Raw genomic sequence first — 248,085 nt, forward strand, 5'->3', positions numbered from 1 at the left:
GATGCTTGAGGGCCTGCAAGTAATACCAAAGCCAAAGTTGACAAGGAGCTGGAATAATTTTCACTGATAGCTCTAAAACATGTAATCATGGTGGAGGACATCATTACGTTTAAACCAAAGTCAAGCTGCCTGTTTTAACACAAAGCTGTGCACCCCATTGTAGCTCTAGCCATCTGCAAGTATTCTATATTTAAAATGGAAAAAGGCCTCAGGGGAAAGTGAACCAAATTCACCATGGGTACAAACAGGCATGGATCCTTTGAGGTCTATGGAACACATTTGCTTACACCGGTAATGGATTTAATCCACAGACCTTTGTTCTTTATGAGACCTCATTTTTCTTTGTGTTTATGCCAGTGTAACTCCATTTTGATAGAAATGATGCTAATTTATACTAGTGTAAGTCACAGGGAATTTTTATTTTCTTTTCAACAGAGATGCTAGATAACAACATTCAGAGCCTGTTTCCTCTCCTGCTTTTCTCTAGTTTTGCTGCAGGTAAATCCCCTCTGATTTTTATAGATTTTCTTCAGGTTCACTTAGTCTCAGTGAAAAGGCAGTCAGGCCTTCGGTGCCCAGATCCAATCCCTTCGCCTTGGAGTGGATGTTTTCCCCTAGTACGTATCCCATGCCTGGTGCTGGGGATTGCTCTGTTCCCTTCCCCCTGTCACTGCAAGCCATCAGAGCCACCACCATGCTGGCAGGGAAGGGCTGCATCCTTCGTAGTTCGTAACTGCTGCTTGTTAATTGTCCAAAGATTGGAGACCGAGGGGTCAGGCTCCATGCGCACGAGGCAGCCCTTCTCTTCCTCGGGGGCTGGCTGCGCAACCTAATTTTCCCTGGAGGAATAGCTTGTAGTTAATAACATAGGCCATGTTGATGTAACTAGGTAGCAAATCACAGAATGGTTTAATAGAATAGTAGTGTGCAAGTAATAGGCAGCGTTGCGGAGCGTCAGAGCCGATCAAAAGGGCGTAAGATTTGGTGGTCCAGAGAGCAGACCAGAATGAAGGTAGCCTCATCTCCGCAGGCAATGCAGTTAGCAAGAGCAAACATGCATCTATCTTTGTCTCCTTCATTATCACATTTTGCCTCTCTGGACTTAAACTTTCACTGAATTCCACAAAAAGCAAATTTCTATTTCCTTAAGGAGCCAGTTTTGCTTGCTGAAAATTGGCCGCAGAACAGGCAGACTGATTTGAACTGTTGACTTTATACAGGGTACTAAAAAGAGAGGAAGGCAGAAAAGGCTACCTAAGCATCATGCCAAGGGTGCAGTAGAAAAGGCTAAAGTACCAGCTGCCTTCCTTAAATGCCTGTCCTCTTGCTGACTGATGTCTTTTCCCCCGGTAGCCCCGGCATTAGCCCTCTCGCTGGCTGAAAAACGAGTCCCCGAGGAGCCTGAATTAAAGATGCCCGTACAAAAGCCACAGGGCCTGACCCCTTGCAGCTGTGCCGGGGCTAGTGCTGCTTTGCAGTGCCATGGGCGCAGGGCAGAGCCGGGGGCAGGGAAGGCAGGCGGGGGCCCTGGGGGCTGCTCGCCACCTCTCTCAGGGACACCTGGCGTACCACCTCCGCCTCACGCTCCGGTGCTCCCCACTCCCAGGGCGCAAAAAACCCACGGCTCCTTTCAAGAGGCGATCGGCATGGGCCCGACAAAGAGTGGCATTAAATCCGCAGCTGCCCAGGAAGAGGCTTTCTCCGTCGGGGGGTCATTAGCGAGGAATTCGGACAAGAGACCTCAGCGAGGGACCCACGCTGCTGTGTCACCTCCACTTAGGCGACTGGAAGGAGGCATCCGCACCTATTTTTCTTCTTTTACATAAATCACTCAGGCCACTCTTTATCCGGGGTGGACTGTCATGACTCCGCGGACCCAGTTTAGCTCCTCAGTTTTATGAGAGGTAGGTGACCCGCCGCATCCACTGCATCTGGCTGCACGACCAACAGCGCTCGGGCTGCGTACAGACTGGAGGAAACATTGGGGGTCATGATGGCGGTGAGGCCAAACACCCCTATTGCAGCTCTCCCAACCACCGTGAAGTTGCACCGAGGGCAAATTTGAACTGACAAGGGCCAACTTTTCTTCCCAGTTACCCCAGAGAGAATCTGGAATAGCTTTATTAGCCCCTAAGGAGTTATTTGGGATTTGCACAGGCATAAGTGAGAGCAGAATCTGGCACCAAGTTTAAAGAAGCAAAACAAAGAGAGATTTATGTAAAACTGGAACAGTGGCAGCCAGCACATAAAGGCTATATAGTCCCAAGTTTTGAACAGAAAAGAAACATAAAGCAGAAAACTTTTGAGGTGACTAAATATATTTTGTTCTTGAATCCTCTGTGGAACCAATCAGTCCTTTGCCTTATAAAAACAGATGCAACAGGTGTTAGTTTGAAGACTTTTCTGCCTCAGGCTAAGGGCACTAATGAGAAGTTTACGGTCAGTGAAACCTAGCAGAGAAACCAGGATTACAGCGGCACAGTCCTGGTCCACTACCTCAGCAGCCACCTGGAGCAACGCCGGCAAGCAAGGGAATTTATACCAACCTCTCGAAAACTTTGCATGCCTGATCGTCATTCACGTTATCGCTGTCTAAATAGCCTCCTGCTGGTAGCATGATGTACTTCATCGGTGGCTGCTCCTGATCTCTAAACCTCACTCCCTCCTTTCAAGGCAAAGATGAGGAGGAGTGTTCTTATCTGATTTTCTCTTGATTTCCTACTTTACTCAGATGTGCTTCCTGTGTCTGTTCTTTGGGCACATCTACTAAATTGAGGCTCTTTAAGACAGCCAAAGACAAATTGCCTCTGAGGGACCGGTGCTAGCCAAGCTAAAGCATGGGGATTTGCACACTAGGCAAACAGCAAGATGTGGAGCCAAGAGTGGAATTTTCCAAGCTGCCCAGGGGAAGTGGGACTGGATCCCATCAGAATTGCAGCAAGCCTTGGCAACCTTGCTTTTCCTCGCCGCCTTTGGGCAAATCCCAGCACAACGCTGGATTCCAAATCTTGCATGAAGCAGGACGCGCTGCGACTCCCCCAGGGCCAAGTAAGTGCTTCGTATTGCTATTGCAGTAGCTGCGTTGGAAGCTATAGACGAATCCCCTAGGCACAACCCCCATTAGCCTATGCAAGGGTGTAAGGAAATACAAGGAGAGTTTTGACATGGCCTGAAGATATTATCAAGCAGACTGCTGGCGGTCTGTCCAAGTCTGTGCAGGCAAACCAACTAGCAAGATAATTGCAATACATCCCTGTATTTGGGAAAATCTGTACATGTTTGTAATTGGGCTATATTTATAAAAAGCGGTCAGTGTTCTGCTTCGGAGATCCATGCACGCTTTAGCAAATGGTGTGTGAATTACGCATGCGATCTCTTCTTCCGCCACAGAAAACCTGGTCAACAGCACCCTGCCTCCCTAAGCAGCACTTAGGGCAGCAAATGGGCAACTCTGTTCCAGTTGGAGAATACTAAGAGATTTAGAGGCAGTTAATCAACATGTTGTTTAGCCCAGAGATGGGCATTCCCAGGCCTGTTCTCCACAAGATCTTAAGTAATCTGAGATCTTGACTGATTACGGGATCCTTTTGACTTTAAAGTACATCTACACTGCCAGAGTGATGGGAAAGGACTCTAATGTCTCAACAAACCAAGGTGCAGAATGAAGGGCTTTACCATTACATCTCATCCCAAGGACCCTGCAGGCTTCTTCTGCTCTCTGCTGCAGGACCAATGCACAAGCAGGAATGTGCACCCTTGAAGTTGAAGCTCTACATCCTGCTGCACCCAGATGCTCTGGGAAGGTCTCCCACGTAACTATTTACTCAAATTTAGACATTTAACATCTTTAGATCACCGTAAGAAAGTACATTTTCCTCTTGTTTGCAGGTATGCAAGAGTTTCTTTGGTAGATAACAAACCTGCTTTAAAGAGGTTTATTTTTGTCCTTGAAAACAGTAAATTGAGTTGAACTGATTTGAAATAAAATATTTGTCTGTAACAAATACTTCAACTGAAAGGAACAGGAGAAGGTGGGGAAAGAAGAGACAGACCCTACAGTTAATAAACAGTTAATTAACCAACAGTTAATACAAAGTAGAGAGGACTGATATTAAAGAAAATACTTGTTTAGAATAAACTTACCTGTAGAATCTGCACAGAGAACTGCCAAAGCACCCAGCTGTTTTCCCTGAGGAAAAGGAGGCTCAAAAGTACAGCCAATTCTGATAAATTTCTTTATCAGAAATGTGCATACAAGGACTAAGATCAAAACATACAAAAATATTTCAGCCACACTCTAAATGTTGCCATTATTATTGAAAAAACAGGATATTTGGTGGTCCTGAGTCCTTTGCTGTACTTAGGATTTTTCTCCAAAGGAAATTTTCCTTAACTGCAAGGACTCGCTAAAACTTACTTTACTGGGAACAATGTAGGAAAAAGGGGTTCTCCTGCAGCAAAAACCTTTTCAGTGGGTGCATTGGTGAGGAATGCCCATGACCTAAATAGGGAGAAACATGTAACTAACAGGCTGGAACGGAGGGAGATGGAACAAGCCAACATTAGAAAAAAAAAGAAAGAAAAAAGAAAAAAAGCTAATTACAAACATATGTGTAAAACATATGGCAAGAAAAAGCAAACATGGAGAGAATGGCAAGGATCCTGTGGCAAAGTGATCAGTGGTGAGCTGTCATGCCCAAAGCCACAGGCTGAGCCCTGCAGCATTTATTGCTCCCTGGAAGTCATTTTTCAAGTCAAAGAGCAATACTTCTCCAGCATAAATGAAAAATTCCAGGCAGCAGAGGGTAACTGAAGCCCTATTAAAACAAAAGCATCATTGAAGAGGGACTAATAAGTCACCTATTGACTCGAGGTTTTCATTTGCAGTGGAGAACTCTTTCAAAGCAAGTCCCTGGGCCGAGGCCATCCCTGCGGTATTAACAAAGCACTTTGAGGTGTGCTTATCTTTACTCAGTGCAAACTTTGGAGGGACATAAGCATGTTGCATTGGGCTGGAAGTTTTGACTGTGCTGGTGGGACAGAGAGCTGTTAGCCGAGCCCCCAAGCCCTCTTTGCCTGTGTAAACCAGTAGTCAAGTGCTGCTTCTGCTTTCTGGATGCAGACGGGGAGGGGAGAAAGCAGAGGGAGTGCAGGCTCCTCTGCCCAAATACCACTCTGAGCATGGGCTTTTTTGCAAATGGTTTAGGCATGAGGGCAGTTTGGACTCAAACACAAGCTTGCGCTCACACTCAAAATATATAGTTGTTACACTTTTCAAAACTCCCTTCCCTTTTGCTGACCATGGCACTAAAGTTGCCTGGATTCACTAAAGAACGTGGCAACAGGCATTTGCTTGTTGCTTTTTTGAGTGCTTTTTGCATGAATCAGGTGCAGATAGCCAGCCTTAGCCATAATCCTGAGAAAAATTTGGCTCACAGGTTAGGTCCAAGGAACATTGAAATCAGTGCTGTATTAAACCACCTGACGGCTTCTAATACTTCAGACAAAAGTGCAAACATTAACCTTCAGCTACTACAATGCATCTTTTCTCAGCTTGCTTCTCTTTGGCCAACACAAGCAAGCACACCTAGTCCTGAAACTGGATTGTGCAGTGAACATTGTAACTTGGATTTATTTCATTGCTCTCTGAGAGCAGGATGACTTTTTGTTAGGGTGACATGAGAGAAATTGAAAAAATGGAAAACAGTGTTCCAAAAACTCTTTTTAATAGATGTGCTTTTTTATAGTTGAGATACTTTCACATACAGGAATTTAGCTCCACGCAAACATTTGAAAGAGCAGCTCTGTTACTGAATTAATTTTAGAGGTAAAGCATAAATATGAAACAGCAAACCTAAGGAAAATGAAAAGCTTTGTGAACAGAAGTAAAGACAAATCAGGATCTGAACAAAGGATAATATAACAGGACTCGTGGATAGATTAAGGTTTTTTTCCAACGGTTAGTGGTTTGGGGACAGACCTCCACATGCGCAAGACCTGCATTACTCAGCTGTGTTCAGTAGACAGCCAGCAGGCACACTGCAAGGTGCAGGACCAGGTTCAACGACGCATACTCCTCTTCCAAAACTATTCCCAGAGCTTCTGCTTCAACAGCACAATTAAATGCGGGTAGTGACACCCCCCCCCCCCGAAACTGGAAGAACAAATGAATGAAATCTCAGTGATCTCTGCAGACTGGTGAAAATACACTGATTCCAGAAAGTTCAAATGTGATTTCTGTCTCACCTTATGGAGCTGCCAACACTTCTGAAGCACTTCTCTGTGATGCTTAAAGTCCTTGATGCCTCTTACATGACCTGAACCAAACACTATTTTGAGGGTTATATTTAACAAATAATACTGCAATTCCACTACCTATTGCCAGCTACATTGTAAGTGCTCCCTGTCCATATTGAAAGAACAGATAGAAGAAATAGAAGATTCTTTGCCCTGGGAGAAGTTACTAACTGGTAAAGCTCCCAAAACACTGGAAAATATGTAGTGAGGCAGGAGACTGGAAAGCAGAGGTATCCATTCTGTTTGGTCCTTGCAAACTTTGCTCTGTAACCAAATTCTTCACCCTCCCCCATCCCATTCCTACACGTAACTCATCCAGTGACTATGGAAATCAACAGAGAGGGATCCATCAATGTCCTTTGGCCTCGGCTCATATCCCATTAAAGGTGCGATTCCAAGGAAGGCAGGCAGGGGAGACTGTAGAAACACCTAAAAGTTAACTTAATAAAACGTAACGGGTATAGTGGCTGCTGCCAGTCACCTGGACTGGATGAGCTCCCTTTGTTGTATGCCACATCCCTTTAGCACACTTCATCTTCAGTCCTCTACTACTCTTTTTGGTTGATTAGCTGCTTTGGGGAGATTGTCTCCTCTTCTGTGACTCTACAATGGAGGGAGGGAACAGTGGTACAAGGGACAAACGTTGCCTGCACCCTTGTTTCATACAGCTCCGCAGCTACATTATTTTTCTCCTGTTACATTTTCCCCATGTTGTTACAGGATAACTCAAAAGTGTGCATGTGTTAATGTGTGGCACTCTAAAAACTTTAAGATGTCCTGCCCCTGGTTTAGCAGTGCCCCCGATGCAAAAGAGGCCCCTAGGAGTCGTCCTGCTGCCTCTACAGCTGCTGCTGCTTTAAAAGTGAAATAACTTAGGGAGCAGGTACAGGGCTTTTTCCAATCCTGCCACCAACCTGCAGTCACAGAAAAGCCCTGACATTCTTCTGGGATGTTGTAATGCAGTTTGATCACTGAACATGTTCAAGTACAGAGGTATTTTTCATGGATCTAAGAAGTTATCATCACCTCTGTTAATTATCTCTGAGGATTCAGACTCTAGGAAGCGTTAATTATCCCTCCATCCATCTCATGTTCACAAAGGCTTAATAGGGCTATTTTTAGAGATACAAATATCTCCTTCCTGAATGGAGAAGTTGTTTCTTTTCCTTGCATATCTTATTTTTGAATGTTGAACACATTAGACAGAACTGAATTTTTCCTCTGTCTTAGAAACCATCCTAAAAATGTACAATAGTTAATGAAATTGTTAAGAACAGTACCACCTTCAGACTTGAATATATGCTGTTAGAAACGGTATGGGAATGAGACAAAAATGATCAAAATGGGCTGCTTGGAGTCCACACTTATCCTACCAAATACGCCTTTGGGAGAGCTGTTTGGTGCCCAGAGCAGACAGGTGCCTAAGCAAGTCTTCTCGTCCAGTGCCGGCTGTAATAGAGGTTGAACCTCCGGGCAATGGTATTGCACACACAACATAGGAATAACAATAGTTTCATTCAGCTCCGTCAATGTCCCTTTTGTTTCCAGCTCTGCGGGTCATGATGGGATCTATGAAAGCATCAGCTGAACGTGTACCAGTGTAGTGTGGCCTCCAGACAGCTGGAAGCAATCACATGGAGAAGGCTGAACCTCAGTTAGGTATTTATTCTGGAGCCTAATGATAAGCACTGGGCTGTCTATATTGTTAATACTTGCAATCATTTGGGCAGAAATACCTAGTAAATATGCCCTGAGGCCCAGTCTGCTTCCCCAAGACCATATAGCATATTTGTCCTGTATTCCCCCCTTTGACAATGTTCTTATGTTGCTGTGTCTAGACCCTGAGAAGGGGACTTTAGAAACAAAAGGCTCAGTATGGGTAGATCTGCTAGCTATTAGATATTCTGGTAAACAGCTCTTATGGGCTCAAAGGAGAGGATAGGATTTTTGGAGCTTTAGGTACTGGAAATTATTCCTGGGTATATTACACACTTTCTGTGTGGCTTTGGACAAAGTGCTTTGGCCTTGACTTTGTACCAGGAAAGGAAATGGGAGTGTAGCTACTGACTTCAGTGGGATCTGGATCAGGACCTTTGTCTCTCCATAACTTTTAAGTTTCCCATCTACACGTAGGAACTATAAAGGAGTTAGTTAGTTGGTTGGAAATTTTCTTTTAAGATCTCACTGTTTTCCATTTACAGACTTTGAGCATGCTGCAGAGATAGCCCGAATGGGGCTTCCCAGATTCCAGCTCTGATGGAACCTCTTGTGCTTCCCGGGGCTCTGGCTCCCAAGCAGATCTCCTTGCAGGTTGGGTCACACTCCCTTTAGCAGAGAATTTTGAGTTTCCAAGGTGCTGGAAGGGTTTTTTAGTCAAAGTCTGAAATAATAGTCAAAACACATTCTGGGAAGAAATTACATTTCTCCTCACTGGAATATTTCCTTTTTACCTGCCAATAGCAACTCTGTCAACTAATTGGTTTAGATAATGTCTCTTGTGGTGATCTGTCTAAACGTGTGGCTCTGTATGCTGCCTAACATATGAAGCCCAAATTTCCTTGTGGCTTCAAATTATTACTGTAAAACGAATGATATTAAAACATCACATTCTGCATCTCCCAACACATATATATTTATAGGGGAGTTTGGTCAAAAGGGAAAAAGCGGGGGGAACATTATCAGAACTTCATTTGAAAGTCAGAGCCCTAAAAGAAATTTTGGAAGAGTTTCAAGGTAACCCTGATTCTTTCTTTGCTTGTTATGTTTTCCATCCTTACTCATAACTGTAGGACTCCATCCCAACCCCAACCTAAGCAGTATTGACAGGAAAGGATTATCCACAGGAATTTGACATATTTACATCTAGAGAGTGCCAAGGGAAAATCTTTCTGAGTGGAACAAAGCCGGCCTTATTCGAACTAGCTTCTTCCTCTGGAATTGTGGATGGACACCGGAGTGGGGTACAGGATTTAATTGGGTAATAAATATTTCATCTAAGCTAATTTTTCTAAACGGGATAGGTAGTAAAATGAGAAAATGTTTCTTTGGCTTTTAATTCTGATTTTTTATTTCTAGCTTATTTCATGGTGAAATAAGAATCTCTTGAGAAAAGATTTGTTCCTCAACACTAAGCTGAGCATCTAGATAGCATCACGTTGGGAGGGATTCTGAAATGTAATATTTATATATCCATATCAACCAAAGGATCACCTGCTCCATGCACTCCAAAACCAAGAAAGAGCAGAGTTCAGGGATCTCTGTCTTAGGTCTAGCAAGCTACAAGTGCGACACTGCATTATACATTTTTTACTGATTCTGAATAGCTCTGGGTTTTAGTATCTGCATTATAAACATAGGAATCATCAAACTCTGTCCCTATAAACAGACTTCTGCTTTCTCCTTTTCAGGTGTGAGCAAGATTTGACTCCTGAGAAGGTTTATTATATTGGGAGCTTGCAAAACGTTTTATACTAAGAGATTCTAGAAAGCAAACCCTAGAGAGGGTTTGCTGTGTGAGCAAGCAGAAAATACACTTTTTGCTTTGGTGTCTGAGGCAGAATTACTCTTTGAGTATCCTTGGTCACTGTTAGACCAAAGGGATGGTTGGGAAAAGGAATCATTTTGCATGTTCTTTGACCATCTCATGCGAGGATTGACAAATAAGTGTCGATAAACACCTATATGTAAATATCCTGACTCTCCATTGCTGATATCCCTGAATATCTGCTCATGGCTGGCCAAGAATGATGACAACTAAAACGTATGCCAGAAGGGCAGGGTAACAGCAGTGTAGGAGCACTTTGAGGAGCAACAGGGATTAGCCTCTCACACGGCTAAATACTATATTTGGATGATATTAAAAACAAAAACAAAACAACCACGACTTCCCCCTGCCCAAACATTCATAAACTAAGTACTTCATGACACAACAAATGGGTCAGGGACCATCGCCACTGCTTCTGCTGAAACGCGACTTTTAGCTTTTACATGGTTGTTTTGCAGGCAGCGGAGGCGGAGTGCGGCGGCCGCTGGCCCCCATTGGGCACACCAAGCCCAGGAGCCACCGCCGGGTTTGGAGAGGCTGGAGGTTGCCTCAGCTGGACCCAAAGTGGTGGGCAGGGATGGCAGCAGGGTCGTGGACTGGGTGCTCCTGCTTGGTGGCAGGCCGCTTGACCGGTTTCGCTCCCGCGCTGGCCAGGGCTTGGAAAACCCGACACGACCAGACCCCTGGTGCAGGGCAGCCCTCTTGCAGCAAAACTGTGCTGCAGCAAGTGCCTTTTCCCGGTGAGCAGGGATGGCTGGACCATGCTGGTACTGCGCCTTGCATTTGTGGCTGTAGCCTCACTAAGAGCTCTTCACAGATGTAGCGTGCCCACTCGGCTGAAGCGGTAAAAGCAATAGGCTATTCCTATACCAGTGGATTTAACATGCCCAGCACACATCTAGGCTAGCAAACACTCTTAGCTCCAAAAATTTCACATTTTTTTGTTTTTTTGAATTTGGCAGATAAATTCTTTGACTCTAGCAGAAGTGACATGGTCTACAAGGTAAGAGAAAGATATGGAGAATCAGGACTGCCAGATCCTGCTCCTGACCTGTGAGAGCCCTTCGTAGAAGTTAAGGTTTGGGAAGATCCTTGCAGGCCCTTGTCCAGGCAGGCACACACACACACACACAAGGCTGCATCAGCTATACTTGTGTCTTAAAAACTGTTTGCCCCACATACGCGTAGAGGCTTGCAGCGATGAAGACTCTAGCCTCTCTAGTGCCATTATGCTATCCTTGCCACTGACTTCTTGCATTTCTGCCCATAACATCTCACCCTCTCCATAATGAGTTCTTTATGTTTTGAAAGTCTTTTATGTATTTGGAGATTGTTTATTGTTTCCTCCCTCTTTTCTCTTCAATCCATTTTTCTTTTTTTTCAAGTCTAAAAGGGCCAAATTGTTCAATCTTTTCTCACAGAACATGTTTGACTTCTGATCACCTTTCTTTTCTTCTTCTAAAGCCTTTCCAGTTCATCTTTCTTGAAGTGCCCAAAACTGGACACAGCCCATCCTTAGCAGTGCTGGGCAGAGCGAAGAGACCATGCTGCATGCTTTTTAGGCTATTCTGGTGTTTGCTCATATTAGTATGCCTTTGTCCCTGTAGTTTAATTTCTCTGCAGCTTTGTTTACAGTAGAGAGTTTTACTGGCTCCGTTATGTTAAATAGCATGGTGAAAAAAATAAATCACTAATCCTCTAACATACACATTTATGCCAACAGAAATTCTTTTTACTATTACAGGTTATTTCACCTGAGACAGCAGTCTAACCCTGCAGGAAAAGTGTCTTTAACAGCACGAGATTTATCTCCATCCATCAGGTTTGCCAGTGTCGTTATTTGGGCAAGCCCTTTCAAGTATAATCAAGACCACAGTTTCTTGGTCTAATAGTTTCTCCATTTATAAGAGGATGAGAGCTGAAAATGAAGACAAATGTTAATGAACTGACTCAATCAACACTTAACAATCAATTGGACAGTTCCAGGTGAAAGCTGATACAGGAGCAGCATGTATTGATGAATTACTGCAAATGTCAAAGAACACTGATAACAGACAATGACTTACTTGAGACCTTCTCCACTTCTTCTGTTGGAAGCTGTAATAACAATGTTGAAGAGCAGTACTAGGTCTTGATGTGCTCTGTGAGCATTTACTAGTGAATTGGGAAGCATCTGTGTTCCACGAGGCTGCCAAACCAAATATAAAAGCTGAATCTCAAGCCTGCCAAGAGATCCTTGCAGGCGATCCCTACCTCCAGCCACGTGATTATTTATGGAAAATTATTATTACTTATTTAGTGAAATAAATAATTTCAATAGTTTGCCATAGGATTTTAATTACTAGAAGTGTAGCTAGTAATTTTTCATCTAATCTCTGAGATCTAGCTTGGCCTAGCTGCACCAGTGACTTTACAATGACTTTGAGTTCCCTCATCATGGGACTACTACCTTTTAAAGCCACTGCATGCTCATGGTCAGCTCCCTGCCACCAGATTATGTTGTGTCTTTTCTAGATGGAAGGGCTTGTGTGCTTGTCTGCTTTGCCCAATAGATAGGTAGTCTAATAACAGGTATTACCTGTCTCTAGAATTTGGCCTCAGGTACTACCAGGGCATGATGATACCCATGCTCCTTTTTTCAACACTGTAAGCAGTACAGAAGAAACAACGTTCGGCTCTCACTATTCTAAAGCTACTTGTAGGGTAAATTTGGGTGCATCTGTGTGGGCAATCAGAATGAAGTCAGCCTTTCCCAAACTTTTGAAAGCCAGGTTTCCTTCATGAAGATACTGCCAGTTTATGGCTCTCGCGATCCAGTTTTCAAAGCGATCCAAAATGAGCAGCCGCTTTGGAAAGGTTATGTAGGTCCTTTCAGTACATTATTTCCATTCTACATGTTTTGGGCATTGAGAAAGTGGTTAAAAACAGCATGATAAAGCCTTGTTGGTGGCACCTGAGTTAGCTTTCATCGCACAAATCATGCATATCCTACCTCAGAACAGTCTGGCAGCTTCTGAGTGTTCTAGTCAACAGCGCTGCATTGATCAGGCTCATCTCCTGTCTTCAAGAGTTTCTTCATAGCCACAACAGATAAGACTACCTTTATGTTCCCCTGTGAAAGCTGAGAACAAATAATGGGCTGTGTCCCCTCTGAGTATAAAGTTCTTACACTTCCCCCAAGCCATTTCCAGTATCCCACTGGGAGCATTCTGGAAAACACTATGTTAAGTAAGCAGCAATCAAAAAAAAGGTGCTAAGAATGTTCCAAATGTTTATTATGTATTAAAAATACTGCAAATAAGCCATACAGTTCATTTTCACAGTAACCTAAACAACATTATTCAAAAACTTGAGAAGTCAACAAAGAACAGTGCAGTTCAATCAGTGACAACAAAGTTATCTCAATGCCTGGGTCCCTCCTATTATGTCAGCAATTTTTTCCTGTTTACAGTGGGAATAACACTGGGTATAGTTGAGTATCTTATTTAGCTAAGGGAACTTCTTTTTACCGGTGCTGTTCCCACAAACTTACCACTGGTAAGAAACAGCACTGGAGGTGCTATTTCTAGGAATTCCTTTCTAATGCAGCCAAAGATCTGGCTAGTCCAGGCTGAGGTGGTCATGATGCATTCTACAAGCCAGCAGTGGCCATTATTTCCAAGATATCCACATACAGACACCTGTATCAAATCTTTGGATAACATTCAAAACAAAACTTTAAAAGGAGGGATATTAGAAATCCTTCCCCAAAAGACAGAAAACTAAGAAAGCTCCACAAGGAAGTGGTTTTTAAATGAACATCAACATCTGGAGTTATCAGACACTTTTTCTCATTCTCAGCTAATCAGTAGAGGGATCCTTTACTCCCAGTGTCCCAGGCAGACACCCAGTGACACCAGTGATAAAGCATCAGGCCTGAAGTCCTGAATGTGACAATAATAATTCAGGTCACTGCCAGCTATGGAAGAACTTGGAAATGCATATGCCTTAGAAGCAATTCTGCTGATTTCATCCTGATTTTCCTCCTTTTGTGTTTTGGTGTGTATTATTATTATTAGCATGCTTGCTGTATGAGGAACACCAAAGTTGTGATTTCAGTCCTTCTCTCTCCTCTTTCCAATTTGTGATTGTTTCTACAGAAAGTCCTGTATCACAGATGGGGGTTTAGGACTTTACCGGAAAAACACAGCCTCATCACGTAAACAGCCCAAAAATATGACAAAAATGTTACTGTACTCTCTTGAAACTAATCTCATCCTTCAGCTCAGATGTCCCTTCTCAGCACTGATCTTCTGCATCAGCAGCTAAAGATGCTGGGAAAGAAGCCTATGATCGCAATCAGTAAATCTCTCCAGCCATGCAGTGCACCACCTCTCAGCATCTGAGTGAAGCAGCGCTTCTTTCTGTCCCCGCTCTTCTTTGCTCTTGAGTGCAACAGTCACAACTTGCTTCTTTCTTCCCACTGTAAAATAGCTGTAAAACAAGCTACTACTGCTTAGCAACTCGCCATGTGCCAGCTGGGCTGTGGTAAGTGTCCACGCGTACAGTCTCAGCCCCAAGCAACGCCACTTACCTCAAGCTGCCCTTATGGTGGGTTCAGCTAACGCCTGTTAGCTCCTTGGCACAGATTAAGGACACACAAAAATGTACTACAGCTCAGCTGATGCATGGTAGACTGACCATAAGGCTGAGTCCCAAACTGCAGAAACGGATGAGTTACTTCTGGCCTGCTCCACACTCAAGTTTACCAGTATAACAGTTTTAGCTAGAGATGTAGTTTTGTTCACTTGTTTCTTAATCCAAACACACCAGTCAAATCCTCAGTGTGTACAGCAGTATGGTTTTCATACCAAAACAGCCGTAGCCCTCCTGTGTGGGATATCTAGTGTTATAGTGTGAAACACCTTCATACCATTAAATATGTGCCCATGCTAATGAGGCTGTAGTGCCTTAGCTACACCACAATAGTTACAGTGGCACAACTTTCTAGAGAAAATGAGCCCTTAGAAACTCAAACCCCAACTAAACTCATGTTTTCATAAAACAAAACGAAAAACTACACAAAAGAGAAATAAAGGAAATAAGCAGAACTGTCTCTATTATTAAAGTATTCTTATTCTCTTTGGAGGTATCAAATTGCTTTTAGAGAGAGTAAAAAACTGGGCATACAAAAGCTATTCTCTTTAATCCAATATTTGTACAAGGAGCACTGCTACCTAAACTTTCTCATGTATTTTTTCTACTTTCACAAACAATCTTTCCAGATCATTCCTCAAGTCATCTATCGAACTCTTCACAGACTCCAAGTTGTTCTCATTATTTTCAATTTTCACCGAGTAGGAGACTAAACTATCCACTGCAGTTCTTATCATTTTCAAATCAGAATCAACCTGGCTGACAGAAGATCTCAGTTCATCTACAGAGCCTTCAACAGAAGAAAATTTTTCGAGATAGCCTTGAGAATGTGCTTGACCTGTCTGAAGATTTCCTTGATCCAACAAAGTACTAATTTGTTTCTGGACATCCTGAAGAGCACCAGAGGATGGCAGGTCACTGATACTTCGTCTCAAGTTCTCCACATCATTGTACAGTGAGGTCTGTGATTCACCAAGATTTCTCAGAACGTCTGTAATTGAAGTTACGTCTTTATCTGAGATTCCCTGAAGAGCGGTAATGCTTTGTTCTAGGGTACTGAGCTTATCTTCATATTCTGCCTCCTTAGAAAGGAAAGATTGCAACTTTTCAGTATGTTGAGCAGCAACAGAAGTTAGAGACTCCAGGCTCTCTTCTGTGTGTCTCAAACGAGACTCCAGTCCTTCACTGTTCTTTTCAAAAGTTTCTAATGCTTTTCTGAAGAGTTCATTTTTTTCCCATTTGTTGAGGTCAGCTTTAATTTGCAGTAAATCTTCATCAAGTCTTTTAATGTCACTGGGGAGCTGCATAATAGAATCCTCAGCTCTAAGAACTTTCTCTTGTAAAGCTTTTAACGAAAGGTGTTCAGTGTCTGCTGCCTCTTTGAATTTCTCATGTTCTTGTTTGAGGTTGACTAACTCTTTCACTTCAGTATACACATCAGATTCCATGGAGTCTATTGTACTTTTCAGGGCCTCTATGTCCTTTTCTTTGGTTTTCATGGAGGTCTGCATCTCATCAAAAGCATCTTTCAGCACCTTTATTTCATGCTTATACACATCTGCTTCTTCTAGAGAATCAACCTTTGCTTTCATATTGTTGATTTCATCTTGGCTCCTTTGCTGGACTTCAGTGAATATAGCGATGTTATCATTTATTGACTTGGTTAACTCTGTTAGTCTCTCTTCCACAGTGTTTTCCAGTGATGTGAAGTCTCGTTCCCTTGCATCCTTTACCATGTGGATGCCATCAGACAAATCTTTCAAGATTTCATTTTGTAGCTTCTGAAGCACTTCACTGATACGGTTTATTTCGCTCTCCCCTTCCTTAACAGCCTTCTCAGTAACTTCTTGTTTCTGCTGAGTGATTTTCATCATGGATTCAAACTCTCCAAATGTGGCTTGAAGGGAACGCACCTGAAACAGAAATCCATATCTTTAACACTTACAATTTCATCCTTAGCTACATGCCTATCCTTTGTTTTTAAGGTCCTTATGGCCCTGGTTATCATATGAAATGATCACCACCTTCCAGTCTTTCAGGCTTCCTATCTGAGGCCACCCTATGACCTATATCTATAGGAAGTACAAAAAGCCCAGCACCTTCAGCCTCAAAGCTCTATATATGCACACCTTCTGCTGAGGATCCTGGGTCTCACTGACCTGCCATAGATTATCCAGAAAGTCTGTAGCAGTGAAAATCAAACCTAAGTCTTCAGAGTTTGCACCCTGACCTCTGAGCCATCCCTCCCTCTACAACTCCTTGGGGTTGGTTCTATGGGCTGCAAGTCCTTAATTAGGGCAAAAAAATAAACAAAAAAAATCCAGCACCAGCTTCTGTGTGAATTTTGCCTAAGTATGGAGAAACTGGGATTAGGCTTTAACAGGTGATCAGACCTTAGGCCAATACCTGAACATGAAAGAAGTTTCAAACCACTTGAGGATGGACAACAGGGAAAAAACAGGGAAAAAGGGGAGCTAAGGAATAGCTGGTGAATAGAAGTAGTAATCGTGACATTTTGCTGCTCTTAGACATCAGTGTAATTCTGGAGACAATCTTCTTGTTTGCTATTTTTTAAGATAAAAATATAGAAAGGCTTTAATGTTCTAAAGACAGTACCACATTATTCAAACACATGCCTATACATACACACTCTTAGCGAAAAGGGGCATAGGTGCACGTATGTGTATGCAGGCATAGAAGAAAGTTGCAGCAGCTGTTAAGGGGACCAACTCACAGGAAGCTGTTACTATCCCAACTACAAGTTACCTTTACTGCTGGCTTCACTGACAGCAATAGGGAAAAGGGCAAGGGTTAAGTGGCCACCAAGTTAAACTACTCTCACCTCTACAGTTAAGACACAGGCACACCAAAGGGGAAGCGTGCATTACCTAATTCTGGGGCCAAGCAGCGTATCAGTCTCACGACTGTCAAGAAGTCTTTTGTGGGGGGGGGGGGGTTGTTTTTTTTAAAAAACATTGCAAAGTAATGTAAGAATGCCCACTGGCTGCAACAGGAATCCATCACGTACAAAATACCTCAAGGCTTTGGCAGAAGGGCAAGTGCTGAGTAATGCATGTCGCGTTGCTTCACGCTCCTCTCTATGTCTGAGGGGTATATTAATCAGTCCTGCCATATGGGCTGCCATGTTTACTGATTAGATAAACAGCTGGAGGGGTGGTTTTATTTTGGAAATGGAAGGAAGCATACTTTATATATCCTTAGAAAGAATTATACAGAGGTCTTTTTTATTTTTTTCCTCTTTAACTGAAAAGGATTCCAGCAGCTTTCAGTCAGCCTCTGAACCTAGAAATTCATCTCAAAAGATCTAACAGACTTACTAATTACTAATTAAGTTATTCACATGTATTTTTTCTGAATTAAATCCTTGGTCAAAGCCTCCTTGATTTTAGTGGAGGTCTATGCTGTGAAAGAATTGTAGTTTGGTCATGAAACTTTCCCTTGCTCCAAGAGATCCCTGAAGTTTGCAGAATGCCCATAAAAATGACTTCCTTCCCCTGCCCCCTGCTTTTTGTAAAAAGGTTTGTAGCTTTACTTTTCCCATAGCTTGTAGTCTCTAGATCTCACATACCAGGCTAAGAATGAATTAAAAGGTGGGGGGGAGCAGGGGAAGCAGGTAATACTGGCATACAAATTGCTGCAGGGCAACAGCCATTACACTGACTTACCAACCTTACTTTCATTACTTCGTAATTGTCATTCATTCTGATTTTTTTTCCACATAGAGAGCTCTTTCTGTATCCCTATAAATGGACTTCAGGACTCTAGAAGGACTGCGCAAGAAAGTTCGCCTCTCCCTCTTACGACAAATCATTTATTTTCCTTGACACATTCCAACTAAACCACTAAATTTATATTTGCAATCAACCTATCTTTGTATGTCAGTATTAGAAAAGGCACCAGAAATGTCCAGGGGAACTCTCTAGAGTGTCAGGAGGTCTCTGCTGGTGTAAATCTGACAGAGAGGGATCCCACCCCTCACATATGGAGAGAGGGGTATGCACAGTGTTGGAGAAACACCGCGGTGGAAGTACTTGACGCCTACTCCTCCACTGCATTTGGGCAATGCCCGTGGTGTAAGTTAAAGACCGTTCCCTATACTTCTAGCTTCTGGTGGAGCCAGCCACAGAGCTCTGATACAATAAAATGCACCAAGGTCCTCAAATTAGACCAGCTTCTAATCTGATCTGTCCTAACATATGCTCAGCTCCCCCAAGTACCACCAGGGCCCCAGACAAATCCCTCGCAAGAGAGGGGAAAAACCCACAACTCCAAAGTAATAGCTCATCTTCACTACAAAGTTGGTTTGTGTGCGCACCTATGTGCCTGTCTGCCCATTTGCTGCTCATGGCTGGTAACTTGTGAAACCTTAGCCCTTGAAAGGTTTACTATCCTAAACGGGACATAAAAATACCTCCATAGCTAACAACTGTGTCTTCGCAAAGCAGTCATACTATCTCGTCTTCTAACACCAAATAACCTTGGCTTCTCAAACGTGTGCTATACTACAAGGACTAGATTTCCACATCATTTCCTTTCTCCTCCTACTGCTGATGTGTAAAGCAGATGAGCTTATACAACGCTCCTGACGGTGGCTCTGTGCACTGAAAGCCGAAAGGGAGCTCCACGTAGCAGCCTGTACTGCCCACCCCTCCGTAAGCACTGAACAGGACCCTATGCTTTTGTAAAGCAGTATCAGGTCTCCTCTTCCTCAAGTACGTTCTTCTGGAAAGACAGCACAAGAACACAGCAAACAAAGCTTTCGAGGGTTGTACTGAAGCTCTGCGTGATCGCTTTCCTCTGCCTTTTATTTTTGCATTGCTGCACGAATGGCTAACATCAGCCCTCTGCTATACACTGGCAGATAAAGTTTCTGTCCTCTTTGAAATCAGCTCTTCATAAACTTATGTTCTGTACCTTTCCCTTGAACACATAACATACACCTAAGATTTTTCTGCAAGAATGCAGAGATGGAGGGAGCAAACTATATCTACTCCTGCTTGGAAGAGTTTATATACTGCTCATATATCTCAGTCCTCACATATAATACTCACATATTATAATTCTATGTCCTGTACGCCCTGCCATTGCAATTTCTTCCTTCCTATAGTTTGTAACAAGGCCTTAAAAACTAGGAAAAAAACCCCAACCCTTGCTAGTTCAAAGCGTGACCCAGACAACACCGAGTTTAAAAAAAAAAACAAACAGGATTTAAGATTAGCTTCAGAAATAGTCCTGCATTTTTACAACCCTTTTTTCACTGCATACAAATGCTCCTTTTCCTCCTTGCTGAGAGAGAGAGGAAGCCCCAAGACACTGATCCTACAAATTCCACGTGTACAGACTGCCGCGCTTCCGGGCAATGCCGTGCACGGTCTGAGAACGCCCGGCCCCAGCCCAAACTCGTCATACCCAGGGAGCGGGGAATCGGTACGGCTGCACAGAGGCAGCTCACAATGCACAACACGGTCGAGCTGAGGCAAGATTTTCCCCTTCTCTCATCTGACACAGTTGTAACTTTACATACTGCTTTCAAACCGATTTACCTACTCCCTAGACAAGTCCGACTGTATTTTAATGCGATCATGTGCCCTCACACACAACATTTTCTTAAGTTTTGGGCACCCTGAGACCTATCCGGACAGACACTGCCATTTGTGAAACTCCAGCTCGGGGGCCAGTAAGGCCGGAGGGGAAAAAAAGTAGGAGGAAAAAGCGCTTTTTCCATTCGCTCGAGCCATACGCTCTTTGCTGACTACTTCCCCGCCCTTCCGCGAGCCCGGGCTGCGACGGGCGCTCGGGTCCGGCTCCCCCGGCGGCGAGGGCGGCAGGAATTTGGAAGGCGCCGCCAGGCACAAGCGCGACTCGGTGTTTCTGGCGCTGCCTCCGCGCTGCTCGGTGGCATGGGCCGGGCTTTTGCCGCCGGGGGCGCGCGGCGCATCCCGGCGCTGCCCGAAGCCGCGGGCGGGCCCGGCCGGGACGGCGCTAGTTCCTGCCACGTCCGACGGCGCGCACCTGCCCGCGCCGCGCTCCCTCTCGCGCTGCTTGCAATGGCGGAAAATATATTAAAAAAAAAAAAAAAGAAAGAAAGAAAGAAAAGACGCGTGGCAGGCTCACAGGACTGCAAGTCCTGCACTTCCACCCACCCGGGCGTGTTATATAAAACCGCTTCACGTTCAGGAACGAGCCGCCCCGCCGCGCCGCTTTCAGCATCGTAAAAGCGGCCTTTTGGCTATGCTTCCCAACAAGCCGGGCTATGCCCTGACTTGAAGCAAGCACGGCGGCGGGGGGCTATGCAGCACCCCCCCCCCCCCGCCCCGACGGCGCCGCGCTACCTTCTGCACCACGGCGTCCAGGGCGGCGGCCAGCTCGCCCCGCTGCCGCGCCGAGGCCTCCCTCTCGCGGCTGCTCCGCCCGACCTCCTCCCGCAGCTGCCGCACGTACCAGCCGGCGGGCAGCGCGGCGCCCAGCACCACCGCGGCGCCCAGCAGCAGCGCCCAGCCGCGCCGCGGGCCGCCGCCGCCCGAGCGGCCCCCGCCGCCGGCCGCCGCGCCGCGCCCGCCGCGGCCCTGCGCCGCCGCCGCCGGCCGCCGCGCCGCCTCCTCGGCGCCGCCGGGCTGCGCGCCCCGCTCAGCGGCGGCGGCGGCGGCGGCGGCGGCGGGCGGGCTGCCCCCCTTGGGGCCCCGGTGCTTGGCGGCCGACATGGCGGGAGGCCGCCGCCGTGGTGCGCGCAGCGGCAGAGGCAGCGGGAGCGGGAGCGGGAGCGGGCGAGCCTGCCGCGGCGCGCTGGGGGCGGGGGCGGCGGCCCCGGCAGCGCCCCGCTCCCCGCCCCGCCGGCCCGGCCCCCGGCCCGGCCCCGCTCCCCGCCCCGGCCCTCGACGTGTTCTGCATGGGGAGAAGGGGGGAAGAATGTGTGCTAGACCTGCTGCGTCTGGGTGGAAGGGAGATACCACGTGGGAATAACTTTAAATCTTCTTTTGAAAAATTCCTCACATTTTCCAGCATCACACAGTGCTGCTTAAAACCTTTTCAGAAACTGAGTAGTTATGTCTTGCTATCCTGTATTTGTCTGATTGTGGAAACTCGAAAAAAACCCTACAAAATAGCTCCCCGTCTGTCTGTTTTGGGATGGACTATAAGACAAATGATACCTTAGAAAAACGTAGATGTTTCAAAAACGTGCCTTGATTGCACCAGTATCGTACCCTTTTTTACATCATTTAGCCTAACTCTGGACAGGTTACGTAGTGACTATTGTTTGATAGGCATCTAACTGCGCTACCAGTTCCCTACACAATTGTATGACGATTTATGGTCTAGACCAGTCAGTCCAGCCCTGCTGTTCAGTGATGTGTTAAGAGGGAGTTAACTTATTTTTATGTAACGGTATCCATGTATTGTGTGCACTGCAAGACCAAGGCGTGCCACTGCATCTTATTTTTGTAACTATGGGTTACAATTCTGGAAGTGATTCCTAATGACAAGAAGGAACTGAGGCATGTTTTTTCTTTTAACTTCAATAGGTACAATGCAGGCAACAGCAATGCAAAGTTCTTCATATACTAGTTCATAGCATACATTCCTCCTGTCATTGCTTTGCCTTCCTTAGTTCTTGAGCCCCCTGCGCTGATATATTTTTCATTGTGCCCTTTGCAATCGGAAGCAAGGCTTCCATAAAATGTGTTTTGAGAGTTGCCTAAAGATTCAAGGCAAGATTCATACTGGAGCTTACTATTTCAGGCTTAGTAGAAGCTGGCTTGCAATCGTGTGGTGTCTGCAAATTGCTGGCAGCTTCCAAGAGGCGCTTGGATCCCAGATTCGGCACCCAGGGCATTGTTGTGACAGCAAGTGTCCGATGTGACGGAGTAAGTAATTGGAGAATCCTAAAAACAAAAACACGCACAAAAATCCTCTCCACTGGTTCTGTGCCAACACTTCCCTGTGCTTCAGACAGAAAGGAAGCTGCAAATTTTCTAAACACTCCCTTTCTAATATCCTCCCACCCTCTAGACATACTCGGTAGCTATGATGTCAGGATGAACTCTGTCAAGGATTATTTAAAACTGCCTTTAATTTCATCGCAAGATGGTGAACAAAGTAAGCTGATTATTGCCCTTATCTTTCACAATAGTTAACACCATTCAGAGAGACTTACATGGTAGGCTTTTATTAAAGCAATGATGGATTTAGATCTGGGCTAGGAGCAAACAACTGCTAGACAACCAGTAGTAATGGCAGTAGTTTCCGAAGGCTTTTTTGTTTGTTTGTTTGTTTTAAGAACAATGTCATGAAAAGTTCTCAGCAGTGTGTTATTCCCTTGGATGCATTACTCTTCCTCCCTGCATTTCAATATGTATCTTTCTATCTCAAGCTAACTTTAAAAAAGTCTGTATTCATGTCTGTATCTGCTAATATTTGCCCTTATTAAAAATCTGTGTGGGATGAAAGAAAAACATCACTTCTGTGGAAGACATACAGTGAAACGAAAATAATGCTTTAAAGTTCTACTCAAGCATCTGTGCAAAGATCTTAAACATGTAGTTTTGGTTTGCCAAAGACACTACAAAGTATTAGTAACAAGAAGTGTTTTCCAGCTCTGCACAAAGGCTGTGCATTGGCTTGCCAAGAATCATTCTGTGAATGGAAGTTCATCGCAAAAAATGTGCAAGCTGTAACTCCCTGCAAGATAAAGGCTTAGGGTGCTAATTGACCTGTTTCTGCATTTGATTACACCAGAGAAGTCCGATATCGTTTTGCCTTGGAAGATATTTACTTTTCTTTCTTGGTCTTTGATTCCTAGTACTTTTTTTTTTTTTTTACAAATTTTAGGTTGAGTATTCAGAGACAGAGAAACTTAAACTGGGGCAGGATCACAGTTCCTGATTTGAGCCTGCAAATCCAGTTTCATTTAATATTTATGCCAAGGTTTAGGCCTGAACTAAACTGTTAGGACTGTAAATGGTGTTCTAGTCAGTAACTACTAGCATGGATGATGGAAGGAAAATTTATAGTTGTTGCAGGCATTCTGTGGCCATAATTCTGTTAAATTTACAGATGTGAGGCAAAGAGTCATTAGGTGGAGGGGATGCTGGAATGACTGCAGGCTGCAGACTTCACGAAATAACTTCCTTAGCTGCTTGCCCTGACCTGAACAAGGAGCACTGACACGGGGTCAGTAGGTTGTCTTAAATTCCTTCCAGAGGTGACTGGTGCAGATACGAGTGATCTTGCACTGAAACGGATGAGGAGCTCTCAGAATACTCTGTCCTCCTGAATACTGCGTAAGTAGAAATATTCAGCAGTAAAACAAGCAACTTAGAAGAACTATAAAACCAGAGTTTCCACAATGAACATCTAGCTGCAACCTTACTTATCCTGGGCCATAGGATAAGGAGGATCTTGGGTTTCTATTTAGGACAGAACTAGAAAAAGTCAGGATTTCTTGCAGTAACCTAAGATGAAGGATTTGGGCTCTTGAAGCCATTTACTTCGGAGAGCTGACCATAAGAACTCAGCCTTATGGGTGTTATCAGAGGCAATAATCAAGAAGATCATCAATGGTAAGCATCAAGGGTTGTAAATCTATTTCAGGTAGTAAGGTAGTGTAGATAACCGGTGTACTGCTTCTCCTTCTCCAGGTTGGCAGTGACAAGGAAAATGTTTCAGCAAAGGACTGAGAATAATTTTTAATAATTGTTTCTAGCAGAGAGTAACCCCAAAATAAAGAAAATGGCTTGGCAAGGGTTAGTTTTGTAGCTTCAGTGTGCTGCCTTTCATTAAAAGACTAGCTAAGACTTTTTCTTACCAAGGAGCCAATACAAACTATTTCTTGCTGATCAAAAATACCATTCTACAAACAACTCCTCATTGTATTTGACTCAGTAAGTCAAACTTGTTTTTTCCCTCTGTACAGAGAGAGAGATTACTAGTGCTGAGGGGAGTGTGCATGAGGAATTTGCTGAGGTGATAAAGTAGCAAGATACTGCAGACTAGAGTGGTTGGGTAGTTTACTGATGTGCTCATTTCTCTCAGAAGCTTCAGTATCCTGTCCTGCCTCTGCCACTATGTGAATCTGAAGCCGAATACTTCAGTGGCAAGCAGCAGAAATCCTGTCTGCTTCTCACAGGACTGATTTCCTCCTGGTATACAGGAAACTCAGCTGAAGAGCAAGCTGAGAAAGCATCCTTACACCTGCTTTGTAGACTTCTTTTCTCACTCTTGAGCCTATTATCTGGGCCTGATGGTCTCAGTCAGCCTAGAGTTTTAACATCCATCCGTTAGAGCTAAAGCCAGTCTGCCTGGCTCAGTTATTAGGATTAGGGCAAAATATCTTGTGACTTCAAGTTATGTTCTCAATTTAGTTGTCATGGGCCCTGGTGTAAACAACAACATGCCCTGCCCTTTCCTTCTCCTTCCACACTGGCCATCGTCGTTAGCCGCATACTGGGACATTTCTGACCTGAGGGGCCAGGTGCAGCTGCACTCCTTACCCACTCAGTTGCTGTGTTGCTTTTTGCTGGGTAAAGCAGTGCATTAATTGTAGGCTTTCTTGTCCATGCCAGTTTTACTGGTAACAGGAAGGAAAAGTTATGAGCTAACTTGCTGCAAAGGCTGAGCACAAAATAGTCCTTCATTTGAATTTACAGCAGTTTGCTAGTGAAAGGTGTAGAACTAAGGCCAACTGGAGACACCAGTGAAACTTCTGCCTGCGTATGCCATAAAGACACATGGACATTGATCTTCATAATTGGCCAGAACAGATTTAAAGGCAGTACAATTATGTTGCTTGACATTGCAGAAGACTTAGACGTTGCAAAATGAGTGTCGTTTCTCTGTGCAGTAAATCCTCCACAGTAAGGAATCTATGTCAAGATCCATATAATGGCCTATAGCATCATTGTCTCTGGATCATGAAGGAATAGAAACCAAGAAAGTGGTTAAGTGCTGACTACTGTAGAATCTAACTTCTTGGCCTCTGGAGTGGAATTTTGAAGCATGTCGTAGGTGCCTCAGCTATATATACAGATACATCTCTATATAGAGAGATGAAGAAAGCTGGATACTTCAGAATGGGCTCCAAGACAAAAAGCACGCTCTCGGGGGGAAGAGGGGCACTTTAACAGCTAAAAAAATGTTTTTTAAAACCATCCCTGTCTGGAATTCCATGCAATGCTCAGTGTTGCAGGGTGCAACACTACCTGTTTTGAAATACCTTTCCCTTTAAAGTTGACCTTTTATATAAATGTTTACAAGCTAGTCTACTTGGTGGAGCTAGGGCATTCTTTGTCCTCTCTGTGGAAATTGGGCCACTGAGCACCACTAGATTACAGAATCACTGGTCCACACGCGCAGAACACACAAAACGGACCTTGAAAAACTGGATGGGTGCTCCAACAGAAGGGAAGAAGTACTGGGCCTTGGTGTTTGCTGCAAGTACTATTTATGCGGTTTTACATGATACAGCCAGTTAGTTAGTAAAAGGCATTGGCAGCCCTCACAGCAAAAAACAGAACTCAGGTTTCCCCCACTCCCATACCTTTCAGGTGGCATTCAAGCTAAAATAGATGTAAAAACAATTAAAAAATACATCCTTGGCAGTGAAAAGAGTCCTGTACAAGGCACTCCAGCGGTAAGCCATCACAGATAGTCTTTCCCAAAGGTCTTTTGAGCTTCTCTCACACTGCTGCTGCCATGTGACATGCAAAAACTAGGGCAAAGTAGTGCAAACACAGCTACTTAAAACATCCTCTTCCTTATGGAAGCTATTAGGCTGTTCAACTTAATCCCATCTAATCTCCCTGAAAGCTCGACACAAAGCAGCACAACTCTGCATCTCTTGGAAAAGCACTCCACCCCACGCAGGATGCTTGCACGGCCAATCTCCATTCCCCACTTGGAGCTCTCGCTGTATCGCTAGCACCTATGGTAGACTTTGGTCCATCTGAATACAACATCTACCCGCATGTAGTTTTGTCACACGTGCTAGTGATGAAGTAATTATCTGCAAGAAGGGGAGGCCTGTGCCTTAATGAGGAATGAGGCTCAATGCAGCGAGCACCTGCCTCAGAGGTGACTGCCAGCACTTGCTCTCCTGTTTTACGGGCAGGTGCGGCAGTGGTGTTAGGCAGCTCCCGTGACAGGAAGGGACCATGGCCCCGGCACGCCCTGCTACCCCCGTGGGTGTCTGAATCGGCTGCACGGGTGAGGCCAACGCAGCAATAAGCAAAGCATTTACACTAATAGCGCCGCGCTGCTTCATGGTGCCGCGCCTCCGTAGGCGCTCGCCCGGCCTCGTAATGCCACAACCGTGAGCAAGGCCGGTGAGCCACGGCGGACGCGGCCCCGAGGGGCTCCCCCGACGCCAAGACGGCGGGGGGCGCCTCGCCCCGCGGCCGGAGGGGCGCTGGCGGGGGTGCAGCGAAACCCCTGCGGGCACCTTCACAGCTTTCTCGACAGCGCAAGGAGCCGAGCGGGGCCAAGGCGCTCGGGGGCGGCGGTGCCCGCTCCTCCCCTGCCGCAGGCAAGCAGTTTGCGCCCCCTCGCCATGTGCAAACCGTCCCCCCGGCTGCGGGGGTGAAGGGAGGGGGGAGGGGCCGCCATCCGCCCCCCCCCCCCCACACCGAGGAGGTAGCCCCGGAGGCGGGGCTGAGCGCGGAGTCCCCGCCCCCTCGGGGGAGGGGCGGATCGACGCGGCTCTTCCGTAAACACCACCCGGCCCCTCCTGTCGCCTTCCCCCACCTCCCGCCGGCAGGGCCCACTTAGCCGGGGGGGAGGCGGGATAGGCGTCTTGCCCTGTAAACTCGTATTTCTCCTTGCTTAGCGCTGGGCTCCAGAAAAAATGAGGACGCACAGATGATTTGTGTGGGGGTAGGGGAGGGTTAACCCAAGCCCTGCGGAATAGCTCGCTGCCGGCCGGCAGCAAAGTGCTAAGCACCGCCCTGCCCCCGGCAGGAGATGGATGCGCCCAAGGAAGCTACTAATAGTCCGGGCCGGGTATATAACTCGGGGCGGGGGGGTGTTTAAAGCCCCAGCGAGCGCCGCTGAGCAGGACGAGCCGCTGTCGCCGTGGTGAGTGGCCGGGGGGAGCTGGGGTAGGGCTGCGGCCGGGCCGTCCTGTCCTGCAGCGAGGCGCACGGGCGATGAGCCGTGGGGTGAGTGTTGGACCGATCCGGCCGGGCGAGGGGGGCTGCCCGGGCTGCTCTGTTCTGCTCTGCTCTCCCCTCCCCTCCCGGCGCCCTGCTCCGAAACGGCCCCGGGCACCCGCTGCGGCCGCTGGGTCTTGCAGCCTCCGGGCCCGCTGCGCGCCCCCTGCCCCCGGGGCCGCCTCTTTCCGTCCCCTGGTCCCCGCTGCCCGCCGCGGCTGCCGTCCTTGCGGCCCCGCGGCGCCTTCCCCGGGGTTTGCGGAGAGGGTCCCCCCCGCTCCTCTCCTCTCTTCCTCCCCTCCCGGGCCCGTCCTTGGAAACGCTGTTTGTTTTGGTCTGCGAGTGCCAAACTCCTGCCTCTGGTAACTTAAAAAACATGGCGTGGGGGGAGGAGATACGGGCCTAAACAGATAGAGGAAGAGGAGGAGCCCGCGGCGCTTCCCCTCTGCCCCCCGGAAGGGAGGCCGGGCCGGGTGGGGGGAGGCAACATGGCGGGGGCGGGGGGTCGCCCCGGGCCGCCGCTGAGGGGAGGCTTTGCCCCTCGGCCCGGCCCTGAGGTGGGCACGTTGCATCAGCGCCTGCAGTAGCGCGACTGCTGTGGCTGTCCCTGTAACCAGGCGTTTGGAAAGCATGTGCATCTCCCTTGCTTCCCTCCCCCCCCTTCAGCAAGAGCTGTTCCTATTAGAAAGGGGAAAGCCCCACAGCTAGAAAGCTCAAGGGGGGGGGGGGAATGTCTGTCACAGGCTGTCAGAATTGGGAAGGGAGGGCTGAGGCAGTGCTGTAACTCTGCTAACAAAGGCTCTTTTCTCCTCCTGGCCCGTGGGACCGCAGCCCGGGTGCTGACAAAGGTGGGGCCTGTGAAAGGGAAACCCTAGCCCAGAGGAGAGCCAGCAGGTGCCAGCTGGAAGGTAGTGAGGGCATAAGCCCAGTGGAATAAGCAAAATCAAGTTCATGGTAGTAAAATGGGACAGAGCGCTTAGAAAGGGTGCACAGAAGGAGGTCTCACTCAAGCAAAGCGGGGCTGTGGGAAAACTTGAAGGTATCTGAAGAGAAACAAAACCTTCCTCTTCCTCTTTCCAAGTGCTTCATAAAATAACTTAACAGAAACACTTAGGAGTAAAGGGCAGGGGGAGGGGAGTTGTTGTGAGCCAGGTACTCCCAAATGGTAAAGAAGCGTGTTGCTGAATGTGACTGGAAGATGCTCTAAAACTAACCTGATCTTGCGATCCAGTTGCTTCTCAGTGAATGATCAAGTTGGGTGAAGTAATGACTGTGTAAGAGCAGGATGCCTTCAGGAAACTGCAATGTTGTGCTCCGTCGCAGGTTTAGTAAAAGGCATAATCTAAAATTGTGTCTAAACAGCAGCAGAATCCATGATAATTTAATTCTTCCCTGTTAAATTAACCAATAGCTTGGTTATGAGGGAGAAGAGGAAATGGACTGATGCTTTGGGCATTTAAAAGTTGTTTTAGCTTTGTCTCACACCTAGAATTTATCCTCGAAATACTGCAAAATGAAACTTCTTTTAAAGAAAGAAGAAAAAAAAGCATATGGCAAAATGAAATCCACTGCCAACCTATCAAACCTAAAATAAAAGTAGGCATTAGTTGTTTTTTAATACAGGAAGGGTAAAGCAGGTTGTAACCAGAGTCTGACACTTTAATAGAATAGGTAGGATATTAAGTTGTCTGTTAAAACAACAGCCTAATATGTAATTCCCCATGAACAGCTTACAAATAAGAAGGTGGTGTTGTCTAGTCAAGATGGTGAGTTACAAAGTGATTCTGGAAAGCTAAATGACTTTCTGAAATAATTTTTACTTGGTAATTGTATTAATCTAAATAGAAAATTACACATGAACTTTGCCCTCCATAACTTCTGAGGAGCCCTAAACTGTCTACAAAAGCATAAGGAAAAGAAGCTTTTCCAGTGTGTGCTATTAAGAAAGTACTAAATAATTCAGTTCTCTATTGTTATAACTAATTAGAAAAGCCTTCTTCAGTTTGCGATTTTCTTTGATATACTCAAATGAATGTTTTCCTTTGTGCTTTCTAGCTGTTGGGCAGCATATTAAAAACACTAGATTGCATATCCAGAATCTGCTTGCATATTCCACTTGTTTCCTTTGATGTGCTTGCTGCCTTCCATAGCTGTTAAACTTGCAATGTAGCAATAATGTACTGAATCTGCAGAATATACCCATTTTCTCCCTCACCATCCCCTTGGGAAATCCTACTGGGAAATCCATTTATTCTGGCAAAGATTGAAATCTTTTTTTCAGTATGTTGTCTCATGTTGCCTTGTTGGAACTTCTTAATGAAACAAAGTCCTCTGAAGCACTGTACTAGTAAAACTGTATGAACAGGTGTGGTCTCAATACATCAAAATAGGTTATGGGTCTCTCTGAAATGCAGATATTTGTTGCTGAAAGATGCTTTACTGGGAGTAGTATGCAAAGACTTACTGTGTATGGAAGTTTATTTAATTTCCACCTTACCCATTTGGTGGTCTTGACCACCCAGATTATGGTGGAATATGGTATTGCTGACTTTCCTCCACAGCTCATTGCATCCTTTTTTTGCTAGGATCACCTTGCAAATCTGAATCTTTTAGACTGTTATCAGAATTAACATACTGACAGTTGAGAAGAAATGTTTTTGAAATGATGATGTAAAAATTGTGTGAGGATGGGTTTTTAAATGGTCATTTGATGCCTTCATGTTCATTTCTTAATACCTAAATCTAAGTAGTAGTGATCTGAAGTGCTCATACCAGGCAAGTGAATTTCTACCTTGTGGGTTGATATGCTGCTAACAGATTCTTCCCTCCCCAATCATGGACCACATATAATGCTAATGTTTTACAGGTTAGTTATATATATGAGCTTTATACATGATTAAAGCCTGGAAATGGGTGGTTTTGATATTGATCCAGAAACAATAGATACAAATACAATGTTTTGCAGGCTCTGTAGGGTTGCTATCTTTAGGTGAGTGGTTCCACAAAAGGCACCTGGAATGCATTTCTATGGTTTGGTTACTTATTACAATTAATTTCTAATCAGTTCTAGCTTTGACATCTGTACAACAGATCTTAGTGGAAGATGGTTTTAGTCTCTTGCATAACATGAGCTAGTGACTCATTTGTAATTGTAACTTAGGAAAATACAATTTTCAAGTCAAAAATATCTCAAAGCCATTTGGTTTTCCAGGATCACTTGCAACTTGCCATCTTGTCTAGACAATATCACTTAATATCTAGTTGCTCTCAATTTTTTGTTAGAAATGATAAATTTGCTGTTGTAATAGAACAGGTATGATATTAAAGATCACAACTAAAACTGTAAGTCTTTATCCTATGACCTGTTATACCTTCATCAAAAAATCTCATGACTTCTCCAATAAGTAAATAAACTGACGACAGCGTTCTTGCTGATGTATTTAATTCTTTCCACAAAAACCAGCCTAAAAAAGTACAGAAATAACACACTCAAATGGATACTCTTTTCTTTTGTGGAAGGCTGAGAAATAAAAGCATAACAAGTGTTAATTATCTCAATTAACAAGGGAGTATTCCTCAATGTAATACCTCATCAAGTTACAAAGGCTGATCCAGAGTGAGCTGGTGCCCCCCAAAAAACAAGCGCTCTAAGCTGTGACTAGGTGTCTACATAACCAACTAAACAAAAAAAAAATCTTGTCACCATCCCTTTTTCTTCACGCAGGTACACACAGAGGTCATCCTTTTGCTGCCAAAAGTGGCTTTTTCCGAGTTTGACAGAGTTGCAGTGTGCAGTGTTCTTTGCTTTCTGAAGTTGGTGCTATTTAATCATAAATGAAGTCGTCTTGGTATCTAACTTAAACTTGCTGATGGAAGACTTGTTGACTTCCTGTTCGAGAAGAGCTAGTGATGTTGGCATTGGTGACTATGTTCATAAACTCTACTACAGGATATTTCATGGCCATAATGAAAGATGGACAGCTAGCTTTGGTATCTGGGGCAAATTCCTTTGGGAGTAATTAAGACTGTTGGCTTCCGGTTTCTAATTTTAATGATTAAGGGATTTTTCATTTCCTGTCTTACAACTATTATTCATGGGTATCAGTACTATGTAACTGTCCGAATTCTCTGCAGTTGCTGGTTATTTGCCTGGGAAGCAGTTTCTGTATGGAGACAAGTACTGTGAAGCATGACGCTTTTTGATGTTGTCATGTAGGCTGAATGAAATGTTAGAAGCTTTAGAGTTACCATTTGGCTTTAAAAAAAAAAAAAAAAGCTCACGCCCCTCCCTAGGAGGAGTATTTCTGGGTCTGTGCCATTGTTAATATGATTCTGCGGCCTGCTGCTTTAGCTGGGTCTTTGCAGACTTCTGGATACATACTGCTATGAATTATTTGCCCCTTCTCCTGTTCTCCCCCAGCAACTTCTGTTTGCCTCAGAGTTCCTACTCTCACTGTACTCAGTTTGTGGAAGGAAGCTAATTGCAAAGACATCACTTGCTGGTGAAATAAAAAAATCAAGTTATTTTATTATTAGGTGGGGGATGGTAACATGAGGAATGCATTTATGGATTCTGACCACAAGGAGCTTTAGGGATTATGGTGGGTGGCCTTTTACTTTTGAAACAGAACTAATTTACAGACTGGTTATGTTGGAGATACTAAGGTATGAAACAGCAGAAGCCCAGATATAAAACTCTTGCAAAATAGGTAGAGCTTATCAAAAGCTGTGTGATTCTGTACATGACAACCCAGATCCTTTCTGTAACACCTTCTTAAGAAAGGTAGTAACTCGTGGTTGTTTGTTTGTTTTGCAATGTAATGGTCAACATCTGACTTTGAGAAACAAAAAATTCCAGGAAATGCTGGTGTTCTGGAACGTGCATTTGTCTCTCCAGGTTTTGGTTTGCTGTACCAGCTAAAGTGAATCAGAATGCCTCTCAATGATGACCAGAGCAGTGATTCAGATTCTTCACGCCTCTCTGAAAGCACAGCTTCTTCTAGTGACTCTGAGTATTCAAGACAGAGCTTTAACAGCGATTCTTCAAGCAAACCCAGTTCCCCAGCCTGTAAGCCTATTTTGCCCTTACCTGCACTGTGCATAGAGACACATGGGGCTAAGTTATCCCATTAATTAAAATGGCAAATTATTGCTGTCTTGGATGGAACTTGGAATTCTGAATTTGTGTTTGAGAGAGTATTGGGAGAAAGGTATAGCTTTCTCTCTGCTATGATCAGGGCATCTCCTTGCATGTGGACCACCACCAACAACCGTATCCATGGGGTCTGCTTGTGCACTCCTTCAATTCTGAAAGTGCAAGGAAAAGCATGCCACAGTGGACATCCTAGTCTTGCACTAATCTTGCCACTGGTACCCACCCTTTGCACACAAAACTGTATTTAGCTGATTGGGAGAATGTTTTTCTTCCTTTTGCTCCATACATTTCAAAATTAAATCTGTAGTTCTAGTTTTATAATATGTTACGTTTAAATAAATTTCTATGAAGTTAATCTATCTTACTTTTTTACAAAAATATTAGGATCAAACAGAAAACACACATTTGCACAAGGAAGATATTTTGAATAAATAATGATAAATAATATATTGGTTAAAATGTGTTTAATTTTCATGTCTGTAAGCATTCTCGGACCATGTATGGTTCTTCTTTCTTTTGTGTTTTTTTGTGGGTTTTTTTATTTGTTTAAGTTCAACTCTTGTATTAAAGCAAGCTTGTTAGTGGAGCTGCAAGCTAGTGTTTGCTCCCTGTCCTTCTGTCATTACCAGACTTCAAAAGCATAATTCCAAATACTAAATTAAATAACAGAATTTTGGGTTTAGATACTTTGAGAATTTACTCTTGCTTTCAAATGTATTATAGTTTTTTTCTTTTATTATATCCTTAATACATTTTTGTTAAAAAAGGGGGTATAATCTGAGGCATCTACTAAGGAACATAAGTGTGTTTTCTCAAGCCAGTAACTTCTGAACCCTCTCTACTGACAGTTAAATCACAATTTAGCCATTATCATGTGCTCAGGATTATAATGCATGTCTGGTCTCTCTTACTGCCCATGCTTTAAGTATGTTGAGTTTTGCATAACAGTCAATAGGCGATCTGAGAAGCATAAGTTCCTGTTTTAAAGGGAAAAGATATCTTAGATAAGATACAGAAATAAGAGGAAAGACTGCACTTCAAAATATCATAAGGTTTATGTCGTCCCTCCTCCTGGCCTGGATGAGCTGAGAGTTCACTGAGTTAGTGTATTAAGAAGATATAAAGACTGGATAATCCTAAATTGCTTTTTGTAAACTGCTAGAGTCCACTTAGCAAGAAGTAAAACTTCTTGACTTGTTACTTGCAGTTAGGCTGCTTAATTTTAATATTTTCAATTGTACTTATCTACTATAGTCTTTTGACTTGAATTTATCTTGTTTGTCCCAGCAGCAAGTCCTCCCAAGATGGTTACATTTGATGAACTGATGGCAGCTGCAAGAAATCTGACAAACTTGACTCTAGCTCATGAAATTGCTGTAAATGCAAACTTTTGCATAAAACATGGAGACCTCCCACAGAACAGGTAAGAGCCTGAATTTTGCCAAAAGGAAAACTGGGCTTGTGAAGAGAGAAGTAGAGGAGCAGATAACAGAAAGCATCTTGGAAGGTTGCAGATTGTATACCATAACTCCAGGAGTCACAGTCAAAGTTGTCTTTCTTGGAACATGTGTTGTAGTCTAGCTGAGTTGATGTACTGTCTTGGAGCATATGATGCTTTGTCTTAAGTGTAATGTGGAAGATGAAAGCAATGCAATATGAAGTTTCATTGTGAAGATGAACAGTATCAGTCTTTTGTGCAGCTCCAAGTTCTGTGGAAAAGATGAACACCTACGAAGAAGCCCACCATTTCATTAGTTCACTGGTCCAATTATGAGAAGAACATATAGCTCATTATGAACACAGCTCTAAGCTACCCCAGAAAAGATGCAGAAATATCTGGAGATCTAGAGAAAGTGAGAAGTAGGTGATGAAAACGTTCTTGCTCGAAAATGTTCGGCATCTTTTAAAATGGAACCTGTTTTTCCCTTTGAGGAAAACTTGCAAAAAGATTTCTAATTGCCTAAGTCCCTTAACTGATAATTGATTATGTGACAGAGAATAGTTTTGAGACAGCTTAGCACATAATGCACCAGGTTAGGAAAACCAATACAAAGTTGATAAGAAAAAGGCAAGGTAAATTCTCTTTACCTACCTCTGAACTGTCAGCACAACTTTCTGCAATAAGTGTTTTAGGAAATTTCTTAGCTCAGGTCATGGTCTGGGAGCTGGTGATCCACAGCCCAAGACAGATATCGTTGCAGGTCATGTTAGTTAGCAATGTGATGCGTGTTTCCCAACAAGCCACTAGGCTAATCTAAAACATTTTTTTACCAATGTTGAAATCTATCTGTCGGGAATCCGTTTTGTTTTCTAATGCCAGCTGACTTATTCTGCAGCTTTGTGGGCACAGTGAAACAAATTCTACACAAGGCATTTTGGGATTGTTTGGAATCAGAACTGAATGAAGATCCTCCAGAATATGAACATGCTATCAAGCTCTTTGCAGAAATTAAGGAGGTAAAGTTTTTTTGTTTTTGCATGTGCCTCCCCCTAGTTGTTTTGGCAGCTTAAGTTTGAGGGTCTTGTACTTCACTGAAGGTCTGTTTACTCATAGTCAATCTAAAGCACCTTCAAGTTCTTGCTTTTAAGATGAAACAGTGATTATTCGGAACTATAATAGGCCTGTCTTTATAGTGTTTTTGTATTAACTACAAATATGACTGCACAGATGCACAGACAGCAGCATGTACAAATAGCTATATGTCCACTAAGCTTTGCAGGATCATCAGCTGCAAGTCGGCTCTTTTCTCTAAGCTGCACATCTCTATTAATCTCCGTTCAGCAACATACTATGAGTTCAGAGTATGAACAAGAGTAGAAACCTGCCCGTACCTGCCTAAATACATCTATTCTTTATGATCGTCACACAAGGGAACGCACGAATCCTCAATCCTGGCACAATGTTAAGTCATTTAAAATTTTAAGTCAGTAAATGTTTGACTTTGTTTTACAGGGAGGTCTCCAAGTTTTTGAAAGAGTCCAATTGTTGACATGCTTTCTGATTTACAGGTTTTGGGTATTTTTGCAGAACTGTGCTGTGACCATTTCAACAGCTTTTTTCCCTGCTACCTTAGATAATTTTTAGTCTTAATGTATCTCATTAGTCAACTAAATGTGCTTGACATACTATTAGTAAAATTTTATTTCACTATGTTAGCTAAATGTTTAAGGATTTATTGATCAGTTTTTTCTTTTTCATTTTTTTCCTCCTTTAGATTCTTCTTTCCTTTCTGACTCCTGGAGCAAACAGGATTCAAAATCAAATCTGTGAAGTTCTAGATACAGATCTTATAAGACAGCAGGCAGAGCATAACGCTGTTGATATTCATGGACTAGCAAACTATATCATCAACACTATGGGAAAGTTGTGTGCTCCAATAAGAGATAATGATATAAAACAGTTAAAAGCAACTGGCAATATCGTAGAGTTATTGAGGTTGGTATTTGGGGTTTTTCTCCCACCCCCTCATTTTTATACGAGGAATACTCTTACTCCGAAAGAGAGCGTGCCTAGGAAGTGAGAAGGGAACTGCTAATAGCAAGTAGTGGCAATACCTATTTTCAAATTAAAGGATTTCTTTTTTTTATTGGGAGAAGCATTGAGAGGGAGGGGCTATGACGCACATGGTGACTGACATGTTATGTATACCTTCCTTTTTAATGAAACAGCCAGATCGAAAGCTAGCAACTCTGAAGCACTCTCACAGCAATCCGTGGTAATCTGTGGTGTTTTTGAGACTGCTGTTTCAGTCTTACTCACCCTTACAAAAGTTAAAGGCAACATTCTTACTGATCCTTCTTGAACTATTAATTGCATGCTTCCTCTGGGAGGCCAGGCTCTGGACTTGACATTTCATTAATGAAGATCTTATTATTGGAAGTTGAGTAACACACTTGCTTAAAGTGCAGAAACCAGCTTGTGTCTGCTTGGGCATATTGTATTACTGAGAGTAAATGGTGGTTACTGCTCTATTATGTTTTTATTGCAACTTGGATCATATACGAGGACCAAAACAACTGGGTCAGAAGGATTGTTTCTCATGGCAAAAAAGTTAAAATCTTTCATCTGGGCTGAAATGTACCAACTGATACAATTCTTGAAAACGCTTCTATTTCTATTACTGGCTTGTAGTGTTTAGTTAGACAACATATTTGTCCTGTTCTCTGTAACTTATACTAAGACTTACATGCAATACTTTTCAGGATATTTGAAGGAGTTGAGTAGATAATGTTATATCTTTTGATGGCTTTTGCACTGAAGTACTAATAATGGAGTTTACTCCTTCCAGAATTGGAGTTACAGTGCTAATGTAGGTATATCTCATGTGTACTGTTTAAGATCAACAGAGACCATCCTAACTGTTGGACTTTTAAATTCTCTCTCTCATCTTTCAGACAAATATTCCATGTTCTGGACCTAATGAAAATGGATATGGCTAACTATACAATTCAAAACCTTCGGCCGTATCTTCAGCGCAATTTGGTGGACTATGAAAGAACAAAATTCCAGGAAATACTTGAAGAAACACCAAGTAGGTGTTGTTACATATGTCACTAAAAGGATGTCTTTAAATAGCCAGACTTGGGGGCGGGAAAAAAAAAAAAAGCCTGTCAATTGTAGTTAATTTAGAGGGGGGAAAACTCCATTCCTTTGAGAGATCTAAGGAGTGTAGGATTTCTTTGGCAAGCAAGTTACCAACAGTCAATTGCTTAACTTGCTATTAGGTATGCTTATCTGTAATCTGGGTTACTTTCTGACAAATTTGTATTTGCTAAATTGGTTGGTGTGTGGAAGACAAGCACAATGACTCTTTCTGTCTGGAGCAGGAAGCTTCACATGCTGAAAGATGAGACTCTTATCTCTTTTGTACCCAGCAAGTCTGTTAGTCAGAAGTAAACATGGAAAAAAACAGTGTACCTGAAAGTAAGATGAGACAAGATCAATTTTTTTTTAATAAAGCAAAATGCATTCCTTAAGGAAAATCTATTTAGATAATGCAAAGTCAACTTGAATCCACTGTTACAGGGTTTATATACTATAGCTAAGCTGTCCTTAAGAAAATGTATTTTGAAAGGGGAAGAAAAAAGTAAACTTAGATCTGGAGCAGGGGTTTCTAAAATGTAATTCCTGAGCCACTGATGTGGCCTACAGTGCTTGTATATGCAGCCTGCGAAAGAGTTCTTTAACTGTATTAACAACAAACAAATGCTGTTAATGTCCCCTCGCTTCCTCTCTTTCCAGTCCTGTACACCCCCCCCCCCCCAGCTAAGTGGCCTCTCTGAACAATAAAAATGCTTTGGGAACCTGCACAGACTCTATTGAGGCTTTTCTCCCCAAAATCTTGGCTTAAAGCTAACGATCTGTTGCTGGGTTCAAACAAGCTATCTAGAAGATTCAGCTAACCAATGGAGATGGTTAGTGAAAAAAGTGGGGAAGAGAACTGGCTTTTGTGAGAACTGAACAGTCCACTATGTTGTTTAGGCTTCAGAAGTTCAATAATCATGTCTGTGTATGTAACTCTTCTCAAGTTACTGCTTACTTTTATCAAAGGATACAATAAATCTGTGCTGGTTTGCAATGCTTAGGTGCTCTGGATCTCACAACAGAATGGATAAAGGAATCAATAGAAGATGAATTGTCTTCTACTTCTGATGAATCTTCTTCATCCCCTGGTGCTGATAGTAGTTCTAAACCAAATCTTAGTCCTACACTGGTGCTAAACAATGGCTACTTGAAACTGTTACAGTGGGATTATCACAAAACAATTCCAGAGGTAAGTGTATTCCAGTGTTCTCAAATTTCTAACTATATGAAAATATTGGTATAGTAATAATCCTGCTAGTAATGACAGCAGAGGAAATATAATTCTCCTTTCTCTCTCTCTCTCTCTCTCTTTTTTTTTTTTTTTTTTTTTTTTTTTACATCCGAGTAGTAAATTTGGAAATAGAGTATACTCTAGCCATGTTTTCAGAAATGTGATATGGGCAAGTCAACAACTAGAAATGTTTAATTTTTTTTTCCTGTATGTCCAATCATAGCTCACTACTCTACCTAAGGGTAGAGTACTCTAAGAGTAGTCTTGGCCATGATCAAAGGCCAGGGCTTGTACTGACAGCACTTGGCTCTGTGTCTCTTTTTGAGAGAGCAGACTATAGCATTTTGTTATCTTAGCAGCAGCAAGAATTGGTGGGATCAGGCTGAAAGAATCACTCATGCTTTATAACAGTTGATTAAAAAATCGTGACCCTCCAAATTAGGTACTCGCCCTTTCTTAGTGCAAGTAAACTAGTTGCTTCAAGCATCACTATTCAGTTCTCCCTCCAACACCTGAATACTGACCTCTGCAACTTTCAGTGGAGCTGGTTTGAAATTGGCCATCAGTCAGGGCTACAGGTATCATCTGCATAGTGGGAGCCTGAGCTATATCTGTAGCGGCCTGGCAGAGAATTTGTGACCTATATGAGAATGTTCTTAGTGCCCTGGATGAGTAGAAGGAAAAGAAGCCACCTTTCTTACCTGCATCCCAGTTTTGAGTATGAGCTAGACACAGGTATTCTCTTGTGGATCTAGCTTGTCATAGTATGAATTACTATGAACCAGCTGAAGGCTAATGCCCCTGTGTTTCTCAGTGAAGTGTTTTGCTTAGGATGAGCTCTTATCTTAAATAAAACACTCCAGCTTTATCTTGCTGTGAAATTTATTTACAATCTTGGTCTGAGCAATTGGCTTTTTGCCTGTAGCAGGCTACAGATCACTCCAGCCTCTCTGGCAGTTGAACTAGTGGTTGTCATACAGAGTTGCTCATCACTGCCCATGTGCTTCAGATTATGACACTTTCCAAAAGATACAGCTGAATCCAAGACTGTAACAAATCACTACAATGTCCTCTGGATCCCCTGAGCATTCTGCATCTTGCGCTGAATTGAGGACCACAGATTGCTGTGAGTAGTGATTAGAAAAAAATATGCAGTGTCCTCATAGTTTTTTTGCACTGGAGGTATCGCCTTTCCTCCCTACCACAGACACACCTCTAGTACTTGCATGTAATGCTGCTTTCTGCAATACTACCTATTCAAGGTGTTTCAGTTGCTGCCTCTTCTGATTTGGCATATTTGTGATTAAAATGATTAATGCTTTACAAAAATCTCTTCTCTGTCCTTATCCCTGCCTCTCTCCTTCTGTATTTCTAAATTGATATTGCTGTTTCAATTCTAGACTCTAATAACAGATGAAGTTCGTCTTCAGGAGTTGAGAGAAAAGCTAAATCAATTAAAAATCATAGCTTGTGTGTGTCTCATAACAAACAATACAGTGGGTGCAGCAATTGTAAATGTGCCAGATCTTGCTGATCAACTGAAAAGGACCTCTTTTCCTCTTCTTGAAGGCATGAACAAGAAGTAAGGCCTTGTTTATCACTTTTTTTTTTTTTACATAGGAGATAAGATACCAGGTGCATCTGAAAAATGTAAGAAACAGTTAAAATGTCATAGCTTGTACCTGATAATGATAGGATGATAATGAATCTTAATAATCTATATCTATATTCACTACCATATGTCCACTGCATGTATTAAGTACATGTTTTCAAAGTTATATTTTAATTGAACTTTTAATCTTGACCTTTTAACTTCCTGAATTTGGAGGATAGCACTAAAGTTTATTAGCCTCTCTTTCCAATAGAGGAGAGACTGTGGCAGTACGTTCACAAAGTTGTCTTGCCAGTTGCTTCAAACTTGTTCTAAAGGTAGTTTAAGCTATTTGGTTGCTGATATTTCTGCTGCCGCTCACGCTACGAGCAAATCTGCTGCTGTCTGCTAGAGTCTCACTGAAGAGTGGGAAACTGTTTCACTTTCCTTATGATATGCTATGAATCCAGCCCAGGGAAATACTTATGTATATGATCAAAGTGAACTGGTGTTATTTGATGCTGCATATTAAAATAACTTTCCCATTTGCATCCCAATTAGCATCCTTATTTTATGTTGCAGATGGTAATGGGTCCTGTATCTATGGATGTAAATCTGCAAAAGCAAATGATAAGCTTCCTAAATTTTCTCATTGCAAGGAGCATCTTGAAAATAGCAGTGGGAAAGGAGAGGAATGAGTTTAAAAAACTTGTAAACTATGCTACAGGAACTGCAAAAGCTAATTCTTTTTCTTTTTTCTTCCAGAACTTTTGATTTGAAGGAGGCTCTGAATGCTATCAGTGTCCAGATTTGCAGCCAAGTGAACCGGTCCCTCTCTGAAAGAGGCCTCCCCACTCTTAATACAGAAATGCAGAATAACTTAATGGGTCAAATTGCTAGTATTGTTGAGGAGAACAATCCTGTCAGTTCCTTAATTGGTTAGTAAGAGAATATATAATTGTCTTACTGTATGTATCTGTATATAAATTGTTAGGTTAACCTTAAAGTTTCTCAAGCAAGTTTAATCGGCTGTCTATTTTTAAAAAGCACTTTTGCACTACAGTAAAATACTGGGTCAATTAAGAGTGAAGAAATGTTGTTTACCCATAGACTGTGTTCTTGTTGTATTGCAGAGCATGGTTAGTCACAGCTAGAAATAACTTAAAAATAAAGTGTCCTTACAAACAAACCTAGAAGTGCTAGGATTTCAGAGGAGAATTTGGAAAATGAGTGATACTCGGTCTCCCTCTGTCAACTCTGCATTTAAACTTACTTTCTATTTTCTTTAGGTAATCTACTTCATATTAGGTCATGTAATTTTGTTTCAATATGCTTATGCTGTTTCTACCTTGCAGGAGCCAACTCTTAATGTAAGAAGTTTTCAGTATTGTTTCTCACTGCAGTGAGGGCATGAGAAAGTATTTGTCTACATTGTTGGCTTTCTTGCTGTGCTAATGTGCAGGGTGCTTGTAAAACGAGTGTGGCTTCATCTTGGATTTACATGTGTTCTGAACATACTTTATATTCCGTTTCAGATAAACGAATCCAGTTTTTCATGAAAAGCTTGCTTGCTCTTCCGAGCTTTCAAAAATGTATGCCTACTATGCCAGGAGGCCTTTCTGTGATTCAGACAGAGATGGAGTTTGTTGGATCTCAGTATGCAAGCATTGTAAACTTTAATAAACAAGTGTATGGACCATTCTATGCAAGCATACTTAGGAAACTACTTTTTTCTGAAGCACCAAGGGGGAAAGCAGAAACAGAAGCACCTGCCAATTGAAAAATGTGACCTATTTCTGTACCCTATTCTTCTCCCTTCATTCTTTATAATAGAGACACTGTGATCTGATTTCCCTACTATGAATAACCCACTCCAGTGACTATTAATGAGGGAGACAGATCTTGTAAAAATGTATGCAGATAAAGTTTCTGAAATCCACTGGAAAGAAATTAATTTCAAGTATATATATTTTAATAGACTAAATCTGTGTAATGGATTGTATCACTTAAAATAGCCAGTAAAATATTGGCTTCCAAGGCAAGCATTTATAATGACTTGCAGTGGGGAAGAGATGGCAAAGTACTTACTGTTTTGCCACCATTAAAATATAATCAATTTTTTAAAACTTAAATATATTTACATATACTGATGCAATTATGATGTGACAAAATAATTCTAGATAAAATTTATTATGTTTATGTATATATTTTAGGATAACACCTAATAAAACACTTCTCTTTTTTTGAAAAGACTTTGAAGCAAAAAGACTTTGAAGCAAAAAGTGTAATATAACTGCTTTTGTAACCAAGAACAGGTTCATATTTGGTCAAGTTCTGGTACTCTTGCAATTACTGGAACCAGAACTTAGCCTATGTTACATTAAGGAATGCCAGTATTATAAGCTGTTTTGAATAGAGCAGTTACAGAAGAAGAGTTCACTGTTTAAAGCAGGAACTACTCAGAGCTTGTCAATTGTAATTGAGGGATTGACAATAAACTTCTAAGAAAAAAATGATCATGGAAAAATAAATGTCTGTATATAATGTCTGTAAGCATTTTGTTTATCCAACGGAAGTCATGCAGATCTCAGAAGTCTAATCTGCTCTAATATGTTATATGCTGATCCTTGATCTTAATTGGGTATTAAGTATTTCTGAGTAAAGGCTTTCAGACCTTTGTTCTCACAGGGACTTAACTTTGAGAGTAATCTTACTGAGTACAACAGAGCAATTTACCTTTCTGTAGTCTGTTGGATGAGGGCACAAGCTTTTCAAAGGGTATTTTTGGTACTCTTGGTTCTGAAAGCAAGAATCCAAACTGTTAATTGTTCTTGAAAATCTAAGCACTCTAAGTGATTAGATTGACTTTCACTGGGCCTCTGTGGGAAATACTTCAGCCTTGCCCAAATTCTTTGGAATAGGCCCCAATACTTAGTTCCCATTTAAGACAACAGGAATTTTGCATACAGAAAACAGGTCTGAAATTGAGAAGTATATGTAAACTTTCTGATGTTTACTTCCATGCTATATTTTGCATATTTCAGATTACTGGGAATAGATAGTGCTAGAATACTCTAGTATAGATGTGTTCTTGTCTATGAAAACTGAATCATAACTTACTTGAAAATGATCTTTTAATATATTATCATACAGTGGTCCTTTTTAAATGCCAAATATATAAAGTCCATGTGGTACAAGTTAAATAGCTTGTTTTTAATATTTTATATTACAATCTATTTTTATTAAGAAACAAATATTTACCCATAAAAGCTTAATGTGCCACAAATTGTGTATATATGTCTATCATAAAGGTCTAAAAAAACCTGGGCATTATTAGCACTGTGGTTTTGTAGTCTCTTTTTACAGAATTGTGTATCCTTTTTAAGGGAAATGACTTCTAGTCAGTCGTTGCTCAGAATGTCCAAGGCCTTTGGCCACATGTACGTGGTATGAAAAACTTTCTTCAAAATGTGTTGTTACTGAAAAAAGTTCTAGTGCACTTGTGTTCTATCCCTTGTAAGAAATATTGCACAAAATAAAGATGAATGCATATTTTAAAGGGAACTGTTTTTCTTGAAGCCTGAAAAACCTGAGAAGGAAAGGAACTCCTAGAATATACCAATTGTGCCGCTAGGTAAAACAGGTTTGTTCAGATGAATATGAAATTTTGACAAGTAATTCAACATCATCAAGAGAAGAATGCATTTCAAAAGCAATTAAGAGGAATTAAATCTTAGTGATTTGCTACATCTTTGGAAATAGCTAAACTGTTTTGAACCCTCGGCCAAAAGAAGCTTTTTATGAAAATTAGAAGAACATTTATAAATTTTTATCATAATACTTTATATGCATTCTAGTGTAAAATAAGTTTTAGTGTGACTATTGGCTTTTAATGTAAACTGTCATACTAGTTTTTACTAGAAGATACTCAGAATGAGGATTTGTTATTGGGTTTTATTTGGCAATTAAGGCGACTTGCGAAGGGCGTTTGACAGCATGGCCAATATTTCCAATGATTGTTTAATGTATCTTAATTTTTATTAAACAGATGCAATGTCTGTTTGAAACATTAAATGTCTTGTGTTGCATGATGTTTACACTTTCATGGCTGAAATGCGTGTGTCTCAACTTTGAAACCGTCTTTGATAAACAAGATGCTATTTTGTAGCAGCTTTCTTTGTTGAAATATAAGTACTTGTGAGGTTTCATATGCATTAAATTTTGTTTGTGATACAATTGTGGTGAAAAGTCATTTATGCAAGCTGTTTCTTAAATATAATGGATGTTAAATGCCAGCGATAAATGACTGCACAAATGTTGTTGTGGCTCTTTCTTTTCCTGTAACTCTTTGGTTGCAGCTGAAGTGTAGAATGTAGCTTTAAGCCCATTGCACAAATTAAACAGCCTCTTGCTTAAATCTGACTCCTTGTAAGAAGACAAATTGTCTATTTGATCATAGCTACCACCATCAGGCATGATTAAATAGATTAGAGTCTTCGGACTGCAAAAGATTTGGAAAGGAGTATGAAAGGTCTACAAAATGGTGAGTGGCAATAAAGAAAGTGAAGAGCAAATAGCTGCTGTTTCTTTGGATGCAAGAACATCAAAGAAAGGTGGTAGGTTTAAAACAAAATGTGTTGTTTCACAGCAATGTTTAGATAACCTGTGGAACACCTGCCCAAAATCTGAGACTATTAAAAGTTTTTAGACAAATATTAAAAAAAATCCAACATTTTTAATTAAAAGGGATCAAACTTTTGAGTATTTTACCACTGTTGTTCCTCTCCTCATTAGAGATGGTAGCTATGCTAGTTTTGCAGTGAATATATCACCATAATGCCACCCTTCAGCTTTTTTGTAGCTCAGTCTTGAAGTCATTATTCAGGCCTTTTGGACTGTGTATGAATTAAAAAAAAAAAAATTGCTAGGTGGTAGTCTCAGGGTGTATATACAACTCCCTAGCACCAAGCTCTAGAGGTGAGGGTAGGAATTGTTTGGAGAAAGGCTGAATACTTTAATAATAAAAAAAAAAGCTTAATAAAAGCAGCTGATGGCTGCAAATTGCTGCTCTTCTCATAGCATCATGGAGAGTAACTGTGTACAATCCAGTCAGTCCTGAAGTGCCAGATGTGTCTGGATCAAAGGTGGAGATGCACAGAATCTGATGCTTCTTGAAATGTGTTTAGTGTCCATAAAATAATGTCCATAAAATAATGACTGCTACTCAGTCATGTCTGTTTTTGTTAATTGATTCATGTTTTGACCTTTTGTAGACCCTGATTTTTAACCCATGTGTGAACAGCTTATAGTAGCCCCAAGACCAAATCATACTAAAGAGGAATACCTGACAAGGACATAGTGCTGAACTTCCAAATTTGTAAAGCCAGAAAAAATTACTTTCAATTATCTTGGTTTTTGTGTGTTTTTTTTTCTTTTGTCAATCATGCAGTAGGAGCAAACATTTTGGAGTAAGCTCATAGTTGAAAGCTTGTGCTGCATAAAAGAGCTCTTAGGTCTTCTGTTGCTGAAAATAACATCCTATCTTTATATATAACAAAAAAAGGGGGACAAAGACTTTATTTTTCTAAACCAAGTGCCTATTGCGGTTAGTTAAGAAACTCTTAATCCCCTGACTCCCAATTTACTCTCTTTTTTCATTATGGAAGAAAACGGGATCTCTGGTCACGTGCTAACCACAGCTAACAGACCTGAGAGCAAGGCAGTGGGGTCATCAGACTGAAACAGTATGTTCCCTAACCATGGCGAGTATAGTTGGTTTGATGGAAGACCTTGTAGAATTTTGTAGAATTACAACATTTTTAAAGAAACCGCTCCACGATGACTATTAATTTTAGACTTGACATTGAATGGAACATGAACCAACAGCTGGTTCAGACTGTTACTCTTCTTGTGCTTAAATGGAAGCTGAGCCTTCATTTCCAGGATGTGTGGAGCCCAGACCAAGTGTGGTGAGCTTTATTCATGTAGAATCTAAACCAGGTCTGAGTTTAAAAAAGAAAGAGGAAAAAAAAGCTTTCATTTTCTGCTTTTAAATGGTACTTGTGTCAAACAGATGGGAGAGTAACTATTCTATGCCTTCTACGTTTTGTGGCTAAGTATTGCATATGGCTGCTGAAATGCACCTCCTGCACACGCTCGAGTGTTTAAGCAGTGCTATAGATTTTCAGTTCCCCACACGGGTCACCTTAAAAACGTTGATTAGAAGCACGAGTTGGGGTGCGGGAGGCACAAAGTCTGTTTCTGGCTTTGCCTTGCATTTCTTTCGTGATCTCCGGGAAGACCATCGTGGCCCGTACAACTAGCCAGTCCGTGACGGGGAGCCGGCGGCGAGGGGCTGCCGGCGCCCTGCCCTGCGGGGCGCCGGCCCCAAACGGCTGCTCCGTTACGCGTCGGCCGCCTGGGGGCGGGGCCACGGCCAACGGCTCCGCCCGCCGGAGCCGCGCGCGCCCGGAACCTTGCCGCGCCGCGCCCGCTGCTGCGGGGAGGGACGCGTTTGGCTGCTGCACCGCCGCTCCCTCGCGGCGGGTGCCCGCTGGCTGCGCCGGGGCCTCTCCGCCGGGCTCGTCATGGAGGCGCTGGCGGCGGAGCTGGGGAGCCTCACCCCCGAGCAGGCGGCGGCTCCTGTGAATACGGTGGAGGTCAGCGGCGGCCCTGGGCGGGGGAAAGGAAGGGCTGGTGGTAAGGGACGCTGCCGACGATCCCTGAAGGGTAGAAATGGGGTAAAGCCTCTAGGAAGCTTGCTTTGCTTGTACGTGCCAGTACTGTGTTTGGGCGGTTTGGCTAAATCTTTGTAGGAGCTGGGATACTGGTGGGATTTACGGATAGTCCTATCTGCAAGCATCACCCCCTGGAATGAGATTCTGCATGTGTTTTGTAGAGTCGAAATGGTAGTTAGTCTTCCCTTGCCAAAAACATACTTTAAAGTGTTAACAGGGCACTAAGATTCCTGTTCTTAAACTGGGATGTAGTATTATGGAGTTTTCCAATAAATATATATTCTTACATAAGCTGCTTTTAGAAAAAAAACAGTGTATGTTTGTGCCTTGAGTAAAAATTGCATAGTACATACGGCTTACTAAGGTGCTCCGAGTCATCTCCCTGTGTTGTTTTACTCAGCTAGATTGGCTTTGGGCAGTCTTTTTTTCTAAACAGATCTGACTTTAAACACTGTCATTGTTTTTTAAAAGAAACTAAGATTCTTAAATGTTTGTTCACTCTTTGGAAAGCTACTTCAAACTGTTTTTTGGTTTCAGGAAAAATGGAGACTTCTTCCAGCATTTCTAAAGGTTAGTGTTACGCACTCATTTCATGGTGTGAACATTCAGTCTCCTTTCTAACCTTCCATCCCCCTCTTCTGCCTTTTGCTATTTCCCAGAATCGCTGTCCACCCTCCATCTGGGCTTTGCAATTCGTTTACATTCCCTGCTCCCATGGAACTGGGGATAAGCTTGCTATATAAATTAGTTCCTTGATTAATAAGATTAATTTGAGGAGGCATCCTTTGCCTCCTCAGGTTGGCATTTTTTTGTATGGTCATTCTGAATGAACAGTATACATGGGATAATATTTTCAGATAATTTTACTGTTTCAGTGGCACCCAGAGACCCCATTCATGGTCTTTGCATAAACTCGACATAAACACTGAGTAGGTAGTTGTGTTTGTCATAGCAAGTATGTAACTGCAGACCTGGATTCTGCAAAGGCTTAAATATATGTATGTCTTCATTCATGAATGTCAGAACTTGACTGAACACGGAGATTACTACTGTGGTAATTTGAGTGCTACCCATGCAGTTTGGTCCTAGCTGAAGACACAGTTCTATTTAAAAATGCAATTACGTGTAATAACAGGAGTACAAAACAGTTGGAAGTGAGAAGGGAGAAAGACAGTAATGATATTGTATCGTAAAGATGGCAGGTAAAGTCTGTGGTCTTCACAGGTACTTTCGGGAAATTGTAACCACCTCTGCACCCATATCATCAGTCCTTTGAAATGTTGCCCACTTCAACAAGGCTCTCTTCAGCCTAATTTTGTGAATTCCCTTCCTTTCCAGTGTAATATCCATGCACTCTCTTTCTGTTACACCCTTCAGTGTTTCATCTTTGCAGGAAAACAAAATTCAAAGGTCAGTTGTGGATTGTATGCCTTTTCACTGTGGTTCAGGGATGTGAAGATGTTTTGGGGCCCTCATGAATCCTATTGCTATGTCTTTCCTAGCAACCCTATAAACATCCATCACATGCTTGAGCTAGTGATATTGTCTGAATTCGTGAAACTGTTAAAAAGAGAGGGTTGCTGATGGTGAGGTGCGATTTACTGTGTGCTTTATGCCAAGTGTATCCATCCCACATGATTTCCAGCCTGTGAGCCCTTTACTCTAGGACTGCTGGTGGTGGTCTGGCCTTTTTGTTGCATGTTGTTGTATTTATGCCAGTAGTGTTACAATTGGACAAAACCGATGTTGTGCATTACAGTTTCTATAGTAGAGCTGTCTTTTGATAAAGCTGTTGACATCTCCGTATAAAAATTAAAAGAGGAGCTATCCTGACTTCTAAACACTAATAAACTCATAATATTTTCTTGCCTATGTCATATGATGTGTGATGTTTTTGTAAGATAGCAGAACTCTTACCTAAAGAGTTTTGCTCTGGGGTCATTCTTCCTTTGTCTTAACCTGTGGAGACTTTGCTGAGCAGCTAGGTATATGATTCCAAGTTTCCTGTTTTTTCCTAACAATTTCAGACTGAGCTGTTGTCTGTCATGTGAACTACATAAATACATTTTTTGTGGCCTTCAAACAAGATCAAGAAATCATTTAAGCCCAACCTTTTTAAAGCAAAATAGGCCATTAAAAGTTCCACGTTACCTGTGAAGTTCCTTGTCCTCACAGCCTCTTGCCCTGATCTGGGATTGTTGCTGCTGGTTCCCAGTCTTCTGTCATGCAGTGAGCACAGGTCTGGCAGAGCACAAGCTCTGCATCTCACCTGTACTGATGTGGGGTGCTGCTGGTCTAAGCCATCCTTACCTGCTAATTAGTTTGGTTTAGTTTTTATCTCTGTTTTTTTCTCTGGATTCTTCTGTTTTCTGTATGGAGTTTTAAATTTTGCAACCTTTTAGCTGTAATTGAATATTTAAAGCCTAAAGCCATCTGTGAGCATATAAGCATGTGTCTCAAAATTGGCTAGCACTTGACAAGCTGATGAAGTACGGGCTAGATAAGCAGACAGTGAGGTGGACTGAAAACTGGCTGAACAGCTGAGCTGTTGGATTGTTGTGATCAGTGGCATGAAGTCTGGTTGGAAGCCAGTAACAAGCAATGTACCCCAGGGGTTGATGCTGGGTCCTATACTATTCAGCTTCTTCATTAATGACCTGGATGATGGGGCTGAGCGTACCCTCAGCAAGTTTGCTGATGATACAAAACTGGGAGGAGTGGCTGATACACCAGATGGTTTTGCTGTGATGGTTGGCTGTGAGGGGGACCTCAACAGGCTGGAGAGATGACCAGAGAGGAACCTCATGAAGTTCAACAAAAGGGAAATGCAAAGTCCTGCAATTGGGGAGGAGCAACCCCAGGCACCAGCACAGGCTGGGGGCTGACCTGCAGGAAAGAAGTTCTGCAGAAAAGGACCTAGGGGTCCTGGCGAACACCAGGCTGGATGTGAGCCAGCAATGTGCCCTTGTGGCTAAGAAGGCCAATGGTATCTCGGGCTGTTTTAGGCAGAGCATTGCCCGTGGGATGAAAGAGGTGATCCTTCACCTCTACTCAGCACTAGTGAGGCCTCACCTGGAGTGCTGGGTCCACTTCTGGGGTCTGCAGTACAAGAGAAACATGGAGCTACTGGAACAAGCCCAGCAAAGGGTCACAAAGATGATTAAGGGATTGGAGCATCTGTCATATGAGGAAAGGCTGAGAAAGCTGGGATTGTTTAGCCTAGAAAAGAGGAGGCTCGGGAAGGATCTTATATCAATGTGTACAAATACCTGATGGGAGGGAGTAAATAAGACGGAGCCGGACTCTTCTCAGTGGTGCCCAGTAATGGGATGAGAGGCAACAGGCACAAATTGAAACAAAGGAAGTTCTGTCTAAATATAGGAAAAAAACCTTCTTTACTGTGAGGGTGACTGAGCACTGGAACAGGTTGCCCAGAGAGGTTGTGGAGTCTCCATCCTTGGAGATATTCAGAAGCCCTCTGGACATATTACTGGGCACCTTGCTCTAGGTGACCCTGCTTGAGCGAGGGGGTTGGACTAGCTGATCTTCAGAGGTCTCTTCCAACCCCAACCGTTCTGTGATTCATTTTAATGGCTTTAAAGGCTGTATTTTGCATTGCAATTGGTATAGCTGCACCTTTTGTTTCTGAAACCTCTGATCTATTAGCAGAACAAATGCTTCTCTCAGTATTCTGTCAAACTGAAATCTTTATTTTTTTTCTGTAATCCTAGATAAATTTAATTATTATAATTCCCCTTCTTTTGATTGCTCTAAGTTCCTTAATCATAAATCCTGAAAATGTACTGCATCAATTCACTACCTAGAAGAACTGGGTGCTGTTTATTCTGTGTGATGTTACCCTTGGGCATGTTCTCTGACTTCCTGTTGATCTGCAAATCCATTTCAAATTTATCTTATGAGTATCATGTCCTCCTGTGGCTGTTGTTTGCTTGCTTATTGACTTCTCTTTCTCACACCCCACTTCTGTTCAGTCACCCCTGTCTCATTGGCTCTCTCTCCATTTCTTCTTTATTACAGTTGCTTTTGTTAGGGTTTTGTTAGGGACAATTTCCTTCTTTAGTAGCACAAATGATTAATAGTACTATACATGATTAAAATTATTTCAAAATAATGGCAAACTGACAAAATATGTTGACTCAAAATGCTTTTGCTTATATGAATTTCAAAGTCCGTTGTGTGCTTACTTTGTTTTAATTACTGAATTACTATTTTGACTCTGAGAACAATGACAACCCCGGTGCAAACCTGGAAACATACAGTTTAGAACCAAACTAATTATCCAGGGAGTTTTCAGAAATTCATCAAATGAAAGATTTTAGTGGAGATCCAAAAGTGCTTATAAATGCTTAATTCCTTATGTCTTTTACAATAAACATTACTGAAGCTAATTTTATTTGCTGCATGCATTTTTTTTTTTTTAGGTGAAAGGACTTGTGAAGCAGCACATAGATTCATTCAACTATTTCATCAATGTAGAGGTATGCTTTTTTGGTGGGAAGGGGGTGGCACTTTGTCATCAGAAAAAGCATGTCACTCAATTCTTTTCCTTTTTTCAGATAAAGAAAATCATGAAGGCCAATGAAAAAGTTACAAGTGATGCTGATCCAATGTGGTACTTGAAGTAAGTGTAAAACTGATTTCTGTATCAGCAGTAGAATACATACTATCTCACAGGTTTGTCATTGACTATAAAATGTATATAGACATCTGTATGGGTATAGCTCAAAAGAGTCTTCTGCATGACTTAACTGTTATTTAAAGCATAAAAAGATGTAGAGGCTTAAAGAACAGTCATGTTAAGCAGAGTTGTTAACCAGCTGTTAACAGTACTTTATATCGCTATTTTTTATAATTCAGTAATCTCGGACAACAGGGGACTTTATATCACTCTATTTGCAAAGGTAACTTGGGACTTTTTGCATACGCAGTTTAAATTTTAACTTTAACTAGAATGTAGGTCAAATACAATGGGTTACTTTGGGAAGAATCATTGCTCATTATTAATCAACCTATATTCATCAAAGGAACTTCATTTTTCAATATAAGAACTCTTCTTCCTTCAGGTCACCTGAAAAATATTTGGGTCATTGCTCATTTTAGAAATGTTTGTATTACAGGTACCTCAATATCTATGTGGGTACTCCAGATGTGGAAGAAAGCTTTAATGTGACACGACCTGTATCACCTCATGAGGTATTAATGATTCCATTGTAGTTTTTTTGTTTGATCTTTGGAATGTCTTGGTTAGTGGCTGCATATAACTTTTTGTTTTGCAGACATCCCTGCTACTTGACGTTTGGTGCTAGTCTTTATATCACCTTCAGTGTAGAAAGAACCTTCAGAGATTTAAACACCATGTACTATACTTTTTTTTTTTTTTTTTTCCCAGTGCTCCCGGTATGTACGATTAGCTGTATTCAGCGTTTTAATGTAGCTATATTTGAGTGGGTTTCCATGGAAGTAGTGAAAGTACTTCTCTTGCTTAGCCCGTGGCTCTCCTTATGACAGATTTGATGTCTGGAGACTACAATGTGGTGCTCTTTGATATTTTTCTTAAACTTTTTCTAATATTAGCATAGCTACTTTCTGCACCATAGGTCAGTTCAGTCTCCCTTTCCCTCCCAGTCTTCTCTGGGGATACATCTTTTGTTTTTTGCTCATGATTTTTAAGAGAGCAAGTGTGGCAATTTTGAGCAGAATCAGATGAAATTTGATACAATTCTTAGAAATTGCAGAAGAGCACTAGCCTTATGGGGAGTGTATTTATCTTCTTTGCTCTGTTGTAAGTGTGTAAGTTAACAAATGGCTGTGTACTTCTGCAATAAATACGTATGTTGGAGAACAAATGCTGGTGTCACTGAAATCAGTGAATCTGTTGCTTTTGGTAGAATATAAGGTATAAGGCAGAAAGTATTCCTGTTTTCCTGTTGTACTTTGAGATTAATATCACTGCTGCTGAGGAACTTCTAGCTTCTTTTTGGCCTCAGAAAGGGACCTGAGCTTTGGTCTTGCACCTTCATTTTCCATTTATCTAAATACTGCCAATTGTTAACCTTGATTAATCAATTCACATTTCAGCATGCTTTTTTCCTTGCTGTATACATTTCATACATGATACTGGATCGTTTCCTTCATGTAATGTATGTGGCATGCTGTTTTGACTTTAGTATGGAAGACATTCTGTACTTAGGAGAGATTTTGTAAAGAAGCCATCTAGTGGCTGCCTCTTGTGCCTAGTCACTTTGCAATCTAGAAGCTAACTAAAGTCTTATTTAGCTTAATGGAGTAATTTTAAGGTAAATAACTCAGCCATTAACAGTGCAGTTAGGTAAGGCAGCGCAGCTCGTGGTGCTCACGATTTTTGTAGCTAATGTTAGCTCAGTAGATACGAGGGTGCACAAAATGCAGTAGGAAAGATCTTTTCTGTATAAATGAAATTGCATGCAAAAAATTGTTTGTGGCTGAGAACTCAGACCCAAGAATCCAGATATTAAAATTTGGGCTGGTTGTGTTTTCTTTTTTAATCAAAATTAGTAAGTAAAGTGACTGTACATGCAACAGAAGGCAAAGTAAGTGCTTCATGGGGTATATTAACTTTTAATTTAGAATATCCTGCTCTTGCATCTCAGGCATATCTCACTGCTACTTACTGCTAGTGCTTCATTTTTTTCAGTGGATTATACATGTGAAAGCCATGGTTGTCTTCTTAAATAGGATGCTGATTGAGTGAAACCATGGGTGCAATTGGGGAAAAAAAAAAAAGACTGGATACTTAGGTCGTTACATTTGTCTGTTAAATGCTTATGAAATTCCTTCCCAAACACAGCTAAAATGATTGGATTTTCGTAAACAGTCTGAGTACTTTACCTAGTTCCAATCATGTAAGATCTTTTAAGTCCTTGGCCTCCTGGAAGATCAGGTCATGCGTACAAGTGCCTGCCTTTGAGCTCTAGGTGTCTAATGTAAGGCAAAGTTACCTGAAGCAAGGGGATGCAAAAGTGCAAGTAGCAGATTGATGCACTGTGTAATTCTTATTTTATATCTGTCTTGTGTGGACAAAGCACACAAAGAATCCTCAAACCTTTTTTCTCCAAAGTAATACTAATGAATCTGTCTAGCTCTACACCTCACTTGATCCTTATGGGAGTTTCATCATCTATTTATACATGGGAGTTTAAAGTAATTAGAAGATGAATGTATTTTCAGTTACTTTTAAATTCCATGATGTTGCTGAGAGCACAGTGGGACCTACTTTTCTACAAGTCACTGTTTGAAAACTGCTGGTGAACAAGTGTTTTATTACTAGAGAAATGGTTTTCTTTTTAGTGTAGAGAGAAAGGGCATCCAGTTTGCAATGATTCTTGAGGCATGTTTTTCCATACAGTAGCATCTTCAATGCACAGGAAAATTTTAATTGCCTTTTATCAATTCATAATTAATAAGCTGAGTGATTGTATAGAGCCATAAATGTGCAAGTCAGAATCCTGATAAATCCATAATCCTGGAGCTCAAAAGTATAAAATGCTCAGTGGGGTCACAAATGACCTCATGCGAGTTGCTCTGTCACATTCAGCAAATGCAGTAAGCCTTGTCTTGCATAAAGTTATGCAATACCTAAAGGGCTAGCAAAAGAGTAGTAGTAGAGCAAGGCTGGGGAAAGCAGACCAGAAAGATCTGACTAGAAATGATTGAGCTTTGGGCTATTTAATGTCCTGGATATGTATATGCTGCTCCTCTTGCTATCTGAGGAATTTGCATATGGATTTTAGGAATCTTGAGAGGAAGTGATACTTAGTGAGTCTTCTGTAAGTCATCTTTGGAAACAGCATCACACTTTGAGATTTGCTGATTATTCTATCAATAAGGTAGGTCAGTGTCCCTTTTACTCTCATGTGTTGTCCTCATGTTTCTTAGCCAAGACCCCCTCTCAGAGCATGTGGTTACCAGGGCACAGCACGGTTCTGAAACCCTCGTGTCTGCTCTGCCCGTTGGGCCTGTTTGTTTTAATTAAAAAGTTTAGAAGTTATGTCCTGCACTGCTGTCCTCTGAAGAGGCAGTTCCACTGCCTGCTTCTGAGACATCACAATACTCTATTAGGATTTTTTTGGTTTGTTTTTTAAACAAGAAACTTTGCCAGATAAATCCAGGTACTGTGAAGAGCTTGGTCAAGCATCGCTTTACTTTCTTTCTTCATGAGTGCTTGTAGGAGACAGGGCAAATGGGGGTTATTTTAAGAGGGACTCTTGAGACTCTAAGCAGACATCTGACGGTATGATTGTTCTCTTTTTAGTGCCGCCTGAGAGACATGACTTATTCTGCCCCGATTACAGTGGACATTGAATATACACGAGGTAGCCAGAGGATCATCCGCAATGCATTACCCATTGGCAGGTAAGACATCAGATGTCAAGCTTCTGGTATTAATTTTTATTTGTCATTTGTTCCATGTGGTGGGAGAAAATACTACTGTAAAACAAATGGAAGCTTACCTTGTTAAAAGAGAAAGTGAACAGGCAAATCTTGATGAACAGCTGTACAGGATATGATTGTTAGATTCTGTTACATGATTTTGTTTTGCCAAAGCTTTTGGAAATTTGCCTTCTCCCGTAGAAGAATAAATTGAATGATGGATATTGTCTGCATTTGGATGGAGATAAAAACAAAGACAAAAATACATGAATACTAGAGCTATAAGTCACATTATTGCAAAATGAAAATAAACATGTTTGTTTTATAGCCAAAGGTATTTTTTCTCAGTCTTCTGTACCTAACTTGCAGAGATATGTCTGTGGAAGCTGGATGGTAAAACCAGTAAAACAAGCATTTGTTCTTCCATATGCAGTTAAACTCTTCTTTAAAATTTTTCTATTTTAGAGTGCAGGCTGAGTTTTGTGGAGAAATTTTTGAGCGTTTTTTATTGTTATTGTGATGTTGTTTTTCTAAAGCCTGTCAGATGAGTTGAGAGTAACAGTATTGTGAAGGGCATCTAATTTCTTAAAGAAAAAATAATGTGCCTGAGGGATGGAAAAAAAATAGCTCTAACCATGCCAAAAAAGGCAAAATACCTGGTAGTTCTAGTGTTTGCTGAAAGCACAATTCTGTTTAAAGGTGGCAAAGATGTCTTTTTGTAGACAAGGGTCCTTAAAGACCAGCCTAGCTGGCTTTAAAAGATAGTGGCCTGCCAAGATTCTTTAATAAGTGCCTGTGCATGTTAGCAAAAGTAGAATACTAGCAGGAAGAAGAAGGAAGATATGTAAGGAGCTACTTCTTGTGGTGAAATTTTGAGTTGCAATATCAAAAAATGTACTCTGAAATTTGTCAAGAGAAAATGATATACAGCAATGCAGTTATAAAACCAAGCTTTTGTAGCTGTGGTAATACTGTATTGTTCTGAGGCATTTGTTAAGAGAATAAAACTTTTTTTTTAAACAAATAGCTGAATTTGAGCCCTTTGAATTATTTGATGCAGCGTCTTATATGTAAAGAAAAATGTTCAAGTGAAAGTGCGTTTTCACTAAAATATATGTGATATTTCTATACAAAAGATATAGGCCTTGATAGCTGTGCTTGCTGTGGGTGCCTGGGCTACCTGCATAAAAACTAACTAAATCTGCCAGTAGATGTCCAATTTCAATACTTCTTTTCAAAATACATATTCAGTGCAGTAAGGTGGGATTAAAGGAGAAAACTGTTTTCAGTAGCTTGCCTGTGTTCTAAACCTTAAATGTTCTCTGTGTTCTTTCCACTTTGTACAGCACGGTTATTGTTTTGAATTTGACTGTTCATATTTTTCTATCTTAATCTAAAATACAAGAGCAACTGTGGTTTTCTTGCAGAATGCCTATAATGCTGCGTAGCTCCAATTGTGTTCTTACTGGGAAAACTCCAGCAGAATTTGCCAAACTTAATGAATGTCCTTTAGATCCAGGTATATCTTCCCCCACGTTCTTTTTTTCCCATCTGTGCTTTTAATTTTCAATGTATTTCTGCTAAGAGATGTTTAAAAAAATAACGGAATGAATACTGGGAGAAAACCTGTCCCATCAGTACATTTCCTACCACTGTGAAGTCAACATGGAAAGTTCTTAAATGTTTGCCTGTAATTAAGAGATCAAGAGGTTTTTGAAAATAGTAAGAAATAGTTGACTGTGCAGTGTTTATGTTTGTAGACAGAGCTTTCAAAAGTGATACACCAATGTTTTCAAAAAGTTGAGAGATGTATTTATACACTGATGTGTTATATGAGAACAGAGGTGGAGTTAGTTCTTGGAAATGAAATGGACTGGGGAGAGGGGAATATAATGGTATCTTCCAGAGCAGGAACCCTTATTTGCCATGTCCTGTAAAGCAAGGAGGCATATGATATTGCTTGAAATATAGAGAGGAGATGAAGGGTTATAATAAGCAATTTCTTTGCTTTTTGTATGCTGCTTTTGAAGTATGCGCTAGACATGTATTGTGCTAGCTTGTGGTGGCAGGATACTGTGACATGAAATACTATGCTCGAGGAGCTTAAATAGATGGCTGCATTGTGAAAGAGGAATCTAACATGGCAGATGTACAGATTTCTCATTGTCTTAGATACAACAAGTATGAAATGCATTGAAATACTTTTTTAAAAGTAGTACATGAGAAATTTCTCCTCACTGGAGTGCTGGTGAGAGCAAGTCAGTAATTATGGAAGACTTGCTCTCTTTATTTGATACAAGCATCTGAAATAGCCAGTTCTTTTTTTTAATGTTAATTACATAGTCTTCTGGCAGGCAATATTTTTACCCAATTTGTAGGAGTAGCAATTTTATAACACTTTTAAATAAGTCACCAGAAATCTTTGGAGATTCTGGTCTGCTTGAGAATTCTTTTCTGGTCCTTTTCTATTCTATCCAAGTACTTCCCAAAGTCTTAGATCCCAAATACTAAATGTGAGCCTAGCAATCTAATGGAACATTTTCCTAGTTATTATAGGTTCCAGACAGAGTTTGCTCTTTACTCTTTCAAGGCAGAACTTATTCTCCTGTTTCACCCTTTATGTACTTGCAGTTTACTTTTTAGTAATTTATATCCAAAAGCGTATTGAAAGAGGTGAGTAAGGTACAAAGGTACTGACATGCAAAATCTTTCTTTTCTGTTAAATAGGTGGCTATTTCATTGTTAAAGGTGTTGAGAAAGTCATTCTTATTCAAGAGCAGTTATCCAAAAACAGAATCATTGTGGAAGCTGATAGAAAAGGCACGGTTGGTGCTTCTGTTACCAGGTATGGGAAATTCGTGCAATTGCATAAAGGAGATAAGAATGAAGCTCTAGAAGTTGTGGGTGTTTTTTTCCCTAATACAGTTTAATGGGAAAAAACAGTAGACATTCAGCGGCTCTCTCTTGCTACAGTCATTTTGTATGCTAAGACATCAGTCCCAAAACCAGCTTGTGCAGTATTCCCATGAAAATTAGTGGGATTTACTTGTAGGCTTCAGGATTCATCCCAAACTAGGAAAAACAAGTTTTAATGTTTAACATAAGAAAATGCACCTCATAATTGATTGTCCTTGGCCTCATTTTGCAGCAAGTAACGTAAAGTTACTGCAGTGGAAATAGGCTGTAACCTTTTGTCTAACTCAGGATGGTATAAAAGCATTTAAAGGAAATTGAGAAGGAACCAAAAATTTAGGATTTTTATTTTCTAGTAGCATTGGTAGCTTGCTTCATGATACAGACACCTCAGGACTCATATAATTTAGTGTAGACTAATTTACTCAACCTGGAAGATGCATTACAATGCAGTTCGTCTCATGGCGATAACTTAAAATTGGGAAAGCGTCCACACTGGCAACCTCTGTAAGGATGACAGTGGCTATTAAGACATGGACCTACAGGAAAGCTGCATGAGAGAAGTTTGCCTTGTCTTAACTTTTCCTTTGACAGTCAAAGTCTATTACATTAACCTAAAGTGAAATTAATCTGTCCTTAACACAGCTCTCCAGAAGCTACACTGCCACTCTAGGGTAGAGGAAAGGGATACAACCAAATCAGCGGTGTAACCAAAATGGAGGTGATATATGTAAGAAATGCACCTACTTATGGGGGACACAAAATCAAGTGTTTTTGTACTGCACAAATTGCTGAAAATGGCTGGTAGTCTAAATTTGGCCTTTCCTCCTTGACTGAGTTTTATTTATGTTTTTATTGCCTTTTGGTTTTGTTGCTGCAAGCTGGTGTAATATGGTACTTGTTACTATTAGATACGAGGTCTGTCGTCTTTTCTCCTAGATGCCTCTCAGACCTCTCTCCCTTACTGTACTGCTGCACAGACAGCCCACATGAGATTAAAAGTGCAACCAAAAGCGCTGTACCTCCTTACTGGTGTTCTGGTGTTGCCACAGTACCTGTGCACAAATTGACCTTGCTAGATATATCTGAAAAGATTATAAAAGCATGCATGCATGATTTTCAACAATTGTAAACTTCTACATGCTTAGGTCAAATATTGACATTCCCCATCACAGATAATAGTATCCTATTACCTTAGAGTTATGGGGTGGTGTCTGGCTGCTTTCATGTAATTTTTAAAAGAGGAGAAAGTGGGATTAATTCAGCTGAAAGACTGCTGAAACTTGAAGCATTTTACACAGTTTGCACTGACACTCCTAGAATCTTCTATGTCTGACATAATGTATTTTTTTTAATTTCAGTTCCACACATGAGAAGAAGAGCAGAACAAATATGGTTGTGAAACAAGGAAGATTTTACCTGAGGCATAACACTCTGTCAGAAGATATACCCATTGCCATCATATTTAAGGTAATACAGGTTTGGTTCAAAAAAATCCAAATTGTAGTTCAAGAATGAGGATCAGCAGCAGCTCTCAGAAGTTAGTATGTACAGAAGGACATGGCAGGGTTGAGGGAAAGCAAGCTATTTTCCACTGAGAAGTGGAGTCTGTTGTACAGCGTTTTTCTGCAAGGACAGTATTGCTGTGTCGGATGAATGGGTGCTACCCCCTTATTGCTGTGCAAGGTCCCTTTGCACTGCTGCTTGTGTTTCTGTTGCAACAGAAAGTCAGAAAGCTTTTGGTTTCTTTTGTTTTGAGCTGTGTGGCAAATTTGAGTTAAGGATTTTTTTTTTTTTTTAAACTTTGAGACTACTGAGGAGCTCAACTCCTTTCATTTCAGACCCAGTGCTGCATGGCATAGCCCTGAGGTGTTTATACTTGGCTTCCAGTCGTAGCCATAGGGTAAACTTACAGCTTTTGGGGAAGTATTGCATTTCCTAGACCTAGTCCTAAATCCATTAAGATTACTGGAATAGCTTGCTTTTCTTGACAGTTTAGTTCCTTCCCCTGTGAATGAGCTGTCTTAATCTTTCACTTGGACTCTCTCAAGTCTCAGATTCCCTGTCTGAATCAGGAATGCTCACCTGTATCTTCAGTGTAATGAATGCCTTGAATTGACATCATAGCTTTGAAGAAACCACCAGTGGAGCTGTAGAAAGGGCAGCACGAAAAGCACCCACCTTTGGTACTGTACAGGAGTTTGGGAGTATTTGCCCTGCTGGCTGAGCTGGTTACAGTGTCATACTTCCCTCACTGCCTGTGACACTGCCAGAACTGTTTCTGTCACCCTCAGCTTCTCTCTTTCATTTGAGCCTACTCATGTTCACACACATCCAGAGACAAACTGAAGGCATCTCCATCTGCCTAACGGGACTGGAAGCAAGCTGGTAACCCACCTGTCGGTGGCATCAAATGCCCAGGCTAGAGAGAGTCTCAGCGGTGGAGAGGCAGGTGCTGTCAGGCTGCTGGAGAGGAGAACAGGGCATGGCAGGGCTGGGCTAGGATCTGTCCCCCCCTCCCAGGGGCCAGTAACTGCTTCCTGTCCTGCAGGCTTCATTGCCTGTGGGTTTGCAGCCTGGGGGAGCACACGTGCAGAGCAAAATTGGTCAGCAGGCCTGGATGCACTGTGTTTGGAGGGAAGGAGGTTCAGGGCACTAAAATGCACCCCCCTGGATCTGCCTACCAATAGAAGTAAATCCTTTCAATCTCTTTCAATCTTAAGTGTTTGCTTAACTGTTTGCTGTTACAGCAAAGGAAATGCTGGGCAGGTGATAATCGCTTGAGGAAATAAATTGCCAGGAGAGGGCAGCACTTGCTCACAGCATCCATACAATTCCTGCCAGCAGTGCTAATGTGTTGGACTTAGCCAGCAACTACAGACTTTTTCTGTATTACCACAACTCTTTGGCTACACAAGAGTTGTAAGAATCAGTTTTTTTCTAGGAAATGCTTTGTTTTTGCAAATAGAAAATAGATAAATAATGGTTGGATTTAGACTTGAGAAACAAATGCCTGTTACCTCTGATTATGCTAGTCTCTTCAGGTAGTTGGAGATCATCTGGTTTTACTGACCAGTGTTAAAGGAGGTTGAGAAATGATGTATGGGCAGAAGTGCTCTGTAAAAGTGTCAGAATTAAGTTCATAACTTTTTCTGCTGCAGAAAAGTGTTAATGTGAATCTTAATCCAAGTACCAAAGTACTTATGCTCAAGTACCAAACAGCTGGATTCCACCTTCACTTGTAGACTTTTATTACATATTGTCACCCCCTGCTGGTACAAATAAATATCTGCCTACAGAAAAGCAACTGTTCTGGGTTATTAATCTGCGGAGGTTGCTTTTTTTTTTTCCTAGCAGCGTTGTAATCACTACTTGATCATGTTCTGCCAACGCTTGCTATAATTTTCCCCTTGCCTACATATATCCTTTAAGTCCTATATAAATGTTGCTTTTTAATTATTTATTAAATAATACTGTACAAGATGCTCTTGGCAGTTCCTGTAGCAAAATAACTTGATTGAAGATTTGTATTGATTTAATCCAATAGGGAATTAGCTGCTCCTGTTTTAACAATTCTGTACCATCTTTGGTACACAACAAAAATGTACCATCTTTGACCAGCACTTATTGTCCTCATGGATGATAATCTTCCTTACCTTTCCTTTCAATGACTTGTTAACTTGAGATACCTTCTATCCACATTGGATGACTTTCCAACTGGAAACAAAAAATCCTGGATAGTCTTTGCAACGGATCCTTAGGCAGATGGCAGCTTCCCATCTTTCTTTTTTGAGCATTGCTGTAATGGGGATATTACTTCGTTGTATTTAACTATTAAAAGTGAAGCTACAAAGCCTATAGTCCTGAAACTTGAAATTCCCAATCCCACTAAGGATCTATGTGTAGCCTCAACAATCTCACATATCAGTATTATACATAGGAGATATGTTGGAAAAGCAAGGAGAGTAATTTAGCTCTGCTGAGGCCCAGGCCTCAGGAAATTTTTCTTTATGCCTTATCTCAATGCCTGCACCATGCATCCATGGGGCATGGGTCTTTCTTGTTACCAATAAGTGTTCTTGTTCTTGTAATTTAGAGATTGTATCACAGTGCATGTCTGTAAGGGCCAAACTTAAGTTGCCAGACAACCTTAGTTCTGAAGTTTTAAGTTGCTTTTGCATCCTTAACCTTTACAGTAGTAACTGGTTGTATAAATTCAGATTAAAAAGTAAACTGAGAAAACAGTGGCAAAAATTCATTGCTGTGCGCTTCCTACCAGGCCATCATCCAGACTGCAACAAAGTTCCACCAAGCTTTTATGACTTGACTAAGAGAATGACCGGTAATTTGTAGTGGGCTACTATCCCATGCATAGGCCAGCTAGAGGAAACACTTTTGTCAGGGACTTACACAGCTGTCTGAGAGCTGGTAGGAGAAGGCTGAGCAATCTTGGATTCTCTTTCTAGTCCCAATGTCGATAAACGACCCGCAGTTCTTATAAATTACTTAAGAAGTAGATCGGGTGCAGAAATTCATTGTAGCTTTATGGAAAAGGAAGAGAGTATCAGAGATCTGTATCAGAGATCTCTGATCAGGCTACTGCAAGTGTAAAATGGAGGTAACAATGTCTCTTAGAAATTTTGGTCCTAAAAGCAAGGGCTGTGATGTAGAGAGCATTACAAACACCATCCACTGAAAGAGCTGAGGCCTAGGACTCAGAAGAGCTCATTTGAAATAGAACCTAAGAGCACTTCTGTGTTCAGGCATGAATCATGGATACATCTTGGCTACATGGCAGGACAAGACCCATATGTACAGTATTCCCCTTTCCTTCCTCCCCGTGCAAGAAAAGAAAGAAACCCAGGTGCGTAGGTTGTGGGAAGGGGTGGGAACAGTAATGCCACTGTAAAGGTCCCTTGGTCTGGGTAGCTGGGGGATTAGGTCTGTGTACGGTCACCCCAAAGAGGGCATCTGCCCTGCAGTTCATCCTGACCCATAGTCTCTTCTAAACTGCAAGCCTGAGTGAGTTGTTCTGCTTCTTTGCTTTTGTGCCATCCAGACATATAAGGAGCTTTGTGATTGGCATATTTGGGGATTTATCGGCTAGTCTCACTGAGCATGTGTAGGGTTGTCGTTTTGTGACGTTTAACAGTTGACCAAAGCTAGATGAAATCTGTTAGGCTACAAAAGGCATGTTCCTGGCACTGTTCTAGGACACACTTGAAGTTGCTGCTCTTCAGACATGGGGAAGCTAGAAATCTCTGTTGTTGTGCTGGCTTCAACATTTTTTTTCCTGACCTTTCTTCCTGCAAGTGACCGAAGCAGGAGCGCAACTCCTTGTATACGTAAGTACAGTTGTTAGTTTGAAGTAGTCATGTAACGTGGACAGTTTTGCCCCCAAAGTATGTACTTGTGAAGGCTTTTAAGAGACTGTAAACTGCCTTGTAATGGGAGATGTTATACGAAACTAAATACACTCTTATTTCCTGCTCACTGTATAACATTGCTTCATTAGTTAAGATACATGTATAACCAGAACAGTATTTAAGATGTCTTCGGTTGATTTGCAATCCCTAGAGACCTTTGTTTTGGCTGTATAAGTTTCAGTGGTGCACAGATCATGTGAACTGTGTGTAGTGTTTTTTTGAGTATGTCAGGCTGTGGGAAACTGTCAACTACACATGCTTTACTCAGGGAAGCTCAGGCAGTTTTAGATAGTAATGAGTGTTAGAGGAGGCGTGGAGTATTTGTGTGGTCCTGAAGGATGTTTCTGTTTTGGAAAACATCAGGGTTACACAAATGAGGTTACAAAGCTGCTGCTTTTGCAGGGAGGTGCCTACATTGCAGAAAGCTGCAGTCATTTGAAGGTTAGGGTTATTTTTCTTTTTGTGTGAGTGATCTTAATTCAGTAGACTTCAGTGAGTAGTGGGACCTGAGTAAAGGAAGGTTGCATGCTGTACAAAAACTAGTTGGGGAAGGAAGAGAATGATAAACAGCGTAGAGGAGTTAAAAGTTGAATTGTATGACCTAAGTCATTGGGAGACGTATCTTTAGATTAAGAAAGACCTTCTATTTGACCTATATGTGGGGGCTATAAGGAACATGCTCTAGGACCTGCAGCAAAAGATTTGAACAGCAGGTCAAGTTTCATTTTTAAAAACCTATTTTAGTTTTGGAGCTGTAAAGATGCAACTCTAGAGGATCAGTTGAATGGTGGTCTTACTGGATCTGCAGAATTATGGATTCCCATGGCTGTAGTTTCATAGCTCACATTTGTTGAATTATGAAAGTTCCACACCAATTCCATCTGCGATGTCAACCCCGAACTTCCCTGACATCTTTTTAATCCAGTCATCTGCCTGTCTCCATTCTGTAATTTAGCCTGAGAGACTGCAGAACTGCATTCTAGGGAAGTGCCATGGAAACGCCTAGACATCATCATTAAGATGTGATCGAGGGGAGGAAGAACTGGTCGGTGTCTCTCTCTCTCTCTCTCCCTCTCCCTCCCTCTCTCTCTCTCTCTCTCTCTCTCACTCTCTCACACACACACACACACACACACACGCACATACATACACACATATATATCGTGGGCAGCAGGAGCCTCCCCAGTCCTAGAAAGTGGTTGACCCCAGTAGACTATTTTCTCCCACTTGAACTCAGAATGATCTGAATTTTTGGATGCTTTGACTTGTCACCCTTAGGTACATTGATTACTAGCTTTCCTACCACACTCTACAACATCCTGCTACCATTTCCTTCCTCATCCTTTCATTGCTCCTGTTAGGTTATCCCTTTGCAACATCTCCTTTCCCCCTCCTGTAAAATTATCCCTTTGCAATGTTTTCTTCCACTCAAACAAGACGACTTGTCTCATGCTTTGTTTTTATGTTAATTCCCTTTCTCTCAGCTTTGTCCTTGGATGATCAGCACTTTAAGCACCGGCCCCATTCCTACTTTGCATGTCCTGAATATTCCTGTAACACAAGCAAATGCCCGGGAATATCTCGTTGCTATCCTAGCGATACTACAGGCTAATTCTGGAGTGCCTTTTTTTTTGTTTTGTTTTGTTTTTTAAGTGGTGCAACCTCAGGGCCTAAATTACAAGAAAAGAAAGCGTTATGATTGCAGATCTATCTGATACCAGCATGTGTCTGTTGCTTGTCCTGTTAATGTTGTGTGTAGGTGGATTTGTGTGTGCAGCTCTGTTCATGTTTGAGAATACAGAGGGGAGTAAATGGATTTACTTGTAGTCTATTGTATCAGCACATCTTCTTCAGTCATTACTCCTAGGCTAATTTCTCATAATTTGCACTTATCAAACAATATGACAAATGTTGTTTGCTGACATATCCCAGCCATATGCAGAAATTCAGAATTCCTAAGTGGGTTTGCTGCTACAAACTCAAAGTACAAAATCCACACTGGTGCAATGATATGTCCTAATCTCATCTTGTTTCTGTCAGATTTTTAATTGGAGAGTTCCTTAAGTTAGAAGAAATGGTCAACCTTCTTTAGTTTACCATGGCTTTCTGTTTTTAAATGGACAAAAGTATAGTATAGCTGCACGTTGATTTTTCTGCTTTTGTTCACTGTTTACATGACTGTTATGATCTGGCTGTCATCCCAAAATTAACTTGGTGGAAAGAAACAGGGTGGTATCTTATCAACTTGCATTTGACTTGCTTTAGGTAAATGTATTCCGATTATACGTGCCCAGAATGCGCAAAGAATTCCCTTAATAAATTTGTGCTCTTTTCTGGCATAAGTGCAGTAATAGAATCAGTCCAGTTGTAGATCCTAAACTGGTTTGCTGGTCAGCTCTTAAGTCCTAGATGCTTGGAAAATGCATATTGTGAAGCTTTTGTGCCGTTGTAGACTTTCCCTTTTGAGTCTTGCTGTCAATTCATGATGGATTTTGATAACTTCCCTGCTGGGATTTTTAGATACTGTGTAACCATCTTCAAAGAGGCAAATAGGCATAGAAATACTTGAAAAACAGATATCTGACTTACAGTAATATCACTTGTTCAAATTCTGCTAGTGAAAGGTGCCTTGAGATCACTGGGATGACTGCATAGTGGGAACGAACCACAATGAAGCGCTGTTACTTGGTGAAGTAACTGTATCTTGGTTTGGCACTCAAGTCTGTCTGAGATTATGGAACTGAGATCTGTGCTTTGCACTGAAACCTGAATTCTCACACTGTTGTAGGTGTGTGCTGCTTGTAATTTCTAATAAACCACAAGGTGAAGGGACAGTGTTTTAGCTTAAAGGAAATTCAACCACTTCTTTTTTGAAAAAGAGAAGAAAAGGCTGGGTATTTGAGAATCAGGGCAACAGAGTTTTGCAGAGGGATAGCATTAGGTAGGTGTTAAGCAAAATAACACCCAGTGAAGGTAATAAAATGAGAAGGTATTTGTGCATTTTTGAGGAAAATGTGAATTTTTGGGGCACTGCCAGTTTTTAATGAGAACCAGAATGCTAGGGTCTACATAAGGCATTATTTACAATGGTCTTTGTGGCAGGCAGTTTAAGGAATAATATGAATGCAAACATAACTTCCTCACAAACTTCTGAGAAACATATTATAACTCAACCAGAAGAGGTTTAGTGAGATTATTCTGTTTCTTGATATGGCAAAGCTCCAGACAAATGTGTGAAGAGGGGAGCTTTAGCACCATCTGGAATCCACAAAGGCCTTCGCTGCTGGCTGCCACCTTGAAACACTTACTGACAGAGAGATTTTTCTAAACCTGTTAAGCACTTTCTTAGTTTATTAAGCTTTTTCTGCAGCATAGAGTCTAACAAGGTGTCCAAGGATCAGTGAAATAATAGAATGGCTTTCAAGTGGAATTGTGTAGTGAAGTCATCTTCTAAATGCAAAGAGCTGCAAAGGAGGCATGCTGTAAAAATTTCTCAGATAAGATGTTCTGTAACACAGACAACTGAGTTCACAAAACTGCTTGTGGTAAGAGACCACGTGTAATCTCTTAAGTAATTTCATCTTCCTCTATTTATTGTAGATTCTGAATTGGTTTTCATTGTTGCACATATGAGTTTGCTATTACCTGGTATTTATTTTTCATAAAAGAAAGAATAGCATTTAGCTCCTGTCAGTGAAGAAAAAGACATTCTCCAAAGAGTATGTGTGTGTTCCTGCTGCTTATCAAGATTTCAATTTTGGGTTCTTCCATAGCTAGAATATGTGCTGCCAGTGCCAGATGGCACAGTTTCTGAGAGAAGAACTAGCTCTCGCTTAGTAGTAGTGCTGACAAACAATACCAAATTAGCATAAGCAAATGTCAGTGAGTTAACATAAAGCCTGTGCTATTTCTGTCTTTTCTTCTTTTTCTAGGCCATGGGTGTTGAGAGTGACCAAGAGATTGTACAGATGATTGGCACAGAGGAACATGTGATGGCTGCATTTGCTCCTAGTCTGGAAGAATGCCAAAAAGCTCAGATTTTTACACAGATGCAGGTGTGTCTTTTCACATGGCCAGCGGCCATAACATCTAAAGAGGATGGGTATTGACCACTTGTTTGTGGATTGCTGACACAGCTACTTTGTGTTTTAAGGTTTGTTTTTTGGGGTTATTTTAAGCTGAGGGTTTTTAGGGGGACAGGACTTTTCAAAAGTGATGCCTTGCTCTAATTGTCAAACTGGAAAGAGACAAAGTCAAGAAATACTTTGTTCTGAGAAGTCAAGAGATATGTTTTAATGTATATGACCAGTAGCGATGCCCATGAAACTAGGGGTATTTGTTGAAAGCGATTCATGTTTTTTAAGAAGGAATTGCATGCCATGTTCCACAGGAGCCCCCTTGACATGGGCGTGACCATTTCATCGTGAGTAGATGTTCTACTCCAATTTTGATCTCTTGTATAAAGTGCGCAACAACAGCCACCGTTCCTCCTGCTAAAGACTGTCCAGAATTCTGTTCAGCTCTTGTGTACTTTTTTGATTAGCTGGAACATTTTGCTGTCAGCATTTCTATCATGTAATCTGCTAGAAGAAGCTTTTGAAGATTAGTCTTATTCCTGCTATTGTAAATATTATCAAGTCTTTCCACATGTAATCTTGAGTGTTGTAAGGTGGGCATCTTTCTAGTTTGTATCTTTTGGGACTTGTCAGGGTTTGAAGTAGCACGAAAGCCTTCTTAATTAGGGGTCAGAAGAATAAAGTGGTGAAGCTGGAGGAACATACAAAAGTATGAGACATCCAGGAAAGTAGGAAAACAGAAATATAGAAGTTACTCTGTGCAAGAAGTGCCAAATGAAAGGAAGAGGGAGTTAGCTATTTGGGAAGAAGGTGAATAGATGGAAAGGATATTCTGTTGCCTACTGGAGAGGCTAATTCTCTGACATAAGGGGCATGGTTTTAGTTCCAGATGTGAACTTTCTGTGTGGATCTGGATTATTTCTTTAACTAATCTGACCCTGAATTCAGCAGATTCATTCCTTTCTTCAGAAAACTGATAAGAGAGTAAGAACCTGTTAATGACTGCAAGGTACTCTTGGGCATAGGTAGATGTGGCTGCCACACAGTGGCATTTTTGCCTAGGATGCACTTTGCTGTTTCATTATACCTGCATGAAGCTCAGCAAGTGTACAAAAGAGTTGGAGATGAAAAATCAAATGAAAGAAACTGGATGTCTTTGTGATTTATATAGTCCTTTTTCTTATATCTCTGCAATCCCCATTCTTTTAGTATTGTAGTAATCATGCTCTTTTACCACTTCTTATTCCAAATGTTATCAACATCTGTTGAACAACATCTATCGGTTGTGTCAGTTGTCCAAGAATTTTGTATTCAATATTTTTTCATCATCATCACTTACATATTAGGTATGTTTCACTTTGTCTGGAGTTTGTCATCTGTGGCTAGTGGGAGTGCATTTATTGAAGAATCCATACAGCTCTCCTTAATGTGTGTATATTTCTATGGGTAACAATTCTGATATTAACTCAGGTTAATCAATCCACTTGACAGGCATTGAAGTACATTGGAAACAAGGTACGAAGGCAGAGGATGTGGGGAGGCCCAAAGAAAACAAAGATGGAAGAAGCACGAGAGTTGCTAGCATCAACTATTCTGACACATGTTCTTGTACGTAATGTTTTCTTTAACTGGAGTAAATTTGCAGGCTTATTTTCTGAGATGAGGCAATATTTCTGCTTCTTGAGGCCGGGTCAAAGTCTGTAACACTGTACTACAGTGTCTGAAATCTTTCCATAGGAAAAGAAAAACCCTGTTGATTCTGTTGTAGAGCTCAGCAGAGTTCTAATAAAGTTTTACAATAGAGGAGAGAAAACCTAAAGTGAATAGCGAAATGCTCGTGAGACTTAAGATGGTTTAAAGTCCACTGGCTAGGGAGATACCATTTAGTCTGTATTTGTCCACTGTCACCCTCTTGCCTACATTGGAACATGGTGTTGTAGGAGCACTCACACCTGTAATTCTTCTGGGCAGCTTTGGTGCCAGCTAGAGTCAGATAAAAACTAAATCTGCAAAATATTCACAATGGGAATGCTTCTATTTAATGAAAATTTGAAGGTATTCTTTCTTACAGTCTTTTAAGAAATGGCCAGACAATGCATCAGTTGCATATGGCATCGATCCTGCTGAAAACAGACTAGGAGCTGATGATCTTACAGGAGCTGATCAGGATGCAATAGTGCTGAGTTATGAATGAAACTGTCTCTGATCTTCCTCGCAGAAGAGAGTTCCTACAGTACAAGAACTTAAGATTTATCCAGGCTCAGTGTTGGGAAGAAGACAGGTAGACTTCTGCAAAGTGTGGTTTCATTTGTAACCTACAGGGGTGAAAAGTACAAATTTGATTGAAATATGAAGTGATGAGGCAGTTGCAAGTCTTAGTTGGTAATGACATGCAACAGTTGGAAAATGAGCAGGAAAAAAATGGTCCCTATCACAGGATCATGCAGGTGTTTGTAGCCTGTGTGAAGAGAAACTGTTCTGTATGGCAAAGTCGATACAACCTTTATGATGTGAGCTTTGTTGGCAGGGGAATATATCTTTTTTTGCTTTGTATCTAAGATAAGTAAATCATCCTCAAATTAAAGAGGAAAATTTGGATTAAGTCAAAAATAATCTGAATGTTTATGAAATGCTGCACCATTGAACTGTTTATCATCCTATGTGTTTTTTCTGCATAGTCAGGCAATATTAGCTGTTGTCAGGACCTTACCCTCATGACCTATACCTTTGTTCTGGTTTATTCTCCGTTTACCTTTTGTTTCAATTCCACTGATGTATATTACTTTTAGGGTTATTTTTTAAGAAGGTAAAGTGCACAAATGCCCTTCTTAACTCTTCACTCAGCCCAGATTCCCTTTTAAGTGTGTCTTTGCCAGAGTAAGAACTGAGGGATTGCTCCTGAAACATCAGTCTCTTTTTTTTTTGCTTACAGGTGAAGGAATTCAATTTTCGTGCCAAATGCATTTACACAGCAGTGATGGTGCGCAGAGTAATTCTGGCCCAAGGAGAAAATAAAGTTGATGACAGAGATTACTACGGAAATAAACGTTTGGAGTTGGCTGGACAGGTGGGTTTCTACTTGGCACTAAGGGCTCTTTTGAGGTTTTGTTAATATCTACATTTAAAAGATGCAAGAATAAGGAGCATCACTGCCTTCTTGACTGAAGTGTTTTTCCTCTCATTTTATTGTCTTGGCTTTTCTGTGTTGACTCATAGATATGCTTCCCCTGATTGGGACTAATAAATTGTATCCTCATGTCTGTGCGGCAGCTATCCTCACTTTTATGCCAGGTGAAATGAGAGAGCAGTGTAAATATGGCATCAGGTCTTGTTCCATTATAACACTGTTAGTACCAACAAGGCAGCCGTAAAATCCATCTTCCAATGTCCCTCTGTAAGTGACAGAAGAAGGGAAGGAACTGGGGCCAAGTAGGTGCCTGTTAGATCCAGGCTCTGCCACTGTGAAGAATCCAGCTTGGGTAGCAATTCACGAAACAGCCGCTTGAGTCTGCTGTAATTTGGAAAAGCCTATTTTCAGCTGCTTTTCTAGCCTATAGAGTAGCATGAATCAGGAAAGAAAGTGGTTTAAAGCCTTATTAGACCCTTCCCTTTGAGCTACAAGCTCTGTGCTGAGTCTTCAGGAGAAGCAGCACAAACACTTGCATTTGGTTTCTGAGACTGTTGCTATATGTCTCTTCTGGGTGCAGCTGTGTGTGCTGAAGATGGTAAAATCCTCCACTGCTTCTGTTTGTCCATCAGATGGATGTTATACCCCTCTAGTTCTGCCAGAAGAATGACTTGGAGAAATCTTCAGTTTACTTCAGGCAAAACTTGAGGGGTTTATTTGAATCTTTTAAAAAGGGGTAAGTTAACTTGGCTGACTGATGAGAGTGGATTGCATGAACTTCTGCTCTTGCACTTGCATTTTGGCAGTGGAGGCAGAAGCAGTAACAAAGGACTGGGAATCAGGGGATGGTTTGAGGTGCCTGACTGGCACCATTATTTTGCAGAGAGTGTAGCAGTTTACAGCTGTTGTCCAAACTACTCTATGTTCTTCTGCAGTGAGGACTTGCCTGTCAGGTGAAGGAACTACCTAGCTCCCAGAACATGGATGTTTCTTTACTGTGTGTAATTATCTGATTAAATGGTTTATATAAAGATTGGACTTCGTTGCTCTGCTCTGTGATATTTTAAGTTGGGGTTTTGGCACTCAGTATCTTCTCTGCTTATTGATCTTACATCAGAAACTTAAGACCAGTGTATGCAGCAAGTTGGAGAAACTACATCTCTGGCCCCCACATCCTTGGCATACAGATTTTTGTTATGGCACAAATAACAGTATCCATTGCTTCTTATTCCTGTCCAGTGTGAATTCTCACCTTCTGTACTTTTTAAGATGTGTCCTTACATATTGCCTCTTGCCCTGTTTTCCTCCCCACCCTGCCCTTAACACGTGCATGCATGCGTGCACACGTGTGAACACATACAGGCACCCCCTCAGCGCAATCAGAGTAAAAGCACATGCTTTGTTTCCTAGTTGTCTGGAAAACTAAGACGACCCTCTTGAATTATCTGAGCATAAATAAAACAACAGAAACTCTTAACCAGAATGGAAAAAAAAAAAAAAAAAAAAACCTTCCTCAAATCAGTAAGTGATTGTTCATCTAATTTTTTACTCTTGTACTGAAACAGAACTTATTTTTAAAGTGTAAGGAAGAGTAAGAAGACACTAGTGCAATATTCTAATTGGCAATATTCTAATTGGCAAACGTTTTAGGCTCTAATGGATTTATTTGGTTTCTGTTGTGGTACTATTGCTGTAGTTCGGTATGACTGTGATCAATATAAATAGTTGTTGCTCTGTCATCATATTGTTTTTATTTAAATAGATTGAAGAGTAGTGTTTTTTTCTGGTATTTTAGATGCAGAAAATGCAGCAGGTAAAAAATTACTTTTCTACAAGCTGTAAGAAAAAAGCCTCTGCTCATACGGATGTTAACAACCAAAGTCGTTTTAAATTAACTGGGAAAGGTTTTAAACATAGAGGATCATCATACCAAAGGAAATGTGTATTTTTTCTACATCAAGGAGAGCTATGCAGGGAGGATTTCTAACACTTGATTAAGAGTAGTTCTGGCTCCCCTGTCACATTTTAAATGTTTGTTTCAAGCTGAACGCTTGAATTCCTCATTGCCACATGTTATCAGTGTAATACTAATTTGATTGGATTACAGACTATAAAAAGTGTAAAGAGATTTTATTTTGTCAGTTTCTAAATGTTTATATGTTTAACTAAAGTTTGTGTAGATGAAATAGCCAGTGATTTTTTTTTTCTTTTAATGCCGGTGTGTTCATGGAATTAAAATCCTGTTGCTTTAATATTTGAATAAAGAAAAAAAAGAAAAGATTCCCATGTGAGGAGAAAAACATAGCAGTCTACACAATGTAAAGACATAAAAGGCATTGTGTTTATAAAAATGTGTGAAAACAATAGCTGCTAATTTCACACCCCATGGGACAAGAGAGTACGAAATGTGCTTTAGCTTTAGATAACAGACTTGTATCCACTAGCCAAGCTGATTTACAGAGCTTTCTCTTAGTCTTTCTGCCACTAGAGGCTTGGCAGGCCAGGTGCCAGCTGAGGTGTTAGCAAAACCTACCGATTTCAGGCTTAATCTTTTCACCTACCTTTTCTCTTTCCTTAATGTGTTCATTATTTGCCGAGCATTACTCTGTTCTTTGTCCTCTTTTTTTCTTTCTTTTTTTTTTTTTTTTGTTTCTAATGCAGCTTGCTTTGTATGGGTGAGATATGGAACAGCCCCAAAATCCGGCACCCTGGAAAGCAAGGGATTTCTACCCTGTGACAAAAGAAAACCGCCTTGACTTCAGAGATTGCCTAATCCCAGCTGTTCTGATAATATAATTAAGGCTGCCTGATGTCTTTAATTTTGCAACCAGTTTGTGTGAAAGGGAGAATTTGGCACTGTAAAGGCTTAAACACTAAATAGCAATCTCAAGGCACCTAATTAGAATTCTCTGACATTAAGCTAATTGGTGAAACTGTATTTCAGCAGCTTAACTTCTTTATTAATTTTTTTCTTAGGATTTTCAATGAAAATCAATTGGTGAGCTGTCAGTAATTTTTTTTTTCTTAAATATAATTTGCTCTTCAGTGCTCCTGTCTTAAGCAGGCTGAAAGGCCCTGGACTAACTATGAAATCCATTGAATATTATCACTGGCTTTCCATCCCTTTTCTTTAATCACTTACTCTTGACCTAAATAATGTGGTTATTGTGAGACTCTGCCTTGCAGATAGTCAGAGCTCTTACAGACACAGAGTCTGTGAGGGAAAATGGCAAAGCATGATGCTTTTCAGCCTGGCGAATGTGAGCAAATTGGTGTATTCAGCATTAAGTTATTTTATTAGTTCAGAGAAAAGGAAATATGGCATGATGTCATATTCACTACAGCATGTGGAATTAGGAGATTTTTGCAATTTTGCAATCAAAATATCAGATATGAAAAATTTTCCTGTATGTTTTTTTTATTAGATGTCCATTTAAGTCCTGCCCAGAAACCCGTTGAGATCAATGTATACCATGATTGATTTCAACAGAGTCTAGCTCTTACATAACAAGATTATCAGACATCTAAAAGCTGTGCACATCCCTTCCTCCATTTTATTTTTTTCTCTTCTTGTTTGAAATACGTACCTCAGTCTAGTTTTTGGAGACTTCCGTGAGTTCTCCTTCCTAATACCTGCCTGACTGTGCAAAATGATGAAATGATGGAAGCTAAAAAGCTTTTTTAGAAGAATGGATTGAGTCTCCCTAGTTAAGCTAGAATTTTGCAGTTAAGCTGTTCTTTCTAATGTGTGAGGGACAAGGTGGGAATAAAGTATGTCTTTCCAGAATAGTAGCATTTACTTCTTAAGAATAGGCTCAGGCTTGAAAATTTGTAAATAGATCAGATGAATGAGTTTATGTGGATTATTAATGGATCTTTTAAGAAAATTAGTGTTGACTGCGGTAACCTTTTTTTCCTCAAGTTACTTCAACAGAATAAAATAAAATATTTCCAGGTGTCACACAGGGATGGTACTGGGTGGGAGGGGCAGGTGGTTAAGCTGATATATAACACTAATTTGGATCTATGAACACTAAAGTGTCTCAATACTAATTTGTGTGGATTCACCACAGGGCAGCAGTTAAACTGGATACTTCCAGAAGGACTGGCAGAGTGGATTACATTAAAAAAGAAAAGATATTTGTATGAAAAGTTCAATCTTTTTATCATTTTCATCCTCCATTCTTCCATACTGATAAAGGCTGTGTGTGTGTGTTTCCTTTTTCTGAATAGTGGGGTAACTACACACTCATTCCTTATTAGTCTCTGAGGAGATCACACAAGGATCCTCTTGTGTAGGCGGTTTTGTGCCTCCCCTTTTGATCAGATGTGGGCTTTAATCCTTAACAGTTACTGTGACTTCATCAGTAGGTCCAATTTATGGTCAGCATCTCCAAATCTCTTCCCTTCAAGGGGCACACTCATAATAATCAGGGATCAAGCAGATTTCTTAAAGCAAAGCAGCATTTAAACACCAGAAAAACACGTATCCTAAACAAACTTGTAACTCTAAGTAGACTGTAGACATGTTTAGTTATGGATGCACAGGAAATCTGGTTTGTCAGAACTTCCAGAGAAGAATTTCATACGTGTAAAATGTTGAATACATGGAATTTCAGCCAACTGGATTACTTGTTATTCTCAACACTTCATCTCATAAAGATGCTCTTACTTCTGAGGGAAGCCTGATTCAGATGATCTGTGACATCTCAGGTGAATTGGACATGACTGTATTCTTTTGACAGTGGTGAGAGGGTATCGTCTTTTAGATGTGAATGATACTACAAAGATCAGGAAGGCAGGAGGGTCTACAATACCTTTCTCTCATGCCAAGGCCAGGTAAAAAAAAATACTTGATCAGTTTTCAGCAAAGGATCTGTTTCTGAGCAAATCTGTGAATAAAAACTTGAAAGAGATCCCTCTTTTCTTGGGCGGAGGATGAGGTAGCCCTTGTGACACTAGTGGACAGCATCATCAAGGGATTCTTTTGAGTTGGGGAATACTTACACATCCTCAAAGACAGGAAAGAAGAGGTTTTTTTTTTTAAGTTGTTATGATCAAAAATTGCTTTCTGGAATGTGTGCTCACACGCATGGTGAGTCAGATGGAAAAAAGAGCTTATGAACACCCTAAAAGATTTGGTCTTCCAGGGAAGGATTAATTGTGTTTTAATATACACATCAAATGCTCAGCAGTCACTTTTCGTCTTTTACTCCTAGGAGTGTAGAACCCTAACTTATGATTTTGGCTTGAGATTTTGTTTTAAACTCTCAGTCCTAACTTAAATTGAACTCTCAGCCACTTCCATTGTGGTCTAGAGTTAACATACGGTATTTATCATCACTGGTTTTCATGGTGTTTTATGGTTAAGTGTTCATCAGTAAGTGTTCATCACTAAGTCTTCATGTCTTGTAGAGTAGACTGTTGAAGATAATCCAGTCCTGCTCTCCATGAAACCCCCTAGGAGTGTTTTATAGCAACTCGGATGTCTGCCTTGAGTTTTCAGATGCTCTTGGTAGGCCTAAATTCATCTGTGATGCTAGTGAAAAGGGCAACTTATAATTTAGGTAGCTGATTTACAGTGTTATTTGCCAAGGGCTTTGGACAGCCCAGCTGGGCATGTAGGTGGAGGAAAACAAATGAAAGCTAGTGGCCCATGCCATGGGCATGAGTGGTTTGCTCTCCTGTTTCCGGAAGGGGAAGAGATGTTGGGACTATATCTAATGTAGGCAGTTATGATTCAGTTTAATTCTGCACATGCAGAAATTAAATGGTGCAACTGGCTCCAGAACGTCTTAGCTTGTGGTGGCTGAATACCTAGCTTGTTCAGCCCTGCAATGCTTTGTACACTGGCAACTACCATTTTTGGCATTTGGTAGCTGCTGCATTTTTAGGCTTTCTGACATTTGGAGCTGCTGTAAAATAGAGTCCCAGGATAGGATTGCCACGCTTTGGAATTTACACTGCTCGCTTGCAAAATTAATCATTGTGAACACTTAAATTTGCATTACATGATACATTTTAAGTATTTTGGGAAATTATTAGTGACTGCAGGGAGAGATTGGGCAAGTTGTAAAAGCAAAGCAAATTAGCAAATAAAGGATCCCAGATTTTGTAGCTTTTTCCTTTTATGGATATTTTAAGAACTAGAAGTAATTAGTATGTATAGTAATATACATACACAGGAAATTGGCTTAAATTATAGTGCTTTTGAAGAGACGTGTTGCTGTTTTTTCCAGTTCACCTGTATTAAGTAGCTTCTTTGTTTAAGGCCCTTCTTTAGGGCTCTGTAGGCCCCTTGTTTTAGGGAGAGATGTGGGCGGGCACTGCAATTTGCAGATAGTAGTACTTCTAGAAAAGGGTGATAGGTATAGAACTCTCTGTAGGCCTCTCCATGGGTGTGTGATTGTTTTTCCACAGATTATGTGACCTGCAAAAAGTAATTAGATAAAAGTTTGTCTGAGTGAGGCAGCTGACTACATAACCTGAGATCTGTACTGTCAGCTGTCAAGAGCAGAGGTTGGTGCTGAGCCAAAAAGAGTCTCTTTTAGTTCTGCTTGTGCAGAAGCTGTGGTATCTTGTGTGCTTCAGTCTGGTTTTGCAAACTATGCACTGCTTCCAAATCCTCTGCTGCTGAACTGCTTCCCCTAACAGCCTCTTACAGGTGGCTTTCTTGTCTGTTTTAAGAAGCCCTGGGAGGGGACACTCAAAACAGCCTTTTTTTTCTTTACTAATAGAGTATCTCAAAGGAGGGACTCTTGTTGCTTTACTGGGATTATTTCCTCCAATAGTAGAACAGAAGCTGTTCTTGCCTCCAAATCATGCGTGCAGTTCAGGGTTGTGTATTTAGGGTGTTTAAGAAATCTTTTAGAAATTGTGACTTTAGAAAGGAAGAGGCTGATCAGCCAGATTAATGTAAGATTGGGGAAAACACCTAATAAATGGTAGTATAGGTGTGGATGGGTGTGTTAAGATGTCATGAAGGAACTATCAAAGTAAACCAAAAAGGGATGAATGAGTAGGCTTAGACCATGCTTCTATGCTTTCTGTTAGGATATTATTTCTATTATAATTAGGATATTATTTCTATTATATTACACTTTGTTTTAATAAGGCAAAACCTTGTGAGAAATAGACCAGGTAAGAAACAAAGAGGATTCTTTTTTTTAACTGATCAGAAGTATAAGGTTACAAATATAAGATACCTGTTTTTTTTCCCTGCATTTTTGAGATCTGGAGAAGTATCATTTTTCCTTGAATCCTTTTGTTTTGTATTTCCAGCTTCTGTCTCTTCTATTTGAAGATTTGTTCAAAAAATTTAACTCTGAATTGAAAAAGATAGCTGACCAGGTAATCCCCAAGCAACGAGCAGCTCAATTTGATGTAGTGAAGCATATGCGTCAAGACCAGATCACCAATGGCATGGTCAATGCCATTTCCACAGTAAGTAGTTTTGTCTTAATTCTGGTATGTAAAGTTTTTCCACTGTGTTGAATGATGGAAAAGTGTGAATTTTGTTTTGATGGCTCCACTAGCTTTGGTCATAGAAGCAAATCTATTTAGTACTCTGTGTAGATCATAATTGCAAAAATCTGTAATTGGCACTGCTTTTGGAGTTCATTGAAGGATCATTAATCATCAAACCACTTTTTATTTTACCATTTGTTTCAAAGTGGTGTTTGAAGTGTTTGTGAAGAAACGATAAAACAAGCAAATTTAGAATACAATAGTGTTTATATTTATCTAACTTGCTGTCTTCCAAGTTATGCTTTCTTATATGGTTCATGGTATATTTTTATTGTCTGGATTTAGCCAGGGTCAAGCTGTAATGTATGTCCAAAAGGTGGTTGAAAAACAGCAGTAAAACATCATGAATGGAAAACAATTGGAAAAAAAAAAAAAAAGCTGAATTTTGAGTCCTTTTAAGAGGGCTGTGTTTTTATTTGTATAAAGTTGCTAGTAAGAGCAAATTTGCAGACTAGGAAGTAGCACCACTCTGCTACATTAATACCTGATACTGACTTATTTAACATAGGGAGAGCTGCTAAATGCCACATTACTGCAAAATTTTTTAGTAATTAAGCCTCAAAATATTTGTTTTGGTTAGATTTTAGCCTATGTCTACCTTTTACTAGAATGGATATTTTCATTCATGCCAGTGGACAAGATCAAAAATAAAATTACTGACTTTGTCTCTTATCTTATACATCTGCAACACCAAATTGTTAGATGGTTCCTGAAATCTAGCTACAAGCTTGTAAACCGCTTTGAAATCCATGAATTTTTAAGAAATTAGATTACTCTAAGTGTTTTAGTAGATGGTAAAAATCGTGCAACTCATTTTTTTAATTTTTGGAACTCTTGAGAGGGCTTTTTTGCCTAGCATGAGACTGAGTTTTTTCTTCGGTTCTTGTAAACAAAATTAACTCCACAAACTGCATCCAAAACCACCAACAGTCTGTTACTTACAAATCCCAATGTTAAAGCTTATCACTATTTAATTTTATGAGTGCCCCAAATGTAGTTAAATCTCTACAGTGCACATAATCAAAACAATTGACAGATTTGTTTCTCTAAATGCTAGTGCTTTCTTCTAGCTGGTGCCAGTTTTTCCATTTGGACTGACAGAGATAAATCTGCAAACTATTCAGTACATATTGTAAAGTCTTCCTTCTTCCGCTATCTTAGAACATTATTTTTTTACTGCTGCATAAGCAGTTAAACACCATCTGCTCTTAAGCATTGAAAACAATTTCTCAGGAACAATGCCCAGTGCATACTATTCAAGAGATTAAGCAAATACCATAAAAATCATTCCTGGAAACAACAATCTCCAATCTCACCAGAATGCTTCAGTGATAGCCTCAAAGAGCATGAAATAACTCAGCAGATTCATAATTACACCAGTAGCCTGCAGAAGAATTCATACCGTCACTACATCAGCTGTGCAGTGGTGTTCAATGGTATTGACTATAGGCCTACTTTTTACCCTAGAAAATACCAGAGTAGGTCAGGCTATACTGTTACAGGCCTAATAGACATTTCAGTGCCTGCAGAATCTTGCAGTGCCTCTGCACTTGCAACCTTTTACTTCGTAGGAGTTTTCAGTAGGGAGTTTTTTGTCAGGGTTTGTCTTGCAGCAGCTCTGGCCCCATTTCATCTTTTTAGACAACCTTGAAGGAGTCAGTATGTCACTTCCAAAGCACAGAGAATTTTTCACATTACTTTTGAGAGTGGCATTTTTACCTCCTCTTTCCCCTTTCCTCCAGTCTTTGAGGTTTCACAATCTTCTGAGCAGTGCAGGAGAAACCACATACTAGTTTATGCTACAGATGCAATCATTTGTAGTGTGAGGAGAAACTACTCATGAATTTATTGTATTCTTGCATTCATATTCTGGTAACTCCCTGCCCTTTAAAAATGAAATGGTCAGTGAGTGAGACCTTCCTGAGCAGGGTGAGCAAGTAGACAGGTTTCTTCTTTTGACTTCCTTACTATTGGGCATTATGCCCTCCCTCTTTCCCTAACAAGGAGAAAAAGGAAATTCCACTGACTCTTAATTGTCAGGAATATGTAAGCAAATTAATGAAATCATTGGGGTGGTTAGTAGTTTCTTGCTGTTCATCATAAAATGGGATTATGCTATTAATGTATAACTGCAGAAGCCAAGCAAATTACCTCCCAAAATGACTCCAGTGCAGTACAGCAAGCAAGCTCCTAATTCTTTGTTAGCAGTGGTGGGCTGAGTTCATCCAAAAGGTTACAGGAATCAGCAGAAGGTGATTCTGGGGAAAGTGTTACACTGAGATCTTCACTGCCTTCAGACCAACCAATAAAATGGTGACTGGGGGCAAATAGTAGTAAATGTGACAGAAACTTGCTGTATCCAATGAGTAAGGTACTGGAAATCACATATGGAGTAGATGTCGTCAAGTGAAAAAGCATAGCTCCAAAATTCAAGATCCTGCAGAAATGCTAAATTAGATTGCAGAGAAGACCTAGATACATGTAGAGATAATTAAATCTGCTTATCATGGAAACATAACGCTGTGTCCTAGAACATTCTCTAACTTCTCTGTTCTCCTAGTGAAAACTACAATCAATATAGGTATTGACAGGCCTGAAACATGAAATCTCTGACATACGCATAGATCTTGCGTTTCGTAGTTCTGTGACAAGTCACATCAATGAGTCATTTTCCTCTGGATTCTTAAACCAAAGGACTTCAAGAAAGTACAGACAACTTTAATGTCAAATTTCTCCAGTAGAAACACCTGTATTTCCTACCAAAATAACAAATCATGAACAAGGTAGAGCTGAAACAGTTTATAGATGGTACTGTAAAAGTGTATTCCACTCAAAAGACCTCAATAAGGACATCAGCCCAGCTTCTGAGGGGAGGAACTTTTGAAGAAAAAGAAATGTCTGCAGAGGTAAAACAGAAAAGAATTTCATTTACATAAAATTGAGTATTGAATTACCTATAAGGGACAGATGATGAAGAATCTTTGTGTGGTTGAATGTATTATAGCAAAAGTATCTTCTGATCTGGAAGAGCAATTATTTTATTTTAACTTTTTAAAAAATATTCTATACCAGTATCTAATCACTAGCAGATTATATGCAGGTGGGTAATTAGAAAGTTTTGTATAAATGGGCAACATTTATAGTACAAAGCTCCTCAAATGTCGTGCAGTCTAAAATACCCCAAAAGATACGTAGTGTTCAGACAAAGATAGACTGTGTTAACTTTTCTGAAATATTCATTCTATTCTACAGGGAAATTGGTCTCTGAAAAGATTCAAAATGGACCGCCAAGGTGTGACGCAAGTATTGTCCCGCTTATCTTATATATCTGCTCTGGGAATGATGACTAGAATCTCCTCTCAGTTTGAAAAGACAAGAAAAGTGAGTGGTCCTCGATCTCTACAGCCCTCTCAGTGGGGGATGCTCTGCCCATCTGACACTCCTGAAGGAGAGGTAAAGAACTTGTATTTTGCTGTTAGTATTTCTCTATCTCCCAAGGGATGGAGGCACAGTTTGTGTTGAAGCAGATGATCTTCCATCAGAGGAAGAATTTTGCCGAGGAGGTTTCTGGAGAGATGAATTACCCTCAGCCTGATCTCATGACTCATTTGTGTTCTCACATCCCATCTAATTACATTCTCGCCCTCCTTACTGCATTGCCTTTTTTCTCCTACCTGAGTGGACTGGCTGAAAACTGTGCACAGAAATCACCTGAGAATGGTATGAGGCCTCCCATTTTTGCAGAAGAGCTACTTGCTCTCTTCTGATTAGGACTGAAAGAAAGGAGTCTTAAACTCTTATTCCTTTTTTCTATAATAAATGTACTGCTTTGATATTGCAGTGTCAATCTGCCCTTAGGTTTTTCTGGAAACATATATTAATATTACAGAAACCCCTTTAGCTCAAGGGGGAAAAAAAGGCCTTTAAATGTTTTATTTTAAGTAGATCATGCAACTATTTCAACCAAATGATTGATCCTGACAATCTTTTTTTTCCAGAAGGAAAGCCTTGTGGGAGCTCTGAACTTTTTGTCATCAATATGTAATCAAGATGAGCTAGTCTTATTAAGCAGCTGAAATAAAGTTGCATTGTATAGGATACTTGGATATTTTTGCATTTTAAAAATGTTAAAGTTTATTTTAGAACATATGGAATGTCTGCCAAATGGACAAATAGATTGTTTTTGTATTTTCATTTAAAAGTCAATGAACAAAAATTCAGAGTTAAAATTACATTAAAATAATATAAAAATTTTTGGTATCTTGATTCATAACAATCAACTCTAATAGCTTATATTTTAATAGCATAACTTTTGTCTTAAATTTTATGGATAATTAATATTTTTAGTCATGTTTTATCCTGGAGAATTGTAAGCTAAGATTATGTATTGCAAATGTCCAAATTTTCTCATGCTGTTGAATTAATATCCTTGATTTTCTATCTAAATTATGCAATATTCTGTTTCTAAGTAACTGTTACACTGAAGAGAGAAATATAGGTTATAAATGTTTGGGTCATTTAAGAACTACAACTTCATCATCTATGCTTTTTACTAGTTTTTAAATGCTAAAAGATTACGTTTCAATGTGATTTAGAAAATTTCTTCCTTTCTTCCTAATTTTCAGTACAGTTGGTCTGTTTCATTTCTTTCACTTATGCTTTGACTTTTTTTTAAATGTTCCACTTAAGTACAGAATTTGGAAGAAAAAGATGTTGATAGTATTAGTACTTTTACTTTGGAATAACTGATGGATTATTATTATTATTATTTTATTTCAGGCTTGTGGTTTGGTTAAAAACCTTGCCCTCATGACTCACATTACTACAGACATGGAAGATGGCCCGATTATTAAGTTAGCCAGCAATCTTGGAGTTGAAGATGTCAACTTGCTCTGTGGTGAAGAACTTTCATATCCAAATGTGTTCCTTGTTTTCCTTAATGGTATGGAGCTTTTTAGCAGTCTGACACCGGTTGGTTGCTGATTGTTGGATGGTTTTTGAAGACTAACTCTCAGTTTTTGGAGTGTGATCAAGTGCAGATGCAGTTTTCTACATGTAGATAACTTCAACAGTAAATATTTTGACAGAGTTAGACAGAGCAGACAGGCCAGATGATGGTATTTAGTTATCTGAAGCTGTGTCCTCAGAACTCTTGACCACAGATGTTTTTAGCTAGGAAATTGAAGTTTTTTAAAGTTTCAGTACTGTTTTTAAACACTTGCATGAATAGGTACAAAAATATGTAAGGACTGCAGAATAATCCACTACAGAATTTCTTTTTTTATTTTTTTTTCTGGCCACTAACCAAGTGATTTGCCCTTCAAAAGGTACTTTTTAAAGAGAATAATACTGCTAAACTTGTAATAACTTCAGTTTAAAATTTGAAAGTTGCTGTCACAGAACATACTTCATTTTACTGCAATCTTTATGTATTTTTATACCTATTCATGCAAGTGTGTTTAAAAACAGAAAGAAAATATTAATTGCCTTCAAAACTTAGCAATGCTGTTTTCTTTAAAAGCTACCTTTTAAAGGACAACTTGCTTTGTGAATGGTTAGAAAAAATTATACCTTGGAAAGCAGGCTGCCACCTCCTTTCGTATCTTTGTTTGTTAGATGGATATTCTGGCACATGTGCCTTGCATCTGCACACTCCTGTTCCTTTTACAACTGAACTTTAGCCTTGCTAAATCAACAGTTACTATGATATCAGATTTCAAAATACTGACATTTTAAAAACTACAACTGTGATTTTCAAAATGGCCTTTTGTTAACAGCATCCACTTCCAGGGAATAGTATTTAATGTCTTTCATTGTGAAGAAGTTCTCCGTTTACCTTCAAATTAAACAGTAGTTACTCTTCAGCCCTTCCTCTTCCCAGTAATAAAAAAGCAACACTTCAGCCAAAATGTATCCCTTGCTCTGATCCTCTGTAACAGTATGTTAAAGGTAAGGAGCAGTGAAACCATGCATTATTTCTGTTTGGTTTTATGGCCCAAAGGGGAGCACAGAGCGGATATATTGGACTCTCCCTTGACAAGCTCAGTCTGTGGTATGGAGCGAAGATCAGCTATGTTCCCAAATGTACATAATCTAGTACAAATGAAACAAAGCCATTTACTGTTTCAGTGTTTGCAATACTGAAAAACACCAGACTTGCTGATGGCTGTCTTGTGGCAGATCTGAGCTTGTGACCTAAGAGGGCAAAAAATCTCCCAGGTACAAGTCCCTTAAGCTATAAAAGCCATTTGGATTGTCTTATAACCCCCCTAAACTATCAGGCTCCTTCTCTAAAGAGTTGTTTGTTTGTTTGTTTGTTTTAATATGACACAGTACTTGCTTTTATCTTATATTCTGACGTGACTTTATTTAGATGACTCTTTAAAAATTATTTCTACTCTGTTGTCTGTTCATCATGACTCAAAATACTTGAACAAGTGCTAAAGTGCCCTACTAAGGTAAAATTGTTTGAGCTGAATTCCTGAAGGAGAAATTCTGGTGCAACTGTGAGCGATGACCTCGATCAAAAATATCGGGGCTTTTTAAAATTTCTGACAAGCCAGTGTAACAGTCCCTTGGTCAGTGCTTGGAAGGCTTGGATCCATTCATAGTGCAGCTGAAATTCCAGGCTTCAGAAACGTTGTTGACTTGTACCCTACTTGATGAATAGGCATGGGAGCAGGAATGCATTTGAAGAGAGGTGAACGAAGCGCACCACTTTGTTTCAGAAGCTATGTGGAGTCAAACAGATAGATGATCTGTGAAGTTCTGACACTTTTTTTTTTAATGGTTATTGAGAGGAGGAAGAGGCAATTCTAATCTGAAATCCGCACAGATTTTGTGCTAACAGAATACTTTATCTTCCTTAGCAAGGCTGAAACTTCCCATGGGGGAAAAGGGAAATTTTATGACAACAGTGGTTATTTGCAAGAGGTAGGAAGTATTCCTTGCATACAAGACATAGCCAGAACTTGTAAGGAATTTTGGATATGCAAAACATGTATCATGAACTTACTCTCTTTCTGAATAGGTAACATCCTTGGTGTCATACGTGATCATCAGAAACTAGTCCACACGTTTCGGATAATGCGGCGAGCAGGTTATATCAATGAGTTCGTTTCCATCTCTACAAATCTTTCTGACAGATGTGTTTATATTTCCTCTGATGGAGGGAGATTGTGCAGGTAAACATCTCATCAGAACTTTCTCATCAAAATTGGTCCTTTATGCACTTAAAACACACAGGACTGAGGCTTTCACAAGTACAAACCTAAGCACATGATCTGTACTCAAATTCAGCAGGACTTGAGAATCTCTTTTCTCCTTAAATAACCCTTGTTCAAAGCTGACTGATCAGAGAAACATACCATGTAGTCAATCAACTTAAAAAAAAAAAAAAAAAAAAAGCCCAAATAAATTTGTTTTATATTTAAAATGAAGTCAGAACAAAATGTTGCTTCCATCTTCTAAACAAAAGGGAAGAAAAATCAACCTGATATGCAATAATACCCCATGTCCTTAGAGGGTTTTCTTACTTCCTGTATAAAAATACCACAGTCCAGAAGCAAGAAACAAGCAGCTACTCACCTGATATCCCATCAGCTTTGATACTACATTGTAGGATCAGAAGCTACCCTTTGCCTTCAGGATAGGTTGTCTTTACTCCCGGTGCAATGTTTTCCCAGATGCATACCTGTTTGCTATAATAACAAGGAAGTATTCTTTGCTTCCCCTTTAATAGGCAGGGAATTTGACAAACCTGTAGGAAGGTCTCTGCCTCGAGATGCTTAAAGTCTATATTAGATGGAGAGTGTGCCTGAATAACAGTCATGTCACAGAGGAGAACAAGAAGGAGTTGGATGGCTAAAATAAGAAAGGGTGGAATATAATGATATTTTGAGGCAGAAGATTAGGTCGTACTATAGCAGAGGCTAGAGACTCCAGTCAGGTTATGGCTGCATTGTGTTAGGTTATTTAAAAGTAAAACATCTCCAGGCCCAAAAGTGAAACATCTCCAGGCCCAAATAATTTAGCCTAAAGGACAAGGCATAACAGATGAACAAAAAAGAGATTGGGAGAGACAGAAAGACTTAATAAATATATGCATATATATTTATATATAGAATTGACTAGTTGTGTGCATACTTTAGAGCAAATAATAGTCAAAACTAAAGTTGACATTCCATCTTATTCATTAATTGAAACTCCAAACAGAGCATACTGAATGCAGTTTGAGGCACTGTAAAGGTCCCAGAATCCTATATGTACAAATTGTCAGTTAATCATACCTGGTCAAGGTATCCAGAGATAGGAGCGAATTAAATGGCAGAGAAATTGTTTCTCCAGTCAGGGCTAATACCAGCCATTCTGCAGGTTTGGAGATGCAGCAAAACTTCTGATGTGTGTTCCAACTTTTAAAAAAAAAAAAAAAAAAAAAAAAAAAGAGTGAAATCATGTGGATTTCCAGGAGTTTACCAAGTTTGCTTTGTGACCTTCCCCCCACCCAGCAATTGTTCACATCCCCCTCTTAACCACTTTAAAGTGCTCATTAGTCTTCAAACAGTTATTTAGACTTCAGAGCAGACTCCACAAGTATCTTGTAGCTATTTGCTGCTCTTTATAAGAGCAACTTGTCCAAATAGCAACAGCCCTTGACGTTTCGTTCTCGCATGCCATCCTTTGTGTCAGTGTTTCCTTGCGGTAAGGAAGCCTTCAGAGATCCATGTGCTGTTGAAATTTATGGATTCATCTGATGCAACCCATAGTAAATGCCCTGTACTTTGTATCTATATCATGTAAGTAACCGCAAAACGCATTCGTGCATGCAGGCATTGGAGCACAACCGTTTGCTCAGCGTTGTATGAACCCCCTGCGATATCCATAGAACTTAATGCTATTCTTAGCTTTGTAGACTGAGAAGGCTTAAGTGTCTCAAAGTCATCAACAAAATGTGTAGGTGAAACTTAAAAAATGTTACTTTAAAGGGAATGATAGTTAAAGATTGAAAAAAAGGGCACTTCCTCAAAATTATAATCTTAGTGTTCTTTATAATCTTTTGGGTATGTTGTAGAAAATAAATCAGTTCAGGAAATCTGTGTGTCAAACCAAGATCTATATATTCCAGACTGATAGCTTTTATTGACTCTATTTATGTGGCCACATCAGTTAAAGATGGATAAATTGTAAAAGTGGATTATAAGCATTATATCATTAGGTGGTGTATGCAGTGTTCTTATCCTCAGTACAAATGAAGTTACCTGCCTGTGCATTTGCTGTGACAACTTTTTTTTTTTTTAATTGTAGACCCTATATAGTAGTAAAGAAGCAAAAACCTGCAGTTACAAACAAGCATATGGAAGAACTGGCTCAAGGATACAGGTAAATAATTCGAGTAGATTGTATTCCTCTTCATGTCAGTCTGTAAATATTTTGTGGATCTACTTCAGTCAGTCCATTGTTTTGCAATGTCATTTAGCTATGAGGAGAAGTCTGCTCTCCTATGTAAATTAATAATCAATGTCAGAGGTTTTTTAAAATCAAGTGAAAAAGAGTTTAGTCTTTTTGGTTTTTAGTGCTATGAAATTTGGTGATTATATAGAATGAATATATATAGCACAGCCTCATCTTTCTACAAGTGACTAAGTTTGGAGGCCTGAGAAAATCTTATGCTTCTATTGACTGAACATCAAATGCTTTTTGGGAATATCAGTTTGACCACCCTAAACTAGACACATTCAGCATTAGTTTTGAGACTACTGGAAAATTTTGGTTTTGTATGTTTAAACCCCCCCCCATACCTAGCATACAAAAGCATTTACATTTAGCTTTAACTACGTGTTGCAAAATCATCACAAAAAACTTATTAGATTACACTTGTACTTGCCTTCCTTTACAGTGATGATGTGTGCATATGGGGATATTTTACTTAGTTGTTCAAGTAAGTCGCACTGGTCAGTCTGACTGTGTGAGGGGGTGAATGGGCAAGGAGGGTCAATTTAAAAAAAGGGGGGGCAATTTTCTTTTTAAAGATGCAAAATCTACAGAGCTATCTACATTCCTCTAATATATGTATTACGCAGTTTTATTTTTTCAGAAATTTAAGAAAGGACCATAGTTTTAGTCTATTTTTTAATTTAACTATAGGAATTTTGAAGACTTTTTGCACGAAGGCCTTGTCGAATATTTGGATGTGAATGAAGAAAATGACTGCAACATTGCACTATATGAGCATACAATTAATAAGTAAGTGTGTGTTTAGACTAAACACTGGTATGGGAAAAATGTTCATAGGATGACTCTCAGAAATGCAAGCACATGAATAATGTCACTGTTTACACACATGCACCCCGCCCCCCCTTGCTAGCAGTTGAAACAACCTCAGATAAAAGGTAAAGAAAGAAATCTGTTTACACAGATCCTAAATTATCTATAGGATAGTTACAGAAGATGGTTTAGCTTTTGTTTTGTGGAAAATCTGTTCCTGCTCCTAACCCACAAAAATATGAAATGCTTGTGTATCCTCTGTTTCTCTGGAGGTGGGGGCCTTTTTTGTTCTTCTTGGCCAGTCATCAGGAGTAATTTTATACATTAAGAATACAGAAGGCAAATGGTTCCACCTGTTAAATGATGAGCTCTCTCTTTCCTTTGGCTCTAGAGGGATCCTAGACAACCAGCTGACACTAAATGTTTAAAGCATGTTGAAATGAGTCTTTCACTTTTACTCTCAATTGTATAATAGTCCCTGATAAAAATATCTGTATCATACTGTGTATTCTTAATCAGGAGTTAAATGCACTCTGGGTATGTAGTTTTCATTTAGAAAGATTTCAAGATTTTTGTGTTTTCCTGCCATTTAGGAAAACCTGGTGCTTTGTTCTGTTTTTCTGGCTTGTGACTGTGATCAAAGAGCCCACATTAAAGGAAGGATTCTTTTAAATGTTTAAGTCCTCCAGTCTCCTCACTGTTTTTTTTAATGTTGCTCTGACAAAATCTTACGAACTGAAGGTTGCATGTAATATGTCAGAAGTTACCTCCATGAAGTGTTTGATCAGTAGATTTATGCAGAAAATGCATTTTATAGAAGTGATGTCCTCGTCAAGTACTTATGGAAGCTAATAGAAATACAGCATTGATTTCACTGGTGTTGGATGAGGTTCTTAGTGTCTTTAACCTTTGCCAGGTGAAATGCATTCACTCTGCTAGTGAAATTGCATTCCTCCTGCCCAGGCCTTTGAAGACGTTATCACTTTAAGTAATTACTCTTGCATGCTCTTGGCTGGCTTCCTGTATACATCAGCAAAGAGGAGCATACACAGTTACTGTCACTTGTGCCAAGTCAAATAACCTCCACAAAGCATCACAGCTGAAAAATTTAAGTTGTAGGACACCTGACTTGGTGAGGAAGATTAATGGGAGTGGATCATGTGAAATCACTGTTCACTCAAAAATAAAAAGGGGAGGCAGTGGACCTCCAATGGACCAGTGGGAGGAAATAACACCAAGATAACTGCCAAAAGTTTAGGAGATTACTGTATTGTCCATAAACTTGTTTGAGTTTAACTTAAATACTTGTAGTTGATAGGGCCATAACTATCTAAATTTGCACCTTATGAGCATATTGCTCTTTCTGTTTAGTAATAATATTCCCTACCTTTTGGTGTTGGTTTGTGTATCCCCTTCCCTGCTTCCACCTTCCCCCAGCTGATCATCTTGTGTTTTGAAAAATGCAACCATGTTGGTACAACTTGTTGTATTTATACAACTGATAAGATCCACTAGTGTGAGGTAACATTCCTGCTATTGTAATGTAGGCTGCTTTTAGCTGCAGTAACCTCTCTTTACCTTTCCAATCCAATTAGTGGTTTTCTTTGGAGTATTTGACTCTTTTTAATGTGTTCAATTTCTTCCTCATCCATTTGTAACTCTTTTTTTCAAACTCATGGGGTCACCTGCCTTTCTAGAGTCCATTTCCAGCAGTGGTATTTTGACTTGCAGAAATTGGACTGCTCTGTAAACTTTGATAGTCTCTCATTAGCACCGTGGAATACATCGTTAGATATTAGGATTTGCTTATTTTACATCTTCCTCAAGTAGGATTGACTTCAATGGAAAAATATTTGTGCTGGATTTTATCCAATCTGAAAATGTGTATGTAACTGCATACGCTCGTGCCTTCTGAAGAAATTCTTAACTTCACTGCCAGTATATTCTTAAGGCAGCATCTTTTTTTTATTATTTGATAACAGTGTCAGTAGTTCTGTGAAGTTCTGCAGAATGGGACAGGTGTCCGTGCTCTAAGTTTACTAATGTCCCTTGAGACCAGTTTGGAATTGCTTGACTGCAACTGGGATTCAGCCACTCTTATTTTCTTAGGACAGATCTCAGTTGAGCATAGCTGCTTTTTTTCAAGTGGAGAAAAATAGTGGCTGCCCTCTGGCCAGCGGGGGATTTTTAGGTTGCTTAGATTTATATAAGCACATTCGTGACTTATAAAGAAGTCTGGGACAGCTAGCTAGTTTCACTAGGCTTGCTCCTCAGGATTTTATTTTCCAGTACATATATTGTTTATGATAAGTTCCTGCTGGTCCCTGTCTTCTTTAGCCTGCATGTACTTAAGAGTAAACCCTCAGCCTTTTAGAGACTGTGATGCTTTGCCATCTTTTGAGTGTAGTCATAATAAAGATTTTTTTCCAGTCTTTTTATTTTGCAAGATCTTAAAGTTTAGTAATCAAATTAATTTCTTTAATTCAAAAGAATTTCAAGAAATTTGCAACTAGTTGAGTATTGAACATTGAAGATGGGTTTTTCAAAGAGCGCAGTGGGTTTAGGTATGTGGGAAAAGCAATGTGTGCCTAAACCCATGCTCTGTTTAATAACTCCAGAACGTCATAAAAGATATGCTTTGGGTGGGTTTAGTTTTAAATTATCTTTACTTCAAAGTTCCCCATTTTCTAATTACCTATCTTGAATTAAAAAGCAGACTTGCTCCAGCCTAGCTGCGTTGTACACTCTGTCCTTAGTTATCCCTGCATCCCAGTGCATGTTATGTTCTAGTTATCTCTACTGAGCATGGACTTTTTCCTCTGAAGCTAATGCCAGGTAGAAGAGATTTTGTATTGTCATCTCTCAGTCTTTACTCCTTTTCCATGTCTTTTTATTTCTCATCAGCACCACCTTGTAACAACATAATCACTTTCAAAATGCTTACAGAACTTTGCAAGTAGTGTTTTACTATGCCATATCAGCCATGGCACTTGATGTGGTTTGAACACAGATGTTTTCTCTCTAACTAACGTTATATAACTGACCTTGAAAAATTAACACCCCCCCCCTTTTTTTTTTCAATACCTGAATCTGTCTTGCTTCTCCTTCTCCTACCTCCCCTGCAAGTTCCTAGATTTCCCAGATAGGTAACTTAATGCAGAGGACTCTCCTTACATGAGAAGACATTCCTTAAGGAGATTTTTACTGTGACTTACTGTATAAACTGATGTTTTATTATCTTCCCAAGTCACCTCAAGTTGTTACCTAAAGGCTTTTTCTCCCTGATGGGACTTTTTGTACTTGTTCTGTGCCTTCTGCATTTCTTTTCTTATGGAACCAATAAAGCCAAAATGAAGTTGATTAAAGAGCGTAGTAAACCCACATTCTGAGGTCTTACTGACTGACGACTTCCTGAACAGGGGTAAATTAGATTGATACTACTAAAGTAAATGAAAGATAGTTCACAAGTTTGTTGTAATTGATGCTCTTTCTTTTAAGAGATACAACACATTTGGAGATTGAGCCTTTCACGCTTCTTGGTGTCTGTGCTGGGCTGATTCCGTATCCTCACCACAACCAGTCCCCAAGAAACACTTATCAGTGTGCCATGGGGAAACAAGCAATGGGTAAGACTTTTTTTGATTCCTATTTGGTGTGTTACCTAGTTTTTGAAGCTACACAGAGAAAGTGACAAAGCGGAGAACTTTCTTTCCTAATTCACGTAAAAACTTTACTAGAAGAGTAAAAGAGCATACTTCAGCTTAGGGAAAGTAAGGAGAAATTACCTCTAAAAATCAAAGAAGGAATAAAAAAGGAAAAAATGCTAGTCAGTTTTGCAAAATGGAGGCCACATCTGTGGGTCTTACTACTTCAAAAGAAAATTTGGAGAAACTGGGGCGCTGTTGTTTTTTTTGTTAGGTTTTTTTTCTGGGGTAACTGTCATGACTTTCAAGTTTTCAGCATAGCTGGAGGATTGGCAGAGTGTGGGTTGTTTTTTTTTCCTTTTTTTTCTTTTTATACTGCTATGTGCTGTGAGTTTCCAAACAAAAGGAGTAAAAAAGTGTTCTCACAGAGAGACAGAGAGTGCAGAGAGAAGAGACTTTCCCTGAATAATTGAGTAGTTGTCCTAAAAGAAAAAAAAAAAGGTTATATTGACATTATGGAATGGAGGAATCAAAATGTGAAAGAGTGCTTAGTTACTCGACCACTTCCCCAATCAGTAGTTTAGATTTTAGGCTTTTTGTTGTTGTTTTGGATGAAGAGGGCAATTAATGGCCTCTCAGCAAATGACTGAAACAAAGTTAATTTCCTGATCACTTAATAATTCTTGTTTCACAGTGTGGTAGATGGTCATTAAAAAAGAACTTCAGCCGTCTTATAAATTTGTTGTGGTAGGTAATTACCACAAGATAAGTTCTAATCCTTCCTTTAATACGTAGCTGAACTAGCATTAGCGTTTTCTGTTAGTACCGAAGCCACTGAGTCATGTGGTCTGTGATCAAGCCAGAGTGAGTCCCACCAAGAACCTGACCAGCAGTACATCAATTTAGATAGCTGTATTCAGACTCGTGCTGTACACGCCAGTTTTGTGTCTCATATTGATGGCTCGCTCGCAAGTTGAGAGCTACAGTAGAAGAACTCTGCGTCATGAAAAAAACTACCACTTCTGCTGGGCTTACTAAACTGCTCGTTTTGTGCTGTGTCTCCGAAACTGAAACAGTGCACCTTTTGTGAGGCTTCTCCAGCAGAATTAATAGCGGGATAACTGCCTTGTGCTGGATTGTCGTGTTCAGCGCATCAAAATAGCAGAGAACAGCAACAGATGCATTTCCCTCCTTAAAAAAAAAAAGAAGAAAAAAAAGAAAAGAAAGAGGGGGATGCAATCTTTTTCCTTACAGTTCTCCCCCATGCCATTATCTTTCCCCCACCCTTGAGTCCCTATTTTATGACTATTAGTCTCAGAGCGTTTGGTTAGTTACCACACACAGTTAAGCAGGATCAGTGTGTACAGAAAGCCAATTCAGTATCTGTGGAGTTCTTTTGTAGTTTTCTGTGTGAAGGTTTTTTTCCCGTTTTGTTTTGAGTGTCATTTGCAATTCATTGTCTGTGTTTTCTGAGGTTGGTGTATTCAGCTGCTTTGACCCTAGGTCTTGCACATTTAGCTCCTTGGATACAATCCTCTGACGTTCCTGCTGACGCTAGGAGCACAAAAGCCATTGAATATCTTGGGCAATAAAAAAAGCCTTTGTTTCGGTTTGTTATGACAAAACACCTGACTCAAAGAATAAGCAGCTAGATAAAAGTACATTTTAAAAGTTGGCACATGACCTGGGCTATATTTTGCTGTGCCTGAAGTATCTACAAACACCTGAACCTGCTATTACTAACTGTTTAAAAAAAAAAAAAAGCGCAAGCCCCAAGTGGCAATATGTAGAAGCAGAAGGATTTTTTTCTGTACAGCTGCTGATCGAATGAGACCTAAAGGATATTTCGGAAACAGATTGAACCTACTTTTTTTCTGTCGGTATGTACGAAGAGATGCAGAGTAGCGCTTCAGACCCCAAGTCCTTTTTTTTATGTGACCATCCACCCTTCTCCCTTTCTTTGTCCGTCCCCGGATTGCAGACTGGCTCCTGGGTCTATGTGGCCATGTGGAAGGGCTCATGTCCAAGTCCACTGTGTCACTCCCTAGGCTGTCAAACCCTGGGGCCGTGGAGAGAGCCCAGGGGCTCCTGCTCAGAAAGGAGGGCCTTGTGCTGCTCAACACTGACCCCCTCTGACCACTTCAAGGAGCTGTGCTAATAGCTTTGGAGGGTCTTTATTCTCTTTTTTTCAGAAACATCAATCGTAGGGAAAGATGTGAAGGCACAGGTAAATGAAGGGCAGTGACTAATGCTTGCAATGGGATCTATAATCCAGTATCACTGACAGGTGTTAAGTATTAAAATATGAATACTTCTTCAGGGTAGTATATTTAAATGCACTGAAAAATATCTCCCGTTCATGGGCTGGGTGAATCATCTCGCTGCAGGACTAGGGCTGTGCTCAGTAAGCAAACTGGATTTCAGTGAAGGGATGCGAGCCCACATTGTTTTGGCACAGGAAGACTTACCATATATTGCAGGCTGTAGTGTGAGACTGAGAGAACATTAAGATTAGGTAGCAAATACACCTGCAACTGCAAGGTCCTGTGCTGAAGGCTGACTTTTCGGTGCAAAGGTAATGGTAGAAGCTTAGTATCTGAGAAATGCTCAAGATTAAAATACAAGAAGCTCTACTGTTTGCATTCTGTATGTTGCTAAAATAATGTTTAAAAGGATCAAAGGCTCCTAAAATAGAGAAATAATTTTAGGTGGGACTTTGCCATTGCAGTAATGAATAGAAAATAGTCAATTTACATACTGTACTTCTGTGACTATGAAGAATTGTATAAAAGCCTAACGTAGGAGATGGAAGCACACACATTTTCCTGCCAGTAATCCATCATATTGTGTATGCACATGCGCATCTGTGAAAACGGCTGTGTGGGTACACAAAGCAAGCTGTACGCTCTCACAGCCCAACTGTGCACTGCAGCTCCTACACAAATATCAGAATGCAAGTCACAGGAAGGAAAGGAGGTTTAGGGTGTTAACTGTTACTTCTTTAACCTGTGGAAGAGGAGAAAGGGAAGGTGGGGGGGGTGCAGAGAGGAGGGAGAGCTTAGTGGCAGATGTCTAAATTGAAGCAAGTTCTTTAATAGTTTTAAAAAAAAAACCACTCTTACTGTAACACATACATCTTCATTGCTCTGTGAAATAGCAAAGCCCTTGATGCACTATTTTGCCTTGTGATATAACTAGTTGAATGTCTTAAAATTGTGTTGAGAAGACAAATGTGCCTCAAGGACCCAGAGCGCTGGGGGCTGCTGATTTTTGACAGTTGTGAAAGGCTTGCCAGTGGGCTGAGAGCTAAAGTACTCCCCAATTTTTTACAGCTAGCCTATTGGCAGGGAACCTAAACAAACGTCAAGGCAAAACCGGTTATTACTGGTCTTCACAGCTGGACCTGGGTGCTTTGTGGCCAGGGCTCAGTTCTGCCACTAGCCTTTGAGGAACAGCGTTTGTGCTCCACGGCACACTCGCTTTTTGCCAGCTCTTCTCTCCCCAGTAGCGGGCACAGAAGGGCTGAGACAGAAATGAGCTGGACTTTTGCGATCTTCTCCTAGTTTTACCATAATCTTTTTAACTGACTTCTTAATCTTTCTACAGTGAGAAGAGTATTTCAAATACTGAGTGTCCAGATCAGTTAAGACTTTTAAAATGAAACTCCCTATGAGCTGAGCTGTAGCCTCTCTGCAAGGTTCAGTGCAGCCTTTAAAATGATGCCCCTTCCTCTGTTGGTTCGTGCTCGTACAAAAGGACAGAATAGTAGAAAATCCATGGTGAAATCAAGGGAAATAGAGAAGTACAGCAATTCTTCTCTTGGCATATGCAGTAATAGTCCTTTTGGCTCATATCTAACATTGATTAATTTCTGTATCCTTGTTAATTTTGATTGTACAATTTAATTTTGCTCTAAGTAATACCCCAGGGAATTGGATAAATGCTTTTTCTCTCTGGCTGTTTGTTCTGGCGAGTTCTGGAAACTTGTCTTATCAGAATAACAAAAATATCCCATTTATGCTAAATATCAGTATATGCTATTTTTATAGTGATTATTTCACACTGAACATTGATCAAGTGACACTTAAACGGAAAAAAAAAAACTTTCTGGGAAATGAAAAAAGGAAAGAATGCACACATGTATTCACAATATACTAAGCACTGAGAAAAGCAAGAAAATGATCTTTGTTGTATCCAGCTCAGTCTTGTGTGTTTTGCTTTAAACAGGGCTAATTACCTATGAGAAAAATTGGTTCTTGCCGTTGGCGTAATTATAAACGTGGGCCATTGTGAACAGGGTTTGTTGTGGTGAAGTTTAATTATACTTTACTTTTGCTTGGCTGTTTGGCTGAAGCAAACAAGGGCTCCGTTCTTTCAGAGAGAAAACAGAAATAAAGCTAGTGGCTTCCTTCATTTCAACCCACACAGAGGTCTTGTCTCAACACATGAGTCCTCAGAAGGAGTTCTGTGTTTTAAATAAGCAGATTGTGGTTTAAGATTGTGGCTTGTTAGACTAGACTAGAGAAGGCATTATTTGCATAATCATTAAATCGTGGCAATTAAGGACAAATATTGCTGATGTACAGCATGCTTTTTGGCTAACTTATTTCATTTGTGCTCTTGAATCATTCTCTAACCAGTTTCTTTCCTGCTGGGATGTCCACCATTGTATAGATGTACGTTTTCCATGTGATGTGCTGCAGCATTCAGCTCTTGAATAATGGTGTGAATACAGTTTAATAATGAAGCTCAAAAACCCAGTAATGTCATTAGTCACTCATGGCTCCTGGTCTAATATATACAGTAACAGTTCTGTTAGACTCATCTGAACCTCTGATAAAAATACCGACTTTGAAACGTGAGAAGCATTGTTTATTCTGAGATAGAAATAATGTGCTCATTTGAATTACTTGAAATATGTAAAGATATTAGCTATAATCCTTGACATATAAGGAACTTCTTCAGACTGTTACTAGACTAGAAAAGGACAAGTTTGGATATGGTCAGACACTCCAGACTTCATCCTGTCTTAGTATCCCTGACCAGTGAGCCATAGCAGATACAGTGTGTAAGCATCCCTGAGGAGGGGAAAAAAAGAAGAAATTGCAAGCATTTCAAAAGAGAAAGTTGATGTGGTATAGTCAGGAGAAGATTTCTCTCAACAACAGGAAAATGTACCTAACCTAAAAATTTTCAGATGAGCTTCTACAGCAGACAGCCTACTCTGAAAGCACACAAATTATTTATTTTAGGTACAGAGGAGAAAATGGCCTAAAACTCTGAGGTTTTTCATTTGATGGTAGATATCCGCTGCTGTGTAGTGAGAAAAACAGTTTGTTTAAAAGTACAATGAAAAAAATGTCTCGTGCTTAGGCTGAGGGGATGGCAAAGGTAGAAAGACCTTCAGGTGGTGGTGGGCTTTGGTGGGGGAAGTGACAGGGAAGTTCTTCAGTGTTGACAAATTTAGGCACTACCAGCTTCTTTCTTACTGTAAACAGAAAATACTGCTCAGGGATAAGTTATTTCCTTCTCCAAGAAAAAGACAGAAAAGCAAGTGTTCAAAAGCAAGGGACAGGTAAAGCCTGTCAACTCTACCAGACCTTCCTCAGCTTTTAAAAATGCTGTGCCTGGGGCTTCAAGTCCACTTTCTGGAACCAAGGAAAGCCCAAGAGAGCAAGAGTGTGCAAGGAATCCAGTTTAAAAGAGCTGATTTTTTTGGATATTGTCTGCTGAGGTATCTCCCTGTGCTCTCCCTTGGGAAGGGTCGGGCCTAGAGAAGGGGTGATTGAGGAGAGAGAGGTTTAGCACCAAGGACAGGGTAGGTCTTCGGAGATGCCTCTGATCCTGGCTGGTTTCAGGTATTTGTTTTTCCTGACATTTTGTTTAAATGCAGGCATTTGGAAATTGCAGATCCTTGCATATAAAACATGAAGCTGGCCTTCCCGAAGAGCAGGTTTGTGTTTAGCTGTATTATATTCTGGCTGTGTAAAGTCTTCATTATATACTGGCTGCTTTGACTTTTCCCTGCAAACAACCAGCCTCTGAAACTGCAGGAGGAATTGGAATCATTTTGCAAGACTTGCCTCCAAAGCACAAGTGCTATAAAATATTCAGTACTTAAAACTTCAGTGTAGTTAAAACTTTAACTTTCCAGATTATAATTTCTTAATTGCTTAGAGACATAGCATCGGCCTGGTACAGCAAACTGTAATAACATATGATTGCCTTTACTTTTGTTCTGCTACACAACAGTTTATGTTTCCCTGCTGGGTGTTAATTATTTTTTCCTCAGATTTCAGAAGACACTTTGGTAGTCTGATGGGACAGGGCCAAAAATTTCAGTCTCAAGCTGGGAGGTCTATACAAAGGATTGAATTCTGAACCATAAATTTAAAATTAGTTTCATGTAAAAAGACAAATATATTGCGAGTGAACTTCTACTGTAGTTTTTCTAGCAATGACGCCTCTAATTTCAGAAAGTAAATCAGTCTTGGCTGCTGCTAACTGTATGCTTTGTTCATGCTTTGTGACATTCTAACACAGGCTGCTGTTGAACTAATTATTGCCCAGAAAAAGGAAGGAAATATGATGTGGAAGACACAGAGCTTGATCCAGAGTTCCTCTTGAACTCAATGGGAGTCTTTCTATTGCTTCTGATGAATTTTGGATCAGAACTATGGAATACAATTTCATCTCTCTCTCAAAAAAAAAAAAAAACAAACAGAAACTACTGCTATTAGAACAGTGAAAGCAAACTTCATATTTGTATTGTTATTCAGTGTCATGATTTTAAAAAAAACTTACTTCCATTCAGTCATATAGGACTTTACTTTGATTTGTTGTTGTTTTTGTCTTGATACTCAGATTTTCCTGTAAAAAATTTCTTTCTGGAAGCTTAAATTAAGTGGCCACTTAAAGCTTTATTTAAATATAATAATGTAAAATTGTTTTGGTTCAGTCTCTTGTATATATATTTTTTTCCATGATTTTCTTGAAGACTTTCCATTATTAGATGAAGTTCCTCAGTTTGTGGTTTTAGTTAATTTGAACTTTGGTAGTTTATAGCTAAAACATTTCTAGTAAACTCACTGATGTTCACAGGCTCTTGGTTCCCCCCATACAGGTACTATTGGATACAATCAAAGGAACAGGATAGATACTCTTATGTATCTTTTAGCATATCCACAAAAACCGATGGTAAAAACAAAAACAATTGAACTGATAGATTTTGAGAAACTGCCTGCTGGACAGAATGCCACGGTTGCTGTGATGAGTTACAGTGGTTATGATATCGAAGATGCTCTTGTCTTAAACAAGGCCTCTTTGGACAGAGGTAAGAACCATCCATCTGTTCTTTCCCACTTCTCTAATGTGCGCTGTAATAATCTTCTTGTTGTCTCATGGTGTTCTTCATATAATAAATTTTACTGATGTTATGAACAAGTACATCTCCAGCTAAGAAATGGAATTCAGAAACTGCTTTTGGCGCTTTTGTTTGTTTTCTGCATGATAGCGACTGGCTGTAGTTCCATGCTTACACTACAGCAGTGGTGAAGTTGCCAAGATGTGAATAAACTTTTGAGTTCTGGGTATTATGAGAACAAATGGCTAGCTTTTGACCTTAAATAACAAAGGATAAATGGTCCTTTTCTGAAAATATTTAGCTTACATAAAAATATAATGTATTAGATAATCTTTTGTCTGGGGCTCGCTTTCTAGATGATTACCTGAGCCTTTGTTCGTTGCTAACAGAGAGAGAGGTCTCATTATTTTCACCAGTATTGAAAGCAATAGATGAAATTAGACTTTTGAATATATTCAGAAAAAGAATGAAATGTGGTGTTTTGTGTTGTTATGAACTTAATGCTCTGAGGGAAAATAATAGTATTGCTTCAAAATAATTTTGTATTTATTCAAGCAGAAACTAATTATCTGCTTCCTTTTTAAAAAAGTAGAGAGTTTAGTGTCTTTTAAGTAAAAGTACATAATCACCAAATGGAAGGTAATTAAGTGAAATCTATGTTTGTACCATGCTGGCCTGTGTCAGTCACACTCCACAATTCTTCAGCGCTTCTTAGAATCAAGAAAAACTCAATGTTAACACTGCTGGGCATTAGGGGAAGAGTTGTTTGAAAACTTAGTCTCTCCCTCTCCCTCAGTTCCCTTCAGGGAAGATGTAACATTGTGGTGCAATCAAATTAGTTTTAGTTTTGGGTAGCTAAAATCAGATTCTTCGAAGAGTTTTCTTCCCCAAACGCACACCCTTTCTCCTAGTTGCTAGGCAGCAATAATAGTATTCCTAGACGTGTATCTTTGGCATTAATGTCCTGCCACATTTAATTTATGCCTCCTTTTCTAAAACAACAACAGCCATGATTTAAAACTGAATGTTTTCTTTTCTGGTAGACTGGTAACATTTACAGGGAGAGCTGTGATGCTTGTCAGGAGTTACTTGACATAATCTAAACATATAGATGTACTGTATGTGGCCATGACCCTCTTTCAAATGAACTAAAATAACATAGGTTTATTAGAAAGCTCTTGGCTGTCTGTAATTCTAAATATGATGCAAATGGGTGGCATTGCTGTACCGAGAGAAATTTCCAAAGATGCTACTTTTCTTACCTAAAAAGCAAAACAAGACTATTTTATAACAATGTATGTAATTCAGACTTCTTTCAACCGGAAAAGAAGTGATAATGTGGTGATTACATGATACACTCAATGGACTCTTTCCTGGTAAGCTAGCTGGTAGCATTAGTAAAAGCTCAGGTTTCTTAGGACCCCAGAAAAGAAGTGCCATTCTGATCCCTTGTTAAAATCTCTCCTCCTCCTATGAGGCATCTCCTGTGAGCCACCAAAGGTAAGCAAAATGCTGTGTGTGTGTGTATGCAGAGGTATAGAGGAAGAGGATTTGCAGAATTTCGGAATTCAGAGTCTAATGTCTTAAAAAAAAAAAATAGCTTGCATGATCTGATTTTAAATTGTGAGCTACTAGGTATCCTTGTGCAATGTTGTACTTATTTAACACAATGCATAATCTAACTATTAAAATATGCTTTATGTTCTGTAGCTCAGCAGGTAGTTCAACATTCTTGTTTTATTTTGAGAATGTGTTACAAAGAATTTTTGGACTTCTAGACAGATGAGCTTGTGTTAAATTTTAGGATTTGGAAGGTGTCTTGTATATAAAAACGCCAAGTGTACGCTGAAGCGTTACACCAATCAGACATTTGATAAAGTAATGGGACCGATGTTGGATGCAGCTACACGTAAACCAATCTGGCGCCATGAAATTTTAGATGCTGATGGTATCTGCTCTCCAGGTATGTCAAACTGCACGTTTATTCATGGCATATACGTAATCTGTGGTAGAAATTAACATTCTGTTAATATTTCTTGTACACCTTGTTTTATACTTAGTGTATTTCTTCTCTTAAGGGGACAATACTATAACAGATAATTTAAAAAAAAAACAAACTAGTTTCTGAAAACACGATGGTACCTGTCACTGTTTTCTATTGTGCGTGATGAAAGGGAGCTTTATGTTTAAGTAGAAGCGGTTATGTTGTGAGTCCTCAACAATGTGACTCTGTTAAAACCTTAGAACTTTTACTCTTCTTAGATCCCCAAATCTGCAAACTTTTAATATTGTGGATCTTTATTGCTTAGTCTGTCATATATTATGTTTTTTTCTTTTGAGAGTAGATTCCTTACTATTTTGATTTCATATATCCACACCTTCTGACATACAGTCAGTTAATGCTGATATTTGAGGAAAAAAAAACATGTATTTTCAGAACTTTGGAAATATGTTTTGAGAGAGGGAATAAGAAAACAAACAAAACTGCATAGATAGATAGATGTGTAACTTGCCCATGCAAATAAATATGAGGAAGAATTCTCCCATACTGGCATCCTTCAGTTAGGGGACAACTTAGTAGATCTGCTGAGATCTAGTGTCAGAGGTATTGTAAAAGGCACTAAACTTAATCCCATTATAGCAGCTCAGTTATTACAAAATTGGATCAACTTTGCTCTTTAACACATCGCAGTGGAGTTTCGCTTTCTAAATCAATAAAAAAGGCAATAAACTTCTGAAATATTAGGACAGATAGGACTGAGGCAGGTTCCAGATGGGTACTGTTCTTCTCAGTGGGTGAGTAAACCCTTTTTGAAATAATTTAATGTTGACAGAAAAGAGACAGAGGCCGAGGTTCAGTGTAATTGTGTGTGCGTGGGGAGGCAGGTACTTAATGTACTTGATGCACATTATTATCGCTGGGCATGCTACTGATCTGTTTTTCTGCGTGAAGGGAAGGATAAGGGAAAGGAGGGAGAAATAGCTAATGTATGAGACCAGAAGCAATAGGAAATTGCAGGCAGGGAAGGAGAGGCTAGAAGAAGTCTTGCGCAACTCATTGTGAAAATTATGTGGTGTCCTAAATTTTAGGTGTGAATTTCCAAAACTTGTCAGTTTTAGTCTTGCTTGTTAATTTACCCCTTCTTATGGCAGATGACTTCAGATGCTTTTTTGTGTTCTTTAGTTCCACGGTGTGTTGAATAGCTGTTATTTTCAGTGCCCTCAACATACAAGCAGATCTTTTTTTAGTGTATTCTAGTTTAATGACTCCCCTACCATGTAATATTCAATAAAGTAACATGGCCTGCTTCCAGGAAGTATTGCACGGAGTTTATCTTCTTATATACCTTTTTTTAGCCTAAAATGTATTTCTGACATAGGTAGCCAGATACATTTTCATGGTACTTTTTTCCCCTCTTCTTTGTAGGTGAAAAAGTAGAAAATAAGCAAGTGCTTGTGAACAAATCTATGCCGACTGTGACCCAGACACCTCTGGAAGGAAGTAATGTGCCTCAGCAGCCACAATACAAAGATGTGCCAGTAACGTATGTTGCATCCTAACTTTATACTTGAGGAAGGTAACCCAGGGGAAAGATGCCTGAGAAAATGTTCAGTCCTAGAAAAGCCAAAGAAATAAGCTTCATTCTGCAAATTAGAACTAGTCCTCTAGGTCTTGGTTTTTTACAGGATTTTTTGGAGCCTAGGTGATTTTCAGAAGTGCATAGCCACTTAATTCCTAATAATTTGGGTCCTGACACCTGAAAGGCTGGAGTTGCAAAGGCAGAGAGGAACCCTCCTGAAGATGTATGGAGAGGAATCACTGAGGTGTTTCCCAGGAGAAACTGAGAAAAAAGGGGAGACAGTGGTAGAAAGGAGAGGAGTCAAGTGGTGGAGAAACAGAGATGAGTGAGAGGGTAGAAAACATGCGTGTGCTTAGAGTGAGGGGGGGGAACATCTCTTCCATACCAGCTCCCACAGAAAATGACCAATGCTGATTAATGCACAGCCCTCTTTTTGCCAAACAGGAGGGCAGGAGATGGATGGAGGTTTTCCGTTCCTCAGAGACTGATGGTCAGCTCATTCTGGCCACTCTGAGTAGGCGTCCTTTCCCAAGGGACCAGTGAATGGGAAAAGACTGTCAATAAAGATTTTTCCCTTTGTGTCCAGAAAGAACAAGAGAAGGCTTCAGAGGTGGGAGGTGAAAACTTTACATTAACATTAAAAAAAAAAAAAAAAAAAGGATTTCCACTGTTTTGTCAGGAGTAGCCTTGGCAGTTTGGTAAATTACCAAAGAGCAAGGCAAGCAATTGGTGCCCAGGTCAGCACTTCTCTGGGATTCATAACCAATAGAACACTCTAGGTAGATGCCTATGAAATATTAGTTAAGAAGTGAAGCAACAGTGTAATTATCAAGAAAGGAAAAAAGGAGCCTTTGCAGGTCAAGGCAAGAATCCTGGGCTCTGAGTCTGTGTCATAGTTTGACCATCTTAGCTACTGCAACATCAGACAAAATAATCTCCTAAATCCAGTAGTGAAATCTGCTATACTGTCATTCTGCAGTGTATGGAAAAAAGCTGATACCAACATAATTTCTCTTTCCTTCCTGCTCTTTCATGCCTAATTTTTCTTGAATCTCTACATCTCCTGGTACATAAATTCAGGCTTCAAAGCTTCAAAACACTCTAGAGTTCATATCTTTCTGTACCCCATGTTATGTTCTGGCCATGGTTCATTTCTACACCTGCACCTGATGCATAGCTTCAGTCAAGATATTAAATCTTAATTTTGTTCTTAAATTCTCATAGGATATTCTTTAAGCTCCCTTCTTCAGCTATGACCCTCTACTTGGCTTTTGTTTGCTTATTTAATAGAAGATCCAGAAGTCTGCAATATACTAGGAATTTTTTTTTTTGTCAAGAAGAGAGCACGTGACAAAACATACTTTGTTCTTTTCTCTTTCATCTTAATTCTCCCTTTGTTTTTACTGTATCTTTTAATCCTTTTCTTTTCCAGAAATATTCTGGACTCCTGAATTCTTTATTATATGCATGTATATGGGAAGCCAATGGAGCAAAGATGAGATGTCCCATGAAGACTATATTTTAGCCAGAAACTTACCAGTACATAGATACTTGTTTGTAACTTGTGTTTGTGTCATGAATGTAAAAGTCATGCTTTTTCTCCTTTTACTAGCTACAAAGGTGCAACCGATTCTTATATTGAAAAAGTTATGATTTCATCAAATGCAGAGGATGCTTTTTTGATCAAAATGTTGCTGAGGCAAACTAGACGTCCAGAAATTGGAGATAAGTTTAGCAGTCGTCATGGGCAGAAGGGTAAGCTACATATTTAATCAAAATAAATGCATGTTGGGTATGCATACTATACATATGTAATATCATCATGCATGTTTCCATTCATTGGTTCCGATCTTTTATGAATGCAGTGGTAGAAGACCTTATTCCTTTTTGGTTAAGTTTACCTGATTCGGCAAGGATGTTTCTGGAAATGAGGGAGAAATAGGCAAACACAACTTTGTGTTGACTTATAAATATGAAAAATATGGCAATTGCCTATTATAACCAAAACCAGAGTTTTGAGGTTTTATTTTTGTTTTGGGGGTTTTTTTAGGTTTGAATTTGTTTTTAGATAATAGGTTTGTCATGGTTAGCAAGAAGGTTACTGGAGGAAAGAGTCAGAGGGCCAATTTTGAATGGACAAAAAAGACCGGAGCTGGAATGGGATTTGTGTAAGTCATCAGTACAGACGTATTGCTCTAAAGTAGCAGACTAAGGATAAATAACCCAGAGCTGTGATGTAAAAGGGAAAGAAGACAAGATTGCAACTGGAAATGCACCAGCAGAGACCAGAAAGAGTGTGTTTTTTTGTTTTTTTAAGAATACGATTTGATCATGATCTGGGGCGCTGGATCTTCAAACTGAGAGTTGAAAATGGGTATCTACTGGGAAGCTGCTTAGTGGCATATAGCTCTCTAGTGTTGGATGTTAATTGAGTAGTCAGTAAGATGAAAATCAGGAGCCTGTTTCCATGTCTGTTGAAGACAGTAATGGACTCCCTTTGACCTTAATAGCAACAAATCATGACTCAGAATTTCCTCTCTGAATCTTAACGGGCTGGGTGGTGTTAAGAAGGAAGTGACTGAAAACAGTGTGACTGTAAATGACTTTAAAAAATGTTTTGATCCTCTTGGTCTCACTGTGAAACTAGTTTTGACTGATATTAATATTTTCATCTATCTGTACAGTTGGAAACTCTCTAATTTTAGTACTTTTAGCATGATCTTCTGCTTTACTGTATGCACTACACTGAACCTAATGCCTTAATGTTGTAATCTTGTTACACATTTAAGTCTTCTTTTGGTTTGAAAACATTGCTCAGTCTCATGTCAAAGATACTGGGGTGGAAGAGAAAGAGGTTGATACTACTAAATCCTTTCCATTGCAGCACAGACACTCCTCTCCTATTACTGGGCAAGTGTGATATTATCTTAATAACTGTTGGAACAAAAAAATCCTTACTTCCTTATTTTGACTTCTGAGGAACGGGAACCAGAGCATTCAAACAGTTTAAAGCACCAGCCTCTTAATTCTAGTGACACAAGTATCTGCTAGGTCTATGTTGAGGGGACAGAGGGGGAATCATCAAAACTGAGGAAGTAATGAAGGATACTGTTTAGATTTGAAGTGTTTGTTCTTACAATTAGTTGAAGTCGATGAACGTTGCAGTAATAGCTCCACTTATGATATGAGCTGAGGGCCATTGTCTTGCAAACAAACTGGCCTTTCTTGAGCAGTGTTCTCTTCTCTTTGTCAGCAGATGCATGAAAGAGAGGATGCTTTTTGTTAGGAAGAGCTCCCTGCTACTGTCCCCCTCAGCATTTTGTGTCCTTGATTTACCACCAGTCCTTCTCTAGTCCCAGCCTCAGGTGGCTTTGAACTTCCTGTGCTGATTCACATGCTGTATTCTTGGAGTGGAACTGGGAAACTCTGCCCTAAAGTCAACCAGCAGAGAGCTGGTACTTGCACAACATCCATATGAAGATCTGAGCCAGTGAAACGAGATGAAACTGCAAGAAATGTCATCAGTACACAGAATCACAGAGTAATTGGGGTAGGAAGGGACCTCTGGAGGTCATCTGGTCCAACCCCCCTGCTCAAGCAGGGTTACCTAGAGTAGGTTGCTCAGGACCGTGTCCAGCTGGATTTTGAATGTCTCCAAGGATGGAGACTCCACAATCTTTCTGGACAACCTGTTCCTGTGCTCAGTTACCGTCACAGTGAAGAAGCATTTTCTTGCGTTCAAGTTGAATTTCCTGTGTTTCAGTACGTGCCTATTGCCTTTCATCCTGTCATTGGGCACCACTGAGAAGAGTCTGGCCCTACCTTCTTTATACCCCTTCTTCAGATTTTTGTAAGTGTTGATAAGATCTCTCACAGAGCCTCATCTTCTCCAGGCTAAGCAGATGGCAGTAACCAGCTGTAGATCTGTCTTAAATGAAGCTTAAACAGTATCATCTCCAGCATTTTCAGTGCCTGTGTGATTGAAGTGGGGATGAAGAGCACTGCTTACAGATGGACCCAAGGCACAAGTGAGAAGTCATTTTTATAATGTTCCATACCACAGTTTACTACTTTACTCACATGTGTACCCAGAGGTCAAGCTTGAGGCCTTTTTTGACTTGCTGGGGCTATGGAAGTACTTAAGCACCAGTGGCAACAACATGGCCAGGTGACTGAAATGGAAGACTGCATCTCTGTTATGAGATGCAGAGCTGCCACAGTAATCCATATGCCTGTAATTTCCAGGTTTAGTGATCAGGATGTCTGTCTAGAGCAAATCTGTCAGTGAGAAGAGAGGTGAAATGGGTACAAAAGGCTATGTTGATCATAATGTCAGCTGTTACCAGATACATTGCCTCAAGTTCTTTGTAGATGTTTCCCACGGAGTGGAGTCAACACAGATTTTTTCAGTATAGCCAGCTCTCTTCAAGATCACCCTTACTTCCACAGGTGTGCAGATACTTTCCCATAGACCCATAAAATTGACTTTTGGAACTCTGTATTCTAAAGAAATCCTGCCATTTTTCTTCTCTTGTTAATAAATAGAGACTTTTCTGATGAGCATTGAAATATTACTCCTGATTATATTTTCAAGATGGCTTTTGATCCAAAAATAGGAAGCACTTAAAATCTTCTAGAATTTCTTATTATCTGCCATGGTGTCCATCACCATTACTGGAAAACCAATACCCATTGGATGCTTCAAAAAAGTAAAGAAGGAACAGTACATTCTTGGTTTTCCTTTTACTTGGTTTTCCTTTTTAACATGCAGTCTACTTCTTGGACTACTGCTATATAGGATAGTTTCGGTAGGTGAGGGGGAAGGTCATTAGCTTCAGAGGCAAACAGAAAGAGTTGAGCGGTTTTGATGGTTGCATAGATGCTCCTTCAAGGAAATTCCCTGTGGAGTTGCTTTCAAATAATTTTTAGATCCGGGATACAATGAAAATATGCAGGACAGTTAAGCCTGTAGTAACTATTATAGCAAAGCCCATTTCTTCATATTTTTTTGAGCTTCATCTAACTGGTCCTTGCTCCTATAGGTGGCATGCAATGCTTTAGCTACAAGTTATTATATAACAATATGTTTGGTATTGTGTGTGATGAATTTTCTTGCTAGAGTAAAAAACAGCCTACACATTATAGTAATGAAGTCACTAGATCAATCATGATAAATGCTTTTGGCATCTTGCATGAAAAATTAAAGCAGGTAAGATTTTTTCCTAGCCTGAGCTATTGATGTGAACCTTTAGAAATAGTTACTTGAATGGGATTTAAATGGAACTGATCTTCATACCTCTCCAAAAATCAAGAAAAAGGGTATTCCACAAGTCTAGAACCATAGAGGAGAAGAAAGGGAAGTGAAAGAACGATGCAATAAAACAGAAGGGTGTAGGGCAGACTGCAAGAACACAATATGGCTTTAGGGTGCAGTGTCTTCTTTAAGTGCTAAATATGAAGTAAGGCATCTCCCAGTCTAAAGGAAGCTCATTTCAGAGGTCTTGAAGGACAGACATCTCACTAGTACTCACTCTTATTACTTATCAAACCCTGATATTCAGGGTCAAATACTGTACTGGAATATGCTGATATTTTCTTTAATATCTGGAAATTCACAGAACACTAGCAATATTTTTTCTAAAGTAAAATACCTGTGGAAATCCCATGGTAATGACAAACAACACCCTAAATGCTGTAGGGAACTTAGAGGACTTTCATAATTATGTGTGGCATCACATCAAGTTAGAATGACTGATTCGCCCATATATCTATGCTTTGGGTTTGTAACAGTAATAAGCCAACAACATAAATTATTCATATTGCCAAATGTGCCTTTCAGCTTGCCTTTGGAGCTCAGAGTGGAAACTTTGTAACAGTTTTGTTACAGATTTTGGAGGCATGTATTTGTTAGCTGACCAGCACACCAATCTGTGATAGCCTCTTTCGATCTGGAGAGCAAGCATATTCTAAATTACTACATCCCACTAGGATATATACCCTTACTGGTAGTAGACCTTTCAGTTCACTGGCTTGTACTACATTATGGAAAAGATATTACAAAGAATAGAAAAAAGGAGACGTGTGCTTAGGGGAGGAGATATATATTTTAGATACTAAGGAAAAAAAACTGACAGGAACACTGGAGTTCACTGTTTTGCAACTTAAGTATGCAGTGAAGAACTGGGTCTTGACATCAGTGTTGAATTGCAGGCAGTGATAGAACTTGGCAAAAGGCATGACAAGGAAAGGGAAAGCCTCCCTTGCTAGCTGTTTAGAAGTATAGCTGGTATCATCATTCTCTGACATCAGCTCGGGGAAGGATCAATCAGAACAGAAGAATATAGACAATTGTCTTGCAAAAATCCTAATACTAACAATTTAACAATTTCCTTTGAGAGAATTTTTAATTAGCCCTAAATTTGTTCGCTCATCATCTTCTGAATGCAGTTGGTTACCCACTTGAAGTTTAATCTGTGAATGTTAGTTTTAAGCCCATCACAGAGCCATTTAAACCTATGATGGGCTTAAGCTAACAAGTATCTTGATACAGTGAGAAGGAGAGAAAGCATATGCATTTCTTTATTGTCAATCTTTTCTGTGAAGTATTTTCATTTTCTAAAAGAAGTACGTGCAAGTGAGATTTGATTTCATGGAATTGTAATGATAGTTTTAAAATAATTAACCGTGGAGAAAATAAGGTTACATGAACCATATTTCTCAATTTTTTTGTCATGGGCCTTTTCTTGTATTCCAAATTGATTTGTATTCCAAAGCTATACTTTGTCACTGGGGCAGAAGGAAGCAGAGTAACAGAATCGGAAGGTGTCTGGGATAAAACAGATTAAATCTCACAAACCAGCTTTAGCCTTTTGTTAAAGAGGAGCCTTTCGTTAAATATGTATGTAGGTTCTGTAGGCCTCTGTAATAATTTAGATCTATGCTACTGCATCTGTATTTGCTACCTTCTTTGTGTCCTCTCCCATGTCAACACTCTTTGGCAAGGGTCACTTCTTCCTGGCTGTCCACCACACCCTCTTTTCATGCAAGTCCATCTTTTAAGTACACTTCTTCAGAACTGCCTGTAAACCCTAGCCTTCCCTTTGAGACCTGTCAACAAAGAAGGGTGTGGAGAGAACAGAAAAACAAATGCAAGACCATCAGGTTGTGTTCTAAAACTCACCAGCTAATAATTTGCTTTATCTCAATATTCATCTTCAAACTGGATGTTGCAGTAAGTTCTTTGGGACTGGGACTGTCCCTTTAGTGTGTAAAGCCCTTAAGCTTCTAGTGTATAGGAAACAAATACACATTTACCAGAGGAGACTTATTTTAATCTTTAGAACTTTGTTTTAACTATATTGCATCATATATTTTCCAGAAGGATAAAGAAACTTTTCAGTTTATTATTTTATTTTTCAATCTTGCATTCTTCCAGCAATTTTACTTTTCAAAGCACAGAAGGCTGAAGGATTGTGAAGCTAAAGAAGCTTCATCTGAGTTCCATACAAACTAAATTATTATATTTCCAGATTTCCTCTTGCTTTGCTACAAGTCACAATGAGGAAAAAGTTGGGCTCCTTTGATGTGAAAAAAAGCAATATATCACTTCTCTGAAAGAACATTTCTCAGTCTCTCATGTGAAAAAGGATTAACACCTCCAACAAAGGTCCTGTAGATCACAGAACTAAGCAGCAATACTGAACAGTATTCCTGAGGAGTGGAAAAACTGTATTTAAGCAAGAGATTGTTTGAACTAGCAAACAGAAGCTTTTTAATAGCTGAAGATCTAAGATAAAGGATTAAACCTTTCTGAAGTATCTGCACTTAAACAACTCTAAAGACAAGGAAACGAGTTGAAATTCATGAAAGATGTTCTTTGTTTTCCTAAATGAACCATGTTCTTTAGTGTCAAAACAAAATCCATTCACAGCATTGTCAACTACGTAAACTTTATTGCAATACCATTTATCTGCCAAAGTCTGGGCTTGCTTGCTTTTTTGAATTTTTACTGCTTTGGAGCATCTGCCTATTGCTTGTCTAAATTTATAGCTGAGAACAACTTATCTTTATCCTTTAAATAACCACTTGTACAGTACATATAAGCGGAGCACATAAAGTAAGATGTTAGTTTTAAATGACTACTTGTGTCGTTTTCCCCCGTGTTACAAGTCAGACTTAGTACATTATCTGTAATGAAACATCAGTGGGCTGATAGGAATTAAATGCTTGAAGTGGTATTAAAAAGACTTTGCTGTTACATGACTGCAGGAATGTGAGATGATTAAAACTCATTAGGCATCAGGAAAGGTAGGAATTTTTACCTTATTTTTATCTTCAAAGGTAGAAAATGAGATGTCAGAATTCCATTAAAACTTCTGATATGGGTTTTTCTGTTTGCTTTTAACAAAACCCTTGGTTAGCTTGCTCTCTTAGGAAGAAAATTACAGCATTTTTTATCTCAAGCAGCAAACAGGTAACCTTCTGACCTTTTCAGTAAATCCTCAACTGAACCTCTGAAATTAGGGTGATTTAGCATTTTATGGCACAGAACAAAAATCTCTAATTCTGTTTCCAAATAGTGTATCCTGAACACACATTTTATTAAGCTCTTGACTCATTCAGCCATGTGTATTTTGTAAAGTTCCTATGGTTATTGTTTTACAATAGCTGCTTCCAGAAGCATTGTAAGGGTTTCAATTAATCAGCTCTTTGTGTGCTTCAGACTATGCAAATTTATCACATCAGACCATTCAGCAGCTCATGGGAAAGCAGTGTACAAACTGTATTGTCTTCTAGCACCTCCTCTCATTTAGAGTGATGTTTTTAATAAGAAAACTAATCAAGTTTACTTATGCATTATTTATCTGTTAATTTTAATTCTGTTCTTTACCTTTTATGTCAAATGGGATGTAGCAAGTGATATGATAGATCAGTGAATGATTCCACATTGAACAAAGCTTATACGATACAGCACTTTTCTTCTGGAGTTGTTTTATACTTAGTTAGACAATATAGTATGTAATTAGAGGGTTTTGAAGCAGATGTACATTTTTGTTTAACCTTATTAATTTTTACTGATCCATTTGTAACTTGTCCACAATAGACAGTGCTGTGTTATAGCTACAACTCCTCTTAATTCTGTGACGTAGTCTAATTTCTCATAGGAGTATTTACAAATTCTGTCAAGTCTGGTAAATCTAAAATAGACACCTTTTAAGTTATTTTTAGCTCTTTTACCACTATATCATTGGAATAAATAAACAAGTACATTTAGTAATGCACTTCTTTTCATCTCGCTGATAGAAACTGGTATTACTGCTGCTGCTATTCAGTTAGTCTCTTTGCTCTCTAATGTCCCTCCTGCTGGTAGTAATTAGTTTTCTATATTAGGTTGTTTAGACTTATTTGATTTTTTTTTTTTTTTCATTTGGCATGTGCGTGTAGAGAAGGCATCTTATCGTAGCTGGTGGAAAAACTTTCCCATACTGTTGTGTTTCCTCCCTGTCCCCTTCCCATGTCCCCCCCCCGCCCAACCCCCCCCCATTGCTGAACTGCTGTTTTACAAGTCTGTATATGTGCAGGCTGGCAGCAAGCTGTTAAAGCGACCATACCAAAGATGCAAATTCTGGAAACCTGAATTTCTCCGGGTTAGAAAAAGAAACTCTTAAAGGACAAAAGTAAGGGGATTAAGGGATCTTTATTCTCTGTCCTAAAATACTGCATATATACTGGGCCCTGTGTAGGACATGGGTGTTGAGATCCTGTGCAGACTGGGCCATGTGTGAGGATAGGGGCCATCAGGCATAGGCAGAGGGCTGTCATTTAGTGGCTGGTATACAATACCGTTGAAAATCACGGCTTATGACTGTTTTATACTTGCAAGTAAAACTACTGTAGAAATCTGATTTAAGTTTATTCTCATTTAAGCTGTTATCCTTGCAGCAAACTGCCATGCTCATTAATCCACTTTTTTTGAGAGAGAAATCTTAAAAGTATTTGCTACCATTGTAATTAATTTCACCCTAAGATGACATCATGAAATTCATATACAAAGCTTATTCTGGAACTGGATTTGATTTATAATTGAAAAGAAATGAGATTTAGCAAGCTACTGTATGCTATCTTGCTCAAACATATAAGCCTCTTGTTAGTCCACACATTAAAAAAAAATCTTGCTTTTTTTGTTTTGTCTGGAAAAATATTTGCAGCCTTTTCTGACTGTTACTGTTTGATTGTTGTGCTAGATGACATCTCCGGAGTGTGTAGGTGAGAGCAGATTCTGGCCCATAGTAGTACAGCATTTAGTCTGAAACTCTATTGCTAAATATCAGATGGAGCATATAAAAATGTGTGAAGGGGAAGGTGGAGGTGAATGTAACTGAATAACATTATTTTCTGTGTCCTATTTGACTAAAATATATTCTGGGGAACAGTTTTCATGTGATGCCTAAATTAATAGGAATTAGGAAATCAGTAAAAACTTTCAGTAAGAGCCACAGACCCAAGATACTCACTAGTTTAAGTGAGTCCTGTTAATGAATACTTTATGGGGAATAGCTGGGCAGCTGAAATGCAGATCATACTTTGACAGGGCAAGATTTGGAAATTGAGGTTGTCTTAAATCCAGCATCTTCTTTTTCCTTTTACTGTTTCATTAGCCAGTTTCAAGCCATAATTCCACTTAGCATGGGTTAATTCACTTGATCACTTTTTCATACTTTCCTTAGTGGCAGCTGCTTGGCAATAAAGTGCTGGTAGACTTGTGTTTCACTGCTTCTGCTGCAAATCGGGGCTCAGCAATTGTGGATGCAAAAAGAGTAGCAAATTCTGGAGCTTACGCAGCAGCTTGCTTTTGTAGAGCTGCCAAGGAAAAGTGACTGCAAAATGAAATGAAGTTAACAATTTAAACGAATTGCAGTTATGTGCTTTTAGAAGTAGCATTGTTTACAGGAAAGGTGTCCTTTTTACAAGAGAGAATGAACTTTCTTAAAACACGGGGGGAAGAAACTGCTCTCTGTCCTGTTCTCTAAATTATATGTTTGTGCTATAGGTCTATTGTGTAAACTCAGCAACTTCCTAAAATACAGAAGCTTAGAACTGAGCTTTTATAGCTTTTTTTTTTGGGGGGGGGGGGGGGCTAAAATAGAAACTTTATAAATGGCCTAGTGAGCCTCGCATTTCTGGATTCTGTCTAAATATTTTGTTTTTAACTTCTAAGCTCATTATGCTGTCTTTGTGTTAACTTGTATTAAAATCTGTCAGCTATGACTGGTCTCATAACCACAGTCAGCGGACCAGAATAAGTTAATTATTTACTTGTGTCACTAGTGCTCTTCATCTAATGAAATGCACAGCTGTGTTAGATCTGCAGTTGGGTGTGTAGGTGCCATTGTTCCGCAAGTCAGCGGAGGGGAGAAGCCGCTATGATGGAGAGCCCTCAGCTCTTTCTGCTGTTCTGCCTTTCTGTGTCGATTTCATGGATCTTTTATCATTCACTTTCACACAAAACAAACAACACAGTGGCTGTCTGCTATGGGAACCGTCTTGGCATATGAAAGGTTTCCAGAGACTAAAGTAATTTTAAGTTAGCTAAGATTTAATTTTTGGCTTACAGGTGCCCTGAAGTCCAGATGCAACCTAACGCTTTCTTAGAAGTAAATGGGAATGAGGAAAAATATACATGCCCTGATATATATAAACACACACAAATACATTTATATATATATATTTTTTTTTAGGATAAAAATGCTGTGTGCAAGAGAGATGGTGGGTTTTTTTTTTTTTTTTTCAGCAAATGATTGCTGCTCGGCGGGGAAGGGGAGAAGGATGTTACTGATTTATCATAATAGAAAAATGAAAATTAGTTTGTAAAAGGTTTAAAAACTAAATACTAAAAGCCCCCGGACACTCCAATCCTTTCTTTCTGCTCCCTTCCCCCATGCTTACCATTCTCATTCTGTTAACCACTGTCCCATACACCTATCCCTGTCTTGCTTGGACAGTGGAAGAGGAGCTCCCTCCTGAGCAGACGCCAATATCCCCCTGTGAACTGGCTGGTGGGGGGATGCCTTTTTAGGGTTGTAACCGGCACCCTCAGTCTTGCAGGAGCCCCCTCCACTCCAGGACCGTTCCCAGAGCATGCTCTGGCAGTTGCAGCAGGCTGAGCTCAAATAGCTTGCAGGCTTTTTCAGCTCTGAGGGCTTCTGGAAGAAATTGTCCAACTGAAACAGTAGCTTTGGTTCAAAGGAGTACGGGCTTAAGCAGCTGCATTTTAGCACCTGAATTTGAATGTTAGATCTCTCTGTCATTTATAGCTGCAGTATTTTCATCTGCAGAATTCACTGTAGAAACAGTCATAAGAGTTGGGAAAAAAAATTCTGTGATGTGTGATAGACTATTGTAAATGGGTTTCAAGCTCTGTTTCATCTTTCCTAAATAGTTTTAGAGTTTGTCTTTTTGTTTGTTTTAAATCCAATAATCTAATAAGACTGAAAAAAGCTTCTGAAACTTTTAAAGACATATTTTGTCAGTCCTTGTACACAAACTGTAAGCAGTCTGGGGAGCAGATCATACTTTGTAATTCCTGAAGGGCAGTCTTTGCTCAGTAAATGAATACTACCTGAAAAAAAAACATTATTTTTTATATTTTTCCCTATTCATCTCCCCTCAGCCCCTGCCAAAGTCCTGACTTCATTCATTTGTTTTTATTTACAGCATTTAGCAAAGATACATATGATAAACAGATTTCAAATTAATAATAATTTTAGGTGCCCAAAGAGATGTTGTAAGAGGCTTGATTTTTGTTGTTGTTTTGTTTTGTTTTGTTTTTCTTTCAGGCAGTAGTAGCACCAGCTCTAAAACCTACATCTCCTTTGAGGTGTTCCAGACTGGCTGGTCAGAAGTTTCTGGTCGCCTCTGAAAACTATCTAAAGCTTTCTTCCCTAATTTGCTAACTCACAAATCACTGGAAGCGTTATGTAAGGCTATGCTAATTTTGCCAGTTCTGTCTTCTAGCCTGCAGGTTGTGAGCACTGGTCACGGTAATGAATCTGGGTAAAAAGTGATCCATGAGAAAGAGAGGAGGAGGAAAACACTAAAGAAAATCTGGTGATAAGCGTCGGCCCTGCTGGTGGTTTGCTGCTTGTGAATTGAAATGTTTTCTCTTCTGCAGGGGTGTGTGGACTGATTGTTCCTCAGGAGGACATGCCATTTTGTGATACAGGAATCTGTCCAGATATCATAATGAACCCTCATGGCTTCCCATCACGTATGACGGTCAGTGGTTACGTTACGATTAAAGAGACAGGGTCCCCCAGTAGAGCAAGTGGAGTGGCTTAGCCAGAAGAAATTTAAAAAGAAAAAGAAAATTGGAAATGCACAGTTGCACTGAAAATATTCTCCAGTCATCATGCCATTTGCTTTTGCTCTCTTAAGAGTAGTCAGCAATCTGTTTTGCATGATTCAAAACATCCTAATATAAAATGAATAGGGATGTGGTCTGTTTGTTCATCATATTCATGTCATTCTGCATTAAACTAGTACTTCAGTTGTATTCTTTCCATGTGAAAGTTTCTTGTTCTCCCTGCTTCTTCTGTATTGCCTGTGTTGCTGTACTATTAAGCAGACTGGGGCAAATTGCATGAGGTGCAGAGTGGAAAGGAGTTTTAATATAGTTCTAGAGCTACGTAACTTCTTAACATTACATCCTATTGCCTGGAATTAATGCGAGTGTTGTACCTGTGCTGCAGGGCCACACTAAATACATCACAACTTGGCCTTTATGTGGGACTTCTGATTTTTTCATACAGTCTCTGACGTTTTTTTCTTCATTAGCTTCCTCCCTTTTGTTCTCCCTTGTGCTGTCTAGTGTGTCAATCTCTGAGGCTGTCTTGGAGAGCGGAAGGCCACACTGGATCCTGCTCACTGTCCAGACAAGTGGGAAGAATGGGGTTGCCTAACTCTGGACCTTAAAGAGGTTTCCAGACCCTGCCATGTGTCTGGTTTTCACCCCTTCACACAAGAGCACTCCCTGTTCTCCTTGGGTTTCCTCTATTCCTCCTACCGCATGCAGTAGCCCAGGCTGCCACCTCCCAGACACTTTGCCTTGCTAACTTGCACTGCAGCTAATCCAGAGATGTGCTGGTGCAGGCGAGCAGCTTCTCGCCCAGCCAGATGTGCGTGCGCTCTGCATTCAGTTGCATCTCTTCAGCCAGGCCAGGAGGTAACAGCGCGTCCTGCCGCTGGGCAGGCTTCGGGGGCCACATCCTGGGCAGGACTAGAGGGGCCTTGGCAAGAGGGCAAGCAATGAGCAAGTTTTTCCCCACTGGAATAGGTGCTGGCAGCCATATAGAGGATGGTATGTTTTTAAAGTCCAGGAGGTGTTTGACAAGGGAGAGGCACATACTGGGGAAGGCACTGCTCCCTGTTAACTCTGTTTGTCCTTGCACAGGTAGGAAAGTTAATTGAACTCTTGGCTGGAAAGGCTGGGGTCCTGGATGGCAGATTTCATTATGGAACAGCTTTTGGAGGCAGTAAAGTTAAGGATGTGTGCGAAGATCTTATTCGCCATGGTTATAACTACCTAGGGAAGGACTACGTAACATCTGGTATCACTGGGTAAGAATCTGCTGCATCATTTTAGATGTTTCAGGGGAGTGGGAAAATCCTGTTGAGACACATCTGAAAAATCTTCTTATGCCTGCAGAGCTCAGGAACTTTCTCTTATTGACAAGCCACTCTTTGAGATGGAGAAAAGGGGCTGAAGAAAGGGGCACTTCTCCCTCCCTCCCTCCCTCCCTCCCTCCCCCTCTCTCTCTCTCTCTCTCTCTCTCTCTCTCTCTCTCTCTTTAAAGTAGTATGTAGTTCCTCATTTTAGGAATTATTGGTATTTGCATGACTGTAATGTGTCAATTGCCCTTGTAATATGTATCAAAATCTCACAACTTCTGCTCCATGAAAAAAAAGTAGAATCAAGGTTTTCTTTCTGAGAGATTATAAGTAATGTCAAGGTTCTGTTGCTAGTAATTTTTATATACACTTGCAATCAGATTAGCATTTTCATACCGACTATAAGAGGACTGTAAAATATGGATTTGGAGGCAGGTGTCTGTTCCTTGGGAATATTTTGTGTGTGCTTTTTTTTTTTGCCCCCCCCCTTTTTTTTTCCCTTCCACTGATTACACAATGATTCAGTCTGGCATAATACTCTAATCTGCAAACTTCCTGCTGGGTTGATCAGACTGGCTTCTGAGACATGGAGTTCAAAGAACGTAAGATAGTTTAGGAACAGGAAAAGGCCATATGGCTTCACATGCCTGCCCTTCCAAAATGTGTCTTAATCCTACCTTCCTGCTATTTTTATTATCCTCCCAGTTCCCTTTTTCTCTATGAACGAGCTTAGGTCTCTCTTGTATTTCTTTTATACTTTTTATTTTAATTGCTTTTCCTACTAACTTATTCCATATGTTGTTTATCTTTTTGTTTAATAGATACGATTTTATTTTCCCTACCCACTCCATATTCCATAAATTTTATATGAACTCTCCTTGTGTTTGAAACACTTTCTGTTGATATATTACGGTAATTCTTAGTCAAATTTGACTAATCTCCTTTCCTTGGGAGAATAAAATCATCTTGCTAAAATCCCCTTATTCCCTTCCCCCAAACTTAAACTTTGGCATACCCTATCTAGAGACTTTGCTTCAGGATAGTGGTAGTCAGAAAGGTATTTTTGCAATAAAATTTCATATGCTTGATTTATTTGTTATGAAATATGAAGGTAAATATGTGTGAAAGTTTGCAAATTCCAAACGTCTAGTTATATTTTATTATTTACATAGATACGCAGCTTTTAGAATAACACTACATCATGTCAGTAATGACTGAATGGGATGTGTAATTCTGTTGTCTCCTGCTTTTTACATTGCACATATATATATATTTTTTTAATAAATCAAGAGCAGTGCTGAGTTTGGCTGTATTCAATCTGGTATTTCTTAGTAAGTGCTGAAGGTGGTAGCTGGGAAATGACTGAATGCTTTCAACTGTTGGTTTCTGATCTCCAGATGCTTATACTGTTCTTAATGCTGGGGGGTTTTGAAACGCAGAAATCTTTAGCCATTACTCCAGCTCCTAGAATGGAGTAACACCTTCCCATACTGGTTACAGATACTCTTGAGCTGATACAACTAGGTAAACACAGTTCTTGAGAGCTCTCCTTCCCCTTTTCCCTTTCCGGGGCCTGCACTGATGTGCCACCACGCAGTGAGGGTTTTTACCAGTCTGCGTCTTCCGTTATGCTTCAAAGTGGTGCGTAGAGAGAATTAGCAGATATGATTTGAGACACTTCCAAGTCTCAAATATTTATAACATTTACAATCTTTATCGGTTGCTGATGACACCATCGAAACACCTGTGTGCAGACAGAGGGAGGACTGAAGCAGTACCTGCATGTATAGCAGTGTGTCTGCACAGCATGTGATAAAAGTTCAGGAGCTCCTTCCTTGCTAGGATGGATATAGCAGTACGTGATGCTGGAAGTACCGCCCTTCTGTTCAAAAGGGTTCTCTGTAGGGTTTCCAGACTGATTGCCCTGAAAGCCCAAACACTTTTTTCCAGAACCCACGATTCCCAGATTGTTTCAAATTTCACTTGTCCACAACACTTTCTTCTGCATTAAGGTAAATAAATGCTAACTGTAAATATTGTTGTTTTTTTAATTCCTTCAGGGAGCCTTTGGAAGCATATATCTATTTTGGTCCTGTGTATTACCAGAAACTAAAGCACATGGTGTTGGATAAAATGCATGCGAGAGCTCGAGGACCCAGAGCAGTGCTTACCAGGTATTGTTATAGACTAAATGCAAAAAGTACTTAGTGTACACTGAGAAGTGTGCTCAGCAGACAGAGGGGTACAAAACAAAGTTTGTTTACCTTTTGATACTTGAAACGAAATGCTGTTAGCTTTTAATACACTGTTAAAGAGCAAAAGCTGTCACAGTAGACTGTGGTAAAAGATTGTTTTGAATGACCAGACATGTTCCATGTGGTCCAAAACTGAGTTTGCTTCTCTGCATTTTGTTGGCAGTTGTTAAAAATATCACTTATTGATTCTTGGTGTATGCTCTGGCCCTCTCCTGTCAAATTGCTCATTATCATAGGTGTTTTAGGAGGGTTTTTTTTTTTCCTTTAACAGTAGTACTTTTACAAAATCAGGGATGGGTAGAAAGAAAAACTTCCTTTTAATATTTCAGCATTCTTTGGTACTGATCAGTTAATGTGGCCCATGCCTTCACCTGTTAAGGCAGAGCAAGCTCATTGGCTCCAGTATGGTGCAAACAAACATTAAAATGATGTGTGTCCCTGGTATGCTTGCACTTTGCCATGCAGACTCTTCCATTCAACTCTCAAAACCTGATTTTCTGAAGGAGCTTTAGAGTTGTATGTGCCAGTCCACAGTTCTCATCCAATTCTGTTCAGGAGAATTGCCCTTTCACACTAAAAGTGCAAAATTTACACAGAAGGCAACAATAAATCTCCATTTTTGTTTATCCAGTTAAAGATATAGCCTCAGTTCCTTCAGAGTCATGATCATTGCACTAAGCCTGAACTTGGCTTTCATCTTCAATAAAAAGGTTGATTAACAGGTTAATGTTTTCTGGTGTCAAATTCTGAAGTCAAGCAGGTATGGTATTCTCTAAGAAAGATAGGTGTTACTCCTGTCTCTGGACCTTTGAGGCATCTGAAATATTCTGCTTTCGTTGATGTTACTTACCTTTTCTCCTTAAAGCCAAAACAACTTTTTGGCTGTGAGCTCTATGGTTGCTTGCACTGTTGTTCTAAATTGCCAACGTTCCTGGCTCACAAGAAAGAGTTCAGTGGCACAGACTTTGCTTTGAGGAGGCTTCTAGTGGATCACTTTGTCTCCCTCTCTCCATCACAGTAGGATTATTTGCATTATCTCTAAATCTTGCGAAAAAGTCAGTTGGCAGCTAGTCTTGAATATTCTGTCAAAGATTATTCTAAATTTCCTTTGTTTTTCTGGACTATCATGTACACCTGTTGCATGGTGCTACTCTTCTTTTTGACTTGTTCATGTAAATTTATGATCCATCCCTTTTGTTCTGTCTTTGACATGTATGCACAAGGTCATGTCTATCTTGTCCTTCCCTATAATAAGGATGATTTATATTAATAACTTTTCTTCAAATCATAATTTACTTTTTATGTCTCTGTGGTCCTGTGCTGATCCACTTCTCTTGCCTTGTCTGTCTGTATAACAAGTTAGAAAGGCTGTTCCCTTAATAGGTGTAGCTTCCAGTTTTGTTGGTGCACTATTAGAGAATGGAGGGACAGTGCCAGTCTCCGCTGTACCTGATAGAGAAGTATCTTTCCTCTCTTGCTTTTCATCACCTATTTCCTATGTCCTTTGGCTTTCGAACCACATGTTTTCTCTAGGATAGATTGAAGTTGTCTCACACTTTCCAAGGAAGTAAATAATAATCAATGGTTGAACTGTGAGAGAAAGCATGAGAAGTTTTTGTAATTCTTGTCTGGACTTTCCACCAACAACTTTAAGAAGAACAAGCATAGCACAGCTGCTTGCCAATTTCAAAAATAAATGATAATCCCAATTAATTGGCTGACTGCTCCATTTTTTGTTCTTCAGTGCATTAGTCATAGTATTGGCCCTTCATATGAAAATGAAAACTTGCCATCTCAGCTAACAGTGCACACAGTTAGTTTAATGGAGCTGCTAGCTTATCCAAATCTCTTGATCTGCTTTCATATTGCCTCCCCAGCTTCTTCTCAACTGCTTAGAGCTGTTGAATTTAAATGAAACCTAAATCCCAAGTCAAGGTAATGCTAGTATGTAAAGGTGAAAGTGGTATGATTTCCCCCACCCTGTACTTTCTTTAAATTCTTTGTTCCAGCCAGTAGCATCATGCTTCATAGCCAGGGCTCTTTATTTGACTTTGAGGAAAGCTAGTGAATGTTTAATTTATGGTGCTTCTTGACTAATCTTTTATGAATTCTCTTTTTTCCTCCTCAACTAATTAAACTTTTGTTACTGCCATTGCCTCTTCTGAGAGCATCTGCTTTGCCAGCTTTCATATTCACTATTGTTTTATCATCCACCACACTTCCTGGAGAGTAGACTGTCTCTAACAATTTTTTGATTTTAAAAGTAATCCTGTAACAACGTCCACTGTGGGATTTAGCAGTTATTGTCTTGAAATGCATTTTATCATATATCAAGTGTACTTCACCTAACAGAGCAAAGCTATCTTTCAATCTTGAATAAGGCAGAAGACTTGAGTCCTTTGAACAGCACTGGTTCTAAATATTGTTCTGATTAAAACAAGACTTTGTAGTATTGGAAAGCAGCACTCTGTCAACACAGTCAAAAAATGACCAGATGTCACCCTCTGAACTGGGGTTTGTTGAATTGAATGCAGTACTTAATTTTATTTTGCCAGGAGTAGTCCATAATTAATTTAAAACTTGTTTCTATAGATGATGTTGCCCAGATCTACAGTCCTGCTAAATCTCTCTAATAAGTAAACTGCTTTTAGTTTTTCTTACAGGAGATCAATATAAGCTCTTCTGTTTGTTCTCTGCATGAGTAGCTGTTGCAATGGTTGTGGTCAGAATTGCCTCCTGCGTGTCTTCTGAGCTTATCAGATGTGCCAGTTCCTGTCGTACTACAAGGAAATGATGTGGTGATGCTGGTCAGGGCTCTCTGGGCTCTGGGATTGTGGGAGCATAGTGCTTCCTCCTCCTGTCGCACAGGGCTTTTCTAGGTAGCATCCCACCTTTTGGAGATCAGCATTTCAGCCAAAGACTCTTTTTGGAGCTTAGCTACTGACTTTCCATAACAGGCACAAAGGAGTTCTGCTGAGTCCTACAAGGACTGCTCTTACTCATGGGGGTAGACTGTGTTTCCCTCCACTGGCCAATGAAACAGGAACAAGGCCATAAGTTCAACCCACTGTTCTTCCAGAAAATGCAGCATTAGTGCCAATAAATTCTTAATGTGTTTAAAATCACTGAAGTTAATTGCTTTATTCTTTTTCTACATGCAACAGTTAAATAGTATCAATATCACATGGCCTTAGTTTTTTATGTAAAGAAGCAGTTTTATTTAGCATTCAAGAATTTTAAGATCTTTTTATCTTTTCTTTTTTTTTTGAAATATGAAAAATATATGGGTTCTAAGATGTTCCCAAACTTATTTAAGAGTCTATGGTTTTTTTGTCTTCAGTATGTTATGTTTAGAATAAAGAATGGAAGTAGTTGCCCAGGGCAACAGCTACAGTGTAAGTGTGTATAGAGGAAAAGGGAAAACACAAATGGTTTATAAATACTGTTTTAACATTTTAAACAGTCTTTGGAGTGAGGAATTTTTAAACTCATGTGAGCTGGCCAAAAATTCCATAGACTTAGGGACCATAAGATAGAATCTTTTCAAAGGCCTAACCTCAGTATTGAAATTTTTAACACTTTAGAAAACTACTTTTTGGGGAAGGAGTTTTTTGTTGTTGTTGTTTTTAGTGAGGTCATTTTGACACTTAGGAGCTGAAGGCTGATTTTTTTTTTCTCGAGGGTTTTTAATGAGATTTCAGCTGCCTTAGAAATCTTCATCCCGTATGTGTTGGAACATCCATGGAATATCAACTCTTCAAGGGCTGGAGGCAAAAGCCCATATTTTTTCCAAGAGATTTTACCTTCCCTTAGTTGGATTGAGACTTTATTTGGGGATCACATTTTTTAAGCTATTTTGGAATTTCATCTTATGGAACAGCACCTGGTGACACTTTTGAAAGCAGACTTGTGCATTTAATTAATATTACAGAAGTCAATTGGTAGAAGGAACTTGGGCACTTCTAACATTGCAGCAGATGTCTGTATCTTTGGAGGCCTCCAATGCTTCTAAAATCTGCCTCTTGAGTCTTCACAAAATAAACTGCATTCACCACAGGGTTAGTCCTTTAAAGCAATGTCTGACCAATGATGGTGCCATCAGCCGTGTGGGGGAGGACTAGGGAGTTTAATCAGGATGTAAACAACTTCTATCCATTCCCCTGACAGGGAGAAAAATAGAAGGTAACATGTATGAAAAGGGCTATTTGAATTGCAAGCAGATTAGTTCTGTAGGTTCCATAGTTTTATAGGTTCCAATGAGGTCAGAGTAAAAAAAAAAACAACAAAAAAAAAACCAAAAAAACCCAACCCTCTTTCCCCCCAAAAATACAAATACAACTTGCATCTTTAGAAAGTCAGTTTGGTCTGGTGTATTTTTTTTACACTTGTTACAAAAGATTATTAGATGTTGAAGGTTTTTAAAATCCTGTTCTCTGTGAGTTGTAAAAAGTTTGCAAAACTCAGTATATTTAGTAAGTTTAGCAAATATGGTAGTTTGAAATACTATAAACAAAATATGCTGTGAAAGCTATGGCCCAGGTCCATCATTAGATACTCTAGGTGCTTTACGCTGCTCCAGGTACCAAAACAGGACATAAACTTTGGGTTTCACTGGCCAGTGAAGCCACTTATGATTACTAATACCAATTTTTATTTCTTCTGTCTGCTGTCATGCTTCAGTATATAAGGACTGAAGTATTTAATAAAATGCATGCAATATGTTCATGCTTCAGGAATTTAAGATTTTTTTTGTTTCACGGTTCACTTTGTAATATTTGCCACCTAAATATTGCTACACTGTGCTAGTACATGAGAGCAAAGTGAATGCTGGCTATACAACAAAGTCAAACAGCAGTGTGACAAGTAAGAACATTTAAAGTTTTAACGTTGTGACCAACGAAATCAAAAGATTGGCTTAAATAGTCATAGTATTGTTAAAAAATAAAATGTACCTTGGCTTTTTATCTCAAAATCTTCAGTGTCTGCTTATATTCCTTTGTTGAAGTTTTCCTGTAGTACCATGAGGACAAGAAGTCTTTTCCAGAAAAGAAATGAGACTTTAATTTGTTTTGAGGACCTACAGAACCAGAAAAGTTTACAACACTGAAATCAATCTCCTAACCATCGAACAGGCATTAAAAAAATAAACTACAAAAGTGATATTTTTTAAAAAATGTGTAGAACTTGAATAATGAATTAGTAATCGCACACTGGAAAAGGGAGCAATTCATCATGCTAACTACTTGGGTTCTGCTTTGTTTTGATACTCTCTCACAGATCGAATATGGTCCTACTTTATCAACTTAGTCTTACTTAGTTGCAGTTCAACTGAAAACATTCATTAACCACTGAATATTGTTTCATTTAGTTAGCAAAAGAATATGAATGTCTCACCAAAACAGAGTACCAAATATGTATCCAGGTATCTGGTTACTAGATACAATTGCGTTCTTGGATACTCTCTTTTGTTTTCACTTATTCAGGTGTATTCTATAATGTAAAGAGTTGTGGCCCTGACACTGCAGGTGTGACTCTCAGAACTGCATCATACTGCTAGTGCAGGAGCAAAGATTTATTGCTTAAACTTGAATAATATATTTGCAAGAACAGCAACACTGGTTTGTGGATCGTTCTTGTCCATTGATACTATACTATTCCTACAATTTGAAGGAAGGTATTCCTAGAATTGTAGAACATATGTTCAGGAATATTTACTGTATTTTTCAAATCCTTATTTCAAAGGCAGCCCACTGAAGGTCGATCCCGTGATGGTGGTTTGCGTCTTGGAGAGATGGAACGAGATTGTTTAATAGGTTATGGAGCCAGCATGCTTTTACTGGAGAGACTGATGATTTCAAGTGATGCCTTTGAAGTGGATGTTTGTGGGCAGTGTGGCTTGCTGGGATACTCTGGCTGGTAAGTTGTCTAATTGTAATGCTTTTTGTAAATCATGGTGTCCCCTCCTCACTTTGTGCATGTGGCATGTTTCATATGTGTTCATACTTTCAAGAAAGCCCGTGAGTCTAAGGTGTGTAAAGCAAACTGACACAGAGTAAATGTGCCTCTGTTTTAAGAGAACTGTACCCTTGGTTATAGTGCTTCTCAGCTTTGAAGTGCCCTTCAGGTACTAGTTGACAATCCCATGTACCTTAATCAAAACCAATGTCAAAATTCAAAAATGATATTTGGGGAACTAGTGACCAGAGGCAGAGTTCTGTTATTGCTGTATTCCTTTTGGTCTGATTGAGCTTGAGACTAAAGCGAGTTTGTAGTTGATGGACTAGGTATCTCTCCTGATGTGGGGAACAGGTGTTGTCTTCCGCAGCCAACTATGCTTGTGGGAAGGGTTACCTCTGCTTTGCCTCTTGCCCCCCTTCCCATCCCTGCAGGGGATTAGCAAACCCCTGGAGTAGCCTGCTGGTGCTGCTTATAGGTAATATTCCCTAATCCACCTCAGGCAGAGTGAATCATGTCCATTTAAACTGCTCAAGTCACCGTGCCAATTTTGCCAGGGCCCAGTTAAGTAGCACTGGTGCAAATTGTTCCATCAGCATTTTGCTGGGGCCATGACCTCTGTGCAAAAGGCAGTGATAAACAGCTGGGACCAGTAACCTTTGCTGGACTGTCCAGCTAACTCAATAATAAAGAATGCCCCAGGCTTGAACTAAAGTGAGGTTTCAGCCAATGTAGGATGAAATTTGGACTTTCTGGTCTCAGTCAGCTCCCAAGTGTCAACACCTCATTCTACAATTGTTGGCAGTTCAATAACTCCAGGCCAGCACTGGGATGAACCTTTATTTCCTAGAGGCTTAGCCACATCAAGTTGATGTGCCAACTTAACTCACTAATTAAAACTGCCACAACTCCACTGGTGTGGAAACACCCCTAAATCAATGCGAGTGTATTAAATGGATGTAGCCTAACTTAATTACAGACCAGTTTACAGTACGTTTAATGTCTAAGATGGACTTGGATGAGTTTGTGTTAACATGCCCTGCTACACTGATCTAGTGCTGAAATGTGTGTATATGCATAAACTTTTGCAGGCAAGTGCAGCCTTGCTCTGACTCCTTTTCAGACCATCTGGAAGCAGGCTGGCCCCAAACAAGGAGCTTAGTGGCTTCACTTGATCTAGTGAGCCCTGCCCTCACAACAGATTCTTGCTGTACTGCAAATCTCCACAGTCAGAGTATATTCTAGATCACGACTGCCTTTTCTTATGAGTCCTTTCTCACTCAGGATGTGTCAATGGGAGCACAACACTGTTTTAACTGCAGTGACACAGCTTTTGGTCTGGGGCTGGCTGGTGTCCAGCAAACTAAAAACGCACAGCAGAGCAAACTTAACTAAAGCCTTGTCCTTTAAACTGGAGCTAATTGGTCTGGGGACAAAGGCTGTGAGGCAGGACAATGAAGGGAAACTCCTAGTTGCCAGTTGTAGGTAGCTACAGTATAGCTACAGTGAAGATTGATATCTACTATTATTGTGTGTCACTAACCAAACTTAAAGCTTTTTGTTGATACAAAAGATGTTATGTATGTATTTTTAAGTGGAACAGATATCTTTGTAGGGATGTTCCACTTTTTATGAAGGATTTGGAAAAGTGTCTGTCTTTCCATGTTTTTCCTACTGTGCTGTGTAGTTTAGCTTTTTTATTTTTTTAATGCTTCTTCAGGCTTTTTTCAAATTATTTTAGTCAGCAGCTCATGTACTTGGCTACAAAGACTTTGCTCACTGTAGTTCTACCTATCTTCTCCAGCCCTCCCACAAACTTTAACAGTTACTGTTTTCTGCACTGGAAACATGCAGAAAACATGCTTTCCTAAGCAGCAGACTTAGCTGTTACTTTGCAGAGTCTCTGCAGCTGTGGTATGCCTCCACTGCTCAGATACAGTTTGCTTCTTTGGGAATAAGATTTTCTTTTTCAGAGAAGTTATATCTAAAGTTTCTAGCTAAGAAAAAGACCTTCATGCACTACATTTTTCCGTGTGTGCAGCAACTCCTGTTTCTGTTTTAAAAATGCTTTCTTTCCTCCTTGAAGAGAGGAACCAAGCCTACTAAATGCTCCAGAGCTACTAGATGCTCCAAGCAGTGCTGTTGCCTCCACACTGCTTCTGTGCATGCCAGACATCCTGAATTCTTAATAGGTCTTGGTCTGGGTTTGTTGTGCAGGCACCTCCAGTGCCACATAGATCTTTTGAAGGCACTAGCAATCCATATGTATCCCACCAAATAAAGGATATCTTTGCAAAACATTCTTGTAAGATTTCTGGACCATATTTTCACCTGCAGTCAGAATGTAGATGGTTAAGAGCAAAGCCCGTGGTGTTAGACCTTATGTAGATGTACTAAATTTACCCAGTTAGGTTATGGGTACAATAATGACTGTATCTGCATCCATTCTAGGAATAATTGCATTAAAAATTAAGTGCACTGAACGTGAATGTACTTTCAGAAGTAATCAAGAAGGTCCATTTGTAAGCTTGTTCAGAGGTCAGCTAGTTTTTAAATATTACAAAGTTCCATTTGAAAATGAGGAAGTAATTTGAATGTGCATTTGAAGAAATCAAGTCCTGTGTTTGCTGTTCTAATAGCTGTGAGAGATCACACTATCTCCATACCATACAGATGCCTCAGTATGTTTTGTGTTTGTGGTTTCTTTTCAGAGGGAAATGTTCTCAGACTCCCTAAAGAGTGTTGCTGGCTCAGGTTTTTGCTCAAGTCTTTGTGGTGCCTGTAAAGCTGACAGATTATGTCTTTGCAGGACAGAAGTCACTCAAAGGAGAATTGGACTGTCCGCTGTGTTTGGCACAGGGAGATTACCTTCTTCTCTGGAGATCTTCCAGCCCCAACTAGAAAATCCTTCAAGTCTAAACTCTTAGTCAAAAAAAAGACTCATGGACTGGATGTGAGAACAGACAAAAACCCAGTCCTGCACATTATCTATTTTCGAAAAGGGGAAACTAGCTGTGTCAGTGTCCTTGAGTCTTCTGACATCAGAAATAGATTACTGGCTATCTAAGTCCAGGTTGGGCACAGATCTTCCTGTTATAGTTGCATGTGGAACCTCAAAAGGCTGAAGAGAGAGAGTGGGCAAGAAGAATGAGAGAAGAAAGCAACACGTCCTGCTTTCTAGTTCTCCAGCTGTGGTGTTCATAATCACATGTACACTGCTTTCTTTGACTGTTCCCCTCCCAAATGCCTTTTGCTTTGTAGTCATACAAAACAAGGAGCTCCTCTTGGAAGCATTAGACAGATGCACCAATCCTGTGCAACAGGACTTGAAAGAGAAACACCTGCCTGGCTGGAAATTCAGTTGGCTTCTGACCAACTGCCTTGTGCCCAAGAAACTAATCTCTAGACTAGCTAATGATATTGCCATCTTACTCTCTGTGGGTTCTAAACTAGTACTAAGCTTATCTGCTACAAACCAACTGCTTTTCTGTATAGTGGAAGCATGAAACTAGATGTCAAAACTATGCGGAGTTCATCAGGTCTAATATTATGGACTTTGCTCTTAACCATCTTCTCTCTACAGTAATTTTGAGATGCTATGTTCAAAGTTACCCTGTAGTTTGCTGGAAATACACCACTCTTACTAGAAGATAGGGAAGCTTGTTTGTGTGTTCTTTAAGGGGATGTTTTGTTTTAGCCACACAGAAAAACAGACCCGTGAAAGGGATAGGAATTTATAGGATACAAAGTTCCTGCAAGTTTTTTCAAGTTGACCTGGAGTGCCATGACTGAGGGAGGAAAAAAGCAGCAGTGTGAGCTCGTTATGAGTTACTCTAGTATTTATGGCAGATGAAAGACTAGAAAATTGGGAGGAGGAAGAAGAGAGAGAGATCCATTTATAGACACCTCAAAAGAACATTGTTTGAAACTTGCAGCATCTTGGATGTCAATACCAATGTATTAGGAGAGGCAGGAAATTGGGTTTTATTCACTTTGGTGCTTGGAGAGAGATTTTTTTCATGATACAATGAAGTATGCAAGTTAAAAGTTGGGCCTATTTTCAGCTTATCGATGTAAAAGTGACAGCTAACCTTTCTGGCCTTGGTCAGATCCTTCTTCTGAAGTTCATGACTTCTGACCAAAAATAATGTATCCTGTTTGTATGCTGAGAGCAGCAGCAGTTCTGTTCCCTATGGAGCAGAAGTGCAGGCAGTGGTAGGTAAACAAGTGGGTTAGCCAGGGGAGAGGCGAGGCCTACTCTGTATATCCCGCCACATTTGGTGATTTTTAGTTAGACATTGTCCTACTTGCTTTTAGGCAATTTTTTTTTTTTGAGTCCTGGTTTTCTTGAATGTGTATGCACTGTATGAAACAAGTGAGGCCTCTTTCTCACCTGAGTCTCTTACAGCTACTGCAATGCAAGTAACAGCTAATGGAAGTTGTCTGACAGAAAGGGCATACTTTAAGTCAAACAAGCAACCACTCTGTGTAATGCCCTGCATTAAAAATACTCTCATGCAGATGTGGCTTAATTTTTTGACAAGATCTTGGCTTTAGGAGCAGTTCTTAAAGATTTTCAGAGATCAGATGAGTGAGGGTACCTTGAAGAAAATTAGAAATTTGAAAATTAGAAATAGTATTAATTTTATTTTTAAAGTGTTGTTAATCAAAGTATTTCCTATTTTTGAAGTTTCTAACCAAGTTTAATCACTTTTTTAAAATAACTGTAAAAGAAACTTCTCTCAGACAGACATTTGTGCCAGACGTTCATGCAATTTAATGCTGTGAAAAGCTGTCTGATGTGTGAGAGTAATCAGTAATAGGTAGTTTCATCTAAGTGATATAATGTGCTGTGTCTATCATTAGCTGAAGGAAGTGGCCCTGTAATGAGCATCACAATAGAACCCAAGTCATTAGAGAAACTCAGAATTTCTAAACTGGCCTTTTCAGTGATTCTGGTATTTATAAGGCATTGCTGTGAGAAACCATTTAGTAACATATTGTTTGGTGACTAGCATTAAGGGCATTTGTCTGTGAGGAAGGGTTTATTTTCCTTAAGACAAGGATCTGGTGACAGGGTATGTTTTTCTGCAGGACAGTAACAGCACATCTTTGTTGGGGCCTGACATGGTTCTTCCACAGGGGAAGGGGACTGTTGTGGCAGCAACAGAACTTGTCCCAGTGAAAAAATACAATAAAAACTTACTGTGAGACATTATGGCAAATTCTTCCAACTTTCCTGTTGCACAAGCTGTTCAGTGGCAGGACTCCACTGAATGCAATGAGCAAGATTCGGTCCTTTTATGATGACAAGATGAGAGGTTAGTCAGATCCTTGGAGTCTGAGCATTTTAAAATCTGCAGGCAGAAAATTGTTCCCTCTGGTCCAGATTCAGCCCTGGTGCTGTCCAGTTTAGTAGCAAATCGAGGACCAAATGGAGTCCAAGTATTTCAATTTCTGTGATCTGTCTTTGACAGTGACTCTTGATTTGCACCTATAGTACCTTAACCTTTCTGGGTGATCACCCATCCAAGCACAATACTTTCCAAAACTGAGACAGGAAGTATACAGAAGAATGAGAAAAAAAGAAGGTGGAAAATTAACATTTGTAAGAAAGATTTTTAATTCCTTCTGTGTGTACATGGCATAAGAAATCAAATCGTTTAATGTAAGGAGTTGTTACTGCCAATGAATTTACCAGTCCTGGTACTAGAAAAATGACTGACTAGCCTGTCTTTTCCTTACATGGTCAAATTTGTATCTGTTTGACAAAGAAAACTCTCCCCCAGAATTCCAAGACTGTGTCATTATTTGAGTAAAGAGTGCAAAGAATATGGGCTGAAGCGGTTTTACTGGTTTCCCATCTTGACTGAAGCTTTGGCTGTTTGCACACAGGGACTTAAGGAGAGAGATGCCCCTTTCTGAGCTAGGAATATGAATTGATTTGGGGCAGTATGGTAGTAACAAATTAAATTGCATATGAGAACAAAATAAATAGGATCTTTCTTTCTTCCTGCCTCTTTTTTGTGACTATACATAAAATGAAATGTGGAACATTAACTATATTTTCAGAATACTTAATTCTCTTCATTCTTGTTATACAATGCTGAATCTTGTGTTGGCACTTGTGGGTGGCAAAGGGGGACTCAGTCCTACTAACTGCTGAGCATTGATTCTCCTCCAAGAAAAGCACAGGTTTAACATTAAGATCCTATTGACTTTGGTCAAATTATTTAAGGGCTTAAAGTTATGACTTGCTTAAGTGCTAAAACGTGTCTCAAGCACTCAGCGCCTTCTAGAACTGAGTCCAGTGTTTAAATGAAGGTGGAAAAATAAATCAGTGAATGGTGGCAACTGTTCTTTTCTGCAGAGCTTCATTTATGCATCAACTCTGACCTTCTTTTGGTTTGTTTCCGTAGGTGCCACTACTGCAAATCATCATGTCATGTGTCTTCTCTGCGCATACCTTATGCCTGTAAACTCTTATTCCAAGAACTGCAGTCAATGAACATCATACCTCGGCTAAAACTAGCCAAATATAATGAATGAGCAAGACGAAAAAGAGGGAAAAAATATTTTAAAGAAATTAAAATCCAGTGTATGTAACTGGAAGATATTTTGGTGAATGTGAATAAAACCTGAGTGGGTAGAAGGGAGATACAGGACACTTGAATGAAATCTTGCTTGTATCTTCTGCCTGTTTTAAGTTGACAGGTGAGACTGTCAGTAAGAGCAATCCTGAAGCCTTGATTGCCTGAGTAAACAGGATGTGTGGACATTGTGGAATAAGGCCATGGTCCAGCGAAGCACGTGCATAACTTTCAAACATGTGACAACCCCATGCTTGGTTTTAATAAATGCTTTGCTGGACAGCGGCTTGAGCTGAGGTTAAATGCACATCTTACTCATATAGGTTAAAATTATGTTTTCCAGACCAGTGGAATATGGAAGACTAATAAATGTTTTAAATAATACTGCCTGAATGTATGTGTTGATGGCTGTATAAGGATGGTAAAGACTTCTCATGATGTCTGAAACATTTTCTTATTCCTTAAGCATTTTGTTAAGACATTGTTAAAGCATTAAGATTTTGTTAAGTATTGCCTGGTTTAGATAAATGAAAGAATACTTTCTAGAGAACTTTAAATGGGTCATTTTGAGAGGGATTTGAATATGCAGGTGAAGGTGCATTTGTGTGAAAGCTCTGGTGTGATAATAGTACACCTTCATCTAAACAGATGCAGTTTCCATGAAGTTCAAGAGAGGTGACTGCATGTGCACTAAATGCAGGGTACAGCTTACAGATAACCATTCAATTCCAATTGTGTATAGTAGTTCTAGTAATATGCTGGCTCAAAGCCCTGAAAAGATAGGCTGCAAACACTACAGACACTGATGTACACTCTCCTAGGACTTAAAAAATTTTTTTAAATATGGGGCTAGCCACAGCTTTAAAAATATACTATAAAGAACAACCAATCCTCCACTGACAGTGAAGCAGGCTTGAATGACCTTAAAGAATTCAGAAAGGGAACAGCTGAACTTTTTATGAGATATAAGGCCTAAAGCTAAAGCAGTGGATGAACTAAGAGTTCACTTAGTACCCTAAAGATCACTTGAACCCTTACTCAGCCAAGCACATGGTTAACTCTTTAAGCACAGTTGTAGTCCCACTGAAGTCAAGATGACGTATGTGCATGTTCAGATGCTCTTTGGTTCCTCAAATGGCTGAATAGTGCATGCAAGTCCTGACACTATTTTTGCAGTCAGGTTGCTGCTGTTCTTTCTGCTTCTTATGCACAGATGTGTATCAGCCCTCAAGAATTAATGAATAGGTTTGCTTTTCAAGCTGCCATCAAAATGCTTAAACTAGTAGCTTTGTGTCTGGGCTTACAAATAAAGTCTGAAGGGGCAGACTTTAGTCCAGCTGCAAAAAAGGGAGAGTAATGACAACACACATACTTAGAACAGCACATTTGGATTGGGAAAAGCTCTTGAAGCATCCCTACCAGGATCTGAACAGCTCAGGGCTATTAATAAAGACTTAACAACAGAATTACGTACAGCAAAGATCGTCATTTGCAAACTACTGTTGCCAAACTGGAGAAAGAGGTTAAGCAAAAGCCCCCACCAAATTAATGAACTTTGCTTTGCTCCCTGAGACTGCCAAACTGAGGCTCAGGTGCACCACCAGAGGGAGTGAGCCTCAAAGGCTGCAGCCTACCAGTGGGAGAGAGTTTTGACCTCGATCCAGAAACTACCCTTAGGATAAGGTGTTCTTGCTAACTATGGTCTCCTAGGTTAGAAGGTCCGAGCTACAGCAAAGACTAATAGGTAAAATTATACCTGCAGAAATTTAAGTAGACACAGCAGAGATGATGAGGAGCAAAGGACTGTGCTCATGACTCATCCTGTTCAGAGAGCAGGTGTGTGTGCAACCCTGAAGGAGTAACCTTGCAGTTGTTTTACCTCAAGCTGATGAAAGGAGGGGAATAGCTTTTGAGTAGGTTTTGTGAGAGTTGGTAAAGGAAATCATCTGAGGTAGCTGAAGGTAAGGAAGAAAAGGGCAACCTTAGCAATGATGGACCTAGTAGAACACAGAAACTAGACATGTCTGGCAGTAAGTGAGGATCGTCCCCTCTGTACTATTCTGGTGATGTCTACATCAGTTTCAGTTGCACATTATTGCTGTCCTACCTAAGCCTGTGCATACACAGGAGGCACATATGAGTGCAGATTTGAGTTGAGACTCTGGCTTTTTACTGCCTGCCTCTCTTCAAGAGGCCACCTATGTTCCATCATAGTAGACACGTTCAAGTACTCTCTGGTATTAGCAATAGAATAAGCATTACAAAACCAGCAGAAGAAACTGGAAGAACAGTTATGGACTCCTGGAGTATGATGGTCAAAGTGGCAATTCAAGGAAGTAACCTATTGCAGCCAGAAGAAACAATAGCACACGGACTGAAGGGGTAAAATACATCCCCAGAACCCTGAAGTTATCACACTGCTTTGCTCTGGTGTGCCTCATCTTTGCCGTCCTTTGAATTATCCGCATATCCAAAAAAAAGAGATTTTACAGTGTTGAACCTGGCTACGTTATGCTAACTGATTTCCCCCTTCCCCTTTTCATAAAGTGAATGCTTTCATGCAGAGGTCTGATGTCAGCTAATGACTGTACTGCTGTAACTGGACTTTGCAAGAACAAGCCTGCCATGACAACTCTTTGTTTAATTGCTGAAAGAGATGTAATATTCTGAATAACACTTGACAATCTTAAGGCTTTAGCACAAGGAGCTGTGGCTAGAAAATTGCCATAAAGTTTTCATTCCATTCCCACTTCTTTATCTCTTGCTATTTAGTGTCCAGGAGAGGCTTTCTACCAGAAATGCTATTCAACATGACGGTTGCAAGCACAAGTCTCAGCTGAAATGCAGAATACAGCCCACTTTCTGAGATAAGCTAGAGGTGTGTTGCTGTTGGAAGAAATATCTAACTCCATATATTATGTTCAAGTTCCCATCTACTTGGTAGATAAAGAATTCAACAGTATTAAAAAGGTAGAAGTACTTACGGGCCTAGAATTCAGTACACAAGTCTATTATTCCATGACAAAACAATGGCATTAATTAAAAGCTACCCCTTCAAATACCATACATGTCTAGCCACACTGTTTTGTTGTGAGAAATAGAATCAAGCTAGGGAGGCTGCAGGAATGCTATAGGGCAGAACAACATAGGTCTTCTAGCCATTTCTGGAACCATGGGTTAGGTGAATCACTTGTTTAGAGTTCAGAAAAACAGCCTCATTTAGAGTTGCTTACATAACCCTCAAAAGCTTCTGACTTTTTTTTTTTTTTTTTAAAAGGTAAATGTTTCCAAACATAGGAACTAGAAAAGAAAACTATAAAGAAAAATGAAAACAGATTTTGGCTGATTTTGGCATTCAAAGAGGATATACTATGAAATATAGGCATCCTGAGATTTAATAATTTTAAGATGTTGAAAATAAAGGGCTCCCACTAAGCAAGACTGGTTTTGTTTGTAATGTCCATATCTTGTTAAGAGTTTTGCTGTATAAAGAAGCTTCAACATGCAGCAAGCAAAGTTGTTACTTGTTGCCTAAAAATGGAGGGAGGGGGAATCAATGCAAAACATAGATCCATGATGATGAGAAATTACTTTTAGGTCAGTTCTCTGGGTTTCCTTCTGGCAAATATAAAAAATATCTGTGGTTTGCAGCAAGATGCAGGTAAGTCATACCTAAAAACATTAAAAGACTGAAGTGTATTTCATTGGTTAGTGATAAGAAATGGCAAACAAATGAATAGTGCTTTGCATCTGAAAAATGGTTTGTAAGCCCCATTCAGAACACACTTGTAAGGTCTGTTTCTAAGTATAATTGTCATTGTACAGCTGCAAAACCAAAATAGAGGGGCTGGAAATTTTCTGTGCTTCCTGTCTCTTGAGGCTCTTAAAGGCCAGGACGGCCCTAGCGCCAGTGAGTACAAGCCCTGAGACAACCTACCTAGCTCCCACAGCAACCCACAGGAGCAGTGTGGGGGAGCTCCTCAGCTGTGTCCCAGTGCAAGTGTCTGGACTGTGGCACAGCGCTGGCTCAGCACTGCTGAGAAGCCCCTTCAGCCGGCCTCTCTTCCAGTTGGAACTGAGGATTGTTTTACAGCCCATTGCTGATTCAGAGGGGCCGTGGGGCACTTGATGAATTCCCTCCTCTGAAGAGGACGTGACTTGCCCAGGGCCACAGAAAGACTGTGCCAGAACTGGGATCAGGACTCTGCAGTCCCCAGGTGCCAGACACGTGCTTGCCTTAAAACTGAGCACTTCATCAAACCGTAAAATCCAGCCAGATGGTGACTCTTTGCTATTATCTGGACCAGTGCTGGGAGGCTTAATGTGTGCAGTGAAGATCTGGATCCCAGTTTCTGTTTCTAAGGCTCAGAAGCCCGGAAGATGGATCCATGTTTCAGATCTAAATGCTACTATAAACTTGAGTATGTTTAAACCCAAGTTCTGACTTCAGTCCATCCTTGTCATGAACAGCTATTGAAATATTTCAATATCAGCCTGGACCCACCAGTTGCATTGGTGTTCTTACTTTTGGAAGGGGTAGCAAGGTGCAGGAGTAAGAACTAGCTCATTTGTCAACCTTACTCTTCCATATGTTCATTGACCAGGTCAGACTCTCCTCTTCCAGGTAGCAGAGACTGCTGGAATCAGCCAATGGACCAGTTTTGCCTCTTAGCAAATATTTAAGAGTTCATCATATGGACCCAAGAGTCAAGTACATCTTCTTTGCCATACATACATATGAACATACGTCCCTAGGAACACCAGAACTCTGAGTTCAATCTCCAAACCCAGGTCAGAGCCAATGCAGGGACTTTTTGCAGTTGGAATTTTTTTTAAAAGCAGATTAAATAGCATCATCCCTGTCTGGAGGAAGTCAATGACAAAGATTGCTGGCTACTCTGCAAGTGAATTTGGGCCTTTGCTTCACCCTTCAGAAAAATCCTTTCCGAGTCTGTGAGCAGGCCATTGCTCTTTGTATTTTGCTGCTGGGGGGGGAGGGAGGGAAGCAACTACATATTTCTCCTAATTACAGTTACCCTTTATGTGTATATTTCATGAGGCAGGTACCAGTGTGGTGTTTGCAATGAGCCATGAATTTCTCTGTAATAGTTTCATTTTACATGTCTTCTCCCCCTCTTTAGTTCCAAATCAAAAGGAATTCGCTGCTAACAGCAGCAGCATCTTCGTCTTTCATTACCATGAGTTTTGGGGAACTACTTGCCCTAGCATATGCTTTACCATTCTAGCAGATGCACGGTAGCTACCATGTGCTCAGAGTTAACAAAATGAACAGCAAAATATTTATAAACAGAAAAATCACTCACAAACTTAGAAAAGAAATAAAACAATATTCTATGCAGTAAAGTTCTAGTATCTTGCTAAAATTACTTTCTAATAATGGAAATGGTTTTACCTTTTACTCCTAGTGAATTGGAAACTTAACTCTGCATTTGGGCCTCACCCAGTCAGTCACAGGCAGGCACTGAAGGTGATTCTCCGTGCTCCAGGCAGATCAAAAGAAACATTATCAGTCAGTCATCTAAAAGGATACCACAGCTTCACATCCAGTTGTTCTGCAGCTAAGATGCAGCCTGGGACGGATCTTTTCTGTGTCTGTTGTCTATAATAGCTTTTAAGGCTGGCTCTTCTTCCAGCACACAGTACAAATCCTCTGGTAACTAGTACCAGCCACACAGAACAAAAGCCAGCTCAATCCGGTGTAAGCTCAGAAATCAAGGACTGCTTGCCCTTTTCTCCTAATAAAGTCAGCAAGACTCTCCCATGCTGAGCGCTCTGGGCAGCAGCTCTGGATGCAGGAGTTCTTGCAGACTCCTGCGCATCCTGATACTACCCAAACCTACAGGACCAGAAATGTGAATTTCCATCCTCCATGCAGGTTGGAGCTGAACAGTGTGAGCAGGGTGTTTTCACTGGTCCCTTCTAGGAGCACTGGCACTGCAATTATCCGTGAACCTGAGAACTGGAGCTGAGCAGAAGTCCTTTCACAAGCATTAATAAAAGATGATCATTTAGGGCTGACTTACACTCCTCTTTCACAGGAATTGGCTTCAGACATGTCTACAGTTAAGTTGGGAAAGAGGGTGGACGGAAGTGTTTGTTCATTTTGAGAGAAGGAGGTTGCTGACTTAGGCAAGTAAGAAAACATGGAACCACTCACAGCCTACAGCCATTGATAAAATAATAAAACTGTCACTATATATCCAGCTGCTGCCAGCAATCTTACACTCTGTGCAGAGACATGGGATCCAAAAGGATCCTCTGAGTCACTGAACCCAGATCCCTGATACTCCATTTCACATGACCCCTTTCACAAGCCATTCACACTGGCTACCAAAATGAATGCAGTTTCTTTTCCCTGCTAATCTTAGTAAAAACTAGTCTAGAACTGCAGCCTAGAGTTCCCTTGGATATTTTAGCTAAATTAATAGATAACAGTTTATACCCTCTTGTTCCTGTGCTGACATTGTTCTTTTGTTCAAATAGCTCTTCTTATTCCTTGATGTTTACCCTCAAAATAATCATGTTAGAGACTAGTACTGCTGAACAGCCCTCAGGAGCTTATAGCAAGAAAGGTTTGCATGGTACCAGCCTGTTTGCAGAGTGAAAAACAGTGGAAACCTCCGTGTTTCTGAAAGTGCTCAAATTACCTGAGTGAAAAGTTGATATGAGCAGCAATATCTCCACTCTGCCTCTGCTTTGCTAAACCAGCTGCCTCTAAGGCAGGCTTTCTGTTCCCTTGATGAACCTGCTCTTCTGTCTACGCATCTGCACACATTTGTATTCATCTTTCTTGAACAAAAGGGACTAGAACTGCACATACTCTCCTAGATGGGGTAACACCACTCCCTTCTACGATAGCAACAGAGTCCCTCTCCACTAGAAACACTTCATCTGATGCAGTGTAAGGTTATGTTGGCTTTTTTAATGGCTTGTAGTTGTTCTGCACAGGAAAGAATCTGGAGTGAGGAGTCCTGATTGTAGAGTTTTGCATCCTTGCCAAGGCCTGCCCTTTATTCTGCATTAAATCAAATCCTACAGCCTACATTTTCAGAAAAGGCTGTGAACTTGCAGTGGTTCCATCTGTAAGCATCCAACTTGCAGCACATTCAATAAACCTGATTTTCACAGGAGGAGATGCCCCACACTTTCAGAAGAATCAAATCTTTTATATAGTGTCAAGTGGGATATCCACACGCACGATATGCTTTTTAAAAACATAAGCAAAAACCAAACAAATAACAATGACTGAGCTGTGGCAGTACACCAGAGCTATCTGACAAACTAAGGAGGGGATTAGGTAAGCAGGAAGACAACAGCATTGACATATTCCACAGGAACGTGAGGACAGGAACTAACCTGAGAGGCAGGGAGTAAGCAGACTGCAACAACAAGCACCTCTGGTCTAACAGAAGTGCCTGCTGCTGATCCTGTCCATGCATCATCACATATAGGGAATTTACATCTTTGCATCATGTTAAAGAGGAGACCAATGCTCTAGGCATCCAACCTGTGCATAATGATAGCTGAATCCCATCCTTATCATCATCCTAGAAAGAATATATCCCTGTGTTCACACATCCTGCATTTTTATTTCACTTTATCTCTGGGACATCAACAACACAGAAACAGTCCCTTCAATCTTTAAAATAGTAAAGGCTGATTTTCCACAAGCACAGAGTTGCACTAACCGAGACCCAACAGCTGTCACTGTAGGTGTTCAACACTTCCAGAAATCAGGCCCATGCCCAATGCTGCTCTCTTGCCTGCTGTGTAATATGAGTAAACACTTCCCTTCGTAAGGCACCACACACGAGTTCCTGCAGACCGGCACCTGGCCAGAGGTAGGTGTCTCAGCCTCTGTGCTGGGGTCTCTGACCATAACTACCTGCACGGCCAGGGCAGCTGCTAAGAGCCGTTTCTGGCATCAGCTCTGTTTACAGGCTGCTCTCCTCTCCCTACAGCCATGGTCAGCATTTTCTACCTTTTTAAAGTTAACACTGATTTCAAAATCCCTCAGAGAATGCCCCCTCCCCCCTGCCCCCAGTGGCCTTAATATTTACCCAGGATTCCTACTCCCCCACAGGGCCAATGCTTCTCCCACAGAAAAGTGCACCAGGCCTCGAAGGCTCTTCACCGCAGCTTCTCCTCAGGGCTCGTACGACTCCATGACAAAACTTTAGGAGAAAAGAGAAAAGGAAAAACCTCGGGGGGGGGGGGGAATGACCTCGGTTTGGCAGCTGCAATCAAAAATAACCTAACACATACCAAGGACCCCAGGGGCACTTCGCAGCGGAGTACGGCCTGTCACCCCCACTGTGGCAACGCCTCCAACTGTGGCGGCAGCGGGGCGGCCGGAGCGGGGCAGGTGCCCCGGCGAGGCCCGACGAGGGGCGGGGAGGCGGCGGCGGGCAGCGCCGGGGCGGGCGGCGAGTTGACATTTGGCGGCTGCGGGGAGGAGGCGGTCGGGAGCCTCCGCTGCCTGCTCCCCCCCGAGCCGCAGATCGCGCCGTCGAGGGGGCGAGCGGCGGCGGGACCCGCGCCTGGCTGCGCCCACCCCGTCCGGGCCCCGTCCCGTCCCGTCCCGTCCCGTCCCGTCCCGCCGGGGGCAGCGCACAGGTGCTCCGTCGGGCCCCGCGCCGCGGGGGCGCATCGTGGGCAGCGCCTCGCCGGGGCGGACACTCGGCTCGGTGACCTGCAGCTGCTCCTCCGGGCACGTTTTGGCAGCAGGCGACCCCGGGGAAGAGTTAGCGGGCCAATTCCTCCGCCTCGAGCTGAAGTGCCTTTCAACCACCGCCTGCCGCGGACTCCGTTTTTCCACGGCCCTCCGCCGGTATTATTTTTACCGGCCTCCTTTTCAGGCGCCCTGGGCTTCCCACGCCAAGGCTTGGACTCCGCCGGGCTGCGCCGCCGCCCCCCGCCCGGCACGGGGCCGCGCGGCCGCCCCGTCCCGTCCCGCCCCGTCCCGTCCCGCCCCGTCCGTCCCGTCCCGTCCCGTCCCGTCCCGGCGGGGGCCGCGGGAGCGCGGGGTGCCCGGGCCGGCGGGCGAGCGGCGGGGCTAGGCGCGGCGCTCCGCCGCCTCTCCCCGCCGGGCCCGGGGATGCGAGTGCGCTGCGAAGCGCTGGGTTTCTTGTTTAGCAGCCTCGCTGCTTGTTTTGCTGGTTTTTTTTTTTCCCCCAAAGGGGAGAGAGAAGCGGGGGGGAGTCTGGGTGTTGGGAGGGGAGAGGGGGAGAAGAGTGGAAAACGTTGGCTCTGTCCATGGTCAAAGTAATTCAGCTATAATCCCCCTTTCTCTTCCTCTCCTGGAGCTCTATTCATATTCTAATCACAGCTTTTCCTTCCCCAAACCAGCCACTTTTATCAGAGCCCTAGCTTTGCACTTTTACTTCCACTTCCAGCACATACAACCGCTTGCAGAATAAGCAACTTTTTCCAGCCCCGTCTCCCCCCCCCGCAATGTGCTAACCCTAAAAGGGAGCCTCGCATCCTTGGTCTAAAGCTGGAAGAGAGCGTTAGTTTGAAAATACACACTTTTGGCTCTCCATTTCTCATGGCAATCAGGACACCCCCCCCCCCCCCCGTTTACTTTCTCCGCAGTCCCATGTAAAGCTTTCCGGGCCAGGCGCTTGTCTTTGGCAGCCAGGCCGGTGGCAGGACTTGCCCCCAGCCTGCTCGGTGCCCCGGGGAGCAGGGAAACCCACGGCAGACTCTGCTGCCCATCTCAAACACCAGCATCGCTCGGCGAGACACTGGCAACTTCTCTCTCTCCCCCCCTACCCCCCTTCCCTACCCACACACATCGTCCTTTTCCCCCAATAAACTAAGCTTACAAGATATTTGGGAAGCTGTGCAGCTTCAAGCGCCATGTGCCCGCGGAGGATCCCAACCCCGAGCTCCCCGGGAGGAGGAGGGGAGCTTCGCGGAGCTGCACACACACCCCGAGCAGCCCCGAAAAGCACAGCCCCAAACCCCGCGCCTGTTTGAAGATCTAAGCCAATTTTGATCTCAGACTGTAATGAGCCAAAGGCTTTGGGTGGGGGCTGGGGGGGGGGAGGGAGGAGTGGAAAGGCCGCTGGAACTTTAAATAAGAAAAACGTTTCTAATGCCCTAATAGAAGAGGGAAGTCGAAGTGTTGGGATTGCGTAGATCTAAGGCCCCCCTTTTTGGAGGAAAGCTTTTCTTATTCAAAACAGCACCACAATGGGCTTCACATTGAGCCTTGCCACATCCCCATCTGAGTAGCAGCCATTCATCAGGCTGGCTGGCCTATCAATGACATTTCTCCCATCAGGGCTTCTATAAAATGATGCTTTTTCCCATGAAACATCCGCAAACATTTTGACGGGTCTGGCTTTGCCCTGCTGGATTACTGAGTGTCCCTCTCTCCCGGGCGCGCTCGCTCCCCTACTATCTTTCTCCGACCTTCCTCCCCACCCCCTCACCGCCACCCTTCTCCCTCTCTCCCCCCGCTCCTTCCTCTGTGTGCATCTTTGAGATAGGGGCTCTCCAAACCCCGGGACCTTGGGGCTCCCGTCCTGTCCATGGGAAGAGCATGCATTGTGGGTTACTGGAGGAACCCGATATGGACTCCACAGGTAAGTCCCCTCCCGGGGGCAGCGGGCTCCTCTCGCAGACCAGGGAAGACTTTTCAACTTGACAGTGATGACGGGGGAAACGCGGGCTGCGGCTCTGGGAGCGCAGTAAGTTAGCAGGCTCGTAGGCAAATGAGCACAGGCGTGTGCGAGGAGAGCAGGGTGCGTGGGGGGGCGAAGTGGCCGGCGGGGGGGAGCTGCTGCTCCTGCGCTGGAGCCCTGAGATTACACTTGCGGATGCGAGGGAGAAGAGGCTTTTTTTTTTTCTTTATTTCCTTTTTTTTCCTTTTTCCTCCATAGGCTGCCGGCCGGCAAACTAATTTCCTCTCTGCTTCTAATTTTAGGCGCTTGCTTAGATTTGAGTGGAGCCTTTCAGAGGGGCGAGAAAACAAGGTTTATTGAGGAACATGGTTGGTTAGTGCGAGCCCAGGACGGGGGTTGACTTGTCCCACAGGCAGAGCCGGGGCTGGGCAGCTTTGGAGGGGAGGAAGTTTGGGGTAGGTCCCCCCTCCCTTCCCCCCGCCGCCAAACGATGGCGTGGATGGCCCCGTACCCGGACGGGAAAAGGGCGGCTGCAACTCTCAGCAGCGGTGCTGCAAGCGGAGAGCAGCCCAGGCGGGAGGCGAGGGAGAGGGGCGCAGAGGAGGGGCCGCCCGCCCCGACGGCCGCCTCTGGCCCCGGCCCGGCCCGGCTCCCCGCGCTGGGGTCTCCGCGGACGGCAGGGCCCGGGCCTGCGTCTTCCCCCCTCTCCCCTCCTCTTAACGCCCGTGGTGCCTGCGCTGCCCGCTCCCCACGGCCCCGCTTTCCACCAGCCGTAAGCGCTAACGGAGGGCGCCCCGTCCTCAGCGCAGCCCCCGGCTGCAGCGGAGGGCAGGCAGCCACCAAAACGGCCTCTGCAATTTCATTTTATTTTATTAGCACAGGAAACTTAAACCCTCCGTTCCCGCCCCCACGGCCCGGCGTCTCCTAGGCAGACGCAGGTTGGGCCACAGCCCCGGGGGACGCTGCCCGCTCCCCCGGGAGCTGCCGGACCCGCGCCGGGATCGGGCTCCCCGCGCCTCCCCGACGGCCGCGGCCCGCCGCTCGCCGGGGCGCCCGCAGCTCCGTCGCGGCTCGCCTCGGGCTCCGAGGTCGCCGGGCCGGTGCAGCCGGGCGGCGCGGGCCGGGACCGGGACCCGGACCGGGGCCGGGGCGCGGGGCCGGGGAGCTGCGGCCTTCGAGCCGCCGCGGCCCCGCTTCGCCTCGCCGCCGCTCCCCGGCGGGCGGGCGGCCGGCCAGAAGGGCACCCCCCTCCCTCCCTCCCCGAGCAATTATTATTGCTTTTTTAATTTAAACACCTATTAAAAAAAAGAAAAGCTGCCGCTCCGCCGTGCCCGGGCTGCGTGGTGCCGGCGCGGAGGGCGAAGCGCAGCAGCCGCGCTCGGCCCCTCGCGGCGGCGAAACGAGCCTGTTTTGGGCCACGTTTACAGCCGGGGCCCCGGGACAAAACCGGCCCGTTTGGTGCGGGGGGAAAGTGCTCCGTGGGGAAGGAATCGTTGTGTTTCGGTCACAGCGTGCGCAGCAGCTACTCGGGTGTAAAACAAAGTTGCCCTTCTTTCCACGAGCACCGTTGGGACGGAGTTACGGCCACGGCGGGGAATTTCTCGTTCACGGGAGTAAGCGGCCGTTAAAGGAAAAAAAATAGTTAAAAAAACCCCACCCAAATCCCCCAGAATTTTCTAGCCGTGAGTTCACAGTAGTCCATCCTCAGGCAGAGCCTCCATACTACTCGTTCTTTGGATTCAGTATGGTTATAATAAATGGCAACATGATTGATTAAGATAATATTAATCGGAAAACACTTTAGTCTTGCTAAACAGATGGCAAGAAAAGTGGAGCTTTGCAGTTGTCTCATTCAGACACCTTAACCTCCCTTTCAGAGGACTTAATCCAATTAGCTTTTCTCCTGAGGTTCAGTTGTTATGTAAAGATCCTTTTGCATTGTGGAGAAATATGGCTTCATTGAAAAAAAATATATATCGGTCATGTTTTAATTTTCCCTTAACAGTTTTTCCCTAAAACAGCGTGATTAAAAAAAAAAATCACCTACGGCTCTAATTTTAAGGCGCGGGAATAACTGGGTTTATTTACCTCTACACAGCAGTCTCGTGTGCTTTCACCTAGTTTAGCTAATGCTCTGCTAGCCGAAAGAGCCGATGGGGAGTGACCCAGAGGGGTTGTCACCAAGCCTAAATCGATTCCTGGGCATTTGGGAGCATGGGGAAAAAACAAAAAACAAAAAAAGAAAGAAGAAAAAGTTCCTCTTCTAACGCACCCCACAGCCTCGCCCGGCGAAGAGCGGTTTCAAGGCGGCGTAAAAGCGCTGCGGGCAAACGCAACAGGCGCCCCGCGCCCGCCGCAGCGCCGCGCCGCCCCCCAGCCCCGGGGCCCCCTTTCCTCCCCGGCGGAGCCCACCGGGCTCATGGGGGGCAGCACCCGGGGAGCCCCGGAGGGCGGGGGGGAGCTTGCAGAAGACCTCAAGCCTTAAAACGGCGTTTCCATAGCCGCAGCCCCCCCTAGTGACATCGCTAGGGTGAGTGCGAGGCGCTGCCGGGGCGGGGGGGGACGACGGGGCGCCCCGGGGCGCCTCGGGGCGGCGGCGCAGCCCCCTCCCGACGGCGCCGCGGCCCGCGGCGGGGCCCGGCGGGGCTGCGGGGCGCCGGAGGCCCCGGCACCCCCGGCTGCACAGGTCCCGCTGCGGGACGGGGGGGCTCCGGGGGGAGAGGAGGCGCTTTCTCGGCGTGCAGCTTCCCTGCGTGGTTCAATAACCAGCCCTGCTGCTTTCGGTTCAGGAGCCGGGCAAAAACGCCGCCGGTTTCGAAGTGCTAGATGGATGAGATGCTCGGGATGTGAAGCTGAGGCTTTAGGAGCTGATCCAGACCCCATTAAAATCGGCAGAAAGCCTTTCAGGGCTGTCAAGGACGTTTGGATTAGGCCCTTAAAACAGTTTAGGTGGACCATGAAAAGCGGCTTCTGCAGCCTGACATGAACACGGAGTGGTGTCGGGCTGATTTTGGGCTGCGCTCTTATCAGTACTTGGGTGTTGCTGCCGTAGCGGATGACCTTTTTTATACGCTTGCCGTTTATAAAGGATCTAGCATATAAGCACAGACTGAAGAGAATTAATGGCTTTCATATCCTGGTTCAATTAATGGCATTGCCAATATTGATAATAAATCCTGGAATGCTAGTTGGCAAAGCAGTGGTGACATTTCAGAACACATGTATAGTGCTGAGGGCCTGCAATCTTAGGTCTGGATTTTTCGATTCAAGCAAGCGGTTTGTTTTGTTGCTGAAAACTGTATGCTTTGCTTATGGTAACAGATTTCTAATGGATAAAGAAGATGTTGCTATTCTTTTTTCTTCCTAGCTCATACTCGAGTAAAAATGTGATTTATGGTGCCAGTATTTGTATTTATAAAGGTTCTTACCTGCTGAGCAGCCAAGATGATCCCATGATCCTTTTGAATCCTAAATTTGATGCGATACAGTTATGTGAAGGAAATACCACTGGTTCTTTATACAGTGGAACTTTACTGTCTACCTTACGTGATTTAAAATGAAATTTCACACATGAAAGAAATGGAACAACAACAACAACAAAAACCCCAAACGTTTTCTTTCCTGCTCACTGTGGAGTTGCTGTGGGCAATGATTGCACACCGAGGCCCAACCTTTGGCAGTCAGAGCTCGCTCTGTCTTCAGCGGGAACAGAACTGAGGTCTAAAAGCAAGTCCTAGCACTGAATCAGGTCTTTATTCCCGAGGGTTTATTTAGACATTGGTAAAATCCTTGGGGATTTTTCAGAGGTTTGTGAGTTAGCCAGCATTAGCTTGAGCTAAGGAGTTCATCTTCTAAGTTTGACTCAGAGAATGATTTTGTGATTTATTTGTCTGCTCTTGAATTAATTCTAAAATACTTGGTGGGGGAGGAGGGGGTTGTGGTAGTTTTTACTGCTCTGCAATCTGTTATTTACCTACAGTTAAGAAAAGGTCTTTAAATGCACGAAAAGGAAAAAGAACCAAAACAAGATTTTGCATATGAACAGCTAGACAGCTATAGGAAATTATTTTATTTCTTTAAGTCACAGTTTAGGATTTGCAATCCTCAAGATTTTATCCAAGTGAAACACTCTTTAAAGAAGAGATTCCAGATTCAGACACATTAAACTTCTGTCTGTGAGACTGTAAAGCACTCTGTGGCCTTAGCTGCTCTGCCACCGCCACACCTTTACTGTAGTAAACTTCTGTCGAGCAAAAGATCTGTTGAGCACTTCTGAAAATGATAAAAGGAGAGTGTTTCGTGCTGAGACACTTGTGAAGGGAAGTTAGAGCTGTGCCACAGAAAGTAACTATTGCAACGCCCCGGGATAGAGCTCCACGATTCTGTTGGTGTCACTGGCTTGTCCAATTTTAGGAAATCAGGTTGTTTTCAGCTGCTAGCGCAGGGAGTGTGTAGGCGAAGGTTAGCGCGTTCATAAAACCTGCAGCATCTCAGAATGGGTACCTTTGCATTTTTTAGCTTAAATTGCAAGTGTTTTAAAAGTTAGAACGGCCATGCGGGGGTGCATCTCCTCGGAGGATATTCCCATACGTAGGATTCTGCCATAGCAAAATAAAGATGAAGTGCTAGGATCACTGAAACCCATGCGGTGACCAAACATCGGTACCTCCTCAGATGACGACTTTTACAGAGGTGGCCTTAAATACAGCCCGGGCTTGCTGGTTTGTAACAATGCCCTTAGAGCAGTGGTGGACTGTCATGTAACTAATACAAATATAAGGTCATCCTTTGGGAATGTGACATTAGAGTCCAAATAATTAGCTCACAATTCCACGGGCACTGAAGTTGGTGAATTTTCTGCGTTCACCCACTTGTCTGTTTCCCCGCATCTGTGCTGGATTTTCTATTTGTTGCATTGTGTCGGGAAATGAATACCCCATCAGATCCGACCCTGCTGGAGCCCAGCGCCCCGGCGGCTGAGGGAATTTGATTGCTAACATTCTGGTTAGGAAGATGGATAGCATAAAGGATCTTTGCTGGCTGAGCGATCCTATAGATAGCGAGAGTAGGAAGGAAGAGTATCTGGCGATGATTAAGCCAATGGAGGTCTTTGTAGTGTGGGTTTTTTTTATTATTATTATGTCTGCATTAAAAATGTGTTTACACACATCTTTCCATTCCTGCGGAATTGTACGTATGTGTCGGAGAGTTTCTGGGCTGGTGTAAAACTGCAGTATAATTTGCTGTTAGAGAAGGGTCCTGATCCTGCAATTTCTATTCCACAAGGCAAACACCTGTTGAAGTCAGAGTGGAGGTGTGTGTTGCTCTCTCAAAAAGAGCAGGTGTATAGGGTTAGCTCCTAATGATCTCCCTTAATGGCTGTGAATGTCTTATATAACTTAATTGCGTCTGTTTGACATGCACAACTAGCAGTCCTGCCTTGTTTTCATTCGCATTTATTTTCTCCTGAGAGGTTTACAGAAGGAGCAGTTTATTAGATATAAAACACTAGCCAGTGTTACAGTGAAATGTGGCGAAATGCTTTCAAGTCAGGGACAGGGTCCTTCTAGATTACTGTGAGAGCCACATTTCAAGTCTCTGATAATAAATAAGTGGTTGGGAGAAGTATAAACTTGAAATCAGGAAAAGGGGAGAGGGTTAAAAAGAGCCTTGGCTCCCACTGCCTCCAGTAACGAAGAAAAAGCTCATTTGCGGCTTAAATTGCCTCAAGACTGAAATGCAGGGCTCAGCACTGTCTCGTTTCCTTCACTTCAACTACAGCAACACTTTGTTTTCCCTTATTGGAAAGTGAACTTAATTTCTCTGAAATGGAGTTTGTTACAGGAACCAAGCAGTCAATTCACAGCTGTGAATGATGGGTTCACAATTAATTAGCAGCTTATCCTGAGCATTTTTTGCATGGGATCCCAAATATTATGGTAATGGAGAACAATACATTTTTCGACAGCTAGAACATTCTCCGAATGAGCAATTCTCTGAAACATAGAGCACTGCGAATTAGAGGCATTAATTCCCAAGCAGCAAGCTGGGGACGTAACCGGGATTTTGTAGGTTTTCTAGGCTTTCGGTGGTCTAATTCAGTGGTTGCTATTCTGGCAAAATTCCCGTTGGAGCTTTGGGTTCTCGTGAACCCTATGGTTCAAACACTTTTGAAACACAAAGTCCTCTTCTCTAGGGATTTTGATTCACTTGCTGAGGTTATATCCAGAAAAAAGGAGATTTGCCTGGGAACAAGGACTACAAGTTTAGAGTGTTAGAAATTATTGCTGTTTTTAGAATACTGTTGCTAGACATGAACGGATTTGTTCTTGTTCACCTGTACTTTCTTGTATTTTAAAATTTTCACTGGTTAGAGAAATACTAACAGATTTTCTTTATCCTATTTTCTTCAGTACAGCCATTTTCTTTGGGTTGGCAGGGCTTGAGGCAAGGCTTGTAAACACTCACGTTAAGTTCAGTAGAACTTTTGGTATGAAAAATGCCTTACATGCCTGTAAGTTTGCAAATGAGTCCCCTAAGTCGACCAAACACTGTAATGATCATTTTCTCCATAACAGGCATGAGCTTTCTGTTCTTGTATACATCTGTAAAGTCAGAGTTAGCTTTGCTAAACTTGTAAAGCAATAACCAAACAGAAATGCAGTGGCAAAGAGAATTAAACACAGTGAAAAAAGCCAAGTTTAGGGGTAAATATTGATACCACTAAATGCAGTAGTAGAAGGATTAACTAGATTTATAGAATCCTATTACTTGCTACACTATTTCAGGAGTGCTAAAACAACCTTTTTCCTACTGGGGATGAAAGTAAGCTGCTTCATCTGAGAAGGCAGCATGGAGGGAGAGTGCGATGCATTGGTGAGATCCCACCAGCTTGGCATCCTGTGCTGGGAGGAACCACCCATGTCGTGGTGTTCGGTCCCAGTGGCGCTGGTGATGTACATCTCATTTGAAAGGCCCTGCAGAACATCTTTTCCTCATAACCCGTGACTTTTCCCAGGACCCTGTAATAAATGTGCAGTCTTCTGCAAAAGACCAAAAGCTACCATGTGCTGGAGGAGAAGAGCAGGAAAGTCTGTGGGTTTTGCTAATGTTGTAGGTTCTTGCAGAACCAGGTCATTTGTTGAATAAAGTTACGAGATGGTCATGGGAAGTAGACCCAATCCTATCCTTCTAAGAAAAGAAAAAAAAATTCTCAACAGTCTGACTGGTGTGATTCCCACCTCATTGCAGATCTGACATTCAATTTAACCCTGAACATGTGGCAGGATGTCCTAATTAAGCAAATGAGTATTTCATGCTATTAACTTTTACAACATGCTCTGTAGATACCCTGCTCCTAGCTGTGGCCATCTCCAATGCTCAGAGGAAAGCAAAATCCGTCCCATCCCTCTACCCCTGACAAAACCTAGCAAGGGGAGACAGAAATTCCCGTCCGGTCTCCAAGGTGACAGTGACCTGATACTTCATGAAAATATGGTGCAAACAAAGGTGGAAACAGAGGCCTCCTTGCAAGTGCTGCATGTCAAGGCACAGACGTAGGCACGCAGCTGTGTCTGCTCACGTGGTGGGTATTGCCCAGGTCCATCAGCTCATGCTGCGGCTGGAGGGTGCCTCTCCCACCCTCTGCACGGCACTTCAGCTCCCGGTCCCCACATGCCAGACCTGGCCAAGCAGCGGGGCAGGGATTTGTTGGCTAACCCGCTTGGCACGCCAAGGTCAGTGGGAGAGGAGCCATGTGTGGTGCTGTGTGTGTGTGAGACGGAGATCCCACAGGGGACAGACATGAAGCGAGAGCCAAAGCAGCAAATCTCACCCTCAGTATGACAGGTCTGCACTGTGCATCTTGCTTCCAGAAAGGGCTGCTTCTCAGGGTCCAAGGTGAAAACAGGCTCTACTTTCATACCAAGGAAAATACGGCCTTGTGAGAAGCTGTGTTCAAATGGCATGTTTGCTAAAAGGCATGTTGTGTTGCACACTGGCCCGTAACCCAACTGGGCCTCCTGGGCACTCGCTGTGCAATACGTAATGCCCTCGCTCAGGGGAGGAGAGCTTAAAAGAGCCCGCTGAGATCCACTGCAGAACAAGGCAGCTGCTAGGTGAGATTTAATCTGTGCCTCATGCAGGTCTGCAAACCGGGAGACCTGGCAAGGTGCTCTGCTCCTTTGTAAACTGGGCCCTCTGTTTTCCTTTTCTCACGTGAGGTGGTAATAATAGATCCCCCTGGGCTGGTTGACTGTCCAGTGCAGGTTTCCCAAAGTTGGAGCTAACATTCCTCTCTTAAATACAGCGTCACAGGGACAATACTTGCACGGAGGCCCCTCTAATGCAAACATTTTTTTTTAAATGAGTTGTGGTAGGGGCAGCAAATGGCCTCCATTGAAAAGAGGTGGGGAGAACTAGGAGGGGGGAACTGCATTTACACAGCATTTTAATCACATGGATGGAGCAGCATGTTCACCTCTCCTCCTTGCTGGGTCATTTCCACTTTGAGCTCTGCAAACAGACCATCTATTGAGCAGTTAGTATTCAGTGCTGAATATTCAATACTAGACTCTTGTTTTGGTGAGTCTTAGTCAAGGAAAAAAAAAAAAGAAGAAGAAGGAAAGAAGACTCCTCTTTTTTCTCATGTTCCCTCCCTGAGTTTGCTTAGCACATTGTTCAGAGGAGACTGGAGGCTTCCCAGAAAAGCCAGGCTCATAGTTTTAAAAGCACTGGTCTACTTCCATACTACTTTCTAAGGGGAGGGTAGAGGCAGCGTGGAAGGAACTAAAGTCACACAGGGTTTATGAATCTGTAAGTCTAGGCACATTAGGTGTGGGTGAAGAGTTTCTCAGAAGCACATTTATGTCATAAACTTAACAGTATGAAATGCTTGCTCGGTACACACAGATTCGTTCTGTGAGGTACCAGTCTTCATGGGAGTATGCTGTGATGCTTTATTAATGCCCTGTCTGCTAATTTTGGTGTGCAGATGGTCTCTGGGTGCATTTTGAAAGGTGAAAGAAACAGCGTTCTTTATTTGTTTCTGTCTAGTTCGTGCCATATTTGCTCACAAAATGGTTGTGAGTAATGTAATGGCTGCACCCTTTGACAGTAGTGAGCAACTTACCGCTGCTAGATTTGGCATAGATGTGCATAATGTGAGGAAAAATGGTCACTGTTCCAGTAAACGTAGTATCTCTTTCCTTCTTACTTCTTTCTTACTGCTACAACTGCATCCTGACACTTAAGTTTGCTTTGCATGTATGTGTCTGTCTGTGTCTTTTTCTCTCATTCTCTCAATCTATCTGATTGGGAGCTGTTTCTGATGAGAAAGATTTACCATGGTTCCATTACTTGTGGAGTTGTCCTCTTTTCTCTGTATTTTTTTAAAATCTCTCTACAGTTACTGTCTGTCACCCTTTTGTTTCCCCTTCCTTTTCCATCTCCTTTCCAGCCATCAGCCTTTTGCCTCTTCTCTCCCCTCCCCAAGCCCCACAGACAGTGTTTCTTGCATCTCCCACCCATGTCTCACATCTTTTTGTTTTGTCATCTTTGTGGGCCTGTCTTACTGATGCACTACCATTTCTGTGCCAAATTGGCTTGTCTACTGGATTCATCAGCTCCTGTGGCAGAGAGGGAAGCATTTCATGGGCTCTTGATGCAAATCCTGTGTCTTGTTGAGTCACAGGCTTCCCATACAGCCAAATGACTCTAGCCTTGTGCGCTGGTGAAGCAGAGCTGAATTAAAGATTTCAGGATTCCCTGTCTCCTCATGCATAGTGGCACCAATGAATCACAGAATCACAGAATCGCTGAGGTTGGAAGGGACCTCTGGAGATCATCTAGTCCAACCCCCCTGCTCAAGCAAGGTCACCTAGGGCACATTGCACAGGATTGCATCCAGGTGCGTTTTGAATATCTCCAGAGAAGGAGACTCCACCACCTCTCTGGGCAACCTCTTCCAGTGCTCTGTCACCCTCACAGTGAAAAAGTTTTTCTGTTTAACCCGAGCAGAAACTGGCCCCTGCCACAGGGCAGGAGCATAAGAGACATTGTGGGAGGCACACAGAAGTGAAGGCCCTTATGAAGACCTCTTATAAGCTCTCCGGTTTGTCTCACGTTAATCGTACAGCATAAAAAGTTTATGAAACCTGGGGAAAAATGTGCATCAAGAGACTCTGGGCTTTATTCTGGGAGAGAACAGGTCTGGCAGTAATGAAGGAGCACTTTTACATTTTTTTGGAAGAAAATATTGCAGAGAAATCAGGGAAAGTGATGATATCCACATTGTTTCATGCAGCAGACCCTGATGGACTGAAGATCTATAATACATCATGTTGTAGAAGCATAAAGGTACAGCATGCTGTATGCAGAGTTGGTGCCTGGAAAGCATGCAACAAGTGTGATTATCCTGTTGATGAAAAGATTGGCTATACATTGCCTAACCATGTAAGTTAAGTGGTCTGGGAAAGTTGAATTGGTCAGATTCTGGTGTCACTTAGGCCACTAGCTTGAATGATTGTAGGGGAAAGTGAGGAAATGTCACTGGACTGAAATTGGACCCAGTGAGGTTCTCCTCACTGTTACATGAAGAATGGCCTTCATGCGGCAAAAAACAGTGGCTATTTACTGGGCTGGTGAAAATTACTCTTCAAAATAAAATGATCAATAGCATCTGTGTGTGACTGGGAGATGGAATGGGCTATTCCCAATTAACATGCATACTGAGCTGGAAATATGATAGCAATATGATATGTGATTGCAAAAAAGGGAACAGACAGCACTTGAGAAGTCCTGTCTGATATAGCTTAGACTTTGCTCTAAATACCAGAAGCAATATGCAGAAGAATCTTGTATTCTAAGATTCCTGATTGTGCTTGATCTACATGTGGGATGCAACTTTCTAATGGAGAATATTCTGTCTTGTTCACAGCACACTTCTACAGTGTATCATGTTTATCTGAGATTTTACATAGCACATAGAGTAACAAGACAAATTGCAGTTTCCTTCCCAAGGATTTTAGTTGAGTTAAAAGATGATGAGCCATGATGCTTTTTGTTATAACAGTTTAAACACAGCATGCCAATCTTGTAATATATCTTATCAAATGGGTTGGCAGAAAAATCAGTACGAGAAGCAAAGACCTGGCTAAACAAAACAAAAGAGCTTCTGCAAATTCATGAGAGCCATTCTTTGCATTCTTACAATATCATGGCAAATCTCACGATGCTTCACCAGAATCATCAGTCCAGGCAGAAGGACAAAAGCCTTCCTGCCAACATCTAGTAAGTGGCCTGGACCAATGTCCATTAACCCTGAAATGCTTCCAGGAGAACTGTATGCCAAGAAATGAGAACAAAAGAAATGACTGCAACAAGAGCACCCGACATTTTGCCCTGTTGGAAGCGAAATAAAAAGTTAGATTAGCAAACAAAACACCAAGGTATCTGGCAGCTTCCCAGGGTAGCAGCTCTACCATCTGCACCAAGGCCATGTGTCACTGTCATCCCTCAGGAGCAGGTCTCTTGGAAAAGCAGAAGATATCTATGCAGAACCAAGGAGGACACTGGCATGATTTCCTATGGAGCTTGAAGATGTTCCTGACAGCACTCGCTCAGTGACTGAAGGATATGTGCCCTGCCAACTGATGACACCGAACAAGGCAGAGAGGAGCAAAAGCAGGCTCCATGGGGCAGATCCACCTTGGCAGGCAAGAAGAGCTGTTTGGTGAACAAGGAGTATCTATATGATGGAGTAATCTGAGGGAATAGTGGTTGGAAGATAGTCCTGATGTGGTCTAACAAACCTTTCATTTGCCCATGGAGGGTGGGAGATTACATCATCTAGTAAAGCCTAAATCTTAGAAAATCCCTGTGTGTTTGATTAGCTGTCCATAATAGCTTGTTCTGCTTGATTTTAGTTGATTTCAGTAAGTTCAACACCCTGCATGGGTACCAGGGGCTGCCAAGCCCTGTCATTTCACAGGCATACGATTGTTTATAACACTGTGCAGAGACTGGGCTAGGAGGTCTTGCTCAGGTCTTGGTTTTACAGTGGATAGAGGCTTCAGACATCACATGATTTTTGTTTGCTTTCTTTTGACCAGTGCAGTCCTTTAAAAGCTCCAGCAGTGCATACAACAGTACACTTCCCCGGTGAAAGATGTACATGCAACCCGCGATTTAGCGCTGTGCTGCAAGGCATATGGAAGAATCAGAGCATGAGCCCTGCTTCTACTCAGAGCAAGTGTCATGTGCAGCAGGTACTAGAGCAAACTTTTAATAGTCGAAGGGTCAGACTCAAGTTTTAGCTCCTGATCATTACCCCTGAGAGAAATGGCTAGTCACTTTTGCCTTAAAGAGACTGTTTAAAATAGTGATTTGTCTTCCAAGCTGATACAACCAATTGATCCAAGACATTGAAGTGTTAATTTGGCATAGGTCGCATTAGCACCAGAGAAAATATTAGATTTATTGATTCATTTTTTGCTTTACTTCAATTTGTGCAACAACAGTATTTAGTGAGCCAGTTAGAGACTAGGTTTGCAGTGCACTGACTATGTGATAGTCGAAGCAGACAGACTGTTTAGATATGATGAGATTAACAGCTCTAGAGGTTAAAATTCTCTGCCCACAGAAGTGATGCAACACAGACAGCATGAACAAAGGGTTTGTGGGCTGGTGGGATGTTTTGGACCACATGCAGCAAGATAACCTCTACAGAGAAAAGCCTTGATAGGTCATGCATTTACTCTGAGACAGACAACAGAAGAAACTGTCATCATGGTGGTGGCTCTCCTAAAAAGTGAAAGGTGGAATATCACCCCATCAACTCTACTGAAAAACTTTGTGATAGAAATGATCCCTGGCTGGTATCATGGACTCACAAACTGGAAATGGGAGGTTCCATAACCTTTACTCAGTCTCCTGAACTATCAAGGTGCTGCTGTTACCAACAAGATCTGCTGTTTGCAGCTGCTTTCTCTTGGCCTAACAGATCAGAGGAGCAGCTAAGCAGCATTGCTGGTCAGGCCAGTACTGAGATGCTTGGCAAAGAGATACTACAGGAAAAGATGTGTAGTTCCTCCCTCTGAGAATGATGAGCAAATAGCTCAGGGGTGCTAAGGCTCCGTATGTATGACAGGAGTTCCTCCTCCATCACAGGGACTTAAAATTAAGTATGTCATCACTTCTGAGTATTCATTTTCCAGTAAGACCTCTTGTAAATTCACTAAAGCTTGGTGGTCCCATTATATCTGCAGTATCTATATTTTATAGATCTTTGCTCACAGTTACTTTGTACTCTGTTCTACACCTGCCGTGAGAAACTGGGGGAAATGTTACAGTAATAGCCATAAATAAATGCAAGGAGTCAGACTCTATTGCAGCTCTGCCATCCAAGTTTGTACATGGCTCGAGTAGGACTTCGAGTCTTGGCTAATCTCTAATTTTTATTTCAGAGGTAGCTCTATTTCAGTGACAAGCAAACCTCTGTGGAATAAATCATGGTCCCTGTGCAGAGCTGAAGGAAGTAAATTATCATGCTTGTTGGCAAACAGCTTTAAAATTTACAGTAGGGGAGCCTATCTAGAGTTGAAGGCTTATGAGAGGGATTTACGTGCAACTGCTAGGGCTGTGGTGAAATAAGTGTATGTTGATTGTGCAAAGTCTGGTACTGTGATTACCAAAAGCCTTATTGTTTATCTTTCTAGAATTAGAAGTATTGGTTATCTTTCTAGAACATGGTGATTCTGACCTAGTACAATTTCAGCAAAAAGTAGCTCTTCAAATTTATGCCAGTCATATGATCACAACCAGATCACAGGATATGGCATAACTGGGGAAAAACCAGTACAGTTAGTTACTCCACTGTAGGGTAATGAGGTGAGGTGACATGCAGCTCAGTTTAGGCAACCACGGAGTTTTATTCTGCCCCTAAAATCTCTTAATCTCCCTCCAGGACACGCAGTGCACACATGCCCGCAGGGCTGCAGCCAGTGGCGCGTGGGGTACACTGCCCTCCCCGCTGTACCTCACTACCCTCCAGCTCCCACTGCTTTTGCCACCCTGCTTGTGCACTGAGGGGGCCACGGTGGCTCTCAAAGGTCAGAGGAGTCTGTGAAAACAGGGAGGGACCTAACGCTGCAGCAACTCGCAGCCCTCCTGGCTGGACCACCACTGCGGCTGGGAGCAGGCCACTTCCTCTTCCCCTCCACAGAGCAGCGCCCAGGTGCCCTGCATGCTGCTCTGGCTGTGGCCATACGTATGTGGGAGGAATAAAAATTTTTTTTTTCTTTTTGGGGCTGCAGAAGTCTTAAGCCAATAACCGTGACACAAACAAGATAGAGCCATATGCAGGCACCTCCACTGTTTTTTCTCCCCTTGAATAGGGCAGTGGAGGGAAAAGCTTCTCGAAGCTGTCTTCCAGCAGCAGGCTCTCTGTTACTCTTTCATCCACCACAAGGAAACTCCAGCAGCTGTTTTAAGTGAAAAGGGGAGAAAAACATCAATGAAGTAATTCTGAATTATCAGTCTTCTGAAAGAGACAATCTGTGAAAAAGATATTAAAAAAAATTCATGCTCCTCTTTCCTGATAGTTCATGAAAGCTCCCGCCCCTGAGCAGCTCTCTTGTGTTTGTCCCTGCTTTGGAGAGTCCCAGGCCTTTCCTCCTAGCACATCATTGAAACAACATATAAATAAAAATATGCTTGTCAGTATGGAGAGAGGAGCCTTGTAACTGGTGGGGATGAGGGACAGCCATGCAGGCCTCTTGTTCTGCTAGCTTTTAAAGATGTGTTTGGTTTTAACTTTTGTTGTTAAATGTGTGGGTGGACACATCTAATGGAAGAAGAATACTGTCATGCTTGAGGTTCAGTGAATTTATAAGTCTTATCAAGGTTAGGATCAAAGGGAGAAGGGGGAAGTGAGGACCAGGAGTAATTTCATAGGCTTTCTAAATTCATCTTCCACCAGTTCATTGGGAATGGTTTATATTTTTTATTTTGTTTGCATCATGATCATTCTCAAGTTATTCTGTAAGAAAATTGACATTGGAAAAATGATTGTGATTTGAATAATCTTCTCTTTTTCTCTCGTGCTGAAATCCTGCAGAACATACAAGGTATGTCTTCAACAGTATACAAAAATATGAAAATAAATGTAAAGCTGAGGGACATAGTTGTGTGCTCCATTATAATTCATTTTGATCCTTGCAAAATTAAATGGTTGATATAGTATTTAAAGGTGTCTCTTCCAAACACCATTAAATACACTCAACTTGCATTCTTGGCTGGTAAGACTGTAATATTTTGCAGACTGTGTCACAGTACAGAGTTATCAGCTTGTGGCCACACAGCATTTTTCTCACCACACAAAGATGGTTTTTAGGGGGCATGCCTCAGCAGCACCCCTGACATACGCGCAGGGAATGCAAGTACGTGGGGATGTGGATTTGGATGCCTGGACAGTGGGCAGTTAGGGTTAGTGGGGCTGACTCATCACACCTGGCCCCAGAGCTGGGCCAAGCATGCTCCTCCATTAGCACCATGGCTCCCAGCTGAGGAGCATGCCTGCCTTGAGATGTATTTTTAACAAACGGAGGAGTATCTGCATTTTTTCCTGGAGAAGGAGGTGAAACTCTGCCAGAAGCAGGAAGAGCTGTGTTATCTTCCAGTAAAAACTAGACAAACTTCTCCTAAGACTACCCGGGGCCTTTGAGGACTGGCCTGAGCCACAGCACCTCTTGGGGCTTGCCACTTTGACAAGCCTCCCTTGTTCAGTACTCGTGCCCCTCTCTCCCAGAAGGAGCTGGCTCTTGCAGTTCCCACTCCACCCTGTCGGCTTGCTCCTGCCCCTCCAGCACCCCCCATCTGGGCCAGGACAGCTGTCTGTGGGGCCATGAGGCTGACCAACAAGACTGTAAAGTTTTCTGTAGTGCTCTGCAGAGTCACTGTGATGCGGCTGCAGTATGTGTCCCTTGACACACATGGACACAGCCTCTGAAGGGTGTGATTCAGCAGCACTGCGGGATCTCCATGGCTGGAGAGGACCAGGCAAGGGACTTCACAGCTGGGGAAAGGCATGTATAGGAGGGCTGTAGGCCAAAAACAAATGCATCAGGCTGAAAACAACCATAGGGAGGGGAGGTTTGACAGTTTTTGGCCCTACATACAGTTGTTCTGGCATAACCAAGGGGAAGAGAGGCAGCATGGGGGTGGGAACGAGCAGTGCTGGGACAAGTGTGACTAGTCAACAGCCAGGGCACCCCAAGGTGTACTACATAAGCTGTGATTGCACGAGGAAGTGTCTTCAGCATCAGGGTCTCCTCCTGTCCCCAACTCTGCTCCAAGGCTAATTCCTTCCCTGTACTGAATAACATGCCTTCACCGTGCCCCCAGTTACACTGGGGGACTGACCTAATTTTAGATATATATATATTTTCTTGCCTGGTTGTTTTCTAGCTAGTGCTGATCCTTGCTCAAACCATTGTGCTGGTGCAGCTGAGGGTGCAGTGTGCTGGGGCCCAGGGTGGGAAAGAATCTGAGGGAACAGGGAGGCAAAATGCCATAAGATTTGATGTAGCAAAAACACAGTGAGACACAGGGTTCTCCTGTGCTATCACAATTCCCACTAAAAGGCTGGGTTTTCTAAATGTTGTGTTAACAGTTCATCTTTGTTATTGGGTCTGATATGCACTTCTGCTTAATCAGCACCTGAGCTCTCTGTTACTCTGTGACTCTTCCCAGTGTGAAATCCTAGCTAGGAGAAGCTTGTAAGGTCTGAGAGCAATAATTCGGGCTGGAATCCTATAAAAATTTCCATACCACGTGACTCAATGCCTGTCCAGAACAGTGGTGTAGTGTGGTTGGCAAGAGCCTGGGAGCAAGTAAAGAAACACCTGACTAGAGACACCAAGCCATGGGTGTCTTCCTCCATTGTTATAGCTTGGCAACTGAGGCCATCTGGGACAGTCCCCAGCACGGCTGGGACGTATTGCCATGTCTACTGAGGGCAAGAGCACTCAGTGTGCAGGGCTCTACTCAGTGGTTTCATTACACTGGGGCAGGCTCTTAACATTATTAACTCTGCAATATTGTCTGAAAATCAGACTTCATTTTGATTTTTCATTTTGTTTGCTCTGTGTTTTTCTTAGGAAGCTGATACCTGCAGGCTTCACTGTCTTTTTTTCCTTTATTTTGGGCAGGTGCTATCATATCTGGCATCTGTGGGCTCCTGAAAGGAAAATTTTAAATTTCAGCAAAACTGTGGTTGCATTTTCTTTTATTGCAGGAAGGCATTCTTATTAATATTAGGAGTTAAAAGCTTTCTAAAAATTTTTCTCTTTAAACAAACAGTAAAAAAATCTACTTATTAACCTAAAATATTTGTTAGCATACTTATTTACGTATACTTACATCACTCAGTTCATCAGATACTATAGCTTTTAAACAGCTAGTTGGTTTTGTTCCATTTTGTCATCTGCCAAATAATTTGACAAATTTGCCAAAAACTGCTTGACATTTTAGATCAAAAGAGTTAGTTTTCATCATTCTTTGCTGCCAGACAGGTCATGTATCTTTTCAGGCTTGAAGAATTTCTATCAGCTATTTAAATGCGAGGCTGCAGAGACAAAGCCAGACTCAGGCTGCAGCGAGCTGAACTGGGGTGATTCAGGACCAAACTAGCTGCAGCACATAATTAAACAGTAGCTGTGCTCCACTCCGGAGACTTTATAGCTTGCAGTGTAAACTGCCTTCTTTACCAATGAAAAGGGGCATATATGTGCTTATCAGAGACAGTGTGTGAACAAGGATGGTGGCAAGAAAATTGCTATCAAATCACCCCTAAAAAGCTTTTTCTCCCACTACTTAGGCAGTGAACGTGACTGAAGATGGCTGCTGGCAGTTCCCCACTGCCGAGGGAAGAGGATGAGCCCCAGTTTCCCAGCTCTTGCTGGAGGGAGGAAAAGAAAGGGCAGAGCTGGGCATGGGTCTCTCCTTGGCACTACTGGCAACTGCCTTTGCTTTTACTCTCTGCAGCTGGGCTCGAAGCCAAAGGAATTATATACAGCCCTGGCTGTACTCTGAAAGATGGTGGAGGTAGAGTAACCTCTCCCAAGGCTTCTTGCACCTCTCTTGGATGCAGTCGTCAGCAGCGAGTTTCTTTTCACTTCGTAGTAATCTGCAAAGACCCAAGATCCTGTCCCCAGCAGCCTTAAAACAGGAAAGAAGGGATACTTTTAGCTCAATTTCAGGGCAGTAGAGGAAATCTGGCACAGGACAGCCATAGGGTTGTGTTGGCCCTCAGACAAGGAGGTGGTAGACCCCCCACCTGCAGCAGCTGAGCAGCATGAGATGATAAAGCCTTTGAGTTTGATTCACTGCAGGTTTGTGGGTTAGTAGCTAAGCAGGGGCTGATTAGGCAACATGGACTTTGCTGGGAAGTTTTAAGTTGCTGTGTCAGTGACCTTAGAGTGATTTTTGTACAAGGCCATGTTGAATTTGATGCAAAAAGGAATATCCTGAAAAATCTACTGACAACAAGAGTTACTTTTGCTATTTTGGGGGGAAGTATGGGGAATCTGCCCTGCTTCAAAGGAATAAGCTATTGGGAAGAGGCAGTGCTGTTGCGAGACTCCTCAGGGCAGTTTGATGGTGAACATCCCATGAGGAAGATGTGCTCAGGTACATGCTTGCACTGATGAAGGCAACACTGCAGCGTGTTCCGCTGTGGACACATGATAAAGAAACAGAGGGAAGGGAATTGCCTGGAGCTGCCATAACTTTGCTTACACTGGTTAAAAATCAGAAACGTGGAGAGCAACTGTATTTGGGGTCTCATGGCAGGGTCTGGAAAATACCGTCTTACCATAGGAGGAGAATACCTCTTACCATACTCTTTCGAATTGCTACACAGATGCCTTTGCCTTTTTGTGTGTGTGGCAGTGGAGAGCGTGTGTGAAAGGGAATATATGTGTGTTTGTGCACCTGCCTGGGTATACAAAGCATTTTTCTGCAGGACCTGTTTATCCATGACTGTTCATGTATTTTTTTATTGGTATCTAATTCTGAAATGAAGTAATGCTTTTACTGTCTATAAACCACACAGACAGCTTTCCCAAGACTGCTCTGTGCAGGTAGCCCAATGTGTCTGTGGGGTGGCGTGTGGAAAGGAAACTGCAGCTGTTTCTGTTTTTTTGAAGGTGTTTCTGGCTCTAGTAGTTTTGCTGACAGAAAGGCCTGTTTCACTTTATTTCTTGTGTATCTCATCACTCATCAGTGTTGTTTCCTCTTGTAGTTTGTGGGGCCTTTCCAGCTCTCCCTTCTTTTTCCTGCTTTGACTCCAGTGGACTCTGTGGGTCTAAACCCACTTCTGCCTGTGTGCATGCCCTTGAAAAAAAATTTCATGAGGATAAGGGTTGGTTTGTTATAGCAATATCCAGGGATTCCAAGCAAACTGAAGGACTCGTATTACATACATACAGCAAGGTGCAACTTTTGCCCTGAAGACCTGTTAACAGTAATTTCCATAGAGCCTGGTGCATTCTCTGAAATAGTCAGAAGGCGAATGATATAGTGTCTGGAGAGAGGAGCAGCAGAGTCAGATCACTGTGATGCTGTACGTCCTCCAACTGGGGTGAATGGGAAGGGAGTAAGGTGTGAGGACAGGAGGGGAGTAGCACCCACTGAGGGACGGCAGAGGTTCAAGGAGTTCGGTGGCTGCTGACTTACAATGTGGGACACTTGTAGTGGTGGGGAAAAGAGCTCAGCAGGGTCCAAGGCTCCACCGGGATGAATAGGGTTATAGGACTTGACTTGAGAGAACCGTCTGAGCCCCACTGTAACAAAAATTCACGAGAATGCTTGACTTTACACACATGAAGAATCCTTTTAAAACTAGTGGAAATACTCAGGTGCATAAGTCTCTGCTGGTTTAAGAGTTAGGAATTAATGCAGATTGTTTTTCATTTGTTCGTTTGAGACTTTTATTTATATATTTATATATATTTATACTTTTTTATATATATATATATATAAATCATGTGATGGGAGAGGGGAGAGAACATCCTAAAGAGGTTTTGTTATGTATGTGGATGTGTTTCAGCCTCTGTCATTAAAAGAATAAACTAAAAAGCAACAGCTAAATTTGAAAGCAAGAAAGGATTTTCTTGATAAATAACCTCAGACTGAGCATGTTTTAACAGAAATGCTACAAAGCACCATCTGTTGAAAACTGTGGTGCTTTATTTAATTTTATATGTTGGAAATTTATTTTTTATGCAAAGACAAACACAAAAAAGAGCAACTTTGTTGTTTTGCAGAGAGTTGGATTGAACGATGTCTCAATGAAAGTGAAAACAAACGTTATTCCAGTCACACCTCTCTGGGGAATGTTTCTAATGATGAAAGTAAGTAACTTCTCTTTAATTTAAAATACTCATGAACATATCCAAGTCCTAATTTCCTCCTATATAAGTTGTTACATCCTTGTGATATTTTGGTACTCTGTAGCTTGAAGAGTCAACTCACTGCCATATCCAATAGTTTTATAAATGTTTTTGCTGGAATATTTGTTATTTCCCATTATTTAAAAGGAAATAATACTATCAGTTAAAACAGCTAGCAGAATTTGGGTGTCACTGAATAAAAATTGGGTGACCTCTAAAGTGTGCTGTTAGTATTAGTTCATGAGTAAAAAACCATGTGTTTTGCTTCTCACCAGTGAACACTGTAATACAGGAAAAATCATGCTATTGTTCAATATTAGCATATTGAATCACATGTATAAAGTATTTGTTTGAAGAATTAAATAATTATTTTCAGATTAAAAAAAATCACATATTAACTATCTCCTGATGATGATTCCTTTTTAATCAATGAGAGGAAACAATTATAAATCCAATTGATTTAAAAATAGATATTTTTCCTCATCTCCTCCAGTTATAGTAGTTTTAGATCTAGATTTTGAACAAAAGCAGGTAATTAAAAGTATCCTAAAACAACATAAAAAACCCTAATAGTTTCGCTTTAAAATTTTAAGACAATTTTTAGTATACCATTTAGTTTTCACTGTTTATGCAATTTATATTCTACTTAATTTGACTAGAGCAAAATACTGCTCAGGTTAATTTCCCTCTCTATACTTCATTAGTTCATGTTACAACAAATTAATGCAGAATAAATTCTTTAATTCAAAAAGACTCACATTTTTATAATGTTCAAACCCAGAAATTTAAGAAGTGTGTTTTTAATTAAATCTTAATTACTAAATGTCCCTTGAAATTTTTAAAATTTTAGGAGCACTACTTTATTTTTATGTCACTGTAAAGTTACATGCCTTGCAACACAATATTTTAGTGGCTCACAGAATTTTCTACACTGGGGCCCTACTTTATTTGTCCGGGGTTTCTTCTGAGGGAGTATCTCTTCTGAGGGATAAAAAACTTGTTAGAAGCATGATGTTTGTTCACAACTCCCAAGCTGAGAACATTCAATAAGAATTCCCAAAGAAAGGTAATAAAACTTGGCAGGTTTGGGTTTTGGAGGTGTTCTTTTCTGTTTTTAAAAAATTAAGGAATCTGAATTGAGTTCCTCTCTAAAAATAAAATGGTAGTGATTTTACAAAAACAAAAAGCATACAAAAAACCTTAATTTGCATTTCATAAGAACCTGTGAGATTTATGAAATTCATTTCACTCTGTCTGATGATACCGAGACAGTGAGGGAAATCACCCTCAATGAATGAGAAGTGACTTCAAACTCTTAACAGAGGCAGAATTTAGGATTCAGTCATAGTGACTGTAGTGAGCTTTTCCTTAGACTCAACAGTTCAAGACTGTAAGGTCAAAGTCATTTTTCAGCACTGCCTGCTAATTAAAAAAAGAAAAAAAAAGAAAAAAAAGGAAAAACTTAATGTCATTATATAAGTCTCCTTCTGTCTTCTGTTCTAGACCTGTTACCCTAAGTAGGTTGTAGCAAAACTAGTGGCAGTTTGTTGTAGGAGACTATAGTTTAAGTGCAAAGATGGGAAAGCTTCCACACACAGGGACGGTAAGAAGTGAATCTGTGTAGTTTAGCAAAGATGACTAAGAGCAGGTGTTTCAGAGAACAGCATTGAGAAAAGAGGGTGGGTGCTTGTTCTGTTTTGTAGTACTGGAATTAAGGTGCAATTGATGATACTGAAAGGCAGCAAATTTAAAACTGAAAAAACAAATATGTAAGTGAATTGATTTTGTCTAGATTCCTATTTACAGTCAGGTCCTCCAGCTGCTTCCTTTTCATTGGTACCAGCATTTTTGCAGTGTGCACTAATTCACCTGAAAAATCATCCTTTTTCTTGGGTGGTGCAGGTGGAGAAGAGGAGGGAATAGGAAGCAAAAATAAAGCATTTGCCCAGCAGTAAGATCAATAACCTATGGGAACCAGCACAAAGTAGAAGTTTCACCAAAGAAAGCATTGTGCTACGTGGTCTTTTTCAGCCCTTGAGTTCTCTCTAACGTTTCTCTAACAGTGCCCACACCCCAACCAAGAAGTTTCCAAACCATCATGTTGCTCTTTGTCCAGTCTGTGTCATACATGTACAAGCAGTGGGAGGCAAAATGTTTTGAGAAAAGTTACGTAGCCTTATGCACAGTGGTCAAATTACAGTAATAAGTGGAGCTCTAGTTTTCATCTGCAGCCAAAATAAGGCATCATCCATCTTTCTCTTGACTTCTTGTCTTTTTGTCTCTAAATACCTTAGGTAGCTGTTGGCTGGACCCTACCAGGGAAAACTTTGTTTTGTTTTGTTTTGGCCTTGAATCCATTGAAGACTATGAGAATTTCCACTGTGATCTGCTAATGCCCTTACTGAGTACTGTGCTTGCTTTCATAACTATTTTTTCTGGATGTTTTTACAGTTCATAGGGTTTTAGAGCAAGAGCTATAGTTCTGCTGATCTCCTTTCCTATAGTTGGATTATGCTATAGAACTGCATCTCAGAAGGGAGAGGTCCTTTGCAATCTTTTTCCATTCTCATTCAGGCCTGTTGAACCCCTGCATTACAGTGTGAAAGAAGTAATGACTCGTAGCTGTGGATTTTCACTATCTCGCTGCTTCTTGGGGCTTTTCTTACCCTTTTGAAGCTTATTATGACCTCTCCCTGAAACACAGCATTTACATTCTAATATAAAACTTCTAGGTTATTTTTTATTTAATTTCCAGTTTTCTAAACATTTCTTTTTCTGCCACTTCTCTATTCTACATGTTAGTCAAAAGATTCACAGGGAAAGAGAATGGTATAATCCCATATCTAATAACTGAAAGAGAAAATATTTTCTTTGTTCTGTGCGTTCAACCAGATTCTGAAAAGTTGAAACAGGGGTATGGAAGAATACAGTTTAAGGATTATGATAGTTTCAACTTCAGTTTTTTATGGAGAGAGTCTTATGACATTATCTGACAAAGTGGAAAGGCAGCTGCTTGTACAATTTTTGTGTATTCAGAAATGTAAATGCGTAGAAAGTTCATGAGATGTAAAAGAAAAGACCCTACTTCTTGTACTTCACAAACAGTGTTCAGGGTCAGTGTTCAAGTTGGTTGAAATAGAAAATTTTCCATAGCAAAGAATTTCCATAATAAAGAATTTCCCCAAAATAGATTTTTTGAGGGGAAAATCATAGTTTTGACTTAAAGTGAATTTCCATTAAAAGGGTTTTTCTTAATCATCATTAAATCTAAGGGGTTTTTTTAGTTTTTCATTTGAACAAAAAGTCTAATTTTTCCACTGAAATTTTTGAAATCGCCCCTTCCACCAACACTACTTGATTTTTGTTGAAATTTTCTTTGGAAAAAATCCTTTCTTTTCCAGTCATACCTACTGAATTAGAATTATGCTCCCGTGTTTCTCAGAGGCTTTAGAAAAACCCCACTCCTTTTAAAGCATGGAATACATGCTAAGGAGCCTGAATCCTATTTATGGCTACATGGAAGTAAGAGGCAAGGTAGCTTCTTCTTACCACTTAATTCATTTTAGCAAAGGGCAGATCCCTTTTGAGAACAGTCAGAACCTGGACTGCAGGAACAAGAGGGTAAGAGGCCGTTCATCTGAAGCTGTGGAGCTATCTGAACCAAATGCAGGATTTTGCCCAGAAAAAACCTCTGATACCACATACTGTAAGCTCCTCAGAGGTCCTGCTAGACACACACAGGCAGGACTGGAAAGTAAAGGGCTGCTCTAATATTTCCACAGTGGAAATCAGAGCTTTGTCTGCACTTAGTTTATGGCAGAGATCAGCTTCAACATTTTAAAAAAGTGTCCACTAATGCTGGGTATTCACATTGATGGTGTTCAACTTGCTGCGTTTAAGGCATGCTGCTCGGAGGTGCTGAGCACAGCTCCCATTGATTTGTCTCCACGTCTTGCTCTGAGAAGCAAGAAATCCCTGAAGGTGGACCTAAACCCCAAGACAGAAGAAATTGGAGGATATTACTGAAAGTTCAGGATGAGCCACAATACACATGCAAGATACAGGCCAAGCTTTTCTCTGGCAGCTTTGAAACAAAGTTTTGCAAGAAAAAAAAGTGCTAGCAAAGAAACTTCCATGAAAGCTGGGAAGGAAAAAGGTTCTCTGGTATCTCTGGGAGGGGAGCAATGCTGTTTTTTTGTTTTGTTTTGTTTTTTCCTATGCAGTCAGAGGATCCCGGTTTCGAATCTTTTTTCTTCCCTTTAGTTCTTCTTTCCTACCTCAGGGAAATAGGTGGGAGAAGCCATCTTTCTTCTCTGAGGTGTATAAAAGAGAAAACTTCAAGGCCTGGTGCTTACTGCTCATGTGACAAGGGACATGATTTTCAGTGATCGAAGTGAAATGTCTCTCTCTCCCACGTATCTTATTCTTTGATAATGTTAAGATGGAGAGGCCTCTTCCATGCTGTCTGAGAGTTTTACTTGTAGTTATATAAGCTATGACATGATTTCAGCTTGGGATGAGCACCAGTTTTTCTACCAGACCAGGCAGCTTGAGACACCTTTACTTGGAAAGTCAGTAGGAGGACTACTGCATATGTAACTGCTGGTGGAGTGAAGTTATTAGATCTGCTCCTCGCAAACAGGTTTCTCTGTGAAGTGCTGTGCAGCTGCCGTATGTGTGAATTCCTGCAGCTATGCACGAGGAGTGGGATTTTCCTCATGGCTTCAAGTCCTTTTGCATTTGATGGTGAAGTATCATGAGCTCTGTTCTTTGACAGTGCCTTGAAACAAGACTTCTTTTCAGTGTCTTTATTCGCTTTCTTCACAAGATAGATGGGAATTTTAAAGTATTGAATTTTAAAAAGTACTGGTTCGTTTTAATCTACAGTGTTGTATTTAGGGGGGGACTGATCAAATGACAGGCCAAATAGTATTCCTTGTTTCTTTCTTGCTGTGGAAACAGATCTGGGTTCGGTCCTGAGGCAAGAGTTGCACAAAACATTCCCTGCTCAATGGGGAGGCCATCAAGTACCCTGCTAGCAACTAAATATGAGGAACAGGGATATTTGTTATTTTCTGCAATTCAGTTATCTGATGAGATTATATGGTTAAACTCTACAAAGTAGAATAAAATGCTTGTATATATAATAGTAAAAGTTATTATTTCTAGGTCTCTGCTCCTCAACTAGGTTCAATTCTTTCTATCCATTTAATAAAAAAAAGAAGTGAAGCTTCTTCTGAAATCAAATATTTTAGCCAAAAACTGGTGAAAATGAGAAACATTTTGGCCGACAGCTGATCCAGTGACAGAAAACAGAAAAGTTCTGTTTTTTAACACAAAGACTTCATTCTGGGGGAGACAAGCACTAACGCTTGGGAAAACTTCAGTTTTGTTGAAAATCCAGTTGTTCCCTGGGTAAATACTTTGATGGAAAATGATGTCCAAAGAACGTATCAGAACAAGTTCCAAGTTCATCATTCTCCTCCTTGGTTTAAAAGGACAATGAGAGGGGGATGCTGGAGGGTCTTAAAGAAGGATCCCCAGGAAGCGGAGGTAGCTGAGGAGGAGTTTCAAACCGCAGGTTACGATCTTGCTGTTAATGGATGCATTGTTAAAACAGATCCTTCTCTGGGAGGCGCTGAGCTGGGGTAGCTTGTGCTGTGTCTGAGGGCAGGTTAGATAAAGCACCTGCGCACAGGTCTTGAAGTGAATAAGCAGCAGCTGGGGGAGAGCTGGATGGGGTGTAGACACTCAATATTGTGTAATCTAGATATCGGTTCCATGTCTGTTAGAGTCACAGTGTGATAGAATTAAATCCAGTTAGCGTAGATGAAAGCCATCTAAAAATAGACCTTTCCATGCTATCCTGCCAAATCTGAAAGAGAACCAGAAGTTTTATTTTGAGGGGGACTAGTGCCTCCTGCTTTCACAGGCAGAGGGACAGTTTAGGACTTCAGATTTTTAGTTTATTAAGATCGGTGGCTTTCAACCTTTTAAATTTGTCGCCCTCTAAAATCTCCCCATGAGGTGGAGACTGCCCTATTGTGAATTTAGCCAGAAGCTAAGAGGGTGGCGGGGCCTGGGGTCACCCGTGGGCACCCGCGTGCTGCCCATACCGCGATGGCACAGGCCGCCGTTGCGTGCCTTGCGGTGGCCTCCCCCTGCCCGTAATGCCAAGGGCCTGGAAATGGCGTGGCCTGTAACAGGGCCAGGGCCGCGGACGGCACCTGGCAGCCTCCCGCCATCGCAGGCGCGAGGCCCGCTTGCAGGGCTGCCATCCCTAGCGCCGTTTTTGTTACTAAAAGGCGGGGGGAGCTCCCCCAGCCGGCACTTTGCCCCCTTAAACGCTTTCCTGAGGTGAAGCATTTCTAAGTAACCTCCTTTCTCCTTCGCTCTGACCCCGGGGAGCAGCCGGGGAGGCCTGGCGGGTCCGCAGGGCGAAACCACCGGTGCTCCGAGAGGGGCCGGGCTGCAACGGTTTTATTTTCCCCCTCCCCGTGGCTTCAAAGCGCTGCTGCGGCGGCGGGGAAAGCACCGGGCCAGCCAGGCGGCCTCGGCGGTTTGTCGGCAGCCGGGGCCCCGGTGCCTGCCGGGGGTTTGTTGCCTACCGGGGCCTGTCTGTTTAGGAGCAACAAACGAAAAACACGCTTTAAAAGCAGTTTGAGATGTGTATGTTGGGCCTGTAGGCTGAATAAAAGCCGGGCGGCCTGAAAGGCCGGGAAGGAGCGTGCAGCGCGGTCATTAGCGGCGCCATTGTCATGCAGATGTGGAAGGGGGCGGCCCGAGGTGGCTGCCCGTAACCGTAAATCGGGGTTTTCCCCACCAAGCTGCCCCGCCTGCAGTGTTTTCCAGAGTGGTTGGTTTCTCGTGATTTTTATTATATATATATATATTTTTTTTATTTTTTTGGCTGTGCTGCTGCACAAAAGACCTCCCAAAGGGGCCTGATATTCGGAGGCCCTGCTCAGGCTCCCTTACGGCCCGGCGTCCCAAAGGCTCGCTTAAGCGGCTTCTGAAAGTTGCCCACCTAAAGAAACGAAGCTTTGCGATGTGCTTCATGGACACAGTGGTTCAGCTCGGTGTTTAGCTACACCAAAGCCCTCTGCGCTTAGCGCTTTCATCGGGGACAAAGTTGTAAAAATACCAAACTATGTTCGATACCCAGAGAATACCCTTCTGGAGAGGCTGTTTGTGCTTCAGACTCTCAGCTTTCCCTTACAACTATGTGTTTTATGCTTTGCAAACCACAGTTTAATAGGACTTATACTATGTGTTCTTTTCAGTCTTTCAAAAGAATTAATGTGAACCAGGAAAAATCCAATATTTTAAAACAGTTTTATTTTCATCCTTTTTCTCTTTATTAATCTTTAATTAAGCCTTTTAGAAAGTAAGCAGATCAAAGAGTTACCTTGGAGACAGTTAATCTGGAGTACAATCAGAAAACTTATCTGAAAAGAAATAGCATGTGTTATAGAATGCTTTTAATTTCAATTTTTCGTTTTCAGCATTAACCTTGTAAATTTACAAACGTCTAGCATATAGCATACACTAGGATCACAACAGTGAATGAACCCATTAGATTAAATGCCTCATCTAAGACAAAACTTGGATAAAGCAGCTGTTTCCTTGAAGCGGGTGATAGTCGTTTTATGTTCTGATATGCTACTAGAGGTCCAAGATTCACTGTCTTTCATATAAACTTTTGCTTTCCAATGTTATTGTTCCTATGCATCACTCTGCTCCTGCTATATGTGATGTTTGCAAGCTTTATTGTCTTAAGCAGCATTTATGGATGTTAGCTTAGGGAACATCATTATATTCGTTTCCAGAATTTAGCCATTATTTGGGGAAAACACTGAAGCTTGAACATTTTGGGACAGAAAATTCCTTACCAGTACACAAATGCTTGAGCAATTCCCACTTAAATTACACAGTTATTTTTTTTCTTAACAGATGAGGAAAAAGAAAATAATAGAGCATCAAAACCACACTCAACTCCAGCTACTCTGCAATGGTAAGATGCCTTTTTAAAAAAATCATAAAAATCTGTTAGTGCTTTTTCTTATCCTTTTTTTTTTTCCCCCAACTGAAGTGCATAGAGGTTTAAGACATCTTAGAGCTTTAAAGATACTTTCACTATGCATGTTTAGTCTGCTCATTAGCATCCTTTATAACAGTGCTCCAAAATTGCCGTGCTCCTACAGGATTTCTTTGAACATCGGAAAGCTCTGATACAGTTTAGAAGGTCTACTGGGCAGACTTGTCACCTTTTCACTTGGTGATTTGTGGTTTGTCATTACTGTCATGTTTAGTACAAAAAGAATGAATATTTTCAAGACTCAAGATTGTTTCAGTGTGTGATGGAGCCCACCTTTACAGACTGTTTTACTGAAATGAGATCCCTGTAATTTAGGGTAGACGAGGACAGAAGAAGTGACTTTACGGTCTGATTTATTTGTCAAAATCTTCTTGGAAATTTAGTGAAGAAAAAAGTGGATTTAGGAAGAGTAAGAGAGACAGAGGGAGAAAGAGAAAGTGGGGAGAGGAAAGTTTGTGAGTAAACTAGTCCACTGTGCCATGAAATGTGAACAAGCGCTGTTCCACCCACTGTGATTTACAGCAGTGTTTTTGGCTGCAAGTTCTGTGATGTTCCACACATTTCTGACATCTCTCTCCATAGGTCTTCTCCTAGGCTTTTGTTGATTTTTTTTTTTTTTTTAACTTAGTTTAAATGTTTAATCTTGGTTTTAGCTTTCTTTATACTGAAAGTTGTTGAGCACCTTTCAGGAGGTTCCCTGTATCTGGCAGATTAGAGCTGTGTTATGGAGAAGTTCATCAGGCCTCAGAGCAGACTATTTTGAAAAGCCATACTCTTTAGCTTCTTTTGTTTTTTAAAGAAAGGCTTTTAGTCCACCTGTAAGTATTTCTTATAGTTTGCTGGGTGAAAAAATGAATTATTGGCAAATAGTGTTTTGTTAGCGAACTGTTAGCAAAATGATTTTTTTCTGCTTGTGTCAGCCTCTTGGGAGATTTAACTGAATAAAAAGCAAAGAATAATTCAGTGAATTTTCCTCTTTTTCTGCCTGTGAAGTATGCATAAAGAGATTCAGATTATTTCATTTATCTTTGCTCTTGAAGGTTGATTAATTAAATTTTAGATTAAAAAAAACCCCAAACCTGTGGGTTGATTCAGAATAAGTTGCTGAAAGTACTCAGTGTTCTGCCTTGCTAAACTCGCAGACTTCCAGTGCAAATACTGAGACATGCAAATATAAATTAAGGCACTTAATTCTGAACCATTGCTTCTTTGTACCTATTTGCACCACAGAAATGCTGTTTTGCAGAAGTTCAAGAAATTTGAATAGAGAAGGGGAGCGACTACAGACAGAGAAATTCATTGAAATAATAGTGAAATGTCATGGATGTATTTTAATATTTTCCATTATTCACCCAAACAACTTCAATACCATTCAGACAGGATGATAATAAAGGACAATCTAGCTAAAATAAAATAGTAGGCAGGGCTTGCCAGTCCCAAATTCAGAATAATGTTTGTTTTGCAGTAGAGTCAGTTAAGAGTCTTTTCCAACAGAGCAAATAATGTAGTAGCCGAGAAGTCAGAATTAATTAGAACATGCCAACGTTACTGTTCCCGACAGAAAACATGCAAATACTGTAAACAGTCTTCTGCCAACTACTTTCAAGCTTCCGCATTCATAAAGGTTAGTAAATCCCTAAACTCCCAAGATATTGAGCCCTGCTAGAATGCAGTGTGCATGATGCTACTCTTTCAGCGGTGTTTGCAATAGAATCCTGGAATTTTGAAATAACATTGCTCGTATCATCTCCCTTTCCCTCTTGCTAGTGTACTATCTTACTGCCTGTCGGTGGTGTTATGTTTCTTACACATTTAGGTAGGTCAGACATTCAACCTTTTGAGTTTGTTGGAGCATCTGCAATTCCCCCTGCTCAATTTTCCACCCCAAAATATGTGAGGAAACAGAAAGGAATGAAGGTTTTTAAGTTTCATTTCTTTACCTGGTGTCAAACTGAATTATGTGATTGGTTTGTTTATCAATATGCCCATAGGTAAAAGTAAAAGTTTCCTGGCTTGGTACAGTTTTCCAGTGGTTTCTATATGATTTTCTGCCTTGGTTCTGCAGCTTTATATTGGTATTGCCTGGAGAAACTGTGCCACTGGGTTTGATATACTAAATAAAACTAGAAGCTAAAATGTGGTCAAGGTCCAAAAAAGTTCTAAGCTTGCTTGGTTTGAAGATGTCGAGTTTCCTCAGCTCTGGAAAACAAGGCACGTTAGCATCAGGTTATTTGTACTGCGGTGGCACCTAGCAACCCATGGGTTGGTAAACTATTGTAGTCAGTGCTGTGCAAATGCTGCCCTGACTGATTCCTGGTGTTTAGCTTCACATATTTGTGTTTTGTCTGCTCAGGCCTGAAACTCTGATTTTGCACAGTCGAGAAAGATAGAAGGCTAAATTTAATTGAATATGCCTTGGGTAAGCATGTGTCCTTCCCTCCGATAGGAATCTCTGGGCCAGATTCAAGAGAGACAGAAATGGTGGGGTAAATTATTCACCAGATTTCAGGGATAAAACAGTATTTGCTGTGAGAAGCTACTATCATTTATAGTTAATGAAGGCAAGGGAGTGTTGGGGGACAGAAACAGAGGAGGAGCAAGGAAAAAGAAGAGGATGAAAGTAGCAGGGAAAGAGAGGCAAGGCGCAAGGGAAATAGGTGTTTTTTGTCACATGGTTCATATTGCCGTCATTATTATTTATTTCTTGTCTGGCATCCCTCTGAAAACAGTGAGGAGCATCTATCCCACAGGTGTGTCTCCTTAGTGCTTCCTGGGGGCAGAACACCTCTCTAGAGCCAATATACAGTCTACACTATAAATGAGAAGGTATAAATAGCCAAAGACACCAAGGCATTTCTGGATGACTCTTAGCCTGGCTAAATATTCTTTTCCTGGAAGCAGGAATGATGTTTTTCTTTGTTTTGCTTTGTTTATTGGTGACACAAAAGGAAGGCCTGGTAAATGTAGCTTTACTGCCAGAGCCTGTCACTGGGACTGGGGGAACTACACCAGCCTGGATTTAACCATTAAAGCATTAATCTACAGATACTTACTATCCTGTGTTTATCCATGCTCCTGCATTCGTTATTGTCTGTAAAACTACAGTGCTTGCTAGCAGTTTGCTCAAAAATGTTCATGATTATTTCATGGGTGAAACAGGTGACTATATTGTGTGACATTTTATTTTATCTCAAATTGGCACGCCAATTGGCACGCGTGTGTGTGCATACCTGCCTCTCTAAGCAGTGACTTATTCAAAGCACAGACAGCCTAACTCCATGCAGTTCAGTGGCTTACGGTATAGGTGCGCCAAACAATAACAGTATTGTGAGGGTAACGTCAACAAAACAATTTTATTTTCTGTGATATCCATAAAAAAGGAATAAAAGAGGAAGGCAAATCATTGCTAGGGAATGCATTCTCCCCAGGTTACTAATTTCACAGAAATTGTTCTGATATATCAAAATTAATCTGCTCTAGAATCCTTTATAAAATTAGCAATATTAACATTGCAGTGTTCTGTTCCCTTCATATCTAGAAATAAATCTGTAACAATTAACACTGCAGACAATACTCTGCTATAGAATAAATTCATTTAATCTAGAAGTGTATAAGGATAAAGAGGAAAACAGTAATAGGGACAGATAAAATTGCCTTTCCTGAAAAAGGATTAGGGGTTTTATTGCTATACTGTAGCAGTACAAAAAGTCTCATTATGAACTACTGGATTTCACATGGCTTTATTAGGACATTTAAAATGTGTTTTATATATATATATATTATTTCTGATAATGATTTGTTAGGTAGAAGATTGAGTTCATTATCTTTCTACAATACTGTAGAATGAAGCTGAATTCAAAATATGATAAAGTTGTTAAATAAAAGACAGGAAAATAAAAGAAGTGGAGCAAGATGGGTTTTTTGATCATTAAAAAAAAGTTCAGGTATAATGGAGCATTGTTCAGTGTCAGACTAATGACTCTCTGTGAAAGAGAGGAGAAAAAGAGAAAAATTCATCAGATATGAACAGAAATAATTAACTGCTTTTCCTTCTGTCCTGTCTTGGTCGCGGAAGCTGACATTCCAATTAGCAGCTATAGTATACAAACGAACTCTCCAGGTTTTGAAAGGAGGTTTTGTTAAAGCGCTATGAATTTGAGGAAAGATGCCGTGATGATATTTCTGTAGAAACCAAGGAAGAATAGATGTTGCCCATACAAACCGATCCCATTCATCTAGCCAGATATCTTATTAAAATAGTTTGCAGTCACAAATGATCATGATAACTGAACTAGAAGCAAGGTAGGTCCTAGAAAAGGCAATGGAAGAGCAAAACTAGATATTTGGTAAGGTTTGAACTTCTACTGCTATCAAATGATAGGGATTTGTTTACTTTAAAATTGGAGTTTTCTGAAAATATATTAATTTTGGCAATGTTTAAGAAGTTGCACCCACTTTCTGCTCCCAGCCAGCAAGGCACACAAGCGCATGGATAACTATAAGCACACAAGCAATAGCATGGATGGCAAGAAGATGTATGGTTTTAAAGTTAAGCATGTACATAAATACCTCTTGAATTTCTTTGGATCAGCAACTATAAAAATGTAATTTCAAAGGAATGCTTCTTCTAATCAGTAGATTTATAATGAGCTCAGTTTCAAGGTTTAAAGATGAAGAATATACCTGTTAATATATTTGATGCATAACTTAAGATTTTATAATTATATGTTTTTGTATTTGCATGTGTAAATGAGTAATTATACTTTCTATAAGGTACAGGAGGATGTTATTTCACTGTTGCATTCAGCACATCGTGGGCTCTTGTTTTCTTGGCTTTGTTCATCAGCAATAGCAAGGAAACATTATACAGCTACGATTTTGTGCACATTCTTCAGTATTTGCAATTAACTTGTTCTAGCCAGAGCTGCTTCCTCCAGGTAAGAAATGTTGCAGCTGGATAGGAGTGAAGAGTGTGTCATGAGCCAATGGTGACCTGTTCTCTAAAGAATGAAAGGAGGCTGCCTCTCAGTGACTTTTTGTTGTTGTTCCATAACTGTACATCTATTTGTCTGCCCCAGTATGCTTTTGGGTATAACATATCAGTTGTTTTGGTGGTGGGTGGGTTTTTTTTGTTTTGTTTTGTTTTCCTCTCTGAAAATTGCACTTTGGATATGGTCTAAGACCAGGATCCCTTTGTGCTCATCTCCACTTCTTTCTGAGAACTCACAGCCTACATATTTGATAGGAAGCAATGCAAGTATGCAGTATGGAAATGAATTAAAAGGAGCACTTAAGAGCAAAGCAGAGAAGACTTAGTAGAAAAGCAGAAGCTGGAATGTTCGACCTTAAAGATGCAGCTTCGCATACCGTTTATAATACAGGGCATCCAACATACTTGCAGTTTTTTGTTTGATATTTGCTTTTTAAGGCTGGAGGAGAACTATGAGATTGCAGAAGGTGTTTGCATTCCTCGAAGTGCTCTCTACATGCATTACTTGGACTTCTGTGAGAAAAACGACACGCAGCCTGTTAATGCTGCCAGCTTTGGGAAGGTGAGTCTAAACAGCAGTAGGATGCCTTGAGCTCTAATCTGGTTCAGGTGAGTCTGGATCATTGAAAAGAATTAAACCATCATTTCCTCCTAAAGATAGTGTTATGTGAATGCAGTGTTTTATGTATTCAAGCTTCAAGAGAAATGCTAAGATCGTAAGTATTTAGAAGCTTGGAATCATTTCTCATTGTGACTGCAAAATACTTTTTTTTTTTTTTTTTTTTTTTTTTTTTTTTTTTTTTTTGATGACTTCAGTCTTGTCCCTAGCCTACCTGACAGGAACATGGCATACAATATTGGCAGTGTGGAAGTCAAGCACAAGCCAGTATAAATGTATCTGCATTGTAACTTAGAGCTTTACCAGTTATTTTCATAAAAATAGAATAGTAAATTTCAGTCTTTTGATTCTGGACCTGTCTATGCCATTTTTAAACATAATAAGATCTCTGAATGAGATCATCAGCCCACAATGGCAAATCCATGGAGTGGAGTGCAGTGCCTCTATCTAGATGTGCAAGACCACAAAGCATCTACCTGCATTTGTGTGGCACTGCAGATACAGGCTCCCCAAATATCTTTGCGCTGAGATTCATTGTACTTCCACTTTCTAGGCCAGCTTTATCAAGAGCCAACCTGGCTATCTCCAAACTCAGAGCAGAGACATGCTCTTAGCACGGATACAGCTGTGCATAGCCCAAATGTGAGCAATAAAGCTCTTATTCTATACATCAGTACCAAACATTGAGTGGCCAGGATGTAACATTAAGTTATTACTTTTTGGATTTTCTGGTTAGGTAATGTTTTCCTCTAAGTGAAAAACAGTATGATATTTTTATATTTTTAGTTTTTATTTAAAATTGAAATTTTAGTCTAGAAAACATCGCAGTATTTAAAAACTTGTAAGCTGTGAAAAAAACAAAAAGTGAAGTTTGACACTGTTTTTGAAATGCTTACAAACATGAATGTGAAGCTTATTTCCCTCTAGACTATTCTCTTCTTATGTTTGCACCATTAATTCTATAGAAGTGCTGAGTATTCAAAGAAGGAAAATTGGTCCTAGGGTAGGGTAAGTGCCTGCATAAGAAGTAGGTGAAGGAGAAGGATGTATTTGTTGAGGTGTCATTTTCTGTACTACATCATTATTTAGGCAGTTTAGCAAGGCAAGTAAAATGTATCATGTTGTAACATTGGTGTGTTTGTTATGTCTTACAATCCTGTATAGCTCAGTTGATTCTGTGTTTGATTTCTGTTTAAGTATACCACATAAGTGAGAATAAAATTGTTCTTTTGATATATTATTGCTACCAAGTGGTACATATAGTTGCAACATGTAATTTAGGAATAGTGAGAATGGAAACGGATTTCATGCAAGCTAACACATTTGGTACATGTGTAAAATTTATGTGATGCTGCTTTTGCTCCTACTAAAAACTTCCATTAATCATGCACAAGGAGTGAACATTCTGAAATTATTTCATTAGAACATAAATTTGCCAGGGATGTCACCAATTTTCAGTATGCAACAGTTTTGTCACACTGTATATTACTTCATCCTCTTTCTTTCTCCCTGCATCAGTGGGAGTACTTTGACCTAGCAAGGCAGGTCTTCTGTCTGTAATTCATAGTATTCCCATGTGTTTCCCAAGCACTGGTGTTTTCCACTTGGTTGCACAAGGTTAGTTCTGAAGCAGTGATATATGCAGTTTGGTTTCTCTTCTTGTGGAGAGGAACCCATGCAGAAGCCTCCTAATACTGTCCCAAAATACAGTGTTTGATGTGCGGTCATTGCTTTTGGGTCTGGAAACAGGGGCTTCTGCATAGTTGTGTCCAGGAACCTCAGACAACACTGACGCAAGCATGGGAGTGAAGCAGGCTCCTGTCCCTGCAGACCCCAGAGCAGACCCCAGCAATTCTATCAGGTGCTATTGCTAAGAAAATGTTCTGCACAGTCATGAAGATCCACTGGGCAGACAACCACTTTGTGCAATCAATAGCTTGGAGTCAGCTTCTCCTTGGGAGCAGGTACATGGATGAAGTTTCAGCAGACAGAGTTGTTATCATGTGTTTGAGAAGCACATTGGCAATGTGTTGCATAAATGCCTTGGCAGCAGTGCAGTGAAATAGGTGCTGTTTGAGGGCTTCCACAGTTAGCTGCAGGAACGGAGACCCCAGACATGTTTGTCCTCATTGGGACTCATCAAGAGCCCTGCAGCTGTCATCTCCTTCAGAGAAAGGGGTTAGTTGTTCTGTGAAATTGTAGACAGTTCGCCTTTGAATAGACCACATTGAATTTATGATTCATCTTTGAACTTTAACTCTATGGGCAATGTTAAACATTTAGGCTTTTTTTTTTTTTTTTTAAACAGACTGGTAGTTTTTAGAAAGAGAGATGGAGTTCAGCACATTAAAACAATCTGTAATAAGTACCATCCTAATGTGTTGTTACTTACTCAGTTACATGTCAATTATTAGAACAGTGTTAATTTCACTTTTAAAGCTCCATTTGTAAAAATGACTTGAGATATATGAAACTTGGCTGCAAGTGATTTCTCCATGCTAAGGTTTTGTGTACAAAGCTTCAGCCCATGTGTACTTGTTAAACCTGATGCAAGACAAAAAAATCCACAACAGAGTCAAAAGGAAAGGAAAGAACAGACAAGTTGTTCCATGAACACCAGAACTGATGGAGCTAATTTTGTCATCATCTCCCACATTCCTTAAATCCACAGCCTTACCCAGATCTTCTGTAATATCTCTAGACACTCAGATCTTCTGTAATATCTCTAGACACTCAGATCTTCTGTAATGTCTCTATGTTTCCCTGCAGTGCTTTCAGTTCTTTCCAGATGTCAGTCACTGCTCCAAGGTCTTGCTTCTGTCAATTTGCTCACATGTCCACTACACCTTCCTTCCACATTACTTTCAGATTCTCTCATTTCTCTCTCTCTCTTCCTCCCCCCCCCCCCCCCCACACTTCCTGACAGCTGGGCAAGAAGCAGCACATATGGTGGCTGGTTGGGAGCAATACGCATGTTGACTGGCTGCCTCGTGCTTGTGGTTGTCCAGTCAGGCAGTGCCAAAAAGAGCAGCTAAAGGCTGAGCTTTCCTTCCTGTCTTGTCCTCAACTTTAACATCAATATGCTCTCCCCACGATGCAGCCAGCATTTTCCATTAAACTTCTAGGACATTGACTGGACCACAGGCATTTGGTAGAATTGGATTAGTGAAATAAAAATTACTCTGGGGAATGGTGGGGTGGAGAGATTAACAGAAAGACAGTAATTTCTCATAGACTCTGTTCCCTGAGGAAATCAAGCTAAAATAGCAAGAAAAATTAACAAGAAGATGAAAGACCAGAATTACTGTATAAATAGACATCTTTAAAAAAGCAACCTATACTCCTAAGGTGCTTGAAGTACATCCAAACTAAGAAAGAACCTAATGTGGTTATTAGTATGTGATATATTCTTATATGACAAAGGGAGCTATCGCTTTAATACATTTTAGCCAGCTTTTTAGTGCTTTACTGATTGAAATAACATGGTTGAAAACTACCAGCATTTTTATCTGTACTAGCATTTAACAATATGTTAATAGCCCCATGACCTAGCTGGCCATTACAGAACGTTTTCTTGCCTGGAAGACAGGCATGCTTTCACCCATGTACCCTAAGTGATTAGGGAGGCACTGTGTTAGTCTGCTGGTTATAGCTTAGCGTCAGCAAGTGGAGACTGCAACATTAAACTCCCAATATCACTGAAGGCAGTAGGAAAACATATATTACATTCAACAGGGCCATGATTTCGCCCAGGAATGAAGCAGAATAAGAGACCTATTCCCTGCAGCCAGCGAGAAGGCAGGGGAGTGAAGGGAGGGAGGGTAGGCATGTCGTGGAGTTAACAACAGCGTAAAATGCTGCATATGGGGGGAAAAAAAGCTTTCTCACAGTGAACATGTTTAGACTGTGAATTAGTCTTCAGGCAGAAGGAGTGAAAGCCCTATTGCTTAGGTCACTTAAAAAAAGACAGCAACCTCACGCCCCTCAGCCCTGTGCTACAGAAGTCTCAGGCTCTGCTTTGGGACTCTGGAGATGCAGGGACAGCAATTTAAGGTGCTTCCAACTGGAAGGTCTGCCACTGCTCATAGAAGGGAAGGCAGGGGAGATGTTGCGTTTTTTCTGAGCAACACATGAGCATAAACTACCAAGGATTTTTTATTTAATTAATACATTGAGCTGCGAACTGTTGTGGTTGAGGGCTCTCACCCACTATCCTCACTGAGTTTAGCTGCAGAAGCTAAATCATTTTGAAATGGGGCCTTCAGTGAATCAAATTATTTACTTAAAAAGCAAAATATGTTTAGCATTTTCAACCCCCTTAGTGACTATTGTGTATGGGTTGCTTCTGGAAAGCTTGTAGGTTCTGTACTAGCTGAACAAAGTTACCCAGCTGTTCAGCTGGGATGCTAGGTCTTTGAGCATCTCTTTCACTTCTGTTTCCTCAGCCAACACTGACTTTTGTTCTTGGTTTCTTTTGTGACCTTGTATGAACTTCATTCTCTTAATCCAGCCTCTTGAAGGCGTAATCTTTCTCCTCTGCACCCGTTTCTCCCATTTTCCATGTGCCCAGTTTTCCGCTTTAACTTTACTGTGTAGTGCTAAGTCACCTCCAAGACCCTGCAGATCTCTTACACAGAACACTTAGTTTCTCCTGGTGCAATTTCTCTCTTTTACACCCTCTTAAAGTGTTCTTCCCACAACTCCCATGTGCCCCCTGGAGGTTAAATAATTCCTTCTATTGTTTTCCCTTTTTTGGGTGCTTTCCTGACATGTCTTTTGACAAGCAATAGTAAATAAATATTCAAAAAGGAAAGGAAAGATGCTGACACCTTTGAGCTAGAAGTGTGAGAAAGCTTGCAGGTTTGTTCTTGCTCAGTCTAGGGCCCGTTTACATCACTGTGGTGGCATAAATGTGTTTAATAGGAATGCATGCACACACAAATTTTAGAGCCTCTTTATTGTTCTCTGAGTGGCTGTACCATAAATGAAAATTAGATTCTGATAAGTATATTTAAATAAAGAAAGAAATAAAAAATCCACAATAGATTTGTAATATGGGTTAGGAAGATCTTTTACATTTTTGACCAATGTTTCTACCATGCCCCAAAAATGGGCTGAGGCAGAGTTATACCAGCAGAAAAGTGTGTGTGTGTGTTGTGTGTGTTTGTTTGTTTGTTTTTCCCAGTCTAGTTTGCTTTGCTCCAGGACTGTACAAGCTGTACCAGCCAGAGCCCTCTTTTATCACTATGCACTGTCCCTAAGCCCAGAACTTTTGCCAGCAGGACTGCTTCTCCAAGCATGATTAGCATAGATGGGATTTACAGTATCATGCTATCATGCTATATATATTTGACTTTTGAAAGGAAAAACAAATAGTCTCATTGAAACTTCTAGATAATGATGTTGCAATGTGATTGCTGTCTGTTTTGTCTCTTTTTTTGAAATGCACATATCTGGAAGTTGCTTACTGTGAATGAGAAGATACTTCTCCTAGAGATGTATTTCTTCTCTACTCTGAATTTGCTCCTGAGTAGCCTCAATAGTAACTGTATAGCAAAGCCAAATGTATTCTTAGTGCTCTCTTCTGATGGATTAAATAGCACATGCTTTATTATGAACAATTATTACATATGGAATGCTCTCTTATTAGACTTTTTCTAGTCAATATAGAAAGGAAAAATATAACCAGGGAAAAATCTGTTTAAAAAAAGTGAGGATGTGGTTTCTCTTATTGCATTGAAGGACTATATCAGCTTGTCAGCAGTGTCAGTGCTATCTGAGCAGTTTCTGCTTTTCCATCATTCCTTTGGGCAGGCTAAGGTTTCTGACTGAAAACCAGTTAATACTATTAGGACTTTTTCATCCTGACTCAGTCTTCTGGATCAAGCTCCTCTGAGGAGTCCGTAATAACACAATTACCACAGAAGTAAATGCAGTTAATGCGGGGAAGGGAGGTTCCATAGAGTGCTTGGAAAGCTCTTTGCTGCCTTGGCTCTGCTTCGCAGATTCCTTGTATTATAGCAGTTGTCATCTATTGCCTTTTTCTCCTTGAGCCCATGGAGTAAGAAGACCAGCAAGGGCAACTCACAGTTTTTGTGGAGGGAGTTCTCCTTTCACAAAGATTTTTCTAGCAAAGCGATTTTGCTGGATTTGCCACTTCAAGCATCTGGCTTCCAGTCAGGCCTTCAGCATGAAGCAGAGCAGCCTTTGGGCTGCTTTACCTCGTGCCTTGTCAACACGTCCCCGAGGCTGTCCTTACAGCACAGGGTCTGCCAAAGTACAGGGATCCTGGCACTCAGCCTTTTCCCACAGATATGCTGGGTGAGGGCAGGCAGTGTGCTGGCACCAGCACAGAGCAGGGTGAGTTCTGCGGGGTTTTAGATCTGCTCGGCTTCAGCAAGCCAGCCCAGAAAGTGGCTGCAGCTCAGCTAAGCGTCTGAGTTGGGGCGTTCAATGGTGGCAGCTTTGTCAGGATGCAGTAAGCTGTGTGGTCATGCCTTAGGCTGAATTCCATCTGGCCAGGGGAGCTGCTGAAGTAGGATATTGTTGTACCTACATGAATTTGAGGAGAGGTCTCACAAGCTTCGCTAAAGGGTCCAGCTCAGTTGGAATTTCTCACGGGGTCTGCTTTATGGCAGCAGGCACAATTGGGCACAGGCATTAAAGTAGGTGCCAAGAGGGTTTTCTGTCTTGCTTTACAGTAGTGGCTGAGATGTATTGGTGCTAGAAACAAGTTTTAAACCTGGGGCTAGACCATGCATCATTCCACAAAATGATGAAAGTGAGTGGAGAGAAACAGGGAGGCTGTTGAATCTATATAGACAACGCACCTGCAGCCAAGAATACTGGGCCTATACACTACACTCTTCCCTCCCGGACCATGAACGTAAGTGAGCAATAAGTAGAGAGAGTATAGACATTGTTGTGCCTCCTCTCCTGCTCTTCATGCAGCTTGGTGGTTACGGGGGAAAGGAAAGGTATATTACAATGGGCTGATTTGATCGTGCTCCTTCCTGTCAGTGGGTGTTTCTGAGGGCAGTGCTTTCCTGATGCTTTTCTCAAGGCGATGTGTTGTCAAGCCACCTATAGCCACCTTTGAGTCAAAAGGTACATGTTAGCACAGGTGTTAATGAGAGACTATCTCAGGGCAGGATTTTCAAAAGCTCTGAAGCAAATGGGGAAAACCCCAAATGCTCTAGCTGGAACAAGAGCAGGCCAAGGATGAATGAGCCTGAAAATCCCACACTTTTCATATAAGATTGAGGATATCAGTGTTATTTGTGTTTCACAGCAGTGAGAATAAGGAAAACATAGCTATATGGAAGTATAATTATATTTGTCATTTCTGTTTACTTTCCTCCTGCCATGGCAAAGAGGTTTGAGTGAGGCACTACAGTAAAAGTTGATAAATAGACACAGATCTTCTTCTGTACCTGACTTCACCATAGTAAAGCATGACCTCTGGTTATGGGATTGGAAACCTGAATTGAGATTTACAGAGCCAGGCCTTGTTAGGAGAAATTGTTATAGGAGGAAAGAGAATTTCTTTTGCTTTAGAGTTGTTCTAGAACTTCTCAGAGCTCCAGATCTGAGAACCTGGAATCCATTTCTCATTCTGGCAGAGTTCAGTTGCTGGGTTGCAACATAATATGATTTTGTTTCATTTATTTCTAGAACCATGGCTGGAATTGTTTCAAATAGAAAGGGACAAGAGTCATAAAGAATAATATCCCTCTAGCTCAGATGCACTAACAAAATGAACGTACCGTTTGAAAAGTAGCAGTTTAAATTATTCCAGGGAAAAGCCTTCTTAAAGTCATCCTCTGCCTATTGCCCCCAGAGCAAAATGTAACATTTTGACACGGGAAGGGGGAAAAAAGATTTTAAAAATTTCCATACGTCACTGTTTTCTTCCATCCTAATTTGTTGTCATGAAGATGGATGCATGAGTTTTTTGGGGTTTTTTTCTGTTTTGTTTTGAAGTCTCGTACCATGGAAGAATTTAGGTGGAATAATTGGGAAGCATAAAGTTCACAATGCGGTGGCGAATGAAATAAGGAGTGATGGACCACAGTGCAAGGGTGAAGGTAGAATAGACAATATGCTCCTCACTTTAAAGCTGGGGGTGGCTCGGCTCATGTTTGAATCTCACAGTGCTGGACGAGATGTCAGGAGAGACACAACAGCAGAAATTACAGCTGGCAGTAATCAGGAGGAAGGAATGCACCTTTGCAGCCATTTGCTGGTAACAGAACAGCTCCTGCAGTTAGCCGTGTCTAAGGTTAATAGGTTGTGCAGACTACGGTACAGACCTCTACAGAGGAAGAGCATTTTTCTAGTCATTGTTCACAGAGCTTTCCCAGTTTTGCACAGATGCATAAGTAACTTATTTCATTATCTTAAGAATGACAAAAAATGCAAGTAACTAGCTATCTAATTCAGATGTATTTGGACAGCTCTTCTAGGTTTCAAAAACCAACACTGGATAAAAATCCTGTTAGCTCTAAGATCTGTGCAATATGTGTTGAATGCTGTACTACAATGTTTTAATTTCAGTGTGAGAGAATGACACAAGAAGACCCTTCTTTCCTGAATTAAGTTTGTCTCCCCCGTACATTCAGAGGTGAATGGTTACTGCCTGTCAGAAAGGAAAATAGTCCTCTTATGTTCTTCCTACACAGGAATTCATAAAACTATGTATTAGGGTTAACTGCAAAAGAGTTAAACAAATGCACCTGGATATACCTGGATATACCAGTCCTCTCAAAAGGTATAAACTATGTCACTTTATAATGTGATGATTTCTGCCTGGCTCTTATGCATACACCAGGTAATCAGCAAGAGAACCATCAAGTTGCAAAAAGATAAGGCAGTTCTTAATTTTTTTTATTTTTATTTTTTTTTAACTAAGTACTTATAGCGTGATCTTCGATAGGTGGAGGGAAAGACCAACTCTTGACCAGGGCAGGGAGGAAAGAGAGGGAGAACTGAACTGAGGTTTATTAACTGAGAAAGGAATCGAAGGACTATTGGTTTCTGAGGATAGTATAGTGGGAACAGAGATTATTTGCACGTGAAAGTTGTGCTCTACATTTGTCTTAAAAATAAAAGGCCAAGGAGCATAAAATAAAACATAATACTTAAAACTGCAACATAATTTAAACAGAATTTTGCTTGGATAATATAAAACCTGTACCCCTTTACTCAGCAGATCTCATAGGCATCTAGATTTGTGGCCACTTTGGAGAAATATAGGGTGAAATTTCAGTTCCATTGAAAGATAATGGTAAAAGCCCTTTGCACTACAAAATTTCCTTGGATTTCACCCATGAGATCTTTTTACCAGCTCTTCTGTTGCAAAGCCAGCACTGCTATGAGAAAGGGGTCTGGGCTCCATTCAGAAGAAGGCTCAAACTGTGCTGTCAGGTCTTGCTTCATTTATGCTTACACAGCCCTGCTGCTGCGATGAAGGAAAAAGGATACAACGTGATTTTCAGATCCTAACATGAACTTTCATGTCTGACAACTAGCTACCCCCCCCACCTCTTTAACTGTAAAATTAACTCATTTTCTCTGTAGGTTTTTGAAAGTCAATAAACATAAAACACTGTTATGCTACATTTCACAGGGTGACTTTTCAGGCTGAAAGCATGATTTAAAACTGAATTTTTGGACCCTCTGTTCCTCCCATTGATTTCTGTGCACAATGAACTCCACTTTGTCCTGCCTAATCTGACTTCCTCTCTCCTGGCACGGAAATCTCACTGCTTTTGGTAATATTATTGCATGGGAATTCACACAAATCTAGCTGAATATAAACATTTATATGAAGAGATAGTTCATTTCTTACTTAGGACTTGTTTTATTCCACAAACATAAATACCCCTGCTTATGTGTACAGGCACCCAAGCATCAGTATGCCATGCTTTATATATATATATATGTGTGTGTGTGTGTGTGTGTGTGTGTGTGTGTAGGTATATATGCACATAGAAGTGTGTGTGTATCTATCTATCTATCTGTCTATCTTACACATGCGGCATTAGGTTAAAGAAACCTGACATTCTCTTTCAAAGATTTGCTAGATTTTTTTGTAAATTATTGGTAAAGAATATTGTTTTAAGTGATACATGCATTTTGGCAGTATTCCAAAAGGTGTATTTCGTTGTTTAAACATGTGCTGGATTTTAAAAAAGCAAAGCAAAGAAAAAAGGATCGTCTGATCAACTGCTCTATTATTCTTCTTTTCCTGATCACCTCTGCCCTGGTATGTAGAAATTGGCTGATTTATTTAAATCCCAGGAACTCCAATGGCATATGGTTCATAAAATAGCATTTACAGTGTGCATTGTAACACTTCATCGCTACTTGACAGACTTTGAAAGTAATACAGATTTGTATTGTTCCAAAAGAAAAATTAGGGTAAAAGTAAATGTGAATATTAAGATTTACTTTTGAGTCTACTGCTGCAGTATCCAAATTCAGGAGAGGAATGGTGTTTTCTGAATGACAACTGCCACCGGAAAAAAAAAAATCCCCTAACCCAAAAAACCATCCCCAGAAAGTAGTTCTTCAACGCTGCCTTTTTTCCCACAGCCTTGTGGAGCCCCCAACCCCGTCTGCAGAAAATGAAAGAGAGAGGGGTGGGATTAATGTGTAATTAAAGGGAATTTGGAAGGCTGAGATGTTGCGGAATGTTAGATCAGTAGCTGGAACAGCATGTGGTGTTCTTTAGGCAGGCTTCATTGAATCCATACAAAAAAAGAAAGAAGGGCTGCTTGCCTGTCTGCTCATTTATCAAACAGCTAGGCTGAACTTTCACAGCTCCACAAAAGTGTTTTACTGTTTGCTGAAGTTTTGCTCCAGAAATTAAAGCTGAACAACCTAGTGAGTCTGAGTCTGTGCTGCGTTTTTTGACATAAGCCACGTTGTGCAAAGCTCTTGGAAACCAGTGCAGGTCGATTTTTATGTGATACAAAGGGGAACTGATTGTGCATTTGATTGAAAAAATATTACCGAAGAAATAGTCAGATATGTGACATTGTAATGTCTTTATTTATATAGCACCTTTTGATCCAAATACATGTTCCAGAGCTTTCAGTCATCAATCAGGATTAAATATTTATCACTGTGGCAACTGTGGCAAAATAGCTCACAAGGAAAAAATCTATATTATTTAATCAATCTTAATTGACGTTTTCTTCTGGTCGAATAGTTGTATTCTATCTTGTATGCCTGTTTCCCATTAATATTGCTTGTTTTTTCCCTAAACATAGGAAATATTTAGCAATTTATGTCATGAAACATAATTACAGTAGGTTATAAATTCAAAAGGAAGAAATTCTTCCTGCAAGTGAATCTTCAAGGCTTACTGCAGTCTTTCTTGCACAACTGTTTTGCCAGAAGAATATTCCTCCTGCTGCAGACCACACTGAGAATGAGGTTCGGTCCTGCGAGGTGCTGAGAGCTGCCTTCCCAGTGACTCCAGCAGAGCTTTTCTCTTGCATCAGGACCAGCCTGGTTGACAGAAACTGTGGTTACTGAAGGCACAATCTACATTCTTTAATCCACTTCCTTAAATGCATCTGGCACTAAAGAAGTGCTGTTTTATATTTCCAGTCCTCTTTTAATCTCTGCTGACAGACCAGCATCCAGATTCTTGAAGATATCCTGCTGTTTCTGAGATGCGCTTGCTTTCCATAGAGGATAAATTGATTATGAGCTATCTTTACAAATGCAACAAGTGAGCCTTGCCTGGTGGAAATGGCTCCCCTGTCAAATAACAAAATCTTTTCAGGGAATTATCACTTAGGAGAGAGAGTGCTTAATGGCAGGACTGCGAAGGTCTTTAGGAACTTCTGCCTCTAAAACTTTCAAAAGGAGAAATTACCCATAAATGGAAATTTCATAATTAAAAGGTACCCAAACTCTAAAGTTTAATTTTATTGGAGCAGGATGCTAAGGAAATTTTTCAGTTATTAGCGTCTAGTTGCAGCAAAACCAGGTTTGTTGACCCTGCAAACTGATGTGTAAATAACTTAAATACTAAAACAATTCTAAAGTACAATCCTCATTAAGTTTAGAGGCAGAACTGACCTTAGAGTTTAAGGAATTGTATTCTGCTCTAGTAAATTCAGAAAGTTTTTATTTAAACTAATGGTAGTTAATGAAATTATATTGAATTTAACAGCCTATTTACCCTCTTTCAGTAATAGAAAAAGTCATAAGGGGCTTTTCTTTTTAGTACAGGCTAATTTGGTCTGATTTCTCCTGTCACATATTTTGGTGACATTGCAGTACAGTTTTTCTGCTTTTCTGTCTTAACAGTCTATATTAAATATTAGTAAATGTGCATTTTTTTCTAATATCAGCCTATTTATTTGCAGATAATAAGGCAACAGTTTCCGCAGCTAACAACAAGAAGACTTGGAACTAGAGGCCAATCAAAGTAAGCATTGTATGGTATATTATCATCTCACACAGAGCCCCATCTGGTCTTGGTTTTACTCTACTGAATACAATAGTATAACAGCAAGGATTAATTTGTCCACTGGGCAGTTTAAACCCAATTTTGATGGAGATTCTGTTGTGGAGTTCACATTGTATTGATTCAGCAGTGATAGTCCTGCATAGGTATTCTAATGGAGATCTTTAATTTAATCAGCAGTATTTTCCATGTTGTTCCTGTAATACCTTTCATCTCGGCTCACTTTGCACAATATGAAGGGCATTCACACCCACCAGTAATGGAGCTACTGTTGCATGCTAAGAAATGACAGCTGTTTAACATCATGTTTCAGTTTAGTGGATAAGCAGCAGAATGCATGGAATTTAGGTAGAAATATACATTGGGCCTAAACTGAAATTGTCCAAAAATCTGGATTTAAGCCCCATTTTTCTTGTGTAATGAAATCTACCATGTCTTTCAGTGATCAAGGAGTTAGTTTATCGCTCACCCAAAAGATGGCACTTCCTGAAAACAGTTTATCCTAATTCCAGAGTGAGAAGTTAATTCAGAAAGAAGAATGCACTTCCTGGAGTATTTGAGTTTTTCTTGGATATCCAAATGTTGACAAGACATGATCCTACCAATTTATGAATAGGATGTAGTGATGATATTTGATTTTTTTTTTTTTTTCTACTTGTGGACTCCATAAGAGTTTTCCAATAGAGCTTTGGATCCTTTTATGGCAAACTTAATCCTCCTAGAAAAAGTCTGCTTTTCTTCATTAGCTTTCACAGAATCTTACAAGGTAGTTTAATGGCAGTCTCTGTAAGTCACAAGTGGAAAACTATGGGGGGGGGGGTAATGGAGTGGAAACAAAAGCCTGGAACAGTGTGTTTGCAAAATTTTGCTGGTAAAGCTTCCCTTTCCAAGCAAAACCTGGAAACACAATATTACTAAACACTAAGAAAAATATACTATGAGAATTGAACCTATATACCAAAGCTAGCATATCCCACTCTTTAAAAGAAATTCAGATGCTAAAAGAAATGCCATTAAAAATTAACTTCGCTTTCCTCTTCTAACAGGTGGTCCCTGTCAAGCAGTCTCTTTTTGGTGGGACCAAATATCCTTTTCCCTATCTCAAGAGATTTTCATGAGTTTTATAACTAAACTTTCTCTTTCTCGAGCAGCCATATTTAAGCAGTCAATTGAAGATCTGAAAACTCTTCCCATTTGCAAACTCAGAGCTACCATAACATCATTCATAACATAACAGAACTACCAGAACATCACTCAGGTACAAATGATGGACTAGTCCAACAGTATATTAACAAAACATGGTAGGTCAGGACTCAGAGCATCAGGATTTAATACTGAATATAAATTCTGTGGAGGTTTATAAAAACAGAGTGCCTGAGAGTAAGCACAAGTTGCTTTATGAAACATCTGATATGAGAGTACCCTCTGTCAACCGTCAAATCACTCTAACATTGGCTACTATATCACTTTGTTATTTGTCTTCCGGCTTAAAGGAAAGAATGAGCTCTGGTGCATTTTCCGGTTGGTGCCCCTCAACTCATCAAGCTCCTGCAGCTCCAGGGGTCGCTGTCTCTCAGAGAAGCAAGATGCCCTTGATAACTGGATAAAGATGTCTTGCCTCTGCAAAAGCAATGTCTTCTTGCTCTGCATGAGGCCAAAAATCAGCAAGACTTAATAGCACTTGCCTATTTTCCCCCTAACCTGCATGCCCATCAGAGCGGCTTTCAGGTCACATACCCCTCTCATGCCACCTTTACGATGGCTGTGCTCCCCACCTAGCAAATAATAAGGGGATTCTGCAAAGTGTGCAGTCTGTGCTGTACGAAACCTGTGGCCCCTGAGAGTCAGCCTTGTACTGGAAATCATGGCCACTCAAATTTCACAGCCTCAGTACATATGAAATTGAATTGTTCTGGTCCAAAAGAATATGCCTACATCTTCATTAGTGGTTAACAGCCCAAGAATTATGCATCACGGAGGAGTCATTCTCATTTGATCCAATTAAGAGGAGAGGTATAAACACATCCACACATTATGTGTACACTGTACTTCATTACAATAAATACACTCCTTGCCAGACCCAACATAGCTATAGCTGAGCTCTAGTTTGGTTTTCAGAAGCATCTGATTGCATTCCAATTAAGTGTTACATAAAGAAATTACTTTATACATTAACACTTCAGTCCCTTTATCACCAACTGTGCTGATCAATTGCTGCCAGTATGATTTTCACTCCACTTCCCAGCTACTGCCAAAGGAAGTTCGGCCATAGAAGTGGTTAAGATTATCTGACTTCACACTGTTCTGCCTTCAGTCTTTTTATAGCATGGCTGCCTTGTAACATTAAAAAGTTCAGAGCTACAATGGCACTACATTCCTGGCCATCACTCAAGAGGCTTTCTCTTTTGCAGCTGGTTTTATTGCTGTAAGCATGCAGCTGTACTCTATTGCGCTGAGCTTAAAAACAGTTCCACCACAGGTGAGCTGTGAGAAGACAGCTATACATAAAAGCTGATTTCTTTCTGTACTGTAGCTTGAAACTCTTCAATTATATACTTAAGAGGTTATTTAAACCAATGGAAACTGCATGGTGTGAAGGGAATTTTACTTCTTTCTTTAAAGGAGTGCTGCAGATACTGGATCCATGAAAGGAAAAATCATTCCACTATTTACCATAAAAATGTTTTTGTGTGGTCTGCATGCTGTTCTCTTACAGCTCAAACTTTTATACCCTGTTTATTGGATTAAGTTTTTTTCCTGACAGTAACCTAGAAAGGTACCTTAAAAAGAATCCTTGTAAACTGCACTAGTACAGTTTTTGCCATTTGGGATGATAAAATTACTGAAAGAGAAAGCTGTCTGGAAAAATTTCCCAGTTAGTTTGGCTATTACTATCTATTTGATTTTGAAGCTACTTGGACAAGTCTTTTATGTAGTCTGTTACTGAATGAAATATCCTAGAAATTAAATTACGCACAAGGAAATTCTACTGCATTTTTGAGGCTTTCATTTTTTGAATGAAAAAAAGTTTTATTCAATTTTTGCTTGACTTGATTGAAGAGGAAACTTGATATAAGAGACTGACTCCTGTTTAAGTTATACAGACCTCTCAAACTGCCTAGAACTTTTGCAGCCCTGGCTGCTGTTACCTTTTCCCAATTTTTCCCCTTTCCACTAGTAATTTGTGCTGCGAGCCTCCCATAGCATTTCCTTTCCCCAGCCTCAGACATACCACCAAGTTCATAAGACCTACGTGAGCTTTATGGCTGCTATGCACAGCACCTGCATGGCAGCTGCTAGAGACCAAACTGGGTGCATGAGCTGCAAGCCGAAGTTGCTACCATTCAAGCTAAAAAGCCAAAGTTCCAGAGCTGGTGCTGTAACCTTTCATATTCTGTGGAGCTTGGCACAAAAAGGGTCTTGTGACATTCACCTGCCGGTAAGGTATGCCTGAACCAGCCTTCTGAGAGTCCTTTGCACTGCTTTGTCCTTTTATTAGGCATAAAGCAGTAACGACCCCGCTCATGATAAAGCCAGTGAAGTGTGTGACATGCGCAGCTGTAGAATCTGTGTGTTAGCACAAAATTACCATCACCTACCTGCACTGGGGTAAGACTGATTTGGAGCCTGCTTTCTGGTGAGGAGCCTGCATTTTGGCCTAAGCCCTTACGGGTAGTTTCAAAACAGACTGTGGCTTTCTAAGGTACTGAAGGTAGGAAATCCCATTCAGGTCATGTCAGCGTAACATTTGTACAAACCTCGACTGGATTATTCAGTATTACGTTCAAGATAGCTTTTTTCTTGGATGGAGATGCAGAATGTCTCTAGTGGATGTGCTAAGGGAGCTACATAGTAGCAGGTTCCTGCATCTCCCCAGGTCTCCTCTCAGCCCATCTGTGCTAGCAGACAAGATTAGGGCTTCCAGCTACTTGCTGCTGGAGATTATGATACCCACTGATTTGTGGGTGATTGTCTTGGAGGGAATCTGCTACTGAAAAAAACCCACACAAGTTAGTTTAGGCTACAATCACTTAAATACTACTCTTTTACTGTTTTAACTGGTGACCCTAGCAAAGCCAGCTGGTTTTGCCTAAAGCAAACTAGGGTCCATTCATGTGAACTGATGTGCTGGCAGAGCTCTGAAAGCAGGACCTGACTGGGGGAAATGACAAACGCTTGGAGGCAGTAACCTCTCCTGCCACCATAGCTGGATCCAGAAGATGGTGTCTCATCATGGGCTGAGCTTTTGATAGGCTGTAAGGGGAGAAGTGGAAGATTGTTGGCAATTCCCTCTAGAAGAGCAAAGTGAATCAAAGCTACAAGAGCAATAGAGTTTCGTGATGCTTTTTGTAATTGTTAAAAATATAGCTGAGATATTGGTGGTCGTTATGGTTGAGAAACTGAAATCAAGGCTAACAAAATTAATGGAAGAAATAATATTGTCTTTTCTATTTTGGTGAAGGGATTGGACTGGATAATCAGTGCTTCCATTAATACCAATAATAAAGATAAGCTGTAGTACAAACTTGTGCCATATGGCTGCCAACCATTCTTCCAGCACAGCCAGACTGTGTAACTCCCACTGGTCTGCACAGGTAGAGTTACAGTGTTGTGTGGTGTCCCTCACTGGTCTAAGCCCAGCGCTGATGCTAAGTTGTGGAGCAAATCATTCGGAAATGTACATTTCCTAACATTCATTGCTTTCTGGTACAAGCCTTTTTTCCCCCCTCTCTTTTCTTTGAAGCGTTGTTCGATTTTTGAAACATTTCTGATCAACTCGCTTGCAATAAAGGTGCATGCTATTCAGGGATCAAACCAGCCCTCAACAGTCTGAAAATCAGGGAGCTGAAATAACAACAGAAGGGCTAGGCCAGAGGGTCTGTACCTCTGCCTGTTGCGGAAGGAGCAGCTGCACAGCACAGCCCTGCCAACAAGTAGCTTTAGGATGTTTTTTTTGTAAGTAGAAAAAAATGGCAGTCCATTATTTTTCTGCCCTGCAACAGTCAGCTTTATTAACTCTTCACGGAGCTACTTTTACCAGAAGGAATGAAATTTGGAAACCTGATATGTTATCGCAGTGTTCTGCTACTGAATCAACGCTTGTTAATAATATGTAAGCTATCACAAAGTCTGTTTTGCTGAAGAAATCATTAGCATTGACAGTTTCTCTTTCCCCCCATATCTTTTTTTTAAATTTTCAAACAATCTGCTTTATAAATTGTTTATCTCTATGTACCAGGTACCATTATTATGGAATTGCCGTGAAAGAAAACTCCCAGTATTACGATGTGATGTATTCTAAAAAAGGAGCAGCCTGGGTCAACGAAACAGGAAAAAAAGAAGTAACCAAACAGACAGTGGCGTATTCACCACGATCCAAACTTGGAACATTACTGCCAGAGTTTCCAAATGTCAAAGATCTAAATCTGCCAGCCAGTCTGCCAGAGGAGAAGGTAACACTTTGGAAACATTCTCTCGGCTTGCCTTGTTTTTCTTTTTCCCCCTCTGGATGAAAGCTTTATCTAAAATATAAAGACTTTAAATTATAGTGAGTTTAATTATGCCTTGACTTTATTTATGAGGAGCTTAATTGCTTCATATAGCAGGAAGAAATATCTTCCCTTAACATAGGCAGCTGACACAATATCAGATGTACTTTTCTTTAAAACATTTCTGAAGCCTGTGCGCACTCTTTTTTTTTTTTTAAGTTACATTACATACGGCGGGAAAGGTTTGAGGGTAAATGGTTGAATCACTAATAACAAGAATAACAAGACCTCAGACTTCTGTTTCTGCAATCTATTATAGCTCTTCAGTTTGCAAACCCATTTGTTGGCAAGTTGAAAAACCATTCTGATACTTTCTTGAGAGTAGAGTGTGCTTAGTGCGTCTCTTATCCTTCCAGGCTAGAAAGTGAGAGAATCCTATCTGTACATATGACAAAAATCCCCCAACTGCCCTTGGCTGAGCTTGCTAGTTTTCTGATGCTATTCACAAGTGTAGTATCAATGTAAGGTGGAACAAAAGAATAGGGTTTTATAGTTCTTTATGTCCTAATTAGGGCCACATTCTCATCTTTGATCTCACTGAGGCTTTTTGCTCCTCTTACATTTGAAGAATCCCCATTGACATAGAAAAATCCATGAATTCAAAGGGAGAATTTACTTTTAAGAAGAAAACTCATCTTAAAGCTAATCTAACTAACTTGAGACTAACAGATTTCATTATTTCTTCAATTGTGCATAGGTAAAGAGAAGAAAAAACTTACTTTTTTGTGCTTTCTATTCTGGTTTTAAAAGCAGATTTCTTAAAGTAAAATGATCTTTTGTGGTCTCCCTCTCATTCTTTTTCAGGTTTCTACCTTTATTATGATGTATAGAACACACTGTCAGAGGATACTAGACACTGTAATAAGAGCAAACTTTGATGAGGTATGGTCAGAAACTAGAGCTATAGTTTAATGATACATAAGGTATTAATGGATCTGAGAGCTTATTTTGAATGTGATACTACAAAATAATGGTTTTGATCATTTTCATGAATAATGAACTATACTTGAGTACATAGTATATGACTAATACCATTAAGTCTCACTTACAACATTACTTGAATTAGAGGTAGGAAAGAGATGGGAATATTTTTGCGTCTCCCTTCTCCAACAGGATTAAAGTAGCAATGTCCCCTTACATGATGTTGGATAGTCCACTTCTTACAACTCAGGAAGTGTGTCCACCACCACTTTTCTAAACTTTGAGTTGGAACTGAGCTCTTTTTGAGGGAATTCTTCTGAATGTTCAGAACAAACTTGGGGCAGATGCAGCAGCCAAAGTAGTGGCCTCTGCTGCTATTGCTATGTTAACACTGGGGCAAGGAGGCAGGGATCTACAGCTACCCAGACCTCCTGGTAAACCTGTAGCTGAAGTCTCCAATTGCTCCGTCATATTGCAGTGCAGCTAAGAACACACACGCTGCTGCGTGCTCAGCAGTCGATAAGATCCATTAGAGGTGGATAAGATTTGTACCTGCTGGATGTCTTACTGAATCTGAGGGTTTTCTGGCAGTGCATGCATACAGCCCTATAATTAGAGCTGAAAGGCTGCAAACTCCAAGCATTACTGGAATGCAAGCAGTATTATATCACATGTGCAGAAGGACACTAGTCTAGGAAAACAGATCTGACTACAGAGACACTGTGGGCCTGATTTGACTACGACACCCAGCTCCTGGTAAAAGTCAAAGGAAACGGGACTTTTGACTCTGCCTTCTGAAGAATGGCAGGGAATTCCCTGCTTTTCTCCCTCTCATTGTTCTCACACTCTTCTGATTTAAAGCTGAGGGTCTTATAAGTCTTTGGACCCAGCCTAGATACTTCCATGTGAGAGAATCTGCCTATTTGCAAAGGGTAATTTGACCTCTTTTCACATTTTCTGTTGTGCCTCCTAGAGTTACTCCTAGCCATGTTTAAATAGGGACCCACAAGATTATTAATATGATTAAACCTGATATCCAGCTTAGGGAAAACCAACACCCCTCGACTTCTGCCCCTTGGTCCAAGCCAACTGATTTGCTGAAGTAATATATTCCAGAATTTTTGCTGAAATACATTTTTAGGAGCAGGATGTTGTATTTTGTTAGGGGATTAATGGTGGGCAGGGTCTGAGCAGCTACAATATATAAATGGCAAATAACTTTTTGCACACAATCTATACTGGAATAAGTAAGTGCAGTAAAGAATATCACTTTTGAATGCTGGTGTTCTGACCCCTGTAGAACTGACCATATCATTCATTGAAAACCACCTTTATTTCCTAAAGGAAAATTTTCACAGGTATGTTTTGCTGTGTCTGAAAATTCCTCCGCCTTTTCTTTTTTGTCTTTCTCCACTCTTGCTTCTCTTTCCTTCCTAGTGGAGGAGAGAAAGAAGGAACCATTGCAGCTTTTCCTTAGTCAGCATAAGAACAGTTTTTAAGAGCTCCAAAATATAGTGTTTCTTTCAAAAACCGGTGACATAAAATGGTGTATTGACCCATGTACGCCTTGCGCCATTCTCCTCTTACTCCCTACCACTGACCCCCGGTTTGAATTCCTTTGTACACAGGGACAGAGAGCAAGGAGAGAGAAAAAGACAGGCTTGCTATGTGGAAGCCAAAGAGTTACACTCACTGGCCATCGGTGGAAGGTGGAAATACTGCGGTACCCATGGGCCTCTCTGCTGTAGTAAAGGAAAGATACCCCCTAAAAGCTCAGAATGCCTCCTTGCCCTTTGGGGCCTTATCCTGTGGTGTGCCAGGTGACAGTATCAGCCTTTCTAGTTAAGGAATGTGCCTTGCCAGTGTTGTAAACCATTAGTCCAGCTGCGGGGCTGAAACAAATGCTATGTAAGCAGACTCGTTTAAGGAAAATGGTATTTGCGGCCTTTGATTATTTTCATCTAAATATCCCTGCTGCTTCTTGTGATTGCAGGTTCAAAGTTTTCTTCTGCACTTTTGGCAAGGGATGCCTCCCCATATGCTGCCTGTATTGGGTTCTTCAACTGTAGTGAATATAGTGGGAGTTTGTGATTCAATACTGTACAAAGCGATTTCTGGAGTTTTGATGCCAACAGTACTACAGGCATTACCTGACAGGTCAGTATGACTAGCTGCACTGACCACTTTTAGCTCAGCTGTCTTTATTATATGTATGAAAATTTCAGACACTTTTCTGCTAGTCTGGCGTAGTAACATTACAGCATTCTGAATTACAGTGACAAAGAGAAGCTGTCCTGGCTGCTCTGTATGTAAATACTCAGATACGTATTTGGGAACTGCAATCAAAGCATTTGTCTCTGTTTACACTCTTGGATCCCAACTGTTACTCTGCTTGCCAGGAGCAGAAAACATGAAGTTTATACTTGTGAAGCCTCAGACAATTTGGATTAATTTAAATACTATACTATGATGAACAAATACATGCTTATTGTAGGATCACTTAATTCATGTTCGACAGTGTTTGCCCTTAGATACTCCTTTGTTTTAAAGCTAAATTCTCTTTACCAATCCACCCGGTAGATCTCAGCTCTTTTCTTCCTACCTGGATCTCATTTGAATCCAAGGAGTCTTGTTTATACAGGTAAAGCAGGGCAGGGATCAACAGTTCACAGCAAAAAGTGTAATCATAGAGTGCATTCAACCTTTTCCCCTCTTTGAGATTCCTCTTATGAGCATCAGGAAACTATCTTTTTCTAAAAATATGTGTTCACATTTAGAATTATTTGACTGATGGTTTCCTGAAGCCAAATAATTTAAGAATATTGCTCTAAGAGTTTATTGATAGTGCTGTGCATTTGACCCCTAAGATTTTAAAGAATCTCTAATTACAGCAAATGTTTTCAGGATGTTGTTCTGCTCTCATAAACTGGTAAGCACCAGGCACACTATATGACTGCTAAAGTACAGACAAAGTATTTTTTCCACAAGAAACATATTATAAGTACGGGCTTTCCCTGATAACACATGTACATTTTTACAGGCTTCACCCCTCACCCCCAAAAATCTATTTCATTGGAAGGATTAAACAGAACAGCAGTCCTTTTCTCAAGCTGCTTAGTTCTTTCATAGCAAATAAGGAGAGACTTGAGTGTGAATATAGACTTTTGTAATGCATATAAAGGGCCAGATTGTGGCTATTAAGCCATAGCCTGCACTGGAGGGGGTGAAGAAGGGTCTCAGTGCAATGGAAGCTCCTGCAGGAAATCTTGCTGACTCAGCCAGAATCCTCAGAGGGACTTCCTGGGAATAAATGTTGGCTGGCCCGAAAAGCCACCTTTTGATGGGTGCAGTAGTTCTCATCCATCCCCTGTGCCGTTAGGTGCCAGTGTGGAGAAGAGCAGGCCTATGGCCACGTTTGTTTTTTCAGGCCTGTTCTCAGTGCAGTGTGCGTTAGGAGTACAAACAGGAAAAGCTGCCTGGCTGAAAGAGGAAAAGTTTCTTGCACCTCTTCTCTCCCTCCCTTGTGTATCCAGAGAAGTGCTGGAGACAGAGCAGTTCAGTGTGGCAGAACCAACCGTTGCGCTCCCCTCCAGCACACACTGCAACCCTTCTTGAAAACTGCCATGTTATGCCAAGCAGTCCCAAGAAGAGGCGCAGAATGAACTGCCTCCCAAGTTTAGCATGGGAGCAGGAAATGCTGGGGCCATCCAGGAAAAGGTAGTAGGATGGAAGAGGGAAACCTCATTTGACTGGGGAAGTTCCTGTCCTGTGCAGAGCTAAGCAGCTGGGTCCTGTTCTGCTCCCCACTTCCTTGACCTGTGTGGGCTTGGCCTGGAAATTCCTCCCCATCACCACCACCCACTCACTGCCTCCAGCCTGCAGCATAGTTAGTTATTGCTTCACTTGCATGACCCTGTCTATATCTGTATAAATGTGGGCACAGCCAAGCTGAAATCCAAATTTTGACCTCATCTTCCTTAAAGAGGTGTGATTTTATGTTGTCGTTTTTGAATGGAGTGGAAATGATGTTATTTCAAGCTAAAAACACCAATTATAGTTACCAATGCAGTGCAGTACAGAGACTTTCTTTCTGTGTGAGCTTTTGAACATGTTGTTTTTTAACCTTTTCCTGCAAACATTTTCAGAAGTTTTTCTTCATACCTACAGACCAAAATAGGTCAGCAACCGTGCATAACAGTGAGTTGCAAATGCTGACTGACCCACAGGCTTTACATGTTCACAGGTGTTATACTATAAAGCACCAAGTAAACATGTTCTGATGTAGTGATTTCTCTTTTCAGTTTGACTCAGGTGATCCGAAAGTTTGCAAAGCAACTGGATGAGTGGCTGAAAGTAGCCCTCCATGACCTGCCAGAAAACCTACGAAATATCAAATTTGAATGTATGTATTGTCCAGTCTCTTTCCTATTAATCTAAGAAGAAGGGAGTGTTTATTGATTACAAATTAATTGGAAGTGAGGCTAGCATTCTTTTAAGAATTAAAAACCGCCAGCATTATAAATTTTGCATTCACTTGCAATCTCCACTTGCTCATGAAAACCAATTTCATTTAGTGAAATGAGGCACTACTCCAAAGTGAGAAGAATTGCTTTTCGTTTCTTGTGGATTCTGATAAGAAATTAATTTTGTTGATAGTAAGCAAACATTAGGGATGATATTAGGCAAAGGAAATTATTAAACAAACCTTTAGGCTAGCACAATTTGAATACAGCTTGAGGCCCTTGCTCAAAAAAGTGCCAGAGTTAAAAATGAAGGAGATCAAATTACCCTGTCACCACAGGAAAGGGCACTAGTCCTTTTCAGATGTGCTTTGTAGATGCCTGCAGTGCACATCACCTATTGATAAAGCCTGCTTTATTTCACTGCTCTCAATTCTTTGCCTTTCATGAGCACTAAATTCCACACCACAAAGTTAAAAGAAAAAAAAAACTAATTTAGGAGAAGGATTAACTGTTTTGATCAGCATGGAAAATTAGGAGTATATTTTACTGAGAACACTCAGGATGTAAATTAGAATAACTAATTTCAGGGTTTTTTTGTTATTTACTAATTTATTTAAAAAGTTATAGAAAGTCAGACCTGAAAATATGTTTTATCACATCTTTGTCAGTTCAAAAATATCAAGAATCCACAACAGTGAAATCTTTTCTGATCATATAAAGAGAGAGAGAAAGAGCCACTACACTTTCTAGTCATTCTTAAAATATACTCTTTAACTGCCTCCATGTACAGTACAGTGGGAATATCTACTCTGTGGCTGTATCTAAGGCCTGTTTGGACAGATCTGCAAGTCTGTGGTGATTTTAGTATGAGGGTAAACTTGAGTGCCTCCCCGCATATACCTGAGTCTTTGCCACTTCTGCAATTGTTTCCTCCTGATTAGGATTTGTGATACTGTGCACAGCCAATGGAAGTACTGACAGGAGTAACTGCAAGCTTTGGTCATGTCTGCAGTTTTGAATTGCAGGTTTCAGACAAAAGATGCACAATAAAACATTTTAAAAGCCCATATCCCCTTGGAAGAGGTAAAATAGGAACAGAGGACTGGCGACTGCCTCATGGGCTACCGACTCTAGCACCTCTTACTCCATAGCATGTTATGGCAGCACATAGTCTCTTTCAGAAACTTTGATCAAATTCCACCTGGAACGGTTACAGATTTTAGCTCTTACTAGTCCAGTCAGAAGACTCCTCCAAAACCTGTTTCCATTAAGACTTAGGAACCTTTTCTAATTTCCATACATAATGTATTTATCATTATCTTATGCCTTTTGTTCTTGCACCAACATTTTTCTTTCACTTAAATAGTTCTGTCTTTCTGATCTTTAGTCCCTTTGTGTTTCAAGAGAAAATTTTCTATGCTAAACAAGCCAAGCTCTTCCATTATCCTCTACATTTCTCTTGTCATCTTGTTATTTACAGCATCTATAAATCATCACTTGTAATATGTATTTGAAATACCAATTGAGCATTCAGATTTAAGATTTTAGGTCTAGGTAAGTTAAAACTGGGCTATTCATATGAATTGTATGTAGGCACAATTGTATATGACCAGAATATAGGACATTTGATGCACTTTTTTGATTCTGGTTTTAACATAGTATTTTAAGAAATAATTTTCTTTATTTAGTGAAGTATATAAATATGTAACTCTTCTTTCCTGCAGTGTCCAGAAGATTCTCACAAATTCTCCGGCGACAGACATCACTAAATCATCTCTGCCAGGTAAATCTTTCAGTTACCCACGTTTACCAAATACCATTTTTACTGACTTTTCAAAGAATTTGATACATTGGCAGGCTGGAATTTACCCAGAGAGAAAGAGATTATGGTATCAGTTTGTCTTCAATATTCATTATGACCATCTTTACAAAAATCAAAAAGTAATTAGCAAAATGCCTTTCTAGATACCTGTCACTCTCTGATAATTAAATTTTATGGGGAACTTTTATGAAACAAATTTAGGATTTGATCCAAAGAGATGGTTCATTTCATTGAAATAAACAAGAGATGTTCCATTGATTTCAGTGGGGTTTGGATCAGGCTCATTGTAAAGCAAGAAAGCTTTCTACATGCCTGACAAAATAATACGGGAGTAATTGAATGTTATAAATCAAATGAAAACTAGTAAAAAGCTAAAGTTTTGAACTGCTGGGATTTTGAACAGAAATATGCAACCACAACAAGTGAATATCAAAACTACTCTGAAGTGTTCATTTTTCACCAATTAGTTTAGAAAAATTCATTAGGCCATATTTTGTACCGTATAAAAAGGAGATGCTCTACTGATTTCAATGAAGTTTCACCCATGTATCTGATCAGACAATTTGTTTTCCCAATCATACTGAAAGCTTCACTTTTGAAAAGTATGTCCAGTACTCCAGGTTAACCCTGAGAGTGGAAAAGCCCACAGGAAGAGGCTTTCGGAAAAAAATACTCCTGCATAGACTCCTTTGCAGGTTTATTCCTCCATTATTTTAGTGGTGGAGGCAGAGATGCCAGTGCTACCTGATGGATCACCACTGACCTTTGGAGGTCCATAGGTATTCAGAGGAAATAAGGATCATTCATACAGAGGCCACAGCCTTCTGCATCAGGCCTGGGATCCAACAGTTTACTGACCTGAAGAACTCTTCAAATGCATCATTTCCTTGGGGAAGCTGATAACCTTAGTGTGGGTTATCACCTCTGCTTAACTTATAGGGAGCTGGTGTGTGTTACATGGCCATGACCTTGCACCACTTCCTTTCTTCTCAGCCCATCCTCCCCTTATTGGCAGCAGATCCCTGTCTCAGCTAGCCAAGAGGCAGATGCTGCTGCAGAGGCAAATGAACTTGAGCCTTTTCATGTGGTTGAGGGAAGAATGAGAGTTTGGGAGAGAGGAGATTGCAAGCATGTGAGAGGTTTATTTGGTTTTGGCTTGTTTTTTCTTGCTGTTTTTGGTTTTGGACTGAAGCTGACCAAGAAAGCCAACAGAACTGTTGTATGTTGAGAAGTCTAGCAACAGAACAACTAGGTTAGGGGTGCCCATCTGGGTTTGTGATGGGTGGGAACCAAAGACTTGCAGCTGAGTAGCATGGGCAAAATGACTTGCAGGCCCCTGTATCTTCCATAAGAGATCAGAGTGGTGGGTGGGAGTCCATAAGGAGAATCAACTCAGTGAGCCTAGCTAAGGAAGCGTAAAAGGGGATAAAGCCTATTTTTTAATCTAATAACCCATGACCTAATGAATAGATTGGATTGGATTACAGGCATCAAGAACAGTGATCCACAGTGCAGACATCACATTCCAAATGCTGGAAGACTGGAGGAATGTGGATCTGAATAGCATTACCAAACAAACCCTCTATACTATGGAGGACTCACGGGAGGAACACAGAAAGCTCATCATACAGTGTAAGAGCAGAACTCTCAAATAAAGCCAGGTGAACTTGGCTTCCTGTTGAAAACAAAGCTCAGTGAAAGTAACACTGCTCAGTTTTGCAGCCATTGCTTTACAGTAAGGAAATGCAACTATTAAGAGAAATTGCAACAGTGGAGCCTTAAGATAAATACTGAGACATTTATCAAAATGCAAGGCAAAGCCTTGTCAAGTTCTTATGCTTTAAGACATAGAAATGTGTGCTCTTCCATCAAAGAGTTTCTTTCTGTTATCTGGAGCAGCCAAGAACTTGCACCAAAATTCAAGGGGGAGTTTTTCCATGGACTTAGGCAGACTAAATCTAAACCTGAACCATTGAATCTGATACACTCCTGTCTACCCTACTGCAGAATTGCAGGAGAGTTGTCTTTTGAATGGCTTTGAAAACAAAGTGGTCGTGTATTTGAGTCCCTTGTAAACTTATTTGTAAAAAGCTTTGTTTTACACAGTGCTTTCATAAACAAGATAAGTTTTCATCCTGACCTTTTATGAGTAAATACAGTTCCATATTGAGCAAGCTCATTGACTAATTTAGATTCTGCTTAGTATATTGAAGGACATGAATTGAAAAGTGACTTTGGAGATGTTGGCAAGTTGGTTCTAGAGTGAAAGACCTTCTCTTTTAAATATAAAATGTAATTTGCATTGTCCAGTAAGTGAGTGGTTGTAAGCTTAGGTGTAACCCTAAACACACTGAGCTTGTCCCTCTGAGGCCCCAGGGGTGACCAGCTTTATCTTTGGCATCATTCATAACCTTCGTCCCCTGTGAACCCGCCTGTTGTATTGCCATCTCTCTCCTGAGACAGGTCTCTCTTATCCAAAACCAACCTTAATGGGGAGCAGCCAGGGCAACCACTTGTGGGAGCCCTGCAAGTGTAGGTTTGCTAGGGGGGTAACTCATTTGGTGTGTGGCTGGGGAAGAGGAGGTGTGGCACTTCCACATGTACACTGGGCCTACAAGGTTGATGTTGGCTCTTCTCCCGAACACTTTTTGTCTCTCCGTGTTAATACCAGAAGTCTTCTCCCCAGTTAAAAGACTGGTCTTGCTTTCTATCTTGGATACACTTGCCAGTATAGAGCTGCTTGGTACTCTTGCCTCTCCTTCCCATCCTTTCATTCACTTCCTGACCTGGTGCTCTTCCCTTCTGAGCAGAAGGAACCTTGACATGGCAGCAGGGGAGGTAGAATATAGTGAGACTAGAGCCCAGAAACTTCTGGAGTCTGTTTTGTCCTCAGTATCTACCCAACATCCTCCCACAGGCCAAAAAAACCCAACCAGTTCTCAAAGCTGTGATCTCTAGTTGTGGTAACAGTTTTGGCTCATGTTTAGAAAAACCACATTGTTCAAGAAAGCTTTTTATTTAAGCTTAGCTTAAATACAAACTTAGGTGTCATCAAATCAAATGGAATTTTCACGAATGCAGACAGGTTTAAGCACGTGTTTTTCCATGTGGTAGGCTCATATTTTCCAACTGGGAGCGAGAGAGAAGCACCCAGAAATGCTGACCTAATATGAATGTTCAGCATGAAGTGGATTCCACTGAGATATGCAGATATGGATAGGGATTATTCTGGATCTTGGATCTTCCCCCCCCCCCCCCCATTGAGGTATATTCTACTTGGCCAGAGATTTTTTCAAAGGTCAAACTCCACATGACTCATGTGACGTGGAAGTAAGACCTGGTCTAACACTCTCAGCATTGGTAACTAAGAACATATGATTTCCAGCTACTATAACTGGAAAAAATAGGTTCCCTATAGGCAAGATTAGAGAGAAAGAGAAAAACCACTGGGTAGAAGAACAGCTCTTTCCTGTTTTGATGTGGTAGCTGTCTCTGACATGATTTTTTCTTTATTCCCACTTTCTCAAGTCCTGTTGAGGTATTTGTAACAGTCACTTAGGGCTGAACAGTTGCTCCTCTCAAAGAGGGAATTGTGCACAATTGCATTGTTCCAGCAGCAAATCAGGCAACTGATCTGTTTTTCCGCTCCTGCTCCCCTCTTTGCACAGCATGTGAATTACTTCAGCTGTTGTATCAGGCAGTTTATGTCCAGCTGAATACTCAAGCAAGGAGTTGATGTTTTGGATTTCTCTTAGATCCTATCCTGAGTGAAGTGAGGTTGCCCATTCATTAAAACAACAACCAGAAAAGATAAGTGGGGAGCAAACATCACTATTTCCCTTCTTCCCTGAATAACGTTTCTGACAATCCAACCTTTGCAAGCATAAGATAAACAAAGTTACACTCAGGTGCAAAACAAATGCATTCCTGCCCAACTTGGTGATTCATCTTGGGATGCTATTGCCCAATGTAGAGCCCAAGGAGCTTGTCTTTCGCATTATTCTTGGGCAGTCTCTGTGGCTCACTTCTCTAGCTACTACCTCTCTATGCTTTGCCTCCTGTACCACCCCCACTCTCTACTTCCTATGAAGAGAAATTCCTCCTTCTGTTATTTATAATTAAGCATAAATGGCAATGCATAGCACACTGAGATCATCCTATGACACAGCAGGTAGAAAGTATCTTTCGTCTTGATTTACCGGGCCATTTATTTCAGCTGAGTTGAAGAACAGTTTCTCAAGACGTCAAAGCACACGATTCTTTGTCTTCTAGTTGCTGATTCTCATAAATAAAGTAGAGACTTGCAGTTTTAAGAGCTGTAGTTGAATGACTGGATTCTTTTTACTTTCGGTATTAAAATATATATCTGTGTACTTCAGAGAGGTTAAAAGTATTCTGGTTGCCTTTTGAAACTCTTCTTGATAAATTCATTATAGCATTTGTGCATTTGTAGCAGTTTATTTTAAAGAAGTAGAAGTTTACGGGAAATCTTTATGTGTATTTGTGGTTTGGGCACCACAAATAGATGATTTGCAGCAGTTAAATTATGTTTTTGCAACTAAAGCACCATACAGATGAGAGCCTTATCAACAATGCTCATCGTCTTGGTGCTTAAAGGATTCTTTATGCATTTCTAAATCAATTTCATGCATGACCTTTTTTCATCACCAAGGTCAAGGCCTAGCTTCACACTCTTCGTAGAGAACACCATTAATGTTTCACTTCCGGGCATCACGGACAGTTGAAACTTAAACTAAAAGATATTTTAAACAATAGGTCCTGATTTTGCTTCTACTAAAATAACACTTCCAGTGGCTCCATCACTTTCAGCAGAAGCAAGGTAGAGACCAAGCAAAGTAACTGGGTCAGCACCAAGGAAGATGGATTTGTTATAGCTAAGCAATCCATTATAATAAGTATAGCAAATCTGTGAGAAGTTTTTGATAGCTTTCTGTGATTTGTTTCTCTCTTGTTCTAAATGGAATCCAAGCACTGAGGTGGGGTATTTTTCTTTGTTTGCCAGTGTATCAGGAGTTTGATCACCTTCTGGAGGAGCAGTCTCCCATTGAGTCGTACATTGAGTGGCTGGATTCCATGGTGGACAGATGTGTTGTGAAGGTTGGTAAACGGGAGTAAGGACCTGAGTCACTGAAGTCCAGTATGAGCTCTGTTCAGGTCATAGCTTTTTAGTGGAAATGGAAAAAACAAAACAAAACACCCCAACCAGGCATTGGTAATGGGCAAGAGTAAAGCAGCAGCAGGCAAATCTCACAAATTTTCACGCTCAGTAGGAGGACAGTTCAGGTTTAGGGTTTTGGTTCATTCTGTGCTTGTCTGTTCCATCCCAAAAGATGATATTCAAGAATGGGACAGACTTAAGGTTTCCAACCAAATCAATATTTCAAGGGTATGGAGAGATAGTTAATTCAAAGTCATCCTAACTACGTAGTGCAAATGGAGATGATAACCTAGTCTGTTCTTTTGAGATTTTAAAGAAGAGGATAATTAGGCCAGCTAATTCATTTATATACATTCAAGTGTAAAGATGAATTGTCTACTTTACCATTCAGACAAGGATACAGGTATGTTGGGTTTTTAATCGATTTGGGATACCAAGGACTTATATTTTAACTTCACTGATTTGGAAACTTACTGAGAAATCATTAAAAAATACTTTCAAAGTTATTCAGGCATCACCATTATGTGACTCAGGGTATCTAATAATATGATCGACTATTTTAACTTATGTCACTAACTCTACTTTGTATTAGGATGTTCTATTAGAAAATTTCAACTCGTTATTCCAGATTTCATTGTTAGAGCTTATAAGTAAAATACACACATATGTAAACATGCTGCATCTCTCTCTGCTGCAAAAGATCCATGGAAAAAACAGCAGACATTTCCCTGGATTACTTGAAATATTTTGATTCTTTCGGGGAACTTTTCTTTTAGTTAGTGGAATGCAGTTTGAAATTCAGACCATAACTGTTATTTTTTCAGGAAGAACTTGGCATGGATTTTATTAGCTGATTGGGTAAATCTAATTCTTTAACTCAAATATGACTATAGAAAATAAGGTTTGAAGAGTTAATGCCTTCCTTTCTGGGAAGTACTTTTGCTAGTAAAATGATTATGTGAATTCACAAAAACAAAAATGTGAAGGAACAATTGTTTTCAGTAGTAAACTTTAACTGAAATATTAATATATGTTTTCAGTGTAGATCAAGCACTGCTGATTCCTTGACTAGGAATCATCACGAAATAAAATTAAGTTAAGATGAAGACCAGAGCAATTTTTGGCAGTCTAATAAATCCTTTCATCATTTATAAAGGAAATTCTGTCTTGGTGTTGAATAATACTCAAGAGTTTCCTCTTTCCGAAGGTTGTATATAGTGATAAGGTAGCTTTCTGTGTATGTTTTTCTGAATTTTTAGTGTTTATTTTAATGTAAAGTTAATGATAAGTAGTTTTCCAGTTAAAAAAAAAAAAAAAAGAAAGGACAAATATGTACATCATTGAACTATACCAGGCAGTGGAAATAAAAGTTTCTCTATGTCGGATATATCTGTTTTCTTGCAGGTAGCTGCCAAGAGACAAGGCTCTTTGAAGAAAGTAGCTCAGCAGTTCCTCCTGATGTGGTCCTGTTTTGGCACTCGAGTGATTCGGGACATGACTTTGCACAGTGCACCCAGCTTTGGTACTTTCATTTTGTTGAAATGGTTGCATAACACCATTGAAAAATTCTATATCCTGGCTTTTAATGTACAGTTTAAGTGAAAACATACCTGTTTTCATATGTCCAGGATTCTATTAAAAATTTTGTTGAGGCTACCAACATTTGCAAATAACGCTCAGATGGGTGTCTTTCTTCCAGATCTAGTTGGAAGAGCTGAAAACATTACTACTTCCTTCTGTTTGTTGTCAGCTAGGAGCTGGAGTAATCAGTCACAGGTCAGCTGGAGGAGTCAGTCATGGGAGCATTCCCTAACGCACTTCAGTGCAAAGTCAGCCAGGTTACTCAAACCACCATGACACCATGTTACACTAAGGCAGATGACTTTGCACTAAAGTGGATGCAAAGCTCTCCAGTGAGCCATTTTGCCAGCTCTGCTTTTAAGGAACTTAGCAGTTTAAACCAGTCTTTACAAACGGAGTGCTTTTCTATACCCTGGGCAAATCCCTTTCCATTCTATTAGAATTCAGTCAGAGTGGAAGGATAGATGCTTACTTTTTTTAATGAAAATGCATGCTGCTTTTCTACACAATTTCAAAAGGGGCTTTGCCTTGAATCCTGGGATGCAAACAGTTCATTTGGAGGGCTAGGTTCAAATCAGTTAAAAGCAAAGATGATTGAAAATGGATTATTGCTTCATGAGTGTGAGTGCTCACAGTCGCTTGGGACCAGGTTTCTCATGAGGGATGTTTTTTATAAATGAGCATTTGTCAGGATATGCTATTAGAAGATTAATAACAAATGAAATTATGAAAGCACTGCACTGAACAACTGCAAGGTTTTCTGCTAGCAGAGCTTCAATGTGCTTTATGCTATTAGTATTCAGATAGGCATGAGAGATAGGCACTCACAATAGAATGTTTATATTTCGTTCTGGAACTGCTTTTCTTGGCTTTCCCATTGTTAAGAGTTTTCCAAGCAGGTGTTAGTGAATCACCATTAGACATCAGGATAGTGAACATCCCCAAGATGTTCACAATTTCCATCTGCTAGATTGTGTTTTCAGCACCAATATCCTAGTCGCATCTATTTCCCATCCCCTCTAGGACTCATTTTCTCCTTGAGTCACTGCAACTTTTCTTTTGTTGTGGGCATAAGAGTAGCTCATACTGCTTAACACAGTATACTTCGCCACGTTCAAAAACATCTTTGCATGAGTGTTGAACAAATGCTGAATTTGTGTTCCAGCTCTTTGGGTTGCTATACTGCTCTCTGCAGACATAATCCCAATGTGGAAAATATACCAGCAGCCAACAAATGAAAAACCATCCTGCATTAGTATAGTGTTGAGGTTACACTGTTAAAGTCATGAAATGCTGACATTAAAGGGTCCCTGAGGATATACTTTTGCTACTGAGGTGCACATTACATCATTATTTTTATTCCTGTTTAGGATATATAAGTAACCTAATCAAATATTCTCTGTTTCAAAGCATCAGACATCAAAATATCTTTACTCAATCAGGGATTCCCAAATTACTTAGTAGACCACCAGCTGTCTGGAAGGTCTGTGTGGTTATCCTCAGCTGTGATTTTATTTATTAATGAAAACATTTATGAACTTGCCAGATAGGCAAATGTGAATGTTGAGAATTATTCATTGGTTCAAGAGTTTGGGACCCACTGTGGTATAGCATATCAGATCTGTGAAATAAATTGCATGTTGCCTTTGTTATAAACTTGACTCTTGCATTTCTCATTTTTTGAGAACTGCAGCTGCTCAGCTAAGTTTGTAGTTGTTTGCCTTTTTTGTGTTCATACAAATGTTTGTGTTTGTGTGTATATAAATGCATGATTCTCCTTCTTATACAGGAGGATATACCTTTCTATACCTTTGAACATGAATTTGATAGGTTTATATGCAACCATACTGGGAATGAATGCACTGGTCATAGCTGATGTGTTTTTCATGGGTATTTGGTGTCTTAATTAATTAGGACTGGGTCAGTAACTGCTTTTCAGTTTGGTAGTCAAAGCAAGAGTGAAAAAAATTCGTTGTGGGCCAGGGTGAAGCTGAGATAGTTTGGATTTTAATCCATTCAAAAATCTTTGTTTATTTTTAAAAAGTAAAACCAAAGAGCATGCTTTTGCATCTTTGCATCCATATTTTGGTGCTTAGGCCATAGTTACCTGCTTCAGCAGAATCTTGAATCAGGGTTAATCACTGCCAAAGCAAGATTTCTAACCAGAGACCTAGAGGATTTGTTCTGTGGGAGGGTTTTCTTGTCCCTTCTGTGGAAGCAGTTTTGCTTTGTACAAAGTGCTTAACAGTGTGTTGAGCTGCAGTGGTGTGCAGCCTGCTAGCTGGAGTTCACCCCGGGAGGTGACAAGTATTGCTTCTGTCCCTATTCTACCAGTTATTTATACAGAGTGGAGTTTCCCCTGCTCCAGGTACAATTCTGCAAGTCCACTGGAGACAGGGGGAGCTCTGAGCCTTCTAGCTTTCAAAGGTGAGAATGGTACCAAAACCATTTCCTCATCCTCGCAGAGCAATGCCTGGACTATCCCTATCTTGTTTCTCCAAAAATGGCCCAAGGGGAATTTAGCAATGGAGCCAAAACTATAATCTCTTGTATTAATGCTATAATACTTGCACTGCAAGGCCATTTGACACATTGTTCCTGAAGCAGAGCTGAGCAAGTTCCAAAAGAATAACCGGTGAATGTGAACAGTGCAGAGCTAGAAGTCAGAAGCTCCTCTGCACTTAATTTAACAGTTTCTTGTAGCTTTTTACAACAACATATGCATTTTAATGAGTTCTATATAGAGAAAAAAAAGGCATTGATTTACTGTTTTAAATACTCGCATCTATATATTTTTGTTCTTATCTTAGGTAAAAAGTTCTGCTTTTTTACTACATTTGGGAACTGGTTCAGTAGACTGATTTTTACTGATTTTTTTCCATTTCAAGCAAAAAATAGAACCAGGTGCTGACAGTAGTTTTTTTTTTTTTTTTTAAGTGAAATAATGTGTTAAATGCTGGGGTCTTTACTGTATTCAGGACTGTATAGTTTTATCTTTGAAATATGTGATACGGAAATTTGATTACAGAAAGTTGCAATATCTGGCTTTGGACTGGCTAGCACAGAAATTTGATTCTGCAAAGCTTTTAAGCATGGTGATGTGGGCAGGCTGAAATAATCCCTGGCTGAAAAAAGCTCCCTCTCTTTCTTCCCCCCCTGCTCCCCCCCCCCCCCCCGCTCCCTTTTTCTCTCTCCCTCCCTCCCTCCCTCCTTCCTGTCTATGCATATCAAAGGCACAGTTGGTGGCAATGTTTGGGTAATGCAGCCAGTGTACAAAAGTAACTAATTAGTAATAGAAGCTCCATGATTTTCTCCCGATCTGGAAATCTCACTGTTCTTTTGCTACTGACACATAATTTCTGTATCTGTCTGTTAATAGCTTCTGATACTAACTGTACATTGGCCGGGTAATCATTGCTGTGATTTCGGTTAACTCCTTCTGAAAATGAGAGCCAAATGGCTATTTATTATTGTAACTGCAATCTCTTGAATGACTTCTACCTCTTCTTAAAGGAGTATAAGGTTTACCAGCCACAGCTGGATCCTTTTCAGCACTTAAAGATATACTTGAAAGAACCAAACATAGTTTCATGTGAAAAACAGTAGCTTGCAAACACAGAATAAACTGTTGTACATTGTGCTGAATAGCTATTCACTGTGTAGCTGAAATGCATGCGCTGATATTGGTTTCACTCTATAGCTTACATTTCATTTGACTCATTTAAGAATGTAAAAATATTGCATTCATTCAGCACCAACAACTTGTTTGTCTAGTGTCTTTCATACAAATTCTGGGCTCAAAAACTCTATACAGAGTTTAAAAATACACAGTGGAAGAATAATAGGAGAGGAAGAGAGAAATTCAAAAGAGTGACAAAGGCACTGGAGTGTTTTTAAATGATTCATTCAATATTGCCAACCCCACAGCTTTAAAATAAAGCATCAAACCCCCCCAAAACAAAGACATTTTTTAAAAATAGCAAATCTTAAGTTCTTGTCATTTGCCTGCTAGCATTTTAGTGTTTAGCATTCACAGTTCCAAACATTTTTGTGAAACTACAATCAACTTTCTTTTAATTCCTTTTTAAATTGAAAGCTGAACAAGGAGTTTCATGGGAAACACCAAATACCCTGAACCTTGTGACCAGCACATGAAGATTGGCAGATTCAATAAGCCAAGTATTTAGGCTTGATTTTCTTGCCTTGGAAATATGTATCAGTAGTAACTGCACTAAAGTCAATAGAGATCTTCCACTGAAAAATGTGGAAATCCTAGGTTAGTATCAAGGTGATCAGCCAGGTCTGCTGTCTTTATAGTGCTGCTAAATGTAATAGGATTTTATTCAACAAGACCTTTAACCCAGAAAATTTCTAAAACAAAATTTCTACAAAGGTTAAGTGTGGATCTCCACTATTTGTCCTTGCAAAGCTGGGGATGTGTTTTGATTCCCATTTTGATTTGCATAAGATAACATAAAACACAAATGAAAAACTGAACGCTTCAAGTTCACCAACAGCCAAAGATTTCCTCCTCCTAGCAAAGGTGTTGCAATCATATGTGTCCTCCTCCTGTGATGTCTTGCCCAAGACTGTAAAGGCAGGTGTTCTCCTGCCAGTGTGTGTGCTCAGCTCTTACCAGTGACGACAGAAGCCAGCGGGAAACATAAAGACCAGCCAGGTCACAAAGGAAAAGGAGTGTGCTCTGAATTGCTTTGAAAGCTGAATTGCTAGCTAGGGTTGTATAAGGATATAGGGCCTTTCAGATGACGACTTCTGCCCTTCAGCAGTATGAGCAGAGTAGCTGGAGTAGGGCTACTTAGGCTTAGCTGTGGTAAAAGCTAGTATCCCAACATAAATGTAACCTCTAACTTTCCCATGAAGAAACCAATCATTATGAAATTTGATTGAATTTGAAACTTATTACATCTTTTTCTTAGAGAAGTATTTTCCTCAAAAATGTAGTAATGAAATTTCAAAAGAAGCACATCTGGATGAAGCTGCTTTTTTTTTTTTTTTTTTTTTTGCCTGTGAGTAGCTGGTTTCTGCTTCATTCTCAGCTGGTGATTTTTCTGTGGTTTAAGCCAGCTACTGGGCTGGCTATTATTTATACCTGTCCAGCTGCATTGGCACTAGCCAGAGTTACCTACTGACTTACATGAGCACATAAGCACATTTTAAATATTCCATGCAAGTCTAAATAAACATAGAAGCTTTTCAACAAGCCATTGTGTGACTGAGCCCCGTCTGCAGCTATTACAGGTACTCTGTGTCATGGAGTCTATTGCACAAACTGATGACACTCCATCTTGAAACTAGTTGGACTTCTTCTGCAGATGCATATTATTCCTTTAGGGAGGACACTACACCATGTCTCAGCTCTGATGATTTGCTCCTCCTAACTTTCAGCTGACATGCATCTATGGCCTGTTCTTACACATCTATTTTTGCAACAATGTGTGCTCTAGGGCAAATATTTCCTCACTATTCGTGACATGTACCCTTCTTTATACATTATGGAAAGTAATTCACTTCCCTTCTGCAAGATTAAACCAGCCAAGCACTTTTAGTCATTTAAAATCTGTTATCCATCCCCCACATCCTCCTGCTAATATTCTCCATACCAGTTTCAGCCTGTACTAATCTTTCTTGAACATTGGTGACCAAAGTGGTATGCAATATTTCAAGTGAGGTTTCACCAGTGCCTTGTGCAATAGTATTAATATTTCCATTTCTACAGAGAAATATAACTACATCCATTGCTAATTGCATCAGAGACCCATCAACTAATTTACCCTCAATTCTCTTATTTCTAACTGAAGAAATTCTGTCTTACCACAAAAAGTCTTGTTGTAAGTCTCTCAGGGCAGAACTTCTTACAGCACACTATTAAATTTCATTTCATTTCTATTACTCTAGTTCATAACATCACCCAGTTCTTCCTCCTAAAACATTAGCAAGTTCTCCATCTGTACTCAAAACTTGAGGATTTGTAGAAGATAGCTATCAATACAATCTCTTTTACTATTAATTTTTGAAGTTATTTTTGACTCCATACCTCACATTTTTTGTCCATACTCTTCCTTTTTAGACCCTTAAGTTGGTCACATTCCTGTCATGGTATTTAAGAAAGGGATAATATCCATGGCATCTTCAGAGATAAACAGAGAAACAGGTCTGATGTTATTGCTGCTTGTATGATTCAAACTGGTAACTAGGAAAAGTGTAGTAGAGGTACAGCAGGCCAACCTTTGGCTCAAGTCTTTCCCTTTAAGATACCCACAGCTGCTGCCAAAACCTCTGTTTGGCAACTAATGGATGTCTTCTCCAGTCCAGCACTAGAGATGCACCATCAGGAGATTTGGGAGGATGTTGCTACCTTCCTATTGATTAGTCTCTTATTTCTTTGTCCAGTGACACAAGTAGTTCAGAAATGTCATACACGTCACTAAGGTGGCTGGTTCTGGATTCTACTTCTGACAGAAACTTATATCTGATGCTTTAGATAAAAAAAACAATCCCACTATAGTGTAATTGTCTAAGTTGTTCAATGCTAGAGCAGGAGAAGAAAACCCTGCCTAGTCTCAGCTCTCAGCTAGGCAGCCTCCTTGCATCTTAAACGATGATAATACTGAACCCTTATTTAATCCTCATGTAGTCTGCATTACTAGATATGTAACTTAATTCCACTTATATGAATCTCTGCTAAATAATAAATGAGACACCCCCTTATTCTTCAGACCACACTTAACCACACATAATGCTCTCTGTGAAACTGGAAAGGACGATCAATCTCTATCACAGATTAACAAAGGCCGTCAGTCCTTGCTAACAGTAACGTTACTGCTAGAGAGAGGTTGGAAGAAAATATCCTTGCTCTATAACAGTGGAACAAGGTCCCCTCAGCAGAACTCTGCCAATGAACTACTGCTTGAAACACTGAAGTGCTTAAGGTTTTGACACTTTCATTTTAAGACTCCATAACCAATCCAATTAGATTCAAAATATTTGTGGGGGAACATACTTTATATTATTCCATTTCACTTCCTGTTTTTTCAAACCATCTCCTCTAGCTTAACAAGTGACACAGGATGCAAGAATGCCAGTTTTGTACTGGGAGTTTCGATTAAACATTTAGACTTTCTTAGGAAGTGGGCCACAGAGATATAACTTCAACTTCTGAAAGATGAACCTCACATTCGTATAGGCCAGTATAAGTCCAGGAGTAAACAGAGTCTGTTTGTCCCCAATTTTACTTTGATCTCGTCCTTGATCACTGGCAGATGAGTTACCTTGAGTAAGAGACATACTTCAGTGGCAGTACTATATAGGAGCCAGTGCTACTCAGTGCCTGTTTTGTTGAATACCATAATCATTGGTTTAATGAGTGTATTGAGACAGTCAATGGCTTTTTTGTTTGTTCACTTTATTACCAGGGTCTTTTCACCTTATTCACTTGATGTTTGATGACTATGTATTGTACCTGCTAGAATCACTACATTGTCAGGAGAGAGCTAATGAGCTAATGAGGGCAATGAAAGGAGAAGGAAGCACAGGTGAGTTTGTTCTTTTATTCATCTTTTGTCATTTTATTCCACTGGATTCACTCTTTTCTACATAAGGGCACTTCCTTATCCTCAACTATCTCAGAGAGGCCTACCCAGGAGCAAAATGTTGTTTTCAGTTCCATCATGATTTGAAATGAGTCATTTGTGAGAGTAGCCTCCCTGGTTAATACATTCTGAAAGAGGCCTAACTGCTTCATGATGTAATTCCAGATGTTTAGAACACCATCCCTAAGCACACACTTGGTATTTTAGAAAGAGATTTTTGTACTGAACCTTTTACACCTTAATCTGACTAAACCACAGTTGCATTTTAGTGGACCCAGTTTTGATTCTTGATTCTCTTATGCTAGTTTCACACTAAATAAATCCACTGATATCAGTGGATTTGTACCACTCTAAATAAGAGGAAGAGATGGAAGAAGTGAGCAAAGACAAAAATGAAAGCTATCATTTCTGATACACTAATGCTCTGAGTACAAGTACAGAAACGGATTTGCAGTCCTGCTCCATTCACTCTGCACTGACTTGCCAGAGAGCAGGAGCGAGCAGAGATTGCCTTTAGTCTCTCTGCTCAGGGCTCCCCCTTGTAATGAGGAGTCCTCAGTGATCTTCCTTCTCTGCATCTCCCGTTAGTTTTGGCAAGTTAAATCCCTCTATGAGCTTTGGAAAGCTCTACTCTTCATTTTAGCTGTGACTTAATTTGCCTCCCTGGAGATTTATGGGAAGAGAACATTCCAGTGATTAGGGTACTCTCTTCTGGTTGTTGAAAGACCTGGTTTTAATTACTTGTCCTGCTATGGCCTTTTGGTTTTTTGACAAACAAGTTGCTTGTCCCTGCACACTTGCCACATAGCTTTAGGAGCCTAGAACTATGCAGAGCGTGAGCCTCTGTAGTGAGTGAGGAGAGGCAGTTACCACCATCAGCCGCTGGAATCCCCTCGAGATTCCTGTTTCTTTCCAATGTCTCTAGAAGGAGTAGGAGTGCCTGACTCAGACTAGACTCTTAATTTTAGGTACCTAAATTATACAGGAGGTATATAAGCCTTAAGCGCTTTGTGCATCAGTTTCCTATGTGTAAAACAAGAAAAATAGCACTCTCTTTTAAGAGGTCTTATGAGGAGACACTGAAGATTATTATAGTTTGCATGTTATAGAAGTCCTTTTTTTTCAAAGATTTATGTGATTCCTGCTATGCATTTACAGAAATACACTGTACAGAACTTACTACTTGCATAATTTTTTTTGAGTTTCACAGTGTTCCTTGAATCCACCTTAAACTATGTTTTTTGGTGACTTCTCTCTCAACTTGCAGCAGAAATACGAGAAGAAATCATTCTGAGTGAACCAGCTCCTCCAACTCCCTCCCCAGTGCCATTCTCCCCAGCTAAATCTGCCACCTCAGTGGAAGTGCCCTCTGCCCCCTCGCCTGTCAACAATCAGTCCCCGGAGTATGGTGGCTTAGCAACTACAACAGGTAGGCAGGCTAACAGCAGCTGGATCTGGTATTCCTTCATCAAAAGATGACTTTTCCTTTCAGCTACCTGAAATCGGGCCTGAGAACAATATGTGCTGGTTTTCAAAAGATGAGGAGCCTTCTCAAACTGAAATCTGTTTAAAGTATTAATTATACTTTTTCACTCTATCCAGACATAGTGTCCAGTGTAACAGGAAAAGGAACTGATGTCTGGACTCCAAAGGCCTAACAGTAGATTCTGGACCTTGGCATACCAGAATCTCTTCAGTTGTTGAGGACTTCAGAGAAGCAGGGCTGTCACTTTATTTTTAAATGGTTTTAAAAATCAGTTCAATTGTCCATATATCTAGCAATGCACTGAAAGAATTATTTATAGATATAGCACTTTTCAGCATCTTGAATGACTTTAATATGGACTCAGTCTCTCTGGAAAATTTTATGTACTTTATGGAAATGGACTGGGTATTTTAAGGTTTAGTGAGGTTTTCAAAGTGCTGAACCACTTAGTTCCCAGTGGGTAAAATGGGAATTGGACATTTTTCAACATGTTTGAGACCCAAATACATTTAAATATCTGTGCAAGTTTCTCTTGCAAATGTTTACATGTTGATAACTTTCATCTTTCAATGCTAGAGATTAGGAAATGGATGTCTGAAGCCTGTTTTCAGTTACATACTCTATTATGGTAACTCATGAGCTTGTAGTCTGACAGGCCACATAAAAGTCCTGATTAATAAACTTGTGCATAAAGATACTCAGTTTGCAGCTAGGATTATCTGAACAGTAAGCACAAAAGCATGCACCCAAGTAGCTTGTTGTTTGGGCAACTCTGTTCCGTACCCTAATGTAAAAGTCAGTCATCACCTTTTGAATATGGGCAGGAGCTTCTGTCTGTATGATCAAAAGGCTGTATTTTCTTAACTCATGGGAAAAAAAAGCAGAAATGTAAATGACTTTTAGAAGGCAACCAGGCACTGGAATTCTAGCTTTACTGCTCCTCAGTGAAATGGGTGTGTAATCAGAATGTGGAAACTATCGCTCTTGTGACGTACTAGAAAAGTTACAAAACCTTCTTGAACGAATGTCAGAAAGTGATGATTTACCACACTGGATAATTTGGCAGTGGCCAGAGGACAAATAAATCTTTCTGACAAATGTTTTTCATGTTTTCAAAGGCGCCACAGGGAAGCACGAGGCATAGTTGTGGTGGAAAGAGATTTAAGAACATTTGTTCTTACATTGAAACTCAAAGTTTTTTCACTATTGGAGACTATACTATATTTAGGAGGGAAATAGGATGATATTACCCCCTGAACAGTTAGACAAGAGCTATGTGATTCCTAGACATGGGAGGTGAGCTTACGACTTTGTCTTTCAAACAATGACTGGAGGTGGTGTATATCTTTGAGTCTTGAAATGTTGATTTTGTGAATAACTTGCTCTGTAGACATTGTGGCCAGATGGGATTGTTGTAATTTTATAGCCAGAACTTACGCATGATGCAGAACTCTACCCAGAAGTAAAAGACTGAAAAGTAGCTAACTGTGTGCTGTCTGTAGAGAGCCTACTGTGTGGCATAGACAAAAATGGAGACTTAAAGGACTTCTGTTTAGGCTGGAGAGACTGTAAACCTATCTGATTATGGTAACTATTCACCCAAAAGTTATTCCATATTTAAGTAATAGACTGTTTGTCAGCTATCTGAGCTCCCACCTTCAGCATGCTTTACTTAAGTACCTGACTTAGATAACTGCCTGGCTCTTAGGTATAACTCCTGATTCCTAGCAGTAATACAAGGGAATGGACTCACACAAACATTACAGATGTAGTTTCTTTTTGTTCTCATGTTGTGTCTTATTTTATTATACTCTGTTTTATTCTCTTTCTCTCTCTCTCTCTCTCTCTCTCTCTTTCCCTCTAAGTTTTTTGTCCTGCCAAGGCCAAGGTCTGCTAGTGTGAAGTCTCAAGCTAGAAATGGATCATTTGGGACAATGGTTGAACAACCTGCTCCTTCAGTACAGGCAGTAGAACTTGTCAAAGTTGTTCCCAGAGTAGAGCTTTTTAGGCAAGAAAGTAATTTCTGATTATTTTAGTTTTCTGCTTTTACCAATGTCTCATTTTCAGGTTGTTTCAGAAACCTCTGTTTGACTGAATGAGATTTTACTTTTACCATCTGGTGCAGTCTCATTTTTGCTAATATGAAAATCATTTTTGTCTACTACAAGCCAAATTTGTCAATGCCAAGCAGTGGTCTGGTTAACAGTAAATACAAGTATGTGAACTTTTCCGTGTCTTAGTTTGATCAATTAAGCATACCTCCATTTCCCACATTCATCATGTAGATGAGCTGATCACCTTTTTAGTTTGCTACCCACTACACCATGGAATGCAGGATTCATTTGCATAAAGTAATATCAAATAACAACCATGCTTACAAGTATACAACAAGTATCCAGCTTTCATATAACCAAGTCATAGGTAACAGCTGTATTTTAAAATAGAAGTGCTGAAGATATGCTATAAGTAATCAAACTACTCCATATACAGATTTAGAGAATTAATATTTTGAAAATATTTTGAAAAAATTAAAATGGAAAAATTGAACAGGTCTTTCAAAGAGAATGATGCGTAAAACTAAATAAAAGGTATATGTGAATAGTATTCTAGATTTATTTTATATTAGGCCTTACTTGTTCCTGTTCTGAGCATCTGTTATTCTGGAGAGATATATTTAAGTGCCACTATTGATTTTCTTAAACATCTTTTATGAGGTAAATGTCAGAATCTGAAAATGCTTTGCAAAACTTGAAAATTAAACCCATTGGTTACCACTAGCTCTTAGTTCCTTAATTTAAGGCATTGTTAAGTCTTTTTTCCTTGTGGCATTAGCAATAAAAGTTAACTATTAACTTGCATTTTAACCTTTTTGCTTTCACTCAATGGTCAGCACAAAACCAGCAAATTAAACTGTTGCAATTGCATGACACCAACCAAAGAAAGCTAAATCCTATATATAATGTTCTAATTTAGAACATCTGGCATACCTCAGCTAACATTTTATTTAAATCTTTCTGTTAAGTTACTAGACGGATAATTAGTCTCAATCCTTTCCAAATCACAAAGACCAGATTAATGATTGTTCAAACTGCAACAATATTGTAATAAAAGTGATAGTATGCCCGACTATGCTTTTCCTCTCTGCTCCTCCTGAAACTGTGATTACTCATTTGCTAATGCAGTGTTTTTCAGACAACCTGAAATGAACTCTGAATTGTAAGTAGCTCCTAATGCATTAGCAAATTAATTTTGCAGTTTACTATTTAGTTTCAAGAAGTGTATGTCTGAATTAAGTCCTAAGATCAACAATGGTCACTTAAAGACAATATTTTTCCAGATCTGGGATAGGTATTAAAGTTCTGGGATTCTGACATGGGAGATGCTTGCGTAGAGCTACCATCTCTCCTGATATTTGTCTTTGCAAATACAGAATGGTTGAAGGGTTGAGGTTGGAAGGGACCTCTGGAGATCATCATACAATGACATTCTGTTTTTTCCTTAAAGCTCCAGCTCTTGGACTCACGTGGATGTATGAGAACATCAGCTCTTGTTAAAGAATGAGCTTATTTCTCATAGCTGCAGGATGTAAAAATCAACAGTTCCAACTTCAAAAGGCAATCCTCCCATTCTCAGTGGAAGGTTTTGTTTTTTTTCCAAACCTGGTTTTTAAGCTAATCTCTTTGTCATGCAGGGGAAGAATTTACTCCTGCATAAAGCAAATATAAAACCCAGCATTGTGAAGTAGCTTTTCATTCTTTTTTGCTTTGGTGTACATGATGACACCAGTGGCATGTCAACAGCAAATCAAGCTATCAGGGACTGTTCAAAGTTGTAAGTACTATATGCACTATATGCTATATGCACTAAGACAGCCTGTGTTCAGGGTATATGGATGGCCCTTGGTACAATCCATAGTTCTGTGAATGGATTTCCCTTTCACTTTTGGTTTTGCTATGCATTTATGCATTGGGCCTCTTACAAGTCAGATGGCCTCTTGGTTAATATCCTCAAAATCAAATTTATCTTTAAAAGAAAAAAAAAAGGAATGATAATAAATGAACTTCCCTGTTTAATCAAACCCTGCATGTTCAGAACACAAAGCAGAGCAAAATATTGCTCAACCACTATTGTTTCTGCTTATTTCAGAAAGCAGTTCAGTTGGGTTCAGTCATATCTAAAAGAGACTTCCTCTCACAGAGTTCAATTCTGCAGCCAGCTGAGGAAATCAATTGTATAGGGCTGGACATAGGCAGATTTTTAAAAGATAACTATCAAAATCTACAACTCTTCAAACGTATCTCATTCCTCCTTTTCCACTCACCACAATGTAGGCAGTGTCCTGACTGACCTGATATGTATATATATACACACCCACCTAGCCTCTAAATCTGTTATCTTCTTCCATCCTCCTCCTTTCTCTCTGTGACTGGGTCACTCTGAAAATAACAGCATCCCTTCCACAAAGGGAAAGAGAAAAGAGACAGCTATAGACTCCCAAGAACATCCTGACAAGAAAAATCTTTGAACAGTATCCTGTCTCTCAGTAATTCCAGAGTAAAGCCCAACATACATTTGTTTCTAATCCCACCCCCCCACCCCCCCCAAAAAAAGGAAGTATTTCCTAGAGCAGCTGTGTGAGGTACTTTCTGGTAGAGAAAATGATGTTTCTGGGACAATTCTTGGTTAGCAGAGCTAAGTAAAGACATTCACAACTCTTCCAGTGCAAAACCTCTTCTCTGTATTTGTCTTTCAGAGTTGTCTGGACAAGCACACAGCATGTCACACTCTAAACAATTTTTTTAAATTGAACAGGTGTGTCTGCCATTTAGACTTTAATGCCAAAAGTGACCAAGTCCAAGGAGCCTGACCTCCCACAGGGAACACAGGAAACAACTTGCTGTCATGGACTGATTCATTTTCCTCAGGCTGAGATAAGATCCCAACTATTTTTCAAAAAAAAGAGGCTGTGACAATGGCTTGGGGCCAGTCAGATTAATCATATTTGCTAAAATGCCATAGAATAAAGGATCCTTTGGCTTTGTTATTACTGATTATTGTTAGAGCTAGGGAGGTCATATGCTTTTTAACTCAATGGCCATAGTAAGTGCTGGAAAAGAATAAATTCAGGTCAAAGCAAAACTTTTGTCTTATGGTGAATTTAAAAAGTGAAAAAAACTAACATTACCTAAAATAAATATTTGATTTTTTACCATCTTTTTTCTTCTTTTCTTTCTTTTCTCTTTGTTTTTCCTTTTGAATTAAAGTCTGTTTTAAAACAAAGTTACAAATTTTCTTTTGGAAAACACCACTAGGAAAATATGCTGACCTTCTGAAATAGAAATGCTGTGGACTAGTTTGTGATATTTTCAGAATAGTTCTTCTTTTGTTTTCAAATGAAACTATTTGCTGACTGCATAAGTAGTTTTGGCCCCTTCCCCTGAAAATGTATTTTCCACCAAAGGTAGGCTTCCTTAAACACTTTTCCTCAACTCAAGGAATGACTGCTTATAGCCACAGCAGCACTGATGTATTAGCTCAAATGAATATGCCTCCTCTTTGATCTCAGAGATCTCAGTGGTCCTCTGCAATGGGAGGAGATGAAAGACAGAAAATTCAGGAGTCAGTAATGGAAAATGCAGACATGTGAAAACAGGCCTAGCACAAATATTTTTGGACATTGCACATGCAAGGAAGTCTCTGCTGTAAGATCACCAAATCACAGCCTGCTGGAGTATTTCAGGCTGGGCTTACCTTGTGAAGCTCAGAAGGCTTAATTCAGACCCAGAATTGAGCATTTCCCACTTCAAAGAATAATTTGTCTGATTTTGCTGAAAAAAATCATACATACCTGAGGAAAATTATGCACATCTGAGGTAGCCTTTTCATTCCCCAAAGCCATGGAGTGGACACTGACCTGGTAATACAATCACTTCCCTCTCTGAATTAGGCCCTTCCATACTACAGGAAGTCCTAGAATCCATACCGAAAAAAAGAGTCACCTCCTGCAATTCCTTTTAGCTAGTGAAAAAGAGTCAAGAGTGCCCGGAGACCCCGAAACTAGTGTTCTCATTGGGTTAAATTCAGTGTTCTGGTCCTCATTTGCAGGGTAATCTCAGCCAGTATGGTCATGACCTCCAGCAAGAGCTGTGTTATACTGCAACAATGGATCTGTCAGCCTCCTGAGTGAAAGGGATGTGGGCAAAGGACAAAGGTTTCTCAGCAGCTGGCTCATGAGTCTGGCCTTCCTGCCTGGAAGGGATCAGGATGATTAAAAAACTCAGCACCTTCCAAGCAAAATGCACAGCCCACTTCTTTGCTCTGCTCTTCCCACAAATGCACGCCATGAAAAAATAAATTAAATCCAGTCCCTGCCGCCTAGAAAGAAGAAAGAAACATTATTTACAGAAGAAAAGGGCTAGACTATTTCTGTGTATGTGTTTTTTATAATTTGGGGAGCTACCACAGTGTTCCCACTATGCAGGTCAGTACTTCATTGGGTGGAATAGATGAAAACTGTAAGGGTGCAAGAAATTTATTGCACAAGATGCATCTTTTTCTAGTCCTTCATGGTTCTGATCATACTTCCTGCTTCACTCCAGGCTTGATCAGCCTGAGAACTAAACAGGCCAGCAGCCCACTCAATGTGAGAAAGGCTTCAGGGTTTGGTGCATAATGCCTAAGACATATTAACAGTGCTATTCCTCCATTTGTAAGCCCTATCCCAGCTTTTCTAAAAGATGATAGCCTCAAATTACAGTATCACACTGAAGGTTCACAGTCTGAGATATTCCAGAAGCACCTCTTATCTTTGGATCTCTGGGCACTCCAGCTGATCTATTTGTATTTTTATTAATGCCTTAGACATGAGTGTTTTGTTCACTCCGATTGATGCTGTTTCCATTATTAGTGCCTATTAGGTTGCTTTTCTACAACCATCTCAAGGTATAGCCCTTCCATGGATGACAGCTCGTCATCTGTTTTCCCTCAATGCTTGTTTGTCTACAGGGGCTATGCAGTCCTACACGTGGTCACTCACCTACACCGTGACAACAGCTGCTGGGTCACCTGCAGAAAATTCCCAACAGTTGCCCTGCATGAGAAGTCCACATGTACCATCATCATCTGTCACACACCGGATACCTGTTTATCCTCACAGAGAAGAGCACGGGTAAGTCACTTTCTAGTCTCTTGCTTTCTTGTGTTTTTGGATAAACCTAAACTTAGGGGTTTTTCGGAAGGGCAATGAAATCTGTTTCTTGATGCAGTAGGTCTGTACTGCAAAGTATAGTTATTCTTTTGCTGTTGTAATTGTTGTATGATTATATTATGTCTCAGTTTTATAAATTCCTTTAATTCCTGTTTAAAAGCACAGTATGCCCAGAGAATATTTTCTAAAAGAGATGGCTTCAATAGATTTCTTTCTGTCTCTGATTCCTGTTTTCCTGTGCCATGTTCCATCCCAAAAGCCAGATGTGTCCAAAGAACTACCATCCTATACCGTGACTATTGTTAGTCCTGCTAATCAAAAATGTCCAAAGTTTAGAAAATAGCCACATTTTCACCATAATATTCTAATCCCTTCCCCGTCATCAAAAAATTTATTAGCTCTCTCAATTAAAATAATTATAATAGAAATTTATTTAGCACTGTTTGATCTTGGAATACTTCAGAAACTCAAAGCGTCACAGTGTTCTTTTTACCAAGCAACACTTTTTATGTGCCATCCTCATTTGAGAGAATGTTTATCTCATAGATATCCATAATTACAGAGAAACCATGACAAAATAATCCACAGGCACATAGCAACATTAGCAGATGTCCGGATGCTGACATGAAGCAAGAGAGTCAAAGTCTTCACTGAATTCCTTAGACTCATTGCACACCCGCTGCCTGTGCAGAAAGTGCTTTGCCAGCATGGAAGATTGCATACTGCTTGGAAGGGTAACAGTAGATTAATTTGAACGCTGCATCTCCTTCCCTCTTGGATGTAGGCAGGTTTGGATTTCTATCCGAATGTCGCTGCTAAGGAAACCTGGATGTGAGAGATACAGAGTATCTCTGCTGTTAGGAGTATGTCTGCTTTTTGGAGACAAAAATAGGGCAGCGGGAATGTTCTGGAGCTAACAAGATATAAGAATTGGAACAGACCACGGTAGGGCAGTGCATATATGTATAAATATATGTATATATACACACATGAGAATTTATTGCTACTACAGTTGTCCTTTGCCTCAAGTAGGTGATTTAAAGAAACTTTTATTTGGGTGAATTGACTTTTCTAAAAGGCAACAAAGACTTTTATAATCTGACTTCTTTGCTATTTGGCTTTATGTTTGACACATCACCAGAAACAGTCTGGTGATGCTTCTGAATGATTCAGTGACATCTGCCTTCTTGTCTGGAATTAACTTTGTAAAATCATACAGATAGAGACTCTCTGTTAATCTGCATTTACATGGCATCTAGCACAAAGATTTCCCGGTCTCATTTGCCCTTTACGTGCTACTATAAAATATTTTTTGGATTATTACAGTATGAGCCTATTTTGAGATCTACAGAAAAAACAGCATATTTATATTTCAGTTTTTGTATGATTTGAGTCTAATGTGACACGGTAATGGAGACATGTTCTTGGAGAAATGTCTATAGAGAAATCCAGTGACCTCCCCCACAGTGTTTTGAAGTGCAAAACTCATTAAACAGATCTTTTGGAAGGTACAGTCACAGATTCAAGACAGAGCTTGTTTAAAAACATTAAAGGACCATATATTCAGAGAGGAAAAGAAAAATAAGAGACCTTGCATGCAAGATTCAAACAGAAGGCTGCCCTGAAAGAAAGAAATAAAAAGAGAAGATCACAGTCTGTACAAAGATTTCCAGGTTTCTGGAGAAGAATAAATGACTTAGAAGTAGAGTGAGCAGCTGTCATAGCCCCAAAGACTGAGCCTCACTCCCATGCCGAGGGCCCAGCAGAGACCCTAAGCAGCCTTCAGGGCATGAGCCGTTCCCCAGCTGTAGGTTAAATCCACGCCAAATGCAGATTCTTAGCCACCCAGCATACCTGAAAGTTTTCTGACAGCACTTCTACTGGGCTTCCTACCAATCTTGCATGCTAAAGATGATCCTCTATGAAATACAAATGTTCCAGAGTATCCTGAGATAGAGGGAGAATGCCTAAAAGTTTGAAGCACTTTATACCACTGTATTCCACAATGTGGAAGATCTGAGGCCTTGGAACAATATAAAACCCTAGTAGAGCAGAAGAGAGATAAATACAGACTGTTGGCTTGGTATATAAAGGTATTTTATTTGTCCTTGGGGCCACTTACATAAAGTAAAATGCAAGCTTAATGATAAAAACTGTTCCCTGTAAAATAAAAACTGATTAAGGCCTAATGCATCTGTAACAAAAATGAAGAAAGGGCTACATGATCTATTCCCTGTCATGAAAACAAGCCTGACAGCTAGCAATACTAGTCTAGATTTGTGAAACTGGGGAAGACCACAAGGTTCATAAACCACTCTAACTCACTCTAATAAATCTCCTTCTAAATCCACAGTAGTAGTCTGCACACATATGTGGGATCATGACTGTAAACAGAAGATTCGCAGTATTAAAAGTCAGCTGTGGTTTTGCTTTGATGAAATTTAGAGGACATTTCCTAACTAGCCCATTTGAGTTTGTAAAAAAATAGGTAAATGATTGTTCTTTGTTATATGTCCTTCTATTAGACATATGTCTCCTCTTTGAGCCTAAAATACATGAGTTCTAAAATTATTTCCTTCTGCTTCCAAGATGAGAAAGAATTGGTTGGACTTTCTAAAGGCTTGGTGAAATACTGGAAAACTCAACCACATACATTGGCCATATATTGGTAGACAAATACCCAGTAGCAAAACCAAAAGATATCCTTCAAGTATGCCAGGTGAAGTGTGGTGAATATACCAATGGCACCTACGAGGACACACAAAATAATAACAATACAGAAACTGCTTGCTTCTTTCCTATGTGCCACACAGATAAGAGTGTTATCAGCACTGAAAACCTGACAGTTGTCGTCTCCTCAGGAGGATGTTGACATTATTTATTACCAACTCTTGAAGTATATTCATAAAATGGTAGAATAATTTAGGTTGTAAGGGACCTCAGGAGGTCATCTAGTACAACTCATGCTCAATGCAGGGTCAGCTTAGATCAGGGCTGTGTCCAGTCAAGTTTTGAATATCTCCAAAGATGGAAATTCCCCAGCCTCTCTGTATAACTTGTTCCAGTATTTGCCCACCGTCATGGTGAAAAAGGTGTCCTTACATCTAATTGAAATTTCCCTTGTTCCAGCCTCATGTCCGTTGCCTGTCATCCTATCATTGTACACCTCTGAGAACAGTCTGACTGCATCTGCTCTGTACTGTCCTGTTGGATAGCTGTAGATCATCCATTAGCCTCTCTTACAGCTGAACAAGCCCCGTTCTCTCAGCTTCTCCTTGTGCATCATGTGCTCCAGCCCCCTGTCTTGATGGCCCTCCACTGGACTCCAGTATGTCAATGTCCTTGGAGTGGAGAGCCCAAAACTGGACTCAGTGCTTCAGATGTAGTGTCATAAATGCCAAATAGAGACAATAATCACTTTCTTAGACCTACTGTCTACGCTTCTGCTAATACAGCCCAGTATGTAGTTGGCCTTCGTTGCTGCAGGGGCACACTGGTGACTCATGATCAATATTTTGTCCACCAGAACTCCCAGGTTATTTTCAGCACAGCTGCTTTCTCTCCAATTGGTGCCCAACCTGTACCTCTGTCAGAGTTTTGCCATCTCACATGCAGGACTTTGCATTGTTCCCTGCACCATCATCAGACCATTCTTTCAGAATCACAGCTAAAGTAACTGCCAGTTCTCAGTTAGACTTCCGCAAAGACACCCCATTTGTGCATTATCCCCTTCACTCAATGACTCTAGCTGTAGTTCAGCAGTCACTGTAAGACATGGTACTTGGCAGAAATCTTTTTTATTGGATTTTTCAGGGGTACTTTCTTCTTAGTTTGAGAGAAGTAGGGTTCCTCAGCCAAGCACTTTCAGGTAAACAGGAAAATTGTGTGTCTTCCTGTGGCTCTGTTTTGGCAGGGATTGTTATTTTAGTTGTTATCATTTTATATTTTTAATATACATTTTAAGATATACATTGTCATGAATTAGTGTTAGGAAGGTAAGGTCAGTAAAGCAGAATGTGGTGAAATCTGTGATTGCCTGTCTTTCTGGGAAGAATACATGAAACAGTCTGGAACTAGTCCTGAAAGACAGCTGTATCTTCCGCACAAATGATTTTTGCTCTTATTTGCAGAAAGCTTGATTGTACCAGAGGAGCAGGGCTGTTTTCATCCTGTATTTTAGGTACTCTTTCAAATAACGAAGCCTCTGACATGAGCATCTGGAATGTAAACATTGAATCTTGAACTTGATTCTGTATCAGATGAAAGACCAGTATAGAAACAGGCAATTGGCCAGGGGCAGTAGCCTATACGTGCAAATAAAAGGAAACAGCACTATTGGAGTTTATTAATCCTTATAGCTCCATGATCAAGTGAGTTAAAATGCTTTATTTTGTCAATAAAAAAAAAAGTGGTGAATGTTTGAATAAAGAAGACTAGATCGATAGTTTCTAGAACAGGACAGAGCATCTTTGATGACTAGAGAAAGCATGAAGTGCAGACATGGCTTCTCAGAGCATGCCTTTAGCTGGGAATCCAAGGGCACTCATGGACTACTGTGGGGACTAGATAGGTGAGCATCCTCATCAACCAGAGAAGGCTACACTGTGAAATGATGTCAGGTGTATGCAGACTGCCAAAAACATGTTGAGGATCTTCTCTACCAATCTATTGTATTGAAGGGATTAAAACACAAGATGTCTGCCTACCACAAACAGTGTGTGGCACCTTCCTGACATAGCTCCTCCCCTCTGCCCCATCTTCCACAGAGAGCCTGTCAAAGTCATATCGTGTGAACCAGCTGTTTGTGGTGGATTATGGAAACCACTCTTTTTTTTACAGTTAAACCCATGTGAATATAAGAATGAGGGCTCAGTGTTGAACAATGAAGAGGGACATAGGACCTGAGATCCTGAAAAATTTTTTTAAAGAGAGTGTTCTGCTCTCATTTTGAAGCTGCCTGGTTTGTCTAGTGTAAGATGTCACAAGGTATCTCCAGAACACCAATGTAGCATCAAAAGAATAACAGAAGAGTGTTTAAACTCTACCTGGTGTAAAAATGACATTGACCTTTCCAGAAAAAGGTAATTGTCTTCCCTCTCTCACAATGAATGGATTATCTTGGTTTTTTGTTTTTCATGGTTTATATTTCACTTCTATCTAGCCTATTTTAAGAGTCTTTAAACTTCTGTGCTAAATTAGCATCTAGTGTTCACATGGCTACGCAGAAATGGGGAGATTGCAAAAAGTGTCCATTCATCTTCTGCTGGTGAATGACTCAAATAAGGGTGGCCCACAAACATTGACCCTGCAGTTTCTTATAGCTAAGGAGGCTGCTCCCTCCTTTACCCCTTGCTGTCCCAAGACAAGGCGTTGAGATAAAAAAGAAAGCAGACAGCGTCTCCAGTCTCAAACCCCACTCTATTCTGGGGTCAGCTGTGCAAGAGGTGTATATTGTGTGTTTCAGATGCAAATGAATACATCTGTCCCTCCCAAAAGAGGAACATATGACTCCAGTGCAAGCAGAGAGCTGAACCCCATAGCACTGTTCTTTAAGTCAAATCTTACCATACTTCCTCAGCCTGGATGGCAGTTTACTAGGAATATGGTAATAAAATAACAGTAAAAGTGAAAAAATACTGTATCTTCAGAAACTGCACAGATGAGCCTGCAATTTAAAACTAGTCACGGAAACATACTGAGTCTCTCTATTTGTTCTTGTGCTGAAAACTTGATTTCACTAAGTGGCATCTGCTTGCCAGCTGAGCTGGGAAATATCTTTTAGAAAAGGTTATTTAAAGTATCATTCTCCAATGCAAAAAAGTGCAACTATATGTCTCATGAACATTACAGAACTATGAGCGGGAATGCAATTATTATGCATACTAAGCACTGTTTTTTAATGAATTTTAGATACACAGGAAGTTACAACTACGGCAGCTATAGCAACCAGCATCCCCACCCAATGCAGAGTCAGTATCCATCTTTACCACATGATACAGCTATATCTGGACCACTTCACTACTCAGCTTACCACAGAAGCTCTTCACAGGTAAGTTGACGATACTTGCTGTAACAATTGAAAAAAAAGGATGCGTTTGGAAATTTCTCATCGGCGTATACACTGTTAGAATCAGCTCTAGTCATGGATAGACCCCACTTTTTTCTTTTCAGCCTTTTTGTTGTTGCCTAATATTTCCCAGATAACTTTCATTCTAGCTGGAGATTCTCTTTACAGAAGTAGCTTTAGCTTCTGAATTTGAGCATTAAACTCTAAAATCCAGCAATTATCTGGATCACAAAAAGTATTTCTGTGTTAAGCAGTAGCTGAAACAAAGATGAATATAAATAGCTAGGTGTTGGAACAGGAACAGATTCCTAACCAGAAATAAAAGTGTTTTCATATAGTTGAAAGAGGATGCAGAGGCCATAGTGAATTCTTCCGGGGCCATTGGTTTTGAGAATACAGACGGTTAGGAATTTGCCAAAAAATGTGATTTCTGCATTTAGTTTGAATAACTTTGGGATGTCAATACATAAAATGTTCTGTTCAACCTGTATGCTGTAGCCTCTTTCTATATGTTAAGGAGTTATGTCCGTTTTCAGGACTGTTCCAGTTTACACAACTGAGCCAGTAGGAATCAGCACAGATTAAGCATGAAGATAATGTTTGGCAACAGCACCAAAATGGTGCGACTACAGGAGAGCTTTAGTGGATTATGCAGCTGGTGCTTCCCCAGTGTAGAGGGCTGCTCTCTGGGGCCTCTGCTGGGAAATTTGCAGGATGTCGATACAGACAGGAGGTGATGGCATTGGGGTATTCCACACACATGGGCCCTGTTATGCTTCATCTACTGGAAACTGATGCAAGTATGTTAAGGACCAACATGCTTACGCTAGTCCTGGATTGGAACAGTTTCCTGGCAGATATGGAGACATGAATTTGATAGTGCTTTGGACTAGAACACATGAAACCTGCATCTCATTCTGGTCTCTGGCATCAGCCTGCCAAGTGATCTCAGAGAAATCATTTCTCCTTTCTATACCTCATTTTCCTTAGCTATAAAATGAGAATAATGATATTGATCTCCTTTTTAAAGTTTTTTAAGATCTGCTTAGGAAAGTTGTCCTGTACAAACCCAGTATGTTCATTCGGACCTGCTCAACAGTGGCTCTGTAGCCTATGGAAAGAACCAGTCTATAACTTGTCACCCATTCATGTAGCACCTGATCCATCACACAGGCTACATGAGGTAGTCTTTGCATCTAATATATCTTCAATAGGAACAGTGACCTAGGAATAGGAATCAGTGTTGAAGTACAGTATCATATGATAGGTTTGTATATATCAGGTTTTCACTACAGGCCACAGCCTGTGTTCTCAAGTTTTATTCCAGAATGCTTCACTTTCTGACTTAAAATTGGCTCACCAATTTTCCTTACTCTCTGTTATCATTTACTGCAGAAAACTCACATAACTGCTGGTTCTGAAATGAATCTAAAGCCATGAATCTGTATGTAAAAAAGACGATTAGGTGGTTACTGTTTAGAAATGTTAGCACCTGCTCAAGAAGTTTTTTTCTATCCTCTGACAACTGTCTGCCACACAAAAAAGACAGCACAAGTTAAACAAAAAGTAAATAAAGCAAATAAAGATGAATACATTAGGAGTTTACTCATGTCCTGGTTAACATGTCGTATAGAAATAGTAACATATATTAAAATCATGCAAATATTTTGCAAACGGTAGTAGATTGTCTGTACATGTGCAGATGTCAGATCTTCTTTTCCTCTCTCACTAGTGCTTGAGCTGTCTTGGGCACACATGAGGAATAGCTATGCCTTAATGGTGACATTTGAGAGCAAACTGATTCATCTTGTGTTTAACATGTTCTTTCTCATACTGTTTGTAAATTGACAGGATCTTACAGCAGGATGTGGCTAACAAAACCCTATTAATGTGCTCATTCTGTATTTAAAGGATCTATGAACTGAAACCCTGCTTTCAAAAATAATGTAAAAGTCTTAAAGGATTTTAATATTTCTTTTTCTGACATTGTTTTTAAAATTAAGTAGGCTTCTGTAAAATTCCTGCCCTGATGATAAGTGCTTTTTTAATTACTTCTAACCAACAAAAGCCTACTGGCCTGCAAAGCCTAATAAGATGTTAGGGAGTTACACTTTTTCTAATAGACTTTCTAAGAGGAACGTGGTGCAAGGAATCTCAGCAGGACTCATGACCTTTCAAAATCAAAGTTAGGGGGGCCAAATTTGCAATGGATGTAAACAGCCATCACTATATTGAAATTAGTGGAGATGCAATGTGTATTGCTGTGGTAATATAATCAGTCAAGAATAGGAGGTGTTGACCAACGGCTCTCTTCAAAAGAACTCTTTGTTAGAGTCTACATTCAGTCCAAATATAGAAGCCTGGCTCAGCTTTAGCTAATATTCTGTCTTGCTCTCTAGGGTAGTGTCTACAGATTAACTCCTAAGAAGAAATGTGCATGTGGAGTAAATTCTCATTTACAAACACGGAATTGGAGATAGCCCTTGTCCCAGACAGGTCTGAGTCAAAACAGACAAGATGTAATAGAGATGATTTTTAGGCTGCAGCCATAGATTACTGTTTTGGTCTGGAAGGTCACCATGTCCATCCAAATTCTTTTTGCAGAAGAAAACAAAATACTCCAGCTTTTATCAGTTCAGTTATTGTGAGGCTATTATCCAGCTCAGAGCAGGGAAATGTTCCTGAAGAAAAACAGAGGTGTGTTTGAATTTTTCTTTTTTAGTAGAGCTTTAAGATGGGTCATTTCACAGACATGATTTACAGACCGTCAACAAAAAGAGTGAAATTGGCACAATGGGGATGGAGAGAGTAACTTTTGTTTGCATGGAAGGAGGAGAACTGAACTGCTGGGAATGGGAAGGGAATAGGTGATCCTTTAAATTGTATTGGCCAACATGTAGCACATTGTTCCCAATCTCACACACAAGCAGAGTCATATGATGGTTGATTGTGTTAATTTTGGGAGGTCTGCTATGGTTTTGTCATTGGAGCCCTTACAGAGGGCTGTGCTGGGGATGGAGTCGCTCACCTCTAATTCTTGTACTACATACAGCTCTTGAACAGCGCAGATGGGGGTCCCAAGCCAGGCGCATAGCACCTGAGCAGCAGCAGGGCTGTGTTAGTGAGAGGCTGCTGGACAATTTGAATCCCCTGGTGTTAGAGGAAGTGAGACAGCAGCAGTTGCTGATGCTGATGCCAATGGGCACCATGCATCACAGCAGCATGCCCACTCATGCTCCATCCCATAACAGGTTGGTGAAAGCCCTTGGGGATATTGTTATCTCCCTGCTTGGAGATAGTGTAGACTATTAATAAATGTTTCACTATGAAGAGTAACCAGAGCAAACTGCAGCAGTACATATTTCTGTATCTTAATATATCTGCATGTCATATGAATGTGCATCAGTGTACATGCAATACTGTAAATGGTAAACATATGGTACTGTAATACATGGCTGTAGTGAATAATACTGTAGGTCCATCTAGCTGGGTTCTAACTCTGACAATGACCACAAACAAATGTATGAAGGAAAATTATTAGAAATAGCGCAGGTAGAGAGTGGGCCTTTCATAGCCGCCCGGTGTTTGGCAAGAGCTGATCTAGGGACATCCGGAGCAAGAAGCAGCAGCTGGACTGTCATGTTTTGTAACCACCACTCTCCATAACTCTGGTCTGTCTGTGTTTGAGCTTTTTTGTACTTTTAGACTCCTTAAGGATGGGTTGCATGAAAAATATATTTTCCTGTTAATTTTAAACCTGCTATCTTGTAGTTGCATTGGGAGCCCTTTGTCTTTTGGGCAATGAGGAACAGGGAATACTCATTCCCTATTCATCTGCTCAAGGGCATTTGAGGTTTTATAGTCTCTGTCATTCCTCCTATCTCCTTCCTGTCATCTCTCTTCCAGACTAAAGAGTTATCATCTGCTTAGTTTCTCCTCTGATGGACGCTGTTTCACACGGGGATTACCTAAGGGCAGTATGTGCCCTGCAAGGCAGATGTAGCCTGTGGTGCATGCTGGCATCCTGTTCTCTCAGTTGTCCTGAGCGGGAACCTGCTGGAGCTGCAGCTCCCTTCCAGCCTTTCCATGCAAACCTGATCTAAGAAGAGGAGGTAGGGACACAGAGTCAGGAAGCTGCAGGGTCAGCCATTTAGACCTGGGAAGCCCTCCTAGATCCCACACTACCCACAGATCCTTCTTACCTTTCTTTTATCTTTTCTTCCTTTGCCCTTCCAAGATGGATTGACCACCTCTGTGTAGAATATCCTTGATGGGGGTACTTAACAGCAGTGGCATAACAGTGTTTCCCATTTTGTTCTTTCAGATGCAGTCCCCACCTTAAAGTCAAGCACCTGTTTGCTGATTTTAAGCTATCTCCTGTTGTGTTCAGTAGCATAGCTGGGGTCAGCTTTTCCTTAACTGGGACTCTGTCCTTGAAAAGCATGAGTCAGCTTCTGAGACTGGAAGTAGCACAGTCGTATCAGCAAGTGCTTGCACTGCTGTTTTGCTGTTGTTGTCAGATTGGGGCTATGAAATAGCGTAGTTTACTTCCATGGTGTGGGCAGAACAGACCAGTCAGGAAAATGCTGCAGTAGATACAATCTACTGTTATCCAGTAGGTTGGGTCTGCACCTTTCAGAGCCCCAGAGCATAGCACTGGGGCCATAGTTAAAGGAGCTTTAGGAGCTTTAAGCAGTTTCTGTTCTGTGATTATCATAAGCTGCTTTTAGGACTGCAGTAGTCTGACACAGCTTCTCAGAAATGCCCTATGAGTTGCTGCCCTACTTGGTTTCTCTGTGCAGTGCTACATGCTGCAATACTAGCCAGCCATGTCTTCACTTCCCTTGACATGCCTCTACAGTAGGATTTACAAGAGAGGCAGTACTGGAAGAAAGTATTACTGCTTTCTTTTCTAGTAGAGGAGCTGATGAAATCCTCTCCCAGACAGAGACTGTGTTTTAGCATCCATTCACATTGTTCTGTCCCTTCTACTTCATGGGAAAAAGATGGAGCTAAGGGGAAAAGTTCTTGTCCTCCCAGCATACGGACTGCATAACTCTGTACTATACCAGTGCAGTAAGAATAATATACCCAGTTCCATACATCATCCTTCCCAATAACCTCTCTGTTATCTAAAAGCTAGTTAGAAGAGTAAGAAAAAAATACTGCCCATATCCTGCCCATGAAACAAGAATTATTGTTCCTAACTATATGGCTTCATAACTGACTTGAGACTGTTAGAACATAGTTGAAGTAATTATGTATTGAATGAAATAGGAAACAGATGTCTTGACTTCTTAAAAAGTAATTACAAATAGCATTTTCATACGGCTCCAAATGCCACTCCACAAAATACCAAAATCACTTAGCCTGACTTGAAAATTTCACCCAAACTATTTGACAGAATAAGATTCAACAAGTTTCATTTTGTGAAGAAAAGGATCAAATTATGGGTTAGAAAGGAGCAATCAATCAATGATTCTGATTATTGCATTTTTGAGATGTTAAGTATATTTTTATAAAGTTCATTTATAGCCTGTTCTTCACAATAACTGTAATTTCTGGTAAGAGTTATTTGGAAATCCTAAAGTAGTGTCTAATGTACAATACTGACTTACAACATTTTGTAAAAGTGTGAGATAATGCAGTGTAAAGTCAGAGCCACATTCATAAGCAAAATATTTTGCTGCTTGGACAGAGACACCTTTCACCTCCATGCATAATCAGTCAGCAAGTTGAGGATAAGAATAAAGAGATTATTCTTCATCCTCACAGTGCAGGAAGTCAGGCTTCACTTGGTGGGATGACACATTTAACGTAGTATTTTCTAAAATAATACTAAAAGAAATTGTATTAATTTTACATTTTTGGGCAAGGCCTTAAAAATAATCTGCTTAAAGTCTCCCAGACTTAAAGAGCTTCTTGTCTAGGTTTAAAAGCAGCAGTAGCAGCAAGTGTGAGTTAACCCAGAAAATGGTAATTTCCTGTCAAGAGCCCTCCAACAAATGTCGCTTTTATATCTGGCAAAGATCACTAGGCCCCAGTGTTTTGAGTTCAGCATGCTTAAGCACTCTTCATTAAACCGGATGTAGAGTGTGAAAGGTGATTCAGGCAGCATGGGCAGGCATCCGCCCAGATGGCTATGCTTTGGACACTCCAACAAGGCTGAATAGATGCTTCATTGGGTGAGTTAATAGTCAGGCAGGGGCCAATGGGTACTTTAAAAATATTGTCTTTCAATAGTCTCTTCACTGTAGGGAAAAAGAAGTCACTGACTCACTTGTGATTAGCTGACCTATCATTACAAAACTTTCCATGTTGGACTCAGTCATAACAGAATTTATTGTAAAATACTAGATATTTAGAGTCCATATTATTTTCAAGCAATCATTCTTTTTACATTCATGACACATTCATAAACACAGCTGCATCGGGTGCACTTGATGGGAAGGAAAAGCAGCATGCTGTATCCTGCCCCCTTATGCACAGCCCTAATGCCATGCCTTCCTAGCAAGAAGCTTCCTTAGCATTGCCCTTGCCTGCAGGCAGGAAGAGGATTTGCTTTCTTTTTCAGTGCACCCCACAGTTTATTCTGGGAGGCAAGGTTTTAATCCCCAAAGTTTGTATCCAAAGTACCTAACAGACACTATGTGGCTTCCCCACATAATGCCATGTACAACCTAGAGACCCTGCACAATATTCCCAGAGTTAACTTTGTTTCTCTTGCTCATAGATGAAAGTTTCACAGTCTGCAAATTATCAGTAGCAAATGAGAGTGGCTGAAGCTGGGGCTTTCTCTTGTCATTTGTAAGGGGTATGAAAGCAAGTAATTCTCCCATTCTAAGTCACAGTCTGAGCTTCACAACCTCAAAGGAAAACTACACCAAGTCAGGATGGCAAAAGGTTCTTCTGTGGTTAACAACAGAGCAGATCAGTTAGTGCATTGGGAAGGAAGACGAGATAATAATTGGTATATTATAGCAAAAGACTAGATTAAGCTAGATGGAACTAGATTCTTTAATATAAGTCAAAAGTGAATTCAGATATAAATCAATAAGTAATAAAGATGAAGACCATGATAACTGGTATAAAGTAAAACCTTACTGCAGTCAAAGCAGTGCTTTTCTACCTTAGCCTACATCTTGCAGCTCCACACATGACACACAGAAAAGAATGGGTTGTTTTTGTATTTTGTTTTTCACAATGGTCCATCCTGGTCCTACCATTTCAAAGCATTTTATACACAGTGGAACAGTTGTTTCTGGAACATCTGAGATCACCTAGGGAAAACAACTCATGGAAACCTAACTAATGGTTTATATCATGTAGCAGAGTGAAGAGAAGAGCCATCTTCTTAGGACTGCTCACGTTCTGTCCAAAATATTTATCTCACAGTTTGATGAATCCCTCTGGTGGTTGTAGACAGAGCACAGAGGACTCACTTTTATTAGATGCCTAACTTTTTGAGAGCTAAATTCAGGTGAAATGAATTTAACTCTGATGCTATAGAGAATCATGTGACAACTTATTTCCTCTGTATTTATCATGGCAGGGGCTTTGTTCAGCAAGATGTTCAGGTGAAGGCAGTCAGCTGGAATTAGCATGAAAATGAGTTACTTTAATGTATTGCCTGTGCAGTCTAGGAAAGCTGCATTTTAAATCTATTAACTAGTCTCCCAAACCTTAAAATTTTGAAAATTGTTGAACTTTTTCTGGACTCCATATGTTTACTTAAAATACTTGCAGGTTGTCTTTTGACAGAGCGCCCTGCCCTTAACTAACTATTTAAATGAGAGAACCATGGTCCTAAATTGTCATCACCTTATATAAAACTTCAAAGCATGACTTGCATTGTTGATGAGCACTGGTAGCTCTTGTCTTCAGCAAAAGCTTCTGGAAAGCCAAGCTGCTGCTTCTAGAAAGACAGACAAGGCTTCATGCTGTCAGTGCCTATGTTCTGCTGAATTTTCCTGTAGAAAAGCCTTTCTCTGGGGTGAACATGTAAAATGTAGATGATCTTGTAAAGAAATGTTGCCAGTGGTGCCAATACAGCTTATTCTGATAGCTGTATTAGAAGTACCAGTTGAAGTGTTGCCATTCTAGTATTGTCCTTTACAGACAATATTTTATTGTCTAGTGTTGTCCTTTATGGGTCTGTTTCAGCAACTGATTGCACAGGTAAATCCACAGGCTCTGAAGAGATGAGAAGCAGATGTTAAATCATGCACCGTACAACTTTGTCCTCTTCCCTCTCATCTGCTAACTGGCCTGTCTCCCCAGGACATGGTGGGATATGCTAAATTGCTGACTGCAATATTTTATGAAGTATCAGTTGGTCAGAAACAGTCTTCTCCATCTCCTCGCTCATTAGGAGTGTCCAGCATGTGGCTTTTGCACTGCCTGAGGCTTTGCGAGCAGTTCAAATATGTTTGCCAAGGCAGGGCAGCCTTCCTGGCTGTGGCATGAAGGCAGCCAGCAGAAACTCCTCATGGGGACATTGCTGTAATCGCCTTGGGGGACCCATTTATACAACTGATTAAGCCCAGCCTCCTCCAGCAGTGTAGTCATGTAATGAGACCCTTTGGGAACCATTGTCATTTCCCTCCTTTGAACAGCTATGGCAGCTCCTCTCTTCACGGCCCTCCAAAATATAGGGAACGGGTCTTACAGTCCTCAGCCGTATAAAGCTTTTGGCATGCAGCTTGCAAGGTGGGGAAGGGTCAGATCCAGGTGACGGTCCTACTCTGGTGAAAGCTTCCTAGCTAAAAAATATCACCTTGTCAAACAACTCAAGATAATGAAATTTAAAATTATGACACTTTTTGTATAAAAAGTACAGCCCTGTGTGTATGGACCCATTTGCCCCAGTCCTGCAGTGCTCACAGTGACCATGTGAACTGGCTAGAGACCATCATGCCAAAAGGGTGTAAAACATAAGAGACCTGAAGATACATGGCTGGTCAAGGGGAATGGGGATCCTAACCACCTCTGTGATGCAGATGGATAATATGAGGGTAAGGCAGGGACACCCGTTTCTTAGGCACAGCACACATGATCGACTCCCCTTAAGTCAGGCAGTAAAATAAATACAAGTTAAGCAAGCGCTCACAAGCTTGGTTTACGTCCTGTTGCTGGGCAGCCTGTGGCTACAGAGGGCAAATGCTGTTCTCTGTTTTTCTGCCTATCCTCAGCACATCTTCTCCTTAGCAGGAGGCATTTGTCAAACTTCTCTGGTTTCTAGTTTCCAACTGTCACTGTGGACAGCTGGGGAATAGAGAGATTCTTCTGTCTCTTTTTGTAAGTTCTCCAATTAGCTGCCCTCTTTGAAGCCAGCCTCTAGTATTTTTCTGCAGAGACTGGCCGGATGGCTTGTGAACATTTAAAAGGGAAAGCACCTTTTAAGTAGTAAAGATTCTTTCACCCTCCTCCCTCAAAACACAGTAGAGTGAACACAGTAGAGTTGGGACATTTTATGCTCTGCTATTTATTGAATAGCAAGTTTCGCAGTAAAAGCTGTGATAAAAAGATTAGAGAAATTCAATTTATTTTTCTGCTCCCAGAAGTACTGCCAGCAGCTAGCTCTTTTTGATAAATTCCTTTGATATTTAAATGCTATGACTCCTTTGCAAAACTTTCTCTGACACTCTGAATTGACTGCAGGCACTGATATACCACCTTCAATATGTTACCTAGTTGGGGGTTTGCTAATTCATATGAGTTTGCTTTGGTTAAACAGGCAGTTGTGATACCAACAGCCCTTACTTTAACATTAAGCATGTGGTAGATATGTCTTTAATTTGTTTTTCTTTCTTTTTATTTTTCATTGTAGTACCCTTTCAACAGCCCAACATCACGGATGGAGCCGTGTTTGATGAGCAGTACTCCAAGGTTGCATCCCACACCAGTGACTCCTCGCTGGCCAGAAGTCCCATCTGCAAACTCCTGCTACACAAGCCCATCCATGCACTCCACGAGATACGGAAATTCTAGTGACATGTACACCCCTCTGACTACACGCAGAAATTCCGAATATGAGCACATGCAACACTTTCCTGGCTTTGCCTACATCAATGGGGAAGCCACCACAGGTTGGGCTAAATGAAAATGACTGGTATCAGCTGAGCCCATATACTTTAAAGAGTTATTAAAACTTTATATTATGTGGGACTTTTCGTGGACATTCTTCAATGGAGGTGAAGATGGAAAAGATCCTGGGCAGATAAACGTAGTTCATAACATGGGTGTATTGCAGACCAGTGTGACAGAATGTTCCTGTAACCGAACAAGATTTTTGTACTATTCTAGACCATTATTTAGGCCGATCTGTGCCTTTTTTAATTCCAGCATTTGGGCCAACCCTGTGTGATGTCAATTCCAGTGAGCCATTTCTCCCCCCTCTCATATTGACAAATGTTAATGGGTTTTATAGAGAAATACTGGAAAGGAATCTATTTATAATTTGAGTTAAAGACAGAAATTTCACTCTCAACAAAGCTCTGGCATCTGTTCTTCTTTTAAACTGCTAATGCATTCCTTAAAAAACATTCTGCCAAGTCATCACTTGTTTATATCGGTTCTTCTTTTTGGCTCCTTAAAAGACGTGTTGTTATAGATTTCAGTTTACACCTATCTTTGTATATTGATGCACCTTTTTGTTGATCCAATAAGCCTGATCTTTACAAAAGAGAAAAAAAGACATGTAGCATTGAATTATACACTGCCTTAAGTTGATTATTGTTCTTATTATATATGTATTTGTGTTAAGTTTGCACAATCTGGAAAAATTTAACTTCTCTGGTCAGTAATGACAAGGTTAAGAAGGGACTTGGGGACTTGGGGACTGGGAAGATTTTGGATTCAGAGCCACATATGTTAAATATGAAGCAATTATGTAAAAAATGACAATGCAAACATGATTATTCTATTCATTACCTATTGACAGGTATGAAACTGTTCTCTCAATTCCTTCACATGGTGATAATTCTACACACTTCTACAAAACAAAATTCAAAGCTGTGCCTTTGAACTTATTCTGTACTGTGTATGTGTGGAAAAATGTATTGTATTTTTGGGAGAATTTTCGTAGACATTTTCTGTCAGATTTGTAGCTATTTGTGAGTTTTTGTTAGATTTTATTAACATAGCTTTTTCTTCTGTATTATAAAATGCACCAAGCAATTATGGTGGACCTATTACCCTATGGGTAAGAAATAAATAAATGGAAATATGACATCAGGCATTTTAGTAATTGTTTTGTAAATAAAATCTTTGATAGAACCCAGTGTGATAATAACGATGTTTATGCCTAAAATGGACATAAGTGTTATTTGTACAGTTGTGCAAGGTATATGAGGGATTTTCACACTCAAATAAAGTTCTTGAAAATAAATTTATATCATTTAAATTCACTTAAATACAGAGGCTTCTACAAGCTGCTAACTCTTCAAAATATCATAAATGTGACAATGTACGTCTTTATCTAGCAAAGGATGTAAGAACATGTACAACCCAGCAAATGAGCACTTCTGCCTATGGGCATGCAGCTGCAAACTGCTCAAGGCTGTTATTGGTTTGATAACTGTATATTGTTTGGTTTCAGTCCTGCTACTGTTGCTCACCCAAGCCATTGTATTCATTGAGGCAGGTAAGATGTGCTGTCTTCTTTAAGTGCCTTGTAACAAAGGTGTTTCTAAATAATACTGGAAATGGAAAGGTTGTTTTCCCATAGGTGAGTAAATAAAGTGGCTAAATTCCCAGGCCTGGTATATTTGACTGCTGAGAAAGCTAGTGAGAGTTTGAGGTCTAAAGTAACTACAAGAACGAGCTGCAAATTTGCAAGGACTGAGGGAGGAAGTATGTTCAAGGCCAGGTTTGACAAGTGTTCAGGCTCTTAAACATTCAGCCAAGGTCCCAGTGGGGTTTTCAGAAACATAGCAAGAGCCTATCTCCATCTTCAGGTCTGTGATGATGATCTTGTTTCCTGGGTTACTATCACAGACCCTCTGAAATTTTACCCAAGTCAGCTGGTGATGTTACCCAATATACATTCACTCTACACTCTTACTAAGTGATAGCAGGACAGTGGAGGGTCAGGCTCAGTTTATCTATCTCATCTATTTTGTTCTCATTCAAGTTACCTGCAGGCAAAACAGTCCACACTGAAGAAGGTAAGTCATGTGGTGAAGTTTTATTAGTGGCCAGTCTTTAGCAGCTAGAGTTGTGACATGTTTGAGATCAAGGTCCTACTTTGCATTTTGTTATTGAAGATATTTAAATCAAAGCATATTAAATATGAACAAGCACAGAAATAGCTGCCTTGTCAAGTCTGAGAAATGCATATGGGAAAGGCAGTGTCACTAGGGTAGAAAAATTCACTTTCTTTGCCCTAAGGAACCCCAAATCTCTACCACCCACTCGTGACCCCTTTTGCTCATTTACTGTTGCTGGAACATTGATTAATCTCCAGTTACAGGAGATTGCTGGAGATGGAGATGGTCTAGGAGACAGACTGCCGACTATGACCTACCATGGTCTTTCCAGGACCAGACTCATTGGTGAGATGTTTGCAGGCAGAACTGATAAGTAACTCAGAGCTGGGACTTTGGAAGAATCAGGGTGGAGGCAAACCCCTGCATCATTTAAGAAGTCAGAAGCACTTCCTACATTTTTTACAACAACACATTAAACCAAATAAAATCCAATCCCCATTGACTGAAAGAGAGGAGAAAGTGAGAATATTTTAGTATACAAATGTGCCATATACTTCAACATGTTTGGGGACAACTCAATTATCCAGACTTGAAGAGCTCAGGGAGACTGTTCAGGAAGGAAGATGGATATGGGGTACAGTGTCAGCACCACAAATAATAATGACAGAGAATTGCAACTAGTCAGTGTGTGCAAAGTGCTGGGAGAGGGAATTTTGACCAACAGCAGCACCACAAAGCTCTGCACTCATAAAAAACCCCATAGGACTGTTAATGTCATCATTAGTCAGATAGGGCTTGAACTTTGAAAGTCTTTTGCAAAGGAACCCCCACAGTCTTTCTTTTTTAAAATTTATTTATAAACTCATGTTGATGCCACAGGAGTCTGAACATGCACTTCCATCTACCTTTGAACTGCTTCCTGACAAGGTCTTTGAAATTTAAACTGGACATTCATGTGGAGCAATATATAGATTACTGAACACAGCTCTACAGAGGTCACCATCACCATCTGTATCAGAAGCGTTGCAACAGAAAGCAGCCCCCCCTCAGCCACTGCAGGTCAGAACCCACCATATTAACATAAACTGCCATGGTTTTCAGGTCGCAGGGATTTACCAGGCTGTGAGGTGCAGCTGCTCGTGAGAGGCTTATTTTGCTACATCATGCACAAGATCACAACCTCTGAGTAGAATGACTAGTTATGGGCAGGAATCTCTTAAACCATCAAGTATGAATTGCCAAACCTCCTGAGCCAGAGCCCAGAGACTTAAGCCTTTCCCTTGACCATGGTAACTGAAACTGCTGTTACGTGCTAGCCACATATTTAAGTATATATAAAGTAAATATGTGACTATGCAAATTTTTATGAAGAAGTTTTCATACCACATGCTAAAATAATAGATCTCTCTCTTTTCTGTCTTTCTTTCTTTCTCTTTCTCTCTTTCTTTTCCTTCCTTTTTTCTTTCTTTCTCTCATTCCTTCTCCCTCTTTCTCTTCTCACTACCAATAAACATTTTATTGAAAGTGTGATTTTTGTCATGGACTGAAACATATAACAAAAGAGAGCTGTACATATATATATATATATGTTTATATGTATAATATAAAGGTATACACACATGCATATATGTGTATGGATGGATATAAAAATCCATTACAATTCTTCAGGATTTTTCATTACCAGGTAGAAAAAAGACTCAGCGGGGGAAGAGCAGTGAGAACTCCATTCACTAGCATGAATCCTGGTTTTGTCAGGCTACCTCTTGCTGCTAAGGTCGCTACCCTTTGACAAAAATGGCCTCTGACCTCCCCAGCCCCACAATTCTGTTGTGACTGACCCTGAAACCCATGAAATTCAGGGGCAGACATTGCTTTGGAAGGTTTAGATAAAGCTGACTAACATGGGAAGGGCTCATGGTATGCACCCATCTGAAAAGGTCTGGCAGCTCTTTGGTAGAGGATGCAATTTATTCTGTCCCCCTCTTTCATTGAAATTCTAATCCTTCATATGCTACCTAAAGTGGAAACTAAAATGCACCGATGATGAATCACAATGTGCTGTTAAAGGGCCAGTAAGGTTTTCCAGGCTTTATATTTTTGTTCTTTTTTAATTAAAAAAAATGTAATTGATAAAGCACAAGTAAAACAAATGTTTTGATGTGCTCTACAGTGAAGTAAATCTAAGCAGGCATATTCTTTGTTATAAAGTTGTAAATCAAACAAACAGCAAGAGATTATTTTTACTGAGTTTCTTTCAAAAGCTTCATCATCACACACAGGGATCTGACTCAGAAGAAGCAGTTATACAGTTCGGGATGGATTTTGTTGCTCTTCACAGCCCAAAGATTGCAAGTTGTTCCGCTTTCGTGGCTCAGCTCAACCCTACTCAGAAAATGCAGATCCTTGGGGATCCTTAAGGTTCAGGTCTGCCACACACACATACAGACACCCATCAGCATCTTCAGCACTGTTTGGAGCTACCCACCCATTTGCAGATGAGATCTTCCTGCCTCCCCCGTCATCGTATTTTCAGCCACGGGGCTGATCATTTGTGAGATGAAAGGTTTGCTCCTCATGATTGCTGAGTACCTGCTGAACTGCTGCTGAATAAATAAATGCTTCAAGGAGAGATGGACCGCAGCTCCCTCTGAAATTTTATTACTGTTTTTTTGTTAACTTCAGTATATAGTTTCCTCCTATCTGTACAGTGAATTGTGTTTATAGGGTGCTGTGAATATGGGAATACTACATGCCTTTTTAACCATGGTTTAAAACTATGGTCTTGCACTTTGCAGCTATGGCAGACCTTCGCTCTGACACGGAGGCCCCATCCCGCAGGAGCTGCCTGTCCAGCCCCCCCTTCCCTCCTGCTGACATCAGTGCAAAATACAGCAGGGGCATGGCACCGGCATCGCCACCTCGCTGGTCGTTCACACTCGCATAAACACCCTCCAGAAATATTATATAACCCCCCACCCCTCAGGGAAGGGATCCACAGCAGTTTTGGGAAGGCTGTCACGGTGTCCTGCCAAAAGGGGATGCCAGGATTTGTTCCTAAACAGAAACCGGGAATTTTCACATAACACCACCACTCTGGGAGCTTGAACTAAAAAAAACGAAAAAACAAAAAAACAACAAAGAGTAAATCTTGCTGTGCCTGGTGATAAAGTGACGCTCCCCGGCAGTGCCCACCGCGGGTCTGGCCCTCCTGCGCAGCACACCAGCCTTGCGGTGCCTCCTGGCACCTGCTCTTGCCCTCCAGCTTGTTTGGGTTTTATTTTGCTGCCAAATGTCGAGACGAAGCCCTCCCTGCTTCGCGCACTGGACGCAGGCTTCGCCCTGAGCGGAGGCCCAGGCCCAGGCCCAGGCCGGGGTGCGCATGGTGCCATCTTATGCAGAGCAGGAGGCCGGCTGTGGCCACGGCCGCTTCATCCTCGCACATGGGCAGGATGTGGTGTCCCAGCTGGCACGCCCCAAAATGGTGGCCACCAGGCACTGAGGCAAGTGCAGCAAAGCCACAGAGGAATGCTGCGATGTGACTGTTTTGCCTCAAAGTCTGAAGAGAAGCAGTTGGCTTATGTTTTGGCCCATCATTTGCCTTCTGTTGGATATGGTAAGTACAATAATTGCAGACAGCTCAAAACTGGGGCAGAATGGGGACAAAACTAATGAGTTGGGTACACGGCAGGAGGCCCTTTGTGTCACAGAGTAACTCAAGGTCCTCGGGGCCAGACGGCACCTTCCCGGCCGGGGGCGGCCGGCTCGGGACTCGAACCGCTGACTCCCGGTCCTGCCCTGCCCCCGCCTTCGCCAGGCGTGTCGTTGCCGTGAGCTCATGCGGACTACAACACCCATGACACCAAGCGGCACCAAAGCCGCACAGATCCCGCCACACGCTGCTGCGCTGCGTCGCTTAGCATGCTGGGAGGCGTAGTCCTGTCCC

The 248,085-nt window shown here is 40.8% G+C and overlaps 4 protein-coding genes across 10 annotated transcripts; 3 read left to right on the plus strand and 1 right to left on the minus strand.

Annotated features, from left to right (window-relative positions):
* Positions 1-13,095: 13,095 nt before the first annotated feature.
* Positions 13,096-21,213, minus strand: CKAP4 (cytoskeleton associated protein 4). The gene is made up of 2 exons (XM_067308697.1): positions 20,830-21,213; positions 13,096-16,389 (listed from the first exon to the last, which is right to left on the minus strand). The coding sequence occupies exons 1-2, from the start codon at positions 21,196-21,198 to the stop codon at positions 15,058-15,060; spliced, it is 1,701 nt and encodes a 566-aa protein (XP_067164798.1). The 5' UTR covers positions 21,199-21,213; the 3' UTR covers positions 13,096-15,057.
* A 6,297-nt stretch (positions 21,214-27,510) lies between these two features.
* Positions 27,511-43,757, plus strand: TCP11L2 (t-complex 11 like 2). 5 transcript variants are annotated; one of them, XM_067308709.1, is made up of 10 exons: positions 27,526-27,562; positions 32,534-32,704; positions 34,079-34,214; positions 35,128-35,248; positions 36,007-36,227; positions 37,187-37,323; positions 38,378-38,565; positions 40,008-40,189; positions 40,964-41,136; positions 41,734-43,757. In XM_067308709.1, exons 2-10 carry the CDS (start codon positions 32,569-32,571, stop codon positions 41,976-41,978), a joined length of 1,539 nt encoding a protein of 512 aa, XP_067164810.1. In that variant the 5' UTR covers positions 27,526-27,562; positions 32,534-32,568; the 3' UTR covers positions 41,979-43,757. The 5 variants fall into 5 exon arrangements, with proteins under 5 accessions (XP_067164835.1, XP_067164810.1, XP_067164830.1 ...); XM_067308729.1 differs by having other exon boundaries at positions 34,082-34,214; XM_067308716.1 differs by lacking the exon at positions 27,526-27,562 and adding an exon at positions 27,582-27,645.
* Positions 43,758-46,757: 3,000 nt separating this feature from the next.
* On the plus strand, positions 46,758-136,193 carry POLR3B (RNA polymerase III subunit B). Of its 3 annotated transcripts, none has more exons than XM_013947586.2 (28): positions 46,758-46,857; positions 47,473-47,505; positions 51,378-51,434; positions 51,513-51,577; positions 52,074-52,149; positions 55,247-55,347; positions 56,793-56,884; positions 58,093-58,210; positions 59,640-59,748; positions 67,637-67,759; positions 69,272-69,388; positions 70,713-70,847; positions 78,189-78,350; positions 81,687-81,887; positions 83,214-83,376; positions 85,465-85,618; positions 87,738-87,812; positions 88,578-88,676; positions 92,196-92,323; positions 99,465-99,674; positions 101,509-101,667; positions 103,132-103,249; positions 104,898-105,040; positions 116,457-116,560; positions 117,735-117,901; positions 120,013-120,126; positions 125,950-126,123; positions 132,582-136,193. In XM_013947586.2, exons 1-28 carry the CDS (start codon positions 46,786-46,788, stop codon positions 132,709-132,711), a joined length of 3,399 nt encoding a protein of 1,132 aa, XP_013803040.1. In that variant the 5' UTR covers positions 46,758-46,785; the 3' UTR covers positions 132,712-136,193. The 3 variants fall into 3 exon arrangements, with proteins under 3 accessions (XP_013803040.1, XP_067164859.1, XP_067164853.1); XM_067308758.1 differs by lacking the exon at positions 46,758-46,857 and adding an exon at positions 46,953-46,967; XM_067308752.1 differs by lacking the exons at positions 46,758-46,857; positions 47,473-47,505; positions 51,378-51,434; ... (3 more) ...; positions 56,793-56,884; positions 58,093-58,210 and adding an exon at positions 58,951-59,008.
* A 7,159-nt stretch (positions 136,194-143,352) lies between these two features.
* Positions 143,353-242,169, plus strand: RFX4 (regulatory factor X4). Its single transcript, XM_067295741.1, has 18 exons — positions 143,353-143,365; positions 163,729-163,815; positions 171,808-171,868; positions 177,381-177,504; positions 189,948-190,009; positions 195,288-195,501; positions 196,402-196,479; positions 198,512-198,675; positions 200,820-200,920; positions 202,706-202,764; positions 204,291-204,435; positions 207,827-207,921; positions 209,387-209,504; positions 216,997-217,116; positions 218,441-218,602; positions 225,665-225,827; positions 231,777-231,915; positions 241,763-242,169. The coding sequence occupies exons 1-18, from the start codon at positions 143,353-143,355 to the stop codon at positions 242,033-242,035; spliced, it is 2,178 nt and encodes a 725-aa protein (XP_067151842.1). The 3' UTR covers positions 242,036-242,169.
* The last annotated feature ends 5,916 nt before the right edge of the window (positions 242,170-248,085 follow it).

Source organism: Apteryx mantelli, chromosome 1, assembly GCF_036417845.1.
Source record: "Apteryx mantelli isolate bAptMan1 chromosome 1, bAptMan1.hap1, whole genome shotgun sequence".
Taxonomy (NCBI): domain Eukaryota; kingdom Metazoa; phylum Chordata; class Aves; order Apterygiformes; family Apterygidae; genus Apteryx; species Apteryx mantelli.

Bases quoted from the DNA above. Each gene is read 5' to 3' on its own strand.
- CKAP4 (XM_067308697.1), bottom strand. From the start codon at position 21,198: ATGTCGGCCGCCAAGCACCGGGGCCCCAAGGGGGGCAGCCCGCCCGCC. The intron at 16,390-20,829 runs GTAGCGCGGCGC...TTTCTGTTTCAG, and splicing joins TGGACGCCGTGGTGCAGAAG to GTGCGTTCCCTTCAAGCCAC.
- TCP11L2 (XM_067308709.1), top strand. From the start codon at position 32,569: ATGCCTCTCAATGATGACCAGAGCAGTGATTCAGATTCTTCACGCCTC. The intron at 32,705-34,078 runs GTAAGCCTATTT...TGTTTGTCCCAG, and splicing joins CAAACCCAGTTCCCCAGCCT to CAGCAAGTCCTCCCAAGATG. The intron at 34,215-35,127 runs GTAAGAGCCTGA...CTTATTCTGCAG, and splicing joins GGAGACCTCCCACAGAACAG to CTTTGTGGGCACAGTGAAAC.
- POLR3B (XM_013947586.2), top strand. From the start codon at position 46,786: ATGGAGGCGCTGGCGGCGGAGCTGGGGAGCCTCACCCCCGAGCAGGCG. The intron at 59,749-67,636 runs GTAATACAGGTT...TTCTTTTTCTAG, and splicing joins CCATTGCCATCATATTTAAG to GCCATGGGTGTTGAGAGTGA. The intron at 116,561-117,734 runs GTCAGTGGTTAC...GTCCTTGCACAG, and splicing joins GCTTCCCATCACGTATGACG to GTAGGAAAGTTAATTGAACT.
- RFX4 (XM_067295741.1), top strand. The intron at 171,869-177,380 runs GTAAGATGCCTT...TTGCTTTTTAAG, and splicing joins ACTCCAGCTACTCTGCAATG to GCTGGAGGAGAACTATGAGA. The intron at 231,916-241,762 runs GTAAGTTGACGA...TTTTCATTGTAG, and splicing joins ACCACAGAAGCTCTTCACAG to TACCCTTTCAACAGCCCAAC.